The 243,793-nt window shown below is 34.1% G+C and overlaps 40 protein-coding genes, 4 long non-coding RNA genes, 6 other non-coding genes and 1 pseudogene across 74 annotated transcripts; 26 read left to right on the top strand and 25 right to left on the bottom strand.

Annotated features, from left to right (window-relative positions):
- Positions 1–5,059: 5,059 nt before the first annotated feature.
- Positions 5,060–7,330, top strand: APO4 (APO RNA-binding protein (DUF794)). Its single transcript, XM_012987585.2, has 2 exons — positions 5,060–5,590; positions 6,447–7,330. Exons 1-2 carry the CDS (start codon positions 5,322–5,324, stop codon positions 7,159–7,161), a joined length of 984 nt encoding a protein of 327 aa, XP_012843039.2. The 5' UTR covers positions 5,060–5,321; the 3' UTR covers positions 7,162–7,330.
- Positions 7,331–7,445: 115 nt separating this feature from the next.
- On the bottom strand, positions 7,446–8,592 carry LOC105963318 (ricin B-like lectin EULS3 pseudogene; annotated as a pseudogene).
- A 551-nt stretch (positions 8,593–9,143) lies between these two features.
- LOC105963200 (ricin B-like lectin R40G3) lies at positions 9,144–11,280 on the bottom strand. Of its 2 annotated transcripts, XM_012987584.2 has the most exons (4): positions 10,487–11,280; positions 10,262–10,384; positions 9,494–9,722; positions 9,144–9,341 (listed from the first exon to the last, which is right to left on the bottom strand). In XM_012987584.2, coding segments are annotated over exons 1-4 (858 nt in total). In that variant the 5' UTR covers positions 10,991–11,280; the 3' UTR covers positions 9,144–9,339. The 2 variants fall into 2 exon arrangements, with proteins under 2 accessions (XP_012843038.2, XP_088668976.1); XM_088812850.1 differs by lacking the exon at positions 9,144–9,341 and having other exon boundaries at positions 9,486–9,722; positions 10,487–11,187.
- A 3,981-nt stretch (positions 11,281–15,261) lies between these two features.
- On the bottom strand, positions 15,262–17,598 carry RRA3 (Nucleotide-diphospho-sugar transferase family protein). The gene is made up of 2 exons (XM_012987583.2): positions 17,033–17,598; positions 15,262–16,658 (listed from the first exon to the last, which is right to left on the bottom strand). Exons 1-2 carry the CDS (start codon positions 17,198–17,200, stop codon positions 15,543–15,545), a joined length of 1,284 nt encoding a protein of 427 aa, XP_012843037.2. The 5' UTR covers positions 17,201–17,598; the 3' UTR covers positions 15,262–15,542.
- Positions 17,599–19,157: 1,559 nt separating this feature from the next.
- LOC105963198 (putative protein phosphatase 2C 55) lies at positions 19,158–22,505 on the bottom strand. 2 transcript variants are annotated; one of them, XM_012987582.2, is made up of 6 exons: positions 22,118–22,505; positions 20,755–21,610; positions 20,328–20,652; positions 20,075–20,224; positions 19,640–19,930; positions 19,158–19,425 (listed from the first exon to the last, which is right to left on the bottom strand). In XM_012987582.2, the coding sequence occupies exons 2-6, from the start codon at positions 21,495–21,497 to the stop codon at positions 19,399–19,401; spliced, it is 1,536 nt and encodes a 511-aa protein (XP_012843036.2). In that variant the 5' UTR covers positions 21,498–21,610; positions 22,118–22,505; the 3' UTR covers positions 19,158–19,398. The 2 variants fall into 2 exon arrangements, with proteins under 2 accessions (XP_012843036.2, XP_088668970.1); XM_088812844.1 differs by having other exon boundaries at positions 20,755–22,037; positions 22,118–22,432.
- A 337-nt stretch (positions 22,506–22,842) lies between these two features.
- Positions 22,843–23,675, top strand: LOC148764922 (uncharacterized). Its single transcript, XR_016029707.1, has 2 exons — positions 22,843–23,069; positions 23,413–23,675. It is a non-coding gene; the product is annotated as an uncharacterized LOC148764922 (long non-coding RNA).
- Positions 23,676–25,199: 1,524 nt separating this feature from the next.
- On the bottom strand, positions 25,200–30,899 carry CYP721A1 (cytochrome P450, family 721, subfamily A, polypeptide 1). The gene is made up of 4 exons (XM_012987581.2): positions 30,253–30,899; positions 26,847–27,091; positions 26,418–26,766; positions 25,200–25,897 (listed from the first exon to the last, which is right to left on the bottom strand). The coding sequence occupies exons 1-4, from the start codon at positions 30,742–30,744 to the stop codon at positions 25,478–25,480; spliced, it is 1,506 nt and encodes a 501-aa protein (XP_012843035.2). The 5' UTR covers positions 30,745–30,899; the 3' UTR covers positions 25,200–25,477.
- Positions 30,900–32,201: 1,302 nt separating this feature from the next.
- On the bottom strand, positions 32,202–34,596 carry LOC105963196 (zinc finger protein GAI-ASSOCIATED FACTOR 1). Its single transcript, XM_012987580.2, has 4 exons — positions 34,068–34,596; positions 33,547–33,958; positions 33,252–33,400; positions 32,202–33,029 (listed from the first exon to the last, which is right to left on the bottom strand). Exons 1-4 carry the CDS (start codon positions 34,141–34,143, stop codon positions 32,350–32,352), a joined length of 1,317 nt encoding a protein of 438 aa, XP_012843034.2. The 5' UTR covers positions 34,144–34,596; the 3' UTR covers positions 32,202–32,349.
- Positions 34,597–36,135: 1,539 nt separating this feature from the next.
- Positions 36,136–36,258, bottom strand: LOC148764921 (U5 spliceosomal RNA). Its single transcript, XR_016030004.1, has one exon. It is a non-coding gene; the product is annotated as a U5 spliceosomal RNA (small nuclear RNA).
- A 582-nt stretch (positions 36,259–36,840) lies between these two features.
- On the bottom strand, positions 36,841–38,867 carry LOC105963376 (transmembrane protein, putative (DUF3317)). Its single transcript, XM_012987769.2, has 3 exons — positions 38,660–38,867; positions 38,451–38,523; positions 36,841–37,193 (listed from the first exon to the last, which is right to left on the bottom strand). The coding sequence occupies exons 1-3, from the start codon at positions 38,742–38,744 to the stop codon at positions 37,181–37,183; spliced, it is 171 nt and encodes a 56-aa protein (XP_012843223.1). The 5' UTR covers positions 38,745–38,867; the 3' UTR covers positions 36,841–37,180.
- Positions 38,868–41,256: 2,389 nt separating this feature from the next.
- COP8 (Proteasome component (PCI) domain protein) lies at positions 41,257–47,859 on the top strand. The gene is made up of 14 exons (XM_088812846.1): positions 41,257–41,533; positions 41,639–41,790; positions 43,172–43,275; positions 43,364–43,424; positions 44,004–44,096; positions 44,179–44,279; positions 44,598–44,706; positions 45,445–45,489; positions 45,665–45,733; positions 45,836–45,927; positions 46,046–46,088; positions 46,832–46,891; positions 47,140–47,199; positions 47,606–47,859. The coding sequence occupies exons 1-14, from the start codon at positions 41,404–41,406 to the stop codon at positions 47,678–47,680; spliced, it is 1,194 nt and encodes a 397-aa protein (XP_088668972.1). The 5' UTR covers positions 41,257–41,403; the 3' UTR covers positions 47,681–47,859.
- Positions 47,860–48,132: 273 nt separating this feature from the next.
- DUT1 (DUTP-PYROPHOSPHATASE-LIKE 1) lies at positions 48,133–50,205 on the top strand. Of its 3 annotated transcripts, none has more exons than XM_088812847.1 (4): positions 48,189–48,575; positions 48,664–48,755; positions 48,832–49,037; positions 49,589–50,205. In XM_088812847.1, exons 1-4 carry the CDS (start codon positions 48,229–48,231, stop codon positions 49,916–49,918), a joined length of 975 nt encoding a protein of 324 aa, XP_088668973.1. In that variant the 5' UTR covers positions 48,189–48,228; the 3' UTR covers positions 49,919–50,205. The 3 variants fall into 3 exon arrangements, with proteins under 3 accessions (XP_012843032.2, XP_088668973.1, XP_088668974.1); XM_088812848.1 differs by having other exon boundaries at positions 48,192–48,575; positions 48,832–49,103; positions 49,589–49,724; XM_012987578.2 differs by lacking the exon at positions 49,589–50,205 and having other exon boundaries at positions 48,133–48,575; positions 48,832–49,304.
- Position 50,206: 1 nt separating this feature from the next.
- Positions 50,207–50,278, bottom strand: TRNAE-UUC (transfer RNA glutamic acid (anticodon UUC)). The gene has a single exon. It is a non-coding gene; the product is annotated as a tRNA-Glu (tRNA).
- Positions 50,279–50,363: 85 nt separating this feature from the next.
- TRNAK-UUU (transfer RNA lysine (anticodon UUU)) lies at positions 50,364–50,436 on the bottom strand. The gene has a single exon. It is a non-coding gene; the product is annotated as a tRNA-Lys (tRNA).
- Positions 50,437–50,856: 420 nt separating this feature from the next.
- On the bottom strand, positions 50,857–54,459 carry LOC105963316 (uncharacterized). The gene is made up of 5 exons (XM_088812843.1): positions 54,030–54,459; positions 53,635–53,696; positions 51,840–53,531; positions 51,628–51,739; positions 50,857–51,527 (listed from the first exon to the last, which is right to left on the bottom strand). Exons 1-5 carry the CDS (start codon positions 54,139–54,141, stop codon positions 50,926–50,928), a joined length of 2,580 nt encoding a protein of 859 aa, XP_088668969.1. The 5' UTR covers positions 54,142–54,459; the 3' UTR covers positions 50,857–50,925.
- Positions 54,460–62,852: 8,393 nt separating this feature from the next.
- LOC105963194 (uncharacterized) lies at positions 62,853–65,448 on the top strand. The gene is made up of 4 exons (XR_016029761.1): positions 62,853–63,316; positions 63,407–63,488; positions 63,591–64,235; positions 64,959–65,448. It is a non-coding gene; the product is annotated as an uncharacterized LOC105963194 (long non-coding RNA).
- A 1,536-nt stretch (positions 65,449–66,984) lies between these two features.
- LOC105963193 (uncharacterized) lies at positions 66,985–69,810 on the top strand. 2 transcript variants are annotated; one of them, XR_016029759.1, is made up of 3 exons: positions 66,985–67,351; positions 67,596–69,145; positions 69,431–69,810. It is a non-coding gene; the product is annotated as an uncharacterized LOC105963193 (long non-coding RNA). The 2 variants fall into 2 exon arrangements; XR_016029760.1 differs by having other exon boundaries at positions 67,025–67,351; positions 67,605–69,145.
- Positions 69,811–73,203: 3,393 nt separating this feature from the next.
- LOC105963191 (uncharacterized) lies at positions 73,204–75,826 on the top strand. Its single transcript, XM_088812849.1, has 6 exons — positions 73,204–73,449; positions 74,238–74,358; positions 74,538–74,714; positions 74,807–74,905; positions 74,997–75,242; positions 75,356–75,826. Exons 2-6 carry the CDS (start codon positions 74,287–74,289, stop codon positions 75,644–75,646), a joined length of 885 nt encoding a protein of 294 aa, XP_088668975.1. The 5' UTR covers positions 73,204–73,449; positions 74,238–74,286; the 3' UTR covers positions 75,647–75,826.
- A 2,286-nt stretch (positions 75,827–78,112) lies between these two features.
- LOC105963190 (protein RADIALIS-like 1) lies at positions 78,113–78,857 on the top strand. Its single transcript, XM_012987576.2, has 2 exons — positions 78,113–78,456; positions 78,563–78,857. Exons 1-2 carry the CDS (start codon positions 78,228–78,230, stop codon positions 78,574–78,576), a joined length of 243 nt encoding a protein of 80 aa, XP_012843030.1. The 5' UTR covers positions 78,113–78,227; the 3' UTR covers positions 78,577–78,857.
- Positions 78,756–81,717, bottom strand: LOC105963189 (Maf-like protein). 2 transcript variants are annotated; one of them, XM_012987574.2, is made up of 10 exons: positions 81,566–81,717; positions 81,420–81,491; positions 81,277–81,351; positions 80,495–80,578; positions 80,129–80,200; positions 79,599–79,668; positions 79,429–79,520; positions 79,268–79,309; positions 79,108–79,188; positions 78,756–79,027 (listed from the first exon to the last, which is right to left on the bottom strand). In XM_012987574.2, exons 1-10 carry the CDS (start codon positions 81,596–81,598, stop codon positions 78,956–78,958), a joined length of 693 nt encoding a protein of 230 aa, XP_012843028.2. In that variant the 5' UTR covers positions 81,599–81,717; the 3' UTR covers positions 78,756–78,955. The 2 variants fall into 2 exon arrangements, with proteins under 2 accessions (XP_012843028.2, XP_012843029.2); XM_012987575.2 differs by lacking the exon at positions 80,129–80,200.
- A 3,494-nt stretch (positions 81,718–85,211) lies between these two features.
- On the top strand, positions 85,212–87,246 carry LOC105969899 (3-ketoacyl-CoA synthase 4). Its single transcript, XM_012994673.2, has one exon. The coding sequence runs from the start codon at positions 85,318–85,320 to the stop codon at positions 86,890–86,892; it is 1,575 nt and encodes a 524-aa protein (XP_012850127.2). The 5' UTR covers positions 85,212–85,317; the 3' UTR covers positions 86,893–87,246.
- Positions 87,247–88,048: 802 nt separating this feature from the next.
- Positions 88,049–89,315, top strand: LOC148764918 (uncharacterized). The gene has a single exon (XM_088814206.1). It carries the CDS (start codon positions 88,219–88,221, stop codon positions 89,071–89,073), a length of 855 nt encoding a protein of 284 aa, XP_088670332.1. The 5' UTR covers positions 88,049–88,218; the 3' UTR covers positions 89,074–89,315.
- Positions 89,316–90,760: 1,445 nt separating this feature from the next.
- On the top strand, positions 90,761–91,741 carry LOC105963315 (uncharacterized). Its single transcript, XM_088814421.1, has one exon. The coding sequence runs from the start codon at positions 90,869–90,871 to the stop codon at positions 91,691–91,693; it is 825 nt and encodes a 274-aa protein (XP_088670547.1). The 5' UTR covers positions 90,761–90,868; the 3' UTR covers positions 91,694–91,741.
- A 1,352-nt stretch (positions 91,742–93,093) lies between these two features.
- LOC105963188 (sugar transporter ERD6-like 6) lies at positions 93,094–97,740 on the bottom strand. The gene is made up of 18 exons (XM_012987573.2): positions 97,284–97,740; positions 96,592–96,654; positions 96,412–96,501; positions 96,245–96,304; positions 96,091–96,156; positions 95,932–95,997; positions 95,770–95,845; positions 95,585–95,649; positions 95,386–95,478; positions 95,204–95,284; positions 95,003–95,087; positions 94,846–94,892; positions 94,657–94,719; positions 94,510–94,569; positions 94,355–94,420; positions 94,199–94,258; positions 93,931–94,045; positions 93,094–93,491 (listed from the first exon to the last, which is right to left on the bottom strand). The coding sequence occupies exons 1-18, from the start codon at positions 97,479–97,481 to the stop codon at positions 93,379–93,381; spliced, it is 1,467 nt and encodes a 488-aa protein (XP_012843027.1). The 5' UTR covers positions 97,482–97,740; the 3' UTR covers positions 93,094–93,378.
- Positions 97,741–99,336: 1,596 nt separating this feature from the next.
- Positions 99,337–99,409, top strand: TRNAA-AGC (transfer RNA alanine (anticodon AGC)). Its single transcript has one exon. It is a non-coding gene; the product is annotated as a tRNA-Ala (tRNA).
- A 1,613-nt stretch (positions 99,410–101,022) lies between these two features.
- Positions 101,023–102,335, bottom strand: LOC105963375 (protein RADIALIS-like 3). The gene is made up of 2 exons (XM_012987768.2): positions 101,836–102,335; positions 101,023–101,374 (listed from the first exon to the last, which is right to left on the bottom strand). Exons 1-2 carry the CDS (start codon positions 102,111–102,113, stop codon positions 101,350–101,352), a joined length of 303 nt encoding a protein of 100 aa, XP_012843222.1. The 5' UTR covers positions 102,114–102,335; the 3' UTR covers positions 101,023–101,349.
- A 4,907-nt stretch (positions 102,336–107,242) lies between these two features.
- Positions 107,243–108,237, top strand: LOC148764916 (DNA polymerase epsilon catalytic subunit A). The gene is made up of 4 exons (XM_088813472.1): positions 107,243–107,349; positions 107,462–107,580; positions 107,681–107,757; positions 107,869–108,237. The coding sequence occupies exons 1-4, from the start codon at positions 107,298–107,300 to the stop codon at positions 107,975–107,977; spliced, it is 357 nt and encodes a 118-aa protein (XP_088669598.1). The 5' UTR covers positions 107,243–107,297; the 3' UTR covers positions 107,978–108,237.
- Positions 108,238–116,248: 8,011 nt separating this feature from the next.
- Positions 116,249–120,680, top strand: LOC105963187 (uncharacterized). Its single transcript, XM_012987572.2, has 7 exons — positions 116,249–116,843; positions 117,233–119,513; positions 119,593–119,682; positions 119,771–119,836; positions 119,936–120,025; positions 120,127–120,303; positions 120,435–120,680. Exons 1-7 carry the CDS (start codon positions 116,503–116,505, stop codon positions 120,468–120,470), a joined length of 3,081 nt encoding a protein of 1,026 aa, XP_012843026.1. The 5' UTR covers positions 116,249–116,502; the 3' UTR covers positions 120,471–120,680.
- An 838-nt stretch (positions 120,681–121,518) lies between these two features.
- Positions 121,519–122,108, top strand: LOC105963374 (large ribosomal subunit protein bL31c). The gene is made up of 2 exons (XM_012987767.2): positions 121,519–121,590; positions 121,704–122,108. The coding sequence occupies exons 1-2, from the start codon at positions 121,519–121,521 to the stop codon at positions 122,028–122,030; spliced, it is 399 nt and encodes a 132-aa protein (XP_012843221.2). The 3' UTR covers positions 122,031–122,108.
- Positions 122,109–122,782: 674 nt separating this feature from the next.
- On the bottom strand, positions 122,783–123,121 carry PDF1.4 (defensin-like protein). The gene is made up of 2 exons (XM_012987705.2): positions 123,046–123,121; positions 122,783–122,963 (listed from the first exon to the last, which is right to left on the bottom strand). The coding sequence occupies exons 1-2, from the start codon at positions 123,119–123,121 to the stop codon at positions 122,791–122,793; spliced, it is 249 nt and encodes an 82-aa protein (XP_012843159.1). The 3' UTR covers positions 122,783–122,790.
- A 3,049-nt stretch (positions 123,122–126,170) lies between these two features.
- LOC105963185 (bifunctional dihydrofolate reductase-thymidylate synthase 1) lies at positions 126,171–130,170 on the bottom strand. Of its 6 annotated transcripts, XM_088813523.1 has the most exons (13): positions 130,070–130,142; positions 129,939–129,993; positions 129,753–129,816; positions 128,736–129,283; positions 128,284–128,656; positions 128,154–128,198; positions 127,852–127,917; positions 127,535–127,596; positions 127,378–127,452; positions 127,123–127,288; positions 126,890–127,013; positions 126,678–126,784; positions 126,171–126,581 (listed from the first exon to the last, which is right to left on the bottom strand). In XM_088813523.1, the coding sequence occupies exons 4-13, from the start codon at positions 129,161–129,163 to the stop codon at positions 126,471–126,473; spliced, it is 1,557 nt and encodes a 518-aa protein (XP_088669649.1). In that variant the 5' UTR covers positions 129,164–129,283; positions 129,753–129,816; positions 129,939–129,993; positions 130,070–130,142; the 3' UTR covers positions 126,171–126,470. The 6 variants fall into 6 exon arrangements, with proteins under 6 accessions (XP_088669649.1, XP_088669648.1, XP_088669646.1 ...); XM_088813522.1 differs by having other exon boundaries at positions 129,922–130,135; XM_088813520.1 differs by having other exon boundaries at positions 129,939–130,105.
- Positions 130,171–131,155: 985 nt separating this feature from the next.
- Positions 131,156–131,572, top strand: LOC148764915 (S-protein homolog 29-like). Its single transcript, XM_088814410.1, has one exon. It carries the CDS (start codon positions 131,156–131,158, stop codon positions 131,570–131,572), a length of 417 nt encoding a protein of 138 aa, XP_088670536.1.
- A 1,043-nt stretch (positions 131,573–132,615) lies between these two features.
- LOC105963313 (S-protein homolog 2) lies at positions 132,616–133,038 on the top strand. The gene has a single exon (XM_012987704.2). The coding sequence runs from the start codon at positions 132,616–132,618 to the stop codon at positions 133,036–133,038; it is 423 nt and encodes a 140-aa protein (XP_012843158.1).
- A 3,362-nt stretch (positions 133,039–136,400) lies between these two features.
- Positions 136,401–136,817, top strand: LOC105963310 (S-protein homolog 29-like). Its single transcript, XM_012987703.2, has one exon. The coding sequence runs from the start codon at positions 136,401–136,403 to the stop codon at positions 136,815–136,817; it is 417 nt and encodes a 138-aa protein (XP_012843157.2).
- Positions 136,818–146,915: 10,098 nt separating this feature from the next.
- On the top strand, positions 146,916–149,958 carry LOC105963184 (mitogen-activated protein kinase homolog NTF3). Its single transcript, XM_012987568.2, has 3 exons — positions 146,916–147,269; positions 147,792–148,215; positions 149,142–149,958. Exons 2-3 carry the CDS (start codon positions 147,793–147,795, stop codon positions 149,826–149,828), a joined length of 1,110 nt encoding a protein of 369 aa, XP_012843022.1. The 5' UTR covers positions 146,916–147,269; position 147,792; the 3' UTR covers positions 149,829–149,958.
- A 9,657-nt stretch (positions 149,959–159,615) lies between these two features.
- TRNAG-GCC (transfer RNA glycine (anticodon GCC)) lies at positions 159,616–159,686 on the top strand. Its single transcript has one exon. It is a non-coding gene; the product is annotated as a tRNA-Gly (tRNA).
- Positions 159,687–160,424: 738 nt separating this feature from the next.
- On the bottom strand, positions 160,425–163,908 carry LOC105963373 (vesicle-associated protein 1-4). Its single transcript, XM_088813628.1, has 12 exons — positions 163,648–163,908; positions 163,472–163,545; positions 163,268–163,349; positions 163,047–163,129; positions 162,726–162,872; positions 162,600–162,651; positions 162,412–162,482; positions 162,207–162,288; positions 161,978–162,093; positions 161,282–161,485; positions 160,981–161,093; positions 160,425–160,874 (listed from the first exon to the last, which is right to left on the bottom strand). The coding sequence occupies exons 1-12, from the start codon at positions 163,673–163,675 to the stop codon at positions 160,712–160,714; spliced, it is 1,215 nt and encodes a 404-aa protein (XP_088669754.1). The 5' UTR covers positions 163,676–163,908; the 3' UTR covers positions 160,425–160,711.
- A 2,161-nt stretch (positions 163,909–166,069) lies between these two features.
- On the bottom strand, positions 166,070–166,140 carry TRNAG-GCC (transfer RNA glycine (anticodon GCC)). The gene has a single exon. It is a non-coding gene; the product is annotated as a tRNA-Gly (tRNA).
- A 5,503-nt stretch (positions 166,141–171,643) lies between these two features.
- LOC105963182 (bZIP transcription factor 44-like) lies at positions 171,644–172,360 on the top strand. Its single transcript, XM_012987566.2, has one exon. The coding sequence runs from the start codon at positions 171,793–171,795 to the stop codon at positions 172,252–172,254; it is 462 nt and encodes a 153-aa protein (XP_012843020.2). The 5' UTR covers positions 171,644–171,792; the 3' UTR covers positions 172,255–172,360.
- A 982-nt stretch (positions 172,361–173,342) lies between these two features.
- Positions 173,343–177,572, bottom strand: LOC105963181 (uncharacterized). Its single transcript, XM_012987565.2, has 7 exons — positions 177,078–177,572; positions 176,646–176,788; positions 176,264–176,535; positions 175,273–175,427; positions 174,393–174,655; positions 174,120–174,182; positions 173,343–173,766 (listed from the first exon to the last, which is right to left on the bottom strand). Exons 1-7 carry the CDS (start codon positions 177,352–177,354, stop codon positions 173,509–173,511), a joined length of 1,431 nt encoding a protein of 476 aa, XP_012843019.2. The 5' UTR covers positions 177,355–177,572; the 3' UTR covers positions 173,343–173,508.
- A 600-nt stretch (positions 177,573–178,172) lies between these two features.
- LOC105963180 (Ubiquitin-like superfamily protein) lies at positions 178,173–183,207 on the bottom strand. The gene is made up of 10 exons (XM_012987564.2): positions 183,093–183,207; positions 182,138–182,237; positions 181,592–181,644; positions 181,400–181,481; positions 180,798–180,863; positions 180,635–180,702; positions 179,897–180,106; positions 179,311–179,806; positions 178,822–179,073; positions 178,173–178,715 (listed from the first exon to the last, which is right to left on the bottom strand). Exons 2-10 carry the CDS (start codon positions 182,235–182,237, stop codon positions 178,456–178,458), a joined length of 1,587 nt encoding a protein of 528 aa, XP_012843018.1. The 5' UTR covers positions 183,093–183,207; the 3' UTR covers positions 178,173–178,455.
- Positions 183,208–183,909: 702 nt separating this feature from the next.
- Positions 183,910–186,921, bottom strand: LOC105963372 (uncharacterized). Its single transcript, XM_012987764.2, has 11 exons — positions 186,518–186,921; positions 186,265–186,359; positions 185,828–185,885; positions 185,491–185,685; positions 185,152–185,228; positions 184,952–185,034; positions 184,790–184,841; positions 184,599–184,667; positions 184,439–184,525; positions 184,282–184,343; positions 183,910–184,191 (listed from the first exon to the last, which is right to left on the bottom strand). Exons 1-11 carry the CDS (start codon positions 186,630–186,632, stop codon positions 184,095–184,097), a joined length of 990 nt encoding a protein of 329 aa, XP_012843218.1. The 5' UTR covers positions 186,633–186,921; the 3' UTR covers positions 183,910–184,094.
- Positions 186,922–187,733: 812 nt separating this feature from the next.
- LOC105963179 (Tetratricopeptide repeat (TPR)-like superfamily protein) lies at positions 187,734–192,117 on the bottom strand. The gene is made up of 5 exons (XM_012987563.2): positions 189,063–192,117; positions 188,588–188,789; positions 188,346–188,455; positions 188,012–188,266; positions 187,734–187,902 (listed from the first exon to the last, which is right to left on the bottom strand). Exons 1-2 carry the CDS (start codon positions 191,988–191,990, stop codon positions 188,745–188,747), a joined length of 2,973 nt encoding a protein of 990 aa, XP_012843017.1. The 5' UTR covers positions 191,991–192,117; the 3' UTR covers positions 187,734–187,902; positions 188,012–188,266; positions 188,346–188,455; positions 188,588–188,744.
- Positions 192,118–193,243: 1,126 nt separating this feature from the next.
- LOC105963309 (F-box/kelch-repeat protein At3g23880) lies at positions 193,244–194,407 on the top strand. Its single transcript, XM_012987702.2, has one exon. The coding sequence runs from the start codon at positions 193,244–193,246 to the stop codon at positions 194,405–194,407; it is 1,164 nt and encodes a 387-aa protein (XP_012843156.2).
- Positions 194,408–195,206: 799 nt separating this feature from the next.
- Positions 195,207–196,285, top strand: LOC105963178 (cyclin-L1-1). Its single transcript, XM_012987561.2, is given in 2 exon segments — positions 195,207–196,107; positions 196,109–196,285. Coding segments are annotated over 2 exon segments (828 nt in total). The 5' UTR covers positions 195,207–195,345; the 3' UTR covers positions 196,175–196,285.
- Positions 196,286–196,458: 173 nt separating this feature from the next.
- LOC105963177 (ENTH/VHS family protein) lies at positions 196,459–204,938 on the bottom strand. Of its 2 annotated transcripts, none has more exons than XM_012987559.2 (14): positions 204,602–204,938; positions 204,005–204,105; positions 203,656–203,707; positions 203,399–203,478; positions 203,238–203,316; positions 202,853–202,936; positions 202,615–202,760; positions 201,624–201,989; positions 200,388–200,429; positions 200,180–200,287; positions 199,892–200,103; positions 199,496–199,665; positions 197,660–198,440; positions 196,459–197,561 (listed from the first exon to the last, which is right to left on the bottom strand). In XM_012987559.2, exons 2-14 carry the CDS (start codon positions 204,037–204,039, stop codon positions 196,939–196,941), a joined length of 2,778 nt encoding a protein of 925 aa, XP_012843013.1. In that variant the 5' UTR covers positions 204,040–204,105; positions 204,602–204,938; the 3' UTR covers positions 196,459–196,938. The 2 variants fall into 2 exon arrangements, with proteins under 2 accessions (XP_012843013.1, XP_012843014.1); XM_012987560.2 differs by having other exon boundaries at positions 204,005–204,092; positions 204,602–204,819.
- Positions 204,939–209,360: 4,422 nt separating this feature from the next.
- LOC148764912 (uncharacterized) lies at positions 209,361–214,099 on the bottom strand. Its single transcript, XM_088814530.1, has 3 exons — positions 212,596–214,099; positions 209,864–212,097; positions 209,361–209,779 (listed from the first exon to the last, which is right to left on the bottom strand). Exons 1-2 carry the CDS (start codon positions 213,977–213,979, stop codon positions 209,900–209,902), a joined length of 3,582 nt encoding a protein of 1,193 aa, XP_088670656.1. The 5' UTR covers positions 213,980–214,099; the 3' UTR covers positions 209,361–209,779; positions 209,864–209,899.
- A 4,513-nt stretch (positions 214,100–218,612) lies between these two features.
- LOC148764910 (uncharacterized) lies at positions 218,613–222,865 on the bottom strand. 8 transcript variants are annotated; one of them, XM_088813050.1, is made up of 6 exons: positions 221,734–222,865; positions 220,598–221,269; positions 219,878–219,973; positions 219,782–219,829; positions 219,120–219,253; positions 218,613–219,020 (listed from the first exon to the last, which is right to left on the bottom strand). In XM_088813050.1, exons 1-5 carry the CDS (start codon positions 222,863–222,865, stop codon positions 219,132–219,134), a joined length of 2,070 nt encoding a protein of 689 aa, XP_088669176.1. In that variant the 3' UTR covers positions 218,613–219,020; positions 219,120–219,131. The 8 variants fall into 8 exon arrangements, with proteins under 8 accessions (XP_088669176.1, XP_088669179.1, XP_088669175.1 ...); XM_088813053.1 differs by having other exon boundaries at positions 219,926–219,973; XM_088813049.1 differs by lacking the exon at positions 219,878–219,973 and having other exon boundaries at positions 220,022–221,269.
- Positions 219,228–222,788, top strand: LOC148764911 (uncharacterized). Of its 3 annotated transcripts, XR_016029530.1 has the most exons (4): positions 219,228–219,349; positions 219,494–219,829; positions 222,235–222,540; positions 222,658–222,788. It is a non-coding gene; the product is annotated as an uncharacterized LOC148764911 (long non-coding RNA). The 3 variants fall into 3 exon arrangements; XR_016029531.1 differs by lacking the exons at positions 222,235–222,540; positions 222,658–222,788 and adding an exon at positions 220,598–221,254; XR_016029532.1 differs by lacking the exons at positions 222,235–222,540; positions 222,658–222,788 and adding an exon at positions 220,022–220,082.
- A 10,735-nt stretch (positions 222,866–233,600) lies between the features above and the next one.
- LOC105963176 (Got1/Sft2-like vescicle transport protein family) lies at positions 233,601–236,713 on the top strand. Of its 4 annotated transcripts, XM_088813938.1 has the most exons (8): positions 233,601–233,686; positions 233,786–233,866; positions 235,167–235,258; positions 235,358–235,438; positions 235,686–235,783; positions 235,912–235,987; positions 236,358–236,393; positions 236,431–236,563. In XM_088813938.1, exons 2-7 carry the CDS (start codon positions 233,839–233,841, stop codon positions 236,388–236,390), a joined length of 408 nt encoding a protein of 135 aa, XP_088670064.1. In that variant the 5' UTR covers positions 233,601–233,686; positions 233,786–233,838; the 3' UTR covers positions 236,391–236,393; positions 236,431–236,563. The 4 variants fall into 4 exon arrangements, with proteins under 4 accessions (XP_088670064.1, XP_012843010.1, XP_012843011.1 ...); XM_012987556.2 differs by having other exon boundaries at positions 233,608–233,686; positions 236,358–236,713; XM_012987557.2 differs by having other exon boundaries at positions 233,615–233,686; positions 233,789–233,866; positions 236,358–236,713.
- A 4,221-nt stretch (positions 236,714–240,934) lies between these two features.
- LOC148764909 (uncharacterized) lies at positions 240,935–242,298 on the top strand. Its single transcript, XM_088814251.1, has 2 exons — positions 240,935–241,382; positions 241,827–242,298. The coding sequence occupies exons 1-2, from the start codon at positions 241,158–241,160 to the stop codon at positions 242,160–242,162; spliced, it is 561 nt and encodes a 186-aa protein (XP_088670377.1). The 5' UTR covers positions 240,935–241,157; the 3' UTR covers positions 242,163–242,298.
- The last annotated feature ends 1,495 nt before the right edge of the window (positions 242,299–243,793 follow it).

Raw genomic sequence — 243,793 nt, 5'->3', positions numbered from 1 at the left:
ATTTCATTTTACGTGGATTCAATTTTACCACTAGCCCATGGAAGCGAAAATGTACGCAATTAATTGTAATTATTGTGTACGTGTTTGTTTATATAAATTAATTTATATAAATAAAATAAAAAATTTGTTTTCCGCTGCGTACATGTGCCCGGTCCCCAACAAAATTAATAGCACTAATAACAATATATATATATATATATATATATATATATATATATATATATATATATATATATATATATATATATATATATATATATATATATATATATATATATATATATATATATATATATATATATATATATATATATATATATAATTTTTCTATTTTAAAGTTGATCACCGTGCATCGCACGGGTGAATTACTAGTAATACTATAAAAGACTAAGGAATCCGAAGTCGAATCAAACATCTCCCCAAACACCCTCTTATATATAAACCCTATCCGCCACCTTTACTCTCATTCATTCTCATACTAAAAAATAATTTACTTTTAATTTTCTCTTCTTTTCTTGATGGAGCAAATCAACTCCGGCAACATCAACAATGTTCTTCTTTACGATCAAATAATCTCCAACACCATACGCGATCACCCGGTCCCATCTTGGCCGGAATTCATAATCAGTATCCACTTCTATCTGCAACCGATCTCGCAATTGTACGTTGTAAACGTAGATTCGGGAGAGGCGGAGTTAACCGGAAGTTACCCTTTCCCTACCATGGAAGATCAAGTCTTCCTGAACCTGCGCGATTTCTTACACCACCGGAGGGCGCGCGACATCATCAGAGAGAAACTCACCCAATCGTTCATGTTTGTGATCGGGGATGAACTCCTGCAGGAGTGGATCGAGTCGGTGCTCCGGAAGACGAGGGCGATTATCAGGTCCATGCCGGCCGAGCACAACATCGTGTTGGTTATGTCCCCGGCTAGGTTTAACTGCCGGTCCGTGCACGATCCCAGGTTGAGGGCGGTGGAACAATATTACGAGGATATTAATTATATGGTTCCTGCGGCAGAGGAGTGGATTGATCGGGTCTTGATGAAGAAGGCGGTGACGGGATATTCTTGCGACGACGATTTCGGGACTTGTACGGTTTGCTTGGAGGGATTTTCCAACGAAGCTTATTCGATGCCGTGCGAGCATTATTTTCACGGAGATTGCATCCGGGAGTGGCTGAGGACTAGCCACTACTGCCCCGTTTGCCGTTACAAGGTTCCGACGACGACGACGATAGAGATTTTGCATTGATTTAATTTTTTTGGGCTGGAGATTTGTTAGGGATTAGGAAAAAAAGTGTACGTAGTTCTTTTCAGATTGATCAATAAATTATGTTTTTATTATATTTTTAGATTTAACCCTATACAGATGATTGAATTTAATTTATGATATTTGTTATAAAAAAGACTCTTAATATTTCTAAATAAATTTACCATAAAAAAAGGATATAGAGAAGGTTGAAGTTGATCTGGGAAGGACTCATAAATACTTCCAATCTTAATATTTCCAAAGAAAATTACCAATAATAAAGGTTAAATTGGACGAAAGGACTTTTAATCTAAGTTATATTGTAAAAGGCCTGAATCACACGATTAATTGGTGTAGTGGTGATTAATTGAAAATATCAATTTTTCGTATGTAATTAATATAAACAAAATAAAACATAAACTCATTTTTTATTATAGGCCCAATTGCTTTTATTGTTTAAAAAAAAAAAAAAACCTAGATTTGAGAACTGTTTTTTTGCCACTAATGTTTGACATGCGTCCAAGGTACATCAATTCGAATTAATTCGAGGTACCGACGAGCAGCTAATTATCAGAAAATCGGAGTTAATTAATTCGAATTTTAATTTATTTTTATTTATAATAGAAGAATCTCCATATTTACATCTTTTTAATTTGTTTTCTTGAATTGACATAGTATTTTGTATAGAGAAGATTCATATATTTTTTTTGTGTATGATAATTAACATAAAAAAAAATATAATATAATATATTTTTCACATAACAAATATTTACATGCGTGAAGTATACAATAATAATTTACATAAAAAAGGCTTTTTTTTTTCAAGATTTCATGGAAATTATTAGGTTTTAAATATAATGTAATTACACATGAATATAAAAGAGCATATAACACTAACTAGGTTGATGTGATAAGCTATGTAGCGCGGACACGAAAAAGATGAACGAGAAAACTGACACGGAGAAACGATGTATCCAAAAAATGGAGATACTGAAGTGGGAGAAACGTGTAAATATTATAACTATAGAGGTAGACACGGCCATGGGCCGGTTCGGGCTGGTTCGTGGTTCACTTTTTCCGGAACCGGAACCGGCCCGTACTACGCACGGTTCGACGGGCCGGGTCCGGTTCAATCCGGTTCCGGGCCTATCCGGGCCGGTCGGTTCCGGGTTGGCCCGGAAATTTATATTTAGATATATATTTTATAAAAAAAAATACTTAATGGATAATAAATTAAAATAATTACTTTTAAATAGGAAAAAAAAAAAAAAGGAAATAAATAAAAGGACTTTTAACTTAATTTTATAGGAAAAGATGTGGAGTGAGGGTATTTATAAGAAAAAATTGGGGAATTCAAAAAATAGCAAATAACTGCCGGTTTACCGGGTCGGTTCACCGGCCGTTATTTGCTTTTTTCTTGAACTTTTTTGAAATTTATAAAACAAAAAAAAAAACTAGGTGAACGGCCGGGCCGGCCCGGCGGTTCACGGTTCACCAATTCATAGAACCGGGCCCGTTCCGGGGACGACGGGCCGGTTCACCGGTCAACGGTTCGTCAACGGGCCAGTTCCGGGCCATGGCCGTGTCTATATGGAGGTATAGTTGTAAATATGCTATATAAATTGTTATTATTATAACTATAGAGGTATATTTGTAAATATGCTATATAAATTTTTATTTATTTGCAAGCATATTCAAAATTTTAAATTTTATAATCAACTTGCAACTAATCGTTGAATCATGTATATAATTATGAATCAACATAAAAATTTGAAAATTTGTTATTCAAACATATATTTAACTTCTTATAAAATTGCAAAATGGCTCATAAGATATTCGGCAGGTCAGAAAATATCCGATACGAAACATGGAAACATTAAGAAGGTGAAATTTACGTGCGACATAGTATATACGTTAAACAAAAACTATAATTCCTTTTGAAGAAAGACAAAAAGGAAAAAAAAAAAAAAAAAAAAAAAAAAGAGAAAAGAAAAGAAAAAAAAGAAAAGAAATAGGGAGTAATAAAGTTATATACATAATAAATAAATAATAAATGATAAAATTAAATTTAAAAAACGAATTGTAGTCGAATTGGAGTTGGACCCAAGTCAATCCATCAAGAATGAAGAATTGAAAAGACTAAAATTGAATTGATTGGTCTATTTTTTATATATATTATTAATAAAATATATATTTGTTATCAAACCGAATTTGATAAATTACAAATTAATAATACTATAAAAGACTAAAGGAATCAAAAGTCGAACCAAACAACATCTCCCAAAACACCCTCTTATATATAGACCCTATCCGCCACCTTTACCCTCATTCATTCTCATACTAAAAAAAATATTTACTTTTAATTTTCTCTTCTCTTCTTGATGGAGCAAATCAACTCCGGCTACATCAACAATGTTCTTCTTTACGATCAAATAATCTCCAACACCATACGCGATCACCCGGTCCCATCTCGGCCGGAGTTCATAATCGGTATCCACTTCTATCTGCAACCGATCTCGCAATCTTACGTTGTAAACGTAGATTCGGGGGAGGCGGAGTTAACTGGAAGTTACCCTTACCCTACCGTGGAAGATCAAGTCTTCCTGGAGCTGTGCGATTTCTTAAACCGCCAGAGGGCGCGCGACATCATCAGAGAGAAGCTTAGCCAATCGTTCATGATCGGGGATGAATTCTTGCACGACTGGATCGAGTCGGTGCTCGAGAAAACGAGGGCGATTATCGGATCCATGCCGGCCGAGCACAACCTCGTGTTGGTTGTGTCCCCGGCGAGGTTTAGCTGCCAGTCCGTGTATGATCCCAGGTTGCCGGCGTTGGCGGAGGAGGAGGCGGCGGTGGAAGAATATTACGAGGATATTAATTATATGGTTCCCGCGGCGGAGGATTGGATTGATCGGGTCTTGGTGAAGAGGACGGTAGCGGAATATTCTTCTTTCAACGACGACCAAGACGGCGGTTTCGGGACTTGTACGGTTTGCTTGGAGGGATTTTCCAACGAAGCTTATTCGATGCCGTGCGGGCATTATTTTCACGGAGATTGCATCCGGGAGTGGCTGAGGACTAGCCACTCCTGCCCCGTTTGCCGTTACGAGGTTCCAACGATAACGACGACGACGATAGAGATTTTGTATTGATTTAATTGTTTTGGGTTGGAGATTTGTTGTTTGTTAAGAATTCTAACTCTTTCATTATTTTGGGGTTAGGAAAAAACTGTAAAGTGTACTTTATTTATTCAGATTGATCAATAAATTATGTTTTTATTCCAATTTTAGATTTAATCCTGTACAGATGATTGAATTTAATTTATGATATTTGTTATAAAAAAAGACTCGATATTTCTAAATAAATTTACCCAAGAAAAAGGTTGAAGTACTTGAGCTGGGAAGGACTCATAAATACTTCCAATCTTAATATTTCCAAAGAAAATTACCAATAATAAAGGTTGAATTGGATGAAAGGACTTCTAATCTAAGTTATATTGTAAAAGGCCTGAATCGGTTGGATGCGATTAGGCACAACTTCATGATTAATCGGCGAGACGGTGATTGATTGAAAATATCAATTTTTCATATATAATTAATATAAACAAAATACAGCATAAACTCATTTTTTATTACAATCCCAATTGCTTTTATTGAATTAAAAAAAAATTGAAAACAATTTTTTTTACTATTAATGTTTGACATGCGTCCAAGTTTTGACCGCCTTAAATCGCCTACAGATCCAAATTCAATCTTTCAAAAATTTACACCAAAATCATAAAGGTATTGGATCGCCTTCAATTCTAAGCCGATTAATCGGCCGCCTCGGCCGATTTTTAGAACAGTAAATATAACAGTTATAAATTTGAGGATGTATGTATCTATTAGTCATTGAAAATATTTTCTTTCTTAAAAAAAGAAAGATTAAGGGGCTTGTAGTCATTTCTCAATTTTACAGGGGGACTATTTGTCACCATAACTATTTTATTGGGGTTAAAATTGCCATTTCCTCCAAAAATTCATCCGGAACAAGAAAAAGTCGGAAAAACTCAGTCTTTGCAGCACGAGTGCGATGAACGCGAGGAATCTCCGACTATGGCAGAAAAGTTCCCTAATTCTCGAACAAGTATTAATCGGGAGCAGATTTTACAGCACGAAATCGAATCCAACGGTTGATTTAAGGAAACTTCGACCCGTGATTTTGAAGCGGATTGAGGAACGGGCCAAGGAATATCCCGTCAGAGGCATGTTACCCTTAGCCCACGAAGTCCTCCAGGCCCGAACTGCTCTATACGACGGCGTATCGACCCTCATCCAGAACATTCCCATCTGGGCTTGCAAGTAATTTCACGAATCTTCTCTTTTCATTTGATTTGTTTGTCGGAATTGGTTGAATTGATTTGATTGAAATCATTTTAATTTCAAGTATAGGATCTTTGACTCTTTGTAGTGGAGTAGATTTATCGTAGTTGTTTCGGGTTTTTCTTATCGGCGTTAATTTAATCTCGTTAGTACGGTTACATTAGATAGAGAAACGAGATCCAAAATGTGATGCATTTTTCGTTTCAAATGCAATGCTTCATTGTATCGAATAATTGAACTAGGAATTCGATAATTTTGTCGCGAAACTGTAGTTACATTTGCAGCCAATAGTACGATTTCTGTAATTTGGGATAAGTGGGATTGCTGTGATAATTCAGTGAATCCTAGTCTCGTCATGCTCGATTCTCCTTCGAACTATTCTACTTACATCAGTGGCCAAAAGTACGATATCCGCTACATGAAAAGGCTCGTTTGATTATTCGTTGATATGGTTTTGGATATGTGACATGTCAGCATGGTCGTTTCAGCGTAATATATTGGATTATATTTATTCCTAATCGAAGTTAGTAATCTGAATACGTGCGGATGTATACAGTTCCATGATTAATATTCAGATAACTACTTTCGGTTAGGAATAAATACAATCCAATATATTACGCTGAAAAGACTACCGTTAAGACGTTTATTTAACTTTCATAATGAGTTATATATGTGCTGTTTAAAAATTGAACTTTGGACTCGTATTGTATTAATGTTGGCGAACGAAAACTTATTGACTTTGTAGGTATATAAAATTATCATCCATCTTCAAGATTTTCCGTAAGTCGCTCTCTTTTTTTATTAATATATAATATTGTTATTTTGCTTGTTCTAGGTACTGCTCGGAAGTTTATATAGGCGAAGGCGGTCACTTAATTCGAACATGCCATGGTTTCCACCGCCACGCAAAGAACAAGGTCCACAGTTGGGTTAAAGCAAACACGAACAACGTAGTAATCCCCGTCGAAACTTTTCATTTGCAGAAAATGTTCCAGGATGTAATAAAGCACCACGAGAGATTCGATTACGATCGAGTCCCAGCAATAGTGGAGCTCTGTTTACAGGCCGGAGCAGATTCTAATAACCAAACCGTAAGTACTCCAAACGGGCTCGAAAAAAATAATAATAATATTTTGAATTCACTGTCGGAAGATGAGTTGAGATTTGTAGCCACGCAAACTCTGAGGGCATGGGAAGCACTTCGAAGTGGGGTCCACAGGTTGCTGTTTGTATATCCGGCGAGGGTTTGTAAGCACTGTTCGGAAGTGCATGTCGGGCCTTCGGGCCATAAAGCCCGAATGTGTGGGGTGTTCAAGTATCAGAGTTTTCGTGGGGCCCATTTTTGGGAGAAGGCGAAGGTGGATGATTTGGTTCCTCCGAATATGGTTTGGTCGAGGCGGAGACAAGATCCGCAGATACTTGTGGATAAAGGAAGGGAATATTACGGTCATGCCCCTGCGGTGGTGGATTTGTGCAGTAAGGCTGGTGCTTTGGTCCCTTCGAAATACTTTTGTATGATGAAACTGGATGGATTGACTGCTCCGAATTGAATGAGGTGGCGGTTTTTTTTATCGTGCTGCTTTCGACTAGTATAGATATACGAGAAGGGAATATTTTTCATGGTTCCATTGATTTTAGAGATTGATTAACAAATACATGTGACATTTTCTTATAATTTTGTCTAGATTATATATATCCCAGGACCCAGTCCAAATAAAACGGTCTCGTAGATGCTACATCTGGTGGTAAAATACATACGGTAGTTCTCAGTATTTCAACAAAAAATCCGAATCAAAAGTATTTGATGTACATTATGTTTAATACTGAAACACGAACACACAAAGACACTCTTAATAAGGTCTAGTTATGAGTATTCAAACACACAATATACACTTGTGACGAGATAATTTAAGTTTCCTCAGTCAAATGCCGTAAATGAAATTTGTCGAACGTTATTATATTTATAGAGAACTACTTACAGTGAGGAACGATCTTCCGGCGTTGATTATCGCCCATCGCCCACTCCCAGAGGACTATTTTAGTGCCATGGCGGACCCCACCGTGATCTCGGTCACCATTGAAAGCATCCACATTTAGACGGATTTTGTTAGCCATCCTTGTTGCACGATAACCATCACCCAAGTCCCTACCGAATGTCCATAAAATCGATTCATCAAGAATATCAGCATTGTAAGGAATCAACTGGACCTGTCACACGGCGAGTCGGTAATGGACCTTTTGTTGTCACTAATTGTTTTTTTTTTTTATTATTTTGTCACTATATTAAGTTAGTAATATTATTAAAATTTTCTAGGTTCAAGGGCAGCGCTCCCAAAAAAATAATCTTTTTTTTTTTTGCATAAATTAGGACATAATAAGAAAATAGCGGGAAAAATTTTAGGACTTTTTTGCATTAATTGGATTTTAGGTGAACTAAATAAAAATATATGAATAATATGATGGAAAATTTGTCGGGGGCTTGAGTCTACCCTTGCCATACGGTGGAATCACCCCTAATTATAGTCATTGTTGTTAAATCGCAAATTGAATCGTATACCGTTTTGCTAAATTTAGAAATCGTAAATCATACTAAAGAGGTTTGAATTATTGTTGAAAATTATTAAAAATTTAAATATATGTGCATATCTAGTGTTATAATTAGTAACAAGACTTCAGAAAAAATATATAGCAATGGCTAATTGGTGAAAATATAATTTCGGAGAAATAAAAAAATGGATCAGGCGGGAAACCTGAAGCAGGTCAGAAGGATCGGAGCGGGCGAGGATGACCTTCCCGTCGCGAATGGTCAGAGAGTAATTCGTTTCCCCCTTGCAGAACATCTTCACGGCGGGTTTCTCTGCCGCTTGATCCTCCTTGTGCTGATCGACGATCGATGGAAATTGGACCCTATGTGGGTGGTGGTGCGTGTTTTCCTCAACGGGGGGCTCGTTTCCACTGTGAAAGGGAGGCGGGCGCGACCGTCCCGGCGGCGGACGGTGGTATTATTCTAACTGATAAACCTCATCAGGATGGTGGTTACCCATGCTATTTGTCTTTTCAACTATATTCTGTATTTCACCTTTTTTAAGCTTGAGTTTGAACTATATATAACCAACCTCCTTAGGAGAGTACTCACCTAGCCTTACCAATATATATATATATATATATATATATATATATATATATATATATATATATATATATATATATATATATATATATATATATATATATATATATATTTCAAGTTTCAACGCTAAATAGAGTTCCAATGGAAATTTTATGCTACATCTAGACGTGGTTACAACATCAGGTGATTGATAACCGTAGATTTACACATAATTACACACACTCATATGTATTTAACCTCATTTACGATTAACAAATACAGAGTGTAAATAGCATAGTGTAGCATATAATTTCCCATGTATACGCCATATAAACTGCGTATTTGTCCCAATGTAGCATTAAATATAAACTTTAGATATATTCACAAACATACACTGAGACATGCAACGCATGAGAAATGATCTTGAGATACAAACCATACTTCAATTATTTCAATTCAACATCAGAATCAAAAGTAGTACATTATATGTTTTTACATTGAACAACATAAACGAACTGAAACGAGAAAAAAAAAGGGGCAACAGCGTAATGAAAACCAATCAGCAAACACAAACACTGCAAATCAATGAGGCAGGCAAATCACGTACATAGATAGATCCTCCTGCACAACCAAGAAAAACAACTACTAGTCAGAACAAAGCCAAAAAAACAAAACCAGAAATACACAAAACAGTCACCAAATAATTTTCCTCATCAAATACACGTGTAACGAATTTATTCAAACATAATTTTATATGTATAGCGACTACTTACAGTGAGGAACAATCTTCCAGCGTTGATTATCGCCCTTCTTCCACTCCCAGAGGACTATCGTAGTGCCATCGTGGACCCCACCGTGATTCTGGTCACCGTTGAAAGCATCCACGTTTAGGCGAATGTTGTTAACCATCCTTATTGCACGATAGCTATCGCCCAAGTCTCTGCTTTCGGTCCACAAAATCGATTCATCAAGAACATCAGCATTGTATGGGGTCAATTGGACCTGTCACAAGATGAACAACAATATCAAATCAAGTTACAATTTACGAGAGCTTTCTTTTCCCTTTGGTCATGATCCAAAAGAAGCAATACAACCATACAGACTTCCGAGAGATGTACTACTAGGTTTCTTGATTACCTAAACTAGAACACAATTTTTGTTTTTAGTTTAGCAACCATCACTTCGCATTAGCTAATGAATACTGCAAGAATCGAACTCGGGAGTTACGTAATCCTTATTAACACTGGGTGGATTTGGACCGTATATTTGATTAAATAAGTAGGCAATAAGCACGCATACACATGTGTGCGTGTGATTATGAGTAGATCTACGTTCAAATTCACCCTGTGTATCATCTAATTTTCCCTGTTTGAATAGCTTCTAATCACACTAGGGTTGACTTTTTTTTCTTTTCTTTTTTTTGGCAATAAACTGAATAATTATGTTTGATCATGAAAACCAATCTGCCACAAAAAATGTAATCAATTTAATAAAATATGATGAATTGAAAATTGAAGGGATGTGATATAATAAGAACATACAGGCTGAGTAGCTCCGGTGGAGTGTTTCATGGCTTGCCCGGTGGCTTTATTGATCAATGCGAAACTCGGGAAACCCTCTTCGTCCTTCACTTTGGTGCTCCACTTCTCATCTTTAATCCAGTGCTGATGATTATGAATCCAGATTTTTGCACAATTGAGAATTCAATTTATATATTTAATGGAAGAATTTCAGAGAAAATGTAATGGATCGGGGCGGAATCAAACCTGGAGCGGGTCGGATGGATCGGAGCGGGCGAGGATGACTTTGCCATCGCGAATTGTGAGAGAGTAATTGGTTTCCCCCTTGCAGTACATCCTAACGGCGGGTTTATTCGCCGATTGATCCTCCTTGTGCTGCTTGTGGTGATCGATGATCGACGGAAAGTGGGGCATGTGAGGGCGGTGGTGCTTGTTTTCCTCCGCGGCGGGTGGTGGTGGCGGCGGATCAGAGTAGGAGGATGGCGGCGAAGGGTATGAGTCCGCCGGACCCGGTCCGCTGTGGGAGGTGTGGTACACTTGCGGCGGGGGATCGTTTCCGCCGTAAAAGGGTGGGGGAGGGTATGAGTCGGGGTAGTACACTTGCGGCGGCGGCGGGGGGCCGTACTCGTTTCCACCGTAGAAGGGCTGGGGATGGGGACGTCCCGGCGGGGGATACTGGTGGTCTTCTTCTTCTTCGTCTCTCCGGTCTCGGCCGTGGTGGGGGCGGTGGTTTCCGTGTGGGTAATCCATGTTTTTAATGTCTTCTCTGTTATCTGTTATAACCTCACAGCTCTAGTGGCGATCATAAATAGGAAGCCCAAATTCCGAAGAGAAAAGATATTTACGGGAATGATTTAGAGAGAGAGAGAGAGAGAGAGAGGAGAGAGGAGAGAGAAAGAATAGGGTGAGGTGTGGATGAGAGAATGGCCGACAAAGGACAGATGCTGCTGTGATTGATAGGTGGGGTGGGAAGGAACGAACCTTTGATAAATTCTTGTCAACCCACCGTTGCATTACACCCACGTTAACCCCCCCTAATTAATGTTGTATGTTTATTGCAACGTGATTTAAACATGACCCACCCATCGGGTCGGGCCAAATTCGGCCCGTTCACCACACTCAGTTTTAACTATTGATCGAACATTAATGTGTAAACATTCTATTATTACACCCTCACTGACCGTAACCGTCGATGCACCGCGGCCTGGACATCAAACACCCTTACCATCGGAATTGAAATAGTTCTCCTATCATAAATCAGCAACTTCCTCATCTACGGCCCTCACTAACGTATTGCATGGCAGAGGTAATCGATATAATACGATTTCGGAATCGACTGTTCACTATTTATGTGCCAAAGTTTTGTACAAATTTAGTTGTAGGAATTAGAAAACATCTAATCCAAAACAACATCTTCGGATACCACTATTAGATACTACTCCATATGTTTCATATTATTTGTCTTTGTAAAGAGTTTTTTTTGTCCCGAATTATTTGTCATTTAAGATTTTCAATTAAGGATTAATTGTATTATTTTCAATTTTATTTTTTATTACTCATAATTAGTAATTAGTTGTAAAACAATTTCGTTGACCATGCGCTCGCAGTGAAAAAGAGGTCGTTTAACCCAGTTTTCGCCACTATTAGACGCGACCAACGCGTTTATCGATACAATCAGCTCGTTTGATCAATCCGACCGGCCCCACATTGCCCAACTCACATTTGGTCGCGCGAATCTTGCGCTGAGATATACATTTAATGCTCATCAACGTTACTGCAAGTAAAAAAAAAAAGTTTACTACAAATTAAGAGGTGAAAAATGTGGGGTGGGTGCAACACGAGGACTTCTCAAGTGGTCATCCATCCTAGTATTACCCCAAGCACATATAACTTCGAATTTCTGATGGGATCCAGTGCATTGACACTGATGTCAGGGATATTTCAGTGTTTATCTATGTTTTTTAATATAATCTATGTACATTTATTATTTTTTTTAATAGATGTGCAATAACCCAAAACGTCATTTCAATTAGGATGAAAAAGTGTGAACTAAATAAATAGTACTAGATTTAGTTGATCTTTAGGGAATTAATCCAAATTATATATTTATTATTTTGAGTGAATGAAAACTATAATGTAATATAGTTAAATTATCTTATTCTTTCTTATCGGGAAAGAAAAGTAAAAATAAACAAATAAAAATAAAATTTGGTAAGATACATAAATATTGTGGACCACCACGATATGAATGTTTCAATGTATCACCATCTCAGTTTGTCAATTCCACCACCGACCATTCATTAGAGCAACTCCAATGGAGGCACTAAATGAGGTATCAAACTAAAAAACTACCACTTTGATGCTCTAAAATTAAAAAATCCTTCTCCAACGGAGGCATTAAATGGAGAATTATTTTGATACTCAACTACCCCGAGGTGCAAAAATACTCCCTGGAAAATGAGGTATCAAAAATATAACCACTCCATTAACCTATCACAATTTGACACGTGGCATTTAAAAAAATAATTATTCATATATTTAAAATTTGATAATCTATTTGATACTCGTGGTTGGAGTGAATTTTTTTTCAAGAAGTATCAAAGTATTATATCAAGTATCAAATGAATATTTAATGCTCCATTTTGATATCTCCCATTGGAGTTGCTCTTACATCGCTAACAGAACCATTTGGGGTATTTTTCTTTATTTTATTTTTTAATTTCCCACTATTAATATTTGTTATATATTAAAGGGTAAATTACAAACACCCCTGAGGTATGGTCAAATTACAAACACCCCCCTCTTGTTTGGATAATTACATCTACCCCCCTCAACTATGATTTTTTCTTAGACCTCCACCTTTATGGTGCCAAATTCAACATAGTCATCTAGATTCCGTGAAATGTGATCTAGTTTGTACTCTTTTTGTGTAAAAAATACAGTTTTCGATGCACCACAAACTGATATATACAAGTTAAAAATCACATATTATGATCATCTTGCTTCATAATGTAGAGTTTGAATGGGATAAAACGGGTACAAAAGTGATAATATTGCATATAATCTCGAAGATTCCACTAAATTTGATGAGTTGAGGGGGGTGGTTGTAATTATTCAAACAAGAGGGGTGTTTTTGTAATTTGACCATACCTCAGGGGGTGTTTGTAATTTACCCTATATTAAAAAAATAAAAATATATATGTTTGTTTAATTAACAAACTCTCTCAGTTATTGGCTTACCGCACTCCAACATCAAATCTATGATGTTTCTTCTTTTAATCGAACTTGTAAAAAATAGGGCTAAATACCCTTTATCTCCTTGAAGTATATAACCCAAGTGACACTTATTCCTATCATTTGTAATATTTACACCCTTATCATCAAATGTTTTATATTTTAAAATTAAAACATAATAAACATAACAATCTAATAATTATTGAATTATAAAAATTGAAAAATAACTACAATTAAATTATTGAAAAAAAAATATATATATATATTGTATAATAATGAACAAAGATATATTTTAAGAAATTAATGAACTAAAATAAATTTAAAAACTTAACATTACTATTATTTATGTATTGATTTCTTAAAATTTAGCGATATGAATATATTTAATTAGTTGGGTCAATAACAATTAGATGTTATTTATTAAATATGTACCCAACAGTACCAGATAGTATTTTTAAATTTTAAAATATTGCATTTTCAACAAATATTTTAGTTGTATAATTTAATTATTCTTTTAGTTATTATTTAAATGAAAAAAAGACAAATTTAAGGTATTAGGATTTCAAATACAAATTGAATTGTGCTTGAAGGGTATATTAGAAATGATACTTTAGGCGTAAGTGTTACAGAGGGTGTAAACTATATTTAATCCTAAAAAATAAAATTAAGTGTTTCTTTCAGCACTAAATTGTTGTTTTGAAAAGCTAAAACAAATTAGGGTAAATTACAACCACCTCCTTCGGATAGAGTTCATTTACCCAAAAAAAACATCATTTTGTAGAAATTACAAGCAGAACCCTGCAGTTTGTAAATTTCTTACATCCACCTCCTATAAGAGGACGTTAATGTAAGAAATTTACAAATTTCAAGGGGTATATGTAATTATGAAAAAATGAGGGGGTTTTTCGTAAACAAACCTTCTCTCAGGGGGCGGTTGTAATTTACCCAACAAATTATGAGAGATTTGCATGAGTTTGAATGGTAATGCTCAAGGAATTTCCAAACCACCTACACACACAATCACAATGCATAAACAAATTACTAATCCCAAATGCATGCACAAACACTTTAAAAAGATTTGGACTCTGGAAATGGAAATTTGGAAACACAAGTGTTTCTTTAATTTAATTTTATTTATTTTTTTATTTCTGAAAATGAAGTTGGTAGCGGAGATAATGACCGGAAGTCTGTTCTACGTAGAAGTGAAAGAAGACGATACCGTAGGAGACCTAAAGAGAGAAATCGGAGACCAAGAAAACCTTCCGACCGATAGGCTCATTCTCATTCTAGATGACTCTTATAATAATCGTACGTTAATGGACAGTAACGAAACTCTTCTCAAAGATTACGGTGTTAGAGATAGCTCCCTCATCTATATTTTCTTTGAACCTGTTGATGATATTGACAGCCCCCCTTCGTCTCCAAAAGATTATGCCTCGAACGAACCCTCGTCTCCAGATGCTGCTGCTACATGAGAAAATATATATATATCATCGTAGATTACCCAATTTTTTTTTGGGGTACCGTTTCTTGGCGTATGTCCAGCCCGCAAAAAATTACGATAAATTGTGCACTTTTCTGAGTCCGTTTCGTTTTCTAGAATGTGCTATTTGCTCTTGACAAATACAATGGTCATCTCAAGTACTTCTATACAAACGATAGTATCAGAAAAACAGAGTAGTTTGAGAAAAAAAAAATATTAGATTTAAAAGGTTCAAATATAAAATAAAAATAATGAAAAAAAAAATAAGGCCCCCTTCGTTTCACAATGTACGAAGCTCCGGAAATGTAAATTCAAAGTAGATTTCGTCAAGCAGTCAACTAAACCATCCCAGAAAACAACATAATTATAAGGAAGGTAAAAACAAGACTTGAGTTATAACAGAATTGATATGTTCAGACAAAAACTACACTAAACTGACAATTAACAAACAAAAACAAAAGAGAAGAAAATGTCAAAAAAACTAGTGTACCGTAGAAAATGTTGTTCCAAGATTGTACCCAAAAACGAGCACGAAGAACACAACTTGCCGCAATAAAAACTTGCACACAAAAGACCATTTTACCCTCACTCCGACCCATCAGGAAAAGATTCCAGAGCATCTTCCTTGCCATCCACGTAAAACTCAACAACAGCTTTCATCCTCGGAAGTTTATCAGGGTGGTAATTCACATGAACAATAACCGGCTTAAGTTTCCTCAAATTCGCATCTTTTCTCACAGTTTTAAAAAGCACCTTACTATTCATAAACATGTAGAAATCCATAGTCCTCTTTGAAGCATAAAGCCCCACATACCCTGGATGAGAAGGAAAAAACAACTCCTCGTTAAAAACAGCTTGATCCCATGCATTCGCCTCTGTACCAACCCTGTAAGCAATCCGATCCAAAAGCTCAATCGAAGGTACAGTTGGTCTTATATAAAAAAACCCAGAATTATAAACCCATATTCTCATTGTGTGTGCATAGCGGGCCCACCCCATTGCAGGCTCGTCAAAAACATCATTGTACCCATACGCAGTCATGTTGTTATGACCGTCGGACATAGATTCCACATCGGAGTCTCTGTATAAGTGTTCGAACGGATTCCGCAAGAATACTATATCTACGTCGGAGAGAAGAATGCTGTAGCCTAATTGAAGAAACTCTCTCAAGATTTTGAATTTCAGAGCTGAAACCGCATGATTGCCGCCCGTTTTTCCGATAGAGTCGATACCTTCGTCTGGGTCCCTTTGGTAGACAGGGACGTTATTTGACTTGCAAAAATCGACAATTGCATCGTCTAATGCAACCACTAAATAGTTAGAAATGCCCACTTTCTTGATGTTTGTGAACCAAACTTCTAGCATGGATTTTACGTTCGAATTGGCAATGCAAACTATGAGCTCTTTTCTGAAAGAAACCTCGGATAAGATCTTTGCGAGCCTTGGATTTACAGTTTCGTCGGGGAGAACAGTTGGGTTTGTTCTTAAACCCTTGACGGTACCGAAAGGACCGGCTTTGTGGGGTTCACTCAATGTAATAACTTGCTCCCTTGCATGGCCTTTTACTTGCTCGGCTAATCGTAGTTTTTCATTCAACTCCCTAACTTGCCTTTTCAATTCGACGTTTTTATCTGATAATTTCATAATATCTGACTTAATTCGATCGATTTTTTCAGAGGATTCGCATGATGCCGGATCGACCTAAGTACAGATCCACGAAATAATCAAGTTAATTAATTCGAAAAATCCTTACATGCGCCGAAAATCATAGAATTGTTAAGCTTTTTTCAGATGCAGCACAAACATCATTCACCATAGTAAAGTCAACTAGTGTTTGAGCATGTAAATTGGATCCAGAAAAACCCTAAATAGCAGGTAAAGTCAACTTCCCCCAATTCGCACAAAAACCACAAATCTGAATCCAAACAAGTTATAAACACTACACACGGTGCACATTAACAGATTACCACATGAAGAATCAAAAATTAGCATTTAATTGAAGCATGCACAGTGCAGCAAATTAAAATTGAAGAAACGACTAACTGAAAAAAAAATTAAATAAATAAATTGGGCACCTCGAGGTTGGAATTCGTTTGAGCAGACGGATTTGCGAAGAAGAATCCATGGGGGAACAAAAACGCGAAAACGCATCCGGCAATTACTCCGATCACAATAGCGGCGGCGATTCGCGATCCGCGGAACGACGATTGGCCGCTCTTCTCCCGGCTCCGGCCCAACGCCATTTCCAAACTATCTCGAATTATCACCGACGCCGGAAAAATTCAAAACTGAAAAAGCTTTTCACCGCAGCATAGTTTTCCTCTGCAATTTCTTCTGAGCGTTGGAATTGGATCCTTTTATTTTGCGTCTTGATTATATCGAATTTTTGCGTACGAAGTTGTATCTGCACTTGGCTCTGAAATGGGGAGAGGAGTACTGCCATTGTTATGGTCTTTGGACTAGTTTAGTAGCAGAGAAGGGAGGAGGGGCGATCGCCTGTTGTGAGGTGTATTTTAGAAATGGTGGAGTTGCGGGTGGAGACGCTCCTATTGGCTGTAGACGGGTCAAAGTCAACTTACATGCTGGACTATTTTGGGGTTGACTAGTCGTGCTCTCCAGCTTTACCAAATCCCATTGACTACTGCAGAAATTGAATTAGTGTGTATTTATATTATTATGAATTTAGAGGGTGTTTGTGCTAAGCTTATTTTAAATAGCTGATAAGCTCTTACGTCTGATAAGATGTTTTAAGAGCTGATAAGCTGTTACATCTTATTTTTAGGATTAATTTTTACAGTGTTTGTATAATGGGCTTATTTCCTATTTTTACTTATTAAAAGATCTTAAATAAAAAGGTGGGGTAGAGGTACTTATTTTAAAAGATCTTATTTGCTCTCCAACAGCTTATTTTAAAAATAATTAAGATCTTTTTCTAAAAAATTACCAAACACTTTGGAAGAGCTTATAAGCTCTAAAACATCTTATAAGCTACTTTTAACATCTTATAAGCTTAGCCAAACACCCTCATAATTGTGCGATAATGGCCCTTATTATTATTTCGGCTTACAAACTTATTGGTATTCTTCAATGGTACTTGTTTGTAATAAATATGTATCTTTAAATGTGTGACATAATTATAAATCAGATGAGTAGATATAGATAGTTTTTTTTAAGGGGCATGGATATTATAATTTAGGGTAAATTACGATCACTACCCCTGATATAATGTCAAATTACGAGGGGAAAAAAACCCTCTTGTTTGGATAATTACAATTGTCTCTCAACTATGAATTTTTTTACACGTCCAACTTTATAGTGTCAAATTTAACAAAATCTTCTAGATTTCGTGGAATATTCTCTAATTTGTACTCGTTTTGTGAAAAGATTAAGTTTATGATGCACCACAAAATGATGTATACAAGCCAAGAGACACATCTGATGATTATTTTGCTTTCAAATGTGGAGCTCGAATGAAGTAAAATGGGTACATGCTGAAAAATATTATACATGATCTAGAAGATTCTGCTAAATTTGACACCGCAAGAATTAATGTGTAAGAAGATTCAAGGAGTGGTTGTAATTACCCAAACATAAGGGGGATTTTCATAATTTGACATTACCTAAGAGCAACTCCAACCCATTGTTATCAAATGGGGTTATAAAATACTCATTTGCTAACTAGGATTATACTTTGATATCTCTATACAACTAGTGAACTCCAACCACAAGTATCAAAAAACAATTATCAAACAAATTGATGATTATTTTATATATTATTTATTTATTTAATCCATTTTAAAAAAACCATACAAAATGATTTTTCTGGTCAACTATCCTCAAAATCATTATTAATCAAGTTTTTATCTTTTCAAAACCGAAAAAAAAAATATATTATATATAAATAGTGATTCTTTTTTTTTTCCGTGGAACTTTGTTGAAGCTCTAGAATTTAATTTTATTCTAATGAGATTTTTACGTAAAGAAAAGAAAACTCAATTCTATTTAGTTTTGAAAATTAGGGAATCAAATGAAGATTAAGAAATTTAATAACTCATTTAATAATCACGTTGGAGTTGCTCTAAGGGATGACCGTAATTTATCCTTAATTTTATATCAAATTGATATACGGAGTTTAGCAACTTTTGATAGAGGTAAGATGTGAAGAAATCTATGACTACAATTCCAAAACACCATAGAACAAAAACATAAACATGTATAAACTTTTTCTTTTCTCACTATTTTATCTGTACATATAGCTCTATCCAATTTTCAGTTTGTGGAGTTCAAAAAAAAAAGAAAAAAAAGGAAAAGCAAAAGACTAGATTTATATACAAGATTCGCCAAGCTTGGCCATCACCAAGAAATTTTAAGCAATCGAACCTTCGAGAAATGATAGAATCAAACCGCCACCATCACTTCCATGTAGAAATAATTTCTCTAGTTACGAGCATTTGGCTGAAAGGCCTTCCTGCAAGAGATCAATTGCGCAAGAGTTATATTTCCGAGTTTTCAAAATAAATGCACATGGAAGTAATTATGTTTCGTCCACCATTTTCCAATTTTATAATGAAATCATCACGTTCAAAGCACAACGATAAGGAAAAAATTGAGCTACATTGGTCAGAGATGTGTTTCTTGGTGTGTTTGTGAGTGTGTGAGAGAGAAAGAGAGAGAGTGCGTACATTGTGGTTGTTTGTGATGTAAGAAACGACAACGGTGATGTCATCGAGTTTGCCACCATAATAACGGAAACCGGCTTCTTGTGCAGCTGCAGAGAAAGGGGTCTGCCTGTTTTTGTCCTGTGCTCGTTGTCTTGCCAGTGCTGCTATCTTCTGGGCTGTAACTTGAGGACCTAAACCAGCTCTCATAGCATGAACCACAACAGACGTAACATCGTTGTTATACAAGTTGTCGAAAAGCCCGTCTGTCCCTGCAATTACAACATCTCCTGGAGCAACGGGTATCGTAAACACCTGCAACACACGTTACAATCTTTTAGTTAAGATTCACATTACACATGAATAATTGCAAAATAAGTGAGAAAAAAAAAACGGAATCACTTTTTGCAATAAAAGTTGTTTATCCTATCTAATCACTTCAAACAGATGTTAACGAACCTGTCCAGAGCTAGGCAAATCACCAGCATTCCCACTCTCCAATTGATAAGTAAAATTGAAATCATGCTGCTGAATAGGTGATCTGAAAACCGTGCATCCGTTTCTAATCACCATAAACCCACTATCCCCTAAATTAATCGCATGGAGTCCCTACATAAAAAAATTAAAAAATAAAAATAAAATTAGAAAACCCGACTATTCAATGTTGTTGCTCAGCATGTTTATCATAGAAAAGAATAAGTTCACGGCATACCTGATTGGTGAGAGCAATAATACAAGCAGTAGATGAGCCTTTTGCTTTCGTCTTAGTGTGGGCTTTCTCCAAGACTCTGGCTGGGTCGATGGAACCCCGTGGTTCTTCTTGTATTGCGTATACTGAATTTGACATAAGCTCGCGGGCATACTTTCCTGCATCAACACCCAAATCAGCCCATCCACCTACACCATCAGCTACACCAATTGCTTGTTCGTCTATACAAATGAAATGAGCATCCTCTCCTCCAGTTTCTTCTTTGTCGGGATGTGGCAGGTAGCATGATCCTGATTTCAGTTTCAGTGTTCTGTCGATCGGAATATTCCTGCAACCAGTCACAAACGATAACCATGAGCTGCCATAATGATAAAATTACTCCTTAATTAAACAATTTAAATCATGATATTACAAACCGAAAGAAACATACAGATTGGATGAATCTGCGATAGTTGAATGCTGTTCCTCCTTGATAGGATTGTCGAATGTTACGTCTGCTGCGGTGCTAGCAGATGAATAAGAAGGTGATATGTTATGGAAACCCTCAAAACTAAATCCCAGGAATGGATTTTCATTGCCCTTTCTCTTGGCGACATTGTATACGAAATATCCATAGAGCAAGAAGTTATTCGGCTGCTCTTTACTGCACAAACTCATCGTAAATTTTCCAACATTTTCGAAGCTATTTCTGATGCAAGCGCTGGAAGAATGATATACAGCCGCACCACGTTGACCAGGAATACAGGTCAAATTACTGATAGAGCAGTCGATAAGCGCTGATCTGGACCCACAGGCAGCCATAAGTCCCTTTTGAGTGTTGATTCCAAGAATCTGATTAGGCTCGGATAGCAAAAAATCAACGTGACACCCTGAAACAGACGGTAGAGAAATCGAACGAGAAAATGCTCCAACGACTGAAAGGCTCTTCCTTTGACTGGCTGAATGCAAATTAGCTTGAGCAGCGGCAATAGTCCCGGGCCGAATAAATACATGCAGGTCAGCAAATGCTCCAGACGGTAAGGAATGTAACAGCCTCGACTGGCCAAGCAATAATTTTCCTTGGCCAATCAAAACATCTACAACCTGATCTTGGATTCGAGTTTCTTTACCAGATACCGATCTCCAAGCTCCTCGCCAGATTGCACCACGAAGTTTCGAAAAATAATTAGGCATCTCCCTGGTTTAAGTGAAGTAAATCCGGAAGGTTCTTGTAAACAAAAGATAATATCATCACTCCCCGTCCATCTATTCACATCCAAACGAACATGATGGTCGTCAACAAGAATCTGAAACATAGACCACGAAGAGAAAATATAATGAGGACGCAACTCAATACCAAATCATTCCATACGTTGATTGACGGAAAAATCATATCATTGTTTCGACAGTAACTAAATTTTCATACGACATATAAATCATGGTCGGATATTGTATCATAACAGGTAAAAATCTATTTCAACTGGGGAAAACCTATATCAAAAATCAACATATGCTAGATCCTAACAGATTTGCTGCCACATGAGCTTCTCTTTTGCAAATTCGAACAAACAAAAATCGAAAAAACATCTGTTCTAAATTCTAATTTCACGGCAGCACGAAAAAACGAACAAATCGATAGACGCATATTAACAGAAAGGAACAATTCAACATCAATCACATCGTCAACCAACACAAGAATCATACAACATCAGACAAAGACGAAAAACAACGCCCCTGCAAATGAAAATCTGAGCTTTTTCATCAATCACAAAAACAAAATTAAAAAAAAAAAGAACGCCAATATATATCCGCACCTTCAGCAACGATTCGACCGACGAATCACAGATCAAAGCGAGAACAAAATTTCTGGATTTACATCTAATTAAACATGAAAAACACAAATATATCTGCCGATGTTCAGATATGGCTGAAACGGCAAGACTAGAAATTTCCAGAGAAGAGGAGATTTGGGAATTGGGGGTAATAGCCCCCCACCCCCTCTCAGCAAACACAAATTAGGTTCCACTAATTTGGGGGGTTTGAATTTTGAATGTTTACTGGTCAAACACATGAGAATACACACGTGCAATTTTCGGGATGGATGGAGTTTTATCAGTCATTTTCAAATTGATTTTTCTTTTTCTAAATTAAGGACTTATTTAATATCATTTTCGAAACAACTTTCCTTCCATAAAAAATAAAGCAATATCAAAACAACTTTAGTTTAATTGTTAATACTCCCTCCATTCCATTTTAATTGTCTTTTTGATCTAATTCACACATATTAAGAAAGTTAATAAATGTGCATGGATTCTAGAATATTCATAGTAAAATGACTAAAAACCCTTTTTTATTAGGGATAATTAGTGAGAACCCCCACATCATTTACATATATTAGGGTGGATATAACCTCATTTTCATAATTAGTGAGACCCCCCTCTATTAATATTTTAATTTAGAATAAATATAAATCTTTAGTTTTATGTCTGTATTACCTTTTGCCATATTAAAACCTCAAACCCTATTTCTCTAATTCCTCGTCCAATTTTTTTTTACAAGCCGCCACGCCTCTCTCTCGTTCTCTCCCCTGCGCCGCTGCTACTCATCTCCACCGAGCCGCCTCTCCACTTCCACCGTTCCTCATCTCTGCCCCAACGTCGCCTCACGGTCTTCCTTGTTTCCCCTCATCTATCTTCGTCTCCGATCCACAGACCGCCGCAATCGCTCCCCCGGCTAAAGTATAGAAAATAATTCAATTTTAATTCGGTAAGAAAATTCTGATCTTTTCTATGGTAGAAAATTGTGGGCTTAAAATATTTTATTTTTGTAACTTAATTGTTCATCGAATCATTGAGGAATAAATAAGATTTAGATTATGATATATTCTTTACATTTATTAGGATGACCATTTTTTTTTAATATTCGGGTCACTCATAAATTAGAATCGATGTCTGACTTTGTGTATCTATCAGTGGCTTTCTTGTATAAAGAAATAGAATAAAATACAAGTATTTTTCTAACTGATGATAATATAGTTGTTTTCTACTTTTATAGTTGTTTTTTGAGTTATTTATCCTACTTTTCTTTTTGTTCTTTCGATTTTTGGAAGCATTTCTGGAATCCTCGTTGGAAGACCGCCTCCACCACCGTTGTAATGGAATAGATTGACCTCGAGGAGGAGGTATTGTTTGGGAGGCTGGTTTGTTGAACTTGTGTTCGTGTTACTAAAAAAGATATAGTTGTTTTTGTTACGGTTGTAGTTGGTTTCAATAATAGTCGTTTTTGTTGGAATTTTGGTGTGTTTTTTTGCTTTTGCTTTTGTGGATTTCAATAATTTGTAGTTGATTCAATATAGTTATTTTCGTATAGCAATATAGTTGTTTTTGCACAACAATATACTGTTTTCATTACTTTTTAGTTGGTTTGAATAAATAGTTGTTTTAACAAATAGTTGTTTTGGAGATGTTTTGTTTAATTAATTAGTTAATCTTACAATGGAAATAACATAATATATAATTAATTTAATAAATTTTGAAACTCTGTATCATTGTTTTAATAATAGTCGTTTTAATAATAGTCGTTTTAATAATAGTTGTTTTATCGGCATATAGTTGTTTTAACTGAAAACTAAAATAATATAGAAAATGAATATTTTTAGAAAAATATTAAAAAAATAAAAAAATAAAAAGTTTTTTTTAAAAAAATATTATTTTTAAAGAAAACATAAATAAAAAACGAAAATTAAAATTAAAATATAAAAAATAAAAAAATATATCAAACTAGTGGATAATGGGTAGTGAATAGTGGGAGGGTAAATTTGAGAATACAAAAAAAATGGGTTTCTCACTAATAAAGAAAAAGGAGCTGGACCTATCCTTATTAAAGTAATGTTAGAGGGGGTTCTCACTAATAGTCCATTTTTATTAAATGTTTAAGCATTAATTCTCTTAATACTAATAAGGGCATAGTTGAGAAAATACAATAAATATTTCATTGGAATCCTAAAATGACAATTATTTTGAAATGAAAAAAATTCTCTAGAAAGACAATTAAAATGGAATGGAGGGAGTACTTTTTTTTTTTAATTTCAAGATAGTCCTTTCGATTTGTAGAGATACCATTTTCTCACTTCAACACATATTACCGAAATAAATACAGTTTTCAAATTTCACCTATTATGATTCGAAATTATTTGAATTTATAATCATATATTTTTGTTTCAATTTCCTAGGTTCCCATTTCTGAATTTTCCGATTTTTTTTTTTTTTGAACGGAACAGGAATGGTATATAAAATTACCGGAAATTTCCGATTTCCGATCCAATTTTAGTTCCGAATATTTCTATGATTTCTTGGAATATATAATGTGATTTTATGATATATTTTGGAATAATATAATATAACTTATGTTATATTTTATATGAAATATATTATTACCGAAGGGTCAAGTAGTAAATTAAAAACTTAGAAAATATTAATTAGTATCAGAAACTTTATGTTGCATTTTTTTCTTATAATAAAATCTATATTTCAATTTGTTGTTCCTACATGTGTTTATTTATTGCATTTTATGAAAAAAAAAATGGATTTTCTTGCATTTTTCTACTATTTTTTTCAACAAAAAGGACGGAAAAATACTATGAAAAATTTCATTATATCCGAATTTGAAATAAGAGATTATAAATTAGTGAAATTTCCGAAATTCAACCGATTTCAAGGCATTCCGAAATCGGAATGATTTTTTGCATTCCGGTTGGTTTAAAACATAAATTGGAAACCAATTTTTACTTCCAAAATATTATTGATTTTTTTTCGAAAGAGCCATTTCCAATCAATTCCGTCCGATTTCCATCCCTAGTAAGAATCGAACAAGTTCTCGGTGAATTAGTGCAATCTCTTTTCATCGGTCACAAAGCACAAAACATACAACATAAATACAAAGTACAAAGTATCTTTTACAACAGTCAGTTTACACTAAAAACAAATTACATGAAGTTACATGAAACTTAACTTATTTACAAGAAAATTCAACTAATTTTGAACTAGCAGAATACCAGACATTACAAACACTTCTACAAACATCACTCTACAAGATAAAAACAAATATCAACAGAGTTCCCTTAATTTCGAAATTTAGTTACAAAATTTTCCATGTAAACCTGTCACACTAAAGCACTAATGCAGAATCCTACTGAAAACCAGTTGAAGACCATATTGCGGCTGCAAAGTCATAGCCTGCATCGGAGCATGAACATAAGTCGGCGAAATCACAAAAGAATATTCTCTGAGAATCATAGCTAGAACAATCTTTGCCTCAACAACTGCTAAATTCTGACCAACGCATATTCTCGGGCCTAATCCGAACGGGAAGAAAGATGCCAGATGCTTTCTTGGTTCGGAGAATCTCATAGGGTTGAAATCATTCGCATCATCTCCCCATATCTCAGTATCGTGATGTACATTAGTCATCGCCAAATAGAACTGCGTGTGAGCTGGAATATTAATGCTTCCTAATTTTACATTTTGCGATGTTTGCCTCATTAGCATCACTGCTGGAGGATATAGTCGAAGAGTCTCGTTCAGTATCATACTCATCTGTCGTAAACATGGCATTCTTTTTAGTTCTTTAAATGACAAATTAGTGCGGAATTTAATTTGAAATGGGATATGATAAATGACATTTCAGTTTCAATAATACCGTTCAGATTTCAAAAGTGATTTTGACCATTTTCGAATCTGAATTAGGAAAAACTCAAAATACGGGACTTCGTAGACCGTAGTCCTTTGAGTTAGATCTCTAATCCAACTGGAATTACCAAAATTGGATGTCGGGTAAAAAATATATGCATTAATTAATAAGCACTGCCCACAACTTTGATGTTTTGAGTTGTCTAAAATTCAAAATATAACTCATTCGTGCATAATTTTTCACTTGTAATCCGATCTAGTTGATTCAAGTTGGATTAGAAAGTTAACTCAAAGGACTACGGTTTCCGTCTTTTGAATTATGCCAGAATCAGAATAGAAAAGGGTCGAAATCACATTCGCAGTCAAAACGGTATTAGTAAAATTGAACGACATTTAACATTTCATATTTGAAATATTGTGAGCTTACGAGTTTGAGATCTGATAAATTTTCTGCAGTGGGACGTTTATTGCCAACTTCGTCTCGAGCCTTTTTCTGCCAATCTTGGTGGTGTGCTAAAAGTAGGAGAGCCCATGTAAGAAGATTGGCGGTAGTTTCCTTTCCTGCAAAGTAAAATGTCTTGCATTCGTCTATGATTTCTTCTATACCGAGTCTCTCCTCTACACCGTTTTCGTTTTTATATGGTGACATTAACAATGTGAGCAGCGATTTCGGGTTTTCGCTGCTTTTGCCGTTTTTCTCAATCAATGATCTAATTGATTTCCGAGTTTCCCGATCTAGTTTCCATCTCATTTTGTTTTTCTTCGTGGGCAAAAATCTGCATGCAATCGAACAATTAGAGAGATTAATGACGATATTTAAATCCCTAAAAAAAAAGTTACAAGCTATATTTTATACCTGAATCCAGGGATGTACACAGTTCTTAATGCTTCCAAAACGAGGCCGATTTGCTGTTCTTGGAGTTCGAAAATGCGCTTACCTTCCTCGTAACTGCTACCGAACGCTGTTCGTGAGATGATGTCAGCAGAGAGTTCTTGAAGTTCTTTGTGCACATCAATCTCGAATTCACTTCTCTCTCCTCTTATTTCCTCCCATTTGTTTATTGATTTTTCTGTACTAGCTACTATTTCAGGAATCCAACCCTGTTAAGAATAAAGACCACTAAGCTCAGTTGGCATTACACAGAGCTTGGGAATAAATTCTTAAAGTTAACTTTGACAATTCAATTATAGTTTTTGCGTCGAAGGTTACCTCAAATTGACCATCCATATTGTAAAACTTTTTGGGTGGTGTTTGGACAAAAATATGGAAATTGGTTATGAGCTTTTTGGCGTCATATGTGGTGTTTGCAAAAGCTTATTTAAAAGCAAAAGTTGTAGATTGTGAGTTAAGTTGATTTTAAGTGCTTATTTCTAAAAGTTGAGGCTGTTTGCAAATTTACTGAAAAATAAACTTTAATTGAAAAAAGGAGGGTCCTATGTTTAACAAATTATTGCTTCAAATTATTTATTTTAAGAGAAGCAAAAGCAAAAATTCATTTGGCTAACAATTAAAAATAGATTATGAGAAGAAAAAAAAAGACATAATCTATTTGTAAAAGCTTAAAATTAACTTTTACTTCTACTTCTCCAAAAATGAACCGTTTTAATATGAAAAGTACCTTTGGAGGGTTATTTCTATGCTACACCCGGTGAATGTTACACCGAGTAATTTTTTACCGTTAATCTACACACACCAATGTAGGTGTGTGTGTGTTTGTGTGTATATGAATGGTAAAGATCTACCCGGTGTATTTCACCCACCCTTTGGAGTTGCTTCTCCAAATTTCAATTTAAAAAAACTTGTGTAACTAACTAAAAAATGCATTTGGCATTTTCACCCTTAGAGCAACTCCAATGGAGAGACATCAAAATGGAGCATTAAACATTCATTTGATACTTGATATAATACTTTGATACTTCTAGAAAAAAAATTCACTCCAACCACAAGCATCAAATAGATTATCAAATTTTAAATATATGAATAATTATATTATTAAATGCCACGTGTCAAATAGTGATAGGTCAATGGAGTGGTTACATTTTTTATACCTCTTTTTCCAAGGAGTATTTTTTCACCTCGGGGTGGTTGAATATCAAAATAGTTCCTCCATTGGAGGAGGATTTTTTAATTTTGAAGCATCAAAGTGGTAGTTTTTTAGTTTGATGCCCCATTTAGTTCCTCCATTGGAGCTGCTCTTATTATCCTTATTCAAATTCCAAGTCATTAGGACAGTTAAGACATTTCACCAAAATAAGTTAAATATTAACATTTATTTGCAAACATATCCAACTTCAAGATTAGATAGAGTACTTAATAGTTTTAGAGTCACTTCCTATAGACGAAGGAAAATAATTCAACCCCTTTCTTTTTTAGGTCAAATTACGGCCACCACCCCGAGGTAACACTAGATTACGGAAAAACCCTTTTTATTTGGGTAATACAACCACCCAGAATTATATATTTTCTTACGAAAAAATTAGGCAATAATTCAAGTCGGATAGTATTTAATATTTTCCCATGATAAACTAAACATAAAGATAAGAGGCAATGATGCCAGCTTTTCGTTGCATGACTGCATCATACATTGACTTTGCCTAAAACGGTGACGTTTCATTATTAATCATCTAATAAGTCTTTTGGGGCAATTTTTTTTTTGGGGTTGTTTTGTTTTGGAGTTTTTAAAATGGGGTTATTTTTTAAGTAGTAATTAAATTGGTGTTGGCCGCCAGCGGGAACGGCGGCATCGGACGGAGCGAGGAGACGCCGCCACCAGTGGCGTCTTCTACTTTTTAAATTATTATTTTAATATTTTAATATTTTCATATTTTTTAATATTTTATTATTTTAATATTTTAATATTTTTTAATATTTTATTATTTTAATATTTTCTTATTTTTTAATATTTTTATTATTTTTTAATATTTTAATATTTTCTGATTTTTAATTTTTTTTTACAAATAAAACAATTCTAACTACATTTTATTAAATTTATTACATTTTATCAATTAGATTTATTACATTTTATCAATTAGTGTTAAATTAATCGATGCATATATTTATCTAATCAACACAAAAAAATATGTAGACAAAAACAAAAGGAGTTTCTAGAAAATAAAAGAGTTATATAAAATAAATAGGTCCAATAAAAGAGTTATATAAAATAAATAGGTTCAATAAAAGAGTTATATAAAATAAATAGTTCTACTACACAGGGATTTATGGATATGTTCGGTGCGTCTACATCTCAGGTACCCATATTTACAGATTTAGTTGGTCTATCTACGATTCTCTAGCTATTTTGGACCTATTTATTTTATATAACTCTTTTATTGGACCTATTTATTTTATATAACTCTTTTATTTTCTAGAAACTTCTTTTGTTTTTGTCTACATATTTTTTTGTGTTGATTAGATAAATATATGCACTGATTAATTTAACACTAATTGATAAAATGTAATAAATTTAATAAAATGTAGTTAGAATTGTTTTATTTGTAAAAAAAAATTAAAAATCAGAAAATATTAAAAAAATCAGAAAATATTAAAATATTAAGAAATAATAAAAATACTAAAAAATAAGAAAATATTAAAATAATAAAATATTAAAAAATATTAAAATAATAAAATAATAAAATATTAAAAAATATTAAAATATTAAAATATTAAAATATTAAAATAATAATTTAAAAAGTAGAAGACGCCACTGGTGGCGGCGTCTCCTCCCGGTGCCGCCACATTACTACTTCAAAAATAACCCCATTTTAAAAACTCCAAAACAAAACAACCCCAAAAAAAAAAATTGCCCCTAAGTCTTTTATTCAATTAATTTAAAAATTATAGGTTATGTTTGTTAAGCTTTTCAAATTCTTTCCACACTTTCCCCAAAAAAAAAATTATCTTTCTACACTATTTTCAAAAATTTTCCCCAAAACAAATTCAAATATTTCTGCTACAGTGAAAATTGTCTTCACTAAAATACAAAATCAAATCACTTTATCTTTTAAATTCTTCTTCCAAAATACCTTTTTCCAACACCTTTCAGATATGATTTGACTTGCTACAGTACAAATTGTCTCCTCCCAAAACACAAACAAACTTTATTTAATTTTCAAATTCTTCTCCCAAAACATCTTTCTCCAAAATAAAATGGAAATGGAAGCCAAAAGCTTACCAAACACAGCCTATACCTTTCAAGATTCTACAAACAAATAAATTAAAAATTACAAATTAAAAATCATATGAAGATAGATAGAGAAATTACCTTAACTCTCTCCATGTTAAAGGCCTGGCTAGAAATCCTCCGGTGAACGCCCCATTTCTCGCCTTCCAGCCCAACGAGTCCTTCGCCGAACAATAACTTGGACGAAGGATTGAATTTGATTTTGTGAAACGATCCGTTGCTGTTAATCAGAATCTCTTTGATCATATCTCGATCGGCTACGGCGAATCTAGGGTTGGCACCGAACCAGTAGAGGAAATTCTTCCCGTACAGCGCCGACCAGCGGCTGTAGTGCGGCACAACCCGGTGGGCTATATCGTGCGTGACGGAGGAGATCGGTTTCGACTCCGCCTCCGCCATCATCCGCCGCCGGATCTCGGCCGTGTTCCCGAAGATCGGCCGGTAGCCGGGGCCCGTTACGCCTTGTTCCTCGAAGTGCTTTTGGATCCTTGAAGGGGTCCATATGATTTTGTGAAGGAAATAGTATGAGAGTAGAATCAGTGGCGAAAACACTAAGAAAAGTGTGAAGTGCATTGTGTGTGTGTGTGAGAGAGAGAGAGAGAGAGAGAGAATGTTTGTTATGAATTACGACTCATGTGACTGCAAAAACGTTCGTCTTGCGTAGTTGCGTTACTGACCAAATTGGATTAATTAACTAATTTTTTTTTAGTTAGTAAAATATTTAATTTCTTAAATTAGTGGAAAATGGGGGTTCTGTAGAACGGGTGAAATATGCTATGTAGTTTTACACTATTGTTCTATATATAGTACACACGTATTCATATGTTTGTAGTTAGTGGATAATAACTATGGTTTAAAATCGCATTTTGTATTTCACCAGGTTTATGATCTCGTAAAATTGAACGAGAGGGATAGAGTTAAAGAGAACTGAAACGAAATTATGGAAGGGATCCTTCAAACTTAAAATGATGTTTTCAACATAAATTAATCGGAGTAATTAAATGTATGTTAGTCATAAATATTGCAGGAACTGCGGATTGGATAGAATAGGACGTATCTAATCAAAATTAACACTTCGGGATTTATTTATTTTTATTTTTTTTCTTTGGCAATAATGACAACAAATTTCGAATTTGTCCCAAAATATTTTCAAAAAAAAAATAATAATCTGAATTTGAGGAATTGAAATTAAATAAGTTTGTTCCAAAATTGAAAATTATTCATATTCAAATGGTGGGAAATCAAAGTTTTCAACTGGCCGTAGGCCATGCACTTACCGACAAAATTCCAGTCAAAGGCCAAAAGCATCACGCACCGTGTTTTTTAAATGCTACATCCGGTGAATTACATCGGATAATCTTTAATTATTGATCTGCTTAGTGGGTTATTATTTATATAGATCGATAGTTCAAAACTATTACACCAGGTGTAACATCTAAGAGCATCTCCAAGAGATGTGCTATATGTTAAAATGTACAACATTTATCAAAATTTGGACAAAAAACATGCTCCAACAGCTATGTTAAATTTTAGAACATGAGCTAAATTTTAAATTTGGCTTGCTAAATTTGAGAAGCCAAAAAGAAATGCAAAAATTACTTTTGAAGAATAACTATGTTTAAATATATATAATATTGTCGGAGTGAATTGGAGTGAATTCATCTCAAAAAAAAAATTGGAGTGAATTAGTGTGACAAATGTGATTTATTAAACGTTTGGTAATTTTTTTTTTTTAAAAGAAAAAAATCTAGTTTTATTAAGATATAAACAATCACTGCTTTGCTTGAATTCGTAATAAAAAATGATGCGCTAAAACACTGTTTATTGATATAATTTAAAAAAAAATATAGTAAATTTTAAAACATATCTCTTGCAGATGCTCTAATAGGCTGCCGCACCGCCTTATTTATTTGACTTTGTCGAATTTAGTCGCCTTCCATATAATTTCGAATTTCGAGCCTTCTATACAATCACTCTATATTAAAGAAATATATATATGTTTTACAATATTACATAAAAGTATAATAAAATAGAACAAACATATAAATATTTTATACTATACGATTATCTCTGAAAAATACTAGTTAAGATTTACTAGTATTAATCATACTATGAAGGGCCCACCAACTTTAAATATAATAATGCAACTCTAATTAATTCCATAACAAGAAGCACCTATTATAGTTTACTACCTGCAGAGCCGGGATTCATGTCAAGTCCACCGCCGATTGAGCTCAAGAAGGCGGAAAACCCGCCGGAGGAGGCTTCACCGGCGTCTCCTATACCGAGTCCAAGAAAATCAACGGTGGTGGGCTCATTATTACCGAACACTACTAAATTATCGTCTTCTAGTTTGACGAAATTTTTAATGTTCGGTGGGGTGCATGAAAACGTTGTCGGAGCCATGGTTGAGATATTATCTTGACACGGCGGCGGCGGGGCGGCCAACCACATACCACGGAGGAACGAGGCGCTGTTGGAGGAAGTTGCGCCCATCTCCGCTGCTTTCTGGAGCAATGCTGTTGCGGACAGCGCCGGATTATTTTGCGATTGGGACGACGAGAATAACGGTTGTGATCCGTACAGAGAGGACGATAACGAGAGTGATATGGGGTCGATGGCCGGAATGTGATCGGAGGGAGGTAGATGGCCGGAGTACAACGCCGGCGGTTGCTCGGCGGAGGTTGATGCATTGTATATACTAGCGAAAACTCTGCTGCTGTATGGGATGACGCGGCCACTAGATGTATTGGAAGAGGTGCTTGGAGTGGCGGCGATAGTGGCGGTGGAAGCTGGTACAGCCGCGATTTCCGGTGGTGGTTGGAAGTGGGAAGTCGTCGGATTCTCCGGCAATTCAACTGGTATGGAGAAAAGAAATCACAATCAAGAAACGGGAGCAGCTTTTTGAACTAGAAAGCAGCTTTTTAAAAATCCCATTATTCAATTACTTGAACTTAAAAAAAAGCAAAAGCTTATGATCAGTAAAAGCAAATGCAATCATACACGCCTTTATATCGCACTTCTTCGATCTTCGATCTTGCCGACAAAAAAGAAAAAGACGATCAAAATCGACGTTTCACCTGAACTTTGAACAGACGACAGCACCGGAGACAACACGCTTGTAGTCGGAGTAAGCGGTGGCGGCGGCACTGGAGTTTTAGAACCGATATTCGTACCCTCCCGAGCTAACGCATCGCAAAACGCCCGATGGGTGACGAAACTATCCCTCCTATATTTATTTCACGACGACAAATTAATTAATTAACAACGCCATTATATTCAATTTAATGATCAGTATCAATAGCAGTATCAATAATAATAATATCGGTGTCAATAATATCGGTATCAGTATCAATATCGGTCAGTAAAATTCACCTGGAAAATAAAGTACCGCAATCGCAACGATAGTCGCGAGTCCCACAAGTTTTCATGTGGGCCTTGCAATCGGAGCGGACGGCGTATCTCTTCGGGCACCGCTCGCAGTCGAACTTCTTCTCGCCGTGTTTCCGGCAGAAATGCTTCTTAATTCCGGTGAGATCTCCCAAAGCCCTCGCCGGGTCGTGGTGGAGGCAAGTGGATTCGGGGCAGACGTAAACCCGCTTCCTCGGCATCACCCCATCGCCGCCGCCGGTGTCCTGCCGCCGGAGTTTCCACGGCAAGTTGTGGCCGCGCTTATGGAGTTGCAGATTCTGGTCACGCTGGAATCCTTTGCCGCAGATCTCGCACACGAATCTGTTTGTTGCGAGTAGCGATTTCGGAGATAGCGCAATCACTTCTGCATCTGGATCTAATTTGAATTGAATTGAAGAAGACGATGCAGAAATTAATTAACTAGTTAATTATCTAATTATCAAATAATTAAAAAGTTAATACGAAGAGAAATAATTAATAATTACCAGGCATTCCTGGAAGATTACGCTTCTTCCTTGTGGGTTCATCAGAAACCAACGATGAATTCTCCATTTTCACCATTGTTTAATTATCAAAAAATAAAAATTAAATTAAAAATTAAAAAAAGCTGAAATTTTTTCACGTAATCTTCAACTCAGCTCAGAAAACAAGTGACCGTTGAAACTCGAACTCACGCTTTTCAAAGCTAGCCCATGCTCATACACGACGGCGGCGCTTCCATTTATATATAAAATTCTATATATATATATTTTATATATATTTATAGAGAGAGAGAGAGAGGGGATTTTCAGGAGAGGTGTATAAAAATCAATAATGGAGGAGTGTTTGAGTTGACCATGGTTAAGACTTTAGCTTCTTCTTCGGCCTGAAGACATCGACCGATTGAATCCCACCGTCCACGTGGCACGATCTGGATTCCTGAACATTTGTTGCCACGATGCTACAGCAGGTGCCCTCTCCTACTCACACGTGGAATTGCTTTTAGTTTTTCAAAATTTACATTCCATTGGTGGTGTGGTTGTGTGGGAAAAGGGTACCGGGTTTTTTCAAACAAAGATACACAGACGCGGAGAGAAAGGTCCAAGTGTCGAAATAAAAGTAGACTCCTTGGTAGGGGCTAAATACGTAAATACGATACTCACACGATCGTACGTGCCACTTAGGCACTGTTTGTGATAAGAATTGGGATTCACTGATTGAGCAACAATATTATCGCTCCAATTTTTCAAATTAATTGTTCGATTAGTGTGGTGTTAGCAAAAGCTTCTAGAAAAGTAGAAGCTGTTGATTGTGATATAAGTTAATAATGAGTGCTTATTTTTTAAAGTTTGGCAAGTTTGCAAACTTCATGAAAAATTAATTTTCAGCAACTTATTTCGACACTAGTGTAAACTTCCCACATCTTAGTCCTATGATGTGTGTAGGAAATAACTTCCATGGAACTTCCATTTGTAACTCCTCCTTGTAACTTTCGGTGGCTTACACCTATATTAATGAGAAAAATTCTCTCCCCATTGATACCCACAATTATCTCTCTACGGATCTTGTTCACTTGTTTTCTCTCATTCTCTCTTTATTATTGTTATTATGTTCTTATGTATTTCCACAAACACAAACCAAAGAGCTAGATAAATAGGCCATTTTACAACACGTTATCAGCACGAAATGCTCATCGTGATCGTGGAAAGACAATCGTTCGTAGGACTAGGATACTTGAAGAATTTGTGATTCAGGTGCTCGTGAAAAATGAACCATTTTTGGCACGTAAATGCTTGAAGAACTTGTGATTCGAGTTCGTTCGTGAAATGGTAATCTTGTTCAAAGAATAAAATATATTCTTCAACATTTGGGTTTAAGCGTTTCAAGTAAGCCGTAATCCCTTGCAATTTCGATTTCGTATGAGATGCACTAGATCTATTTAATGGCATGAAATGCATGAAGTACATATTTATCTTCAAGTCATTATTTCATTTATACCGTGGATAATTTCAAAATATGATGTGATTCGTAATTATTGGAAGCATGTTTAATATGTTATAGTATGGTATAAATATCACAATGATTGTTTTTGGTATGTGGTGTAGCAAATTATTTAACCATTAGCGACGATAAATGTGTGATTGTATATTGTCAAAGGATTATAATATCTTACTAGTTTATTCCATGTTTCGAGCATTGCAAACACTTTAAAAGTGATTTTGAGTCATTAAAAGCTTAGAATCACTTTTCAAATATTTTTGTACACACCACCTAAAAGTGTGTGTGCTTCAACATGTGACTTATTACTTATTATATATTATAAATTAACTATTGTCTAGAAATAATGCTTAGTTATTTTATTTTCAAATTAAGATCGTACAACTAGAAATAATTATTTATGTTTTAAAATTGGATAACTCGTATTTCTTTTGTAAATGTGCTGTAAATATATAAATAAAGTAAATCTAGTTCAAATTAATAAATAAATAAAATTATGATATAATTGGCTCTTTAGAAATCATAAAATCTACTTTCAAAAAACAGAACCAAAACATTAAAACTAGAAATGGATGGGGCCTCTCTATAAGAGAAGACACCCTACAAAAAGAGGCGTATGCCGCTTGAGTTGCAACGAACACACGGTATTCCTTAGAAAAAGGCGAAAGAATTGTTCGCTATGTGCTCGTTGCACGACTTTCTTCGTACAAGGTGCTTCTCGACTTAGAGCAACTTCAATGCTAAATATCAAAATTGGATTATCAAATGGTCATTTGGTATTTATGATAATATTTGTAAATACCTTTAAAACTCATCTACTCCAACCATGGTAATTAAATTTTATTATCAATTGGGAGTTTTTTGATAATTTTATATGTAATTGCCGCATGTCAATTTGTGATTGATTGGTTAGGTGGTTAATTTTTTGATAACTCAATCTGCAGGAAGTATTTTTAGATTCAAAGAGGTGAAATATCAAAATACAAATCCATTTTAATAACCCCTTTGGAGAACACAATTTTTAAATTTTAAGAGTCAAATGGTAGTTAAAATATTTGATAACTCATTTAATAACTCCATTGGAGTTGCTCTTATACTCACATCTCTTGTAAACTACACGAACTAGCATCGATGTGGGACAATTATTACCTAGCTGCTTTAAGTAATTACACACATTACTCTAATCATATATCCCAACCGATCATTATCGGAAATAGACATAATTGCCATCACGGAAGTGCGCGCGACTAAGTTCACAGTCGGCTACAACAATGAAAAATATAGACCCAATTACACAATTTTGATTTCCGATAATCGATAAAGTGTTGGCTCCAACTGCCCGATACAAATACAAATTCAATTTCCGAATCATATGAACAAACTCTTCAAATATAACAAGTTTATATAGAGACTACAATTTGTTCTTTAACGAACGATAATCATACCTTAGCATAAGCTGATCAGCTTTTAAGTTCTAAGAGAAAGAGAAAAAAGGGTAGAAAAAAAACAAGACACAATTTCGTAAACTGCTGTTAAACCATGACATGGACTACTACATTTACTCTTCAGCCTTTCCTCCACGCGACAGTGCCACGGTGGAATTCAATAACCGAAGCATATTTCAATGGAGATGCCTGAAAAACATATTAAAAAAAAAATAGAAACAGAGAAGCAAACAATCGGAATCAAGAAATACGACGTGGATCAATATACCGACAAGGTACTAGAAAAACACGAGCCATGATTAATAGGTCTTTTCGAAATCATGCAGTCTTCTTGTACATTCCGAAGAATTGAAGAAGGAAAAAAATTACCAAAACAATGATGAGAATTGAACAACCTACTGAACGGGGAAAACGGGAGGTTCTTACTTTTCGAGTATTTCAAAAACAAATTCCAATTGACAAATCCAAACGAGTTCGTTCCCATGCAGATATGAATTCAGAGAAGTCCGAATAAAACAGGGGAAGGAAAATAAAAAAGTATGTAATTTTGAAACTATATAATACTTACAGTATCAAACCTATTTTTATGAATGTTTATAATTCGAAACGCATCATCATCATTAACCAGGTAATAATAAAATTCACCACGAAACTCCCGAATCCTCACTATTGATGCCAGATAGGAAAAAACACGGTTTTTTTTATATTACAGCATTATATTATTCTCTAGTCTGATATCATTAACTATCCAAGCTCCACTAAGGCCTTGTTTGGTTAGGAAGATTAGTCATGATAACTAAATAACATGACTTTGTTTGATGTTTGGTTCCCCAATAACTTGTTGGGTCGACCCGCATATATATGTTATCATGGCTTATCTTATCTTCTAGGCATGTTTTTTTATTGGATTATTTAATTTTATCTTGGCTAATCTTATCTTGGCAACCAAACAAGGCCTAATAGTGCTGCTCTAAGAATTGACAATAGTTCAATCGAATACAAACCCGTCGTTTTGTTGGCTCCTTTAAATGATTTTTCGCTGTTTCTAGAAGAATAAAACCAACGGAGACAAAGACCGATGATATTACAGTAGCTTCTACATCGATACTTATAACGATTGCTACAAACGCAAACGAACGAAACTAGCGGTGTGAAACACTTTGCGTATAACTCGTCGATTCGTAACAATGCATCTTTGATTCCGTAGTTTCGAAAACATTTACATGGCGTGCGTGGAGCATTAACAGAATATATATAGAGTTCTCTGTCATATCCAATCGATCTAAAATGGGTCTATACTTTCGTAAAATTCAATTTTAACAAAATGAGTGATTAGACAAACGCATCTTGGATTTGCATTTAATTCAACAAGACTATCAAAAATAAATCAAACTAGCAGCCAAAATAAATGAAATAATAAAAAAGGGGGGAAATTATTAGGGTTACCTTTTGCAGAAATCAGCTACATATCGCGAACTGTTGTAGAAGATAAACCACATCAACACAATAACCAGTGTATCTATTTACAAAATTAAGGCCCGCAAACATTGAATCGCAGCATGATTATAAAAATATAAAACACCCAATTATTACCCATCAAATCGCGAATTGAAAAACGAAAATTGAATGCGATGAGAGAGAGAGGGAAAGGATACTGAAAAGATAACGCTCCCACCAATCAAGCATGTAGAGCCCAAACGTAACATTGTAGAGATAAATTTTGCGTTGAACCCAGTTCATCGCTGTTGTAAATCTGAAACTTTTTTTGTTTGCTCACAGTTTAAATTTGATGAAATGCAGATGCCAAGACGGAAGATTGAACAGCGTCTTTGTCGTACTGTTGTTGTTTCACTCGTTCTTGGACAGCTTGTAATTTAATAAGCGTTTATTTAAACTTTCCTAAACTAATAATCATAAATTACAAATGGCTTCCTAAAGTATTACTAAATTACAAACACCCCCTTCTTGTTTGCAACATTACACCTTTCAAGTCTCAACTGAACAATCGATAAAAAGGGGTAAATTAGACCTACACCATGAGGTATGCTAAAATAATTTTAAGGTCATTGTGATAGTAATTACAGCAACACCCCTGAAACAATTACTGGAGCCAAAATTTTCATGTCTTGGGGACCGATATGCACTATATTTGTTTCCCTCGGGGCTGTTAATGCTACCATAGACGGAAATTTATAAGTCATATACGAAATAATAAGAATTTAAGAAATGTTAGGAGAGTTATGTCACTCTCTAGTTTTATGTTTTCTACCACTACCTAAAACTAATATTTCGTTAGAACTTTGAAGAAATAATTTATCCAATGCATTATTTCGTTAGGGTTTCTAATAATGTTTCAGAAAGGGATTGTATTTATCAATACTACATAGGCCTTAAAAATTATCTTAACATACGTCAAGGGTGTATGTGTAATTTACAGTAAAAAAATTAGAGTAAATACAATCACCCCCTTAGGCAATGTCAAATTATGAAAACCCCCTCATATTTGGGTAATTACAATCACTCATGACTATGAATCTTTTTACACGTTCACCCATGTGGGTCAAATATAGTAGAATCTTGTAGATTATGTAGAATATTTTCCAGTTTGTATCTATTTTACCAAATTCGAACTCCACATTTTGAAACAAGTTGATCATAATATATGTGTCTGTCTCTTGGCTTGTAAATATCAGATTGTGTTGCACAAAAAACGCACTTCTGCACAAAACGAGTACAAACTAGAGAATATTCCTCAGAATCTAGAAGATTATGTTGAATTTGACACTATAAGGATGAACATTCTAATTCCAAAGGCTCGAAAAATTCGGAATTTCGAAAAAGAAAATCCAGAATTCTCATAAGTTTTAAAATTTCAAAAAACGAAAATTTTCTGAAACTACCGGTTGTGATTTTGACTTGTGGCTGAAACTATGACTTTTTGCACAATAAACAACAAATGTAAAAGAAACTAGGATTCTGTAGGTGACTAATAGCATAGAAAAAGTTTGTGACATGACCTATAAAGTATAAATATTATCAGATGCTTAGTTTATTTTGTTGTGTAAAATAAATAATATTATATACTACTTATATGTGTATCTTTAGGAGAAAATCGAAATGGAATTAATTTTGGAAATTGAAAATTTCAATTTTTTTTGATATAATTTTAATTCCAATCGAAAAAAACTGAAAAAAGTCAAAAATCAAAATGAAAAAAAGTTGTTCTAAAATCGAAACTTTTCAGATTGGAACCGACGGAATTTCAATTTTTCATTCCAACTTGCATCCCTAATTTAGTGTCAACATAGTGGGGCGGAATTATAAGACGTTGAAATATTTGAGGAGGATAGTTGTAATTTCTAAAGTAAGAGGGGCAACTTGTAATTTAATAAATTTTGTTTCATATTTACAATAAACAACAAACACGATATCATTAGAAGCATTACAGCCATAATAATAAACCAAAGTTTTGGTAATTAATCTTCAGATGCAGCAACGTTTAGCACGGAAATTGAAAATTCCTTGCAGGTGGTGGAAAGCTGGCGAAAAATCTCCCAAGTTTCAGAGAGAAGCTGAAATGAAGAAGAAAAAAATAAATACATAATATGCAAGGAAAAAAAATGATATTTACAACCTGGAAGAAGTATAAACTGCTTATACACGAGTAAGGTGGTGTTTGCAAATGCTTTTTGAAAGTGATTATGCGGTTTTTTTTGCTCATAATCTGTTTTTAGGTGTTTGCAAAATCAACTTTTGTTTTTGCTTCTCTTAAAATAATCTGCTTTAAGCTATTTTTTTAAAAGCACCTCTAACCCTGCTTTTTCAATTTTAGTTCATTTTCCGAAATTTTTGCAAACACCCCCAACTTTTAGAAATAAGCACTTAAAACTAACTTAAATCACAATTACTAACTTCTGCTTTTAAATAATCATTTGCAAACACCACCTAAGAATGTGAAAACTGCTAATTTCCACTCTTCTAAAAATACGGATGTTAATTTTTTAATAAATATATAATAATAAATTAAATACTAAAATACCCTTATAGTTGAGAAGTTGAGGGAGAAGTTGAGAGAGAACCTCCTAAAACGTAAGAAGTTTTGCAGTTAGAAAGCAGTGGGCAGTTTTACAGAGAGTGGGCCAGAAACAAAGGTAAATATTTTTTGTGTGCTATTTATTATTCTGTTTAGAAAAATTAGGAAGTCAGTTTTTGATATTACAAATGTACCCCTAGGGTTACAAATATTTAACTCAGGTCCAACTAAAACCTATTTACGCAAGGGTCTCTCACCTTTTTTTTTTTTTCTGAACAAATTGAATATAAAAATTGAAAATATTGGTTTAAAAAGTTCCCCCAAAAGAAAAACCAAAGTAAGAGAACTCTCTCTCTAGGAGCAGCGATGGAGAGTGCCTTTGCGAGCGCGTCGGCGATTAGCGACCAACGGCAGAAGATCGAGCAGTACAAGCACATTCTCGCCACCGTTCTCTCCTCCGACGATGTTATTCAAGCCAAACAATTCATCGACCACAGTTACGCTTTCTCGCTCCTCTTCCTCTCTTGTTTTTTTTTTGACGGTGTTAATTCACGGTTTTTTTTTAACCGATTTGTGGCGGATTTATGTGTATTTTTTTCAGTGCTATCGGACGACGTGCCGCTTGTGGTGTCGAGGCAGCTTCTGCAGACGTTTGCCCAGGAGTTGGGGAAGTTGGAGCCGGAGTTTCAGAAGGAAATTGCCCATTATACCCTCAATCAGATCCAACCTCGTGTTGTTTCTTTTGAAGAACAGGTTTATTTTCAATTAGTTTCTGTTTTTTTTTTTTTTCTATTGGCTTTCTTGAGTAGAATTAGGGTTGCTGTAGTATTACATATTTAGGTTATACGAGTTTGCCTATTGTAATGGCGTGCGTTCAAGGGTTCTTAAGTGGTATCAGACATTGCAATTGGCTATCCTGTGGGGTTCTCGATTTAGTAAATAGCTACAATAACCGTGCCATTCGGTTAAATACTTTTCCGTAGAGTATTAAGTAGTTAGGTTAATGGGTATAGGAGTTGTGTATATTGCACTGGTAATGAGCACAAGTTTTGATAGCAATCCAGAAGGTTTGGATAGGTGTGCTGCAAGATTTTTAATATTTAGTTGCCTTAATTCGGCTAATTTCAAGAGTTAATTCCTTAATTTTTAGTTTGGTTATTCAGTGTAATATTTGTTTATGCATGTGAAGAGTATGTGATTGAAGTATAACAGTACCGATTTATGCTTATTGACAAAAAATCCAGGAAGGGGTATGTACTTGTTAACATTTTTATGCATATGTGAGACTGATTTTGTTAGTTGACTTTAACGTAAATAATCTGAACCATTTATCTTGCAAACGTTTCAACTTTTCCCCTGTGGAAATAACACGTTTGAAATTGTGAGTGCTACCAATCCAAGCAATTGAAGGGTGGAAAAGAACAAATCCATATGAGGGTTCTACTGTGACTACTAACTAGATTAAATGTTGGAATCCTCCTTGTGTTCCTCTGTTAAATTTCTGTTAGTAGATTTGGTTAAAGAGGTAGGAGACTTGACGACCAACTTAGAGCCCTTATGTCTCGAAATAATTGAGTATTTTCATTGGAACTCCATAGATGCTTTTGGGTTTGGTTGAATGTAATGAGCAAACATATGAATTCCAGGTTTAACAGTGAATGTACTTGATTATATTGTCACTGTATCTTATTATTCCTTTAAGTTTCCAGATGCTTGCATGCATATTCCAGTCACAGTATTTAATATATAGTTATCTTGGTACCACTGAGTCACTAACCGCTAACTATATCCGTAAGATGCTGCTGGAAAATCACCTTGTAATTATTTTGGGTCTTCTTTTTAATCTGATCCTGATATTTGGTAAGAAGTTTATCGGGTAATTGAATTTTGCTAGTACATTGTTAGGATCATGAAGTGTGTATATCAATATATTGAGGTCTTTCGACTTTCAGACTTATCAAAGAATGTGGCATTGAATTTTTTAATATTCAATAGCAGTTAATAATAATCATACTTTTAAGTAAATCGTTGTGGTTGAATATCATTTTTTATTTCTGCTATCATTGCCCAGCTCTATTTTGCAATGTAATTTCTCAGTCTAGTGCAAAATATTTATCGATGTACAATAATGCAGGTGTTGATTGTCAGAGAAAAACTCGCGGAGTTATATGAATCTGAACAACAATGGTCAAGAGCGGCACAGATGCTTAGCGGCATTGATCTGGATTCTGGAATGAGGTCCTCCAGCAGGCATTTGTGCTCTTGAATTACTATTAAAGCATATTTCGTTGCAGACATTTATACTCTTTTATTTGTATCTGTGCAGAGTGATTGATGATACCTTCAGGCTGTCTAAATGTGTTCAAATTGCTCGCCTTTACCTCGAGGTAGGTCTTGAACTAGCTTCACATACTCTTTCTTTAACTTGATATTTAGGTGCCCTCTTGTGTTGACACATTCTGTATTGAATCTGTGGTTTACTGCATGGCTAATCTGCGTTACTATTCCTGAATCAAGATTTTGTTTCAGCTTTATAATGTCGGTCCATATACTGTTTTGAAAGAGCCAAAGTAAGGATATCTGAATTTCTATTTCAAATCCTCAGATTTCCATAATACTGAATGTACTTGTGTAATTATGCGCCTTTTCTTTCATCTAGGCAGTGTACTATAGGTATCCCTTATTAAAATGTAGGAGATGCTTTATATACTACAAATGTGCACCCTTATTCCAATCTTTCATATTTTACATAGTTCATGATCTTGTTTGTTCCAATCAAATAAGGTTTTTGGCAGTTACATTTACTTATACACCTGATATATAAATTATAATGATATCTCAATGAGATCGGTAATGCAGTTTGAGTTCAAGCATTCACGCATCTGCATTTATCTTATATTTACGATTTCAAACCTGAATGAAGACATCAGTGGAGATTTAACTGGACTCACATCCTTCTTATACAGGATGATGATGCTGTTAATGCAGAGGCTTTTATAAACAAAGCTTCCTTTTTGGTTAGTAACAGCCAACACGAGGTGTTGAATTTGCAATACAAGGTTGGTCTTTGGCAGTGTTATCTTGGTAATATAATGTGTCAACATTCTACTATTATATTCTTATATTTAATTATTTTTCCAGGTTTGCTATGCTAGGATACTAGATTTGAAGAGGAAGTTCTTGGAAGCTGCTCTTCGGTATTATGATATTTCCCAAATTGAGAAGCGTCAAATTGGAGATGAGTACGTATTGAGATAGTTGTGGTTGACATTAATATATTAATGATTTTTTTTCAGAACATGGATACTCTTTATATGATATACCTCTGATTGTTCCCAAAGATAAAGCAAGATTGTATGCACCATATATTCAAGCTTTCCCACTGATTTATCTAGAATAATTTCTGATTTAAAATGGATGTCATAGCAGTCTTATGTTGACATGGTTGTGAGTTTGCGTGTCTTTCTCTCTGTCCCTTTAAAGTTTTATCTCTTCTAGTTTCAACTCAAGAGAGTTTTGTCACATTGCTGATGTGGGTTTATGAATCTTGTTTATCACAGAGAGATCGATGAAGAAGCACTGGAGCAAGCGCTAACTGCCGCCGTGACTTGTACAATTTTGGCTGCTGCAGGTCCTCGACGTTCTCGTGTTCTTGCCACCCTATACAAGGTATTAGGATATGCTTACCATTTGTTTAATTTGCATTTCTATATGCTGATATGCAGTAGAAATTCAATTTATTGCCAAAACAAATCCAACCTTATCTAGAAGCTCCTTGCAGCATCAAATTTTAATTCTTGAAAGATACCTTTGGACTTTACGCTGCTGTAAAACTCCATTAGTTCTTTCTTTTCCTTTTCCTTTTCCTTTTCCTTTTTCTTTTCTTTTTTGGTGTCGCAAAGATAAATAAATATGAGTTGACTTCTTCATGATATTGATACCTGTCGTTCTGCATAATAAGTACTCGTTCGTTCATTCTATTAAATCACATAGTTGTGTTGGCTCTGTAATCTCTATGATGGCAAGGCAATTCCTCTGCTGTGAATTAGGTACCTTAATTTCACACAGTAAAGTCATGGAAGTTTTACATTGATTTCTGGTCAAATTATGCAGCATAAGATCGAATTTTTTTATTTGTCAAACATGTGGCCTTAGTCAAGGGGGCCTCACTTATTTTAGGAACCATACCTCTGGAGACAATCACTATAGTATTTACAATGTACCTTTAATCATGCCAATATCCATTAACAGATATTTTACCCTCATAGTCATCTAGCTAATAGGAGTTGCATTATTTTGCATGGAATTCTCAGATATAGTTTTCATGACTAACTGATTTGAAGCTAAATTAGGTTTTTTCTGCATTATGTTGAAATGTTAATCTTTCCTTTTCCATCTTGTCACCAGGATGAACGCTGCTCTAAGCTAAAGATCTACCCAATCTTGCAGAAGGTAATCTGTTAACTTTTGATTGTACCAACTACACACTCGGTCAACCATTGCTTCTACGGCACACTTTCACCCATGCTATATGTAGGCAATGTAGACACACACACACACTTAAACAAACATGGTATTTCCCTTTTAAGTCTGCTCATCATTTTATCCTGGCATGGGGAATTCACAGGTTTATTTAGAGAGAATTTTGAGAAAACCGGAAATTGATGCGTTTGCTGAAGAATTGAAGCCACATCAGGTTGGTAATCCATTTTTTTTACAAACATCTCATTTTCCAAGTTTTTGGTTGTAGTCTTTTTGTTGGTAATGCTTACATTTGATTACGAAATGCTCTTGACAGAAAGCACTTCTGCCTGACAATTTTACCGTTCTTGATCGTGCTATGATTGAGCACAATCTCCTGAGTGCTAGCAAACTTTACACCAATATTAGGTGGGTGGGATTTTTTCCCCATTTGGTTTCTTTTTAACACTTTAAGATTGAATATATTTCATTAACATTGTGCTGTTCTAGTCTGTATAATGTATTTAACTTTGATTCTCTTATGCAGTTTTGAAGAGTTGGGCACATTGCTTGGTATCGCTCCTCTAAAGGTTCTGTTCTATCTTCAACCAAAAAATAGTGCTACTACATGGTCCAAATATGTCTAAAAATATAAAAATGAAACTGTTTCCTTCTTCAATATTTTCTCGGCTAGAAAATTTTAAATTTGTGTTCTTCATCCTTACCAACGAAAAGCTTAGCTCGTAACAAAAATTGTAAGTGATTATGTTATCTGTGACTCCACTTGACCCTAGACTAGTTGGATGATTTTGTCTCATTTTGCTCTATTTCTCGTATGACTGCTCGTGTTTGTGGATAAACTGGTATTGAGTGGCTGAAGGAATAAACTTGTTAATTTTCTATCAGTAGTTATAACTTATAAACTTCGCTTGAGAATTCTCATGACAGCATCCTATATTTCTCTAAATCTTATCGAATGTTACACCTAGACTTTTTAGTTACACAACTGGAGTGAATCTTGTTTACTTTTACCTGCACTCAACCATCACTTCCAGGCATATCTCGCACCTTTGGAGCTTAACAGTTAGACAAGAAAACATGCTAGTTGATTCTAGATGAATATGTACATTATGAAGCAAAACTAAGTGCAAATTGCTGCATCAGAAAATTTAGTAACTACAGTGATCAGGTCTTTCAGTTTGTAGTTTCTAGTATATATTACTTTTATGTTTCTATATCACTTTTATGCATGAGTTACATCCATTGGTCAATGGCGCCTGCAATTCCACGACTCATATGTACCAATTATCACTAACACTTCAACTTTCTGCAGGCTGAGAAAATAGCTTCAAGAATGATCTGTGAAGATAGAATGAGGGGATCCATTGATCAGGTAGAAACCTTTAACTAACCGGAGAGTAGTTAAGTTTTAAACGTCTCTCCTTTTCCCTTTGTGAAGCTGTCAATTTAAATACCGTTTATGTGTCCCCTTGTCCCTTGGGTGGGTCTGTTATTTTTCTGCTATCGGTTTTGGTTCAGTTTTTTACTGTTCTTATTTGTATTCAAGTTTAAAACGTAACATATATTAGCCATTCTGTGTATGTATTTGACATACGTAACAATTCTTTGCCACTTTTCCAGGTTGAAGCTGTCATACATTTCGAGGATGACACTGAGGAAATGCAACAATGGGATCAACAGGTATCACTACTATTTTAATTGAATTGGAGTTAGTTTTTCACGTGTTGACTTTTGAGACGTCAATTGTACGGTTTTTCCCACAATGTGATATATATATATATATATATATATATATATATATATATATATATATATATATATATATATATATATATTGGTCTATTATGAAAATCGAATTAAATCTAGTATGAAAGGTTTCAGATATTGAAATAAATGACTAAAGGAAATTTACCCCATTTGGTCAAGATAACCGGTTCGGAAACTAGGTCAAGATGTCAATTTTTTAACGAGTTACTTGAAATTTGTGTCTCCTCCTCCCCCCCCCCCCCCCCCCCCCCCTTATTTAAAAGTTTTGAATCGAAAGTCGAAACATTTGTGGTGACATTTGTTATGTTTGTTTTGGCAGATATTCGGCTTGTGTCAGGCTCTCAACGAAATTCTTGATGGCATGGCGAAGAAGGGTTTACCAATTCCTGTCTAAGTCTTGAGTACAACTGCATCACTATTTTTGACCTTTTCGAAACACATTAATCCTAGTAAACTTATTTTTGGCCCTCTATTCTAGCTTAAAAATTCGAGTTTTTGAGAAATGACAGCAAGAATGTATAGCTGGATAATTGATCTATAATACTTTTCTTATGGGTAAATTACAAACACCTCTCGAGTTAAGGCCAAATTACTATATTAACATATCTTTTTTATTTCCAGATTTGTCCTCCTAATCGATAGAATTGGTATGGGTGTGATGTTATGTAAGCATTAATACTCAATAAATTAATAAGCTCGTTAAAATAATACATTTTTCAATTCCTGAATTGTTAACAACGTGCTAAATTATAATTCGATAATTTAATATTTCGCTAGATTAATATAATTTTGCTAGTCCAATTCTATTAATTTACGGAGGTTTAATTATAAATAAGTTTAGTACCTATCTCAACAAGGCACAATTCATGAAGCCTCCTCTATAATTAGAGCTGCTGTGGTTCAAAAGTTGCAGAGCGACACGAAACATCACCCACGAGAATAATGGCGGGAAAACTTGGCGCCATTTTTCGAAATCCCATCTTCCCGAGAATCTTCCCTCCATTTAATCCCCACTCCGTTCAGGATCCCGTATCAATTTTCATTTCCACTCGAAACCCTTATCGCAAAATATCCTTTACCACGCTGAGTATGGCTGAAACGGCGGAAAACCCTAACCGAACCCCCGAAATCGAGGAGCCCTCCCCCAAAATTCAAAAGACACACCAGAACGGCGTCGCCGGAAGTATAACTCACGATGCCACTCCATTTTTACGGGTGAAAAAGCTGTCGGAGAAAGCTACTCTGCCTTCTAGGGCCTCCCCTCTTTCCGCCGGCTACGATCTCTCCAGGTATAAATGTTTGCATCCCCTGAAATTCCGATTAAGAGTTCATCTCCGATGTCGTCAATTTTGACATTTTTGTTTCTGATTTTTGCAGTGCGGTGGAGACGAAAGTTCCGGCCAGAGGCAAAGCGTTGGTGCCGACAGATCTCAGCATCGCCGTCCCTGAAGGAACCTACGCTCGTATCGGTAACTCTCTCTCTCTCATTTTCACATTTTATTTTTGGGTTTTCTTCATTTTAAATTAATTTGTTTATTGCTGCAGCGCCGAGATCTGGGTTGGCATGGAAGCATTCGATTGATGTCGGAGCAGGGGTGGTTGATGCTGATTACAGAGGCCCGGTTGGTGTGATTCTGTTCAACTATTCCGATGTCGATTTCGAAGTGAAGACTGGAGATCGAATCGCACAGTTGATTATCGAGAAGATTGTTACGCCGGACGTCACCGAAGTTGATGATCTTGATTCAACTGTAAGAGGCTCCGGTGGTTTCGGTTCTACCGGTGTTTGATTTTGTCCTCAAAATCTTTTTCAAAAGGTTTTCAAAATATTATGCTTTTTAGTTTGGTTAAGATTATGTTGTTCAAGGGGGTTTCAGCATTTTTCTTTCGGGCATTTTGTCGAACACCTTTGATATGTCGTAGCTATTCCCCTTGTATTATGTATATGCATCTTGTGAAGCAGCTTCAAATATAACCTAGCTTGACTCTATTAATCTACATCATATTTTCTTATTTAATTTTATTTTTGAATTGAAATTCTAGTATTACTAACTTTAATTTGTAAATTTCAAGTTTGTTTATCATTGTAAAAAGGATTACATAAATTATACAAATTTAACTACAGTTAAACTATTATACGAGAGTGTAGGTTCACTCGGTGTACACAGTTTCTTATATTTTATTATGACTATTGTCAAATATATGATATAATTTCATAAAATTAATATTCCGAGAGTTGAATAAATAAATAAGTGTGATGATTAATTGATTATATAATTTGATTGCCTCTTATTTAACATAGGTTCCAATGATAATACATGGAGATGAAGGGAGTTCAAATGTTAACCAATATTGTGGAAGGCGGATTGAAATTAAGAAAGTTGGGAAGGGTAAAAGAAGGATTTCACATAAATCTAGGCAGCAAATTGAGCTTGAAGAAATAGAATTAATGATAGCTGCTGGAAAAAATAAGAGATATGCAGACATTGTTGCGATGAGAGAAAGGCAGAAAGAATATACTATTATGTCGATGAATACAACTTCGTTCACTCCTCGTACGAAAGCGTACTGGAAGGGGAAAAGGAGAGAAATTATTCGAAAGCAAGTTCCGAAAATATTGTTTGAAGATTAGCCGGATGTAGGCGTCGCCGCAAATCTAATTAGTTGAAACTTGAAACTATCACCGGTTTTCGTCATTGTTTCCGTTGTTGTATTAGTTGGTGTGATTATTTCCTAATTTTTGTCTAAATATTTTTATTGTCATTGTGTGGGGACGGAATTGGATTTGATTTTTTTTTTTCCGAGTATATTTTAAGAAAATTTTGAATATATATTGTGTATTACTTCTACATTATATGCGACTAGACAAAGGCATTGAAATAATTATTTTTGAAGAAAAAAAAATTGAAAAAAAAAAAAGTTCCGATGCCGGGAATCGAACCCGGGTCCCCTGGGTGAAAGCCAGATATCCTAACCGCTGGACGACATCGGATTTGATGTTGAGTTAAAGAGACAAATTTATTTATCTCTTTAAGTTGAAAAGCCCAACCGACAAGTTAAGAAACAAAAATAAGATCCGCCGTCTGTGGGAATCGAACCCACGACCACATGGTTAAAAGCCATGCGCTCTACCAGCTGAGCTAAGACGGCTTGTATATTTATAAAATTCATTTATATTATCTATTCGTTAATATCTATAATTTAATACGTTTTCAAGTTCTCGACTATGGAGAATTCGTTCGGCACGAGTTTCGTTTTTTGGTAGAAAGGTAAACATTTTCTTTTCTCACACGAACAATTCATTCTTGGATCTACCGAATGATATATTTTTTTTTCCCTTTAAAATTTCTTGCACTCTGTGTGTATACATTGTGTGGAAAGAATCATCTGTTAGCTCATATATTCTTGCTTTCATACATCCGAAAAATCACTTGTTGAAGTAGTAGAATCCAATCCACACGAAACCCAAATTAAAATTTTAAAAAATTCACATGCAAATTTCATATTCACATTCTTGATTCAATCATACATAAATATGCATTTGCATGAAAAATCTCACCACTACATACGAAATCAAAATCCCATTTCCTTTTTGCCTTCAAATACTTGCTTTGAATTGTATATGCTACAAAAAAAAAATCAAACCGAAACAGTATCAACAACACGTACGAGATCATTCACGATCTCGTTAACCAATGCATCGAACACGTGTCTCTCGACATCTCCGACAACTCCCTCCTTCTCCGAAACCACACACATCATCCTGCTCCACTCAAAATCCCACATGCAGTTCACATCACTACACTCACTACAGAAATCCTTGCACACCATGTTGTACAGGCTGGCAGCCACATCACCGCATTCGTCGTTCCCACCGTATCGCCTCAGCATTTCCAAATCTCTACATAACTGCCTCACCATATCGTCTAACGACCTCACCTTGTAGTAACTAACGGCACTCTTCGTGTACGTGATTTCGTGTCTCCTTGCCTTCCGTTTCGTTATTTCGTACGCGGAGTCTAGTACGAGCTTCTTGTCCGATACAACTACTACTTCGTCGTTGTCTGTGGCGTGGAGGAAGCTGAGTGGAATGTTGAGCTTGAAAAGCGCCTCCGATGTACTGAGGAACTGCTGGCTTTTTATTACGATTTCCTTTAGTTCTTTCTCGGGTTCCGTCAGTTGCTCTTGTCTGAACAATTGCTGCTTGTACTCGTGTTTTTCTGAACGGTTGTTATCGAGTTCTGTGTTTTTGTCATGTGGTCTAGTGTTAGCAAATACGAATACGGGATTTTTAAAAAAAATTGAGAGAAACAAATCTTGTGTTATCGGATAAGTACTTACCTAAGCTTTGATCACATTGTTCGAGTTCTCGTACATCCTTAAGTGCACAATGCCTTTCCGATGTCGGAAGATCGTTCGCAACTTTTTCAAAATCGAGGGCTATAGTATCACACTGCAAAAAAAAAAAAAAAAAAAAAAAAACAATAAGTTATAAGCATTTTGGAGTTTACGAACTTTAGTTTAACTCTGTTCAAATTATTTCGTGAACTTACTTTGTCGTTACGAGTTTGCGTGCTCTGTATGTTTTGAATTCGAAACTCGTCCGCCGCACAACGGTTTAATACGATACTCTGTCCACCTTCATTTCGTAATTTCTCTTGTTCGTTAACTGGTTCGCCGATCTTTTCTGATTCATTGTAGATAATTGTGCCTGTTTTCGTTTCATTGTTACTCTGTTCTTCGTTTTCTCTAGAGCTACGGGTTTTGTTGCGCATCTGTTGCTTCAAATCTCTCAAAATGGCAGCTGGCTGTTTTACAGTCCTTGTCGATTGACTCGCAGTTGAGTTTCGTCTAGCTGTCATCAGTGCATCAGTCTTTTGCGGAATCTCACTTCTCCGAACTTTCGTAAGATTGGCCTTCTTCTGTGGGGCCGATATATATATCTCGATTGGCTTCTCTTGAACAAACTGTGGTGCTCTCGTATATGAAGTACGACTTTGATCTTCTTTCTTGAAATTCTCCTTCTTGGATGCATTCTTTTGAGAGATATCAACCATGGGAACGGAATCTTGATGATGCCTTCTCTTCGGTGGATCTTTGATGGGAATCTTTTCAGCAATTTTCATGGATCTTCCGTTATTACCAGGTACATATGCTGTACTTTTCTTCGATTTCGAAGCAATTATGGATTCCACTTGTTGGTCTTGATTTTTTTTGGCCGGCAAATTTTGCTTCTGTAACTGCTGTCCTTTGGAATGTTCGGTTCTTTTAAGCACCGGCTCTTGAACGAGGGGCCGTTTTTGTTTGGTTGGGAATTCTTTATCCGCAAAGCTTTGAAATCCATTTAGTTGAAGCTTCGAGTTTCCGTTTGGTGGGGTATCGTTCGTGATCGTTGCCTTCTTTTGATTGCCTTTTCTTGAAATTTTCTCCTTCGAATCAATTTTCTTGGATACGGAATCTTGATTCAACGGAAGTTCTTCGAGCCCCATAAGTTTAGCTACCACATTCGATATTCTCCCCTTCTCTTTTGCGGACGTTGACGAACTCGAGCTATTGTTTAGTTCCACTCGTGTAGTAAAAATCAAATCTTCGACACAGCTAGTAGAGCCTTTATGAGGAACCATTATCGAGTTGCTAAATTTTTCCTCTTCTCGAAACGATAAAGCCAGCTGTCGCTTTTTCTTCGATGGTTTATCGAACGAGAATTTCGGACGTTCCAGTTTCCATTGATCGGCTATTTTATCGTTGTTTTCTTGATCGTCCTCATCCTCATCGAGCAACTTTAGATGGCTCTTTGTCTTGTGGGCCCCACTCGTCGACTGTGAGGATTCTTGAAAGCTAACGAGCATGCGTAAAGACTCCTCTAAGTCGATCGAGCCCTTCAACAATTCTTTACCGATTTCGATCGAGTTTCTGTTGAAGCTGAATCCGTTGTCGGAGCAGGCTTGTAGAATCTGGTTTAGCTTCTGAACGCCTTTCGATATTTCGGTGATGTGAATCTGAGAGGTGGTGGTTATTTCCATTTTCCGGCCAAATCTATTGATGAAATCGACGAGCGGGCTAGCGGTGGAAGAGTTAATATTTTTGCGATTTGCCGTGTTTTCGAATGCAAATGCTATCGCCATCGATAGATCTTTAACATGTTTGGAAGCTTGCTGATTTTTGTAGAGAACCATCTGATTTGAAGATTCCTTCGTATTGATTCCATTCGACCTTGTTCTCGTTATTCCAATTTTAGAACCGGTCTGGACGAGAGAAAACTGTTAGCTGATTATTTTATATATATATATATATATATATATATATATATATGTCAGCATTGAGGCATTCTTATGATTTAGTACTTACTGATTCTAGTGAATTTATTCGTCGAGAACCTCTGGAAGTCTGCCCGGGATTTCCTTGCATAACTGTTCAGAATTCGAGAAATGGTACATTGTAAAAAAAATTAAGATACTTTTGCGACGAAGTTTTTGCTAAAATGTCTAGCTACTTAATATCATACTTACTTATTTGAAACGAGTTGAATATCTAACGAGTAGTTGGCTAAAATATCAATATAAGAGTTTCAGGCACAGAAGAATAACACCGAACGAAAAGACAACAATAATCAGTGACAGATAAGTTTCTTTAATCGTACTAGTTTTCGAAAAATTACGTTTTACAATTCTAAAAGCAGCGTAAACTGTATTTAACGTGTTTTTTTTTACATTTTTTTGAAATGATCCGTATTTTTTTTTTACCTTTAGATGTTTGGCTTGACTGCCGACTTGAACTTTGAGGTGCAGCCATCTTTTCCTTCCGCATGCGAAGATCTTGGAGCAGCTTCTGCGCAAAATCCGATTTCGTCGCCATGACAATTCTTTTTTTTTTTTTTTTTTTTTCGAATTTCGTCGATAATTTGAATTCGATATGGAATGAAGAGAAGTTATTTGGTTTTTGTTTAGTGTTTTTAGTTCATTGAAGGGAATGAATGCAAATGTGGCTTCAAATTTTGGTGAGAAGTTTGTGTCAATGTTTGGTGAGATGGGAAAAAATAAATAAATTTACTTGAGAAAGGTTGATGAAAACCATTATAGAGAGTTGGAATAATTTGCTTTCATTCCACTCCAAGCAATGTGCAGAGGTTTTTCAGCTTTTTTGATGTTATGGGAATTTGTGGATAAAGCTTTCTTCCTCCACTATCACCATCCCAAGATATGGACTTTCATATTGTCATTTTCTCGATTTAGATTTGGCGTAAACAAATCGAGTCGAGCTGAACGGGAGATTTATTTACTTCAAATGTTGTTCCGCGGATATTTTTCGACGTAAGTTATAAATCTTGACCCTTAATCGGTCCTTTCAAAGACATTTTCGATTGCAATTATAAATTAGTCGATCGTTGGGTGACTCGTCGTCAATGTAAGCGATTTAGTAGTGTATATATGCACGTATCAAATGTTTTCAGATTGTTCGGTGGACAACAATTGGTTCAACTAAATTTGTATGTGAAATAACGATTCACCGATCTATATCAAAACTTCATCAATCATAGACGTAGATTAGAAAGAAATTAATGAATCCATCGGGTCAGACTCGTTGATTAGACTGATTATAACACAAACCAAAATCGACATGTGTAAATACGAATCAGATTCAATTACACACTTTATTGTCAAATTGACCACAATAATGTACTTTCGTCGTTTCAAAATAAGTGTCGATTTGAGATTTTTTTTTGTGTCGATTTGAGTTGATGCGCATGTATTAAGAAAGCTGATAACTCTACATGAATTTTAGAAAAAAAAATTATTCTCATCATTTTCATGCCATCCACTAATTCCCTCTTAACTAATTCACATTGAAGAAAATTTTAGGAAACGATAATTAGTGCATTATTAAAACATTGAAGAATATTTATTACATTCCTACTAGTAACTCACCCGTGCGATGCACGGGGATCAATTTTAAGTACAAAATTTTAATGACTTAAACATGCCGATGAGGTAAATCAAACACATTTATGAATGAAAAGAGGATGTTAAATGCGATGCATGGGGTAATATAAAAAAATAAAAATATATTTTATATAAAATAATCGAACGAAAACTTTAAATAGTCAATAGTTGATATATAATACGATATCATCTAAAAAATTTAAATCATATATCATTTCCATTTTACCTAAGTACCAATATAAACAAACTAAATGATAAAAGAAAATATAAAAAAATAAAAATTGTGATATATAAAATAAAATACATTATCTGATCCAAATGGTACAACTATCTCGTCCAATACGCTCGGATCTTTATCAAAATTTAATTATCAAAGTATTGTTTTACAGCACATCCATTGACATCTCCTATAACTCTCTTTGCGAGTAACATACACATTTTTCATTGTTCAAATGCAATCAGTGATACTAATACTAATACTAATACTAATAACAGATGTGTATTTGAATCACAATATACAATTTTTATGATGTAAATTCATAGTCCCTGAAAAAATTCTTAGTAGACAATATTTCAAGTAATATTAGTAGTCTATTCCGCCTTGATGATATCTTTATGCCATCTCTAATCTCAATTCTTCATATTGCGACGTATAGTAGTACATGCCACCTCTACTCATAACTGTCCAAATTGTAAAGTATAATAGTCCATGTTACTTCTAATACAGATATTAATATTAATACTAATACTAATACTAGGGGTGGGCATTCGGGTCGGGTTATTCGGGTATAACCCGACCCGGTCGGGTATTACCCGACCGGGTCGGGTAATTTTTTATGAAACCGGGTTTTTTCCGGGTTCGGGTACCCGGTGCTCCCAAACCGGGTCGGGTCCGGGTATTAGAAATCCTACCGGGTTACCCGATCGGGTACCCGGTTGAATTTTTTTTTTTTTTTTTTTTTTTTTATTTTTTTTTTATATATATATATATATATATATATATATATATATATATATATATATATATATATATATATATATATCAGTATATGTATGTGTAATGCAGTATATGTATGTATATGTCTATATATATGTATAGTCTGTATCTCTGTATATATATATATATGTATGTCTGTATATATATACATATATGTCTGTATGTCTATATATATATATATATATATATATATATATATATATATATATATATATATATATATATATATATATATCTTAAGTAAATTTTACTATTTATTTTTCAAAAATGAAAAAAAAAAAAAAAAAAAATAGGAAAACCCGAACCCGACCTGAACCCGACCCGAAATAACCGGGTACCCGGTTGCCGGGTACCCGGTTATCTCGGGTCGGGTTCGGGTAATATTTTTTTTGAAAAAAACCCGAATAACCCGACCCGAATAACCCGAATAACCCGACCCGACCCGAATGCCCACCCCTAACTAATACTCACATTATTATTAATACTATATTAATACTAATATTAAAAAAATCAATACTAATATTAATATCATTATTAAACCAATATCAGTACCAATACCAATATCAATACAAATACTTATAGCAATACTAATACCAACATAAATACCAATACATATACTAATACCAATACCAATACCAATACAAACACTAATACGCTCTTTCTTATGATACATCCATTAATATTAATACTAATACTAATACTAATACTAATACTAATACTAATACTAATACTAATACTAATACTAATACTAATACTAATACTAATACTAATACTAATACTAATACTAATACTAATACTAATACTAATACTAATACTAATACTAATACTAATACTAATACTAATACTAATACTAATACTAATACTAATACTATTACTAATACTAATACTAATACTAATACTAATACTAATACTAACACTAATACTAATATTAATACTAACAGTAACACTAATACCAATACTAAGACTAATAGTAATATTAATACGAATACTAATACCAATATCAATACTAATACCAATACTAATACTAATACTAATACTAATACTAATACTAATACTAATACTAATACTAATACTAATACTAATACTAATACTAATACTAATACTAATACTAATACTAATACTATTACTAATACTAATACTAATACTAATACTAATACTAATACTAATACTAATGCTAATACTAATACTACTACTAATACTACTACTACTAATATTAATACTAACAGTAACACTAATACCAATACTAAGACTAATAGTAATATTAATACGAATACTAATACCAATATCAATACTAATACCAATACTAATATTAATACTAATACTAATACTAATACTAATACTAATATTAATACTAATAATACTAATACTAATACTAATACTAATACTAATACTAATACCAATACTAATACTAATAATAATACTAATACTAATACTAATACTAATACTAATACTAATACTAATACTAATACTAATACTAATACTAATACTAATACTAATACTAATACTAATACTAATACTAATATTAATACTATTAATACTAATATTAATACTAATACTAATACTAATTCTAATAATAATACTAATACTAATACTAATACTAACACTAATACCAATACTAAGACTAATACTAATACTAATATGAATACTAATATTAATAGTAATACTAATACTAATATTAAGGCTAATACTAATATTAATGTTAATGTTAATACTAATACTAATACTAATACTAATACTAATACTAATATTTACACGAATACTAACATTAATACTAATACCAATAATAAGACTATAATACTTATACTAATACGAATAATAATACTAATACTAAGACTAATACTAAGAATAATACTAATATTAATACTAATACTAATATTAATTCTAATGTTAAGACTAATACTAATACTAATACTAATACTAATAACAGATGTGTATTTGAATCACAATATACAATTTTTATGATGTAAATTCATATTCCCTTAAAAAGTTCTTAGTAGCCAATATTGCAAGTAATATTTGTCGTCTATTCCGGCTTGATGATATTTTTATGCCATATCTAATCTTAATTCTTCATATTGCGACGTAATAATAGTCCATGCCACCTCTACTCCTAACTGTCCAAATTGCAAAGTATAATAGTCCATGCTACTTCTAATAAAATACTAATATTAATACTAATACTAATACTAACACTAATACTAACACTAATACCAATACTAAGACTAATAGTAATACTAACACGAATACTAATACCAATATCAATACTAATACTAATACTAATACTAATATTAATACTAATACTAATACTAATACTAATACTAATACTAATAATACTAATACTAATACTAATACTAATACTAATACTAATACTAATACTAATACTAATACTAATATTAATACTAATATTTATACTAATACTAATACTAATATTAATACTAATACTAATACTAATACTAATACTAATACTAATACTAATACTAATACTAATACTAATACTAATACTAATACTAATACTAATACTAATATTAATACCAATACTAATACTAATACTAATACTAATACTAATACTAATACTAATACTAATACTAATACTAATAGTAATACTAATACTAATACTAATACTAATATTAATAGCAATACTAAGACTAATACTAATACTAATATAAATACTAATATTAATAGTAATACTAATACTAATATTAATGCTAATACTAATATTAATGTTAATTTTAATACTAATACTAATACCAATACTAATATTTATACGAATACTAACATTAATACTAATACCAATAATAAGACTAATACTTATACTAATACGAATAATAATACTAATATTAATACTAATACTAAAACTAATACTAAGACTAATACGAAGACAAGTAGTATTAGTCAAATATAATGGAAGAAAGTAAATAATTATCAAATATGAGGAGATAAGTAGGCAATATAATGGAAGATTGAAGAAGGATTTATAAATTATTTGAGAAATAAAATAAATTATTAAAAATGAAGTAGTTTGAATTGTTTTCATTATTACTAAACAAATATTAATACGTAATGGGATGATGCCAAGACTTACTCATAAAAACAAAGATTAAAAAAACTTTTGAATAAGCATAGTAAGTAATATTAAATTATTTATAATAAAATGTAAAACTAAACAAAATGAAATCAGAAATTTAACACAATTGTTTTTACAAATGTTCACTATAAACAAAATAAGATTTAACAAAATAAATTGGCATGTATCGAAAGACATAAAAATACCATATTATAAAAGATATAATTTTTGAATTACATTGTGTTTGTTACATTCATCAATTTAATAACATTATTTGTTAGATTCAGCTGTCCATATAAATCAACTCATCATTAACTTTTTCTTCATTGAAAACAATCTTGTAATCATACACACACCTTGATGATATCCATATATTTACAACATCAAAGCAACAAACAACAAAAAATTGTAATCAAAACATTGCAAAAAAAAAAAAAATAAGACAATACAACAGAAGCATTAGCAAAATAACAATTTCAATATCTATATAACACGAAGATCAAATGATAATATATAACAATATCAATCAAAAATAACAACCAAAAAAGGGGAAAAAAGTGCAACAAACGAATAAATAACAACGAATAATATTGAAATTTTTATCAAAAAGAATAATATAATAATAATATAATGAAGACCCAAATATTTAACAGGAATAAGAGGATCAAACGGAAATAACAATGGTGAATTAAAAATATCAAGAAGAACAACATAATAACAATAGAATAACAACGAATAACATTGTAAACATTATCAACATGAACAACATAATAATATTAGAAGGAAGATCAAATATTTAACAGACTGAGAAAAAAGTCAAACGAAAATAGCAACGATGAAAAAAAAACGTGTAAACAATAGTGTGGTTTGGTGCGTCGGTGATGTGAATGAATGCAAATGATTGAATATTTATAGTGTTTCGGATGGAATATAAGAAGATTTTTTAGATGTAGATAAATTACGCAATTATATTCTTATTGGTATTAATATAATTAAGTAATTAATGGAGAATTTTTACTGATTGATTGATGATTGATTATGGTCAAATCAATTAAAAAATTGTGGTTTATGTAATAATTAATATATAGTCAATGATAGTTGTGGCATAATCATCAAATTCCTAAAAATAGATATATTAAATAATTGGATAATTATGTTCCATAATTAATGAATGTGAGAAAATACTAAACAAAAATAGATTGAATTGTACCTTAAATGTTAATTAAATTATTTCCATAAATCGGAACATTAATATATATAAAAAAAAAATTGTCAGAATTTTGAAAAAAGGAAGTTGCAGATTAAAAATAAAATAGGGTTCGAATGAAAAAATACATTGTGAAAATTATATATTATGAAAAAAAAAATGAAAAATGATACATGGATAAAAATCAACGAATTAAATTGAGAATGAATCAATGTGGCGTATATGAATATATTGTCAATGTTTTAAATAAATAATTTCCTTAATTATATTAATTATTTAATAATTAGCTTCATATTAAAATATATTACATATATGAGTAATATATTTTTCCTTAAATAATTGATATGTATTGGTGTAAATATAGGATGTAATAAATAGTAAAAATTAGGATATAAGATAGTAATAAGTTATATTAAAATATAAGATTTTTAATAATTAATTCAAATGAATTAAATTTATATTGACACATGGGCGATCAATATGATTCCTACATGGATGCTTACATGGATGACACATTTCGTAATTTTAAGGTATGAGGGTTTCAATTTATATATTATATAGATATAGATATGGATAAAATGTTAAGAGTATTTTAGTCTTTGGTACTAAAATATAGGTTGCCACTTGCTAGACCAAGATTTGCATGATAAAAAAAATGAACACATAAGAAATTATATACATAAAAGTATTCAAACTGGAGCATTAGGTCGCTAATCTTTAAATCCCACCTTGAATATCTTCTCACTTTTATCCTGCAATAAAAGACAGAAACAGAAAAATACAGGATTAATTGAAAAAATAAAAAAATGGGGCTGAATTGACCCAAATGATGGGGTCGTAAAAAATACACGCTCGTGTTTTAATAAAGATAGTAAGAGTTATAAATACAAAAAGTACACTTATCATAAATGAAAAACATAATATTATTAATTGTTGGTCAACAACAATGTAGACAAGAGTTGAAAAAAAAAATATACACATAAACAAAAATACGATAATTATTACAAAAGAAATGGCTAGATTCTAACAACACAATGACGAAGCAATATATAAAAAAGAAGAGAAAAAAATCAAGCTTTTGAATGGTGTGGGATGAATGAAATTGTAGGGGTTATATAGTTGTATTTGTATGATGAAAAAAGAAAATATGAATTAAGGATGGAAATAAAATCAATAACATTAAAAGCAATAGGAAAAGACCTATTTATTTGAATTTGAAATTATTTGACATTAAATAATGTGTTGCATAATTAAAAAGATATACGTTGCATATTTAATAGTTGGAGATAAATATATCAAATAAAATTATTTTAATATATTCCATATTAAAGTAGTAGATTTTTATATTATAAAAATATTATATGCCATAATTAATGTAATTAACTTAATTAATGATGGGATGTAAATAACTTAATGATGACATGTTTTTTTATGATTTATTTTCACCAATGAAATGTCCAATGAAACTGAGGACATGTCATCAATTGAAATTGCCAAATATCAATCAAATAAGGGTGAAATTCATCTTTTATATATTAGATACATATAGATTAATAAAATTAAAAAAACAAATTTATATAAAGTAATCCAGTATAGTTGATTGAACGTATAATAGAAATACACAATTTCAAATTATTATTAACAAAAAATATTATATATTCATTAAACAGTACAATATCAAAATAATTTTTTTTATTGAATGAATAATCGAATACTCCAAAATATTGGAAATTAAAAAAAAATTATATTCCTTTATTTTGATATTTGAATATTAAAAAACAAAAAAAATTCTGAAGTATTATTATTGAATATTCGTAAAAAAAATTGAGTTTCATGAATTTTTTTCAATAAATATATTTTGAAATACTGAAAATATAAATAATATTTTTTTATTTCGAATTTATAAAATATTAACTTTGGAAATAATATATATACATGTGGTAATTATTAAATGATTGTGTAAATGTAAAATAGGAAATAACTTAAAAACATCCATAAATAAAAATGACACCTAATCAATTGAAGAATCCACCTAATCAATTGAACTCCAACTAAGCAATTTTGACAAATGACATCATCATTTGCCACATGTCAATCATTGAGGGCATAGATTCTCTTTTTATATTATATATAGATGATAAAAAAAAAATTCAACAACAATTAACAATTAATTTAAAAGAAAAATAAACAATTAATTTGAAGATGGAGTAGTTCTGGTGATGGGCCAGCCCGAATCATGACAATTTCTAGGTAAATTAATACACACAAAAATCGCGGTCAGAAAATAATTACAGCAAAGCTAAAGGACTGAAATGAAAATACTGAATAGATAACCGACCAAATGTTGCAAGTTAACGCACGCAACACAACTGTCCCTCCATACCCGTTCCCGTCAAAGAAGCGCATCCAGAACCTTCCTCACGCTAGGATCCAACCACAGCCGTCCGATTATTCCACCCAACCTTTATACACAATTAATTATTATTATATTTATTAATTATTATTAGTCAATGAAATATCGGCCCAAGCTATTATTCTCAGCCGTTGGATCATCACACCCCATCGATAAATAGCCCCTTATCACATTTTCATTTCATATCTCCCATTTCAATTATCCGGCCGCCTTCGATCTCCGGCAGCTCATTTTCCCCTCAGATTTTCACCTCTTAGTTTCTCGTCGTCGGAAATCGTGTAGATCGAGAGACGATCTACGTTTTGGTTATGGCTTTCAGCGTTTCCGTTTTGCTGCCGATTTTCCTCCGGTTTACAGCCGGATCGGCTGAATTTGGGTAGATCCGATGTGGTGTGAACATACCGACGAGGTGAATTCATAGATCTGCTGTTTAATTGTATTTTTTTGGTCGATTTCGTTCTCTCTGCATATTTTTAAATGTTTTTTTTTTCAATTGCAGCGGTTATTAATTGTATGTCCAATGATCTGCTATCACCGAAGGATTTTTCTTACTACAAATAATGATTTGCTGAGCAGATGAGGTGATTTCTGATTTAGATCTATTTGTTAATTATTTTAGGTTTGTTTGTTTAAATATATTCCTTTGTTTCTTTGTTAATTCTCATTTCTATGCAATTTTGCAGGTTTATTAGCTGGAATATTTTGGAACAGAAAATTTCATTTGGATTACAATTCTTCCATTTGAAACTGATGCTGGAATGATCGTGTCACCGGTTTGGTGGTAGCCTGCATCTGCGTCCGCGTGGACCTCAATCGATGGATTGATTAATTGTAAGGGAAGTTAATTGTTATTTATTTAATTTTATTGCATATTTTATATTTGTTATTGGTGAGGTAATATTTATGTAATAAGAAAAGAGAGCTGAGTGTGGTATCTGTGAAAAAAAGAGAGGTTTGTCTGACTGACCTTTGCCATGATGGGTGCGCTCGCATGGCAGGTCACCAATTAATAAAAATAATATTTCTCTTTTAGGGGGAGATGGCACGGGGTTTTGCTCGGCTCTCCCCCTCTGTGTGTGGTGTCTTTTTGCCTTTTGTGTTTCGTATTTAGTCTTTATTCCGCATGACCTAGAGCTCGATTCCGGCAATCAATCCTATCAAATCTCAATACTCTTTATTGGGTTGTGTTTACAACAATGATAAAAGAACAAAAATAGCACAATCCATTAAAGAGTAAAGATATAGCGCAAACACAATCCAAATTATTCGCAAGGGAGAGTTGTGTGCAAGCAAGGTTTTTTGTCTCCTCAATCATCACCTCTTGAAAGGTACTAGACACTCCTTTGATCTATTTAGTTTTCTAGTAATTTACGATCACTTCATCAAATTATTGCTAATAATCGTAATTTTATCTTCGTAATCCAAATTATTTAGGGTTTCATCATCTATTTAAATTTATTGTTGTGACAAAAATAACAACTTTTTTATTGGATGTATTTGAGTATTAACAGAAGTACTAGATCATCAACTTCATCCTTTTGATTTAAGAAATTAGTATTGAAAACTATTCATTTTAGGTTAAGAATCCAGGTAATCTGATTAACAAGTCGTACAGCTGGTTTCTACATTGATATTATACACCTTGTTCTTTGTAAGTTGCTAATTATCATCAATTATCATCCATTTAAATCTAATGAAAGTGCAGATGCTAAACCTCAATCACGTTCTCCGACTTTTAACAAAAGTTAACATTCTTGATTTCAATCATTTGTATTTTCCAACACAACTCATAACACATGCATTTCTAAATCGATATAATGGCTTACCTCTCATTTCAAGAGCTAAATACAGTACTTGTATACTTTTTATATATATGTTCCAACAAAGTATTGTTGTATTGTTTTTACTGTATTTTTCTTAGTCATTTTATTTACTATTATTCTGATGTACCTTAGTTATTTTCCTCCATATGCGGTGGGGCAGCTTCTGTTTATTGAACAGCCTCCATCCAAGTGTAGTTTGAAAGTTATAGCATTTTTGTAATAGAGCAGTGATTCAGAATGTGAGGACTTGTTAGAGGTATGAGGACTCGTTAGAGGTTGAGCTTTCCAGTCGATGCCCAAGACTTTGTAGCTGTTTGCATGGAATGGTAAAAATGTTTACTTGTTGCTGCCGATGCTGTCCCTGATATACGCTTGCCGTCTGGTGTGTTGAAATTGCCACTTCTGACGCTTCTCTTGAGATCTGATGTGTTGGTATGGTTTGTCTTGCCGCTGAGCTTCATGTGCCTTGTGTTGAAGATTGGCCTGTGTGCTGGTTGTATTCGTGCTATTTCCATTGGCGTTTTGCCTCAGGAGAATATTGAATGGTTGTGATTATTGTCAAGTAAGCTGCAAGGAACTAATTCAGTTAAATTATACATTTCAAGTAGTTCGGAAGAATTTCTTTTCAGCATCCTATTGGTATAGTTTATAATGGAATGGTTGTTTTTCAATTTGTTGTTCGCTTTGGCTGGTGAATTTATGAACCCTTGTTTCTTTATATGAATCATTGCATAAAGAAGTTCTATTGGAGGTAGATGTTTCAGTTGAAGTCACAAAATAGATATGAATACATTTTCAGTATTCAATAAATATATATAATTGTTGATGAGCATTGTTTTTTGCTTTGCCTAACCAATGATTAAATTATTTCTTGTTTTGCTTACATCCTGCTCTAGTTGGCTTGTTATTATTCTTATAGGAGTCCATTTTCCTTCAGAGGTATTTTACGAGGATGTGAATTTACCATGAAGTATACAATTGGCGGCGACCTCTGCGGTCTTGACTGTTCTAGAAATTGTGAGTTATGGAAGGAAACAAGCTAATTCTACCGAAGGATGAATCTCCAGGTTTTGTTTAATAGATATACATTCGTGTTTAACGTTAAATGAATATCTTGTATATATTTTGTACTTCAGTTTAGTATAAATGCTTGATAGTTTTACCTATGATGAAATTTTATTAATCAGCAGCAGATTTCTGATATATAGATATAACTCTGTTTTTATTTTCATTGAATATGTGTATTCATGTGATTCATTTCTTTTATTGAACATTTTTTAGGCTTGTGTTTGGTAAAAAGAATCTCGTAAAATTGACAACGGAGTGATGCTTGTTTCTATCTTGGGGAGAAATAGTAAAATACTGTACGAGTCGAATTATTTATGTGCGGAAAAAAAGTATTTTAGAAGAAAATATTTGATTTTTTTAAGTGAAACATATTTGATTTTTTAACTGCATGAAGGCATTTTTTAACTGTGTTATGGGATATTTATTTTCAGTTTTATCTGGATGAACAGATGAAAGAACATGCATATTTTATTTTGAGTATTTTCATTTTTAATTAATTGAAGATTATCATCGATATTTTATTTTAAGTTTTGTCATTTTAATTAATTGAAAATTATCCCGGCGATCGTGTTTTATGTTTAATTTATGTGCTGATTAACGGATGGATTCATAAGCTCAAATACGGTAGAGCGCTCAATTGCACAAACGCATTGAGAGGTTGGTGGTTCAAATCCACCTGGATTCCCTTTTTCTTGTTTTTATTACCAGATGATGTTGATCTGCAAAGTTTGTAAATTATGTTCCATTGAATTTATGAAATATTCATTTGTGAGACCATCTTTTTGTTCATGTTGATGATAGCTGAATATAAATGTATGCTGTCATATTTCTGTTTCTATATATAATTAATAAATTTAGTTAAAAGTATAGAACAAAAATAAATTTAGCTAGGAATCATAAATCAGTTTTTATTATGTTTAGTTTACAAAACGAACAATGGTTCATCTAGGGTTTAAATGAAAGTATTCGCACAAGCCTCCAATTGAGGTCGGACCGTAATTTCAGGAAAGGTAAAGGACTAAAATGAAAATGCAGAAAAAATAGCCGACCTAAGGTTGCAAGTTGCGGCACGTTCCCGTCAAAGAAGCGCATCCAGAACCTTTCCCACGCCAGGATCTAATCACAGCCGTCCGATTATTCCACCCAACCTTTATATACAATTAATTATTTTATTGTTATATATATTTATTTATTATATAATAGTCAAATTTCCCTCTTTTCGTGCGCATCCATCCGTGAATATCCGCCCAAGGTATTGTTTATAGCCGTTGGATCATCACACCCCCTCGATAAATATCTTTTAGCCACATTTGCAAATTTCATATCTTTCATTTCATTTCATTTCTCCGGCCGTCTTCTTTCGGCAGAGCTCATCTTCCTCTCAGATCTTCTCTTCTTAGTTTATTTGTGTTCGATAATTGCGTAGATCGAAAACGATCTACGTTTTTGGTTATGGATTTTAACCTTTCCCATTCTCTGCCTATTTTCCTCCGATTTACCGACGAACCGGCTGAATTCGGCTAGATCTGACGCGGTATCAACATCTCGATGAGGTAAATTGATAGATCTGCTCTTCACCTGTATTTTTTTTTGGTTATTTTGTTTTTTTTGTTATCTGCTTTCTTCATCTGCTGTTTATCTGTATATTTTTTTGGGTTGATTTGGTTTTCTGTTTATCTGATGATTAACAGAGCAGATGAGGTGAATTTTAATTTGGATCTGATTTTTTTTACCAATTATTTACACAATTTCATTCTATCTGAGCCTAGCTGTGCTAATTATGATGTGATTCTGCAGTTCTAGAAGATCGGAATTTGCTGGATCTGGAAAATATGTAAGCGGATGCATATTTTGCTGAATGGTAGTACCATCGCCTAGCCTTTTCAGAGTGGTATAATCATGCTCGACGCATCTACGAGATTATGGATCGATTGGTTGATTCAAAAGGGAAGTTATTGTTATTTATTTAATAATATTGTATATTTTATATTCGTTATTGGTGAGGTAGCAATTATGTAATAAGAAAAGAGAGCCGAGTGTGGTGTCTGTGAAAAAAATAGAGAGATGTGAATGTGAGGTGATGTCTTGTCTGAATGACCTTTGCCATGATGGGTGCGCTCGCATGGCAGGTCACCACTTAATGAAAAAAGATATTTTTCTTTTGGGGGAGAGGCATGGTGTTTTCGCCCAGCTCTCCCCCTGTGTGTGTCGTGTCTTTTCTTTTGTTTTGTCTGGTACTCGAACGTCCCGCAGTTCAATTCAATTCCAGCGATCCGTCCAATCAAATCTCCAGCGGTCTTCAATGGCTTGTTTTGTCAAACAAGCAGAAATATCACAATCAATTTTAATTCAAATGCGCCACAAGTAGTTGTGGCCTCCTGGGAAACCTACTCATCGAAAGGTACAAATTGGCACTGTTAAAATTTATTTTACTTCTCATGTTTATTTGATATTGCAGCGTTAGTTTAGTATCTCTAACCATAACATTTAACCAATCGCTCAAATTGTTTGTCTTGTCATCTTGTTTTGAATTGGATCTTCCAAAAATGACACTATTCTTGGGGTATATTGCACGATTGGTTAATACAATCAAAGTTTTGAGGTCAGAACCCTTCATCACAGATCTGATTACAGAATTTCCTGATTATTACATAAAAGTTAAGATTTGCGTTTGCTAAACTATGGCACTCCATCTGAATACCGCCGGTATCACATTTAAAAGGGTAACTGCTGTCTCTAACAAAAGTCCGTGTTGTTAAAACTCTAGTTAATCAATGAATTTCTCTAACTGGCATCGTTCCTGCACAAGAAGTCAACGTGAATCTATCAACAAATATGAAGTTCTTAAGTATTGTTTGTTGAATTTTTTGTTAGCAATTTGATGGTATATATGTCCGAATTGATTTTGTTGTATCTTTCGTTTATTTTTCTAAATGTCGTTATTTAGAACTGTTTTAGTGGATTGTTATCTTCGATAGATATATCGATGAGGCTGCTGCTGCTAGTTGATAATCCATGTATAGGTATAGGTTGAAAGTTACATTGTTTATAATAGAATCAGCGGCGTTCTAGTTCTCTGGTGGTTGTCTGTTGATCTTAATGGTAATGCTGCTGTGGGACTATTCGGTTTATTGATGCCGCTCGTGAAGTAACTGATGGTCCGTGTAGAAGCTGCTGCCTCTATAACATGATCTTACCCTGCTGCTGAACCTGAGGTGGCTTTATGTTTGTACATTCAACTTTTGGATGCCGGTTTGTGTATTTTTGTAGTCCAGATGTGATGCCTTGGAGTCCCTGTTCGAACCTCTACCCCGCAAGAGTCTTCCATGGCTGGTTTTTACACTCAAGTAAGCTTCAAGGAATATTTATCAGTTCAATTTTTACCGAATCTCGATGTATTTAATCAACAAGTAGTTAGTTTGTTTCAAGTGGATGTGTCTTCCTTTCTTCTTTCTTCGTCTCTTGGTTGTCGATGAACTTTCAGTCCCTTGTTTCTTTTTTTTTTTTTTTATTATTTGCATACTTGGTGTTGCGGTGAACTTTTTTGTTATGTCCTATTGTTTAAAGAATGATTAATATGAGTTTTACTAGTATGACATGAAATTTACTTTTTGAGCTTTTGCACAATCCAGAGGTGTTTTGAGATCTTGTTTTGCTTACTGCCTGCTGGAGTGACTACTTAAACAACTTGGAGGTTTAATGGCCTGATTAATGGAATATAATTATTGTCTGCTGCAACCGAAACCGAAGTGTGGTTTATTTACCAGGCAGTTTACATGGGTGAAATTTTACTGAGGAAATCGGTGATTGATCGAAGAAATTGAGCTTTTCTACCTTGTGTGGGGAGTGCACCAGGTTATATGCTTTGGTATATTTACTGTATATTTTTAAAAGTTAAAATCAGTATTTCCCATGTTTTCTATTGGTAGAATTTGTTTTACTGGGATTACATCTCATACCAATCCTGGAATCTTCATAATTATTAATTTTCTTTTTATTATTGTGCTAAAAATGGAAATTATATTATGTATGTAGCTCGTTGAATTGCCGTCTCAAGAAAATTTTAGATATTAAAAGAGTAGATTACGAGAATATTAAAAGAATTGGTTTTCTATTGGTAGAATAGGTTTTACTGGTAATTAAATTATATTAAAAGAATAGATTACACAATATTGAGATAATTTGTTGTGAAATTTAAATTAATTATCTCTAGATAAGATAAATTTTTTTTCGAGCAACAAGATAAGATAGTTTAATTTGTTAAAAAAATACTGATTTGTTTATGAGGTTTGGTATTTTAATTAATTATCTCAAAGTAATTGAATAAATTATAAAGTATTGTTGTATGCCACGTGTTGATGGATGAATCTATAAGCTCAAATTTGGTAGAGCGCTCAATTGCTATGATGCATTGAGAGGTTGGTGGTTCGAATCCGCCTGGATTCCTTTTAATTTTTAATAAACTAATTTTCGATTTATTCTGCGTATAATTCATTTCCCATAATATGGTAGTGAAATAAACTTTTAGTTGTGTACAAGTTTTGAAATGATGAATAAATACAGTTTGAATTTGAGTACAAAAGTATATGAATTTACAAATTTGTTTATATCTCTGCTAGTGTTGAAATGTTATTATAAAGAAATATGAATCCCGTCAATTGTTATCCGGAAATTTTTGAGCTTGAAATATTTATTTCTTTCCAATTTTTTTGTGTTTTTTTTTTAATTTTATTTTAAAATGGGATTGGGATTGGTTTCACTTCCGATTTTTTTTTTTTTTCTTTTTCTTTTCCATAGGTGCTAAATATCATCTGATTGGTTTGATTTCGTCCCATAGGGAAATAATTAATGTAGACTCGTACATTAATTATTTATATATAATTTTTAATTTAGATGGAGAAAACATTGAAAAATAGAAAGAAGAAAAGTCTCATATATTATTCGTGATTGTCGATAATAGGCCAATTTCAAGAAGAGCATCTAGATCCACTAGACAAAGCATAATGGAATATACTCCCATTTTTCTTCGTTGATTCTGATGCCCCAAAAGATCTAATTAATTGACTATAAATTTTGGTATTTTAAATCTTATAATTAGGTGTTGAATATTCGAGTTTGTGTCTTACATGTTCAATGAAAAAAAATAAAATTATATATATATATACATATATATATATATATATATATATATATATATATATATATATATATATATATATATATATATTTTATTTTATTGTTATATTTTATATCCAATGAAAGTGATGACATGACTAATATTAGGATAGTGGAAGCACACGAAATGGAATTAATAAAGTTGGGAGTTGTAACCAAATCTTACGTTTCAATTTTATTAGAAAAGAAAGTGGGGGAATATAAAATGGGTCAATTAGGTGAAGTTTCTCATGTATGGACTTTTATGCTTTAGGAAATATGCTTTCTATTTTTTTTTTTTTTTTTGGTAATGCAGGAACCCGCAGCCAACCATATAGGTGCACTGGGTAAACCTACACTCTCGTATAATAGCTTGCAAACCATACGAGAGATGTAAACCACACTAGGCTAACCATGTGTGACAAGCTCGACCTAACGACCGTTGACAAGGGGATTCGTGGGCTAGCTTGTTTTTTAGGTTTGGTACTGACTTACCAAACCCTATGCATAGCGGTGGTAAACGAGCTGAGCCGGCTCAAAAAAAACTCGAATTTGGACACATGCTCGAGCTCGAGCTTTCTGACGAGCCGAACTCGAACCAGTTTTTAGTTGTTCGTTAGCTCACGAGCTGGCTCGCAAACCTTATTTATTATTTTTTTTTTAAATAATGTATAATAATATAAATATTACATAAATAAATAAAAATATTAAAAATATATATATAATTACAATTTATTGTTTATTTTGTAATTCTTTTAATATTATAATAATAATAATAATAATAATAATAATAATAATAATAATAATAATTAAAAAAAGGGAAAAAAATAACAAAATGAGCTCGGGCTCGATCTCAAACTCGACAAAATGGACACGAGCTCGAACTCGAGTCAAAAAAGAAGGAACTCGACGAGTCCGAGCTCGAGTCTGCCAAAAGAGACGAGCTCATAAACTCAATAAATTAATAATCTCCGTTGACTAATAATTTCTTCCGATCTTGACTGGGCAAGAACTTGTTAAATTATTAATGCGATAATTTAAATATTCAGCTAAATTAATAAAATTTTCTCTAGTCACTGCATTAATAAATGCATTAATGGGGTTCACAAAATTGATTGTTAGGGTACCTTCAATTTATTTATTTTTGATAAATTTAATTGTAAGGGGGAAGTATTTTCAATGATAATAGAAATCATAAATTGATCACTTAAGAGAAAAAGTAATTATTTTTCAAGCTTGTTATGTCATTGTGATTGCATTTATTTTCCAAAAAGAGTAGACGTTTGAGTTTGTGTAATAATTAGACTTTATGACATTCAATACTAATTAACAATATTTATTCTTTCTTCTCTAACCCATTCAAATATATAATATAATTTCATTGATTTTCCTTTTCTTTTGATGAAATTGATTTTCCTTTTCATATATAATTTTAAATAATTTTTCCACTTATCAAACATAAAAAAATAAAAAAAATTCTACATGTTATCTATATAATTAAGGGTAAATTACAAACACCCCCTGAGGTATGACCAAATTACAAAAACACCCCTCTTGTTTGGATAATTACAACCACACCCCTCAACTCATCAAATTTAGTGGAATCTTCGAGATTATATGGAATATTATCACTTTTGTACCCGTTTTATCCTATTCAAACTCTACATTATGAAGCAAGATGACCATAATATGTGATTTTTAGCTTGTATATATCAGTTTGTGGTGCATCGGAAACTGTATTTTTTACACAAAGAGTACAAACTAGAGCACATTTCACATAATCTAGATGACTATGTTGAATTTGGCACCATAAAGGTAAGAAAAAATCATAGTTGAGGGGGGTAGATGTAATTATCCAAACAAGATGGGGTTTTTTGTAATTTGACCATACCTCAGGGGGGTGTTTGTAATTTACCCTATAATTAATGCATTATGATTTTTAACTTTTTGTACTTGAAAGAAAAAAGTAACAAATGGGCCATTTGTTAGGAGAACTTGCCACGTGTAGGGCTGAGAAGCTGGAACGCTACAGCTTTCTTATACTGTCTTGTCCGGAATATAAGATCCAACGGTCAGGATACGTCTGTGATTTCTCAACGGTGACCCGGCCTGTGAAGATAGAATAACTCAGGTGTTATGGCCACGACACTAATAATACATTTCTTTAATAAATCATAATTAATAATAATAAAATAATAATTAATTAGACTTTTTCCGTAACGAAATATGAAAAATATCTTGTTGTCCGCTTGCCACATTATTTGCCAGATTACAGTAATTATTTCACACAATACACACACACATATACATATATACATATATATACACACAATATACATACAGACGCAGGTCAAAGTTCACACAATCACACCACATTTGTGGAGCTCATTCACACTCTGTGGACTGTGTGTGTGAGAGAGAGAGAATCTGCATGACATTTTCCTGAAGATTAGTAGCTTCATCTCCAATCTCAATTTCTCTCTCTGCAAAAGGGAAGGTAATTAATTCGTTCCACCTCTTTTTTTTTTTTTTTAATTAATTAAATGTTTTATTTCGTGCGTAATCGTGGTTTTGAAAACCCTGTATCCGCTATGTATGTAAACTGGGCTGGGTTTTGTTACTCGGATCTGTTTTCGGGTTTGGGGTTTTTGGGTTTTCGGATCCTGATTGTTGTTTCATCTTAATTGTTTGGGTGATTGATTGCTGGTTAAGTGAAATCTGACAATATTGCGACCGATGCTTAAATCTCTGTGTTTTCATCAAAGTCAAAGTTCTGATTTTTGGGGATTTTCGATCAGAAAATGTATGTATATTTACATGAACATATGTTGCAGAAACTGAAGAGTTCTAATTTTGAAAATTAATCAATGATAATTCTGGAAATTCATAAACAATTTTTGTTTCTAAGGCGTTTAATTTTCGGAACACGATTAGCTAGAAAAATCGGTCCCCTGAACCCCCGACCTGTATCAGAAACGAAAACTGAATAATATACAGAATCGAAATTACATTTAATTGCGTATATCTGTTGTGTGATCGTGTGTGCACGAGTCCGTATCTGAGTTGACTTTTGGGTTTTTCGGTATCTGAATTAAGATCTCCTTGTATTAGTCGTATTGCAACACGACATCTATTTCTCCGACACTAATGATTAAATACAAGAGTGCATCTGTTGCTGTTCCCACAGCTACATGTATTTCAAATAAATGTTAATACCGTGTTTCAGAATAGTCTCGTATGTTGATTCATAGTTTTGTACTGAAACGGGCTTATCCGATTATTTAGTGATAGATTGGCTGAGTTGCTCGCTCGATAACATTAGCGCAGAGGAACTATGATGTTTTTCAGAAAGAGTACTACTTCACCACACGACGGTGAGAGTCTTGAGCTGCAGCAAGAACGCAAGGTAATAATAATAAAAATATATTGTCGAAACTAAATAATTTCACATGTAATTTGACTATTGATTGATCCTAAAATAAGATGTTTTATCCTACACCGCCATTCTTCATGTGCTAAAATATAATCTACAAAGTTTCCTGCATATTCTCTGATGATCTGACGATTCTTTTTCTCTTTTGGCAGTTCAACGAGCTTAAAGCTTCTCTCGGACCATTGTCGGGCCGAAATCTGCAGTTCTGCACTGACGCATGTCTGAAGAGATATTTGGAAGCTCGAAGTTGGAATGTCGATAAATCCAAGAAAATGTTGGAAGAGACATTGAGATGGAGAACGAGCTTTAAACCCGAAGAAATACGTTGGGTAATAAGAGAGACAAAGTTTTTTTATTATTCCGATTTTTTTTTTCTGGTCAACTTAAATTAACTATAAATGTATTATACAATGGTTGCTAGCATGAGATTGCGGATGAAGGTGAAACCGGGAAAGTATTCAGAGCAAATTTTCGTGACCGTCAAGGTCGTTCTGTTCTTATACTAAGACCAGGAATGCAGGTACCCTATTCGATTATTTATTTAAATTAATTTGGTTTCTTGTAAGTCGAAAGGGGTGTGACAATTTCAAATGTTTGTATACATTTTTCAGAACACGACATCTTTGGATAATAATATTAAACATCTGGTGTATCTGATTGAGAATGCTATACTTAATCTTCAAGACGGGCAAGAACAAATGGCGTGGCTAATCGACTTCACAGGATTGTCTTTAAGCACTAACGTCTCGATCAAATCTGCAAAAGATACCGTGAATATTCTGCAAAACCATTACCCCGAGAGACTAGGCATTGCGTTTCTTTACAGCCCTCCGCGCATTTTCGAAGCATTTTGGAAGGTTCGGTTTTTCATTTAATCCTTGATATCACATTTTTTCTTCAATATATACCGAAACGAAACGAAAAAAAAAATTCAAGACTTCTTAGTACTACCGTGTCTGAAAAATTTCAGGTAGTGAAATACTTTCTGGACCCGAAAACATTCCAGAAGGTGAAATTTGTGTACCCGAAGAACAAGGAGAGTGTGGAATTGATGAGGTCGTATTTCGATGTAGACAATCTGCCAACTGAGTTTGGAGGGAAAGCGACGCTCGAGTATGACCACGTGGAGTTCTCTAGGCAAATGGCTCTAGACGATGTCAAATCTGCTAAGTTATGGGGCTTCGATAAGAAACAATCCAACGGGTTTGGAGGAGCAGAGGTTGCTCCGGAGCCAGAGTGCCTTGCTCCATCTGCCAGTTAATAATAACTCCGTCTCTAACGGTGAGTTAAACGCTATTATGGACTCAAAAATTGTACTTAGGTTAATTATCTTGAAATTAAACTCCAAATTAACGGAATTGTGCCCACGCCATGGGGCGGTGCTCTGATTTCTAAAAATGCTGAATTTTCGAAATTTATTTATTTCGTGTTTTTTTTTTTATGTTATGTATGTCATGTTGGTTTTGAACAAGAAAAGGGTGAGTAGATCACTTTAGTTTATGAACTATGAAGCATGCACGTGAATATAAGAGCATGCCTAAGGGCATCTCCTATGTTTTCGGGGCCTTTTCGATCGAATGTGTCGAAACACCTCTCCATATTTCAATGACTTTTAACCCATTATTTTTCCATACAGAAATATTTATTAATTTCTCATTCATCAATGAAAAACCTCCTGGAATCTGTCTTTGTTGCAAATGCCATGACAGCATAATCCACATTGTTCGTAAATTTATAAAAATTCGTATTATTTTATATAAATTAAAAAAAAAAAAATTGTGTATGGCTAGCATTACAGCCCCCTCAGAATTATAATCAAGTCGGCAGACTTAAAATCCTGGCTCCAAGAAAAAAAAAAACTTTATTTGAAGTTGCAAATTCACTATTTCCTGTTTCATTTTGTTTTTGTTATTCAAATTGTTTAATATTGATTGAAGGAGGAGCTGTCAATTTTATTGAAACCAAGTGAGACGAAAAGGAATATATGGCCAGTTGTTAAGATCTTCTATTTTTTTTTTCTTTTTTTTTCCTCTTTTCTTTTTTGGTAAATTACGCCACCCTGCTATAAAGTCAAGTTACGAAAAAACTCTCATGTTTGAGTAGTTCCAACCATCCTCAATTATGAATCTTCTTACACGTATGCCTTTGTGGTGTCAAATTCAACATAATTTTCTAGATTGCGTGGAATGTTCTTTAGTTTGTACTCATTTTGTGAAAAAATGCAATTTCTTATGCACCACAATCTGATATTTACAAGCCAATTGACATATTTTATGATCATTTTGTTTCAAAATGTGGAGCTCAAATGGATAAAAAAGGTACAAACTGTAAAATATTCCACTAAATTTGACACTGCAAGAGTGGGTGGATGTGTAAGAAGATTCATAGTTGAGGAGTATTGTTATAATTACCTAAACATTGATTTTTTTTCCGTAATTTAACCTTACTATTTTCCCTTTATTTTATCTATCTTTCTCCCTTTTTCTTTCTTATATTCCATTCAAAGTTCAAACCATGGTACGATAAAAGTTGCTGAATAATAAACTTTGCTGTCACCAAAAACTATGAATCCTAAATTTTCCTAAAAATTGATTTTAATTTATTTTGAATAAAAAAAGCCAATATAATAAATATATATGATATAACATTTGTTTAGTAATAAAAGTAAACAAAAGATTCAATTTTAGTACACTATAATAATATTGGCTGTTATTTTCGGAAAATATAGAGATGCTGGTTGGATTTAAAGGTGACTTATTCCTCAATATTCTTATCAAGATTGAATCCATGAAATCCCCTTTCCCACAAGATTCCATTCAACCATAAGCTTTTGTAACTGGATCCCATCTTTCAACTTGCAATTCCTCTATTTTAATTTTAAACCATGAGATCATCACTCACACACACCCACACCCACATGGGTGTGTGTTTTAGCCTTTTAGGAAAAAAAATATCTGAAATGTTCTCAGCAGAAATGATCTAATCAGTGGAGTAAAAGAGAACGCAATATCGAAACATAACCATGCAGATTAGCAGAGAATGCATTAAAATTTATTTAAGGGGGTGCGATAATATGGTTTCTTGAGATATGTTGGGGGGCCATGCCCCCCTCCGGTCTATGCTGAGTCCGCCACTAACCGGATAAGGATTATGATATAATAATGCTTATAAAAGCAGCTATTATAAAGCAAAGGAAATAACATTGAGGCATATATTGTACTTTCTTGGTACGGATAATTTGTATCCTTGTTATAAAAAAAGAAAAAAAAAACATTTGACAAGTTGCACATTATTTGCTGGATTTTTCGCCAATTTATATGTGAATAAATACTAAATAGCCTTCTATTTTAATAGAAAAATCCAAATTGTCCTTTACAAAACTATTAAATGAGCTTCTTGTATCTAAATGAATAAGCTTCCACAGTTCTATAGATGCTACACCCAGTTAAATACATCAGGTGGTCCTGCACCATTAGATATACATATAATAATGCACAAACTTCTGTGTACGTGCATGCGTTCGAATTCCATTTTTGCCCTTTTACTAGTTTAATACAATTTTCTAAATTTTGGTTATTTTTTAAACCGAATAAAAAGCTACATTTTTTAATTCTACAATCTCCAAAAAAACCTGGCCACAAGAAAATAGCCAAAAGCCACCCCCAACCCCACCCCCCCTATCCAATGCCAATGCTATAAATAAGAGCAATTATCCATACCCACATTTCATTGCACACAAAATTCCTACACATAAGACACATACGTATATATCAGTTTCATCTATAGAGATTTTATATATATAGATAATTATATTAAATATCAATATCATAGATAAAATAAAAATGAGCTCGAACACGAATTCTGAGTGGACAGAAAAGCAGAACAAGCATTTTGAGGATGCGTTGGCAACCTACAATAAGGACTCGCCGGAGTGGTGGCAGAATCTGGCCAGGGCGGTTGGAGGGAAAACCGTGGAGGAGGTCAAGCGGCACTACCGCAGCCTCCTCCGTGATATCGACCAAATCGAAAACGGCAAGGTTCCTGTGCCTAACTACAGAGACACCACCAATGGTCTCTCTCTCTCTCTCTCTCTCTCTCTCTTGAAATTCCAAAGTAATAAGTATAAGTAGTCGGATTTTTTTCCGTTTTAATTGATTTTTTAATTTGCTCTTGACAGGCAGACGTATGTGAGGTAATACCCCTGTGTGCAATTCACTCAATGTAGCATTGACAAGACTGTAAAGCTCCAATGAAGCAAAAAAGCCGACGCATAGCTCAAACGGGTTCCGTTTTGCTTTGGCTCTTTCTAAAGGAATATTCATAAAACAAGAAATAAAATTGTAGAAAAGGGCACTACCGGTTCGTGTGTGTCGTGAACCAAACTAGAATTCTGGATATCAAATTTCATCATGCCGCAATATTGTTGTACATTCTTAATATTCAACGACGTAATCCCACATCGTCTTTTTTCATTTGTCTTAAAATAAGCATACACGACTAGAAAAAAAATCTCAGATAATTAACAAGACAACGAATCTCAGATAATTAACAAGAATACGAAGGTTTGAATCTACAAAACCTCATTCATTAATCTTCTAGTGAGTGCTTTCGGAAGTCCCATCACGCTATCAGTTCCGCCTACCTGTCAAATCAAAAATTAAAAAAGTTAAAAAAAATGCCTTTTTATTTCAAAATATATAAATACAAAGCATAGATACCGACCACTTGTTTGACATAAGGCAAAACGAGAGGATGTTCGATTATAAGCCCTCCTGCTACATTAAGTACAATCCCTTCTTCTATCTGTAAACGGAAAATAAATCACTTTTACAAATTGTTAATGCATGTCGATAATACAAAGCAATAAATTACTAATTTATACCAGGCTTTCTATTATCTCTTCCGGTATATCATGGAAATGGATCTGCAAAAAGTCGAAAAAGAATTTCACATAAAAACCAGTCGAAATTCTACATACAAAAAAAAAAAAAGAAAAAAAACGATAGAAGCATTTTTTCCGACTATTCTAAATATTAATAGTACCTCAACTTTGTCCCATTCTCCTTTTTTCAGACCGGTTTTAAGGTTTGTAACAAGAACAGAACTCACGGTTGCGGCATGTCCACCGGAATAATCTGGAAAATAAATATCTAAGCTCATCAGAGAGAGAGAGAGAGAGATACACAAGGATAGATACAGAAACACGATTCAACCTTTTAGGAATTGACGAGCCTCTTCTTTGTTGGAAGGCTTTTCTCTTATCACGCCTTCGTACACCACCACCTTCAGATCATTTCGATTTAGAGTGAGACAAAATAATATATGTGCACTTGTAGAATTTAAAAAAAAAAAAAAACCCGCAAAATTATCAAAAATGAAAACAAGTATTCACCATTTGCCGATAGTTCATACCAAAGAAAGATTTATTACAGTAAGAAAATGAATGACATGATGCAAGTTTTCGACGATTATAATTTTTTTCTATCCAAGATAGATTGTGGGATTAATCTTAGGTTGCATTTGGATCAAACACTATGGAGCTAAGAGTGTCGAATCGACATAAAAAAATCCTTTGAGCTTTGTTTGGACGAATTCATTTAACAGTAAATTTCAAATCTTTAGCTCTTATTTGAACTAGCTTTTGAGTTATTACGACGGATTCTAAATAACTCCCAGAAACCTTAAAAACAAAGTTTACATTAAAACGAAGAAAAATGCAAGTAATTAAATCACGGGTTTATACTTGGTCACAAGTAATTAGCAGGGTAGGTTCTGCATCCTCGGAGCCATGAAGCTTTGGTTCGACATTTTCTACCTAAGGAAAAATTATAGTCAACATAAGCACACGGGCTAATACGAAACTATTTGAAGCAGCAACACAAGAAAAATGCATCAAAAGCTATTGACTATTGCAGAGTCGAAGAAAACGGAAGCTATTTTACATTCACTGCAAGTAAATTACTTGGAGAAGTTCATGCAAAACGATATTGACTTTAATTAGGGAGTTCTTGATACAGAAGCAATTTATGGTAATTCGTTGGTGACAATTGCATGCCTCGATTACGTTATTAGAGCACGTGAATTTAACAGGGAAGTGAAAAGAACATACAGTGTCGGCTGCTATTACGAGTGTAGATTTGCCATCCGTTTCTTGGTTCTTTATGTTCTGGAGTTTTCCTACTATGGCATCTGCCTGAGGCACAAATCAATACACAAAATGTAATTAACAAGCAAATGCATAACACACTAAAAGATTGAAAATTTTGCGAAATAAAAATAACAATTCCACTACTGTAAACAGATGAATGACAAAATCCCCACAACTTGAACTTGACAACCCGATTTCGGTGAATATAGTTTAGGGTAAATTAAGGCCACCCCAAGATAAGGTTAAATTACGAAAAAAACCCCTCTGGTTTGGGTAATTACAACCACCCCTCCACTATGAATCTTCTTACATGTCCACCCTTATAGGGTCAAATTCAACAAAAATTCTAGATTTCCGTGAAATATTCTCTAATTTATACTCGTTTTGTGCAAAAATGAAGTTTCTAATGCACTACAAACTGATATTTACAATAATATTTACAAGCCGCCAACAGACACATTTTATAATCATCTTGTTTCAAAATGTGGAGCTCGAATAGGATAAAACGGGTACAAAGTGGATAAATATTCTACATAATCTAGAAGATTCCACTAAATTTGACATCAGAAGGTTGGACGTGTAAGAAGATTCATAGTTAAGGGGTGGTTGTAATTACCCAAATATGAGGGATTTTTTCGTATTTTGACTTTACCTCAAAGGTGGCCGTAATTTACCCCATGTTCTTTACCCTGTGTTCTGATACTTGATTGAGAAAGAAGAAATGGTGAAATAATGTGATGTACCTTTGCCTCGGCAAGAGCCATAACCAAATCTTCAGGCTTCTCTTTCCTGATTGCCTTCTCATCTATATCTGCATACTTTTTACCAAAAAAATAATAAATAAAAATAAAAGTCCAATTAACAAACACCATAAATTAAATTGTACCATAGTCGTGAATTGAAAACCCATGTCAGATAAGATTTGTTTCCGGGCAATAGAAGACGATCCCAGGATTATCTGTTAATGAAGAATTCGGAATGTGTTAGGAACTTGAAGTTAATTAACTGGGTGCAAAAAACAGAAATTAATACCTTGAATTGTTGATGATGAGAAGTGGAATCCATTTTTGAAGCACTTTGTTTTCTTCAGGAGTAGAGAGAGAGAGAGAGAGAGAGAGAGAGTGGGGGGGCAAATGGGGATAATTTTGTCACAGGCAAAATTCAAAAGGTCGTCCACAAATTGACTGTCGTCTTCTTAATTCGCACTGTACAGTGTACCAATACCACTAATTGGGCCTTTAGTTTTAATCTTTTCGGCCCGGAAATGATTATTAATTAGTGTTTTCGCTTATATTGAATTATATATTTTTAATATATTCTCATAAATTTAGGCCTCGTACTATTCACACTACAAGGTCGATCAAAAATTTACAATTTTGTAACATTCTGAAAGTTCCGATTTCTAATTTCCCTTTTTTTTTTTTTTTTTTTACTTTTCTAATGGAATTGGAATACATGTTGAAGTATGATTTTCTGATCCGGTTGTAATTTATCTATGTATTCTAGAAAATTCCAATATTTTTCTAATAACTATATTTGTAATACCAATATTATTATGTGTCTTATTATAGGCGACTGAAAAAAAAAAAATTAGATTTTCCAAAATTCTACTGATTTCAACTATGGAACAATTTTTTTCGCTTCAACTTCCGAAATTTTGCTTTTCGATTTCTGGATCATGATTGGAATTAGTTTCTCACTTTGAAAAAAAATTGTAATTTTTCTGAAGTGTTAAATTTGATCAAATTCATCCAAGGGTCGACTCATAATTATCACTATTAAGTTCAATTGTTTAAATAGGAGGATCAGTAACATGTTCAGATTTCTACCCCTAATTTATACAGTTCAATCATATATCCAGGACGAGCTCTGAGTACCGTCAGCTTAACAAAGGTAACTTATACTATTATTGTATAATAATAAAAAAAAACACAATAATTATTCGGAATGGTATATGGCATTTGCAACGAAATTTATGGGATACAGACGATCGATTTTGTAGAACCTACACCTGATGAAATACACCATTTAGTTTTATACCATATATCTACACATAATAACACATGACATTGACTCATGTGTATGTGTACTTAGTGGATATTTGTGTAAATTTATGGTTTAAAATCATATGATGTATTTCACTAGGATCTTGTAAGACAATGTAAACAATGTTAAAAGAACGAATTTTACCCGACAAGAATTGACTATGGGGTAGATTCTAATCCATCGTGCTTGTCGGGTTAGCCCCGTAAATGACGGTTTATTCAACATATGAAAATCTAAGCATAATGGATTTTGTTATTATTAATTATTGGTGGGTTTTAGTTTTATTGGTTGTAATAACTATAAATTAGTCCATTTCGTGCAGAATGAATCAAATATAAGTTATAAAATGTATATAATACGCTAACTTGTTGAGTAAAATTTCAAAAAAAGTTTGTAATATTTGGACAATAGATTGTCCACTTTGTTTATTAATATATAATTTTTTTGTTTGTTAACGAGGTGCATCCACTAATTATATATATAGTGTATTGAGTAAACTTTCATGAATCTCAATATATATATATATATATATATATATATATATATATATATATATATATATATATATATATATATATATATATATATATATATATAGGGTAAATTACAAACACCCCCTGAGGTATGGCCAAATTACAAAAACACCCCTCTTGTTTGGATAATTACAACCACCCCCTCAACTCATCAAATTTAGTGGAATCTTCGAGATTATATGGAATATTATCACTTTGTACCCGTTTTATTCCATTCAAACTCTACATTATGAAGCAAGATGACCATAATATGTGATTTTTAGCTTGTATATATCAGTTTGTGGTGCATCGGAAACTGTATTTTTTACACAAAAAGAGTACAAACTAGAGCACATTTCACGGAATCTAGATGACTATGTTGAATTTGGCACCATAAAGGTGGAAGTCTAAGAAAAAATCATAGTTGAGGGAGGTAGATGTAATTATCCAAACAAGAGGGGGGTTTTTGTAATTTGACCATACCTCAGGGGGGTGTTTGTAATTTACCCTATATATATATATCAGACTCTAGAAAAATCATCACAAGAGTCAATGATCCGTCAAATGCAAACAACATATAGAAAATATAATCTACATTATTTCATTGCAACAATCAAACTACTCGTAGTAGACAATAAACATTATCTAACTGCAAACAGCAAACTGAAAAATAAGATATACACCATCTATATTTATTTGAAGATTAGGAGACAATTTTTTTTTGTAAATAATGGAATACGAGGGTATGGTAAGAATAATATTAAAATTTAAGGATATATATAGTCAAAATCCATTCAAATTTTCCACTTAATAATGCATATATATATAGTAAAAAAGCATACACTATTTTGTTGGACTGATTAAGAGTCATCAAACACAGCTAGCATCTGAGTTTCCAATGCAATATTATTGAATCTTGAAAATTTGACTAGTAGTTGTGGTAGTTAAGTAAATTTAGTATTGGGGTGGTTTCTATATTTGCATATAACACAATCAAAATATTTAGTAAGCACAACTGTTAATTTATATTTGAACTAAGAAAACTTAAATCACACTAACCATAAATTGATATGTTTCAAACTTGAACGTATCAAGGCTTTTATTAAAATGCAGGATGTTGTTCTAGTTTGATTGACACTTTTCACAATCTACCCCTAATTAAAGGAGCAATTAATTTGATATATTCGAATGAGTTTAATTAATCATTATTTCTCTAGGTTTACTCGGATTGAATTAGAAAATTAATAAAATTGTACCTTAAAAAAAAAGTAGTAAAAGAAAAGGATTAATAGATGGTGTCTAAACGGTTCGTTTGATGTTATACCCGATGAAACACATTGAGTTGATTATTAACCGCTGATCTGCATATAATCACATACATATCCATGTGTGTGTACTTAGTGGGTGGTTATTTAACTATATAAAAACATTAAAAATCACCCGATGTACATTGACCTGGTGTAGCATCTCAATAACCGTGTCTAAACTATGTTTAGCTAACATTTTAATGAGACTTTTCTGTTTTTAACCAATCATATTATGATTTTTTTTTTCTCCTTGTTTATCTGAGACTAGTTAAGGAAACGCAAATATTAAAAGTAAAAATCATTATCATATATCTATAACAAGCAAAAAAATGGGATCAAGTTGTTTAATTAATCAATTATTTAAAATTTACAAATATTAATTACAAATACATAAAACTGAAGGAATCTAGTACATTTCAAAACTTTAGGGGCAAGCTAGATATGACCGCAAACTCTAATGAAAATTGGACCATTGTCGATAATTTTTATCTGAAATCGTAAGTGACACTGTACATATAATCGAGTTTTGTCCAAACTGTCACACCTTCAAATAATCATATCGATGGTTCAAATTTTGACAAAATAAATACATTTATATCTCTATAAGTTAATACAGCTGCGACTAATTAATGTAGCAAAATATTAAATTATCAAATTAATAATTTAGTACGTGTTTACCGAGTCGAAATCAGAATAAATTATTATTTAAACGAGGCTATATTTATTGAATTCTATAAAGCCAAATTGGCCAAATAAATACAATTTTTAAATACTATATTGTTTTATAAGTTTTCAAATACAACTTACAAAATATAACAATATCGAAAATACTCATTTTAACCAAGTAACCAACTAGTTACTTTTATATAATCCCCACTTTCTATCTTCAAATTTACCCCCACACATCTAATTCCTCACGATGGAAAGTGGAAGCAGTGCCGCCCAGAAACTCACCACCGCTCACGGCGCCGCCGCCTCCACCGCCGTCGGCGTCGGCGTCCAGGTCCACCACAGCTACAAACTCCCCGACTTCCTTCTCAGCGTCAACTTAAAGTACGTCAAGCTGGGTTACCACTACTTAATCTCAAACCTACTAACCCTCTCCTTGACGCCGTTAACTGCCGCCGTCATCTTCAAAGCCATGCACACAACTCCCGACGACTTACGCCGTCTGTGCCTCCATCTGCAGTACAATCTCGCCACCATCGTCACGTGCTCCGCACTCCTCGTATTCGGATCCACCTTCTACATCCTGACCCGAACCCGACCCGTTTACCTGGTTGACCACTCCTGCTACCGCCCGCCGGACAGTCTCAAAATGCCCGGTCAAATGTTCCTGGACCGAATGCGGATCGCCGGCTGCTTCGACGAATCTTCGCTCGAATTCCAGAGGAAGATTCTCGAACGTTCCGGACTCGGCGACGACACGTGTCTCCCGGAATCGATGCATGTGCTTCCTCCCATCCGGCGGCCGACGATGAACGCCGCCAGGAAGGAGTCGGAGCAGGTGATCTTCGGCGCACTGGATAATCTATTCGCCAACACCAAAATCAACCCCAAGGAAATAGGCATTCTGGTGGTGAATTCGAGCCTGTTCAATCCGACGCCGTCTCTATCTGCCACGATCGTAAATAAGTACAAATTGAGGGGTAATATCAGAAGCTTCAATTTGGGCGGGATGGGGTGCAGCGCCGGCGTAATCGCCGTCGATTTAGCCAAGGACTTACTCCAGATCCACAGAAACACATACGCCGTCGTCGTTTCGACGGAGAACATCACCCACAATTCCTACAGAGGGACACAAAAATCGATGCTGATCCCCAATTGCCTCTTCAGAGTCGGCGGCGCCGCCGTGCTGCTGTCCAACAAATCCTCCGACAGAAAAACCGCCAAATACAAACTCCTCCACATCGTCAGAACTCACAGAGGCGCCGACGATAAAGCCTACCGGTGCGTGTACCAGGAGGAAGACGAAGAAGGGAAGACAGGGGTAAATCTGTCCAAAAATTTAATGGCCATCGCCGGTGGGGCCCTCAAAACAAACATAACAACCCTGGGCCCACTCGTTCTCCCAATCAGCGAGCAGCTTCTCTTCTTCGCCAATCTGGTGTTCAATAAACTGCTTCCTAATAATAATAAAATAATAAAAAGGGGTTATATTCCGGATTTCAAATTGGCGGTGGAGCATTTCTGCATACACGCCGGCGGGAGGGCGGTGATAGATGAGCTGGAGAAGAATCTGGATCTGGAGGCGGTACACGTGGAAGCTTCTAGAATGACTCTTCACAGATTCGGGAACACTTCTTCGAGTTCGATCTGGTACGAGTTGGCTTATATAGAGGCGAAAAGAAGGATGAAGAAAGGTAATAGGGTTTGGCAGATTGCGTTCGGGAGTGGTTTTAAGTGCAACAGTGCAGTTTGGGAGGCGCTTCGGAATGTTGATCCATCTGAAAATGGTGCTTGGGAGGATTGCATTGATATGTATCCTGTCTGAATATTTCTCTCTGTTTTTTATGTGTTTTTTTCAATTATGTGTTGTGTGTAAGCTAATGGTTTACTACGATGGTTGATTAGTGATCGATTTCTTAAATCGAGATATTGCTGTAGTAGTAGTAGTAAAATTGGTACGTTCGTGAACTTTTTCTGAATTATTATGCGTAGGTGCCCGGAATCTCAACGCTGTCTCTTTGAAGGCATTATAAGCTTGTTCGGTTGGCATAACGGCCAAATCAACGAAGCTCTATTCGAAAACGTATAAAGTGTGATCGAATCGATCTATATGAAGCTATCAAGTACATCATCGTCTATAGCCTCTAGTATTATTACTAATAAACAGTTAACTTATATTTTGCTACCCTTGTTGGAAATTAAAGAGCGCTTGCAGAAAATTATTGTATACGAAATTTCATTTCTGACACTTTGAGCTTAATAAGAATATTAAAGAAGAAAGAGCACTTTTTTAATTTGTCTACTTGTTGCCTAAATCTCCAAGGCCCACAATTATTTTTTTCGGAATGCAAGTTCCGAAAATATAATTCAACTCATTGTGATTTTGCATTTTTTTTTTCGAAAAAAGTTGTAATTTATTCATTTATCTTATAGCTATGTTTTCCAGAAACAAAAAAGGTTGTCGTAATACTTGACGTTGTAACACAATCCTAGATGTATTTTTCGGGAAAAAGAAAATCAGAAATTAAATCAGATCTGAAATCGAAAATTCTATTTTTTATATAATTAATTTCAATTCAAACGCATCGGATATTTTCGGAAACCAATATAAAAAAAATTATTCCAAAATTGGAACAAAAACTTTGGTTCCATCTTTCACCCCACACAATCCCATGGTTAGTGGCAAGTTTTGAACTTTATTAGGCTGTCAACGGCTACGAAATAATTCAAAATCTTAAAATGGATCTGGTAACGCAACCCCATGTTTATATAATTGCGATTTTTTTAACTTTATTAGGTTGTAAATTATTCCAAAATCTCAATTTGGATTTTGGTCTTTAAAAAATAAAAATATTAAAATATTAAAAAACAAAAACAAAAACTACCTGTTCAAAATTGGCAAATAAAAAATATTTAGTCAGAAAAAGGGCACTTAATTTCACACAAAAACAGAAGGAATCTTATTCCAAATTTCCACACATTTTCAATTTCGAAATAATACATAATGTTGTTTTTTTTTTTTTTTTTTTTTTTGAATCGATGACGTCAGCTGCATCCCCACTTTAAACTCAGATGTTGAGCTTTAAAACGATTACAATTTACAGTTCTCGCAAAACTAATTTAACAGATCACCTATAAAATTGGTACTGTAATGGCGGCCGCGACTCTCTACGACGCGGTGCACTACTGGCTGGTGGACCACCCAATCATCAGCCAATACGAGTGGCAGCCCGGCGTAACACCCGGCGCATCTCCGTTCTTCGTCTCCACCGCCGCCGTCACCTACCTCTCCCTCACCCTCCTCTTCCACCGCTACCCCATCCTCCCCACCCTCCCTCCCGCCGCCCTCCGCCTCGCCGCCGCCGCCCACAACGTCATACTCTGCCTCCTCTCCATCGTCATGGCCGCCGGATGCACCCTGTCCGTCCTCCACCAGACGCCGCCGGACAACCTCACATGGGGCGTCTGCTTCCCCGCCGGCGCCACCGCGGCCCGCGGCCCGACGTTCTTCTGGGCCCACGTGTTCTACTTCTCCAAGATACTGGAGTTCGTCGACACGCTGCTGATCCTCCTCAGCGGATCCCGATCGCGGCGGCTCTCGTTCCTCCACGTGTACCACCACGCGGCGGTGCTGGTGATGTGCTACCTGTGGCTGGCGGCGGCGCAGACGCTGTTCCCGGTTGCTCTGGTGACGAACTCATCCGTGCACGTGCTAATGTACGCCTATTATCTTCTGGCGGCTCTAGGGTTCCGGCCGCCGTGGAAGAAGATGGTGACGAACTGCCAGATCACACAGTTTCTATTCGGGTACTTGATTTCGGGTCTGATGCTGTACCTCCACTTTACCGGGTCGGGTTGCTCCGGGTTTCGGGTTTGGGTTTTGAATATCCTCTTTACGACGTCGCTTTTGGCACTCTTTATTAATTTCCATCTCAAAAACTATTCACACCAAAGGAAGTTGGGTGCTGATCCAACGACGATCTCGATCAAGGATAAACGGTCATGATTTAATTGGTTTTTATTTTTTTGATAATTTCAAATGCAATCTTGAGCTAATAATCATGGTTTATTTAATATGAAAGAGGCTTTTTTTTTTTTTATAATTGTTTTTCCCTTTTTTTTTTAGGAATTTTGTACTTAGGTATTGCAAATGTGACTGAAATATGTTGTGACTCATTTTTGTAATGCACGGGAAACTATAAACATATGAATTTGAAAAATAATCAAACTCGAATTTTGTGTTTGAAATATTTAGTGTTTATTGGCTATTTTCAACAGTTGATAAACTCTTACATCTATTAAGTTCTTTTGAAGAGTGAATAAGTTGTTATGGCGTGATTAGTATGCAGGAATGAGTTGGGAACAAGTGATACTTATAAGTTATAACTCTCTACTTGATAATAATTAATTCATGATTTGAAAATTTTAAATTAATCGCAATTTTGAATAAATATTATGAATATAGATACGCAATCACTTGTAATAGGTACATATAAAAGTTGGGGTATTTATAAAAAATCTGAAAAATTAACTAAAAAAAAAAGTACATAGGTTCTATTAAAATTATAGCTTAATTCAGCTTATTTTAAGAGAAGTAAAAGCAAAAGTCGATTCTGTAAACGCCTAAAAATAAATTATGTAAGAACAAAAGATCATAATCTATTTTTAAAAGCTCTTGCAAACACCATCTTAGTGCTCATTATTATTATTATGATTATTATATATATATGTGATATTTTCGTGACATTGAATCTTCAAGGTTTGACTTTGACCGGTTGTTGAGATAGTGAATTAAATTTGGTAGTGAAGCCTTTTGCTATATATATAAAGGGAATTGCTTTTTGCGGTTTGAAAATTGTTATTTGTGGTTTATAACAAAACCCCCCAATAAAATACTTTATTTCACTAAAACCCCAAAAATTCTTAATAAAATCAAAAAACCCCCCCAAAACGCGTAAAAGCCCAACTTGGGCGCCCATTCATGCAGTGCACGCCCAAGTTGGGCGTGCAAGCTGTATTTGGGCGCCCGAGTTGGGCGTCCAGTGCAAATTTTTTTTTTTTTTTTTTTAAATGTTCGGGCCCAAGATGGGCACCCAAGGCGTGTACGAACGCCCGGAACGGGCGTTCGTACACGCCTTGGGCGCCCATCTTGGGCGTTCGACCATTTTTTTGCGAAAAAAAAAGGCCTACAAATCGATTTGTAGGGCTTTTTAACATGAAATTGGTTCCGTAATCGATCTACCCAATGCATATTACACATAAAAGAGTCGAAATTACATCAAAAAATCGAAGCCCAACCCTTCTTCAAGCTTGATTTCGAATTTTCGAATTTTCTTTTTTTTTGCTATTTGCAGTTTTGGGGAGTTTTTAGATATTTTTAAAACTTTTGGGGGGTTTTATTATAAAGCGCGAATAGCAATTTTGTGACCGCAAATAACATTTCATATATATAAATGCATAAAACCAACTATTTTTTATATAATACGTTTCAAGGCTTTATATACTGAAAATTAGATCTTACACCTGGTTATTTATATTGAGTGAATTTGAACCATAAATCTATACATAATTATACACACTCATATGTATGTGTGTTTAGTGAGTAGTTATTCTAACATCTAACTTCGCCCTATATATATTGTTCCACGTTCATTTAAAAGTTCTATTTTTATCGATTTTTTTCACTACCTACCATTCATTTTTTCTTGCTGGCATTTTATAAGTCGTACTTTAGCACAAGTTTTCAGCTTTAAAACCGGAGCCGGTCCAGCAAAATCTACACCGAACATAATTTAGCGACGATGGCAGCAATTCTCTACGACGCGGTTCACTATTGGCTGGTGGACCACCCAATCATCAGCCAATACGAGTGGCAGCCCGGCGTAACACCCGGCGCATCTCCGTTCTTCGTCTCCACCGCCGCCGTCACCTACCTCTCCCTCACATTCCTCCTCCACCGCTTCCCCATTCTCCCCACCCTCCCTTCCGCCGCCCTCCGCCTCGCCGCCGCCGCCCACAACGTCATACTCTGCCTCCTCTCACTCGTCATGGCCGTCGGCTGCACCCTCTCCGTCATCCACCAGACGCCGCCGGACAACCTCACATGGTGCGTCTGCTTCCCCGCCGGCGCCACCGCGGCCCGCGGCCCGACGTTCTTCTGGGCCCACGTGTTCTACTTCTCCAAGATACTGGAGTTCGTCGACACGCTGCTGATCCTCCTCAGCGGATCCCGATCGCGGCGGCTCTCGTTCCTCCACGTGTACCACCACGCGGCGGTGCTGGTCATGTGCTACATGTGGCTGGCCGAGGCGCAGACGCTGTTCCCGGTGGGGCTGGTGACGAACGCCTCCGTGCATGTGCTGATGTACGCATATTATCTCCTGGCGGCTCTAGGGTTCCGGCCGCCGTGGAAGAAGATGGTGACGGACTGCCAGATCACACAGTTTCTATTCGGGTACTTGATTTCGGGTTTGATGCTGTACCTCCACTTTACCGGGTCGGGTTGCTCCGGGTTGTGGTTTTGGGGTTTGAATACCCTCTTTACGACGTCGCTTTTGGCACTCTTTATTAATTTCCATCTTAACAACTATTCAAACAAAAAGATGTTAGGTGATAAACGTTCCTGATTTTATTTGACAGATAATAATAACATACAAAAAAAAAAAAAAAACACAATAAAATTCATGCAAGTTAGGGCTACTTAATTATGGCTTATTGAAAGTATAGGATTTATTCTTTTGGATTATTATTTAATATTCTCTATTGTTATTTCATATTTTATATAAATTGTATTTTTAAATATTTAATTATTTATTGATATATATATTTATTTTTAAATATATATTTGGATGACGATTTAATTATAATGCGCGATATGAATAATAATGTAAATTGATAAAACAATCAAACTCGAGATTTGAATTTGGAATTAGTTAGTTTTAATCAATGTTTTGGAAACACGGAACAAACATTGATTTAGAGCCGGTTCTGATTTTGGGCAAAAACAACTCGATTTTCAGCCGGTTCAGATTTTGCGATTAAACCAACCAAATTGAACTGGACATCTTAGGCAATGGTTCGTGATTCAACCGATTCAACTTCAGGTTTCAAAGTTCAAACCATTGGTTTTATTCATTTCCACGCTTTTCATTCTTACTTCCCGGTTTTATTTTAGGATTGATTACATATTTTAAATTTCTAAGTTTATAATTTGAAGATAATTACAAATTTCTACATCTAGTTGTTACATGTTTTGGGGCTAATTAGATGTTTAATTACAAATTGCTACATCTAGTTGTTACATGTTTTCCGGATTATAAGTCCTTAGCTTGTAGGATTACAAATTGCTACATCTAGTAATATGATTAGAAAATTGTTATTATCCTAGTAGTTGTGTAGTACGGACACGGAAACGGCGATACGGGGAAAAGGGAAACAAACACGGGGAAATGGCATATGCCAAAAATGGGGATTCGGAAACTTGGGGTAAATATGTAAATATTAAAAGTATAGGGGTATATTTATAAATATGCTACAAAATATATATAAGATGTTATGTATATATAAATTAATTTTATATATTTCTATATTATCAACTATCAATTTGCGGTTGATCATTAAACCTTGCAATAACTGAGAATCAATAAAAATATTTGAAAATCCGTTATTCAAACATGTTTCTAACTTATTAGAAATTGCAAAATGCTACATAAGATGTTAGGCAGTTGTACTCGAGCGTCAGACACAAAACATGTTTGAAATACGGATACATTAAAAGGTTGGGGGAATATTCTGTCACAAAAAAGATATCGTGAAAAAATACATTGTAAAGCGTTGGTGCAATATATGAACAAACGTCGGAAATTTTTTGGTAATTATAGTAACCGAGGGTTTTTTGTAATTTAGCCCAAGTTTAGGGATGTTTTCGTAATTTACCCATAAATATACGACGACATACAGTAGCCCATGTAACATCTACAAAGTGTAATATAATGAATAATTGTAACAAAATAGAGAGAATGGGAGATGACAATGGAATCTGAAATTCATTTATTATAAATGTTTTACAATAAATAAAAGAAAATGAAATTCTGAAATTTACATAATCACAAGCATGCATGCATGCTTTTACTGGAAAAAATATCTCAAGAAATACAATTAGAGAGATTACCACTCAAAAAACCTCTCTCCCCTCCAAAAACAAAGATAATATTACACCCTTTGCACAAAATGACAACAACAACATTATAATAATAATAACAAAAACAATATAATCGAAAAATAAAAATTCACGAAAATGGCAAAAGGGATCTTATCTAAACGAAAGTTGGATTTCCTCTAATGTTTTTCCCTTTGTTTCCGGAACCCAAATCGCCACAAACGCGACGGTGAATATGCACATGAATGTGTAAACAGTGAAAGTTCCTGTTGCACAATTCCAATTACGAGGTCCGATGAGTTACCATTTTTTACACCATTATTATTTAAAATACAATTGAAAAAAAGAACACCGAGTATGTTTGACATACTACATTGAATTGAGACGGATCATATCAGAATTAGCACTTTCGGAAAAAAAACTTATTCTTTTTTCGGAAATCGAAAACTAATTCCTGTTCGGTTCCAACAAATATTCGAAAAAAAACCGTATTTCAGAAATTGGGATGAAAAGAAGAAAAAAAAACTTGTTCCAAGTTCCGATATTTCATATCTGTTTTGGCGGAGTTTGAAATTTCCTTTCCAATCTCCACCGCTATGTATGACTAAGTATGCGGTCAAATGCTAACAAACTACATAAAATATTTTTTTTTCCTCCGAAAAGAAGCGAAAAAACAAAAAATATAGAGGGGCATAATTAACAAACCTCCACTGCTCCAAGTGAGTAGAAGCGGTGCAGTCATAGTAATAACCCAAGAGAAGGACCAATTGCACAAAGTTGCAACACTTCCAGCTAGTCCTTTGATTTTAATTGGAAGAATCTGCAATATACACATATCAGGGGAAACAAATTAAATTAAATTGAAATATTAAGCAAGTTAGTATGTTTTCGATCACTCATTTAATATATGAAAGATCAAAGACTGGAATAATCATATACTCAATATCAGAAACTAAATAGAAAAAAATTGCACCTCAGACATAATAAGCCAGGGAATGGGCCCCATTCCGAGTGAAAACGAAATGATCATAAACTACAGTTAAATAAAAAAATTTGTCAGTTTAACAAAAAGTTGAAAAAACTTGTTCGAACAAGAATTAATAAAATAATCTGTAAGAATAATACATACCACCACTCCGACTACTGATAAGATTCCCAAGATGCCAAACATTCTAGAATCCTCAGAAACGAAGCCCTTTAAACGATTAAGTATTAGGTTTCTATTTTTGTATGGATAACTGTTTCTTTTAGAATAAACAATAAATTAATCATTTATTACAATACCTTTAAAAAGAAAGCTGTGGCAACAACAACAAGACTGACAGCCATTCCGGAAGAGGATATCTGAAGAGAGTGCTCCATACTTGTAAGAAGGTCACATAATTTTCATGACATTTTAAAAATTATACAGTATATATTTATTTAACTCACAATTAATAGAATCCTTCGCCCCGTTTTGTCGACCAACCATGTAGCAACTGCAGTAGCAATGACCTGAAGAACCCCAATTTTTAAATTAACGTTTCCAAGCAATTTTTAAAACAGAAACAAAAGTTTCAACAAAATGAAAAATAAATATTAAATAAAATAAAATAGCAAGTATGTTCGTCAAAGCTTAACCTGAATAGCACCGACACCTACTGTTGCAACATTGCTTGATGAAATCCCTTCAAGTTAAACACAAAGGTAAATATAATACCGGTATATAAACATAGAAACTCCATTGAATTATTGACCCATCCCTTAATTCAAGAAATGGATGTTAATTTCTACTCACCTGCAGTTTCAAATATATAGTTCGAGTAAAAGATAACACCATTAATTCCAGATAGCTGTTGGAGAACAAGTAAGCCAATTCCTATCTGCATGAAATTTAAAATAAATAAATAAACATATAAGCTAAGCACACATCATAAACATAGAACAATCAGAACCCCTCGAAGAAATAAAAAATAAATAAATAAATAAGAAAATGCACCATGAGTGGTAACCAATATCTTCTTCGCTTGAGATCTGCAAAGTTGATTGCCGTTTTTCTGTTTGTTGATGATACAGAAGCCTACAACACCAAGATTGTCTTATGCAATCATTGTTGAAGAAAATGACTAAAATGTCCCTGATCAATTTAAAAGATAATTTTCCAGATGTGAGTAGATTTACCTTGATTTCATTTACTTCATGGGTAATATCAGTTTCGAAACCTCGAAGAACTTGCAGAGATGCTTCGAAATCTTCTGTCATTCCCATTTTAGCCTATTTTTTCACAGAGCACACGTACATTAATACTTGTATTTTGTCATATTCGTTAAATAAAATAATAATAATAATAAATAAATAAATAAATTGTTTGTAGGCTCACCAGCCACCGAGGAGATTCTGGGATGAAGAAAAGTCCAGGGATCAATATCAGGCACGGCAGTACTCCTGCTCACCAAATAAACATTAACGTATCAATAATTTGATTTGAATTTACTAAAGAAACTGAACAAATTAAAGATGAACAATAAATCCAATTTCAATTGCAAATACTCTATGCGGGATTACCTAGAATTGCAAGAATTCTCCAGCTAACAAATAATCCGAGCAAATACGATAGCATGATTCCTATTGTCACAGAGAGCTACAATCATAGAAAAGAAAAGTCTTTAATCCCATCATTTAATATTACAAGGTACAAGAAAAACGTAAATATCTACATTAGCAAACCTGGTTCACCGAGCCCAAAGCCCCTCTAAGATTTTGCGGCGCAATTTCGGCTATATATACAGGCACCTTTATCAAAGTAGGAAAAAATATAAAACCGATTAAGTCTAACAGGACTGTATATATAAAAAAGTAAAAATAAAAGTCGACATTGATATTTACCACGTAAGAGATTATACCAACACCGAATCCTTCCAACAATCGTCCCATGTAAAGAAACGAATAGTCCTAAATCCAAAGTGAAAAAAAAAGAATTAATATTAAAAGTACAAATGAAACATAAGTAGAGTGATACATAAATGTTGAAAGATCTCACTTGAGCAAATGATATGGCGAGCCAACCGATGATATTAGGTATGGCAGCAATCATCAAAGACTGCAATCAAATTAACAAAATGATTAAACTATACGCTACGAAAAAAACATAATCTAAATCAATTATAAGAAAATAAATGAATTCGGATTAGTGAAAACAACACGTACCCCTTTTCGGCCAACATACTCGGCAATCTGACCACTAGCTATTGCCCCAACCATAGCTCCCACATTTGACAACGAACCAAATACGGAGAACTGCCCAATTTATTGTCATTACTATTATTATTAAATAAAATTAACAAATCTTGATAAAAACAAAACTTAAAAATCGTAGTCACAAACTACCTGTGAAGTTGTGAGGTTGAGATCCTTGGTAATAGCAGACTGTGTCGGTGAAGTGTAACCGCACTATAAGCAATAAAACGGGAAAATTAATAAATAACTTGTGTTTGCTCGTTTAATTCGTATTTAGTAACACAATCAAACAAATAATCAGAGGATCAAGATACATTCTACGGTTTCGAAAACAGAAAGAACAAGACTCCAGCACAAATTAAGATCAGATCATCATTCACTTTCATTTTTAATGCTAAGCACACTAAAACCTCCATTTTATATAGTAAAATGAAACCCGAGAAACTGGAATCAACATTATTCAGATGCCCTAATTCAATTGCCCTGTGAATTCTCACTAAGCCGAATCGCAACTCCATCGAAACTCGAGCCTATAAAGTCAATCCAAAACACTATAACAACGTCATCGAACTAAAGTTTTCAGATGCCCTAATTCAATTACCCTTGAATTCTCACTAACCCGAATCCCAACTCCATCGAAATCGAGCCTATAAAATTTTCGATTCCTTGCTCAAGTTCGAACAATTACAACTTATCAGCAAACAGATCATCAATCAGTAAATTATTTATTTATTTTGCTCAAATTCAAATTCATATCTCCAGAAATTGCAATCAAGCAACACCGATGGAATAATTCACGAAAAAAAGAAGAGAATAAGAATAAGAATTGAAGAAATAATTACAGTGAAACCAAACTGAATAGGACCCAATGCAACAATCAAAACACAAGCCAATACAGAGATGGAGCTGTCACGAATAGATTGAGCCGAGCCCATCATGCTAGACTGCGCCGAACCCATACGATACCAGCTCCCTGTGTGCAAAAATGGCTTCCTCAGATCTCCCCCTCTCCCATCTTCTGCATCTTCTCTGTAATCCATCTTCTTCTTTTTTTTTTTTTGAAATTGCAATCAAATGCAAAACCTAATCACAGTAGAAACTGATTCTCGATTGGTGTTCAAGTATTCGTATATGGAGATCGGATGAAGAGTTGAAGTTTCAGTAGTTGAGTTCGAGTTGAAAAAAAAATAATAATTCGGAACGTGGGAGATAAATAAATAATTAAATATAAAATTAAATAAAAATCATCCAGCAAATAAAGGTCGTGTATGCAGAGTGTGTTTAAACGTGGACGAGACTTTTTTTTTTTTCTTTTTTTTTTTGGATATATATCTAATATCTTAGCTGGCGTCTATTTTTTTTTATTTTTTTTAATAATCAAGAAATCGCATCTAAATAATAATGCAATTGCAACGTATTAAAAAAAAAAAAAAAAAAGAAAGAAAATACAGTTTTGGTCCATCAAAATTGCCCCAATTCTACATTTAGTCCTTAATGTAAAAAAAAAACACATTTGTTACCCCATGTTTCAAAATTTCAATATTTTTGGTCATTTCTATCAATTTTTCATTACATTGCCTTAACTGACATTGCTCCAAAAGGCGAAATCCCTCGCCCCCAGAGCCCCCATCCCTTGGCCCGACAAGGATTGATGGAGGAATGTAAATCATGGTAACTCAACGGCCCGTTAAGGTAGCGGACCCGGACTTGGTGCCCACAAGGAACCAATCTCATTGGAGTTGAAATTCCCACACTGCGGCTGCCATGATTCGATCCTAGTATTCCCACACGGTAAATTGACAATAAAGACCGAAAATGTCAAATATTGAAACATGATGGATAAAATGTGTAATTTTATGAAATGAGGGAACCAAATGTAAAATTAGTGCAAACTTGAGGGGTGAAAACTGTAATGTTTCTAAAATAGAAGTAATGTGGGATAAGTTCAAATTAAAATAGAAATTCGAATTAGAAGCAATTATTAGACCACTTGGACAGCATGGTTTTAATAAGATGACAAGAATAATACAAAATATCTCACGAATACCTTAGCTACCACATATTAATGTATTATTTATTTATTTGGACAAATCAAATGGTTTTACATATATATGATGAAATTATACTGTCGCCAGGAATTTTGTTTACTGATGTCCGCTAGGAATGACCTAACGGTTGGAGTTGTGTCGATTAATTCAAGTCCGAATAATTCTATCAGTGCAAGTGCACCTATATGGTTGGTTACGAGTTTCTCTATTTAAAAAAAAAGTTTATTTTTTAAGTTTTTTTAGGGGTTATTATTGTAACATTTAAATGGTTGTAATTTTAATTATAATATGTGAATAAGTTAGGAAGATCGAGTTTTCTTATTTTTTTTCTTTTTTTTTATTTATGAAAAGAAAAAATGGATGTCAAGCGTCAATGGTAAGACAACATGGACAATGAAAGTGATTGGGACAATTGATTAAAAAAAATTAAAAAATAGTTTAACCAACCAAAGAATGTTTCAACATATAATTGCCTTAATCCAAGAAATTAATATTTAAATACATGTGGATTGGATGCAAGAAAAAAATAATTAGTACAAATGACAACGAAAAACTATATCCGTTCAATTTTAAGCTTGAATGATATAATTTTAATCAAAGACTTTGAAAGTGACTTGATTAAACATAAATTGAATTAAAAATTAAATTGATTTTTTTTTTTTTTTTTGTAGAGATGAAAAATAAATTGATTTAGGAGCAGGATAATTTATTCGTACAAAAAAATATGCAATTTCAAAATATAATAGAAATATACATGTGTGGATAAGTGTTGACCTGGGAAAGGCTAACTAGTTTTGCTAATTGCTATTAATTAATATATAAATTTAAACTCATTGAAATAACAAAAGGGGATGTAGCTCAGATGGTAGAGCGCTCGCTTAGCATGCGAGAGGTTCGGGGATCGATACCCCGCATCTCCATTTTGTTTCCATTATTTTTGCCATTTTTAATCAATTTTATTTTCTATAAAATAAAGCAGTCTGTATTTACAAGTAAAAATAAAATCTCTTGAATCCATCAACTTCAGATATTTTATTTTTAGCTTGTTAACCGTACGTACTTTGATTCTGTATTGAATGGATGATATTTTTCCCAAACTTTTCATGTAAAATAAAAGTCTGTACGCAGTGGCGTATCTAGTATGGTCCAAGGGTGTGCAGCTGCACACCCTTGATTTTAAAAAAAAAATATTTCCTATATATGTCCGTTTAAATAACTGTAAATCTGTATTTTGTACATGTAAAGCTGTAGCTGAATTGGTAGAGTTCTTCCATCCATTTCAAGGAGGTCCTGAGTTCGAGACCTTCTTGTAACATTGTCCTCCTATTTAGTTGTTTTTTTATTTCTAATTTTTCTGTATATTACTCTATTTAGTTGTTTTTTTATTTCTGAGTTTTCTGTATATATTCCTTTTTAAATTCTAAATTTTCTGTATATTATTTAAAATTTAACTTTCAAAATTGGTTTGTAGTTTGTTGGTAGAAATTTTTTACCCGTGCAAGATTTAATTTCCATTACATACAATATTTCAATTGTTTTCAATTTTTTTGAATATGCATGAGGGTATTTTTTCATATTTCAAAAAATCAAAATCTCCTAATAAAACGTATATTTTGCTATTTGCAACTCTAATTTATTTACAATTCCTTTAATATTTTATATTATCTAAATTATTCCAAAATTTTGAATGTTATATATATATATATATATATATATATATATATATATATATATATATATATATATATACACATATATATATATATATATACATACATATATATATATATACACATATATATATATATATACATACATATATATATATACATATATATATATATATATATATACATATATATATATATACATATATATATATATATATATATATATATATATATATATATATATATATATATTATTTCAATTGTTTTCTAAATTTACGTCTGTGAGTATTTTTTTATATTTTGAAAACTCAGAATATGCTAATGAAATACACATTTTGTAACTTGCAACTTTAATATGTTTACCACTCATTTAATATTTTCACCAATTTTATGTCTAAATATTTCATAAATTAGCCCAAAATTTGTAAAATAATCCCTTTAAATTTGAAAATATTACATATTTTTATTATTTAATGTGTATAGTATTAAAAAAAATCGGGGGCGCTGCCCCCGAAACCCCATAAACTTTTACCCAACCATCATATTTTTTACTATATTTAATTCCGAACACCCTTGGCAAAAATCCTGGATTCGCCACTGTCTGTACGTAACAATCTCTTATGTGAAGCCAACAACAGTACAAATTAAATTCAAATATATCGCTTTTAATTTCTTAAATTCTGCAGCTTGAATATATAATTTTATTCACTAGAATAATCCATTTTCTTTTCTTAATTTCTTTAGGAGTAAGTACTATTGATTCCTTGCAGCGAGACCATATTTAGTTTAGCTCACTCGTACTTTGATTCCGTATTCGATGGATCACATTTTCCCGAGTACAAATTAAAGTAAGTATACGATAATTCGACAAGGCACAAACATTACTATTATACATTTTCCACATGAACACATTACAACAAGTTGTTATCGATCTTATTTTGCTTCGTACGTACCTAGCTAGTGAAATAAAAAACCAGTGCTTATTATTACAACATTTTTGTTGCTTAATTTCTTGGTAATAAGACTGGCAAAAATGACTGAAAAATAAAACACTAGATGACCAAGTTCGGTCGTCACTTATATTACACTTATATGCGTCTCTCGTTTTTTTTTTTGGCTCTTCGTTCTATCTAGAGAATCTTGCAACGATAATCAAGGTTTACTCTACGAACGGATAATTATTTGATCACTCACAGCTTGAGATTCTTCATTAGCCTGTTTTCAATGAGAAAAAAATGAATCAATATATATATATATCAAAAATTAATTAATGGAGATATAAATTACTTAATTAAAGTTCACTAATTAGAAAAGCCATGTGCTAAGATCTAAAACAAGTAAGATTAGATTTCAATAAATATGATGCATATTATAACTCTTTTCTTTAGCCAATTTTATTTTTCCCATATTAGCTGTCACTTTAAATTTTCAACTTACGACAAATGTTATATTTTTTTTATAATTCTACCCTAACATCAATGACAAATTAAAGCATTATTAATAAACAGAAGTTGGAAAACGCACAGGGTAGTTTCGTCAAATAATATTTTTTTCTCCTAAAATCAAAATGCTATTTAATATTTTTCTTAATTGGTGTGCGTCAGCCTTAAACGACACTTTAGTGAAAATGCAAAAAAATAGTGTATGTACGTATGTGTGTATATGTATATATATACCTGTGGTCATTGGAGTAACCTCTGGCATTGGAGATGGATTTGTAGTTAGGAATCGGGACTTGGTCGGTTTCGATTTTCATAATGTCCTTCTCCAAGGCCTCGTAGTGCCGCCTCACTTCCTCGGCGGATTTTCCACTGACCTGGCGGGCAATGTTGTGCCACCTGTCGGGCGTATCCCTGTCGAACATGGCTATTGCCTCCTCGAACTGCTTGTTCTGCTTAGCTGTCCATGACGAGGCGGAGTTGCGTGAAGACGATGACATGGAGCTTGATGCCATTTGTCGATATATAAAAAAAAAAGGTAAAATTTGTTTAGAGAGAGGGGAATTGAGGCTGCCTCAGTCAAGGGAGAAGTGTATATAAGTGAGATGTGTTGGATTGAGAGATCTTATAATGCAAACAAAGTCTTTATATAGCAATGAAAAGATAATGTTTGGGAGCAAGTTGACGAAGAATATTTTTATTTTATTTTTATTTTTAATTTTTATTATTGTGGGGGTAGATTTAGAATATATGATTCCTCCTCTTAAAGATCAGAATATTAACTTGTCGAGAAGAAGTTGTACTTGACGAAGAAGAAAAAAGATCCAAGAGAAATAATTTCTTGAAATCGCGAAAAATCAGTTTCTTGTGTTAATTTGTAATAATAATTGTTAATAGTGGTGGAGCCAGCATAGCATATTTCACCGAATTTCATTATTTTTTTTAATTGTTCAAAATTTTTGACCTAATTGATGGTGCATTATATGCACCCTCAAGACCTTATTTCGAACTCAATTCACTTAGTCGTTGGAAAGTTAATCTAGCGACGGCATTATAACGGGTGCCGAAGACAAACTACAGATCGAAAAATATTAATAGAAGAGAGAGAGAATTCGAAAGAGAGTATAAAAGTGTTATTATTAATATTAAATTGTTGTGATTGTGTTCGCCTTAAACCTGTATATAGTTGTACTAAAGATAGTTATTTCCTATCTTTAGCCATTTGATTTGCTTCGCTTCCGTCCCCATTGATCGTCTCTGGCATGTTCGGATGGGCTAGGTGGCTCGTTAACCGCGTAACCCAGGGGCATCGTTTTAGCGAGCTTGGTACTAACGAGGTTTCTTCGGGCGAGCAGGTCTTGTCTTTCACACTAGGTCGGTGGATCCAGTAAATCTCTTGCGGGCCCATACATTTTGTCATTATACGATTTAATAAGCTCAATACGAGGAGTTTGACCCAACATTACCAAATTGACCACATCACTAATTAATGGCACGGGAACCTTCGTTTCTGTTCTCCAACACTCGTTCAAGCTCGGAAATTAAAATTTGGTTCCAATAAACCATGGCTATGTGAGGTCATGACTCCATTACCTTTTCGAAAACCTACTATTTTTGATAAATAAATGTTATTTTCCAACTATATATCGTAGGGCCCCTCAGAAAAATTATTACGAATATTTTGCGACGCGAATATAAAATTCTGGCTCCGGTTACATATCATCAAGTGGATTATTACATAGGGGAATTATAAATTAAAGTAGGAGCTGTTTGGGATTAGATCCTCTTAATCTCAAACCTCTACTTGTTAAGATAGATTGATTCCCCCAACACCATCAAAAAATCGTACTGCTGATCACATGAAATGAATTGAAACGCACAAAATATTATATTCTTCTTCAATTTTTTTTTATTTTTTTTTTAATAATTTCACATTAATTTATTTAATATCTCAATTAGTTACATCAGATAAAATAATTATATAGCCAAATTAATTAATTATCAGCCCCACTTGACTGGAATAGATTCAAAAAAGACCTTTAATTTATTTCACTGTCTTTTCATACTCTTTTATTTTTATTTTTTATTTTATATCTATTCTAATAGAACAGATTCCATAATCGTACTATTTAAATCTTCTCCTTCATCAGCATTATATTGCTATTTATCATAACATTATAACATGCATGCTAATTTAATTTCATCAAATAATAATTGATTCCCACTTTTTTTTATATATATAAATATATATTAGTGTTATTTAATAAATAGCTAGAAAGCCGACGTAACTATAACTTATATATTCATAATGATTATTGCAATAATTAAGTACCACTGTGTTATATCGAACTGCTAAAAAAGACTACCCTATACTTTTTTTTTACGCGTTTTCTTTGTTTCTTGATCGCAATTTTGCGCATATACTACGTTTTTTAACCATGTCCACTAGATTTATAAGCTGCAGAATTCAAACTTTACGCAGAACCAGGAAATTATATAATGTTCTTTATCTGAAAACGAAACTACTCGTAAAAAGTATTAAAAAAGAAAAGAAAAAAGAAAGTCGAAAAATTCGACCTTTATAACAACTAGCTAGCTAGCATTAGTAATACTGAAACCATGGCGTTTGAGATTCTGGTGATATGGAGGTGGAGGGTCCCCTTCAGATTGGGTAATATTCATGTTTTAATACCATTATTATAAGTATTATTATTTTATTATTTATTAGTATTATTATTACTATTACCATTATTATTGTTTTATTAGTATTATTATTACCATTATTACTATTATTACTAATAATAATAATGGTAATAGTAATAATAATACTAATAAATAATAAAATAATAATACTTATAATAATATAAGAATATAAACAATAATAATCATAATAATAATAAAAAAAAAATCATTATTATAATAATAATCATCATCACTATCATCATCCTCAATCATTATATTCTATTTTTTCACGTACATTCGTAGAGAAAATTCACCACAACCAAACATATTCTCATTTCTACACCTACATAAAACTAAAAATACCCCTTCATCCAAACGTATCTCATTTTCTACACAAAAACCAATAAACTACTTTTTCCATCAGAAATTTTGAAAACTACAAATTCCCATTGGAAACATAACCAAACATCCCCATTACGATCGAAATTAGTAAATTGTCGGAAATTTAATTCCAATATTCACATAGATGATGTCTTTTTACCCTACATGCCTAAGTAGATTTCCTTCAATCCTACTACCAAATAAATTGTCTAATTTCTAGTTTTTTTTTTTTTGTGTGTGTGTGTGTATGCATGCAATTTCAAATAAATTAAATAGTGTAACTCTTGTAATCATAATAATTATTATTGGAAAAAAAAAAAGTCCAAGAAAGTGATAGGGAGTAAATGGAGTCAAACTCACATCTTATTGGTCCTAACAACAAAGAAAGAAAAGCTTGAGGACCATATGAAAGAATCTTTGAATATATAAAGTATTAAGTATCATCGCAATATATATACAGTCATGTAAATTATATTTGTGAATCAACGTTGAAAAGGAGGAAAGTGATACATCTACATATCTATAGATACTTTATAGATGAAATATGTTCCAAAAGATAAGGAAATAGATATACATGCATATGATGTATACGTATCCACTAACTTTTACTTGTGTTACACACACACACACACACACACACATATATATACATATATATATATTATTCTCAACACAATTTCTCATTAGTTTATTATAATTCCATAGATTCGAGTCCTCAATTAGAGACAAAATTTAATTATTTAATAGACAAACTCCATCGAATATTAACTTTAAATTATTGTTGCTCCCTCTTTTCTCCTTGCCAAGGTGGTTGAGTTAATTTGTTTCTTTCCATTATTAGTAAATGTTTCTTATTTGTTGCTATACTCACCAAATAATATTTTTTATAGCCAACATGACACGCGACTTTATGTTATTTGCAATATTTTCAGAATCGGACCGGACACGAAACCGGCTATACATTTGAGTCACGATTGGACCGGTTCAACCGGGGTCGACCCGGGTTTTTTAATTTTAAATTATTTATTTATAATTTTAATTGATTATCTTAATATAAATTAAAACATATTATGATTCTTAACTATCAACATAAAATTAATTCTTCATTTTATTTATTAATTATATAATCATATTTGAAACACAAAGAAAATTAATTCTACAATATAAATGATAATTAATTATTTAATAATAGAATCAATATAAATTACTAACCCAAACCCTAATTTAGTTCTTTGTATCGTCTCTTCATCTTTTGCCTCTTTTTCATTCCATTCAACGATGGTGCTTCCCCTTCCCAATTAAATACACATAATCAAATCTTTCACTAAATCTGCAGCAAATCGGAAAATCAAACATTATTCCCCCTCCGTTTCATCTGTTCCCTTTATGTTTTGATATTGAATCCGGTTTAACCCGGTTTTCAACTGCTTCAACCGGCGGTTTTTCGCGGTTCAACCGGCTCCTTTCCGGGTCCAAATTATAACTGACCCCGGTTTTTGACTTTCCGATTCTCAGTGTCGAACCGGACCGCGCCATCACCGGGTCCCGGTCGGACCGGCCGGTCCAGTCCGGTCCGGTTCCGACAACATTGGTTATTTGCTAAAAGTCTTTTGTGTGTTTTAATCTAGCTAAATAATTCGAATTTTATGTAAATTGAATATGATCGATCGTGCTTGTGATGTTTCGTTGCTGGTTATAAATCATTTTGATGCATGGTGATCTAATCAAGAATGAAGTGATCTTAGCTTTTTTGTCGTATATATTGTTGTTTAATTACCAGTGTTATAGTCGTTTATGTATATGTCGAACCAATGAGTCGTTGCTAATCGAATTGTGAATAACATACATGCAAAAATATAATATATTTCAAATTGATACACTTAATTGAAAATAAATTGTAGATTTACATTAAATTTTATTTAATTAATATAGATATAAATATGAAACGAAAACCATATAGTTGGGCCAAATAAGAAACCAAGGATATTGGGCCGAATACATAAAAGTCCTTTACGGGTTCGATTTTAATCCTAAGTTGGCCCAACAACTGCAAAATTGATTTAACCTTTTATTTTATTTTTTTCGGTTTTCGATTTAGTAGAAGTTCACCCAAAAGTCCATAAAAAGCATTGGAGTCTAGAATTGTTGGCAGCCTATTTATAAGATCATACAAAAATAAAACATTAATTTGTAAAAAGAATAATTAATTAATTAATTATTGAAATTGGTGTTTGTCACTGAGTCTAATCTAATGGACAAGAAAGTAGGATAATTATGAACATATGATATCACACCAAGGTAGGAACTTTTTTCTAGTGGATATACATAAAAAAATTAAAAATTAATTTAATACATCCCCTAATTAAATTCGATGAAAATCTATGGGCAAACCAGAGAATTCCAATTTCCAAACAAAAGAAGGAAAAAAAAAACAGCTTCACAAAGTCCAAGGTTTTATCTCATGTTATTACTAAAATATATTTCATGAATTGAAGATAAGATCAACACACAAAAAATGAACTCTTATCCCCTAATAAATATATAATTAATTAATATATATATCTATAAAAAGACATTAGCTACTCTTCCCTTAATTATTAGTAACAGAAAATACAAAATACAAAAGCTTTTGAGTTATGGGTTCTCTTATGGCAGGTTGGGACTCTCCTGTAACAGACCCTAATATTGGTTAGTATTAATCATTTAATTTTCATTTTGATTTTTGAGTTATATTAATTTAATTAGACATGCATTAATTTTTTTATTTTATTTTGGGTCTTATTATTTTTTTGGCATGCAGTTAAGTTAAGGAGGAATAAATCATTAACGAAAGATGGAATAGAATCGTTTTGGAAATCGAAGAAGGAGAAAGAGGAGGAGCACTTGAGGGATTCTCTTCTCTCACCTCGCAGCCGCCACGTATTTTTTTTTTATTTTTTAATTTATTTTTAATATGAATAAATTATATTTTTGTTTTTAATTAGATACGTAACGCTTGTGTGCATGTTAATTTGTACAGAAAACTACTGTATTCAACGAGATGTTGGAAATGGAAAACGAAACGAATCTTGAGAAATTAATTCAAAAGAATGGCTGGTATGTATTTATATATAATTTTTTTTTTTTTTTTTATGGATTATTATTTGTTTTTGTTTAGAAAAATAATTAGTAATTAATTACTAATAATTATTCTTCTTGTCCGTACAGGTGGGTAAGCAGTAACTTGGCGTTTCTGAACGAACCGCCGGTGATTGCAGAGGAAGGCACTGTAGGGAGGTATGCTTCGCAGTTTCACGTTGCCGGTCGGACCGGTTGACCGTTCACTCCCGGTCGGACCGGGTTCAGTACGTCAGTCTTCCGGTCTGAACTGACTGACGGCGTTAATGTTGTAAGGGTTGTAAAATTGTCTTTTGTTGGAGAGGTGTGAAATTACTATATGAGGCCGTTTAATTTAGTGACTTGATAACATGTGTACATAAATGTTTTTGAGTGTTGGACTTTTTGGACATTTCGTGGTCTTTATTTTTAAGGTAAATTAGGGATACCCCAATAAGGTAATTTTAAATTATAGAAAAATTCTTCTTGTTTTGGTAATTACAACCACCCTCTCAACTATGTATTGTTCTATAAAAAAACCTATATTTCAATAGGAGAAGAGAATCTGACTGTTAGAATGAAGGTGTAAAAAAAATAAATAGTTACGGTGGTTGTAATACGAGGAGTTTTTTCGTAATTTGATTTTACCGTGAACATAATTTGCACTTATTTTTATTTGTTCAATGAAGAAATTCAACCTAATAATATCGAATTATCAAATTGGATTTTAATTGGTGATTGTCTACCAATCATTTAAAATTAGGTAAACCATAAATCGGACTTGATGTGTTTTCACTTGTGGTTATCTATTTATATTCTTAATTCTTTCAACTCATAATAATTGTTTTATCCTTAGATTTTCCTAAGTAGTTGTTGCTTTAATCATAATTATCATCAACTTGTTAATTATTAATTGAAGATAAAATCCATGGACGTTTTAGTGGGCATTATGAGCCTGATTTAATTCATTTTCAATCATTGTAGAATTCAAACAATTTTATAAATCAAATATTATATTTAATATTGTAATTGACGGTACAATATTTGCACGCTCAAGACCAAACACTAAGAGTTCACCTCATCACTCGATTTTACAGCCGCGACGATGAACAAGACGGTAAAGGGAAATAATACAAGAGAGACAGATAATCCGAGAGAAAGTATCAAATATATTTTCTTTTCGTTTCTAAACCTAAACCCTAACAAGGTTTAATACATTTGATTACATAGAGAACCATTTATGAATGTTTCTTAATTTTACAGTCGCCTGATTTATTACGGTTGTTCTCTCAATGATTCTAGATTGCAACATTTATTTTTCTATTTATAAAAACTATCCGGATAACATCATATCGTCCAACGATCATGAGATCAGCTCGTCACCTAAAACACCATCTCTTCTTATCCTCACGCATAGTAGAAGCATAAGACGAGCTCTCAACCTGTTTGATCATTCGCATTCCTTTCATGAGAGTTTTTGGCCCGTCCTCACTCTCGTGACCTATTTAGACGGGCTCTCGGCCCATTTTACTTCTTGCAACCCATTGGGCTTTCATTTAACGGGCCGAAAAGGTGGCGTCCGAGCTAAAATTGATTAAATAATCGAATAAGATAATTGTACCAAAAATAATATTCTCTTGTAATAAATAGTACAAGAGGGCCCTTGGACTGGGTTTTTGACGACTAATTGCTGGATGTCAAATTATTTGATGAGAGAATATATCTCGTACGTTCAGCCAACTGTGATATGACTCTCTACCTTTTTTTTTTCAATCATTATTATCATTGAATACTTCAATTCAATCCATTTATACCATGATTATAGAAGTTAGGAAGATTTAAAGTAAACTATGACATTAATAATAGTAATAACAAAAACAATAAAAATAATGATTATAACAACAATAACAACAAGGGGCAATTTGCTATAGGTCCTCCTATAAGAGATTATATGTGTTAAAATCCATCTAATAAACTCTAATTTCCAGCAATTTTTTGTATTTATAATTTGTCAAAAGTACCCCTATCAATATCCCTAATAATATACGGTAAAATATATCTTCAAAATCAAATCCCCCATTTCTCTCCCTATTATACTGCAAATCCGAAATTTATAATTGCAAAAATCTGGAATTCGATTTCTCCCCCGTTTCTTCAAATCGAAAATCTCACCACGAATTTTGAATCCTTCCATAGGTTTTGGGTGTTTGGTCGTTTGCAGTTTTACCAGGTCGTTTGCATTTTGTCTTCGTTTTCGATTTGTTGTTCAATATTTGCATTTGTTTCGTTTGTTAATTACAAATTTGTTTCGATTTGTTTCGATTGCTTTACAAGGTTTGTTGTTTCGAAAATTCCAATTGCAAAAATATGGAAATCGATTTCTTCCCTGTTGCTTCAAACCGAAAATTTCACCACGAATTTTGAATCCTTCCATAGGTTTTGGGCGTTTGATTGTTTGCAGTTTTACCAGGTCGTTTGCATTTTGTCTTTGTTCGATTTGCTATACGTTCAATATTTGTAGTTGTTTCGTTTGCTGTTTACAAATTTGTTGTTCACTATTTGCATTTGTTTCGTTTGCTGTTAACAGGGTTTGTTGTTCTGAAAATTACAATTGCAAAAATATGGAAATCGATTTCCTCCCTGTTTCTTCAAAGCGAAAATCTCACCACGAATTTTGAATCCTTCCATATGTTTTGGGTGTTTGATTGTTTGCAGTTTTACCAGGTCGTTTGCATTTTGTCTTTGTTCGATTTGCTGTTCAATATTTGCATTTGTTTCGTTTGCGGTTTACAAATTTGTTGTTCACTATTTGCATTATGTTTCGTTTACTGTTTACAAATTACCAGGTCTGAGCATTTTGCCTTTATTCCGTTTGCCTTCGTTCGATTTGTTGTTGCCCAATTTGACTTCGTTCTCTTTGCAGTTTACAAATTGTTTGTTGCTCGGAATCAACGGCTGGTGTTTAGGGTTTGTTGTTTGGAGTTCATACGATGGCCAAAACACGATTAAGTCTTGGTAATCAATGATCCTTTGTGTAAAATTTTATTTGCATGTTGGGGTTTTCGCTTTTGATTTTTTTTCTTTCATCTCGAATTTTGTATTTTGTTCCTTTTTTGCTTTTGTATTTTGTTTGTTTGCTATTTATTTCAAATATTTCAATAATAATTTGAGAACCCGTTTTTTTTCCCCCTTAACAGCAAAGGATGATGATGATTTACAATCCCCGAAATCAGGTAAATTGAGGGGTTTGTTATGTTACGGCTTTGGTTATGTTTATTCTAAAACAATACATTTGAAGAACCTAATTATGTGTTCTGACTTTGCTATTTGCATTTCTCTGTTATTAGTTTGCAAGTTGAATTTCAAATATGTTCGTTTTGGATTTCCACCTTTTACCGGTTTTGTTCAAATAATACTTTTTTTGATTTTATATTTTTTGGTACTTTGAAGAACCCATTTATTCGTTTTTCATTTGCAAAAAACTCATTTACTGAAAATTTTGATTCGGACGTAGTTGGGTTAATATTGCATATGGCAGCCTATTTTGAACATAAGACAGGCTTTTGTTTGTATAAACTAAAAAAAAAAAAAAAAAAAAATGTAAATTGAAATTACAATAACCAACTATGGGCTGTATTTTAAAGTTGCACATAGCATTTTAAAGTTGCACATAGCATATTTTAAAGTTGCACGTAGCATTTTAAAGGCGACAATTTATATACTTCACTGTTTACAGTTTATACTTCCCTCTTTATCATTTTTCGTTTACAGTTTGCCTTTACCGTTTGTATTTGCAATTTGCAATTAGTGTTTGTTAATATTTGCAATTATTACATTTGTTGTTTTGTAACGTTCAACCACTATCTCTTTTTATTTTACGTTCAACAACCACTGCACAAAAAAAAAAAAGGACCAAGCCATTGTTCAACAACATCGAAGAGAGGAAAAAGAATATTAAATGCATACGGACGTCCACGAAATCAATGTCAATAGTGAAAGAGCTCATGGTGTGAAAGAATATGAGCGATTTTCGTTACATTTTTTTCTCACTGCATTAGGTGAATGTCCCATTGTCGAACTTCGGCACTAGACACTCTTTGTGTGTGACAAATATTTATGCTCACGAGAGCGTTTCAACTCGTATTTGTCCAAAAAGGATAAAGGATGATCCATTTTTTGTTCATGTTGCTACCATGTGAAATGTCCTCTAGAGCGCAAAAAAAAAAATTGTTTAATGATTCACATTCATTTTTTGTTTCAAATTATTTTTGGTGTTTGATAATAAAATTTTCAGTTATAAGTTGCAATTTATTTTGTTGTCCGATTTTTTATTATGTTGTTTGCTGAAGTAAAACTAATTAGAAAATGTAAACAAGAAAATGCAATACTATCGAGAACATGCAAAATAACAATTAAAATCCAACACATATGGTCTCAAGAAAATTAATAATTAAGATTGCTATAAAATAATTATGAAAATAGAATTAAAGATTTTTTTAAAGAAATGAAGAATTAATTTTCACATTAGCTAGAGGCTTGATAGAAACAAATAATATAAGTGAGAGAGAGAGAGAGAGAGAGAGAGAAAGAAAGGGGGATGTGATAGGGGAGAGAGGGAGAGAAAAAGGCGTGTGGATGAGGGGAGAGAGTGTAACCGTGTGGAGAGGAGAGAGAGTGAGAGATTTGTGGGATTTATTTCCTTAATTTTTAAAATTAACTAATTACATAAAAATATTAATTGGGGGTATCTATGTCTATACATAAATAATTAATTAAATTTAATTGATGAAGGACCTACACCTATATTCATCTAATAGAATGGATCTCCACCTATATAAGTCTAGAATAAGGGGTGTCTAGCCAATTTCCCCTAACAACAACAGTGATTGGATAGTATAATATAATTCATTAATTCAACCTGATTTATATAACCGGACATTACTAAATAAATTAATTACTCCATCTGTTCCATAATAACTATCTCTTTTTAAAAATATTTTGTTCCATATTATCTGTCACTTTAGATTTCCAATAGTGCATTAAATTCATTTTTTCCTATTTTAACCTTATTAATTCAACTATAAGTATTAACTCTCTCTTATCACATCATTAAATAATTAAGGTTAGTTTAGTCTTTCTAATATATTTTACCTAAAATCAAGATACATTTATTGAGTTTCTTAATACTCGTGCAAAGCAAAAAACGACACTTAATAAGGAACGGAAGGAGTATTTGAAGACAACCCACATTAATTTAAAATTATATATGGCTTCAATAGTATGTAGCACGAAAACTTCAACTTCTAATGCGTTTCCAACATGTGTCGCCTCGGACGCCGTATGGGTCATTTTGTAATTTTTAAAAAGTTGGAAACATGTTTGATTAGCAAGTTTTCAAAAAAAAAATTGTCGTTTTCCTAATTATTTACACTATTTAATTATCAGTTGCAAATTGATAGTTGTTAGTAAAATTTATTTTGAATATGTTTGTATGAAAATATATAAAAATGATTTATATATGAATAAAAACTTATGTATGTTTATATAGCATATATATAAATACATCCCTATAATTTAAACATTTACACGTTTTCCCCAAGTTCTCATATCCCTATTTTTCGATATATCATTTTCCCGTATCACCGTTTCGTACTACATAGCTTCAATATAATGATTTTCCATGTGAAACAAAACTTAAATTTCATTTGTCTTAGTCAACATAAGTAAATTCAAGGACCCACAAATAAATAACAATTTCCCAATATTTATAGTATTTTCTAAAGTTCGAACTACGGTGGTGGTCCTTTTTTGAACCCATTTATATGTATATCCAGTGACAGCTATTTACTAAATTTCTTTATATTCCAATTCTACCCCGACAAAATCTTTGATTTATACCTTTCGCCCCTTCTGTCAAATAATTGCCGCGTTTTTTTATGTCTGTACAGAATAGCACAAGTTTCACAGCATTTATTTTAGTGGAGTTTTCTTCTTCTTCTTCTGGTCCAATGGACCATCGACAACATAATTACAAAACATTTAATTTATTGGAATATTTGTAATTTAATTTTTTAATCTTACTTTGTGATTTTTGTATTTTGCTTGCATGTTCTTGATACGATATATTATTAAATATATCGTTTAATTATTAGTTAGTTAATATTTTATTATTAATTAAATTAGATTGATATATTTAAATATATATATGGCGTGTTAGTATATTTAGGATATATATATAGTCGTGAGTTAGTAGTGGTTAGGAGATTATTAGGTATTTAATTAGTATAGGTAAATTACCTTTCCTAGTTAGATTAGGATTCTAGGGTTTTATTCTCTTTAAATAGTCGTCTTGTGCTAGGGTTTTATTAGGCAGAGAGAAATATTAAAGAATAGATCTTACGTTTCGTAGGAAATATTTATGATACTCGAGAGATCGTACCAATTGGTATCAGAGCGAAGTTGAAGTTGCGAACCAATTGGTATCAGAGCGAAGTTGAAGTTGCGATTAACACCAACGCTTCGTTAGCAAGGCAGCGATTACATCAAAGCTACGCTGGAGCAAAGTTGAGATTACATCAAAACTTTGTGAAAATCATGATGTCAGAAACAAGACGGTTGGAGCGATTGGAGAAATCCGTAGAGAGATTACGGATTAATTTTCAGAAATTGCTCGAACAAAGTCAAGGACGACGTCAATGCCATCACAAAAGCCGAAGGGACCGCTGCCGAAGGGACCGCTGTCCGTCACCGCCACGGCCATCACCACCACCGCCACTGCCGAGCCTATCGTCGGAGGGAGAGGAAGAGGACGACGATGACTTTTTCGAAGAGCCCCAAATTTTTGTGAGTTCGCCCAAAGAAGAAGAATCGAATTCCACTGAGATAAAGTGGGACGAAGAGCCGAAAGAAGAAGAATCGGAGTCAATTGAGATAAAGTGGGACGAAGACGAGAAATTAACCGGAGAAGAGAGCGAAGAGCTACTATGGATATTCGGAGATTTCCATGGTGTTCAAAAGAAAGGAGACAAAGAACCGATGGTCAGTTTGGATGAGATAAAATCTAAAAAGACGATTGAAAAATTTTATTTGTCGGGAAAAAGATTGAATAGTTTCGCTACAATGGCCTTTGGAATTTCATTGGATCAGCAAGAACAGTGTGTTAAAAAGTTTGGTCGTTCATCGTGTTTTTCGGAGTCAATCGGGAAGCAAGTTGATAAGCAAGTCGATGAAATCAAACATAGGTGGAAACGCAAAGGAGAGAGACCAAATTGACTCGAACCTTGAGGACAAGGTTCATTTCAAGAGGGGTGGTTTGATACGATATATTATTAAATATATCGTTTAATTATTAGTTAGTTAATATTTTATTATTAATTAAATTAGATTGATATATTTAAATATATATATATGGCGTGTTAGTATATTTAGGATATATATATAGTCGTGAGTTAGTAGTGGTTAGGAGATTATTAGGTATTTAATTAGTATAGGTAAATTACCTTTCCTAGTTAGATTAGGATTCTAGGGTTTTATTCTCTTTAAATAGTCGTCTTGTGCTAGGGTTTTATTAGGCAGAGAGAAATATTAAAGAATAGATCTTACGTTTCGTAGGAAATATTTATGATACTCGAGAGATCGTATCAGTTCTTGACAAAATCATCACAATAGTAGAAAATTAATGTTGTCAATAATCATCGAGTCGATTAACTAATCCATTAACCACGAGTTAGTTCCGCGGCAAGTCGATTGTAACGACGGTTAGGAAGTGACCGTGGCTCCAGCTCAGCAGAGACGACAATGTTTGGCTACGGCGTCTTACTAAAGGTGTAGATTCTACTTACATAAGCGTGAATGCGCTCATTCTATTTCTTTTTTGTTTTATGTTATTTGCCGCGGCCAATGTGCGGATGCCATGTGGCACGCCGTTGGGCTATAAATAACAAACCAACTTAAAACGCTCATTTAGAAATCAATAAAATCTACCTCTCTTTTCTCCCTTTAAATGCAAACGGAGCTAACATCGATTGTCAATGTTTGGTTAGATTTTTATTCTTTCCCCAAAACGAATTCGTGTTTGTTGAGCATTTAAAAAGAATCCGAAAATAATTTTAAAAGTTTATCCATAAAAACATGATTTGACTGCTACAGTGTATATTTTGTATCATCTCAAAATATAAACAAATATTACTTATATTCACAAATTCTTCCATCAAAACATATTTTTGCAAATCAAAATAAAAAATAATTCCCGAAATCATTCCATACATTAATTAGTATTTAGCAAGTGCAATTTATAAATATCTATGAAAAATATGTTTTCTTCTTTTTTTTTGGAGAAGAAGTAATGAAATATTTATAAGCCATAAATTTATTTCCACAAGTAAATACTACCAAATTACCAATGGGAACAGTTTGACCAAAATGACGTGGCACGATATCACTGGTTGGATTCACCTACATCTGCCGTATCAGAACACAACAGAGGATCCCCGCCCCAACATAATAAATCATTTTTTCTTCCCTTAAAAATAATAAAAAATTAAATATTAATTTCAATTTTCTCTCTCATCGCGAATTCGTGTCTCTTTCTTCCTCTTCGTGTTTGTCTGACTCTGCAGAATTTCCCTCTGCAGACAAAAAAAATACCTCGAAGAAGAAGAAGAAAAAATCAAACAGAAAACCCCAACGGAAAAAACAAAACCCTAGCCTCAGAAGCTGAAAGCTCTCTGCTTTTCACCGTTTCACATGGCGGCGTCCCTTTCCCGACCACCGCACAGGCGGAAGCACTCCGCCACCACAAACGCCTCCTCCTCATCCTCCGCCGCCGCTTCGAAGAGCCCTTACGACGACGTTTTATTGTCTGGTGGCGGTAAAATGAAGTTCCAAGCTCATGAGTACGCCGAGATTTTCTCCGGGTCGTCGTCCATCCCGGTGCTCGATCTTTCGGGTCTGGACGAACGAGCGGGTTCGGGTTCGGGCGATTACCGGAGCTCCAACCTCGATTATTCGAGCATCTTTGGTGGGGTGCGGGTTGATGACGTGGCGGTTCCGTATGAAGAGTTGTTTGCCAGGAAAACTGTTACACGGTTAGTTTTCTCTCCTTTCATCCATTCACAATTTTTTCTTCTTTTTTTCATTTATTTATTTATTTATGAATTTGAAGGGGAAGTTTGGTACTTGTTGTTTTCGATTTTATGTTTTCATAATATGTAGGCTGTAGCTAATAGTTCTTGAATTTTGACATTGGTTTGGATTTCCTTATGTAAATGTAATTAATGTTGTTAGTGTGTATAAAATAGAAAAAAAAAAGGTTAAATCCAGTAAGAATTTTCCGGAAATTTCAGTTGCGATCGTCTCTATATTTATCGTGCTCGTGTTCGATTTTCAAGTGTTCCTATTGTCGAATTTGCTTTCATGTTAAATCCGATTGCTTGCAAGCCTTGTGTTCATAAATCGTTTATTGCAACCGTCACAGGCCGGCAGCAGATCCACAGTCCCCTTTTCAAGAATCGAGTTCCGAAAATACCCCCGATCGATCCGCAGATGGAATTAAACAGCATATTAACGTGTCTTTCAACAAGATTAGTCAGAAAACGAGCGACGCTTCAAATGGGAAAACGCATATAGCACAACTCGACTCTGTTCCTGGATTTACTCGCTTTGTCGACGGTGACAGGGCTGTACCTCCACTGAAACGTGAAGTGAGTCGCACATGGAGTTTTAGTGTTGGGGTTAACGGAGAATTAAGTCCTAATAAGACGAGTAATGTGAATGAAATCGAGAGCAAATCACACGTCTCGAAAGTGCCAACTCATAATCCTGTTGAGGTTAAACGCTCGAGGTTGTCGAGTTTTGCTTCTAGAGATTCTTCTGGAAGGACAGGTGGCGGACACTCGCCGCCGCCTTTGTTTGATGAGGAATTAGATGAGAATTCAGTTGCCGGTGTATCTGCAGCTGCTTTGAAGAAAGCGATAGAGCAGGCTCAGGAGAGTATACGAATCGCGAAAATGATAATGGAGAGGAAAAAGGACGGTCTTCGAGGTGGGCCCAAGATTAGGTCCGACAGTCATTTGGAAGTTAAGGATGATGATAAGAAGGAAACGTTGGAGAAGAGAGAATTGACTATTGACCGGACAAAGGAGCCCGAAATCGTTGCTGAGCTGGCAGTGGAACAGCGTCGAGCACATGTTGTGGCTCCTGTAAAAGGACCTGAAATTAATGTTGAATTGCCGGAAAGAGATGAAGATTGTTCTCAAAGCACGCAAGAACACGAGAAGTTTACTCGTGAAGCAAATGAGGAGAGAGACAATCTTGTTGGCTGTACGGGAAAACAAGAGGAGGAATTCGTGGAGCATGATGAGGTGGATAATGAACTGCAAAGTCCAAGTGGGAGAGGCGTGCTTGAGGAAGAAGACACGAAGAAGAGATCTGAAAATATCACCGCGTTGGAAGAAAACGGAGATGAAGAAGAAAATGGGGTGATGCAGAAAGAAGAAGAAGTACGCGAAGTAGGAGAAGATGGAGAACATGGGGTAAATGTAGTTCACGAGCCAGAAATTCGTGACGAGGAAATGAACTTTCGGCATGAGCGGGATGAAATTGCGGAAAGAGAGATGAATACTTTTGAATGCGAAGCAGGTGAAGTACTGAAGAGTGAAATTACGGGCGATGAATTTGAGGTTCGGGAGATTGCTTCCGATAAGGAAAATGATGATGCTGTTGATGTCCATAGTTATGATTCCGACACGAATTTGAGTGATACTAGCGTCGTTATTAGCGAGACTCGAGAACCTTGTGATGTTGAATTAGACAGCGGAGCGCAAGTTGAAGGAAACGAAGATAGCGACGATAGTTTGCACGGAGTGGTAACTGAAATATTTTCGGAGAATGAGAGCTTGAATAGATGTTCGTCTGAAGAGAGTTTTATCGAAAGCAAATTGAATGATGGCGTTGAAGCTCTTTCTTCTGATAGCAAGACTGAAAATGTCGGTGTAGAGGATGCAGATGATCGAGAAACATTGCCGAAAGACGACAACGTTTTCACAACAACTAGCGAGTTGCATAACGCTTCTCAAGAGTATGCTGCTAATACTCGAGTTGAGGAATTAGATACCACAAATGTAAAAACGGAATCGGAAAAAAGAACTTCGGAGACTAACGAAGAATCTGCATCGACCTCCATCCTCGAAAATTCAGATGATGTGTCAGCTCACGAGGCTCGAGCGTTTGCAGCAAATGCAAACGAAGAAGTAAAAGATGACCACGATACGTCTCCCGGTGAAAGAGAATACGTTGAGGAACAAAATGAAGAAACGGGTCAAAACATGGAAAAGAATAAGGAGAATCTCGGCGAAACCACGACCACAACAGCACAAAAAGATTCCAAATCGAACGAGCAAACGTCCGAGACAAACGACGACGACCAGCAGCAGAGAATCGAAGCTATCAAGAGGGGAAGAGAGAGGGAGAAAGATAGAATAGCTGTAGAAAGAGCAATCCGCGAAGCACGCGAGAGGGCGTTTGCGGAAGCTCGAGAAAGAGCAGCGGCTGATAAGGCGGCCGTTGAAGCCAAGGTTAGAGCTGAACGAGCTGCAGTTGAAAGAGCCACAGCAGAGGCTCGCGAACGAGCTTTAGAGAAAGCAATTTCTCAGAGAATTTCCACCGACGCAAGAACACAGGGTGATATACACTCCCCTTCAGAAAACAATTCTACTTCTTCGCGAAATAATGAATTGAAGCACAGTTTTTCATCTTCGGTGAGTTTATCATTTTTTTTAGATAATATTCATTTGTATGAAAGATTAATGATGTAACGAGTATTTTTTTCCCCTGTAGGATTTGGAGAAATTTGATGGAACGAGTAGTGAATCGGCACTGAGGCGTAAAGCGAGGTTAGAGAGGCATCAGAGATTAATGGAGCGAGCGGTAATTTTCGTTTTTTGAAACTAATTGCTATTTGCTATATAACTCGAGCTACATTTTCAATATTTTCCAATTCAATTGGTCGTTGTAGGCGAAAGCCCTTGCAGAGAAGAATATGCGCGATCTTCGTGTCCAGAAAGAACAGGCCGAGAGAAATGTAACAACATTTCCAATTATTTTTTAACTGAAAATTACGCTTTTTTTTTTCTTTTTTCGGTTGTAATTTTTTGTTTTAAAATGTAAATCGTAACTGCAGAGACTAGCTGAATCACTTGATGCCGTAATTAAGAGATGGGCGACGGGGAAAGAGGGCAACTTGCGTGCACTACTCTCGACTCTTCAATACGTAATGAGTCACACTCTTTAGTATTTTTTTTTTGTCTTGAAAAAAAGAAATCGAATAACAATTTAGTGACTCATATTTGGTCTCGTTTTACACACGTGCAGATCCTCGGATCAGACAGCGGGTGGAAGCCTATACCTTTGACAGAGATCATAACGACTGCAGCTGTAAGAAAAGCTTACAGGAAAGCAACTCTCTGCGTACACCCCGACAAACTTCAGCAAAGAAAAGCCACCATCCAGCAAAAATACATTTGCGAAAAGGTCTTTGATCTTCTCAAGGTATTCTTTCAAACCGAAAAAAAAAAGTTATTCTAGTTTTGTATAGGGTTTTAAAAGCTAGCGTTTTTCCGTTATGGTTAACGACTCACTCACTCACTCACTCACTAACTCACTCACTCACTCAACTACAGGCTGCGTGGAACAGATTCAACTCGGAGGAAAGGTGAAAAATAGCAAAGCAGCGGCATTTGTTTCGGAGGGGCTTCTTTTTGTATTCGATTAATTTTATTTATTTTTCTCTGCGAGATGAGGGCTGTCTGTATATTTGTTGACCAGGTAGGTTGACATCTGGTTCTGGTATGCATAAAAATAAATGTATTGTTGTAGTATGTTTCTATATACTATTCCATCTTTAATGCTGGTGTTCTTTTGTATAATGTGATTCCTATGTGATAGTAAAAATCGGAAAAAAATAGAAACCGGAATTTCGAAATTTGGAACTAAAAAAATTGTTCTGAAATCGAAATTTTTCGGATTGCAATTGGTGGGATTCAAAATTTCCATTTCCCGTTTCCAAAAAAAAAATTCGGAAAAATCTGAAATTGGAATTTTCAAAGTGAAAGTTTCATTTGAAAAATATTCTACTAAAATCGAAATTATTCTAATTGGAATCGGCGGAATTCAAAAATTGGAATCTGGCAGAAAAAAAGAAAGTGGGAGAGAAGGATCTTTGGGTAATTTCCTACCACACGAAGCTATATGACATTAAGGGCAAATTTCACTTTTTCCTCTTGTACTTTGGTTTGATATCACTTTACCATTTCTACTTTAGATTGCATCGATATTCATATGCCCCTTTGCACTAGAAAAATTGTCTCAATGTGGCCCTCGTTGTTAGTTGTCAGTAATTATTAAAAAATAAAAAATAAAGAAAATTCAAGACAATGAGAAACAATAGTCCATGATGGCAACCACAAATTATTTTTTAAACTAAGCCGAGTGGTTTTTTTTTTTATTTATTTATTATTCAGATCTTAGATCAAACGGTGTTAAGGTCAAAGGTGTGAAAAGTAACGGCAAGGGCCACATTGAGACAATTTTTCAAGTGCAAAAGGGCAAATCAATACAGTCGAAAGTAGAAGGGGTAAAGTGATATAAAACCAAAGTACTAGGGCAAAATGGAATTTACCCTTACATTAATACCCCTCTATAGAAATTTTCAGTAAAAAAAGTTAAAACCCTAACCCATCGTCTCTGTTCAAAGAAACAATAAAAATGGCGCTGAATCTCTCAAACACATTCCTCCTAAAAGATCTCCCGCCTTCTTCGCTCTCCTTCAACTCCAAGGTCGAAATTAATTCAATTAACAAAAAAATCAATCTTTGATTTACTTTTAACCTTACTCAGTTTTCCTTTTTTTTTTTTGGGGGGGGGGGGGGGGGGGGTTGGATTTTTTACAGGCGGTGGGCAGTAATCAGATGCGGTGGAGCTGCAGGAAGAAGAATATACACCCGGAGTTCTACGAAGACGCGAAGGTGTACTGCAACGGCGAGCTGGTGATGACAACCGGCGGAACGAAAAAGGAATACATCGTCGACGTGTGGTCCGGCAACCATCCGTTTTACCTCGGCAGCCGTGGTGAGAATCTCGTAGATGCCGATCAAGTCGCCAAATTCCGCAAAAAATACAGCGGTCTGTCGGAAATCATGGAAATACCTGTCCTCACCGGAGAGATCGTCATTCCTCCCCGGAGAAAGTCCGCCGCCACCAAACCTAAAAAGAAGTAGTCTCGAGATCCTACATTTTCCCGCCTTTTTTTTTCGGTAGTGAGTGTTTCGAATACTTAATTTATGATGTTTGTTCAAGACGTAAACGGCTTAGAAGACTGTCGGTTAATATTTTCACTATCTTTCGTCGTAACTCGATGGTATAACTGACAGCAGGATGGAACTTTGCTAGTTTGTTTCGATTTCGGTTTCATCTATCTCATTATAAGGGTTTTGGTCGTGACTCGTGAATTCGATACCACAAGACAGCGGTTTTTGTGTGTATTTCTATCTGTATTGTATTGGAATTGATTTTGGGAACTGTATATACGTGGTCGTTTTCGTCAAATTATATATTGAAAAGTCGAGTTCTTGAAGAATAAATCGTTAATCTTCTCTGTGCTTCTTTAATCTTTATTTACGAACTTGATTCGCAAATGTCGGAAATATGGCCTTCCTGCAAAACGCTCGTCTCCAACTTTGAACACTACTCTCGGTTATGTTATGTTCGGAACTTTTTACCAGGTGAATAATTATTGCTATATAGTACAACAAACAACTGAAAATTTGAACACCAAATCTTATTACCAGGTAGGTGCATGAATTTTATTTATACATATTATGATCGAAATCGGATCTTATTCCAACACACAACGCATCTCACAAACATACACACACCTATTGATATAGATCTACGGTTTAAAACCTCATGGTGTATTTCACCAGGTGTAGGATCTCATAAGCCTAATATATTAGGTACTTATTAGTTATTAGTAAGCGATTAACAGTTGAAATAGCAAAAACACGCAAACCCCGGAAATTGCGCATGGCAAGCACCGTGACTCGCGCGCTCCCAGTTCCTGCATTGATTATTGCAGTTGTTGGAGCTACCGCAGAACCCTGTCCATGTCTTGCTTCGCCTTTCACAAAGCCTCGATTCCACCACCATAACTTCTGATTAAAAAAAAAAAATTAAAAAAAAAACTGAAAAAAATATGTGTACAAGTAAAACCATGGAAAAACTTTCAAAGCCCACCATTGTTAAGCATGATGAAGAGAAGCAAGACGATGAGTATGACCGACGAAAGCCGATATACAAGTGAAGCAGCCATTTTTTTAGCTTGTATTTACGTTATTGCGTGTTCTTTTTTTTTCTTTTTTTTTTTTTTTATTGGGTGATATATATTCTAGAGTAAATTTATAGTGAAGTGTTTGTGTTAGAAGAATAGAAAATAGATCAACCTGGAAATTTTGACTCTCTTATCCTAAATGTGATAAACATCAATTTCTATGCTCCAAACATTTGTTCAAACCCTTGTGTCATACAATTTTGGCACAATATACCATATTTCAACAATTCTGAGTATTTTTTTGAATGTGTTTGTGACTGGTGTATTAACTTGTTAGGTCATATATATATATATATATATATATATATATATATATATATATATATATATATATATATATATATATATATATATAATGTTTCACTAATTTTTTAATAGTCAAACAAAATCACAAGAAATTGTATATACTTAGCACTAGATTTTTGCTAAAAATCGTTGAAAGTTTCGAAAAAGATAAAATTAATACTTGAATGTATAACATAGAAGATTTTTATCCACAAAATAGTCGAAAAATAGTTCATCTAAAAATTATTTTACTAATCCTTGAATAGTTTTGCACTGTATTGTATAAAAATTGCATTTGAACTTTTAATTAATTTATATACTGAATAATGAAGCTACAAACATAAATTGTTATTCTACCATCAATTGTTTATAAATCGTCAATTCGAATTAAGTTTTTCGCTAAAAATCGTAGACCATATCTTACAAGTAGAATAGTACGATCTAATTCATTGGAATATATTGGCTATCACGACCGGGATGTTCTAAAACAAGCAAGAAAAGAAACGATAATGAGGGATTTATATATAATCAAACCGGCAAAATCCAATTTGCATTTAACAACAAATAAAAATAAAACGACGATAAAAAAGATCATTGCCACGGTTGAACTAGCACCAAATTATTGAAAGGATTGTCCGGGTCGACGTTGGAATAGATCCCGTCTGCCTGGGCTACGTAATTGTATGTATTATAGGTAATGTCCTCATTATCAGCATTAAAAACATCGAAAGCGACGGTCCTCGAGCCCACCGTAAAGCGACAAAAGTAGAGAGTGCGGCTAAAAATGTTGGATTTAAAAGACCAGCTAAAATCCTGACCGGGATTAAGTGTGTGGTTTCCTAAATCATCGTCTTTCGACGCACAGTGAACCAATAGAGTCGAAAAACCGCTAGGGAGCTGGTTGTAAATATGAACATGATGTCTCCTTAGGCTACTATAAGATTCGGTTTTGTGGACTAAGTACAAGAATATGACAATGATTGAGAAAAGGGTCTTCATAACTGGATTTTTTTTATTTTTTATTTTTTATTTAGTTTGATTTGATTTATTGTGCCCAGGTTTCTTAGCATTATATATAGAACAATTAATTGTGTGACTATGGATTTGAAAAGTTATGCATTAGTGATGGTCAATTTCTAATAAAATTTGGTCAAACTTTCTAATAATTAGTGATTGTAATAATTAATTGTGTGATTGTATGGATTTACTACATCTTTGAATTCGAGCAGGAATCTGATTGAGATTTAAGTCTCAATTTGGATTTTAAATAAAAAAATTGACTGTAATTCAAACTCAACCAAAATCCTATTATGCACTCGTATTCAAAATTGAGTTAAAATAATTAAATATGATAAATATATTATATACTTATCATGTATCTACACATAAGTAGTATGTATATGTCTGTATATAAGAGTTAATGCCAAATAATTCATGATACCAAAATCGAGCACATTCAAACTTATTTACAAAAAAAAAAAAAAACCATGTATATATATACCAAAATTACCCCAAATTTCTTGAAACTCAATTCAACCTCAATTTCACGATTTACACCACAATTTAGTCCAATTTCACCAATTAACCAATTTTGATCCGCCACCGCTGGTCTCCAGCGTTGACTTTTTTTTTTCCTGAATTGTTTTTTCTGGCAGGTCAACCGCCGGTTTCCGGCGTTGATTTTTTTTTTTGTTTTTTTTTTTAATTTGTTTTTTCTTAAAAAAATATTTAAATTAATATTAGTGTCTTGGCTGCTAAATTACTGTATCCAACAATAATTTATCTGTCGTAGACAGTAATTTAACTGTTAATTAATTTTTTTTATGAATTTTTTTTTCTTTAACAAAAATATTTTAATTAATATTACTGTATTGGCTGCTAAATTACTGTCTCCAACTGTAATTTAACTGTCGGGGAAAGTAATTTAACTGTCTGAGACAATAATATTACTGTTTCACTATATTCATTAATTTTATCGTCTTGACCTACAATTTTGTTGTTTTCGACCGTAATATACTGTCTCATGCAATAATATTACTGTTCAGGACAGTAATATTCATAATATTACTGTTAGACATTAATGAAACATTAATTTAACTGTTTGTATAGTAATATTACTGTTTGGGACAATAATACTAGTAATATTACTGTTTTGGTATTCAATATTACTATTTCAGACAACAATTTTGTTGTTAACACAATACTTTAGAGAGGAAAAATAAAAGTCAACGTTGGAGATAGTAATATAACTGTCTAAGACAGTTACATTACTGTTGGAGAAAGTAATTTAACAGCCAAGACAGTAATATTAATTAAAATAAATTTTTTTAAGAAAAAAAAAATTGTCAACGCGATGGTTGACAGAGCGTAAGAAAATTTCAGAAAAAAAAAAAGTTACCAAAAAAAAGTCAATGCCGGAGAACCGCCCGGTCATCACCGGAATCTGACCGAAAAAAAAATCAGAAAAAAAAAATTATTTTTCTGAAAAAATAATATTTTCTCAAAAAATTATGAAAATGGGTTAATGTGATATATTTGTTTAAATCCGGGATCAATGTGTAATATTAAGGAAGTATAGAATATAATGGATGAAATTACTAAAATTATATTATCGAACGTATTTTAGACAAAAGATAAATAATGAATTTATTTGAAAGATTGTTTTTTGTCTGGACCAATGTACATTTAATTCGTTTGTCATGTCCCTCTTTGCTATTTGCCCAATTAATATTACCGCGGTGCCCTGTTTTAAAAAGAAATGCTGATAACCAAATATAAAATTAAGGGTATTTTCGACATTTATAAGCAATTCACTATAATCCTTATAAGTTATACCCAACAATAGAGACAAGCATTACACAATTGAAAATACACAGAAGCCATAATCCCAACAAACATGGAACTCTCATATTACATTATCACAGAACAATATAATCCTCCTCAATCTAATCAATCCTATCAATATTCCCAAACGAGGCCTAAGTGCACAAACTCGACCGACGATGAAGCATCGGGTTAATTGCATCAGTTACCTCTAGCAACTGCTTCACACTGCCATTTTCATCTCCAGCTTCTGGTGGGGCTCGTAATTCACAAGTTCAAAATCACCGGCAACAAATGAATCGATGTCCTTTTTCTCAGTGTTGATCCTCAATATCTGTTTCACAAACGGAGATCGAATAAATCAAGGAGCAGCAAACTTTAAATGAATTTCGCAGGGATCATAGTATTTATATAGTGAATATATACTTACTGGGAAAGGTCTTGGTAGTTTTTTGAGTTGCTCTTGTAGAGGACCGACGTGAGTTTTGTAAACGTGGGCGTCTCCAAATACATGGATAAAATCACCAGGAACAAGACCTGAGTATAAAATGAAATGAAGATTTTTAAGCAAATACTCGGTTGACAAACATCGTACATGTAGATTTAAGACATCAATTTCTCATGTTGTAATAAAATTCATACCACAAACATGAGCAATCATACACGTTAAAAGCGCATACGATGCAATGTTAAACGGCACTCCAAGACCCATGTCAGCAGACCGTTGGTACATCTGGCAAGACAGCTCACCGTTGGCTACATAAAACTGCAATCAAAATAAATCGAGTAAAAATCATCATATATTAACTTATACAAGTGACCAAACATTTCCCTTTTTTTTTATCAATATTGATTTGGAATTTGTCTCATATTACCTGTGCAGACATGTGGCATGGGGGTAGTGCCATCAATTTAAGATCGGAAGGATTCCAAGCAGAAAGAATAATACGTCTGTCGTCGGGTTTATTTTTTATTTTATCAATAACATCCATCAACTGATCAATCCCTTGTCCTGTGTAGTCGTCGTGCATATTGGTGTATCTGTAGAACACGTAAGCATTAAAGATCACTTTTTGAAAGTGAAATATACTTTTACTTTCTTCAATTGAATTCGATAAGGAATTGCTAACCTTGCACCAAAATGCCTCCACTGAAACCCGTATACTGGTCCCAGATCACCCTCTTCTCTCTCTGTCAGTCCGATACTGAACGGGAAAAAATCGAAGCTGTTTTTATTAGATTTAGTAAATAAAATAAGAATAATTCAACTTAGAAGTTTCTAATTACCTGTCAAGAAAGTCTCTGGATGCATTACCATCCCATATATGTATCCCTTTTTCTTGTAGAATCTGAATCACACAGAACTTCATTAATACCACAGCGTATTAACGGAATGCCCATATTTGTATTTCAGAAATAAGACAAATTCATTTTTTTGTAGAATCTGATTTAATTTGTAAGTATACAAGTACGTCTTCTTATAAACTTATCCTTACAAATTCAATTCCATAATTCTTAAGAGCAAAAAGAAAAAGCACACACTAATTCTTCGAGTCTGTCGGATATGTTTTTTTATGCAAACATGAAAATGGTCGAACCATTACCTTAGCATTTGTTGAACCACTGATGAACCACAAAAGCTCTTCAACAACTCCTCGCCAGAAAACCCTCTTTGTATCAAAACCAAAGTCAACAGACCACAACAATCAATGGCATAAAATGTTAAAAGTCAATAAACTTAAAACTCTCTCAATTGCTAGTGTCTCAGTAAAGCTGAGAGGAAATTAAAAATCAGATAAATGCTGCATACTGCGCATAGGCTCGACAGCCTAATAGTACGAAATTTTATTAGTAACTGTAGCAGCTAATTTACTTTAACGCAGAAGTCTCAAGAAAGGATTCATACCTTTGTCGTAAGAAGAGGGAAATATTTGCGCAGGTTGAATCTTATCTGGAAAATGTTTAAGCACAACTATCAGAAGGGCAACACCAAAACACAAACGACATAAGATTAAGGTAATCCTACAATTATATACCTGGCAACCGAATTTCGAAAGTGTCCCAGTTCCTGTCCTGTCATCTTTATTATTCCCATTCGAAATAATATCTTGAACCAGTCTCAAGTATAAGAACTCTTCATGCTTATCAAAAATATGTTTTGGCAGGAAAGTAAAATCCGAGAGTTTTAATCTATTGGAATGTGATGTACTATCAGGTCCTTTAATGGAGTTCTTCAAACGGACATACGTTGCAAAGCAATACTTGATACCATTCTCCTCAATGACGGAGGACGAGTACCATGGCTGATAAACCGACATATCTATAGGAGGTATAAACGTGTCGCATTCGATAAAACTCTTGATTTCAGTTATGTGGATCGCGTCACACTGCAATGCATTAAATGCTTCCCTGCATCAAAACTCGTGCTCTAAATTTCTTTTTGTTGAAAAATAATCGTATTTGCAAATTCGAAATCAAGATAAATTACCTCAAAATCTGGCCACCTCCTATAAGAAAAACCTTCTCTATGTTAAAACTATAGGGCGGTCCTGCTAGTAATTTTAGAGCTGACGACATACTACCACAGAAAACAACACTCTCGTCGGAATTAGAATCGGAACTACCAGAACGAGTCAGTACGACATTTAGTCGACCAGGTAATGGGCGAAACTGAGGGGGAATGCTTTCCCAAGTTTTTCTCCCCATCAAAACGGCATTCTTCTTATTGGGATCCGAAGTAGTTGCAGTTATCTCTTTGAAAAATTTAAGGTCACCGGGCAATCTCCATGGCAGTTTACCTTCTTTCCCAATGCCCATATCAGGAGTTGCTGCCACCACAACTTGGTAGCTTCTCTCGGGTATTGACTGTGCATTATCGTTGCCATTAGAAACGCATTGAATTGAATCACTAGCCATCGATAAGTATCTTCTGCAGAATCTCTGTGCGGCAAATGGTTTCAGAGATTTGAATGACAGTATAAATGATGATTGTGAAGATGCTCTGAATATGCTATTCCGGAAAGAACCCAAAGTAACCTGAAAATTCATAAGAATACCGATTATGTTCCCAATAAATCAGAGGGAGAAGTAGATACAGGAGGAAACTGACTAGCAATTAGTTAAATTCAAGAATTAAAAGCTTGTGGACAAAATTGTTCCAACAATCAACTTTTTTGACTGAATTTGGATCCGAAGATTTGAATTTTATCGAAAATTTCTTTCTGGTTTGATATACACACGCTTCTAACTGACTTATTTGAAGGATTTTAAAACTGGATTTGAAATTTAAATTTAATGAGGACGAGCAAAGGTAATTAGGTCAGCGAATTAGGGGAAAAAATCATATAGCGATATACACACATTCAATCACAAAGAGCATCAATTCCAGAAAAAAAATGCACAATGCACACGGACATTCATAAAAATTCGAATAATAACAACTAGAAATACTCGAATTATAAAGTGAAAAACGGGAAATACAGATAAAAAACAAAAACACGCATACACGAAGAACAGAAAAAAGGCGCGGCGTAGGACGAGAGAAATAGATCGGCTGAGAAAATGAGGATCTGAATGAACGGGAAACAAAAACCAGCGTCGGTTACAGTGGTGATGCGGTTTATGCTAATCGATTTGTGGTGAATTTGTGAAGCAATTGAATTGAATTATTACACTCTCAGTGGGTTTTCACCTTTTTTCTACAATAATTGGGGCTGCGGCGGCGGATTGCGGCGGAGGAAGTGGCTCTGGGGTTGGAAGGAAAATTAAGGGAGGAGGAGAAAAAAATGTGGAAGATGAAAATGATGTGAAAAGAGAGCTTACCGTTCCCGCCATAAGGAGAGCGGCGAGGTTTAGGTTTTGCCCGGGGTGAATTTTGAATTCAGTTTCAACTGCAGACATGAAAATAAATAAATAAATAAATAAATTGTAAAAGTAACTATTATAAATTTATTATTATATTATTAGTATTTATCTATGTAGCACGGACTCCCGAATGCGGACACCGGTAAACTCCATTTTCCAAAAAGTAGGATACGGAAGCATGGGGAAACGTGTAAATAATTAAAATGTAGGGGTGCATTTATAATTTCTAAAAAATATTATAATGTTTGAAATCATTTCACAAATTACATTTAGGGTATATAAATTTATTTAGTATGAAATTAATATCTACAAAAATATTAAAAAAAAAAAACCCTAGAAGTGAAAATGAGGCATAATATTTGAGATTTTTTTTAAAGCGTGTGCATTTCGGAGTTTTTATTTAAAATAAAATTTGGATTTATTTTGTGCGGAAACGCATTTTTTATTACCAGGAACGACCCCAAAATATTTCCGACAGGTGTCATGGAATTTCGGTTTTCGAAACGTTTCCGAACGTGGAAATGCGTGTTGGTTGAAGTTTCCGTGCATCATAGGTATTTATCCTTAAAACAATATTTTAATTAAAAGAACTTTGTTAATACAAGATCTAGAGGGTGTTTAGCTAAGTTTATAAGCTGTTAAAAATAGTTTATAAGATGTTTAACAGCTTATAAGTTCTTCCAAAGTGTTTGCAACTTTTTCAGAAAAATAATCTTAAAATTAATTCTAAAAATAAGACGCAACGACTTATCATCACTTAAAACAAATATCTTACTTACTGACTAAATAATTAGTTAGTCAGTGAAAAATCAATTCAGTTTCATCTAATTCAAATATAATTTGATATAGGTAAAAGCAAACCACCCTATTAATATGCTTTTACACATTTACATAATCAAATCCCTACCACAGATCCAAAAAGATCAAATCCCTATCTTTTGCGATATTACATTAATTAGCATTCTTTAAACTCCAATTTAGCATTCATTAATTAGCATTCTTTAAACTCCAATTAGCATTAATTGCGATATTACATTAAGAACAATGGCTTCTACACTAATGAAGAGCTTCCTCTCTTCTATTGTGCTATTCTTGTACTTAGTTCATATGATTGAAGCCGTTAGCTTCCTCCGAAAAACCGATGTTCATATTTATAACGATCTCCCAAAAAACTCCAAGTCCTTATTGCTACATTGCGCGTCTAAAAACGACGATCTCGGAAACCACACACTTTATCCTGGTCAGGAGTTCAGTTGGTCATTCCGTACTAATATTGTCTCGACTACGCTTTTCTTTTGTCATTTTTGGTGGGGATCGAAGCAGAGTGCGTTTGACGTGTTCGATTCTAATTGGTATTTCACCTATGACATAAATAATTATATGGTGAAGGAAGATGGATTTTATTTTAGCAATGATGGCGATGATCATGAGAAAGGTGTAAGAAAACGTAGCTCTTGGTAATGAAATAGTTTCTTAATTTTATTTTTATTTTTTATATTTGTATTTTGCTATCGACGTCTTTCAGTAATCGAAAAAAAATAATTCGAAGATATACAGAACTCACAAAACGTAGTACATATATATATATATATATATATATATATATATATATATATATATATATATATATATCAATGATTGAGGACATTACAGTTTTCATCCCTCAAGTTTGCACCAATTTCACATTTGGTCCCTCATGTTCAAATAATTTAAAACTTTGGTCATTTCCATCAATTTACCGTTAGTCCGATAATTAAGGCAGTGATGGGTACACGTTTCATTCTGTTAGTTTTAACGGGTGATTAATGGAAAGGACTATAAGTGTTGGAATTTTGAAACATAAGGGACTAAATATAGTTTTTGTGAACATGGGGGACCAAATGTGAAATCGGTACTAACTTGAGGGACAAAAACTATATTTTTTTTCATCAATGTTCATAATACCAAATGATGAAATTAATCTTTCAAAACAGAGCTCATTTTTTCTATTAAATGGTGAAATAAAGAAACCAAATATTGAATTATATCCTAATAGGCTAATAACAAATAGAAAAAAAAATATGGATTTAATCTATTTACAAACCCTTTTTAATAGTAGTTATTACAAATAAGCACACGGTGAACAACTAATTTCAATCTAGGTCCAACCCAAAAACTCTTTTACAAAAAAGTCCAGACAAAGTCCAGAGATATGTAAATGACCAGAATACCCCACCATATTTTAATATACTACAATTTAACCTGAATTTAATACTATGTCTACCTATTGTCTCGAATGGATAAACTTAGTGATACACACTATAAGAGCAATATACAAAGATTCTAAATGCAATATAATCAAATTCCTACAAAACATATGCTAAATCCCAATAATCATGCAATCTATAATTAAATCCACAAATCTGATGCATTACATTAGCATTCTTGAAACCTCTATTTAAAGTGACAATTTGGGCCCAAAATGAATGCATCCAACCACAAACCAATTCATCAAAGAATTAACAATGGCTTCCACAAATATGAATGTATTTTTCTCCTATGTTGTGCTTTTCTTGTACTTGGTTCATATGATTGAAGCAACTAGCTTGCTCCAAAAACATCATATTCATGTTTATAACGAACTCCCTACAAATTCCGCTTCCTTATTTGTTTACTGCGCGTCGAAAGATGATGTGGTCGCAAATCAGACACTTAATCCAGGTGATCAGTTGAGCTGGTCGTTCCGTTCTAATTGGCTAGGGACGACTCTCTACTTTTGTCATTTTTGGTGGGGATCGAAGCAATCTTCGTTTGATGTGTTTGATGCTCATTGGTATGCGACATATAACACACTCAATTATGTTGCGAGGGAAGATGGATTTTACCGTAGCCACGACCAAGACAATTATTTAACTGATTTGAAAAAATCTCGTCACGATTGGAGTTAATTGTAACTTTTTTTTTTTATATCAACATCTTTTGGTAGTTGTATTTCAACAAAATAAATAAATAAATTCGATATATTTAATTAATAGTCCACTCTACAGACTTGCAAAAACTAGTCATATTCGAAAGTATGAAGACAAACTTTTCATTGCATTTTGATATTAGGTAATATAATTCTCTTCATTAATTTAAGGGAAAATATATGTAGTCTATTTATTATCCATTAACGAAATTAACAACTTAATTGATAAATTTATAAAGATTTTTACTATCTATCATCTAGGTTAAATTTGCAGGTAGGTTTTTGTACGCCGGCAAAGAATAAAAAAAATACTAATAGATTAATGAGAAATCAAATCTTTATTTTTGCAGGTCGGTTAACGGCGGTCTCCGACGTTGACTTTATTTATTTAATCTTTTTACAAAAAAATATTATGAATATTTTCGGGCCACCACCAGTCTTCGCTATTGATTATTTATTTATTTTTTTCTAAATTTTTCTTAACTATTTTCTTTTGAATTATTTTATTTACACACCGTTGACTAGCAACACAATAAGATTAATGTGAAAACACTACAATAATCTTATTGTGTTACGTTATACTGTTCCCAATTTGGTGAAAAAGAAAAAGAAAAATCAACTTTAAGCAGTAAATTTAAAAATTATAATAATATCTAAAATAACTTTAATTTCATCTTCATTAAGCAAATTACCTATCCTAATAGGATAGATTTAGGTAAATATAAGTTATATAACAATGTCGAATTGTCTAATGTAATTTAAATTTTATAATATAGAAGTACATTCAAACGAGAAAAATCAATGCACTCGTAATCTCTTTGCAAAAGTTTTGACGACCAAACACCACATTCGATATATTCAAATCCAAGTTATGATCTCCTAAACATTGATTGTTAAATCCCCTCCGTGAAGAATATATTGTGGAATTTAATGTTTATCGTCTCGAATGGATAAACGTTTCGTTTTTAAATTTTTTATTTGGTAACGAAGGAATTCATGACCAACCAATAACCATTTAGATGCACTGAATAAAATAAACATATACGAGAACTCTCGTAATGATGAGAGTAATATATAAAAATTCTAAATACAATATAATCAAATTCCTACAAAAAAATATGCCAATGTAACGGTTATGACTGTTAGACACGAACGGCGTCGTTTGGATGAAAGAAAAGAATAGATAAACACTTTACTTACTTATAAAAACACATTTTTCTATCAAGAGGCATGGTTAAGAAGAGGCGTTCAATACACGAATCACGAGCGTCCACGTGGATTAGTTGTTAGCTGCTAATTAGAGCTTTTAGTTAGCTAGTTAACTATAAATAGAAGTTAGTTGTATCATTTTGGATTGCCTTTGAATAATACAATCTTTAAACATCTATTTAAAGTGACAATTTGGCCCAAAAAATGAATCCATCCAACCACAACCAATTCATCAAAAGAACAATGGCTTCTACACATATGAATAATTTTTTCTACATATTTGTGATTTTCTTCTACTTGGTTCATATGATTGAAGCAAATACCTTCCTCAGAAAACATCATATTCATATTTATAACGAACTCCCTACAAATTCTGCTTCCTTGTTTGTTTACTGTGCGTCAAAAGATGATGTGGTCGCAAATCAGAGACTTAATTCAGGTGAGCAGGTGAGCTGGTCGTTCCGTTCTAATTGGATCGGGACGACTCTTTACTTTTGTCGCTTTCAGTGGGGATCGAAGCGATGTTCTTTTGACGTGTTTAGATCTAGTTGGTTGAAGACATATAGAGTAGAAAATTATTTGGTGAGGGAAGATGGATTTTATCGTAGTCACGGCACAGACATTTATGGAGTTTGCTATTGGTCTTAATTGTATTTTGTTTTTTTTTATCGATGTCTTTTGGTCATTGTATTTCAACAAAATAAATAAACGAAATCGATATGTTTAACTATCGTCCACTCCTACTGGTTTTGTAGATGCTACATTCATTGAAATACATAGGGTGATTTTAATTCATTTTCGTGTAATAACACAAACACATATTGTGTGGATGCTTAGCGTGGGTGATTAATTGTATAGATCTACGATTTAAAATTATCCGATCAATTTTACCAAGTGTAGCATCTCATGACCGACTTGCAACTATATATATACAATCATGTTTATCTTGTGTCACAATATGTGATTGAGGCATTTGGTAAACTAAATTCCATACTCACCACAATGTAATTTGATTTGATAAACACTATATAGGCAATCTTGCAATAAGTAATTAGATCTACTTAAAATAATTAAATTCCTAAAATTATGTTGTTACAAAATTCACATAATCAAATATCTACAAATTACAATTATGCTATGTGACATTAACATTTTGAACACCGACAAGAAGAAAAAAAGAAAACAAATAATTGAAATGAGATATTAAGTGAATATTTGACCAAAAAAGTATTAATTGGAGGTCTTTGCAAATATTAAAAACTTATTGGGCTAAAAATTGCAAAAACTCAAACTTGAGGCGTTGGTTGCAAATAACATTAAGTGTATTGCAATGTAATTACGAGGGAAAATTACAGTTTTCATCCTCAAGTTTGCACCAATTTCACATTTGGTCTCTCATGTTCACAAAAAACACATTTGGTATCTCATGTTCCAATAATTTAACATTTTTAGTCATTTCCGTCAATTTACCGTTAGTCATTTACTTAAGGCAGTGATGAACACATCCTTGATTCCGTTAATTTTACGAAAAATTGAAATAAGTGACTAACAATGTTGAATTTTGAAATATAAGGGACTAAATGTGTTTTTTTTATGAACATGGAGAACCAAATGTGAAATTGATGAAAATTGAGGGATGAAAACTGTATTTTCCCTAATTATAACATTTAAAACGCTATTAGAATATGTGTATATTAAAATAAGGGTAAGTTACAACCACCCCTGAAGTATGGTTAAATTACGAAAACCCCCTTTCTGTTTGGTAATTACAACCACCCCTCAAGTTTTAGAAAAATAATCTTAAGATTAATTCTAAAAATAAGGTGCAACGGCTTATAATGTTTTAAAACAAATGTCTTACTTACTGACTAGATAATTATTAATTAGTTAGTCAGTGAATAATTAAATCAGTTTCATCTAATTCAAATATAATTCGATATATAATTCGATATATGTAAGGAAACCACACTATTAATATGCTATTACACATTTACATAATCAAATCCCCGCCACAGATCAAAAAAATCAAATCCCGACCGTTTGCGATATTACATTAATTAGCATTCTTTTAAACTCCAATTTAAAGTGAAAATCTAGCCCCCAAAAAATCCAACCAAAACCAAATCTAGAACAATGGCTTCTACACTAATGAAGAGCTTTCTCTCTTCTATTGTGCTATTCTTGTACTTAGTTCATATGATTGAAGCCGTTAGCTTCCTCCGAAAAACCGATGTTCATATTTATAACGATCTCCCAAAAAATTCCAAGTCCTTATTGCTACATTGCGCGTCTAAAAACGACGATCTCGGAAACCACACACTTTATCCTGGTCAGGAGTTCAGTTGGTCTTTCCGTACTAATATTGCCTCGACTACGCTTTTCTTTTGTCATTTTTGGTGGGGATCGAAGCAAAGTGCGTTTGATGTGTTCGATTCTAATTGGTATTTCACCTATGACATAAATAATTATATGGTGAAGGAAGATGGATTTTATTTTAGCAATGATGGCGATGATCACGAGAAAGGTGTGAGAAAACGTAGCTCTTGGTAATGAAATAGTTTCTTAATTTTATTTTTATTTTTTATATTTTTATTTTGCTATCGACATCTTTCAGTAATCGAAAAAAATTAATTCGAAGATATACAGAACTCAGAAAACACAGTACATAATATGTATATATATATATATATATATATATATATATATATATATATATATATATATATATATATATATATATATATATATATATATATATATATATATATATATATTAATGTTTGGGGAAATTACAGTTTTCATCCCTCACGTTTGCACCAATTTCACATTTCGTCCCTCATGTTCCAATAATTTAAGACTTTGGTCATTTCCATCAATTTACCATTAGTCCGGTAATTAAGGCAGTTATGGTTACACGTTTCATTCTGTTAGTTTTAACGGGTGATTAATGGAAATGACTAAAAGTGTTGCATTTTTGAAACATAAAGGACTAAATATATTTTTTTGTGAACATGGGGGACCAAATGTAGAATCGGTACTAACTTGAGGGACAAAAACTATATTTTTTTCATCAATGTTCATAATACCAAATGATGAAATTAATCTTTCAACACAGAGATCATTTTTTCTATTAATTGGTGAAATAAAGAACCAATATTGAATTATATCCTATTAGGCTAATAACAAATAGAAAAAAAATAAGGATTTAATCTATTTGCAAACCCTTTTTAATAGTAGTTATTACAAATAAGCACACGGTGAACAACTAATTTCAATCTAGGTCCAACCCAAAACTCTTTTACAAAAAATCCAGACAAAGTCCATAGGTATGTAAATGACCAAAATACCCCATCACATTTTAATATACTATAATTTAACCCCAATTTAATACTATGTCTACCTATTGTCTCGAATGGATAAACTTAGTGATACACACTATAAGAGCAATTTACAAAGATTCTAAATGCAATATAATCAAATTCCTACAAAACATATGCTAAATCCCAATAATCAAGCAATCTATAATAAATCCACAAATTTGCTGCATTACATTAGCATTCTTGAAACCTCTATTTAAAGTGACAATTGGGGCCCCAAATGAATGCATCCAACCACAACCAATTCATCAAAGAATTAACAATGGCTTCCACAAATATGAATGTGTTTTTCTCCTATGTTGTGCTTTTCTTGTACTTGGTTCATATGATTGAAGCAACTAGCTTGCTCCAAAAACATCATATTCATATTTATAACGAACTCCCTACAAATACCGCTTCCTTTTTTGTTTACTGTGCGTCGAGAGATGATGTGGTCGCAAATCAGACACTTAATTCAGGTGATCAGTTGACCTGGTCGTTCCGTTCTAATTGGCTAGGGACGACTCTCTACTATTGTAAATTTTGGTGGGGATCGAAGCAATCTTCGTTTGATGTGTTTGATGCTCATTGGTATGCGACATATAACACACTCAATTATGTCGCGAGGGAAGATGGATTTTACCGTAGCCACGACCAAGACAATTATTTAACTGATTTGAAAAAATCTCGTCACGATTGGAGTTAATTGTAAATTTTTTTATTTTTTTTATATCAACATATTTTGGTAGTTGTATTTCAACAAAATAAATAAATAAATTCGATATATTTAATTAATAGTCCACTCTACAGACTTGCAAAAACTAGTCATATTCGAAAGTATGAAGACAAACTTTTCATTGCATTTTGATATTAGGTAATATAATTCTCTTCATTAATTTAAGGGAAAATATATGTAGTCTATTTATTATCCATTAACGAAATTAACAACTTAATTGATAAATTTATAAAGATTTTTACTATCTATCATCTAGGTTAAATTTGCAGGTAGGTTTTTGTACGCCGGCAAAGAATAAAAAAAATACTAATAGATTAATGAGAAATCAAATCTTTATTTTTGCAGGTCGGTTAACGGCGGTCTCCGACGTTGACTTTATTTATTTAATCTTTTTACAAAAAAATATTATGAATATTTTCGGGCCACCACCAGTCTTCGCTATTGATTATTTATTTATTTTTTTCTAAATTTTTCTTAACTATTTTCTTTTGAATTATTTTATTTACACACCGTTGACTAGCAACACAATAAGATTAATGTGAAAACACTACAATAATCTTATTGTGTTACGTTATACTGTTCCCAATTTGGTGAAAAAGAAAAAGAAAAATCAACTTTAAGCAGTAAATTTAAAAATTATAATAATATGATGAGAGTAATATATAAAAATTCTAAATACAATATAATCAAATTCCCACAAAAAATTATGCCAGTGTAACGGTTATGACTGTTAGACACGAACGGCGTCGTTTGGATGAAAGAAAAGAATAGATAAACGCGTTACTCACTTACAAAAACGCATTTTTCTATCATGAGGCAGGGTTAAGAGAAGAGGCGCTCAATGCACGAATCACGAGCGTCCACGTGGATTAGTTGTTAGCTGCTAATTAGAGCTGTTAGTTAGCTAGTTAGCTATAAATAGAAGTTAGTTGTATCATTTTGGATTGCCCTTGAATAATACAATCTTTAAACATCTATTTAAATTACATTAGCATTCTTTAAACATCTATTTAAAGTGACAATTTGGCCCAAAAATGAATCCATCCAACCACAACCAATTCATCAAAAGAACAATGCCTTCTACACATATGAATAATTTTTTCTACATATTTGTGATTTTCTTCTACTTGGTTCATATGATTGAAGCAACTAGCTTCCTCAGAAAACATCATATTCATATTTATAACGAACTCCCTACAAATTCTGCTTCCTTATTTGTTTACTGTGCGTCGAAAGATGATGTGGTCGCAAATCAGAGACTTAATTCAGGTGAGCAGGTGAGCTGGTCGTTCCGTTCTAATTGGATCGGGACGACTCTTTACTTTTGTCGCTTTCAGTGGGGATCGAAGCGATGTTCTTTTGACGTGTTTAGATCTAATTGGTTGGTGACATATAGAGTAGAAAATTATTTGGTGAGGGAAGATGGATTTTATCATAGCAACGGCGGAGAGATTTATGGAGTTTGCTATTGGTCTTAATTGTATTTTGTTTTTTTATATCGATGTCTTTTGGTCATTGTATTTCAACAAAATAAATAAACGAATTCGATATGTTTAACTATCGTCCACTCCTACTGGTTTTGTAAATGCTACATTCAGTGAAATACATACGGTGAATTTTTTCATTTTCGTGTAATAACACAAACTCATATTGTGTGAATGCTTAGTCCGTTAGTTAGGGCAGTAATGGACAAATGCTTGATTCCGTTAATTTTACAGAAAATTGACGAAAATGACTAAACATGTTGAATTTTGGAAACATAAGGGACCAAATGTGTTTTTTATAAACATGGCAAACCAAATGTGAAATTGATGAAAAATTGAGAGATGAAAATTGTGTTTTTTTCCTAATTATAACACTTGAAACGCTATCAGAAATCAGAATATATGTATATTAGGGTAAATTACAACCATTCCTGAGGCATGGTTAAATTACGAAACCCCCCTCATGTTTGGGTAATTACAACCACCATCAACTATAAATCTTCTTACATGTCCACTCTTGCGATTTCAAATTTAGTGGAATCTTCTTGATTATATGGATTCGCATCATTTTTGAACTCGTTTTATCCATTCGAGCTCCACATTTTGAAGCAAGTTGATCATAAGATGTGTTTTTTGGCTTGTATATATTCGATTGTGGTGCAACATGAACTGTATTTTTACACAAAATGAGTACGAACTAGAGCACATTCCACGGAATCTAGATGAATCTGTTGAATTTGACACCATAAAAGTAAAGGTGTAAGAAGAAGATTCACAGTTGAAGGGTAAATGTAATTTTCCAAACAAGAGGGGTTTTTTCGTAATTTGACCATACCTCATGGGCGGTTGTAATTTACCCTTCAAATAATGGCAGGAGTGTTTACTTCGGTGATCCACATTCCTCCGCTATTTGCTTTGGTACCCGTTACAATCATTACATTTATTACTCACAATTTTTTTATTTTTTGTGGGGGAAAAAAATAATATTACTATTATCCATAAATTTAAATAATTATTTCGGGGTAATTACATTTTTCGTCCTTATACTATACCACTTATTCAGTTTTCGTCCCTAAAGAAGTTGATGTGACATTTTTCGTCCCTAAACATTGTATTTTTCTACTATTTACGTCCCACCGTTAATTTCTACAGTTACTTAGGTGGCCTTCGAAATTTTAATATGGAACATCTAATATACATGTGGCCAACTAATACACTGTGCCTCTCCTTTTCTTTTCTTTGTTTTTCGTTTCGCTCCAGTAAGGAGTCGACTGGATTCTTCTCTGGAATGGGCAGGGTCTAGAACAAAGGAAAGAGATATGTGGTAGAAGGCAATCGAGGCGTCGATTCCAGCCTTTTAATTCCAAGTTATTCCACCTCGAGAATGGCTACTTTTCAGGTGGAATCAAGAACAAGACAGTGTTGTAATAGAAAAAGTTGTGAATGCAATATCTATTAATAACACATTGTTAAGTATATGCTAATATTAATAACTCGGAGATAATTTTCTGAAATTCTGACATAACAGAAAAGTGGGGAAGGCCAATTAACACAACAATTTTGCTCTTTCTTTTTATTAAACAGCCTTTCTGTTTAAGTTGCAGGTTGATAAACTATCGGTGCCATCACTGTTATGCAGTGTGAACAACCCTTATAATTATATTGACTGCAAAATAATCAACGAATTTGTAAGGAACATCATCTTCTGTTTGATTTCAAAATTTGGCTATGTTCGTTACGTTGTTAATATATATATATATATATATATATATATATATATATATATATATATATATATATATATATGAGAAATTACAGTTTTCATCCCTCAAGTTTGCACCAATTTCACATTTGGTCCCTCGAGTACGAATTTAATCAATCGAGAAATGGAGAGACGTCTCTCATACTTTTTTGTTATATCAATACATTTTTTTCCTTTTTAAAAACTGATTAATAATTAATTGTATTTTAAAAAAGTAATTTAGAGATTTCAAACATTAGGGATTAGGGTTTTGAAGAGAAATTTGGATAGTTTTTAGATTTCTATTAAAATCATGCGTTCACATGAATTGGGGGTGTCTTTTGTGTGTCATGTGTGATGCACATGTTGTTTTCCGTCCATACTAACAGGACCAATGGACGGAGGGACAAAAACATCATAGAAGCGGCATGTTTAGGGACGTAAATTGTAACTTCATCTTGTTTAGGGACGGAAATCGAATAAGTGGTAAAGTATATGGACGAAAAGTGTAATTATCCCTAATTATTTCAATTGCAGGAAAATAATCAACAGAAATGTGATGTAATTCGAATTCACTGCCATAGATCCTCTGATCGGATTCAGTAGATAAAAGTGAAAATAATAAGTGAAAAATCAAAAATATAAAGAAAATAATATATATATATATATATATATATATATATATATATATATATATATATATATATATATATATATATATATATTATTTTACGAGTACAAGGGGATAAATCGATGAAATTGAGAGTACGAGGGGGTAAAGTGGTTTTCGGGTAGAGTACAAGGGGGTAAAGTGGAATTTACCCAAAAAAGTACTAATAAAATAATGAGAAATCAAGTATTTATTTTGCAAGTCGGTTAACGACGATCTCCAACGTTGACTTTATTTATTTAATTTTTTTTAAAAAAAATATGAATATTTTTCGGGCCACCACCGGTCTTCGCAATTGATTTTTTTTCCTTAACTTTTTACTTTTGAATTATTTTATTTACACGCCGTTGACTAGCAACACAATAAGATTAAGGGGTGATTACAAATAAGCATTTAAATGGGTACTTATTCATAAAGAGATCCAGACAAAAATCTCATTTACCAATAAGTCCACACGTGGTCCAGATTTTTGTAAAGGACTAAAATAACCCCTGATATTTTAATATGCTCCAATTTCATCCTTAACTTAATTTAACCTCAATTTGACCTCAAATTTCACAAATTATTCAATTTTGACCCAAAACTTTTTTTTTTCAAAAAAAAAAATTTCCCGCCGGATTCTGGTGTTGACCGGTGGTTAACGCCGGTCTCCGGCGTTGACTTTTCAAAAAATAAATTTAATTTTTTCTTCCGGATTTTTTCGCCGGTCTCCAGCGTTGACTTTTTCGAATATTTTTTTCTTTTCTTTCTTTCTGTAACTTTTTTTTTCGTTTAAACAACAATATTGATGTGATTGACAGTAATATTAACCATATTAATGTTAAACATAGTAAATTCACTAAATTACAGTTTAAGACAGTAATATTGATATATTAATATCTAACACAGTACTATTAACACACAAAACTCATTAGTATTGTGTAATAGAGTAATATTACTATGTTGACCGTTCAACAAATGTAAACATAATAAAAAGCCAAAAAGAATTAATATTACTGTGAGTGACAATAATATTACTATAACAACAGAATTTATTACCGTCAACCACAGTAATATTACAATAATAGACAGTAATATTATTACGTTACTCCGTTAATAACTCAAACGAACAAAAAAAATCCAAACAAAATAATAATATTGATGTGGTTGACATCAATATTACTAAAACAACAGTAATATTACCGTCAATGACAGTAATATTATTGTGTTTACAGTAATATTACAATAATAGACAGTAATATTATTACGTTACTCCGTGAATAACTCAAACAAAATAAAAAACCCAAAACAATAATAATATTGATGTTGTCGACAGTAATATTATTGTGTTTACAGTTATTTTACTGTTAACGGCAGTAATATAAGTACGTAGACTTGTCAACAAATCAAACAAAATAAAAAAAATAACAAAAAAAAAATAATAATATTACGTTAATTTACTGTCAACGACAGAACAATTACATAACTGTATTGTCAACGGCAGTACAATTACGTTAATTAACTGTCATTGACAGTATAATTACGTTAATTTACTGTCAGTGACAGCACAATTACGGTCAACGTTTATGGCGGACGTGTAAAAAAAAACACTAAAAACAGTCAACGCCGGAAACCAGCGTAAAAGTCCGGAATAAAAGAAAAGAAAAAAGAAAAAAAAATTCAAAGCCGGAAACCGGCGAACCGAAAGAAAGAAAAAAAAAAATCAACGCCGGAATTTGTGGTCAAATTGAGATTAAATTAAGTTAAATATGAAATTGGAGCATATTAAAGTATCATCCAAAAAAAGTCAAAATTGAATTTTTGTGGTCAAAATCGGATTTTTGTGGACAAAATTAATTAAATTGGGGTTACAATTAAGAATTGGATATAAATGGTTGAGGTTAATATTGGTATATATATGAATGTTTCCTTTATTTATAATAAATATTAAAGGGATGTACTTATTGGTGAAAGAGATATAGCCTCTAAAGCTAGAATAATAAAGATTTTTGGTTGGGGACTTATGCATAAAAACCCCTAAGATTAATGTGAAAACACTACAATAATCTTATTGTCTTACGTGATATTGTTCCCAATTTGGTGAAAAAGAAAAGGAAAAATCAACTTTAAAGAGTAAATTTAAAAATTATTTTTCTAAAATAACTTTAATTCCATCTTCATTAAACGAATTACCTATCCTAATAAGATAGATTTAGGTAAATATAAGTTATATAACAATGTCGAATTGTCTACTGTAATTTAAATTTTATAATATAGAAGTACATTCAAACGAGAAAAATCAATGCACTCGTAATCTATTTGCAAAAGTTTTGACGACCAAACCAATAACCATATAGAGCACTGAATAAAATAAACATATATGAGAGCTCTCCTAATGATGAGAGTAATATATAAAAATTCTAAATACAATATAATCAAATACCTACAAAAAATATGCCAATGTAACGGTTATGACTGTTAGACACGAACGGTGTCGTTTGGATGAAAGAAAAGAATAGATAAACGCGTTACTCACTTATAAAAACGCATTTTTCTATCATGAGGCAGGGTTAAGAAGAGGCGCTCAATGCACGAATCACGAGCGTCCACGTGGATTAGTTGTTAGCTGCTAATTAGAGTTGTTAGTTAGCTATAAATAGAAGTTAGTTGTATCATTTTGGATTGCCCTTGAATAATACAATCTTTAAACATCTATTTAAAGTGACAATTTGGCCCAAAAATGAATCCATCCAACCACAACCAATTCATCAAAGGAACAATGGCTTCTACACATATGAATAATTTTTTCTACATATTTGTGATTTTCTTCTACTTGGTTCATATGATTGAAGCAACTAGCTTCCTCAGAAAACATCATATTCATATTTATAACGAACTCCCCACAAATTCTGCTTCCTTATTTGTTTACTGTGCGTCAAAAGATGATGTGGTCGCAAATCAGAGACTTAATTCAGGTGAGCAGGTGAGCTGGTCGTTCCGTTCTAATTGGATCGGGACGACTCTTTACTTTTGTCGCTTTCGGTGGGGATCGAAGCGATGTTCTTTTGACGTGTTTAGATCTAATTGGTTGGTGACATATGGAATAGAAAATTATTTGGTGAGGGAAGATGGATTTTATCATAAGGACGGCGGAGACATTTATGGAGTTTGCTATTGGTCTTAATTGTATTTTGTTTTTTTATTGATGTCTTTTGGTCATTGTATTTCAACAAAATAAAAAAACGGATTCGATATGTTTAACTATAGTCCACTCCTACAGGTTATTTAGATGCTACATTCAGTGAAATACATCGGGTGATTTTAATTCATAGATCTTCGTATAATAACACAAACACCTATTGTATGTATGCTTAATGGGTGATCAATTGTATAGATCTACGATTTAAAATTACCCGATCAATTTTATCAAGTGTAGCATCTCATGACCCACTTGCAACTATATATATATATACAATCATGTTTATCTTGTGTCACAATATGTGACTGAGGCATTTGGTAAACTAAATTCCATACTCACCATAATGTAATTTGATTTGATAAACACTATATAGGTAATCTTGCATTAAGTAATTAGATATACTTAAAATAATTAAATTCCTAAAATTATGTTGTTACAAATTCACATAATCAAACGTCTGCAAATTACAATTATGCTATGTGACATTAGCATTTTGAACACCCACAAGAAGATAAAAAAAGAAAAAAAATTAATTGAAATGAGATATTAAGTGAATATTTGACCAAAAAAGTATTAATTAGAGGTCTTTTCAAATATGAAACACGTGGGCTAAAAATTGCAAAAACTCAAACTTGAGGCTTTGGTTGCAAATAACATTAAGTGTATTGCAACGTAATTATGAGGGGAAATTACAGTTTTTATCCATCAAGTTTGCACCAATTTCACATTTGGTCTCTCTTATTCACGAAAACACATTTTGTCCCTCATGTTCCAATAATTTAACACTTTTAGTCATTTCCGTCAATTTACCGTTAGTCCGTTAGTTAAGGTCTTGATTCCGTTAATTTTACGGAAAATTGACGGAAATGACTAAAAATGTTGAATTTTTGAAACACAAGAGACCAAATATGTTTTTTTATGAACATGGAGAACCAAATGTAAAATTAATGAAAAATTGAGAGATGAAAACTGTATTTTTCCCTCATTATAACTTTTAAAACGCTATCAGAAAACATAATATATGTATATTAGAATAAGGGTAAATTACAACCACCCCTCAACTATAAATCTTCTTACACGTCCACCCCTGCAGTTTCAAATTTAGTGGAATCTTCTTGATTATATGGATTCTATCACTTTTGAACCCGTTTTATCCATTCGAGCTCCGCATTTTAAAGCAAAATGATCATAAGATGTGTTATTTGGATTGTATATACTTAGATTGTGGTGCATCAGAAACTGTATTTTTACACAAAACAAGTACAAACTAGAGCACATTCCACGAAATCTAGATGAATATGTTGAATTCGACACCATAAAAGTGAAGATGTAAAAAAATTCATAATTGAGAGGTAGCTTTAATTTTCAGACAAGATGGGGTGTTTCGTAATTTGACCATACCTCAGGGCCAGTTGTAATTTACCCTTAAAATAATGGCAAGAGTGTTTACTTCAGTGACCCACATTCCTCCGCTCTTTGCTTTGGTACCCATTACAATCATTACATTTATTACTCACATTTTTTTTTTATTTTTTTTTTGGTGGAAAAAAATAATAATATTAATATTATCCATAAATTTAAATAATTATTATCAATTGCAGGAAAATAATCAACAGAAATGTGATGTAATTCGAATTCACTGCCATAGATCCTCTGATCGGATTCAGTGAAACTCAAGCAAGCTCAGTTCTACAAACATTTTCGACTCAGAAGAAAATCGGCAGTTGTTTGTTTGTTCGTGCGAAGAAATTGCAAATTGAAATTGGAAAAAAATGAATAATTTTGTGCTCCGCTGCCCGATTTGAAGATATTTCAGGAATTCCCCTCTGCAGAAAAAGTATTTCGTTTAATTTTATTTTATTTTATTTATTTATTTTAATATGATATTGTTCATGTTTACTGATATAATCGTACCTGATTTCATTTTTTTTTTTTTGAGTTTTGAATTTTGGATTTTGAATTCTACAGAAGTAGTGTGATTGGGAGGAAGAAATATCATTTTTTTTTTAATTTCTCCCCTTTTGTATTTGTTGCTGTGTTGATAGTATCCATGGCGTTGATGATTGGTTCAAATTATGAGTAGCCAATTGAAGTAATTGAATTTAGGTTTTCGAGCAAATGTGCGAAGAAGATGAAGTTGAAAACTTTTATTTTCCCACCATTTTTTTCTACAATTACTAATAAAATTGATTTTCGCAAATTATATCATGATTTTATGTCATGAGATGATCTGGGTAATTTTGATAAGGGTTGATTTAGGATAATTTGATCTGTATATAGATGGAAATCGATGGACATTCTCACTTTGTCTTACTCGATTTTTTTATTTTTTTTTTCGTTAATTATTTTTGTATAATAGTATGGCGACTCCAGTGGAACCTCCGAACGGGATAAGATCCGAAGGGAAGCATTACTACTCCGTGTGGCAAACGCTTTTCGAGATCGACACGAAATACGTGCCTATCAAGCCTATTGGTCGAGGGGCGTATGGGATAGTGTGTTCTTCTGTGAACAGGGAAACAAACGAAAAGGTCGCGATAAAGAAGATACACAACGCCTTTGAAAACCGCATCGACGCGATGAGGACGTTGCGCGAGCTGAAGCTTCTAAGGCATCTAAGGCATGAAAATGTGATAGCTCTCAAAGACGTGATGCTTCCCGTACAAAAGGGCAGTTTCAAAGACGTGTATTTGGTTTACGAGCTTATGGACACCGATTTGCATCAGATTATTAAGTCGTCGCAATCACTCACGAATGATCATTGCCAGTATTTTCTTTTCCAGGTAATTTACGCAAATAGTGTCCCATCAAATTGGTAATATTAGTTAGAGCTTATCAAATTGATAATGTTGTACGACTTTCGTTACTAGACTTTTCCTAATAGAATGACTGGTGATTAAGGTCAATTATCTTTACGCTTCATTTGTTCGGTAAGATAAGCCGTGATTGGTACAATAATTCGGTCTTATTTGATGTTTGTTTAGTGCAATAACTTTTCGGACCGACCCACAATCATTCGATGCCATAAAAGTATTTCTCTTGTGTATATATTCTTATTTGGATGAATGTTTGCAACCAAAAAAAAATGAGGAGACTCGTAGAACAAAAATATTCTAGCTAATACTGCGTACCGATATCTGGCATGGCTATCTCAGCTTTTTAGGGTAAATTAAGGCCACCCCCTACGTAAGGTCAAACAAAGAAAAAAACCCTCATGCTTGGGTAATTACAATCACCCCTCAACTATGGATCTTCTTACACGTCCACCCTTATGATGTCAGATTCAACGTAATCTTCTATATTATGTGGAATGTTCTCTAGTTTGTGCTCGTTTTGTGCAAAAATGCAGTTTTTAATGCACCACAATCTTATATTTACAAGCCAAGAGACATATCGTATGATCGTCTTGGTTCAAAATGTGGAGCTCGAATGGGATAAAATGTGTACAAACTGGAGAATATTCCACATAATTTAGAAGATTCTACTAAACTTGACACCGCAATGGTGGACGTGTAAGAAGATTCATAGTTGAAGGGTGGTTGTAATTACCCAAATTGGAGGGGTTTTTTCGTAATCAGCTTCTAGAAGTTTCTGCAAATACCACCTTAGAAACCAATTATACAAACATGTTTTTATTTCCTTTTTTTCATTATGAATTTTTTGCGGTATTCGCAAAATCTGATCAAATTTTCAAATCTCTTGTCTGCAGCTACTAAGAGGTCTAAAGTACCTCCACTCAGCCAACATTCTCCACCGCGACTTAAAACCAGGAAACCTACTAATCAACGCAAACTGCGACCTCAAAATCTGCGATTTCGGACTCGCGCGAACAAACAGCAGCAAAGGCCAATTCATGACAGAATACGTGGTCACCCGTTGGTATAGAGCCCCCGAGCTCCTCCTCTGCTGTGACAACTACGGTACCTCCATAGACGTTTGGTCAGTCGGCTGCATCTTCGCAGAGCTTCTCGGCAGAAAGCCCGTTTTTCCGGGCACAGAGTGTCTCAACCAGCTCAAATTAATAATCAACATTTTAGGTAGCCAAAGGGAAGATGATCTTTTATTTATCGATAATCCTAAAGCGAGGAAGTATATTAAGACGCTTCCTTATTCGATCGGGACACCTTTAGCTAGGCTTTATCCACAGGCGCACCCTATGGCGATTGATTTATTGCAGAAGATGCTCGTTTTCGACCCTTCGAAGAGGATTAGTGTTGACGAAGCGCTGCAGCATCCGTATATGTCGCCTTTGTATGACCCGAGATGTGATCCGCCAGCTCAGGTTCCGATTAATCTTGATATTGACGAGGATTTGGGGGAAGAGATGATTAGGGAGATGATGTGGCAGGAGATATTGCATTACCATTCGGAAAGTGACGCAGCGAATATGGAGTGAATTGATCAAGGTTTTTTTTTTTTTTTTTTTTTTTCGGTTTCTTGATTGTAATAACTATGGCAAGTGATATGATTGCATTGACAGTTTTGTTGCTGCTAATGTGCTAATATTTATGGATTGTTCTGCTTTTCGGGAGGAGTTTAATGGGCTCGAGCTTTTTTATGACAAGTGTCTTATAATTTGTACATAGGTATGTTGCATTGCTTTATGTGATGAACATTTTATGTATTTTTTTGTGCATTTTATGAGTTCGATTCCCGGCTGGTGCATTATTGTGCAGTTGTGTATTTTTTTGAAAAAAATGCCTTTTAACTTACGTTTTTATAGAAGTTATCAGATATAAGAGTTTATTTGCTGTTTAAAATAAACTTACACATTCTTCAAAAAAAAAAAAAAAAAAAAAAACTTAGACGAACGGGCCGGGCCATAAGTGAAAACCCATACATTAACACAGTGGAAAACTAATAACCAGCACAAGTTTATGAGTTCCATCAGATGCATATCGTTGAGCACACAAAAGCACTTCATTGCCATATTCACAGCCAAAAAAGGAAAAATAAATAAAAAAATAAAAAAAAATCGAGTTTAAATTTCATTATCAGGAAATAAATTAAATGCTTTTAAAACTCATGTTACTACCTTCCTTCCGAGAAAGATAGCGATAAAATAAATGAAGATATAACTAAGGCTCTTCACAATCCAATCTTCAACCGAATTCCAAACCAAGTTCTGTATCGTTTTTACAACCAACTCCACAATAGTCACACTCCTGCACCACAACAATGTGTCACAAAATTTAATTTTTTTTGGTTATTAATCGTTGAATTAGTGAAGATTAAAGGTCGGATATTTATACCATATATCGGACACTATTTTCGTCAAGAGGTACCAAAAGATTAGCCCCATTAAGCAAATAATGATGCCTTTGATGCATAAATTACCAGGTTCACTACTCCACTTTGTTTTCATCTCTTGTTTTCCCTGCATTGTTATATATATATAACGGAAACAAGCATGTGTCTAACACTGTCTTAACTTGACAGAATAACAGTAAATTGACGGAAATGACCAGAACTATTGAATTATTGAAACATAAGGGACCAAATATGAAATCAGTGCAAACTTGAAGGATGAAAACTATAATTTTCCCTATATGTAAGTATTGTGCTGAACAAAATTAACACTGAAAATAATTTGCGCATACCAAACACATAATTTCTCAAAATAGAATATTGATTGCAATAAAATAATAATAATACAGTTAAACCTCTATAAATTAATACAGTTGGGACCATCAAAATTTCATTAATTTAGCGAAATATTAACTTATCGATAAATTAATAATTATTAATTTATACATTAATTAATAACTTATTAATTTATGAAATTACTTTTATTATTATTTTCAATAAATACATTTTTTTTTTTAATTTTTTACATATATATTATTCATTGTCCCATTCGTTCAATGTATTATAGAGCCCGTTTCACAAATGGAAGCTCTTAAAACAGTAATGTTATAGAACGATTTATGTTGAGTTATGAGAAAACTATACCGAAAGTTCTAACCATGTTAAGAAAAGTGAGCGACAAGATTGTTGGTAATGTGTACTTCTACAAGAAACAAGTGAGAATTAAATTATATTTTATTAAGTCTTCATAGATCTATAAAATATGCACTGTACCATGTAATTTAAGAATTTTTTTTATGCATTATTAATTTATATATTATATGGGGCTTCTTAAAATTTTCGAATGTGTATTATCTTATAAATTTAGCGAATTATTAATTTAGCACGTTATCCCCGAGTCGGGACCGGGAAAATTTATTATTTAAGCGAGGTTATTAATTTATCGGGTATTAATTTATCGAGGTTCTACTGTAATACCAACCCTCGTTAGTAATGACTAATGAGGGTCATTAGGAGAGTTTGTACATAGTCTCTCCGCTGTTAGTGTAGAGGTCTAGAGTTCGAATTTTGTACATTTCTTAATTTTCTAACTTGTAACATAATTTGAATTTAAAAAAACAATAATAAGAAGAAGAAACTCTAAGAAGCAAATTACCTTCGATGAAGAATGCGCTCTGGATATCGCAGAACTTGATGATTGCGGATCGGATATTAGTAACGGGAAAGTGTAAACGATTCCTAATTTCGACTCTTCGCCACAACGCTCTTTTTCATCAAACTACAAATTAAGCAAGAAACACTTGAGAAAAATTTATTGTACTTTAAAATAAATTGAATTTGTTAAAGATGTATTACCATTTTCGGAGTAACGTTTCGTGTAGTCATTGAAGGAGTAACAACTATACTCTGAATTAGAAACTTATCTTCGCATTGCCTGTCCGAAGGAATCTCGCTTTGAGCTTTCATTCTCACTTTACGAAGGAAAAAAAAAACGATTTTTTGTTAAACTTTGAGTTTATATATGAAATTATATATTTAAATTAAAAAAATAAGTAAAATTGTTACCAATGACGTTACTAGTTAATCGAGGCAAAACGATGCCCATTTCCGGTTGAATACTATACTTGTTTCGATCCGCAGTCTTAACCTAAACAAATAATGGATATGTATATCAACTTCGCTTCTATAAACAATTTTATAATCGATTTTCCTGCGCGCGCCATGGTATAATGGATACTTACTTTAAAAAATACAAAATCCTCGGTCGTGTTTGACAATTGAAGCAAACAATCGAGCTCCTTATTTGGCTCAACTAATGAAAATCAAAGAAAAAAATATCGGAAAAAACGTATGAATATCGGAAAATTAAATGCGTTAGAATTGATGTATCTGGCTCACAATTAAATTTGAGCTCTGAAGGCTGAATGTCAAGAAGTTTCTTTGCAGCCATCTTGGAAAAAAAAAAAAATTTAATTTAAAACAAGATAACATTTAAATTTACATAGTTGAATTAATTTAAAATCAACCTCGGGAATATTCGAATTCGTATTTTCTGATGCAGAAGAAGAGCTTGCTGAATTTTCAACAACCGGTGGTTGAATTTCTCCCGGTGAAATGTAGAGAACTCCCCATTGGAATTCTTGGACAGGAATTCCAGCATCCTCATCGACCTGCAATAACTGAATGTTACACTAGAACCTCGATAAATTAATACTCAATACATTAATAACCTCGCTTAAATAACAGTTTCTCTCGGTCCCGACTCGATGAGAACGTGTTAAATTATCAACTCGATAATTTAATAATTCGCTAAATTAATAGAATTTCCCTAGTCCCGACTGTATTAATTTTATAGAGATTTAACTGTAATTAAGTAATTTTGAAACTGGGCGCTATATTTTAATTCGATATCTATTTGTTTAATTTGTTAATAGGATATAATTTTTACCAGATTCCAAACTACAGTCTTGATCGAAAACTTGTGCACACATTTTAGTCTGGTACGGAGTGCCTTTGGATCAACCACTGTAACTGTAAAAAAAAAGAAGCAAAATAATAATATATTTGCAAAGTTGTTGGGTGTAAAATGGAAATATGAGTAGTTAAAGGACTAAACTGTTAAATAGGCTAACATAGAGGACCAAACTACAATTTTCTCAAAATAATAGTGGAGGTAGTTAGCGCACCTCTAACATCAAAATCCGATTCCGGCAAAACAATTCCCATGCATGGTGAGACACAATACTTCATCGGATTCGAAGTCTCGACCTAAATACAAACCAAAAAAAGTACAAGAAAAAAAAATAAAAATTTAATAGTCTATTAGCATCGAACTAAGCATTCATAAAAGAAATTATTAAAAACACGAAGAAATTAGAAATCAAACAATATAATTAACGCAACCTTAAACGTAACATACTGCTCGGTCCTATTGGACAGTCGAATCGAAGAAGATACTTGATCATTCATTAGCTTGTCTAAAATCAATTAAAAAAAAAAAGGAAATAAGTTCAATAATTATAATAAATGGATAATATAAAAGAAATAAAAATATAATCCGGCAACGGCTATAATTGTTATTTAAAAAAAAAATCGGGGAAAAAAAGAGAGCAGAATAACGTATGAATTTCGGATAGTGCATTGAAATTGATGTCATTTGGCTCACAGTTAAACTTGAGCTCTGAAGGCTGAATGTCAAGAAGTTTCTTTGCAGCCATCTTGAAAAAAAAAACAAAATTAAAAAAAAAATTAATTTAAAATTTTAATTTACATAGTTGAATTAATTTAAAAACAACCTTGGGAATATTCGAATTTGTAATTTCTGATGCAGAAGAAGAGCTTGCTGGTTTTTCAACAACCGGCTTTGTTCGGGTTTGTCCCGGTGAAATGTAGATAACTCCCGATTTTAATTCTTGAACAGGAAATTCAGCCTTATCGTCGGACTGCATTAACCGAATATTAAGTAATTTCGAAATCGGGCTTTATTTTAGTTCAATATTTATTTGAAAGCAAGGCTTGATAGCAACAAATAAAGTGGTAATTAATTAGCTGAAATTAAACATGGATGCATAATTTGTTTTCTGGATATAACTCGTACCGGAATCCGAACTTTACTCTTGACGAAAAACTTGTGCTCGAATTTCACTTTGGTAGGGAGTGGCTTCGGATCAACCAGTGCAACTGCAAGATATTTAAACTGCAGTTATTGCACGTAAAACTTAAACACAACGAGTTAAAGGACTAAATAGCAAAATAGGCTAACATGGAGGACCTAAACTACAATTTTCTAAAGGTCAAACGTCGAGGCAATTAGCGTACCTCTAACATCATAGCTCGATTCGGGGGGAATAACTGACGTACTAGGTAGGACAGAGTACTCGTACAGATTCGAAGTCGTAATCTAAATAATACAAACAATAAAAAAAATGTCTAAATTATTATGGAAGAACTTGTTAAAGAAATTATTGAAATTAAAAACACGAAACAAATTACACAATTTAATGTAATGAGATTTACCTCAAACATAATAGGCTGCTTGGTCCCGTTGGCCAGTCGAATCGATGAAGATCCTTCATCGCTCATTATTGTGTCTAATCAAGTAAAAAAAAATGAGCTAATTAATAATACATGAATAGATAGATAAAAGAAATAAATAAATAAAATAAATAAATAAAAACTCACAAGGAAACTTGTATTCATGAGGCTCCATGATGATCAATGCCTTCAAGAATCACCAGAGTAGCTTAGAATAAATTTCAATGGTTCATAAGAAGAAGTGATCAAGAATGTAGATGAATTTACAAATTATAATAATTAAAAATGAAGAATTAAATTAAAAAAAAAAAAGACTCAATAAGTTTTCTTGTGAAAATTAATTGGTGGGACCTTTTCCAAAGTGTCTTAGTCATTGGAAATAATCAATTTGCAATTGAGCAATAGATACATTGTCAATACTGTATATACTGAATTGGCAAGGAAGAAGAAATGCAAACATGAATCATATATTACAGGGTAAATTACAACCATCGGTCAATTTACGAAAAAAATCCTTCTTATTTGGATAATAACATCTACTTTCTTCAACTATGATTTTTTCTTACATCTCCACCCTTATGGTTTCAAATTCAACATGTCATCTAGATTTCGTGGAATGAGCTCTAGTTTGTAATTGTTTTGTGTAAAAATACAGTTTCTGATGCATCACAATCTGATATATACAAGTCAAAAAACACATATTATGATCATCTTGCTTCAAAATGTGAAGTTCGAATGGATAAAACGGGTACAAAAGTAATAATATTCCATATAATCTCGAAGATTCCACTAAATTTGAATCCGCAAGGGTGGACGTGTAAGAAAAATTATAGTTGAGGGGATAGTTATAATTACCCAAACAGGAGGGGGGTTTTTGTAATTTAACCATACATCAGGGTGGTTGTAATTTACCCTATATTATATTAAAATACAAAGGGGTCATCTGCGATATTGAAAGTAAAAGGGGTCATTAAGAACACGTTGCGTGAGCTGAAGCTTCTTAGGCATGAAAATGTTATAGCTCTCAAAGACGTGATGCTTCCCGTACAAAAGGGCAGTTTCAAAGACGTGCATTTGGTTTACGAGCTTATGGACACCGATTTGCATCAGATTATTAAGTCGTCGCAATCATTCACTGTTGATCTTAAATGCCTATGAAAATCCACTCGTTCTTTTGAGACAGATTACTTGTTATGACATTTGGTGTGGTAACATAAGTCTTGTGTTGTCACAGTAATTAATCTACTAAAAGCAGAATAAAAAACACAAGAATTTAATGTGGTTCGGATACAAACGTAACCTACATCCAAGGGGACTTGCAAACTAGTTCAGATTTACATTGTACATTAATAGGACTTAATAAAACACTAAAGACTCCCTATTTATGTTATACGTCGTTCTCACGACTCGAACTTGTTGATAATCAAAGCAATTCTTCCATCCGTACTCTTGGACTTCTTCCAATGTTGAACTCCCTTCAAACGGCGATCTTTTAAGCACTTCTCCCGAAACGCCGATCTGCTTTATGGCCTGGTAGAAGAAACCCGTCATGTTGCCACACCTGATGTGCTGACAGGGCTGCAGCACGGGCTGCAACCTTCAAAGCCTTTATGCTGGGATTTTTCTTATTAAAGCTCCATAGGACTCATATGAGGTTGAGTGCCTTATATAGGCACGAAATCACCACCCTAAACCTAACTTGAGCACTAAGAAATCGATTTAACTAGGTAATAGAATCCTAGTCGATTTATACTTCTATTCTAGATAAGTACAAAAAATACCTAACTAGAACATATTACATGGAAATAAATCTAAGTCCTAATAACAATATTACAAGAATAGGACTCTAATTAATTCTCAAATAAACATGGAAAACAAATCTTTGTCAATCTTTAATTTTAATATATGGCGGATTTCCTCAATCTTCACTTACAGAAATCCGGGCCAACACTCACAAATGATCATTGCCAGTGTTTTCTTTTCCAAGTATTTTTTTCCGTGAATAGTGGCCCGATTTACTGTATATTTATTTCATTATGGATGATGCCATAGACGTATGGTCAGTCGACTGCATCTTCGCATAGCGTCTCGGCAGAAACCCCGTTGTTTTTTTTTTCTTGATTGTGATAACTGTGGCAAGTGATGATTGCATTGACAGTTTTGTAATGCGCCTAATATTTATGAATTGTTCTGTTATAGAGTGTAAGATTTAGGGGTGGGTTCGGTACGGTTGCCAAACATTTGGCTCAATACCGTGTACCTACCGTACATTGCGGTATTGAAAAATTTCATACCGTTACCATACCAAAAAGTTCGGTATACCAATGTTCGGCATACCGTTATTTTCGGTACGGTACAATCGGTACGTGGTACTCTACCGTACTTGGTGATGCATCAAAGATTAACGAACAAATGAGTTAAAAATATACATATATATCCCAATTAAAAATAGTTCTAGTTACTCTTGTATGAGTTGTATTTTAATTTCTAAGAAGGTCCGGTGTATAATCGGAATAATTAACATAATTTGCTTCATTGAAACAAGAACATATACCATAATAATGTAAATGTTGTTTAATGGAACAACTAGGTATTTGTTAGGAACTTGATTGTACTTAATAATTATTACATACAATAAATACTTTACCAATGCTATACATACATGTAGGTAAAAAAATAAAATATTCATACATCATATATAATAAAATTAGTTGGCTATAGGGAACATAAAAGAGAATTTAGTAGAACATATATGTTCAATTGCAAAATTCAACTTAGTAGAAAAAAAAAAAAAAAAAAAAAAAAAACAATACACTACCGCTAACTTAAGGGAAAAATAATTGTTGCCATTTATAAGATTCTAAGTAAACAAAATAGAATTACAAAAAATAATATCGAAAAAAACATATTAATCGGATTAAAATGGAAATTGCGGTACGGTACGGTATTACCGTGGTATTAGAAATACAATACCAATACCGTACCATATTGTAATGGTACGGTACTAATACCGTACCGTAGACAATGGTAACTATTCTTTCGGTAATTTTTCGGTAATGCTTGGTTGGTATACCATGGTATATGGTAATCGGTATTTTTTTTCCAGCCCTAGTAAGATTCATTGCTTCTTTATGTACAATGCTTTGAATCAGTATGTTTTCACTGTTGTTATAATTGATTATTTCATTCAATCCACAAAGTACATTTTAATTTGGAGTGGTAATTTGGATCCGGTTCCACGGATCCGATTCGATCCGGTTCGGTCTATAAGGATCTAGTTTAGATTAAAATTTAGTTGAAACAAACCGGATCGAATCAAGTTGATTTTTTTAAAAAACTGGATTCATGTGAATCCACTTTAGATCCATTGGAAGTTCAACTAAAAATGAAGTGGGTCATATTGAATCCAACCAAAACCAAATTAAATACTAAAATAATTTTCTGAAAAAAAAAGTCAAAATATTATTTTAATTGTAAATTTAAAAGATCAAACATTTTCAACCCTAATTAGAGCCAGTCAAATCGGTTCCGGTTCGGTTCTAAACCCGTTGACCCTGGTTCGGTTACGGTTCCGGTTTCGGTTCCGGTTCCGGTTCTAACCGAACATGTGGTCAAGTCTAGCCCTAATGTGTGTGTTTGTGAAAAATGTCTTGGATTGTGTGTGAAAAGTGTGTGTGTGTGTGTATGTGTGTGTGTGAAAAGTGTGTATGTGCATGTATGTATGTGTGCACGTGTGTGTACAAAAGTGTGTGTGTGTAAAACGTGTGAATGTGTATGTGAGTGTGTGTGTTTGTGTGAAAAGTGTGTGTGTGTGTGTGTGTGTAAAACGTGTGAATGTGTATGTGAGTGTGTGTGTTTGTGTGAAAAAGTGTGTGTGTGTGTGTAAAACGTGTGAATGTGTATGTGAGTGTGTGTGTTTGTGTGAAAAAGTGTGTGTGTGTGTGTATGTGAGTGAGTGTGTGTAAAAAAGTGTGTGGGTGTGTTTGAAATGTGTGTGTGTGAAAAGTGTGTGAATATTATGTGTAAGTGTGAAAGTTGAGATATTAAACCCGAAAATTGAGATATTCAACTTCATAAGTTGAATTAAAGATGGAATGAATCCATATGGATCCAATCCGGATCGGTTTAATCGATCCAAATTAGATCCATTCATATAGGTTGATTTAGGATCCGGTTCCATTTGGATCCGATTCACATGGATCCGGATCGGATCCGGTCCAAGTTACAAAATTGCCGCCCCTAATTTTAATACAAAAATAACAATAATGCTAAGAGTCTACTAAACACATCAAATCTTTAAGGTCTATAAAGTGTGTAATAAAATTATATTTAACTTCTACAATAAATAATATTAAAAGACAAGACGGTTAGCGGTAGTCAACAAGCGATATATATTACTTACGAGAAATGAGATTAAAAAAAACAGTGAAAAATAATGGACAAATAAGAATAGACAAGATGGAATTGAAAGTTTGACATATGAAATCCTAAATTAGTTTGTCTGTATCTATTGATTATTAAATATAATATATTTATATGGGTCGGTTGCAATAAGACCCGTAATCCGACCCTGAACCATACGATTTTAGAAACTTAAATTCATTACCCGATCCAAAGCCATTTAACTTACTCAGACCCGTCCCAGACGAGCCGATTATGAGTCTAAGTCCGACAAAACTTTACCCATTGCCATCCCTAATCCTCCACATTTGCAGTATTTACACAAAATTACAATTAAATTTGTAGATTAAAAAGTCCCCATGAAGAATTTGTGACTTGGCCACAAAGTATCTGCTCAAAATAAAGGTTGATGTATGTTTAAGAGAGAAATAAGAGCAACAGCACCAGTGGTCTAGTGGTAGAATAGTACCCTGCCACGGTACAGACCCGGGTTCGATTCCCGGCTGGTGCATATTTGTGCTGTGATGATTAATGCTTACGTGGACATTGGGTTGCCCACTCTTTCTGAAAATCAGGAAGAATTATTAAGCGCATCTGAGCACTTTCCATTTTTTTTTTTTTAAATAGACTTTATAACATAGAAAAAATATTATACTTTACATAAATTAAATTTGTTATTTTTGTTAAATATGTAATTATCATTTTTGGAGTATAAGCAATGGGCTCATACTTGTTCACCAAAGAGTTGCCTCATCCCTTCGACCAACTCAGACACGTGAGAATAAATTATCGGCATATTCTACTTTTGCGGGTTCATATACTTTTGGGTTGCCCAATCGACATTTGAGCAGCAATGAGTGGACCCATCTCTTCGACCACCCCAGACACGTGAAAACAAATCTTCGGCATACTCTACTCTTGCGGGCTCATATATTTATGGGTTGTCCAATCGATATTTGTGCAGCAACGAGTGGAGTTGTCCCTTCAACTAACCCAAACATGTGGCAGTTACTCTCGGTATTCTCTACTATTATGGGCTCAAAGATTCTTGGATTGCCCAATCGACATTTGAGCAGCATCACAAAACATTTGAAATTGTCCAATCGATATTTGTGCAACAACGAGTGGAGTTGTCCCTTCAACTAACCCAAACATGTGGCAGTTACTCTCGGTATTCTCTACTATTATGGGCTCAAAGATTCTTGGATTGCCCAATCGACATTTGAGTAGCATCACAAAACAATTGAAATTGTAAACGAAAATGTACAATTAATAGTGAAAAATCATACATCACACCACACAACAAAATTGTTTATTATCAACACGAAGTTTATCGGTTTAATCACAAGCAAATATATACAATCAAATCACACAAATGAAGAAACTTATAATCAGCACGAAGTTTATCAGCTCAATCACAAGCATAGAACACCACCAAAAGGTCATTGATCTCACAAAACAAAACCCCTTATTTGGAATCTTCCACAGTAAAAAATCCAGTTTAAATTTCATTGTCTCTGAAATAAATTTAAATACTTAAGCTCGCGGCACACCTTCATCGGCATTTCGCCAGAAAAGACGACTCACGAAATGAACGAACACGCCGGTAAGGCCCTTCACAAACCAATCTTCAACCGAGTTCGAAACCAAGTGTTTTATCATCATTCCGACCAACGTTATCATCACAACACTCGCACTCCTGCGCCACAACAATGTGTCACAAAAAATTAATTTAATTTTATTTAATTTCTTCTTGTTATTGCTACTTAATTATAAGTGAAGATTAAATGTCAGATATTTATTACCATATAACGGTCATTAATTTGTTCAAGAGGTACCAAAAGATTATCCCCATTAAGCCTTTGATTAAACAATCACCAAATTCACGAGTCCAATTTGTTTTCACCTCCTGTTTTACCTGCATTGTTATATATATATATATATATATATATATATATATATATATATATATATATATATATATATATATATATATATATATATATATATACATACACACGTATATGTAACGTGAGTATTGTCCGAACAATACGTCAAACTGAAAAAAAATAAGAAGAAATTACGAGAAGCAAATTAATTACGTACGTAAGCATTATTATTCAAAGGTACTTCTTCTCTTTGCAATACAACTTCCGCTTCTTCGAGTGACGAAGGCGCTTCTGATTCTTCGAGTGACGAAGGCGCTTTTGATGTGTCAGAAGTTGATGATTGCACATCGGGTATTGGTGATGGGAAAATGTAGACGACTCCCAATTCGAAATCTTCGCCACGGCGCTCTTTGTCATCAAACTACAAATTAAGCAAGAAACACTTTCACACAAAAACATTGTACTTGAATAAATTAAATTTTGACTGCAGGACGAGTTTTAGTAAACGTAGTACATTTCAATAGTAAAAATAAAACTATTACTCTTCCCATCTTAATTCTTGGAATGCGTTCTCCTATAATATGTTTTTGAGGGACTAATTTGAAAATGAAAGTAATGTTTGTTTATAATTTGAGACGAGACAAAATACACTGTAGCAGTCAAATCTTGTTTAAATGTGTTAGAAAAAATGCATTTTAGAAGTAGAATTCGAAAAATAATGTGATGTTTGTTTGTTTTTTAGTGAAGACTTTTTTCACTGTATCAGTCAAATCGTTTTACCCTCGCAGTCAATTATGTCTGGAGGAGGAAGAAACTTTTGAGAATTGTTTTTGAAAAACTAAACATACACGAATTGTTTTAGAGTTTATGTCGGCTTTGATCAACCCCGAATTTGTTTGGTTAACGTAATTACCATTTTTGGAGTAACGTCTTGTGTAGTCGTCGAAGGAGGAACAACTATACTCTGAATTAGAAACTTATCTTTGCCTTGCTTGTCTGAAGGAATCTCTTCTTGAGCTATCATTGTCACTTCACCCAAAAAAAATACAATTAAACTTTACGTTTATATACGGTCGACCATTAGATAATATACGAGATAGAGCGAAACGATACAATGAAAAAATCAAACAAAGAAAAGTTACCAATGATGTTACTAGATGATTTAGGCAAAATAATCCCAATGTTTGGTCGAACACGATACTTATTTCGATCATTAGTTATCACCTAAACAAATAAAATGTATGGTTATTCATGTCGACGTATAAAATACATATATATATCAACTTCGCTTCTGTAAACAATTTTACAATCGATCGATTTTCCGGCCATGGTATAATGGAAACTTACTTTAAAGACGACAGTATTATCGCTTGTGTTTGTCAATTGAAGCAAACAAGTGACGTCCTTTTTCAGCTCAACTGATGAAAATCAAAGAACGAATAAGACGAAAAATAAAAATCGGGGAAAAAAAAAGAAGAAGAAGAATAGCGTATTTATTTTGGATAATGCGTTGAAATTGATGTCATCTGGCTCACAGTTAAACTTGAGCTCTGAAGGCTGAATGTCAAGAAGTTTCTTTGCAGCCATCTTGAAAAAAAAAATTAAAAAAAAAAATTAATTTAAAATTTTAATTTACATAGTTGAATTAATTTAAAAACAACCTCGGGAATATTCGAATTTGTAATTTCTGATGCAGAAGAAGAGCTTGCTGGTTTTTCAACAACCGGCTTTGTTCGGGTTTGTCCCGGTGAAATGTAGATAACTCCCGATTTGAATTCTTGAACAGGAAATCCAGCCTTATCGTCGGACTGCATTAACCGATTATTAAGTAATCATTTCACTAAGTAATTTCGAAACCGGGGATTTATTTTAGTTCAATATTTATTTGAAAGCAAGGCTTGATAGCAACAAATTAAAGTGGTACTTAATTAGATGAAATTAAACATGGATGCATAATTTTGTTTTCTGGATATAACTTTTACCGGAATTCGAACTTTACTCTTGACGAAAAACTTGTGCGGGAATTTCACATTGGTAGGGAGTGATTTCGGACCAACCAGTGCAACTGCAAGATATTTAAACTGCAGTTATTGCATGTAAAACTGAAACACGACGAGTTAAAGGACTAAATAGCGAAATACGCTAACATGGAGGACCAAAACTACAGATTTCTAAAAGTCAAACGTCGAGGCAATTGACGTACCTCTAACATCATAGCTCGATTCGGGGGGAATAACTGACGTCCTAGGTAGGACAGAGTACTCGTACAGATTCGAAGTCGTAATCTAAATAATACAAACAATAAAAAAAAATGTCGAAATTATTTATGGAAGAACTTGTTAAAGAAATTATTAAAATTAAAAACATGCACGAAACAAATCACACAATTTAATGTAATGAGATTTACCTCAAACATAACAGGCTGCTTGGTCCCGTTGGCCAGTCGAATCGACGAAGATCCTTCATCGCTCATTATCGTGTCTAATCAAGTAAAAAAAAAACAAACAAACAAATGAGCTAATTAATAATACATGAATAATAGATAGAAAAAAAAAAAAAAAAAAAAAAAAAAAAAAAACTCACAAGAAAACTTGTATTCTTGAGGCTCCATGATGATAAATGCCTTCAAGAATCAAGAATCACCAGAGTAGCTTACAATTAATATCAACGGTTCAGAAAGAAGAAGTGATTGAAGAATGTAGATGAATTTACAAATTATAAGAATTAAGAATGAAGAATTAAATAAATAAATAAATAAAAAAGACTCAAGAAGTTTTCTTGTAAAATTAATTGGTGGGACCTTTTCCAAGTGTCTTAATCATTGGAAATAATCAATTTCCAATTGAGCAATAGATACATTGTCAACTCTGTATACAAGAATCGGCTCAGATATTCAGAACATACTTCATTCAAATATACATTCTACTTTTTTTTTTTTCAATTATTATTATTATTTAGTTATAGTTTCACTTGGCATAAAAAAATAAAATGGTAAATTACGATCACCCCTGAAGTAAGGTCACATTATGAAAAAACATTTTTATTTGAGTAATTGTAGTCACCTATCAACTATGAATATTCTTAAGCATCTGCACTTATGGTGTTAAATTAAAAAAAAAACTTTTAGATTACGTGGAATGTTCTCTAGTTTGTACTCGTTTTGTGCAAAAATGGGGCAGTTTATATGCACCACAATCTGATATTTACAAGCCAAAAAACACATCTTATGATCATCTTGTTTCAAAATGTGAAGCTCGAAGGGGTAAAATGGTACAAGCTCAAGATTATTCCACATAATCTAGAAGATTTCACTAAATTTGACATTGCAAGGGTGGACATTAAAGAAGATTCATAAGTAAATGTAATTTATCCAAAATAAAAATATGTAAAAATCATACCGACAATTGACACTTTGCAGTTTGAACCCAAAAAAATAATTATAAAAATATCATTAAAAAATGGAGAGTGGATAAAAGGGTGTTCGTCAAATCCCGATTCACTACACTAATTAATGGTTTTATTCATTTTCCTTTTATATTTGAACAAATATTTGTTTGAAATCGTAGAGGGGTGATTGCGATATTTTATTTTGTATACGGGGATCAAAAGTAATATTTTCAAAAAAAATAAAGTTGATGGTTTAAACTTAAAAAAATAATGTTCTTATTTGTTTTCGTTTCAATTGTTTTGTAGCATTCAATATACTTTAAAGTCTAAAGATTTAGAGCTTTAAGATTCGTGAAGACGAACGAAGAGGAGGAGAGCGATTGGAGAAAGAAATATGCGTGAATGCAGGAGTTTTTAGCACTGAACATCACTGTGTAATCTCTAATTGCTACAAAAGTTCATGTGTTAAAACAATTAGAAAGAATTCCCTATAAAAGTTAATCAGAGTCAATAAGGTCCTTGCGAATTAGTCGTGTGATATGCTCAATAAATATGCGACTAGATTCGGTATTTTGTAAAGACCCAAATAGTCTTTAAATAATAAATTTATAAGCCTCAAATTAAAGTTTTCAATACTTTCATTTCAGTCCCTTCAAGTTTCAGAAAAACCATCTTCTCCCTGAAGTTAGGGGACTGAATTGCAATTTTCCCATTAAAGGCAAAAGGCCGAATAAAAAGGAAAGGCAAAACTCCGACGGCTCTTCAGTTTCGATCGCAGCCCCTCCACTACGAAAGGTCAAAGAGAGGATTCAAATAATTGTAGATCACATTTAAACTCATTATTCTCTCTAAAATCCGGAGCCTCAAGCTTTCTCCAAAATAAAAAAACCAAAATAAAAAATTCCACGAAATGAAAGTATTGAAAACTTGAAGGGACTGAAATGAAAGTATTGAAAACTAGTAGCCTTTCGGGCGAGGGCACGTCGAAGATGAACTTTTTTTATTCTTTTATTGTTGGTTTTTTTTAATTATGTTATATTTTAATAAGTGTGGTATTTCAATAGGCTTAATTATTAATTGTTTTAAATCGAGACCTTTTCTAGCAATTAGACATTACACATGGGTCAATGCTAATACGTGGTCAATATAGTCAAAAAAATTTATGGATAGTATATTGAGTTATTTTATTCAATTTACAGTTATATATATATATATATATATATATATATATATATATATATATATATATATATATATATATATATATATATATATATATATATATATATATATATTTACTTATTTTATATAATAAATAAAATAAATCAAAGGTTTAAAAAAAAAAATTAATGGTAGTGTGAGTGTGAGTGTGGTATTATTATTTCTTTAGTAGTGCATAATGATTGTTTGATTGGCTATAAAGAGAGTTGATAATATTTATTATATTCAGAAAAAAAGAAAATATTATATAATTCTAATTAAAGAATAAAGAAAATACAAAAAAAAAAAAAAAAATTGGAAAGTGCTCAGATGCGCTTAATAATTCTTCTTGATTTTCAGAAAGAGTGGGCAACCCAATGTCCACGTAAGCAATTATCATCACAGCACAAATATGCTATGCACCAGCCGGGAATCGAACCCGGGTCTGTACCGTGGCAGGGTACTATTCTACCACTAGACCACTGGTGCTGTTGTTACTTCGTTTATGTCTTTATTATATATTCACTACTTGGGATTTATATTTTATTTTCCAAAAAAAGATATTATTAACTATTAACTAACTCTTTTAATAAGTCAACGAGTATTGAGTCCAAAAATTCATTATATTTTATTGATTTAATTAATTGAGCATGATTTTTAATCGACTAATAATATTAAATGACATTCATGATTTTCTTACATTATTATGTAAGTAGAGATTTTGAGTTAAAAATGATTTATATTCTGCTCTATAAAATATGAAATATTAAATAAAGTTGACCGTTGACCGGGTGGACAAGTTTGCCAGGGACAATTTTATTACTAAGGGCTGTTTGGTTTCTTGGAAGGGTTTTTGTGGGATTTGACTATTTTGGTCGGATTACACTGTTTGGAAAAGGTAAATTGGTACGTAGCTCAGGTTTGGTATCTTTGATTTGAACATTTGGATTGTGGCATCCCTTATCAATCTTGCATTAGTTTTGTTTGATTGATTCCGGATTTAGTGTGAAATTATAAAATTGCCCCCTTGGGGCCATTTAAAATATTATGAAATTTCTTTATTTTTGCAGGCGGCCACTTCTTCAAAAAAAAACCATACGTTTTGATTTTTCCCCAAATAAAAAAAAACTTACCCTACCTCATTCATCTTTTCTCGATTGTGTGGCATACGATTTGCTCATCTCAAAATCACATCAATTGTTTGTTCCAATAGTTCGTATTGACCGTATTGTTCACCATCTCGCCATGAGTAGCAGCAATTCTTCTGGTGCGAGGGCACGAGGAAGCGGTTCTACAGGTTGTGGTCGTCATTTTGGTGAAACAGAGCCGCTATTTTGCTACTGTGGGTTGAAGTTATCAGTAAAGACGTCGTCGACGAGTGCCAATCCAGGTCGTCGGTTTGTTTCATGTCCGGAACGAAGGAGGGTAATTTCGTTGGTCAATTTTCCATATTCATTGTTAATTAATTATTTATATCAGTTATCTTATATATAAAAGAAAGAAACGCTAGGGTAACCTAAGAAACCCTAATGGGATATTTGTAAAAATAAATTAATTTATGTGAATATATTTATTTTATCTCCTATTTTGCAGCTATTTTTTTCTAATTATTTTAACACCAAATCTCGGCTAGCACAATTATAATCAACTACATCTATATTTTTTTAATTATTATTATTATTATTATTTTCCAGCCTATTTTTCTAATAAAAAATATGCTTCATTTATTTAATGATTGACATTTAAGATTTTATAGTTTTTTTTTTAATGAGTTTATATTATTAAATCCGTATAAATGTTGATGTTGTTTTTGATATCACTAATAAATTTTATTATAATGGTAATTATCATGTATTAAACTAATTATCATTTTCATTTGAAATGCTATCCCGTGCATCGTACGGGGGAAAATGCTAGTTCATTTAAAAGTAAAATCCAAATTTTAATTGCTCAATTTTTTTTTATAAAATTATAATATCCTACAGGATTTAAAATGCAAGTTCTTCAGATGGGTTAATGACGAATTTTGTGAAAATTCTTGTGGCGTTATTTACGCATTGAAGGAAAGAATTGAAGGGTTGAAATTGCAGCTGGGTCTTGAATCCAGCAAAACGAAATTCTACAGAACGATTGCTATATGTGCATCACTTGCTCTAATCTTACTTTTCCTCATGTTGGTGGTGTTGTATACATTGTAGTATAATTAATTGTTGCGTAGTTGTAATGGTCTTCTTGTTTTTAGTTATGATGTACTACTCGTTTATCTATGGTGTAGTAAAACAACAAAAAGTTGTATTTTGCTTATTGTATGTTTATATTATTGAAAGTAAATAAATTATTATTTATTTTTATGATTATTCTTTTAATTGGGCAAATTTCAAATGAATATTATTATCTAGTTTAGCCATTCTGTAATTACAGTGGTTATGTAGAGAATATTGTGCTTTTTCTGCACCACAATATTTTTTTTTGCTGCCAAATGATATATTCCCACGCAAAGTAACATATTTCATAAAAATCATCATTGTTATTGGGAAGAAAATGCAGTACAGTACCCCATTCTTGCCTATACATAGATGAACTTCAAATGACTTTCCCAAGCCACAAACATACACAATTTGCTTATGCATTCATCCTCCTCATATCATTGTATGGCTGCCAAAAAATCCATCATCTTCTCCCAAGCTGATTTCATGTATGAGTTAGATTGGGATGAGAAGGTGGATGATACCTTCATTCAAGTTTTGTCCTACCAAGCTCGTCTGGGGGATTTCATTGTTGGAAAAAAAAATGAGAGATTCCATCCGAATGGCAAAAAACATTATCCAAAAAAAACATGGCAAACACTTCTCTCCAAAATATTTTCTTAAGAAGTTAATCATTCTCGAAATGAGGTACGATACATTTGGTTGGATGTTAACTCTACCGGGGGTAGAGTGGGATCAAGCTACTAACGTTGTAACCGCGAGGGATGATGTATGGAAACTAATTTTGAAGGTATTAAATTGAAGTTCGAAAAAATGACGAAATATTGAAATAGACTATTAACATGTGCACCTAAACAAGTAACACACAGTACAAATCTATAAAAATACGGGATAGTCCAACAAAAGGGTACTAACCTTTCTAAACGAGTAGAGGACGATTCGAACACAGCAGGTTGAAAATCAATATTCCTTCAATAACAACCCTCAAAGCCTAAAACATTAAAAACGTATAAATACATATAATTACAGCAATAATTACACCTACTAATTTCACAAAAAACGTAAGAAATAAAAGATGAAAAATTTTAAATGTGATTTTACTGGAAAATTTTTAATGTGGGGAACTGCAAATAATCGACGAACGAAACAAATCGATTAACCCGTGAAAAGATCTGCCCTATAATAACAAGTGAGGGTCGGTTAGGTTACAGAACATAATTTACACAAACCTTCAAAATATCTTCCGCCAAGATGATAATATCCAGAAGTGCAGGTGATACAATGTTTCTCTACTCCGCCTACCTGTCTTTAATTTATATGAACAACGAATCAGTACTTACATTTTGAATTCCAAATGAACAAATTTTAGAAAAAAGGAAAAAAAAAATGAATTCTTACAGTGCTGACTGCTGCAAAGCTTACGAGACTAGGGCAAGAAAAAATAATTTTGGGGGAGAAAGATTGTATTTATATCAGGTTTTTTAATGTAAATTATTGGATTTTCAAAGGGTATAAAAGTCAATTGTAATGGCAAAAGAATCTGAATTATAGTCAGATTGTCTAATTGGACCTCTACTGGCCGGATGAAAAATCACACGATTCGCGGATAGAAAACCGGGCCACGGATCAATCTCGGATAGCTGTCCACAATACCTAATACGAGATCCGTCCGGATTAATCAGTCAATCCAGCTGGTTCCAAGAAACCAAAGATGCCCTAAGAGTTGAATATGAAATTAATAAATAAAATAAGCAAGGATCTGAAAAAGGGAAATATTTACTTTTAAATAGCTATTATTTGGCCCACTAAATAATGTCTATTATATGTTTTTTGGGCCTCTATAACTAAAGGCCCAAACATTGGGGCACTCTGCCTTTTTCAAGGAAATCCTAATCAAAATCCTTAAAAGAAATTACATCAATCCAACCCTAATTATATCTTAAGTCTTGAATATGGGTTTGCGCGCAGGTCATAAATCTCCGGGTTCTTGAAAAATTCAATATCGTCCTGTCGAACACTGGGTCTTAATTTAACAAAATCAAACTTGTGGGTTTTCAAAGGATTTAGAATAAGAGTTCATGACGGATTTATAATATGATCCAACATTTACGGGTCGGAACCCGTTATATTTGAAACATGTTTTATTTTTAATTAGTTTATAAGTTTTTACACAAAACGAATGTTAAATTTTACATTAAAATCAATGTGAATTACATCAATGATAAAATGCCAACAATAAATCAAAATTCATTCAAAAGAGTAATTAAATTCAAAGTTTTATAATATACCTAATCATATTGATGGATGTATCGGTCTGGCTCAACAAGACAATTTTCCACAAATTTAACGTGTTTAACGGATTGATGGGTTCGACCTGCTCACCCATAGTCGATGTACTATTATTTTTTTAAGCTTCATCATTAATCCTTAATTATAAAGTTAATACGTTTGTATCCATCAGGAAGGGTAACATGAGTTTCCAAACTTGTCTCAATCGAGTTTGGCCTATTGATTTTCAGTTTCAACAAATGCACCTTTTTTTATTAAAAGAATCCACCCAATTTTATTTAGTTTCAACAAATGCAGGATTTTACAACATTACTTTATTTTCAAGTCATTTTCAAAACAATAACCCAATTTCCAAAATAAAATATATTAAAAAAAAAAAAAAAAAAAAAAACATTCCATATGTAGCCTTAAAAATTGATGACGGTGTCCCTATATTCTGCACCACACAGCTGTAGTTGGATTTTTTTTTTATGGAATTGCTTCTCCATCCCACATGTCTCTCTCTCTAGATTCCAAGTTTGGAATTGTAGATGCTATAACCCTATAATCACATAAAATATATCCAAAATAATTTTTAATCTTGATTTTACATAATAATTATTAATAAATATACATACGAACGTGCGTAAAATATTTACAGATTTATACGATTTAACGAATGGATTTCATCAAATAAATTTCATGAGCCGTTGGATTGTGATCGAGCATATAGCATATAGGATGAAAATCGGACGAATCAGATCGAATTAGCACTTTCGGAAAAAAAAAAATCAAACTAAAACTGATTTTAATCCCATTCCACAACAAACATTGGAAAAAAAGTATTAGAGAAATCGAAGTTTCAAAAATTATAATGAATTTTTTGTACTACAAAACCGGATTGAAAGAGGCGGAATATGGAAATTCCATTCTTTTGCCTCCTATAATCCAAATTAGGCAAATAAATAATAATATTGATATGCCCGCATTGGTATTGCTCAACTGATTCCGACGATGGTAAATTGGTCCAATGTCATATGATCGAATATGATCGAATACTGACAAACGCAGTGTGAAAACTCAAAAATAAATCGGATAAGAAATGTGAACTTTCATAATTCGAAACCAAAAACATTATTCCAAAATCGGATATTTTCCGATTCAATTTGAACGGCAAGTTGCATAAAACAAACATAAAGAAGCCCTTAACTTTTGCAACTTTTTTCACTTTCCCACACAATAAAAAAAAATTAATTTCCTGTCCCTAGTACTTTATTTAATTTTCTTGCCACCCCATTTCTTCTATAAATTATGCCACCCCCCTTCATCAAGAACCTCTTCCTCTTCTCTTTTCTTTCTTCTCTATACATTCCTTAATATATAGATTTTTTATTGAGTTATTTATATTATGAAAGAATCTTGATGCTGCTGCAGAACATTCTTGTTTGATGCTCAATCAAATCCATGTTTTCCGTACTCAGTGAGATTCTCCGGTCGGGTTTTATGATCAACTCCTCACTCCGCCGCCGCAGCCATCTCGTTCAATCTTTCTCCGTCGTGTTCCTCTACTGGTTCTACGTTTTCTCATAAAATTTTAATTTTCAATCATCGAATTTACTTAGATCCTGTAATCTTGCTTTAATAATTGATTTTGGGTGAATAAAAAATGGAATCTTTAAGCGGGGCTCAAAACTCCGGTTCGGAGGAGGATTTACTCCGACCGGTGGTTGATCAGAGGAAGAGAAAAAGGATGGAATCCAACAGGGAATCGGCAAGGCGATCGAGGGTCAGAAAACAGAAGCATTTGGATGATCTGACGGCCCAGATTTCTCGCATGATCAAAGAGAATAATCAGATTTCGATCAGCGTAAACGTCACCGCACAGCACTGTGTGAGTGTTGAGGCTGCAAACTCGGTGTTGAGGGCTCAGATGATGGAACTCACGCAGAGACTCCACTCTCTGAACGAGATTCTTGATTTCATCCACTGCTCTGCCGCCGCGGCGGAGGCGGCGGCGGCCGCCGTGGGAGGATGCGTGTTTGGGGCGGAGGGATTTCAGCATCAAGGATTTGCTGATAATCAACAACACCCCATTATGGCCTCTGCTGAAATGATTGATTATTATTGATTATATTCGGGAATCTCGGATTTTAGAAATTACATATTTATTTTGTCCATTTGTACTTTTTTTTCTTGCTGGTTTGATAGGAATTGGATGTAATATTCCAATCAAATATGAATTATGGTTTGATAGAATGTATTAAGAGTTGCGGCTATGTACTTGTTAAACTCTAAATTTGTAATATATCAAATTACAAATGTACATTCTTATCAAATAATTACGAAGTAATATTGTAATTACATATGACTTACGGCGTAGCTGACGTAGCAGGAATATTTTAAGACAACTGGTAGTGCCTGAAATCCTACAATGTAGAATCACCTGGTGTATTTCATCGGTTGAACCAAAAAAAGATTCCATTTTTTTTGTATTTGCCTTTGAAGATGTCATATCAAACATTCATTTTTGTTTTGATTCATTACAAAGCAAATTGCTTGATTATCAACCAAGACTTTCATTTAGTGGCATTGGATATATATATATATATATATATATATATATATATATATATATATATATATATATATATATATATATATAGTTATTCTTTTTTTAAAAGATCTTTGAGGTAAACTTACTTAGCTTTATTTTCCAACAAGTATGGAATGATGTAAGCATGCACGTGGGAAGCCATTAATGTATAAAGAGCTCAACCAAAAATGAGATAGTTGTATCCTTTTTTTCTTGTTTAGTGGAGAGTAAGTGGGTTTAATCTGCTTTCTAATGATGCAATTAAAAGTTGTATTAATAATAATAATAATACTTGCTCAATATATATAAAAAAAAAAGAGTGGTTCAATTAGGTGAACATGTAGTAGGCATGAGGACCAAAGTTTTATGAGACGTGTAAAAACATAAGATCCTAAAAAAGGCCATTGGATTGCAGCTTTCACTTAATACTTAATAGTAGTGTGATAGTGATATATTATATCCATGACATCATTCTTAAGCATTAATTAACCCCTTTAACAGCTATTTTTTTTTAATAAGTTGATATCCAATTTGGTGCAATGTGATCGAATACGTTTCGTCTCACGAAATTCCTAAATCTACCCTAAGCATCATAAGTTTCGTCTTTAGTTCACACTAACCGATTCACCTTCAAACTCTTTATGATGACTAATTTCATGTTCGACAATCTTTTTATCATACGATATACTCGAGAACCACTCCACACAAAAATCGACTAGACAAAAAAGCAAACTACAAAGTGAAAAGAGAAATGTTTTTGCTAATACCTCAATTCGTGCATTTGGTGTCTCAACGACGAACCTCTCTCTTTGCCTTTTGGAGAACTTTCTTAAGCACCAAGGAGATTCGATGAGACATATGTTGTTCCAAGAACATATCTTTGACCCTAGTGTAACCTTTTTGTCCCATAGTCTTTCTCATCTCTATGTTTGTGGCGAGTCGAATGATGTTCTCTGCAAGAGGTGTTATACCCTCTTTGCCAGCTGGATGCAGCCAACCCGTGGTGCCGTTTACTACAATCTCTACTGTACCTCCAGCTGCAGTGCCCTGCAATGTTAAGACGGAGTCAGTGATGTGTTTTTACGGGATAATGAAAAACTGGAATCTCATTCACGAAAAGACAATTAACTTCATATTTTTTTGCATCTGGAATTAAAATCACAAATAATCATTAGGACAACATTTTATGAGGTCAATTCATAAGACAAGATCGTCATGTCACGCATCAAACACTAACCACGCGCACAGTTCCAAAGGCAATAAAAAATTCTTTTCTTGACAATAGCAGGTACATTTTCTAAGATACGAAAGTGCGTACTAAATTCTACAAGTGATAGATGAACTCAAAGATAGCCAGAAGTTTGTAATGCAATCAAGAACAACAAGATTACAAATCTCACCAATACGGGTAGCTGAAAAGCCATAGCTTCAATTGTTATCCTTCCAAAGCACTCTCCACGCGCCTACATTTAACAAATTGTTAGCCTCTCTTCAGTTAAATGTACAGAAATCAATCTCATTATACACGCATGTGGATCATTTTTCTTAACACCAAGCAAAATATTGATTCTAAAGCCGGTAGGCGATAATTAATAACAGCAGTTTATACCCATAACATCAAGAAAGAAAGGAGTGTTTAAACAAGTTCCATTATGCCCATTGCACAAAAGTACCTGAGAGTTTTGGACAAGAACATCAATGGAAGCCAGATAAGGAGCAACATTCAATGTTTTGTTCACAAACTGCACACTGTCCTGAATTTTCTTCTCAGCAACAAAGTTTCGTAATTCTGTTTCAAATTTAGTTTGGGCACCCATGTCACTTCCCACTACAATTGCACGCATGGGTGGCACTTTCAGTTTCCTCACTTGGCTGAATTGCAGCGCTTCATAGAAAGCTTTGAGAAATAGATCCTGACCTTTCCCTCGAGAAACACCTACAGCCATGGAACATGGATAGCTAAGAAATTGTCTAGACAATGCAACAACAACTAGCATATTGCAATTACTTACAGAGGCAATATACTGCGTTCAGAGTTAACTTGTCTTATCGACTAATATGTAATACAGGTCGTCATAAAAAATGCCATTACTTGATAAGATGTGAGAATTATTATGTGTAAGCTAATACGAGCGTAAAGTAGAGAAACACACACAGTTGTTCCTTCACATAAAAACTGAAAAAAGTTCAGCAGTAAATTTGTCTTCAGATTTGAGAAGCAGGACTCTACCACTGGTGGAGACTTCTTTAATGAGGCACAGGCATAATCTACTTTTATGGTTGCTATAATTTCTTTTCTGAAGACATTCTAAAGTTCCTTCCTCAAAGTTCCTCTTAAATCTTTATGAATCATAAGATAGAACAAAATTGATTCTTAGAATAACAGCTGATAGCAAACTGTAGAGAAGGACTAGCGATTTATTTTTTGTCCAGTCACCACACTACCCACAAGAAGTTCGTGTCCACATTGTGGAAGAAAAAAAGCAGTTGTATAAAGCATGGAAAACAAATGGCTAAGGAAAAAAATACTATTTCAATTTTAGTCGGGCGTACTGTTGATAATGGCGAATAGAAGATCATCTTTGCGTACTCCGAGCGATTCCCTAATATGCTCTCTCAGGACCCTTCTCGCCACACTGTCTTCAGCTACTTCCATCAAATCTTTGCTATTGCCAAGGTGCACAACAAAGGTCTCAGGCATCTGAATCCTGCACCATTGGAAGTGAAGGGCAATATAATCTCTTATTATGCCTACAAGGAGAAATTAGAAAATAAGAACCCAAAGAGACACATAAGAAGTTCTTGGAAACATTACATTGGTAAAGGGGTGGAACATAAGTGTTCAGTCAATTTAAACGGGAAGCTGGTAAGTCATTATGTATTACAGATAGACAAACTATGATGAGCCAGAGACCACATAAGACTAATGTGCTCTACGAAAATGCGAGTTCTATTCATGTCCAATTTATCATGGTTCAAGTTTATATCATCTTACTAGCATGGTGAGTGGTTGATTCTCGACTCATTGTGAATTCTAGTTGATTAAACATGCATGGAAAGTGAACATACTATTGCTTTCTCTAAGATAACACGAGAAGATCACCCAAATTTCAAATGCATTCACGAATTTGACATATTAGGCCTGGAAAATGTTAGAAGGGTTCATTGACAGTGCAAAGCAAAATTTGGCCTCCACATGTGCAGCTATATGATCTACTTTCAACTTGTTTAAGGTTCATATACCATGCATGGTACACACATGCATAACCTTCATTCACATGTAGATGAGGGAAAACGAAAACAAGTCCAGAACAAAAATTAAAAAAAAAATGCTGGACTTGTACGCCAATAAAAGTTAAAAGTAGAGCACTTATCAGTGCTTTAATAAATCACTTCAGTTATAAATATATTGAAGAAGAGAAAAGAAAAAAAATTCTGCTGAAAAGTTAGTTATAAATATATTATGAACACTCATGCTTGTAAAGTTGGCTATAATATGCTCAAATTAGTATCGAACCAAACAGAATCATAAGAAGTAGCATACCCTAATCGCTCATGAGTCCTATTCTTCCAGTATTCAGCAGTAGTGTGTGAATCAATCATGGCACCTGCAACAAAAGGGAGGTGCTTCACATACTCCAGTTTAAAGTAATGTCCCCTCATTTCATGAATCCACCACAAAACCTTGGGGAGTACACGAGCCACGTTTTCTTGGAGCACAGCATCCAGCCACTTGCCAGCCACAGCTGTATTCAAAATGACTAGATCGGCTTTAAGAGCCGTATCAACAACTTCCTGGCCCTTTGCAGGCATAACCTGCAATAAATAACAAACTTAACTATAATAATTCTGATGCAATAGTGGCAAATGATGTTAAAGAATAATGGCTAATTAGCCAAATCACAAGATATGAACTCCATGTGTACCTCCACTCCTCTGTCCATCATCCTTTGTTCCAAACTATAAACCACTTCATCGCGTTCAGAGGGCTTCTGATTGGTGATCCAGACTACTCGAGCGCTAACAGCTCTTAACAAAAAGGCAAGCTCCATTAAGAGTAAAGGTCCACCTATGAAAATTTGTTCAAAAATGAAACTATCATTCTATCTTGTATAGAGATTTTAGCTTTTGATTTTCTCTAAGCAATTCCCGACAATGATCGGCGATGTATAGTGTATAATACAGTTCTGGAAGATAATAATATGTCTAATAAATCAAACTATACATTTACTGCCTCATATTCACTTTTGTTAACTGAAGCAAATATACAGTGAAATGCAGCAACAGTTCTGACCAATTAATCGATCATACTTTTCTATCACAAAAAACTTAAAAAAAAAAAAAAAAAAAAAAAGTACCGGAGAGAGAAAGTTCGTGAGAGACCAACAGAACAAGCTTCGATTTCATGAAACTGAGGGGATTTTTTTCTTTCTCAACAGCGCCGCCGTCTAAGGCGGACGAGTGAATCGGAGTGTTGAAATTGTTCTTGGTGTCGGAGTAATCGTGTGAATTGCAGGAACTGAACGAAGCTCCGATGAAGAAGGCAATGGCGGTGGAGAAGGCGATGCAGAGTAATACCATCAACGGCCATCTCTTCTGGACTGGAACTAACGACGTCGTCGAATGCTTCGCCATTATTAGAATTTATGTACAGCCCCGAATACCAAATTGAAGATCAGAATTCGGTATCGAATTGATTCATTAGGGCACACCAATTGAGGGGAATTGGGGGGGAAAATAGTTGGAAGAACTTGTTAAGATCCACAGTATGCACTTTCACACTCCATTGCCAACTTTTCAGAGCATCGAAACGACACCGTTAATATATGTTTTTGCTTAACAATTTCAAGTTTAACTGTAAATTATTGATTTAAATCAATTAAAAATATCTGTTTTTTTTTTTTTTCTAAAACTAAGAAAATTGATTACCACATTTCAATTAACTAAATTTTAATTCTTTGAATTTTAGACATTTAAACTTACTTTTAGCTTTCCAAACCTTATCTTTAAGCATAGAATATATTCTTACATAAATTTGACTACTCATATTAACTGCCTGAAATTTCATAGTTATTTCACATTATAGATATTATAAATGAGTCGAGCTCGTTCCACAAGAGATGACCTAGCGGTTGAAGCAAGTGAGCCAATGTTAATTGACTCACGTTCGAATTCCCTTGTCGACTATCGCTGGATCGAGTTTGTCACACATGATCAGCCTAGTGTGGTTTACGTCTCTCGTCGTATGATTTGCAAGTTATTATACGAGATTGTAGGTTTACCCAGTGCACCTATATGGTTAGCGTTGGGTCGAGTTTGTCACACATGATCAGCCTAGTGTGGTTTATGTCTCTCGAATGATTTGCAAGCTATTATACGAGATTGTAGGTTTACCCAGTACACCTATATAGTTGGCTGCGGGTTCCTTCATTAACAAAAAAATAAAATCGAACTAACAAAAATGTTTTTGGATAACAAAGATAATCACAAATAGTAACTATCAACTACAAAGCAAATAACTTGTACATCATAACTGTGAATGTAATGGTGCAGTATTAGGGTTCTAAATCAAGAACAAGAAAAACTTGATGACCCACATATATATATAGAGGTATAAAAATATATATCCATTATTATGATTTCTTAACATTTCCCAGTTTATAAACAAAGTAGAGTTGTGCCTCGGATTGTATCAAATCCTTCCTACATAGTAACCAAAAGTCGAAAAACCGAAACTTACTTCCCATCATTATTATTATTATCACCACCACCACCATACTGCGTAGAATTCCCATTCCAAAAGGCGTTTCTGTCATTGAACCGACTATCATCTTCCTCATCGTGTTTTAACGTGTGGATGTTTCCCCCAAAACGAGCACTTTGCTGCCTCTTCCTGCTGTTTTCGCCACTCGTGCCGGGCCCACTTTGCTCGGACGGAATTGCTGGGCTGGGCCCACCTCCATCCCTAAGGTTATTTTGAAGTGAAGGATTTGGGCCTGTCACAAAATATAGAACATAATCAACATCTTCTGATCAGACAAACATACAGAAAAATAATTATTCAACTTGTCATTTTTCGGGAAGAAAATTGAGGTGACTTACTATATTGCCATAGGCCACTTTGGGGCTCGGGGGAAGCGCTTGGTGAGCTGGCGCCTCTGCCAAGATAAGAAAAAGGGTTCGCGTAAGATAGAATTCTTCTCACGGATGCCCAATATCCTTCACTTGCATTCGAAGAGGCGGTATCGGTTGAGGAATAAGTTTGAGGCTGTGAAGATCCTCCTTTATTGTGTGGAACCACAACCAATGCCTGCCTTTTGAAGAAACCCAATTCTGATAGTGTGCTGTTCAAATCTGTGAAGGAAAATATTCAAGAGTATCAACAGTTGTACATGACAAAGGATTGCTGAAAAGAAATCAAGAATGCTTCACTGAAACGAGAGAACATAATTTAAGAACACATGAAAATGATGTTTATCCGTCATGAAAAATCCCCTTCAATACGTAACTGCCCAACTTGATATGGCAAAGTTATATATCAATCAAGACCAGAATCAATTATAAAAAAACCTAGTAATCAGAGCAGCATACCTTGGTCGTTGAAAACCTTGCGAGGGTAAGGAATTGCTATACTGAAAGAGCGCAAGCCGCTGGTCTGGTTTTCGTGTATATAATCTTTGACCATTTTCAAGGTGTCCGTCACCAAAAACTTGACTTGTAAGCTAGATCCATCAGGAAGTCTAATATTTAGGAAAACATCATTTGATTTAATGGCAGAGGAATCTGAAGCATCGGTTTTCTCAACTTCTGCAGCAGCCACTGTATTAACATGCACCACTGCACTGGCTTCATTGACAATCTCTCTAGAACCTACGTTGCTACTACCCGAATTATTATCATGGAAGTCGACATTTTTTCCTGTGTCAAGATTTGCAACTTTGGGGTTTTTATGAACTATCTCAGCAGTGTCTTGTGACGTATTTCCTGTTTCAATTTTGGAAATAGACTCATCAAGTCCATCATTGTCCGACGTAGTCGCACGAGATGGTTCAGGAATAGCCACGTCATCCTTCTTGGAATCAGTCTCCTGTGCATGAAAGAAACATCGATACAATTTAGAGCGAGCAAAATACAGTTGGCAGAAATAATAATCAAAGGCAAAGCCAAATCGAGTGACCTTAAAAGCATCTTCATAATTGCTCCTATCTTCTATATTATCCGAATGTAATGGTTGTTCAGCATCCACGGATACGATAGGATCATCTGACAGTGGTGTTGAGACATGTGCCCCTGGTGTAACTTGCTCGGATGTTTCAGCCTCAGAAGTTCCGGAAGCAAGGTGTTTTCCAGAAGCAAGTGCAGCAGTCAGGAAAGCTGCAGTTGTATCCTGAACCAAAAACATTCAGTGTGTGTTTGGCTCAAATACCAAAAATTATTCAGCTGACGATTCACACTCGATGAATGTAAAGAGATGGAAAATCATCCCTTTATGTTATTCACTTTATGATAAGAGTCGATTATTTGAATATTACGAAACCCCTTGTTAAAATTAAACAAAACGGACACCCACATAATCAACAAGACGTTTTCCCGTGGTAATGATAGTGGGTACAATGATAATGTCGATAAAAGAATTGAGGATTTTATGGAAATTACGGAATTTGGTAGAGGACCAATTTATCTCACATCAAAACAAACCAACTTGATGTACATACTCCCCATAGCAATCAGAAACTGACGTACACTGATCAACACGTAATGTGCCAGTTAAAAACACTAATTCACTTGATAATAAATGTTCAAGAAGTCCATTGTGACATCGGAACGGGCACTTATGAAAATAGGGGACTGTTTAAAAAGGATGCAAGACTAAGAGAATTCTATAATGAGTATCGTAAACACCAGCTTAACCCACCTGAACATGAAGACTTAACCACGCCTTCTCAAGACTGGAAGCAAGAACATCGGCACTGACAAAACCATCTAAAAAAATTCAATCAGAAAAAAAAAATGAGAAAAAAAAAATCAAATGTTCTTACCACAACAGCCGCTTCAGAAAACTGCTGTAGAAAACGTACCTTTTTGCCAAAGTTGCACGCCATTGTATCCGATAGCAGTTATACAAGGGGCAGATTGCTGTGGATCTGCAGAGCTTGATGCAAGGAAACAAAAAGTTTCTATTTCCACTATTTAGTGCTCAAACCTAATTCGTTCAACACAAGTTAACCAAGCACTAAATATAACTGCATTCACTTCAATAGAGTGCTCGGATCTTCACCTTTCCCTATCTAAATCCAGCTTTCAATTAACCAGTGACGAAATGTTAAAAAAGTGCTTAAAAAAATCAGACTCCATACGCCAGAAGCTATAAAATAGTGTACACAAATTCCCAGAAACAAGCATATACGAACATGCCTGTAGACAGCCATTAGTTTGATTCCTACGCATATTAAACTTTTAAGCCAAACAAAGGTAACATAGCCTCCAAGTTTCAGAGCTTCCAGCCACTATACTTGGTAGTATTAGCAGTTTACACAAGGATATAAATACACTCTACTATTATGACATGAACAAAAAAACTCCCTTTTCAAACAACTGGCATAACTGAATGTGTCAGGATAGCAATGAAATTGAAAAGGTAAATTATGTGTTATTAGAAGGTAGCTTCAAAGAAGGATACATATTGCCGAAAAATTCGACGCTTCGGAACTTCCTTCCAATATATGTAACAGAACGCAGTACTTTGACAATGTCTCAGAAACCTGGTACAAGATATAAGAATAGTAACAGGAGAAAATTAATTTTTGATTCCACATAATTATTAGCAGAAAACGGTGTCGTTTTGTGCATAACAGAGATAAGAAAAACCTACACTTGGATCAGTCCATGTGGATGTTTCTAACAGTTTTGAGTCTGGATTGTCACCTGGTACAGAAAAATAATATTTTCAAAATAGGAAATCATCCTCTTCTTTTTTTTTTGTGACTCAAAGCTACAGGAATTTGATAAATGTTCTGGAAACTCAGTGTAACAGAAAACAGATAATGCCTTAACAAATTATACATAAAAACACCATAAACTAAAGCCATAATCTTTTCAGTGAGTAAATCCAAAATCCAAGCATGTGAGCGCAAGACACATAGAGAGTATGAAAAAAGTATTCAATGATTTCCAAACTATCAATCCCTTCTCGTCACATACGCTGAGAAACATAATTTGCCACGAAAAAAGAGATATTTAAGAAACTTCATCGGTGTTCATTTATCCAACTTTAATTCAAGGTCATTAGTCATTACCACAAAAATAAATCCCCTAGTCACATAGATTAATAATATGGCGCCATTTTTTTCTCCTAAAGTTCCATATTGACAAGTTTAGATAGTGAATTTGAAAGCAAAATTCATGTAAAAGCACTTACCTGCATTATAGACGACAAAAAGTTTCTTCTCTCTTTTTGCTTCAGTAATTGCTTCCAAAATAGAACCTTTAAATGCAAGAGAGGAAAGAGACTGCTCCATCTACACACAACACACGAAAAATGTATTAGTCGTAAGTAATCAACAGACCAGTAAATCAGCTAGAATAAACAGAAGAGAGGTTCTTAGACAGAAACGAAAACACAGACAAACAAGAGAACAAAGACCGAATCATCTCCTGATAGATCCACACACGAAAACTTCCGACATTCCGAACCACAAATTACAAATTACATAGAGATGCCCACATAGATATATAGATACGTACATACATATATAATAGCATATGATGATATGACGACACTAACATAACAGTAACATACGTACAAATGCGAACATTTTTCCGATTATATATAGTCATGGCATGGATTTGACCCAGCCCTTGAACATTGAAATCGTATTTGAAACACACGGTCTCTCTCATTCCCTTCGTAGATCAAAATACGAAACACACGTGACATTAAATTTCATAAATTAGACGACTAATACTCCATAAAAACCGAAACTATTCTGCAATCGAAACCATTTCTGCTTTATTTTTCCAATTACTTCACTCTCCCAACCCATTTTTTTCATTTTTCCTATCAATTCACCTTCCTTAATCATTCTTCGTTAATTCAGAGAAGAGTTACACAAATTCATTCAAATAACTCCACCCGATCATCACTCCGAAATCAAACATAAAAACCGGGGGAAATTCAAGCATGACTACTCGTAAATTTCTAGAGAGAGAAATTCAAGTAATTCATCTTCACCCAAAACCAAAAAGTGAATACCTGAATCAAACTCATGAGTTCCTAATTTCAGAACAGCCACTAAATTTAAACAAAAACTGCGTCAAAATCTAGCGAAGAGAAAATCAAATAATTCATCTTCCGTTCTGATAAGAACTCTTACCTTTCGAAATCGAGAGATCAGAAGAAACTAAAAGTCCGCCGAGTTGAAAATTCGAGTTCAACTCACTGTATTATTCCGACGTTTTCTTTTTAATTACATCTACATCCACTGAGGTTAGGTCAAACTACAACTAGACCCACTCATGTTTGAACAACTACACCTAAACCCCCTCATGTTTGAAATATTACACCTAAACCCCCTCGGGGGATCTATGTGTAATTTTCCATTTTTCTTTGTTATCCTGAAAAAAAAATGCATTTACCCTCTTTATTTTCCAAGACTTTGCTAGTCAACCCCAATATTTTAAGAATTACTTCAATTTGATGCAATTTAAGATATTATATTTTGACCATTATTCTGTTTGCTTTCATGGAATTTTAATTCCAATAAAGTCTAGATAAAAACTTGCATACAAAAACTATCATTTTTAACCTTTGACTGAGTTATAAATTAGTTGACTCTAGAGGTGAGATGGCGGAGCCCGAAAATCCAAAACCCGAAACCCAAATTAAGACCTAAATCTAAGGACTTTAATTGAAATTAAAAGTAGCATTCATACTATCCTTAATTTTCACACATGATTTCTTCCGTCCAAACTAACAACAATATCAAACGGCGGACGAAAAGTGTAGAACTACTGGTTATTTTGTAGGACCAATTTCGTGACATAAAAAATTGAAGGACCAAAATGAAAAAAAGTGTATAATATAGGGACCATAATTGTAATTATCCCTTTAATTTCTTATTGAATTTAATCAAAGGGGTTGAGTGAGAAGATGTCAAAGCAAAAGAAAAAAAAATCTCTAGAAAAAAAGGAAGGTGTAAAGATTGAAAGAAGCAATTTCATAATTGGATTATTTTTCTTTTTGCTTAATGGTAATTAATTAATGGTAAACACTTAATAATTATTCTCTAACTCAAATCAAAGCATGCAAAACAAAGTTTTGTCCTAATCCTGCAAAAATTTACTAAGGTAAAAAGTATGTGTAGTAGTTTCTTCTCTTAAACACTGCTCCTCAATACTTGATTTTTTCGTTCCGATTGGCCTAAACCCGCCTCTTCTTCAGCCTCGGCATCTTTTTCGTCTTTTTTATCGCGCCTGTAATTTTGTGAAAATACTTTTTTTACTATATGCAAATAACGAAAAAACGAGAAAATATAAAATGGAAATAATAGAGTGCTTTTATACCATGAATAAACGATAAGCCCGACCACGACAGCAGCAAACGCTACAAAATACATCCAATCAACCTGCAGAAAAAATTAACCTCGAAATTAGATACTCGGAATCGCATAGAATAGAAAACGGAACATCAATTTTGTTTGGATTCTGATTTGTTTCGTACCTTTTCATGGTACGCGAAGATCCGAATTAAGACGGCCCACATATCCGAGGTGAGCAACGAGAGATTCAGCATTGTTGCTCCGCTTATCTGCATCGGAATTTCATTCAATAAAATGAATTTTGATCCATCAAATAAATAAATACATAAGTGAAAGATGTACCTTTAGTAAAACGGGAACCCCCGAGTAAAACAGAAACATGGCTAGTGAGAATCCGAAGAAAGGAAATGCCTGTCACAGAAAACGAGGAACGATATTAACTCAAGTTTGACATAGTCCTCGTCAAGAATTTTCTTTTTTTTTTTTTGGGGGTTGGGGGGTGGGGGTGGGGTGGGTGGGATATGTAGACTTACAGCTCCGGCGGACCAGTGAATGTTCTTGAGTTCATTACGTTCAAGTATGCTTCTGCAAAACGTAAATCGATAAAGAAATTGAAAATCTAAAGTACCGAATAGAAATCAAGTGTATATAATATGTATGCAATTTACAGCGTGATGTGAATAAACTATGCATACATTTGAATAACACTGACAATGGCGCCAAACAAGCCCAAGAAAGCCATAAGTTCGACCCGATCGGCATTTTTAACAAAAAATTCCTGCATAGAAGAACCCAAAACACAAGGATTAGTTTCGTTGGTTGTTTCATTTGATCGAGAAATAATACTCGCATACGGGGACTAAAAAGAAATTAAAGTTAAATATAAGACACGTACCTCACTGACGTTACTTACACCGTAAAGTGTGGCCCCGGCGATTATTAGCAGATCGCCTTTAAGAGGGTTCGTACCACCTATAACAACAATCACAGCAATAAATTGAGAAACCGAAAACCGGAAACACCGAATACGAACATAAGAAATTAAACTGCATTTTTCACAATCGTAAATTTTTTTTCGAAAAATGGATTTCAATTCATCAAGGTTACGTTTCTTGATTTTCTTGATTTCATGAGTGTTTGTAAAGTAATAACAGCAGAAATATACATGCGAGAGTAATTTCGTTGGATTAATGAAAAGAAAATTAGTTAAATCAGATAATGATAATATACTTACTCGAACGATCTGCAGAATGTACATCGGAGAAAACGACAGTTACGAGACCAGCAACACAAATGACAACACCGAGCAATTTCTTCCATCGGTACTTTGTCTTCAGAAAGAACCACGTGAGAAACAGGGCACATGGTATCGTCCAACAATCGAGCAGCATCACGCTCGTAATTGATGTGTATTGGTAAGCCTTAACAACTGCCAATTCAAAAATTTAATTAGCCTCTATATATACTACTTATTATAAGGACAAATAAATAAAAATTCCAGCTTTATTTACCGAGAAAATAAATAGAATTGCCAAAAAGAGAAGATCGTATGTGTAGTGTGGTAAACTTACCGAGAAAATTGGCTTCAACATCAACCAATCCCAACAAGGCGTAGTAGTACCATTTGGCCTGAGACGAAGAAGCGTTGAATCATGAGGGATTTAGTCGATGTACAAAAACAAAACATGATAAAGATAAACGAGGCAGCCAATAAAATCATACGATTCACAATAACAAGGATTAAATTCAATTTTTTTTTCGAAGGCTACTACGGGAACGAGGGGCAAATTTGAATCTTTAAATTATTTAATTTTCGAGTGAGTTGAATCAATGTGGATGATCAAGCACAACTTAGTGATACATAATAAACTCTATAAAATCCGGAGAATCTTTATACGAAATACCAAAACGAAAAGCAAGAGCGCATCATTAATTAGGCTGACGAAACGTAAAAATGAAAATAGTAATCGAAGAGACCAAACACGAACAAACAAAAAATATATGTTACCTTGAGGGGCTTTCTTCTGTAAAGCATAATGCTTCCATACACCAATGCCAACAGTACATAATTCAAGAAAGATTGAGAAGTTGGTGCATTAATCCCTAAAGTTGACAGAAAAAAATTATATATATGATAAGATCAGGTTAAAAATATGAAAACATACACCAATTTTATATGAATATATGTCAATTGTATATAATTTGACACCAAAAAAGAAAATTAAAAAATTAAAAAAAAAAAAAAAAAAAAAAGAAAAAACCTTTCTTGGCGAGTTGAGAAGAAGAAAAGCCAGTGGAAGTGATGAGAAGAGAGAGAATTTGTCCCAAAGCAAGTGCAACCAATGTGCTTTTCCCAAATTTCTCCCAATTTACCATCTTTTTTTAATCTCTCTCTCTCTCTCTCTCTCTCTCTCTCTCTCTCTCTATATATATATATATATATATATATATATATATAAATAATACAAGCAAAAGTTCAGTCGGAAACAGGGTGAAGCAAAACCCTTGTTTTCTTCACTGAAGCTGAAGCCGAAGCGAATTATCCACCCTGACGAGAACTCGAATTAGATACACTGTATGTATATATATGTGTGTGTATATATATATTTGTGAATAATAATGAGAGGCTGGGGCAAATTGCGAGATGCTTTTGGAGTCTGTATGTATATGTATTGGCGAAAGAATTTGGGAATAACAATAAAGATTGTCTCGATTTCCGTAATCTTTAGGTTTAAAAACAAGTGTTCTGTTACAATCAAACTCTGCTACCTTTTCTTTTTTCTTTTTTTTTTTATTTAATTTTCAAAATTTAGAATTAAATTTTGTATTTTTTTTCGTGTAGTAAATAAATTACGAGAATTTTATTAATAAAAAGAATTGATCTCTTTACACTTTACAGGGAAGTTTATTTCAAAATTTTATAAAGTCAAAAACAAAAGACACGTGTCAAATATTGTGTGTTGTTTACTTTTGTGTACACTCTAATTAAATCTATAATCTATTATTCTAGCTCTAAAATAATATTCATTAAAGAATAAAACTTTGTAAATATCTATCTACTTTAACAAGTCAACAATTGCACATTGTTCATAAATTTCACCCATTGTAAACTTTACCAAATTTAGCATAGAATAAACTTAAATTAAAATAGCTTAGAAGCTTCTCCATAGAAAATCTTAATGTAACAACTTATCAATTCTTTAAACAGCTAATCAATGTAACAGATTATCAACTGTTTAAAGTAGCCTTAGCCAAACGAGACATTAATTCCACTATGCAAGTAGAGCACGAAATCGAACAAGCATCAATCAATTCGAATTTGCCAACCGGAGCACACACAATAAAATGAGTTCTGATAAAAATATATCAGCAGGCTGACTTATTCTAGACAAGAATAAGAATCCATTACAAAAGCACACCATTCTTAATAAGGGATAATAATAATAATAATATTTATTAAAAAATAAAAAATTGGAATTATATCGAACGTAAACTCGAAAAATATCATTATCATCATCATCATCACTATCGTAATTATTCTTGCACTCATCTTCATAGTTATAAATCACATACAAAAAAATAATGACAAATAATTGATTTAATTGATTTATACATACTTCTTCTACAAGCTCCGGTCGAACTTTACCTGAATTAATGACAAATAATTGATTTGATTCAGTCTCGCGAATCCTGTGCACAAAAAAAGAAAAGAAAAAAAAAAAAAACCGAAAATAATATATATGTATATATCTTACTTCCTTGCATGGGCTATGATTGGTCGAGACATGATCTTCACCAAATGACTGCAGTACCATCACACGCAGGATAACTTCAGAAATCGAGCAAACTCGTGAGGTTCTTCTTAGCAATCATTTCAGCATCTTGTTGGCTGTTTTATTCACTGTCATTTTTTTTATATTATAGCTTCCACATAACCATTTTAATCATCTGCACTCGGCATTCTTTTTTGCCCGTTTTTTGCCTTCAAGCAATTATGCTCATCATTAAATCTGCAAATATCGATAAACTATTTACTAATATCAATAAATTCTTTAAAAAAAATATATAATAATAAGAATCTGGATTTACCTTCAAGCTTTCTCGATTTATCTCCAGCTAGCAAAAAATTCACCCTAATACGAACAACATCATTTGTTGACTGAGAAGGAGGCATAAATTGTCCATTTAAATTACTATACCTGCAAAGATAAAAATAAAAACATAAGTATTAAATGTGATTAATGTATAATTAGGATTTATCGATCGATAAATTGCTATTTGTTTGAATAAAAAAAAAGAAGACGTAGAAAAGCCGAATTTCAAATTTGAACCTGGATTGGACAAATACTGACGCAGTTACAATATTTGTGCATCTCCATAAAAGCACAGTAAAAATCCCAACAAATTGACGATGTGGGACAAATGCAACGACTAACAAGGCTCCGTGATCCAAATTGTCGACTGAGGACAAAAACGTAAAAACCCGCTCTAGCTTTTCTCTGGTGTATATTCATTTGATAACCACTGGATATCCTGTTAGTTAATAAACAAAGCATACAGTACAAATCAGACGATGAATATATATTAAATTAGCAACTCTAGAAGCAATGTAACATAATAAATAAACTTCCCGGAATCTCATTTTCTACATAATAAACAGAGTAGAAATAATCGAGCTGATTTCCATCAAGTTCTAGTTATCGAGTTAAACATGTATCTTGCAGAATAAGAATCGCTGAACCAAACATAAATCACGAGAATACACGTTAATATAAGAGAGGGAGAGAAGATGCTCGATTTGCATACCATGTAACATAATCTTTCCGAAAGCACAAACGCATCTTCCCATCTACCAACTTTTAAAAGCCCTTTAATCAAATCAACAAACACACCAAACTCAAGAACTTCACCTTTCCCGACAATTTCCGAATACAACTCAAACGCCTCGTCGATTCTGCCCGAAGCCGAAAGGCTCTCAATTAAAGAACAACACACTTTCTTGTCACTGGACGAAGCTAGCGACAGCGACGAAAACTCTTTATACAGCGCCAAAGCCTTGTCCAAATTTCCAGCCCTCTGAAAACTATCGATCAAAACCTTGTAAACCGAAACAAACGGCACCGAATCATTTTCACCCATTTCACCGACTAATTCAAGACTCGATATAAACTCCTTGCTGAACCCTTCGACTACTTTTTTATAGTTCGCCAAATGAGTCGGCCAATGAGTTTGCTTCATCTCCTCCAAAAACCCATAAGCCTCGTCCAATCGCCCGTTATTACAGCAATGATTTATCAAGACTCTATACGTAATAAAATTAGGCGCACACCCTTTGGTAATCATCTCCTCGAAAAGTTCGATGCTCTTATCCACTTTTCCCGTTTTTCCAAATCCATCTATCATAGCAGTATATGTTACAACATTAGGGTTACAACCCTTTTCTTCCATCATCAACATAAGCTTATATGCTTCGCTCGTTTTCCCAACTTTACAAAGCCCATCAACCATCTCCGTATAAATAACAACATTAGGCGGGCAGGAATATTCCAGCATCTTAGCCAACACTTTTAGAGCAAGATCGAGTCTTTTATCTTTAAACAACCTGTCGATTAACGAGCTGTAAGTATAAACATTCGGACTGTACCCTCTCTCAGACATTTTAGCAAACACTTCCTGTGCTTCGTCCAGCTTTCCAACCTTGCACAATCCGTCGATTAAAGCATCGTAAACAACATGATTCGGCTCGCATCCTTTTTCTGTCATTGCTTCTAGAAGGTTCCGGGCCTCTCTGACTCTATGCACTTTGCATAATCCATCAACCAAAGCACCGTACGTAATCACATTCGGCTCTTTATTATTACCATTATCATCATCATCATCACAAGATATTCTGAAATAAATATCCACATCGTGTGTGTTCGTATTTCCTCTCATTTTCTCGTAAATCGCGCATGCCTTTTCAATATCACCCGCTTTGCAGTATCCATCGATCAAAGCAGTAAACGTGACGACATTTGGAGGGCAATTTTGAGACAACATCATCTCGAAAATCTTATTAGCATCGGTTATTTTTCTTGCCTTGAGATAAGCATGTATAATCGCAGTATACGTGACCACATTCGGAGCACATCCATCTCTCATCATTTCATCGAACCAAGAACGAGCCTGATTAAGAAGCCCAGCTTTACAAAACCTATCTATCAAAATCGAGTAAGTGTACACATTCGGCACAACCCCATTCTTTTTCATTTCTTGGAACAATAAAAGCGCTTTTTCCACTTTCGAAGCATCACACAAGAAACCAATCACTTTGTTGTACGTACCAGGTTCTGGAATAAACCCGTTTTCCATCATTTCACGAATCACATTAAATGCTTTCTCGTACTTACCAGCCCCACAAAGACACCTCGTAAAATTACTAACATTAACTCTATTCAACGCTATTTTCGAATCAACCATCTCGCTGTAAGAGTTTTCGGCTAATTCCAACAAATCGGGACTCGGAAGCTGTTCCTCATTGCCACAAATACTTCCAATTATTATATTATACACTACATAACCAGGCTTAAGACCACAATCCACCATCTTCTTCAACAACTTATACGCGTACGAATGATCCCCCGATTTGCAATAAGCATGAACAAGAGAACAAAATATCTTCGGACTAGGATAACAACCTTCGACAATCATCATACTCAAAATTCTCTTACACCTACCTAACTTCCCTTTATTCAAACACCCACATAGCAAAATCCTATACGTAACCACATTCGGGAAACAAGAATCCGCCCGCATCCTATCCAAGAACTCCATCGCCTCTTCGAACATAGAAGCTTCGCACAAACCCGAAATCATTTTCGTGTACATTACAGTATCGGGCCGAACCTCTTCCTTTTCGATCATACTCAACGCTTCTCTCCATTTACCCATCCTGCACAAAAACTGCACAAAAAAACCCAAAATACGCATGTCCATCTTAAACCCCGAATCCGACATCTCCCTATGAAGCAGAAATGCGGTATCGGATTTCCCCGCCTCTAAGAACACGCGTATAAGCGCGTTGTACGTCGCCCTCGACGGCTTGTACCCTAAATCCTTGAGCCTCCCTAATTCCTCCAACGCCAAATTCCACCTCCCACTACTGCAACACTTTCGAATCAGCACATTGAGCAATTTACCCAACACCTCACAGTCATCCTTCTTGATCTCGAGAAGTAAATCATCGGTGAATCCGTCACCGCCCAGTAACTCTAGCAAAGCATCAAAAACAGCCGTAGTATGAGTGTACCCTATTTGCCCACCAGCCCACATGAAAAACCTAACCCCCAATTCCACATTCCGCACGTTCCTCAACACATCAACCACCAAATTCTCGTTCAGTTTCTCCCTAAACCCTCTAAGAAACTTGTGGGATTTCTCCCCCAAACCGTCGTTGTAGCTCCTGACGGCGTTAATGATCGAAACGGCGTCGGACGAACACTTGACGGAATCAAAGTCGGCAACTTTGGCCGCATCGGAAATGGATTCCTCGAGAAACGAGAGGTCTCGGGATGAAAATTGATTGTGGGGTGGTGCGTCAATGGAGTCGGCGGTGGTGATGATTTCTTGGTCGGATGTTAAACCCTGGAGAAAGTAGTTGTCGGTGGTGAAGAATCGGGTGAAGTGTTTGAATGAATTGAAGAATGGCGCCGGAGAAAATACAACAGCAGCAGATTTGAGCACCGTTTTGCTCATTCTACGGCGGTACCCACCTCTGTAAAATTTTCCCCCCTTTTCGGCGGCACACTAATTTACCCCTAACTATTTATATTGATGAAATAATTTTAGTTCTTTTTTTAAAAGTGTTTTTAAATATTTCTATAGATAAAAATATTTTTGTTTATCAATTTATAGTTTTTAATTTTAGTAATTAGGAGTATTTCAATCTCAAGTTATTTATAAAAAAAAAAATAATAAAATTGAATTTTGAATCAGTATAAGCGTGTGTAGCACGGACACGGAAACAGTGATACGGGAAGACGAGGAAACGGATACCCGGGAAATGGGGATACACCGAGACGGGAATTTGGGGGAAACATATAAATATTGAAAGTATAGGGGTATATTTATAAATAAACTATATAAACATATATAAGATTTTATTACGTATAATTTTTTTTTATATATTTCCGTACAAATATATTTCAAATAAATATTATTATGAGCTATTAATTTGCAATAGATATATCATTAAATCATGTAAATAATTAGGAAAGTAATAAGAATGTTTGGAAATTTTGTTATTCAAACATGTTTCTAATTTTTTAGAAATTACAAAATGGCCTATAGATGATGAAAACGAGTATTTTCGATAAATATTCACCGAAAAATTGCTAAGCTTTTCAATCATATTCGCCCATGAACACCCTAAAGTTTCCAAAAAGATGCTAAAATTTTGGTGGGTAACCGTCAAAATTTGTATATTTTTCGACTAGCATGTTTATTACTCAAACTAAAAGTAGAAATTCGATAAATTGATACTCGATAAGTTAATAATCTCGTCTAAATAATTTTTTTTAAGTTACCTGTCCCGGATCGAAAAAGACATACTAAATTATTTAATTTAATATTTCGTTAAATTAATAGAATTTCGTTAATCCCGATTATATTAATTTATAGAGATTTAAGTGTATTTGTTCTACTTTAGTATTGGATTTGGAAAGAAAACCCTAGTTTCCTTTTGTTATAAAATTATATTATAATAATAATAAAAAAAAAATAAAAAAATAAAAGAAAAAAGGAAAAATCCTACTTCAAAAATTCTCTTGCTTGATTATTATTTAATCTCTCAATAAATTAATAGAGTCCTATTCCAACTCCAATTCTTAATAGGGTTTTTCAGTTATAGATCTCTAGGTTAAAATTACAGACTGCCAGTGAAGAAGAAGAAGAAGAAGAAGACGACGAAGAATATTCCTTATTATTTTTAACGTCCGGTGAAGAATATAATGGGGAAAGAGATAAACACACTCGAAATTCCAGAAGAAATAATCGAAGAAATCTTGCTCAATTTGCCGGTGAAAACCCTATTAAAATTCAAGTGCGTTTCGAAACGATGGCGTTCGTTAATCTCCGGCAACTACTTCGCCAAGCGCCACTTCAAGAAATCGAGTAGCACCACCGATAAAGATCTGACGGATTCGACGTATCAAAATCGGCTCACCTTCTTCAAGCGCTACCAAACCAACTTCTTCACCGTGCGTTCGTATTCTCTTCGAGGCGAACCCGTAATCGATTTGAGTACCGGTCTCGACAATCTTTATCCGGTCAGAAGTTCCGCCGAATGGGGCTGCGTCGTCGGACATTTTAACGGGGTGGTGCTGATCACCGTCAGCGTGAGAGATGTATTGCTTTCGTGGAATCCTTCGACTCGAAGAATCAAGAAGATTCCGCTACCTTCTTTTAGTTGGGGTTTGTTGCGAGATTTCTCGTTCGGGTTCGGGTACCACGAGTCGACCGACGAGTACACGGTTGTGTGCGTTGATATATCCGCTTATCCGGAACCCTGCCCGGCACACGTGTATAGTTCCAAGACCAATTCTTGGAAGAAGATTCGCGATTTCGAGTTGGGTTGTCCGGGTAGATTTTCGGCCAAGTTTGTTAATGGAAGGTTCCATTGGCTACTTCCTTTGAAAGTTAATGGTCGCGGTTACGATATCGTTTCTCTTGATTTGTTCGAGGAGAAGTACGAAGTTGTGGCTCGTCCGAGATGCTTGGATATAGGGAGAATAATTGTGGGAGGAATCTTGGACCGATACGATCATCGACTAAAGTTGGAAGAATTGGGCGGCTACCTTAGTTTGGTTGTTATAAACGTTGACTCGTTATGGGAAGTCAACATTTGGGCTATGATGGAGTACGGCGCGGGCGAATCTTGGACTAAGGTTTGGACGCTTTCCGATTTTTTCGACGTCGGTCGGCGTTTGATTTGCGTGATGCCGTTGTGTTTGAAGAATAATGGAGATATTGCGGTGGCTGTTGACTCGAATGTAGTTGTTGTTTGCAATGGTAAAAATGAGTTGTGCAGGTCTCGGATTAATATTGTCGATCAAGTGAAGCCCGTTTTCTACGATGAAAGCTTGGTTTCACCGTTCGGTAGCGATGAACGATGATGATCATAGTATATGTATTACGGTTTTTTATTTTCTTCCTTTTCTTCACCCATTCGTAATAAGTTCATCTTCAAATTCAAATATTCGCGCTACTCAATCGGTCTCGGGTCATGTTCTCTTGGTAATGAACCAATCATCAATTGTGTACTTATTGAGTAGTTATTTAATCAAATCTTTGATTCAAATCCACCTAATCTAAATAACCAGGTGTAGCATCTAACTCCCCATCATTACCATTGTTTTTCGAGATTTCAATTTTTGCTTCGATTTTCTTCTGTTGTTGCCAAACTCGATGTTATGCAATAAATAATATTTGAACTCCCTAAAATACGAAATACAAAAAAAAAAGTATATAATACGAAATACAAAAAAAAAATTATTATTTTTTATATTATTAGTGTTATTTATATTTATGGTATTATAGTTCTATTAGGTTTAGGTAAGTGCAAATCTATTTCCTAGCTATCTATATATATAATAACCCCCTCTCTAATTTGAATCTCACGCAACGACGAATCCCTCGCCGGATAAAATCCCCCTCCCCTGCGCCGACGAATCCCTCGCCGGAACAAATTCTCCCTTCCCTGCGCCGACGAATCCCTCACCGGAACAAATTCGCCCTCCCCTGCGCCGACGAATCCCTCGCCGGAACAAATTCGCCCTCGCCCTTACGGCTTCCACCAATTCCATTCTCTAGGGTTACGGCGCCTATTTAATTTCCTGATTCCCAACTAATCACCATCGCCACCGTCTCTCTAGGGTTGTGATCGCACGGTGTTGAATCCCGTTCGCTAACTGTAGCGTAATCAGGCCGGAATTTCAGAAACAGCACCGTTTGAATTTTCAAAAGTAGCAACCCTTTTTCAATTTCCCGTTCATCGTGTTCATCAGATTCGCGGCGGAGAGTTACACCAGCAGAACTCGGTCGAAAGGAAAACATGGTTTATTCATCAATCGACACATTTCATCTAACAGATGAACAGCTGAAGAACTCACCGTCTCGTAAAGACGGAATCGACGAAGCCACTGAAACCACGCTTAGAATCTACGGCTGTGATCTCATACAAGAATCCGGCATACTTCTTCGGTTACCTCAAGTTGCTATGGCAACCGGTCAGGTCCTATTCCATCGTTTCTACTGCAAGCAATCGTTCGTCCGGTTCAACGTAAAGATGGTTGCCGCCGGTTGTGTTTGGCTCGCTTCGAAACTTGAAGAAAGTCCCCGGAAAGCAAAGCACGTTCTGATTGTTTTCCGCAGGATGGAATGTAGGAGAGAGAATTTACCCGTCGAACATTTGGCTACGTCTTCCGAGAAGTACGATGATCTAAAGAAAGATTTGATTAGAATGGAGAGACATGTTTTGAAAGAGATGGGCTTCGTCTGTCATGTCGAGCATCCGCATAAGTTTATATCGACTTACCTTGCAGCGCTGGGAACTCCCGCGGAGCTCATACAAGAAGCGTGGAATCTTGCGAACGACAGTCTGCGCACGACGTTGTGTGTGAAATTTACGAGTGAGGTTGTGGCATGTGGCGTAGTGTATGCTGCGGCACGTAGATTTCAAGTACCGCTACCTGAAAATCCTCCTTGGTGGGAAGCTTTTGATGCGGAGAAATCGGAAATTGATGTAGTTTGTAGAGTTTTGGCTCGTTTGTACAGCCTTCCGAAGGCCCGATATGTACCTGTATGCAAGGAAGAACGAAGGGGGTTCTTTTGCTAGGCCTAATCGAACCTGTATGTATGTTTTCATATCATTTAATCATTAATTTGTCAATTTATAATAATAGTTACTTGATCCGAAAACCATGTTTGGCAGATTGTTTGTAATGATCAACGTAGTTATTTAGCTTGTGAAATACGAGGAAATCTTTTACAAATTGCCGGTGAAATCCATGTTGAGATTCAAGTGTGTTTCAAAACGATGGCTATGACCGTTGGATCGTGTAACGGGCTAATACTCGTCACCGTTTCTAATTGTTTACTACTTTTATGGAATCCTTGAACATACATAATAATCTCCAATTAAAAAGACCAAAAAAAGGGACCAAAATAAGAAGCTCAAGGCGAAAAAAGAATTGTTAAATTTATTCAGAGTAGCCATACAATCTTCCAAAAGATGAGTAAAATGTCAAAAGGATATAGGCAAAATTACATAAAAAAAAAAAAAAAAAAAGAGTGACCCGAGAAAGGTCACCTTCGATATTTCACAATATACAACGATTGCAATTTCAACTGCTATAAGTACTATGGGGACGCGCCTAATGTGCTCAATGTGACCCAAAAAAAAACCATAAAAAGGTAAAGAGTAAATAAAAAACCTCAAAGAATGAATACACGCACATGTTACACACAGCCAAAACGAAAAAAAAAAAAAATTACAACCGAACAAGAAAACTTTTATAGCTTCCCAACTTCATCATATATATATCTAGTAAAATCATATTTTATACGGTCGAGTCATTTTCCCTATAATAATAAAAATAACCTTCAAATCTCACCTCAGAAATCTCAAATACACCCACTCGTTTGTTCATCGATAGCCACCGCCACCACCATACGGCTGTTGACCGTAATTCCCGGTTCCCATCATATTGTTATAACCTCCTCCAGGAGCTGTAGTAGATCCAGGAGGAACTCCCGTCTGCTGTTGCATGTTCATACTCGGACCCATACCCATATTCATACCCGGACCCATACCCATGTTCATACCCTGACCCATTCCCATATTCATACCCTGTCCCATACCCATACCCATACCCATGCCCATACCCATACCCATATTCATACCCGGACCCATACCCATGTTGTTTCCAGGCATTCCCATACCCATGTTGTTTCCAGGCATATTCATCCCCATCCCCATTCCTCTCCCCATTTGTTGGTTTACACCATAACCTCCCATTCCCATTCCCATTCCCATTCCAGCACCAGGGCCGCCATTCATTCCCATATTCATGCCGGGATTCATCGTTGGATTTGGTGGAGTTCTGATAGCACCTGCACCAGCACGACCGATACCCGAACCAGAACCCATGGCTTTGCCCATGGTCACTGTGGATGTTACTGCAGCTGCTGTTGGTTTCTCCATCCTTTTCTCCCTTCGATTTATTGAGTCGAAATCAACTCCAATATCAGACAATGGATTTGTTTTAGCTGCGCACACAAGTTTAACATCAAACTAACTGGTATCAAAAATTGAGTATTCTATGGATAATTCAAATGGATAAATAATTGGAAATGTGAAAACTTACGTCCGGAAATATTCAAATTGACCAGCCCCCGGCTCAGTGTGTCTGCCCAAACAGTGGACTTTGTCTCGAACTTGTCTTTCGATGGTAGAGGTACTATAGCAGAAGACGCTACTGAAGATGGAGCATTGTAGCTGCCCGGTTGTACTTGTGTAGCTGGACTTGGCTGTGAGAGAAAATTGTGCTGTGTAGTAGTGGGCGCGGTGGAACTAGGAGGAGCCATGTAAGCACCAGTGGGGCCAGTGGATACTGGTTGTGAATTGTAAGATCCATAGTAGTTGGGATTTGGCAGATTTGACTGTGCGGGACCATTTTGAGAATGAAAATTCATCTGTGATGGTTGACCAGCTTGAACTGGGTAGGTCAAAGCCATGGTTGGGGGCGCATAGCCAGTTTGTGAAACGGGTTCTGCTGATTGAAGAGGGTAACTTGTTTGCGATTGGTTTGACGGAACTTGATAATCAGGTTGTGCGTTAGAGTAAGATGAAGGTGCAGATGGTGGGAGAATATCTGCTAATATATCGAAATCGTGATTGGGTTGAACAAACTGTGTGTTTGTAGGAGGTTGCGCAGCAGGAGGACCGGATGGCATGTATGTTTGATCGTAAAAATTACCCCCAAATTCACTTGATGAGTTTTGAGAACCTGGTTGTGGGACATCAAAGCCTTGACTAGAGTTTGTATTAAAGGAATTATTGGGTGCAGTGATTGGTTGTTGCATCGATACACTCTCTGTAGAAGGAACAGCTTGAAATGGACCATCCCCAAATGGATCATCAAAGGGCTGCAAAAAAACAAAAAAACTATTTTAATTCCGAAAAATGCATGATGTTGCAATACAATGCATCCAAAGGGCGGAGAATTAGGATACCAACTAGTACAAAAAGGAGTCTTAACAAGTAAACGGGGAAAAATAAAAAGTAAAGTGATCTAAAGTTCGACATGTTTGGTAAAATATGTTCAGGCAATGTCTTAATTCTTACTTACATTTGTGCATGAATATCTGTGAGAAAGAAAGAATTTGGATTTGAGGATGACAGAAACAAGAGGAACCGAGCAAGACTACCTTCCTTCAGATGTGCACACTTAAACATACTAATTGTCTTTAACTTTTCAACAGAGGAGTGATGTTGGGGTAAAATTAGAAGACTAGAAGCAACAGTTATAATTTACCTTGTCTATGCATACCCCTTGAACAATTTAAGCATTCCCTGTTTTCTTATCGCTCATTGCCGAATACTCGAGTTTCAAATACACTTTTGTACATGAGGATCCATGAGGAAAAGAGGGTGTGTGTTTGACAATTACAGAAACAGAAAAAAGCAATGGCAATAACAGGTGACAAGTGTATATAATATTTGCTTTAACAGTTGAACCATTTCCCCAACATCGCTCCTCTACATAAGGTTGTATTTATCAACATAGGGTTAGTGAAAAACAACTCCTAATCAATTGCATATAACTGAGTTTTCATAATTTCTTGTAGCTCACATTTGAAACATCATCAGACTGGATTGCATATCCTTTTAACTACTCAACAGGAAAGCAAGACTTGCAGCAATAGAACTTTCGTGGAGTAACAGAAGATTAATATTTGGAAAATGGCCAATTGATCAAATAGTGGAAGCTTACAGCTTCCGAGTCCAGACATTCGTGCACTAGTCAAACTAAACATAAAACTTCCATCGGGGTTAATTGCAATTTCATCAATGTGAAACAACATAGTGCCAAAATCCCAACGGATTTTGCACTTACTGAGAGTGCAGTTCATGGAAAAGCCTAAGAGTGTTACTAGAAGAATGAAACAACTCGTCAGATATAAATTGTTAACACCATTACCTGATTATTGGATGCTGGTGGCGCAGTTACACCTTCAGAAGTCGTGGCAGGCTGGCTAACAGGCATGAGAGCCAATGAATTTGAAGAAAAAGACTCCGACAAGGATCCAAGAAAATCCATTTCCATAGAAGATGTAACAGGAGCTGCAACATTGGTTGTAGTCGGGACAGCTGTTCAAAATTTGAAAAATAAGAACAAAGTGTTTACTTATATCCGCTAGCTTACAACTAAGTCCAAGAACGAAAAATAGATATTACATTAACATGAAATGATTCTAAAGTTGCAGGATAGACAAACATATGAATCCACATAATCAAACAGAAAAAAATTAGTAACCAGAAGGCGAAAATCAAATAAACTAATGCCATATAATTCCTATTACTGAAATTTCTTTACCTGAAAATGAACCTCTGGGATCAAATTCATCGAATCCCTCAACTTCCTTGTTGCTATGTTCAGTTGTGGACTCAGCTGAAGCTGTAGCGGATGCAGGAGCAGGTGGTGAAGCAGGAGCAGGGGGTGGAGCAGGAGCAGTTGCTGTATGAGTTGGACTAGCACCTGTGGGAGAGGATGCTTTAGGGGCATATGCTTGTGAAGATTCTCCATCCCTGTTAATGACACTAATTTAGAACCAAAAAAGAAACCCGTCAAACAGTGGGTAGGCAATAAATACAATTATAATACCTGTCACTGTAAGAAGGACTGCGGGCAGCGCCAACGGCATCCTCATAAGTGGGAGGTGCACCGAAGCTTTGTCCGGAATATTTACGATCAAGACTCTTGCCAGTAGAACTAATTAGGAAATAAAAAATTAAATGACATTTAGTTAACAATCGTTCATTAGGCCAAGTATATGAAGAAGTCAAAATAGGCTATCAAAATTCAAAAGTACCTTCCATCTTGAGAATGGTCATCAGCTTTGGCACCACTTCCTCTGCAAAAGGAGAATGAACATCCTTTTTATTTTAAAATATAGAATTCCCCCAAAAATGTACCTAAACTCAACCCAAACTGAACACATATTTGAAGAAATGCAGCACACACTCATTGAGACTGAATTTGATATGCTAGTCCCCTTATCAATCTAATATTCTGGCAGTACGTATGGAACATATCCCCCAAAGGAACCATGAATATGAACAGTGATTTAACTACAGGCACAGAGTCACTCTAAATGGATCTGATGACTTCACCGGCACACAAGTTGAAGACTCTGATGAGCATTACAAGCAACCTTGTAAGTGTTCTGTTTTTTCTATGAAGTTTACGGTAAGACCAAGGTCATATGTATCATAATGAGAGAGTTTTCTTTCTTTATGTTTCCTGTGAGGACATATTTGCTTCTCTTCTACCAGATGGCAAGTCCTATGTCCCCTTCATGAGTTCTCTTATGGATAATCATTTTATTAAAAAGATAATGTCTATTTAACTCAATGAATCTAGGAAAAGATCAAACAACTTCATAGTTTCATATTTCACATAAACTAATCCGAAATTAGAATGACTGGTCTCATCTAAAGATGCATTTAAACAGCAAACCTGCATTTTCAATTCAAATAATTCCATCAGATTTTAGCAGCATGAAAATAGTGACATTTGGGTTCCTAAAAGTACTTCAAGTTTAAAAGAATTAACCCGTGACGTATCATTCTAAAATAGACTAATGCACATAGAACGACCATGAAAAAAAATCATTTTGAAACAGGAGCGCGACGCTTGCTTCAGAAGAGATTTATTACTTCTCCACTTTCTTCCTGTTTTTTATAGTCGGTGTAGTTATAATATGTAATTAATAGTAAAAACTTCTCAGTAACTAAATTTGACACAACTGAATTTAAAAGAATCTTTGGTTGGATAACATCAAAATCAGTTCCTAGAAATGCATCATTAAACTGCCATTTCCAGTCACATGCTTCAAGATTTTCTAGCTACGAAAGGAAAAACAAATTTTGACTTGAAACTCTTATACTCTTTAACTCAGCTTTCTAAGCAAGAACCTGAATCTATGAAGTCATCCAAAGTTTTCAACTTTGATCATGCTATACAATATAACCTTTTAAGGAAATTGAGTCTAAGAAATTTACCACATAAATTATATTGGATTTAAGGCTATGGTAACTCAACAAACCTGTTGGAGTATTGGCCATCATCCTCATTTGCTCGACCCCTGTCCCGGTCAGCACTTCTACTCCTTGACCCATATTGATAGTTGTCAACGCTTTGACTTCTTCCTCGAGAACCATCATCCCTGTATCCATCTCGCCCATACCTGTCCTCATCATCCCTACTATTCCTATCACCCTCACGACCATATGATTCTCCATAACGACCGTACCTATCATCATCTCTCGGATCTCTCTCCCTTCCGTAACCATTTCGGTCGTCATCTTTGTTTCCATTCCGGCCTTCGTACCGATCATCATCATATCTATCTCCATACCCTCCAGGACTTGAGCCAGGGCGATACATACCACCCCCAGGAGTGTTGCGGTACCTATAGAAATAATAATTAACAAAATAAGATCTCGTTTATGGAAAACCATAGGCCTAGTTTGGTGTTACATTGGGAATACATTTACTTCTCCCAAATAAGAAGAGTTTGTGGTTCATGTTTTGAGGAAACATGTTTTTTGTGGACCTGAATAGCTTAACTAAAATAATCATACATCCTACAGTACATATCCCACTAAACACGATCAAAAGACTACAACATTAATAAACATCTATTATTGAAAATATAACATTCATAGTACATTTATAGATGAAAATTTCTCCACAACCCTACACCTGTAGTCAAAGATAACTGAACCTATATTTATATGCATTACACGCCGTAGGCATGAACCCAGAATCCCTGAACGAAAAACGCAGTTTCAAATATTCACACATTAGCATAAAAGCCACAGCGAATATGGATTTATGTCAAGTCACTGCCAAGCAACAAGATACCGTAATAGTACACATGAAATCATTAACTTTAGATAACTCATTAATCATTATACAACATCAAATAATAAGTTCAAGGATCACCAAGGATATTGAATCAGAAGATAATTACAAGTTACAGATTTGCCATGCATTTGAACCATGGAATCAGACAATTTGAAATGCTCACTTACTTTTCCCTATTAGAAGCAGCCTTTTGACGAACTTCTTGTATTCTTTCCTTGTCATTTACCAGAACTACAAGACTCTGTGATTTCTTTCTAACATTGTTTCCCTGGTCTTTCCCACTAGAATCAATATATTGAAAATCTGACAATGTCTGTCACCAAAGAAAACGTTATGAACGTCACAATCAGTGAACACTTTTGGAGTATCTATAAAACAAAGAATTTAGATGAGGAATAAACTAACTGATATTTGATATGCATGTTCCCTGATGTCATCAATGACACGTTCAGACCCATGGGCTACCAAGTACTCCAAAACAGTCAAGGCCTGCAAAATCATTAGAAAGGACTCATGTGATTGTTAATATTGGTAGCTGCTAAGAGAGCAGCACTAAGAAAATATGCAACAAACACAAAGACTGTAAGCACCAGAATCAGTTTTTGAAAGAAAAAAAAAAAGTGGATTAACTCAAAATACATATTTCCCTACACAGAGATCGCTGTTAAGTGTACTTGCTTGATCAAAATATGCAAAAGGAACCACATAAATCTCCGCGATTGTATCTGAAGAGCTGTCCCTAAGTTACGAATTTTAAACATGTCTGAATTTCAAACAAAGGGAAACAAACCTTGTATACATGCCGCCAATTTTTTCCAGTATCATTTGTACGCTTCCAGATAACTGACATGATCATTTGATACTCGTGACTGTCAAAACTCGAAAAATGAGTATCATTGAAGTAAAATGTAACCCCATGAAGTTAATCATATTGATTTAATTAGGACTTACTAGTTCCTCGTTGCCTGAGCAATATCAGCAAGAAGTGATCCATGAGGACCCCAGGGCTCATTGCTAGTTGCATCAAGAACCTGAGAGAAGAAAACAACAAATGCTTAAAACCACTGAATAAATAAACAACAAACAGTTCATTTTTCAGAATTAAACACTTGTTGAGACACATTATCAATTCTCATACAAAATGACCAGCTTCCAATATAATAGTAGGAAAGGAAAAGGTCAATCTGAATGGAAAAGAAAATAACTACCTTCTGTTCGATTGAAGGGACTTTCAGAACCTTCTTATTAACTTCTCTCTTACTGCAACATGACAATAAAATTTATAAGAAATGCTTGGTATCAAACTTAACATAGAATCTAATCAAACTATAGAGCTCGATAGATGAAAATAATAATACTTATAAATTATCAGATCAAGCTTGATCAGTCATGATTGCAAACACTTCTACAACTAAAATCTTCCACATGAACACTTATTTTTTGGCTTTTTTGCACTCGGGAGGATCTTATACCGAGATACAATAACAGAGAAAACAGTCCATGAAATTAAGTGCAGCGACAATATAACTTGCGCATTCGTTAACAAAGAAAACTCACAGGTCGCGGACAGTTTGACCAATAGCCTTCTTCATTACAGCCTTGGCTTGGGAGGAGCCAAATTAGCTAACCCTTTCAGAGTTATTGCCTGCACAGCCAAACTGCAAACAGCGTATCACTAAAACAGCGCATAACATTTGCAATTCAATGAATAACAAGAGATTTCAAGATGATGAATCAATTTCCAAAATAACCACATTCCGAATTCACGATTATCGCAGTTATCATTTAGGTCAATTAAACAATAGAAAATGAAAGCAACACCATAAATTATCTTTCTGATTAACAAAAATCTACCATCAACCTATAACAACCAATTAGCCAACAAAAAACACAGTCTCCCACAGACATTTGACCAAAACAAGCATAACAGAACAAATAATGCACGAAAAAACAATCAATTTTTCCAAAAAAATCGCCAATTTAAACACGAAATACAGATCTGAAGAATTAATTACAACTAAGGAAAATAAAATCTGAACTATAAACACATAGCTGGCAGAAATCAGATCTAGAACTAAAGCAAATTGAAAAATCCCAATAGCTACAAATGAAAATGAATAATATCAAAATAAAGGAAAAGGATTAAGATCATACCTGACGAAATTACAGATTCCTTCACCGGCGCAGCAGATCTGAGAGAAAGAGATGAACAAACGCAATTGATGGCTGTAGAGATCAAGAGAGAGAAAGCAGAGGAAGAGAGAGAGAGAGAGAGAGAGAAAGAGAGAGGAATGGGTTGCGGAAAAGGAGAGATGCCCTTCCAAGGAAAATTCGTCGAGTTGAACGGAAGAGCTGTATTTTGTTGTAAATACGAATTCTAATTATAGTTAATCGTATAGTAATTAAGGGATTAAAATGATAATTATGTTTAATTTAGTGCTTTTCTTTTTTTTTTTTTGAAAATATTTAATTTAGTGCTTTTGTTTGAAATGTTTGAAATGTTTTTGTGGGGGCCACCACCACCATGTTTTGTAGACAACGCATATTTATACACGTAGCTCTAATTGTGGCCCACTTGGAAATTGATATAATAATATTCAAATGTGCCCCAATATTATTATTTATTTACAAATTAATTTGACTAGTAATATTTTTTTTTTGAAACAATTTGACTAGTAATATACTAGTATGCAAAATAAAATTTTAATTGAATCAACTACAAATTGACCAAGACATGGATTTCATTTTTTACTAAATTAAAATAATGTGATCTACTTATAATTGTTGTGTTTAACAAATTAAGTTAAATCATTGTTAAAAATTAAAAGAATTGTGTTGGAGGAACTTGCAGTCAATTTATACTCTCGTATAATAGCTTGTAAATTATACGAGAGATGTAAACCACAATAAACCAACCATGTGTGTTAAACTCGACATAGCTACCATTAGCAGGAGAATTCGAACTTAGATTAATTGATACCGACTCATTTGGTCCAATCGATAGACCTTCTATTGAAAAATGAAATTAATATTTTAAGTTGGAGCATTAATAGTGTTACCATAATTTGTAGCATGTGCAAAAGTACAATGGAATTATTATTTATTAAAGAATTGAACATGAAATGTTGTACGTATGATGCAAAAGGGAATAAGGAGGATTCCATTTTCAACTTTTAGCGGTGGAGAATTGAACGAATAAATATAGACTAATAAGTAACTTCATTTGATTTTTTGAAATGGAACAGATCAGATTGGAATTAATATTTTTGAGAAATTTAAATTTGTTTTGAAACTTATTTCAAGTTATTGAAAAGTAAAAAATCAGAAAATTTAAAGTTCGAATGGAAAAATGTGTTCCAGAAAATGATATTTTCACTAATATGTGGGGTACATTTTACATTATCACATAAAGAGTTAGTGTTATTTTTATTTTTTGGGAGGGAATGAATGAACGAACTCGTTGTATCGGGTAAACTTACAATCTCGTATAATAACTTATAAATCATACGAGAAATGTAAACCACATTAGACGGTAGAATACCACGTACCAACCATACCGTATACCGAACGCGACGACGGTATACTGAACAACATTTTTTGGTCATGTAACAATATATGTAATATCGATACTGAATAGTACGATTGGTACGCAGTATTGAGTAAAATGTTTGGCAACCGTACAGAATCCACCTCCCGTTTGACTTACTCTACATTTCTACTTTTCAACTATTACTTCTCATGGGCTATAACTATATAAATTGTTGGGCTAATTAAAAACTTAAGTATGGGCCTTCAATTGACTAAATTGCCAAGTAGGGTTGTACAAGTAGATACTTCGAATGGCCCAATGGGCCATAGTCCAAATTCGGAAGGTTTCATTTCTTTGAAGAATTTAATATTTAAGTAGAGAAACCCAATTTTGAAAAAAATACATTTTATTTTTGTAGAAATAATTTTATTCTAAGAGTGATCCGGAATATTTGTTTAGTATTCGACAGGGTAGGCTAAGAGATTTATTTCAGTCGATGTTAACACTAGGAACTGAACAGTTAAACTTCTATAAATTAATACAGTCGGGACTAGCAAAATTTTATTAATTTAACGAAATATTAGATTATCGAAGTAATAATTTAGTACGTTTTCACCGAGTCAGGATAGGGATAAATTATTATTTAAGCGAGATTATTAATTTATCTAAATTCGATTAATAATATAATCCTATTCACACGTATAAGTAGAATAGTTATGTAATTTGAAAACAATAAATTTCACTGGATGTAACATCGAACGACCGAAAATGGAGAAAACTTACACGTAGGTCAAATAAATTGAAATTAGTAATACAAAATGAATTTCAAATTAAGACTACTTTATATTTATAATAAAGTTGAGAATCAAAACAAATATCTTTTTTCCTGCAATGTTTTCTATATGTTTGAATAAGCAAATAGCAAAAGTACAAAAAAAAAATTAATAATACAATAATATATGGTTGTAGTTTTCCTAGATATTTCGTAACACTATTAAGACAACATGGGCTGCTTGACTACACTACTTTTATACAATAAAGCAATCATTTGTGTTCATATAAATCAAATAGAATTAAAATAATAATAATAATAATAATAATAATAATAATAATAATAATAATAAAGTGTTTTGTGGGATTTTGAATTAAGATTGAAAATCAAACTACTTTATTTCAGTATGGTTCTTTAAAAGTTTATTTGAGTTCGATTTATTAACAAAATAATCAAGGTTGAATTGAACGTATATTTTCGTTCGATAAATTATGAAGCTTGACTCGAAAATAAAACATAATAAAAATATGTATATATATAGAAAAAAGAAGAAAAATAAAGTCGAGCGCGATCCGTGCGATTTCAACTTGATTGTTTATTAAAGATGAAACACAATTTTAAAAGGTCAGCAAAATTTAAACAGAATTTTACAATTAAGCATTCAGCTCGACTCGATTTATTCGCGCAAAATGAAAAGGGTATTTAGGCATATGCTCAATTATGAGAGGCTGCTACGCCCATAGTAAAAAGTCGCACACAAGTTGGAGAAATTAGCTGGCTCTGTGGGGTTTGTGGGGTTTTAAGGATGGAAGAAAATGACATTTATTTTGTTTTTTTGTTTTTTTGTTTTTTTGTTTTTTTTTTTATTTTTTGAGGGAAATGTTTTATTAGCATTATCTGATCGAGTAGCCACTTATATCATATCCGAATATCCTTCGAGATATTTTTTTTTAAATTTTACTGATAGAAACATCTCCGGTCATTGTACTTAATGATTTAGACTTTAGTAATAAGCCCAGAAAATGAACAGAAAATGAAAATTTGTCGTTTTTAACATTAAATGAAATTAATACTCTGTTCATTTCAAAATAAGTGTCGTTTTGGATGGTGCGTACATTTTAAGAAAATTATAGATACTTATAATAGCAAATATAAAAAAATAGGGAGTGCATTGTTTGAAAAAATATTACTATAGGGTTTTAACATTGAATGAAAAACATATTAAGGGGAGTTATGTGTAATTAAATCGAAATTCAATAAGGTGTGAAACTCATATATATGTGAATTATAAAAATAAAAGAATTCGGCCACCGGCTCCAACTCATGTCGTTTTCTTGTTATGTTTTTTCTTTCATTTGGGACCCTGATGTAAAGTATAATTACAAAAAATATCATATATCTTTCCAAACTGTTTTGCTAGATTATTTCATATAAAATTTTGGTAAAATACAACCACCTCCCCGAAGTTAAATATAATTACAAAGAATCCTTCTTTTTGAGAAATTAGATTCGACCACTTCAGTTTGTAATTTTCTTACATCCAATCCCCTACAAAAGAGTGTTAATGTAAAGAATTTACAAACTATAGGGAGTGGATGTAATTAATTAAATATGGAGGGGAGTGTTCGTATATAGATTTTACCTAAGGGCCCCGGTTGTAATTTGCCCTTTAATTTTGTTTCGTAGTAGATTCAATTATTTGGACTTTAGTAGTATTTATTATATTATATATTATTGTTTGTTTATTTTCAAAGGAACCACGTAGGTCCTATATGAAACCATTTAAAATATTATCGGTCCCGAAATATAATTTTTGTGTAGTTGGAGTAGTTAGTTGCTAACCACCCAATTAAAAAAACTTTTAATTCTTTGATAATTATTATGGGACCAATCATTAGCAAATAAATTAATCCATTTTCGTTTTTGCCGTCTCACATTTGGGATTATCCAGAAATTTGTCAACCACCATTAATTAGGTACTAATTATATTTTTTTTTTATTTTTTTAACAGTAAGAAACCAATTAATTATTAATACAATGCATAGTGTTTGCATGCACCAGTAAATTAATTAATTAAATATTATGGCTCTCAAATAATTGGAATTGTAATTACCTAATTCTCTAATGATTTCCACATATATATATATATGGTAAATTACAACCACCCCTGAGGTATGGTCAAATTACGAAAAAAATCCTTATGTTTGGATAATTACATCTATCCCTCAGCTTTGAATTTTCTTACACCTCCACCCTTATGGTGTTAAATTCAACATAACCATATAGATTTCGTGGAACGTTCTCTAGTTTGTATTCGTTTTGTGCAAAAATACAGTTTGTGACGCGCCACAATCTGATATTTACAAGCCAAAAAGCACATCTTATGATCATCTTGCTTCAAAATGTGGAGCTCGAATGGGTTAAAACGGGTACAAAATTGAGAACATTCTAGAAGATTCCACTAAATTTGAAACCGCAGGGGTGGACGTGTAAGAAAATTTATAGTTGAGGGGGTGTTTGTAATTACCCAAAATGGAGAGGGTTTTTCATAATTTGACCATACTTCAGGGGTGGTTGTAAATATATATGTATATATATATAACTTTAAGGAGTTGTTTGGAACGACTGTAATATAGCTTTTATTACTAACACATTTGAGCTCACAGATCAGAAAAGAACCAAGAAAGAAACAATGGTAATAATGAATATAACCAAACACAAGGTTATTCACTTTACAAGAATCTAAGAAAAACAAAGCCCTATTAAATCCTGGCCCGAAGATGTAATTTTCACCGGCTAAAATCTTCTTTACGCAAGAAAATATTCCGTATCGAAGCTATAGCGATGACAATGTGTAAAACAACAGCAGGAGAAGTAGACGACGATGAAAACTGGTCCGACATGCGAATTCCGAAGCTTTTTAATGCATGCAGGACCTTATTGAATACGATAGTCGTTCGACGAACTTGGTAGTGGAAACGTGATCTCCTCGAGAAACCTTCTTTTATTCTGAATTCTAGACTGACGACGACTGCCAAAATGAACGATGAGAATTAGGCGATGGAGTACTAATTAAGAAAATGTATTAAACAAAATTAATTAGAAAATTACTTACAAGGATGACCGAGGGTAGTTGATGACTTCTCGGAGCTTAATAATGGGTGGGAGGAGGTGGGGAGGCGTAGATGTATACTGGTGGTGGAGGGGACTTTACTGGTGGGGGAGGTGATGAGTAGACGTATGGTGGTGGAGGTGATTTTACGGGTGGTGGAGGTGAGGAGTAGACGTATGGTGGTGGTGGTGATTTGACGGGTGGGGGAGGTGAGGAGTAGACATATGGTGGTGGAGGTGATTTTACGGGTGGTGGAGGTGATGAGTAGACGTATGGTGGTGGCGGTGATTTTACGGGTGGTGGAGGTGATGAGTAGACGTATGGTGGTGGCGGTGATTTTACGGGTGGTGGAGGTGATGAGTAGACGTATGGTGGTGGTGGTGATGGAGAAGGTGGTGGTGGAGAGGTGTAGTGGTATGGTGGTGGAGGAGATGACGATGGTGGTGGAGGGGACTTGTAATAGTAAGGGGGTGGAGGAGAGGGTGATGGTGGTGGCGGGGATTTGTAATAGTAGGGAGGTGGCGGAGATGGTGATGGTGGTGGTGGGGATTTGTACAAATATGGAGGAGGCGGTGAGGGTGATGGTGGTGGTGGGGACGTGTAAACGTACGGAGGAGGCGGTGATGGTGATGGTGGTGGTGGGGACGTGTAAACGTATGGAGGAGGCGGTGAAGGTGATGGCGGTGGTGGTGACTTGTATACGTATGGAGGGGGTGGAGGAGACTTGTAAATATAGACTGGTGGTGGCGGTGACTTGTATATGTAGGTTACAGGTGGAGGGGGTGGAGATTTGTAAACGTAAGGAGGGGGAGGTGGTGACTTGTAGACGTATGTCGGTGTTGGAGGGGGTGGAGATTTATATACATAAGTCGGGGTGGGGGGTGGAGGCGACTTGTAGACGTATGTCGGTGTAGGAGGTGGTGGTGATTTATAAACGTAAGTTGGTGTTGGGGGTGGCGGTGACTTGTAGACATAAGTCGGTGTAGGGGGTGGTGGTGATTTATAGACGTAAGTTGGTGTCGGAGGTGGTGGTGATTTATAGACGTACGTAGGTGTTGGTGGGGGTGGTGATTTGTAAACGTAAGTTGGTGTTGGGGGTGGCGGTGACTTGTAGACGTAAGTCGGTGTATGGGGTGGTGGTGATTTATAGACGTAAGTAGGTGTGGGAGGTGGTGGTGATTTATAGACGTACGTAGGTGTTGGTGGGGGTGGAGATTTGTAAACGTATGTCGGTGTAGGGGGTGGTGGAGATTTATAGACGTAAGTTGGTGTCGGGGGTGGAGGCGACTTGTAAACGTATGTCGGTGTTGGAGGAGGTGGAGATTTGTAAACGTAAGTAGGTGTTGGAGGTGGGGGTGACTTGTAGACATACGTCGGTGTTGGTGGAGGCGGTGATTTATACACGTAAGTCGGGGTGGGTGGTGGAGGTGATTTGTAGACGTAAGTAGGTGTCGGTGGTGGGGGTGACTTGTACACATAAGTCGGGGTGGGTGGTGGGGGTGATTTGTAGACGTAAGTAGGCGTCGGTGGTGGGGGTGACTTGTACACATAAGTCGGGGTGGGAGGAGGTGGTGATTTGTAGACGTAAGTAGGTGTTGGGGGTGGGGGCGACTTGTACACATAAGTCGGGGTGGGAGGTGGTGGTGACTTGTAGACGTAAGTCGGGGTGGGGGGAGGTGGTGACTTATAAACGTAAGTCGGAGTTGGAGGTGGTGGTGATTTGTAGACGTAAGTCGGTGTAGGAGGTGGCGGTGACTTGTACACGTAAGTCGGGGTAGGGGGTGGGGGCGACTTATAAACATACGTCGGAGTTGGAGGTGGCGGTGACTTATAGACGTAAGTTGGTGCAGGAGGTGGCGGCGACTTGTAAACATAAGTCGGAGTCGGAGGCGGTGGAGATTTGTAGTAGTAAGGAGTAGGGGTTGGCTTAGGCTTAGAGCACTCTCCGTAAGGAGTTTTTGGTGCATAAGCAAAAGTTTTAGCATAAAGCACAACTTCATGTTTAGTTTTGGACTTCACTTTAATTTTAGCTCCTTTCTTTCCGGAATGAAGATTTGTTGGAATATTGCATTTTGACCCCTTTGGTGCAGCATGAAGTTTAGCTTTGCATGCCTTTGCTCCATATTTACTATACTCGAACCCTTCAACTCGAATACTGTATTTACCATTGATCTTTGTTTTGCCGTACGCCACTATTTCTTTGTCACCTGCTTTGCACGTGACCTCCACGACCGCACCTAATCAATTAAATTAAAATATTAAATTAAATCAAATGTTTGCCAGCTATTTTGTAGAATATGTATATATGTCCAATAATGAAAACTTTATTGATGTCTAGGAATCATATCTTTAACTTTTAATTATATATATATATATAGATATATATATTTCTTTTATTTTACTAATACTACTAGCTAGTATTTAATTCATAAAGAGTTGAACAGTGGAAGATTCTTAAAATTGTTAATTCTCTTCAAGATTGGTTAACACAATTAATAATTTACTAATCATTTATTTATATAATTACTGGAATAATTAGATAATGATGAATAATTAATTAGACAATGATAAATTTACAGTTTATAAATTGATTTTTATAATCCACATATTATAATTAAGTTAACAACAATTTTCTGGGTTTGGCTAAATTATTAATTAATTAGTCCTTAATTATAAACCATATGGAAACAAATTAATTAAAAAAAAAATAATGTAGGAAGTTTTTATATATGTACCTTTGAGATGTTTCTTGTCATGGGATTTCAAAGGGTATGTCCAATCGTAGCACCGGTAACAGTACACTTTTCCGGTGACCTTTACGACGAATGGGTGGTGCGGTGGGTAGTGGTGGTGATGAACCGGTGGTGGTGGTGATGTGTAGTAGTATGGTGCTGGTGGTGATTTGACAGGTGGTGGTGGTGATGTGTAGTAGTATGGTGGTGGTGGTGATTTGACCGGCGGTGGCGGGGATGTGTAGTAGTATGGTGGTGGTGGAGATTTTACGGGTGGTGGTGGTGATGTGTAGTAGTATGGTGGTGGTGGAGATTTTACGGGTGGTGGTGGTGATGTGTAGTAGTATGGTGCTGGTGGAGATTTAACCGGTGGTGGTGGTGATGTGTAGTAGTATGGTGGTGGTGGAGATTTTACCGGCGGTGGCGGTGATGTGTAGTAGTATGGTGGTGGTGGAGATTTGACGGGTGGTGGCGGTGATGTGTAGTAGTATGGTGGTGGTGGTGATTTGACCGGTGGTGGTGGCGATTTGTAGTAGTACGGTGGTGGTGGAGATGGGGAGGGAGGTGGTGGAGATTTGTAGTAGTATGGTGGTGGTGGAGATGGGGAGGGAGGTGGTGGAGATTTGTAGTAGTATGGTGGTGGAGGAGAGGGAGAAGGTGGTGGTGGAGATTTGTAGACATATGGTGGTGGAGGAGAAGGTGAGGGTGGTGGTGGAGATTTATAGTAGTAAGGTGGTGGCGGTGAAGGATCTGGTGGTGGAGGAGACTTGTAGTAGTATGGTGGTGGTGGAGAAGGTGAAGGTGGTGGTGGAGATTTGTAGACGTACGGTGGTGGGGGAGATGGTGAAGGTGGTGGTGGAGATTTGTAGACGTAAGGTGGTGGTGGAGAAGGTGATGGCGGTGGAGGAGATTTATAAATGTATGGTGGTGGTGGTGAAGGTGATGGTGGTGGAGGAGATTTGTAAACATACGGTGGCGGTGGAGACGGTGATGGTGGAGGAGGAGACTTATATACATAGGGCGGTGGAGGAGAAGGGGAAGGTGGTGGTGGTGATTTGTACACGTATGGTGGTGGTGGTGAAGGGGAAGGTGGTGGTGGTGATGTATACACATACGGTGGTGGTGGAGAAGGTGATGGTGGTGGTGGAGAGTTATATACATAGGGTGGTGGTGGAGAAGGGGAAGGTGGCGGTGGTGATTTATAAACATACGGTGGTGGTGGAGAAGGCGATGGTGGTGGTGGCGATTTATAAACATACGGTGGTGGAGGAGAAGAATAAACATAAGGGTCAGCAGAAACAAAAACAGCCAAAACGGCCAACGCCACCACCAGCCCCTGCGGCAGCATACGGCCGATCGAGGCCAGGCCACGGCCGCCAGTCATCATTCCGCCGCCGGAAAACGCCACCAATAGGTGTGGGGTTTGGATTATTCCCCTTGGCTTAGAATGAAGTGTTAGTAGTGTGTAAAGTAAGAGAGAGAGAAGAAGGGATGATTGGAGTGTGATAAATGACTTGGTATATATAGTGGAACAATTGATCAATAATACAGCTGCCAATTAGTGATTAATTCAAGATTATTTAAAATTTAATTTAAATTTATCTAATTAAAATTCAAACTAATTGTTCAATTAGGTCATAACAGCTGGACCCATCACATAGTTTAACCCCATAATCACACCACTTTGCTTTATTCGTTGTATTCTCTTATTAATTTTGTTAACCATCACCTGCTACATTTTCTTTTTTCTTTTGCCCTTTATTAATTGTAAGATATTTTTTTAGAAAAATGTAAAAATAATTTAATTATATTATGGAAAAAAAGAAAATAGTAATAAAGTTGACTTGTAGTTGTAGATGATATAATTGCACGTTAAGTTATAATGATGAACCAATTTGAGTCAATAATTGATGAATAAAGATAGGAGTTAAAGGATCGTGCATGGGCATGCTGATTGGCCTTGTTTTCTGGTAATAATCAAAACATTGTGCTGAAACATTTGTGGAATTTGCCCATGTGATTTACCAGGTATATATATATATATATATATATATATATATATATAATTGTTCTTGTTTTGAAACAAATGATCTACTCAAAGAGGAAAAAAGTTAAAATCTTTATCGAAAGTATATGTATTAAGTGGCGACTTCAGTAATTTGTTATACGGTGGACTTAAACTTCGAGGGTTCGGTGGGAGCAGTGCGCTCGAAAAAAAAAAATTAGGATTTTTTTTTTGACGAAACTAGAAAATATGGAAATAAATATTTCTAGGGCTTTTTAATTCGGGATTTAGGTTTCGGGTTTTGTTAAGAGAACTCGTAATTACTTGAAGTGCACTAGGTAAACATATCCTTGTTTAATAACTCGCAAAATTACAAGAGATGTACCGAACTAGAGTTAAAGGTATATTCTCCGAAAACTAGTCGGACAAAAACTCATACATTTAAATCAGGGCAAATTACGGCCAACCTCATGAGATAAGGTTAAATTACGAAAAATATCCATCATGTTTGAGTAATTACAACTAGCCCCTCCAACTTTGGTACGAAAAAACCCATCATTGAGTTGGTAAATTTGACACTGTAAGGATGAACGTGCAAGATAATACATATACAGTTGAGGGATGGTTGTAATTACCCAAATATGATGGGTTTTTTTCGTAATTTGACCTTACTTTAGGGGGTGACATGTCATTTGCTCTTTAAATTATAATAAATAAAAACAACCCCAAAAAATACAATACATGTAGTACTACAAATATGACTAGTACAAAATTCACAATTGTCTTAGTACGTAGAAATAAAATTAAATAAATTAAAAGCATGTGGGACTAATTTTGAATGTGAAGCTTATGTTAGCAAAAGGCCACCATATGCTTCAATTATGAGAGGCTGCTCTAGTGCTCTGCCCAAAGTAAAAGACAAAAGTAATATGACATTTTTTTTTATTAAAACATATATAATTATTTAATTGCTATTAAATTGGAATATTCTTTTTAACTAGTAATATTTGTCACGTACTTAATTCTGAAACCCAGGAAATTAAATATTAATTAATTATTATGATCAGATCCTGTTTCATTTCCTAAGGCTTGGGTGCCAAGTGAAATCATTTTAGAAAAATAAGTTTCATACATAATTATTATTTAACTGTTTTTATATTTAGTAGTACGATAAATCATGCATGTGGAGATAAAATTATTTGTGTGTGACGTTTTTTCTCTACCAATATTAGGTAGTAGAGTACTATTAAACAAAAAAACAAAAAAAGAGTACTATTAAACAAGGTTGTAAAAGACGGAATCGGGTCGGAGGCGGTTAACCGATGATAAATCATAAATAAATCGGTTTTTTATATTTAATGTAATATAATATCTAGATATTATTTGTAAGGGTAAATTACAACCACTCTTGAAATATAATTACGAAAACTCCCCTCCTGTTTGGATAATTACAATCACCCCCTCAACTATAAATTTTCTTACACGTTCACCCTTGCGGTTTCAAATTTAATGGAATTGTCGAGATTATACGGAATATTATCACTATTGCACCCATTTTACCCATTCGAACTCTACATTTTGAAGCAAGATGATCATAATATCTGTTTTTTGGCTTGTATATATCAAATTGTGGTGCATCAGAAATTGTATTTTTACACAAAACGAGTACAAACTAGAGCACATTCCACGAAATCTAGATGATTATGTTGAATTTGATACCATAAGGGTGAAGGTGTAAGAAAAAATCATAGTTGAGGAGGGTGGTTGTAAATAACCCAAACACGAGGAGGGTTTTCGTAATTTGATCTTAACTCACGGGTGGTTGTAATTTAGCCTTATTTGTATATACTCAAACACATATAAACGTATATATATTTAAACATGGTTCCGCCGACATCATTTATATATCATAATCATATAACAAAAGTTTAATAATAACATATATTATAATACAACAAAAATCCTTAATGACAAAATACAAGTAAAACGCAAGTCTTTTGCATTAAAAATATAGGGCAAATTACGTCAATCCATGAGGTAAGATAAAATTGCGAAAAAATCATTTACGTTTGGATAATTACAACTACCCTTTAATGATGTATTGTGTTTTTACACGATCACCCTTACAATGTCAAATTTATCTATTGAAGAAGGTTTTGTAAGAAATACATAGTTGAGGGGATAATCGTAATTACCCAAACAAGATGAGATTTTTTGTAATTTAATTTTACCTCATGACGTGGCCGTAACTAACCCTAAAATATATGCATGAACATTGCAAGTGTACATCATTAAGTCCTTAAAGATAAACATTAACATAAATATAACAAAACATAAACTCATTTTTTTATTATATGCTCAATTGTTGGTTTTTTTGGATTAAAAAAAAAAAGGGGAAACTACAGTTTGCACCCCTGAACTATAGGGCTTGTCACAAACACCCCCCTGAACTACAAAACGTAACAAAATGGCCCCTCCGTTTTCAATCTGTTTGTGTCTGATGATGTGGCGTGTTGACTTTTTTCAATTTTAATCACTTTTGTGGCTGCAACAAATTTTTGACGTTTTTACCCTCTATATATTTGTAATATATATATATATATATATATATATATATATATATATATATATATATATATATATATATATATTACCAAGAAATACACAAAATTGAAGCAAAAATCTTTACAGCACACAAAATCCTTTTTTCGCTAAAAAGTTAAAATATTTGATTTCACAAATCTTTACCAATACAAAAAACATATATTTTTTTTATCAGCCCACAAAATAGTATATTAAATCCTAACAAATCAGGATGATAATGAAATATAGTGTTGGAAAAAAAAATATAATTAATTATAAAAAAGAGAAAAAAAAAACCCAAGTCAGCTTATGCCTTCTCTTCTCCGATGGCTTATGCCTTCTCTAGTTCAAGCACACCAATCATTTGTGCCTTCCAAATAGCGAAATCGGTTCTCGAGCAATTGTGCAATTTGGGTGCATCGAGCGGACTCTTTTCTCTCTTCGACTCTCCAATTGTGCAATTTGGGTGCCCTTGAAATCTGATGTTGGAGTATGTCTTGTAAGATGGTGGCAACAACAGTCGGCGTCGTCGGCCGGAGTATTCAATTTCAATTTAATGAGGAAGGGGCGAATGAAGCTGCTACAAATCGACAACAATGGCGCCTTTGTTGTTCTCGCCGTGGGACGATGCGTTGGAGATGGAAGGCTGCAATTTCACCATTAAGGAAGTGTATGGGGCTGAAATCAACCGACGAGTGGAGAAGGAAGTGAGAGGAAATTATTGTCGATTTGGTAAAGAAAAAAGAAGAACAAGAGGTAGGCAAAAAGAAGAACATGAGAGAGGAGAGAGGAAGGGGAACATGTGAGAGGAGAGAGGAAGGGGTTTCCTATTTAATTAATTAAAGTTTGAGGACAAATAAGTAAATGAACATGAAAAGTAACGGTGTTAGTATTGCAGACGTTGACCGCAAATCACAAGGGTCATTTTGTTACGTTTTGTAGTTGAGGGGGGTGTTTGTGCCAAGCCCTATAGTTCAGGGGTGCAAACTGTAGTTTCCCCAAAAAAAAATAGATTTGAAAAGGCCGATTTTTCACCGGTTTTTGCGATAAAGTTTGACCAACATTCAAAGTGTAAACGTCTATGACCTCCTCAACCTGTATCGGACTGCCTCAAGCCGTCCACCGGCCAAAATCGTAAAGATATTGGACCACCTCCGTATCAGAAACCAATTGATCGTCTGCCTCATTCGATTTTTCGAACACCGCTATATATCAAGGCATTACATATTTTTTTCTGCACCGGCCAATTAATTAACTTAATGTTCTGGTTCGTAAACAATTGAATCAGTAATTAATTAATTAACTTTATTTATTCTAATAGCATTAATCCCAGCAATTTTAATTAGGTGGTTTCATTTTAATATGTGATTTCTTCTTGAAATATTTTATTTCCGGGTTATATATAGATAGAAACAGAGCATATAAGCAGAGGTTAGAGAACAAATTCAATTGATTTTATTACTAACATTGAACATGACAGAACACAAAGATCGAGAACCAAGAAACAATGGTAAAAGAATAAAAATTTCAATCCAAACAAGGCATTAATCCACTATACAATAATAATGTAAGAACAAACACTGCCCCTAGCTGCAATTAAATTTCGCTGCCTATAATCTTCTTTGTGCAAACAAATATTGTATCTTTGAGCCACTTCGATTATTTGAAGATATAGCAACGAAAATATGGAGGATAACGGCAACATAAGTAGACGAAAACTTGTCCAACACGCAAACTCGGATGTTTTCTAATATTGCTTGAAGAACCTTATTGAATGTAATAGTTGCTCTAAGAAGTTGGTAGCGGAAGCCTTCTTTTATTCGGGATCCTAGACTGAGTGCTGCAAAATTGAAGAACGAAAAGTTAGATCGGGACTAGTAAAATGTGTGTGGATGATTGATTAGTAATAAGATGATTTATTTAGATAACGATGACTTACGTTTATCCAAGCTTAGTAAACGGTTGGAGGAGGTGGGGAGGCGTAGATGTATGCCGGTGGTGGAGGTGATTTTACGGGTGGTGGAGGTGATGAGTAGACGTATGGTGGTGGTGGTGATTTTACGGGTGGTGGAGGTGATGAGTAGACATAAGGTGGTGGTGGTGATTTGACGGGTGGTGGAGGTGAGGAGTAGACGTATGGTGGTGGTGGTGATTTTACCGGTGGTGGAGGTGATGAGTAGACATATGGGGGCGGCGGTGACTTCACGGGTGGGGGAGGTGATGAGTAAACGTAAGGTGGGGGCGGGGACTTCACGGGTGGTGGAGGTGATGAGTAGACATATGGTGGTGGCGGTGACTTCACGGGTGGTGGAGGTGATGAGTAGACGTATGGTGGCGGTGGTGACTTCACGGGTGGGGGAGGTGATGAATAAACATATGGTGGTGGTGGGGACTTCACGGGTGGTGGAGGTGATGAGTAGACGTATGGTGGTGGTGGTGACTTCACTGGTGGGGGAGGTGATGAGTAGACGTATGGTGGCGGTGGTGACTTCACAGGTGGGGGAGGTGATGAGTAGACGTATGGTGGCGGTGGTGACTTCACTGGTGGTGGAGGTGAGGAGTACACGTACGGTGGTGGAGGTGACTTCACCGGTGGTGGAGGTGATGAGTAGACATATGGTGGTGGCGGTGATTTTACGGGTGGTGGAGGTGAGGAGTAGACGTATGGGGGTGGTGGTGACTTCACGGGTGGTGGAGGTGAGGAGTACACGTACGGTGGTGGTGGTGACTTCACCGGTGGTGGAGGTGATGAGTAAACATATGGTGGTGGTGGTGATTTTACGGGGGGTGGAGGTGATGAGTACACGTACGGTGGTGGCGGTGACTTCACAGGAGGGGGAGGTGATGAGTACACGTACGGTGGTGGTGGTGACTTCACCGGTGGGGGAGGTGACGAGTACACGTACGGTGGTGGTGGTGATTTCACGGGTGGGGGTGGTGATGAGTAGACGTATGGTGGTGGCGGGGACTTCACGGGTGGTGGAGGTGATGAGTACACGTACGGTGGCGGTGGTGATTTCACGGGTGGGGGAGGTGATGAGTAGACATATGGTGGTGGCGGGGACTTCACGGGTGGTGGAGGTGATGAGTACACGTACGGTGGTGGTGGTGATTTCACCGGTGGGGGAGGTGATGAGTAAACATATGGTGGTGGCGGGGATTTCACGGGTGGTGGAGGTGATGAGTAGATGTACGGTGGTGGTGGTGATTTCACCGGTGGGGGAGGTGATGAGTACACATATGGTGGAGGCGGGGACTTCACGGGTGGTGGAGGTGAGGAGTAGACATATGGTGGTGGCGGGGACTTTACGGGTGGTGGAGGTGAGGAGTACACGTACGGTGGTGGTGGTGACTTCACGGGTGGTGGAGGTGATGAATATACATACGGTGGTGGTGGTGACTTTACGGGTGGTGGAGGTGATGAGTAGACGTATGGTGGTGGCGGTGGAGACTTGTAGACGTAAGGAGGAGGAGGTGGTGATTTGTATAAGTAAACTGGTGTTGGTGGTGGTGGAGACTTGTAGACGTAAGGAGGAGGAGGTGGTGATTTGTATAAGTAAACTGGTGTTGGTGGTGGTGGAGACTTGTAGACGTAAGGTGGAGGTGGTGGGGATTTGTAAACGTATTTCGGTGTCGGTGGCGGTGGCGACTTGTAAACGTACTTCGGTGTTGGTGGCGGTGGCGACTTGTAGACGTATTTCGGTGTCGGTGGTGGTGGCGACTTGTAAACGTATTTCGGTGTCGGGGGTGGAGGAGATTTATAGTAGTAAGGAGTAGGGGTTGGCTTAGAGCACTCTCCATAAGGAGTTTTTGGTGCATAAGCAAATTCTTTAGCATAAAGCACAACTTCATAATTAGTTTTGGACTTCACTTTAAGATTAGCTCCTTTCTTTCCCCAATTAAGATCTGTTGGAATATTGCACTTTGACCCCTTTGGTGCAGCATGAAGTTTAGCTTTGCATGCCTTTGCTCCATATTTACTATACTCAAACCCTTCTACCGGAATACTGTATTTCCCATTCTTCTTTGTTTTGCCGTACGCCACTATTTTTTTGTCACCTGCTTTGCACGTGATCTCCACGACAGCACCTGTTCCACGTGTGTTGAAAATATTAATTAAATAAAATGTTTGCCAGCTGTATATGTTAAGTGTTAGAGAATATTTCAAATTATTATTTCATAAATTTAATTGACAAAAAAAGGCATTCCACCATGTTGAACATATTGTATATGTCCTATACAAAATGTGGAAGATTCTTCTTCATTTGATTTCTTCAAGATTAATTGGACCACAACATATTTAACGTACCCTTTTAATATTATTAGTAGGTGACGTGAACATTTATAATTCCTTGATAATTTATTTAATCACTTGGATTATTAGATAATGGCTAATGAAAATAAAATAATTAATTAGTATTATAGCCATGATTAGTTCTAATATCTAATATTAATGCATGCATGGAGTAATTAGGTGACTACTAAATATAGTTAACAGCTGAACATGGAAATATTATAGCAACTTTTTTGTATGTATATATGTATGTATATACCTGTGAGATGTTTCTTGTCATGGGATTTCAGTGGGTATGTCCAATCGTAGCACCGGAAACAGTAGACTTTTCCGGTGACCTTTACGACGAATGGGTAGTGATGAACTGGTGGTGGTGGAGAAGTGTAGTAGTATGGTGCAGGTGGTGATTTCACTGGTGGTGGTGGTGATGTGTAGTGGTATGGTGGTGGTGGTGATTTCACCGGTGGTGGAGGTGATGAGTAGACGTATGGTGGCGGCGGTGATTTTACGGGTGGTGGTGGTGATGAGTAGACGTATGGTGGTGGCGGTGATTTTACGGGTGGTGGTGGTGATGAGTAGACGTATGGTGGTGGCGGTGATTTTACCGGTGGTGGTGGTGATGAGTACACGTATGGTGGTGGCGGTGATTTCACCGGAGGTGGAGGTGATGAGTACACGTACGGTGGTGGTGGTGATTTCACTGGTGGTGGAGGTGATGAGTACACGTACGGTGGTGGTGGTGATTTCACCGGTGGTGGAGGTGATGAGTAGACGTATGGTGGTGGTGGTGATTTTACGGGTGGTGGAGGTGATGAGTACACGTATGGTGGTGGTGGTGACTTCACTGGTGGTGGAGGTGATGAGTAAACATATGGTGGTGGTGGGGACTTCACGGGTGGTGGAGGAGAACTATAGACATATGGTGGTGGTGGAGATTTTACGGGTGGTGGTGGTGATGAATACACGTATGGTGGTGGTGGGGACTTCACCGGTGGTGGAGGAGAGCTATAGACATATGGTGGTGGCGGTGAAGGGGAAGGCGGTGGTGGTGATGAATACACGTATGGTGGTGGTGGAGATTTCACCGGTGGTGGTGGTGATGAATACACATACGGTGGTGGTGGTGACTTCACCGGTGGAGGAGGAGAGCTATAGACATATGGTGGTGGCGGTGAAGGTGAAGGTGGTGGTGGTGATGAATACACATACGGTGGTGGTGGTGACTTCACCGGTGGCGGTGGTGAGCTATAAACATACGGTGGTGGTGGAGAAGAATAAACATAAGGGTCAGCAGAAACAAAACTCGAAATAGCCAAAACGGCAAACGCCACCACCAGCCCATGTGGCAGCACACGGCCAATCGAGGCCAAGCCTCGGCCGTCAGTCATCATTCCGCCGCCGCAAAATTCAACCAACCGATGAATTATTAGATTAGATTAGTAAATTAAAAGGCTGATTTATCAAAATGAAAGAAGGGATGATTTGAAATGTGATAAATCAATTGGTATATATAGTGAACCAAGTGATCATATGAAACGGTCGTTAGAATAGAGCTGTCGATTAGTGACTAATTCAAGATTTAAATTTTAATTAATCAAAAAAAAATTTAAAATTAATTAGTTGGAATGAGGATTTAATAACAGCTGGACTTGTCAAAGAATTTATTTAATCCCATAATAATATTTTCCAATTTGATTTTTTCGTTGTATTTCTGTTTATGGAACACACATTCACCTGCTACAAAAATTAATTTTGGTAAATGTATTTTTAAAAAAATTAATTATTAATATTTCTACTAACCATGCAATATTTTACATTTGATTACGTCATCACAATGAACCTTCTCACGAAAGAGTGGGATAATTCATTTTTTCTGCATCTTTGGCTTCTCATCAACTCTAAACAATTTACGAGTTTTTTTTTATTTTTTATTTTAATTAAAGGAAATAAGAAAATGTAAATAATATATAGAATTAAAATTATTTGTGAATGGATTTATTCAAGAATTAGGGGTTGGTGGGAAAATGAAAATAGCCGCCCTCTCTTTGGCTACTGATTTTTCTAGAATTTTGAAATTTGGTATCCTATACAAACGTTTATTAATAATTTATTTTGTTTTTAATTTATTAATTATTTACTTGGAAGAAAATGTGATAAGGGGTAAAAAGTTTAATAAATTTATTTAATGAGTTTAAAAATCTAATTTGGTAATTTTGATTTTATTTGAAAATAACTAATTTCATAGAAATTATATCCCATCATGCATGTATCACTTAGAAACAATACATCACAAATAAATTATTGAATTTTTAATAGTTTGAGACAGTCAAAATGCAACAAATGATATTTTTTGAGCTTTCTTGTGTAGGTAAATTTGACATTTGTCAAATTAACTTATTTTATTTGGAATATCCTCAGAAGTTCAAAAAAATATTTTTTTTGTTTGGCTTCATTCAAGTCAAGTTATGTATAAATTAAACTAAGTTCTTAATAATATCTTTAATTTAATTTAATTATTATTATTATTATTATTTTTTTTTTAATATTTTGGATGCCACCATTCTTCCACAAAGTGAAGACTTTTTGTAATTTGCATTTCTATAAATGATTTATGAAATAATATTCTGTCCAAAAGGCATGTGAGCTTCTCAATTATGAGATAAACCATGTGAAAAGCAATCAACCATTTTTGCAGCATTTCTCTTAATGTGTTATTGCAACACTTAGTAACAAATTATTTAAAAAAGTAAATTAAAAAGAAATTAATATAATCTATATATTTTTCTTATATTGGAACTTGAAAAATTAGTTTTGACAAAATTATAATTAATATTTCTCAATAAAACATATAATTTCAAGCCTCATAAATTATTTCATTCTTGTGAAATATATATATATATATATATATATATATATATATATATATATATATATATATATATATATATATATATATATATTCCCAATATTTTTGAGTTTTGACATTATACCTACTATGTAATTCTCATATTATTCAATCAAGAACATATATAATTCATCAAATAATAAATAATATCCATCTACATATATGATTGATTGAATTTGACGAAGCAAATATTTCTTATTTAAAAAAAATCAAATAATAAATAATATTTCATCACATGGAAATGTACACCAAACACACACTTACACACAATTACACACACCACACACACATAAATCAGCTGCAGTAGATAAGGCATATATGAGCATATCCCACTATGCAAAAAGTCAACATTATTCCTTTGGATCATCAAAGAGCCATCAAACAATCGTAAAATTTTAACCGACATATATATAAATACATGACATATATATAAATACAGTTAAATCTCAATAAATTAATACACCTGGAAGTTGGAACTGACAAAACTTAAATAAATAATTTTAACACATTGTCATTGAATTGGAATCAGAAAAAAATTATTATCTGAGCAAAGTTATTAATTTATTTACAGACTTATTAGGTTAGGGGCTTAAAATGCAAATTTTTTTTACTTAGAAATCCGACAAGAGTGGAAACTTTGACAACTAAGACATCAATTATTTTTTTGTTTATTGAAGCATTCTATTTAATGCAAAAAATAAAGAATTTATTTTGTTATATAAATAGATTTATATGGTCCACATAATGAAATAAATATTGGAGCTTATTTTGAGTAAGTGAAAAAAATGTGTGTGTGGCTTTTAATTTTAGTAGCAAGAATACTTCTCTTTCTGTAGTTACAAGGCATGCTTTTTTTAGTATAATAAATTGCTAGGTAATCAACTACAACTCCGATCAACTTTAATCGTATATATAAAAGTAATAAACGTCAGGTTACTCTAAGAATCTCTAACGACATTTTGTAATTATTATTTTTTTCCTCTACTAAGTTTTGAAATTATATTAAATTGCGTTAAAAAGTTCAAAATTCATCGGAAATCCTTTCAATCTCAAATTCTTATTTTTCAATTTTTTTCTAATCTAATTAATTTTGCAATAAAATGTTTGACTCTATATCTTCACATGAAATCACATAGTATATAGCTACCAACATCATTGACTGGCGCGTAAAATATAATCCGTGATCGATCAAAAGGGTTTTTATATATCGATACAATCTATTATATAATTCACGAGCCAACTCTTGAATTATAAGAATGTGAGCACAATTTTTCCTATTAACAATTGTTATTGTCATGTATTTAAAAAATGTGTTGATCGTAGTCGATTTTCATTATCCCATTTTCAACATATAGTAGATGATATATATAATATCAATTATTGCCCTAAATAACATTCCTTCAATCCAATTTTGTGTTTGCTTGGAAAATGAAATAACGATTCATTACACGCCATTGACTAAGAACAAAATCAACAATGTTTGGAGTACAGTGTGTCTTAATAGACTACAGCTGGTGTTTATGCATCAATGAAGAATATGACCATGCCATATATATATATATATATATATATATATATATATATATATATATATATATATATATATATATATATATATATATATAATATTCAATCTGAATTTGTAGGAGTGTAAATGTGTTGAGTCGGTGTACGAGACGACTCAATAAAAGAACGAGCTTGGGGGATCATGACTTTTTAATTATTTAAAAATTTATGAGATTTTTTAAAATATATTACAAGTATATAAGTAATATATAGTTAAAATATATTTAATAAAAGTAGATAGATAATATGTAGATTATGGAATATAATGTGAACAAGATTTTGAAGTGGGGTCAGGTGCCAGTATAATATGAGTATTTTTGGTTGGATATTTTCCTATTTTCTTTCTTTTAATTGTATTTATATTTCTTTTTAATTTAATTTTATTCTTTTTAAGTAGATATTGAAATTTCTACCATAAGAAGCCTAATTAAAGTAATTGGGAAAATCCGAGCTGGTGTTTTCTTTTCCTTTTTTTTTCTTCTTATAATGGTAAATTTGTGCATTTCGATCGGATGTAAGAGGAGGACCACTACATATTCGACACAGAGAAAGTAAAAAAAATAACGAGTAACGACTAACGAGTAGTTATTTCTCCTTCTTTTTAAGTCTTCCTTATAAAAAAATCGCGTCAAGTACGTAAATAATATTTTGAATTAGCTAAAATATAAAATCGTAATTAATTTTATATATTCACAGTCAAATAATAAAAATGCATATAGATATATATAAATTGTTATAGAATAAGTCAGACATGGGTGGCTGAATTATAATATCTGCAAATGTCAGAATTATATTGCCTTCGAAGTGGCACAAAACACGTAAATAAAACCTAGTTAATGTTCTTATGGTGACAAAATAAATAAATAATTAAAAAATAAAAATTATTAAACAACTCTCTAATTAATAATTAGGACCTGCAAAAAATAATTTGGTCGATCTTAATTCTCACGTAACGCCATAATCAAACCAACTGGTAATTTATTATTACGGGAATCCCAAAATTAATTCCAAGACAAAGACTAAGACATTAGTATTTAAGTCTTAACAATTTCAATACACTATTGTCTAAAAATTAACCAACAAATTAAAGCCGGCTAATCTTTCGGATTTCGGATGCGGGCCGGTGAAAACAAATAAATGAAAAATTGCGTGAAACCCCCTGAGTTAAGATCTAATTACAAAAATTCCTCTCATGTTTGCGTAATATTACGACTCCCCTTACGCACGCGGTGGCAGAGCCAACATAGGTCAGAGGGGGTTATGCCCCCCAACAGTTCTCGAATCCCTATATTTTTATGTAATAATCTAAAAATAATTGTGTATAATTTTGCATTATCGTCCCCGCAAACTTAAAATTCTGGCTCCACTAGTGCCCTTACGCCGTTAATTTTAACAGTATCTTTTTGATTCCTTGGAATATTATCCGATAATACTAGAGTTATAGAATTGTAGTTTTAGAATAAAAATAAAATGGTTAGTTGACTTGCAAACCATATAAATAATTGTAAATAAACAGCAGTACATAGTTAGACAGAGATTATGCTTAATTTGTTTTTATCAATAATTATAAAATCATGTCGCTTGCATGGGCATGTTGAGTGGCTTTATTTGTCGGTAACAGATCGATAAGACCCGGTTTAATCGCCCATTTGAAAAAAATAAATTAATAAATATATTAATTTATAAATAATTGGATTAATGGATTTGCAAATAATTGTGGAATTTTCTCATGTGATGAACAAAGTCGTTCCTCCGCATCTTTATTTTAGGGTAAATTACATTTACATCCACTAGTAGAAAACCGGCCACAGGCGACGAAAACTTGCGACGAAACTAGGACTCTTGCGACGAAATTAGGACTACTGCGACGATTTATATTTCGTCGCAATGGGGGTCCAAATTCGTCGCCAATGGTCCCGTCGCAAAGGCTGCGACGAATTCTATATTTCGTCGCTAAGGGGGCGACGAAACCCCTTTTCGTCGCAAAAAGTCGATTTTATATAATAAATTAGATTTTTGTGTTTGTGACGTTTATATCTCCACTATCGTCGCTACTGTCGGCGACGGTTTGTTGATTTCGTCGCAACATAACAATTTCAAAAAAAATAAAATAATATTAGTTTGCGACGAAATATAGATATCGTCGCAATGTATTGCCTCGATATCTCTTTGTTCGTCGCCAATGTTTGCGACGAATGTTAACTATTCGTCGCAAGATTTAGTTCTACCAAAACAAGATTTACGACGAAATATAGTACATCGACGTACTTCATTTGCGACGAAAATGATTATATTCGTCGCACATGTTACTGTACAGTTTAATATATATATTATATATTATTTTATATATATAATAAATTACCTGTAAATAATTATTAATTTCACTAAAACAATTAAACTACTAACTTAAATTACATAGCAAAATTAAAGTCGAAGTCTACATAAAATTAAAGTCGAAGTCTACATAAAATTAAATACCAATTCAACAGTACATATACGAATCTAGAATTACATAAAAACTTAGAAAAATATTGTAGCATTACAAAATGACATTAGTCCGAATTGAGTCGTTCTTCGTCGTCATTTGAAGTACCCGAATTTGGAGCTTTGGAGACGGGCTAATCGACAATTCCTTTTTGTCTTAAAGTATTAAGTAATGAGTTCAAAGATTCTTTAAGTGAGCTCACCTCATCTCGCGATTCTTGCAATTCTCCTTCTAAGAGCTCGACTTTAGTCTCCAACTCTTCATTTCTAACAGAAGAAAATCTTGATCTTGCAACTTTCTTAGTGGTTGAGCTTTGAATCGTAATCGTTATAGTCCACGTGTACTACTACATCGTAATCTGTGCTCGAACCTTGTCCTGTGCTCGAACCTTGCCCTGTGCTCAACCCTTGCCCTGACATAGAAAATACACAAATCGGGTTGCCTGAACAAGAAAACAAGATACATTAGCATCAATTTTTACATAATATGACGAGTTAAATACATTAATAATTTAAATAAACTTAATGAAAATACTAAGACGACAAATAATTCAAATAAAAGGTAAATTTACAAATATGAGTTCCAAAAATATTTGATCAACTAATACAATGAGTTACTCTTCCATAACATCTATAACATTTATGTCATTATTTATCGAAAGTATCTCATAACATCCATCTTCAACTTCAACAAGATCCTCAGATTTTAGAGCAAAGTTGTCCCTTGGTTTAATAACAACATGCACCACCCATGGTGTAAGTTGCATCATATAAGTTTCCGTTAACATGCGACAACAAAGTTGAATGAATACAGAAAAACTTTGTCGTGGTAAAGGTGAGGGAAAGGATAATTTCTTACTCGAGAAAGTCTAAATGTGCAAAACTTGCGCTTCCTTTTCCAGCTATACTTGATTAGTTGTGTTCCTTTCTTCAAAGCAATAAGTACCTTCAGTCAACAAGTCAACAAAATTAAGAGAGTTGTTCATAAGTGCATTATCAAATAAAGAGAGTTGTTCATAAGTGTATTTAGTCTGTTACGATACACCCCCAAAGTGAAAACCCCAAATACACCCAAAAAATACACCCTCAAATACACCCCAAATTCAGCAAATACACCCCCAAAAACACCCCCAAATACACCCTAAAATCAGCAATTACACCCCCAAATACACCCCCAAATCAGCAAATACACCCCCAAATACACCCCAAAATCAGCAAATACACCCCCAAATACACCCCCAAATACACCCCCAAATACACCCGAAAATCAGCAAATACACCCCAAATACACCCCATAATCAGCAAAAACACCCCCAAATACACCCCAAAATCAGCAAATACACCCCCAAAGCAACATTGAGAGATCTTTATGTCCGAACAAGTAACGTAAGTGAGCAAAGAGGCGAAAGATAGCATTTATAGAACTGTACATCAATAATCAAGATATACGGGCTACGGCAAATATCAATGAATTCAAAGGTTCAACAGTTTTTCACCCGATTCCACAAATCGATTCTCACACACACACACGCACAGACACATTTGTCTACCTCTGCTCTTTTACAAATTCTAAGATTCGCATCAGCCGAATTTTCGCAACTGTATGATTTGCTGGAATCAGCAAAACATGTTTATGAAGAAAATCAAATTACAAAAAAAGAAAACCTTTTCACACACACACACACACTCACTCAGAGAGAAAAACACACACATATCACACAATTTGATGCATATATCTACCTATTATCAAATTCAATTCAACAAACATTTACGCCTCTTCACACACACACACACACACACACACACACACACACACACACACACACACACACACACACACACACACACACACACACACACACACACACACACACACACAATTAGAAGCTTAAAATGCTACATGCATAATCATACCTCGACAGTCTGCACACGGTGGGCTTTCACAGACGAGGCGGCGGCAAGGCAACGGCAGAGGCGGCGGCAACACACCGAAACAGAGATCCCAAGAGAGTGAGAAAAAGATGGAGGGAGAGAGAGAGGGAGAGAAAGAAGGGGGGAGTTTGATGGCGTAGATTACAAATTGAAATTAGGGCATGCAGTTTGGTGGCCGGTGATGGTGGAATCGCGCCGGCAGAACGACGCCGCCACCGGCGACGGTAGAGTCGGAGAGAGAGAGAAGAGAGAGAGAGAGGGAGAGAGAGAGAGAGATGAAGAATTGGGCTGAAACGAATTAGGTTTTTAACCCAATTCTTTTATGCGACGAATTCCACAGAATCGACGCGAAAATGAAAAAAAAAAATCTTAAATTAATTAATTGCGTCGATTCAATATAAATCGTCGCCACGAAATAATAAAAAATTAATTCCATTGCGACGTTTATATATTTGTAGCAATTTGGGCTCCAAAATTTGGGAAAGAGAAAATACTTGCGACGTTTCATATACATATTCGTCGCAATATTTATTAAAAAATAATAAAAGGAAAATAATTTATTCTAACTGCGACTGTTTCCTAAATCGACGCAACGGGAAAAGAAATAAATGCAATTTGTTTGCGTCGTTTAGTCACAATTCGTCGCAGAAAACATAATAAATAAAATAAAAATTATTCTAATTGCGACGACGTGTATTTCGTCGCAGGGATTGAAGAAAAAAATATTTTTTTCAAACTCCTAGCGACGATTATCTAAATTTCGTCGCTAACATATACTTTAAAAATAAAAAAAAAATTACTTTTTCGCGACGTTTGTCGCTTTTTCGTCTCAAAAATATATGAAAATTATTTTGTTTTCTCGTTGCGATTTTTATTGACAGATTCGACGCAACATAGCGACGATACTCGTGTTTCGTCGCCAAGGTTTTGAGTCAAAAGCGGGATTTAAACTGTTGCGACTAATGTAGTAGGAATCGTCGCAAAATTGCGACGATTTGTATTTAGTCGCAAATTTTAACGTCGCCAGAACTGTGTTTTGGCCTAGTGATCATCCCTAAGATATGGTTAATTTACGAAAAAACCTCTCTTTTTTTTGGATAATTACATTTTCCCCCTCAACTATAATTTTTTCTTACACCTCCATCCTCATGGTGTCAAATTCAACATAATCATCTGGATTTTATGGAGTGTGTTCTATTTTGTACTCGTTTTGTGTAAAAATACAGTTTTTGATTCACCACAATCTGACATATACAAGCCAAAAAACACATATTATGATCATCTTGCTTCAAAATGATGTGGAGTTCGAAAAGTGATAATATTCCATATAATCTCGGAGATTCCACTAAATTTGAAACCGCAAGGGTGGACGTGTAAACCATACGTGAGACGTAAACCACACTAGACAAACAATGTGTGAGAAACTCGACCTAACAACTGTTCGCAAGGAGATTCAAACTTTGATCAATTGACATAAGTTCGTGTTGCAACCACCAGGCCATTCCCCAGGGGACTTCTTAAGAGTATTGAGTTTCGTAAGAATTGTGCAAAGACGAAAAACGACATATATTTACCTAAGGACGGAGTATTAGCATGATGTATTACAATGATTGATTGATTGATTCTTAAATAGTGACTAATTATTTTTCAAAGTGGTTACACCAATTAAAAGTACTTAACACTTTTTTTTTTTTTTACCACTTTAAGACAAAGACGTCTTATTGAATGAATCAATTAGGTAGAAATTATGTTATTTTAAGTTATTTTATTCATAAACATTTTAACAAGTCATCTCTAGAAACTCCCCTATCTCCTATACTATTTTATTTGAATTTGGATCAAGTTTGTTATGATTTCGAATTGACAGCATCCAATTAAACATTGTGGGATTAGATATCATAAACTATTTTATTTTAATTTTTTAATTTATTGGCCACCTTCCTCTATTATAGAATTAATTGGACTTTTTATTTTTATCTAAATATATATACTTATAAACTCATTCAAACCGCTCGAATAGATCCATGCCGGTCCAAGTCACCGGCTTTCTTAATCTAGAATGTGAAGTATTCAAAGTAAATTTCTGCAAGTAGAAAGTACATTTATATATATATAATTGATTAATAATAGAAATTCAGGGATGTCGACATTTAAAAAAAAAATCATAATAAAAAATATCAATTCTTTTTTTTAGTTTAGAGAAAACTTGTTCCGAAATAAACAAATTCAGATCAAAATCGGCGTAATTTAGAAATTTTGTTTTTATTTGTACGTACATTGTATAAAATGAGTAATAATTATATTGATGTTACATATGTAATGTTTCGGAAAGTAAAATTGTATCGAAAATCGGGATCCACTATACATTCCAATTCCAGTTTTTCTTTTTAAACCAAAAAAATGAAAATATGTAATTCAAATTGAAATCGGCTTTCAAATTTAGTCGGTGAAGTAAGAGAACACAATATGATTTGACTCGAGTATGAACCTTCTCTGTCAACACATTTTTGACCAAGCTCGTAACATATAAATTTGTTATACGACGGACTCGATCGAACTTCGAAGTAGTGAAAATCGAAGAAAAAACTAATTGGGCTGACTTTAATAATGTTGGACTCTTGTCCGATGCCAATGTTGGGCTGGGCTTTATGCCTTGGGTCCATTCTATGTGCTCAATTTGAGTACACTTTAAAACAATTATTACTACTAATTAATTAATTGACAGATAATTAGTTGAAAAACAGTTAATAATAAAATTAATTTTAATATAAGCCATCAACATATTAAATATATATATATATATATATATATATATATATATATATATATATATATATATATATATATATATATATATATATATTTTTTTTTTAATCCGTTTTAATCAAACTCATATTAGTGTTAGCTAAGGAAAGGGTAAATTAAGGCCATTCATAAGGTACAACTAAATTACGAAATACCCCTTTTATTTAGGTACGTAATTACAGTCATCCCCTCTTTTTAAATATTTTTACATAAAAATTATGTAATTTTGTTATTTACCAAACTAAATGTATATTTAGTTCGATAAACGGTATGAAATGTTGGCGTACGGAAATTTCGGTTCGGTTTTATTGAATTAACATTCCTAAATTTACCTTTGTAGGGGTCTTTGTGTAAGATAATACATAGTTGAGAGGGGAGTTTGTAATTACCTAAACAGAAGGGGAGTTTTTGTAATTTGACCATAACTCAGGGGTGTGGCCGTAATTTGGCCCGTAAAGTAATTCAATCGAACAAAAGTAATTCAAAACCTCACCAGCGTCCGACCGTCTCCGCCGCTCCGGTAAACCCTCATCCGCCGCTGTTCTTCGGAACAAGTTATTTAGGTCATCCTAATTTTTCATTGTCGATAATTGTTTGTAATTTTCCCCAATTCTTACAGCAGAGATTGAAATAAAAATAAAAAATTGATCAGCTTCCATTTGGGTGCGCAAGATGCCGTACGAATTGAACGATCAGAAAAGTGAGTGAATTTTTCTCTGGTTCTCGTTACTTCATTATTTTCCGGCTATGTTCATCTTCTTCGTTCCAATTAATTACAGTTTGAATGATGTTTCAGTCCAATTTATTATTATTATTATATATTTTTTGATTTTTTCTGGATATGGTAGTAATTCTATTTAGGGCATTATGTTGTGATATACAATGCTATTACTCAAATAGGTAGGAACTGTATTTGAGAAAGTAACTTGAACATTACTTCAGTAGTTCGTAGTTCGAAGATTGTAGTGCTCGTCTGAATTAAGCTTAACGAAATAAGTTATACTGTAACTACTGTTCTGGAAGTTGTTCTCTGATTAGTTTATGATTTGGTCCATGTATTTGGTCTCGATTACTCTATACATGAACGAACAATATTGTTTCCTGTTTATCGTTGTAATGAAAGTGAAGCACATATCATATTCCGGAGTTAGAAGTTCATAGTGTATTGGAAACATTAAAACCAGAGCGAATTCTGTTCGAGTTTGTTGATGAAAGGGGTTTTCTCCACTATCCTTTTAATAGACTTAGCAGTTCGCATACGGTAGTTCTTTGTGGTCGTAATTAAGTCAAAATGTTTGGTGTTTCTTAATCTTCAAATTAGAGAATTTAATATGTATTTTTCGGGTCTTGCTCGAATCAACCAGTTGCCGTGCTATTGGGACGAACTGATGAATAGAGGAATTTACAGGTGTAAGAGCTGTCTGCTATAAAACTGCAGTCTTGTATCAAAAAAAATGTTGGAGATTTTATGCACGAAGGATCAATGAGTGTGACGAATTTTAGTACATAAGAGTGTATTGAAGTAATTAAGTGAGCGTTGAGCTTATTTAGAAGTATGATAATAGCAATGATGAATACAAATGTATACTTACTGTATTTGACAGTAGTTTTAGTTCATGAAATATGGGAGTGATACACTGATACCGAGGGTTGAATTGGTCGACAAACGGAACATCTAAAGATTGATAAACTGATACTGAGGGTTGAATTGGTCGACAAACGAAACATCTAAAGATTAAAGCAAGTGGTGGACCTATAGATTTGTGACACCCCTTTGAATCTTGATATTTATGAGGTCGTGAATTAAAGAAGTAAAGGTCTATTAGGATTCCAATCCTTCAAGTTATAAATAATCTACATCAACTAATAATAAGATGTGAAATATGGAGGTGGTTACTTGGTAAATTATTAGGTTCTTTTTTATTTATTATTATTATTATTTTTTTTAATAATAAACTTGAAAGGTGATATCTCACAGTGCTAATTAAAATCCCTTGCAGAGGTTGGTCTGGGTCTTATCGGGTTCGGTATATTCTTCACCTTTCTTGCCGTAATTCTGTTCTTTGACAGAGGTTTGCTAGCTCTTGGCAATGTAAGACTTTTCTGTCGATTTAGTTTCCTTAATTTTGGTATTTTTGCCCTCATAAGCACCTCCTGTATTAATGTTTCTATTTCGTCTTTATCTATTCAGATATTTTGGCTAACAGGTGTAGCTCTTTTACTTGGTTTGCGTTCCACACTTCAGCTCTTCACAAATCGAACCAACTACAAGGTACTTGCTGAGGATTAAGGTGGAAGTGGTCTTATTTTTTCGATTTTCTTGGACATTGCATATGACCTTGGTCATTGTCATTTTATCTATTGCCCGATTTCTACACTATTAAATTAAATGTGGCTATCTGATTTAACCATTTCTGTATATCATTAGAAAAGTTTGCATGATATATTTCACAAGTTCATGAAACAGGATATTGAAATGAATTAAATGTTTAATTTTTTAATCACTTCTTATCCAACAGGGCACAATTTCATTCCTTCTCGGAATATTCTTGATCTTTGTCCGTTGGCCGGTAGTCGGCATAGTCGTGGAACTTTATGGCTGTTTTCTCCTTTTCAGGTAAGCAATTGCGTCACATTTAATTCGCTTTCTCTGTTATCTATTTCGTATGCACGAGTTTAGTTCATATCCTTTGAAATATTCACATATCTTGATTTTAACTATACATTTGATTGTTTGCTGCCCAGTGGTTTCTGGCCCTCAATCCAGGCGTTCCTTTACGAGATTCCCGTATTGGGCTGGATTTTGCAGTATCCTGTACTGGTGAGTTAGTTTTAATTTTAGCTTTTGTTTCTATTGCTTTAAGTAATGTATATTTTGCCTCCCTTAATTTCATATCATATGTTTCTTGTTTATTTAATTTTATATTGAGATTTTTTCTTTTCAGATTTCGTGCACTCTGTGTTTCACTGTGATGAACATATGTTGATCATTAGTTCTAAAACCGTGATTAATCCCGAGATATAACTATACCAGCATGCTCTTTTTTTTCTTTCTTTTTTTTTTTTTTTTTCTCTTTCGATAATTTAATTGATGCAATTCAGCTTCTCATTTTATTTTCTACATTATATTTGTTCACTTCATTAAATTCGACATAGTAATTGCTATGCTCATAACCGTTTTTTTTAAACAGCTTATTAATCAGTTAAGGAGAAGCTTTGGTTGATCGCTACTAAGTTCTTCGAGTTGCTACACGATGAGGGTCGGGGTGTGTGATCCACGGGTCATCTGCTTGCTTAAAACTTCTAACAGTGATGTGAATGGAGAATTTTAACGTTTCTGGGGACTACTATGGAAAGACGAGAAAATTGCAATAGGTACTTTAATCTTTTCTAGCAAGTAATTTGTGATCCCATGATTATATTAACTTGTTCATTTCATATTATCTGAAAATAGAACAAAAAAATGGATAAAAAAATGGAAATGTACTTAGTTTTAAAGGGATACAGCACTTACTCTGAGAAAATATAGATCGATTTAAAATTGAAACTCGTAGCAGTGGAAAGTCTTATTATTTGATGTTTGGTTAGTGCAGGCAGTAACTTTTTCGGGTCGGCCTGCAATTATGAAAAATATTATTAGGGCATTGTGTATTGGACCCCCCCTTGTTTAATTATACAATCGAGTTCTCATAACATTGCATAATTTTATCTCGGACTAATCTTAGCTTGAAACCAAACAAGGCCTTAGCATAAACATTTGGATCTTTTGTTGTTGGTATAGTAAGTAAAGAGGATATGTTTGAGTATTCAAACCCGAGTATTTGATATCCGTTTTTGTTTTTGTTTTTAGAAGTGACACCCTATTTAGACGGTCATTGAGATGCTACACTGGGTGATTTTTAACCATTGATGTGATGAAATAACTTCCTACTGAGCACACATACACATGGGTGTGTGTGATTATGTAGAGATCAACGATTAATAATCAATCACTTGGTGTATTTAACCGAGTGTAGCATCAAATAAACCCTATTTAGACAATATCAAAAGTTGTGTCTAAATGCTTGCATTAAGTATATGCTTATACTTAATGCCGGTCTCGAACTTCTTTCTCGGTCTTTCTCATGCCGCTCTCTCCAATCTCTTCTCTATCCCTTTGCTTCCATTCTTCGATTTTCTTCAAGATAAATCATTCATTCGTCAAATCAAGATTTTCGTTGCTATTTTTATTTCTTCAGAAACCAAATATATTTGTCATTTCGAAATTCTCCTATTTCATTTCTCTTTACACTGTTCCTTTTCTTCGTTTTCAAATCGACGATCCAAACAGAGCCTAAACGACTAATAATAAAAAAAAATGTACGAAATAAAATTTAAATTTTTTCGGAGAGAAATCGAAAAGAAAAAGGATAAGTACAGATGAAGAAAGGATCCGAGGGGCATTAAAATCTGTTGCATTTTGTGCACGAAAGAAGGATGGTGTGTCGGTATAGAGCAGCCAGAGCACATTAAAAATGGTAATAAATGTGTTAAATGTCACCTATACTATTACTATACTCAAGCTCTAAGTTATTTAATGTTGTGTTTGTTAGCTTTCATTTATTGTTCTTGTTGGAGCAGCTCCAATTTAACCATTCACCCCTCATTCATTCCAATTAATGCTTGTCATACATTTTGCACATTTTGATTTTGTCACTTGTTTTTAATACTCCTATAGTTGAAATATATTCCCCCTATAATTTTTTTTTTAGATGAAATGATTATTTAGAAAGTTCGAATTGTTCTTAAATCTCTACATCTTAGAAGTTTACCTTTCATTAAATACATTATAAGTTATATATATCTTACTAGTATATTACTTTTAAATGAATTCAACTTTTGTGCAGTAGAAACTCGATAAATTAGTAATCTCGCTTGGATAATAATTTATCTTGGTCCCAATCTGACTCGGTGACAATACGTTAAATTATTAAATCGGTAATTTAATATTTCGTTAACTTACCGGTGTCAATTGTATTAATTTGTCTCACATTAATATAATATTGCACCTAGTACCTAGTATTCGTAGGTACTATGAAGAAACAAAAGAATTGCTCCACATAATACTAGTTTGGGACATAAATATATATGATAAAGCCAAAGGCCACATGGGCATGATTCCAATGTTGTGTTCTATGTATTTTGGTAATAAATGAGATAATTGACATAATAATGTTTGGACCAGTTTATGCAATAGGGGTGTATGAGATGTTACATTCGGTAAAATTTATCGGGTGATTTTAAATCGTGGATCTATGTAAATAGCCATTCAGTAAGCAGACATACACTTGTCTAGATAAATAATTTATTTTGTTACTCCTTATGTTTCTAATTAACCGTTGTTTTTCATCTTTGCAACAAGTTTTAAGAATGTTAATAAATGTGTCTTGAATATAAAAAAATAGATATTGTTAGAGGAAAATACGCTTATATATTAATTGCCCGCAAACTGCACGGTAAATATAAATTGCACTAGATCAGTCATATTATTTATGAATTCGATCAAGAAAGTATTCATTTATAGAGACGATCGAATTCGAATTGTTAGACGATGTGCTGTCCAACTCGAGCTATTATACCATGCCTTGCTTTCATGCCTTACAAGCAATGGTGATTTATGATTTCATTTAATGCAGCAATTCTTTAGTAGGCACACCTATAAACTTGTAAATGTAGTTAATGAAATAGTTTTCCTAAATATGGTAATTTGTTTAAGAGGGAAAATAAAATATTGATGTAAAATGTAATATTGTGAATGGTATAACTAGAAAAGTACAAACATTGGCATGACCCACCAAAAATATAAATGCCAACACTAATGTTGTGTATGAAAATGTGTACACGAATTGAATTTAACACAACACATTCGATCAAATTATTTTATTTTATATTTTGTTTTAGAAAATTATGTCTTTTTTGGGTATTCATATTGTGTTATCTTTTAGGGTAAATTACAACCACCCCTCAGGTATGGTCAATTTACGAAAAAACCCCTCTTATTTGGATAATACATCTACCTCCTCAACTACGATTTTTTCTTACACCTCCAACCGTATGGTGTCAAATTCAACATAATCATCTAGTTTCGTGGATTGTGCTCTAATATGTACTCGTTTTGTGTAAAAATACAGCTTTCGATGCACCACAATCTTATATACAAGCCAAAAAACACATATTATGATCATCTTGCTTCATAAAGTAGAGTTCGAATGGGATATAACGGGTACAAAAGTGATAATATTTTATGTAATCTCGAAGATTCTACTAAATTTGAAACCGTAAGGGTGGACATGTAAGAAAATTTATAGTTGAGGGGATGGTTGTAATCACCCAAACAGAAAGGGGGGTTTTCGTAATTTGACCATACCTCAGGGGTGAATGTAATTTAATCTATCTTTTATAAAGTTAATTAACAAAAATCATATTGTTCCTTTGAGTATTTCACAAAACAATTTTGTATAACATTCTGATAATTTTATAATAACAAAATTAACATAAGAGGTGCGATCGTACCAGTATTCATGCAGATAATCCGATCTAAATTTCAAAATTAAACGTGCTTGTACAAAAGTAGTATTAAGATGAGTGACCTCCTGGGAAGTTCGCACATAATGGTTATAACACACATTTCATTAAAATATAGGAGGAGAATTTGTTGAGGTTTAATTTGGTCGTTTTGTCCTCCCAATAATTAAATCCTCTGCAATAATGTTTTTGAAATTAAAATTGGATGAAAATGAGTGTCACTATAATAAATGGAAGGTTGATAAAAAGTTGCTATCTCGAATTAATTGTTAGAAGCATATTGCAACTTCTCATTACAACATATAATTAATACAAAGGCCCAACTTCCTATTTAATGATCCTCTCCACTTGATACTAAACAGACATATCTAATGAATAATGATCCATATTTTGTCCCTTTGAATAGTCACAAATAAACTTATGTTCAAAACATAAAATTTATTTCACTTTTTACCATATGAAAATTGATATTGCTAGCCTGAGTTTGGCAGCAGGTAGGACCGGCCGGGTATGCGCGACCCATAATCGAATGCCGTGAGCACTTGCATGTGTTGAATGCACTATAAAATTGTGATTTACGTGTTTTCTGACACCAATTATTTTTAGGACAACTGGCAACAACTAAATTAGAAAAATCAGGCTATTACACTTTTATACACCGGTTAGTTAAAGCTAAATTAAGGTAATTCTAGTTAGCGATATATATCAATCTAGTTAGCTACAAATCAGAGTCGTCAAGCTCCGATAAGTAAATTTACGGTCAATCTAGTTAGCCACAAAGCAATAATACACTTAACCTCAATGTGGTTAAGTGCGAGTTGTTGCCTGAAAAATGCAGGGGTATTTACGTCAAAACGACACGGGACGACTTTAACCATTTTTATTTTTATTTAATTTAAAAGACGGCCTTATTGCTAATAAAAATTGAGATTTATACTTAAATTGCTAATTTTCTCTAATTATTTATAACAAAAGTGATTAATCAAGATAAATGAAGCTTGTGTACAAAGAATCTTGGTAAATATTCATGCATGCTATCCAACACCAAGTAGGCCATAATAAATGCAGAGGGTTTAGTTGAGTATATATATATATATATATATATATATATATATATATATATATATATATATATAGTTATAAATGCAGTTGGATTTGGGCATTAAATTGATATCTACTTGTCAATATTTAATGCATGGGCTGCCCTTCTTTAAATGCGTTTGATGAAGAAGAAAAAAAAAAAATACATACTACTACAAATTTATAATAAGCCCCTCCCATCAGCTCATAACTGCATGCCAGAATATATACATACACACACTTCTCTTCTTGCATCCTTAAAACTACAAACACTATTAACTTTTCACTTTTAAGGTTATTTTTTATTTGGTACTAAAAGTTTCATAGTAAATAATTAATATATATTTATGGAGTTTACGCAACTGTCTCTTGCTCGAGGGCGATATAGGGATGGGAAGAGAAGCATCGACGAAGACAGAGGCGAAGAGAGTGGCGTCGGTTTTCATGCAGCTATGAATAAGAGAAAATGGAACACTAGTACAGAAGAAGCCAGTGCAAATAATGGTGTTGTTGATCTTCATCAACTTAAGAACCCTTTGCCCTCTGATTGGGAGCAATGTCTTGATCTTCAGGTACTCTCTCTCTCTCTCTCTCTCTCTCTCTCTCTCTCCACCCCTGAGTTATAGTCAAATTACGAAAACCTCCTCCTGTTTAGATAATTACAGCCACCCCTCAACTATGTATCATCTTAGAAAAAAAGGCCCCTCCAGAGGTAAATTTAGGTATGTTAATTTTGGTAAAATCGAACCGAAATTTTGGTACGCCAACATTTCATACCGTTTACCGAACTAAATATACTATTTGGTCGATAAATGACCGAATTACATAAATTTTATGTAAAAATATTTAAAAGAAGAGGGTGGCTGTAATTACCCAAATAAGAGGGGGGTTTCGTAATTTAGCCATACCTCAGGGGGCTGGCCGTAATTTTCCCTACTTTTAATTTAATTAATCCGATCATAATTAATATTCATAACGGCTATATATTTCGATTTTCCTTTCTCGTATTTCTGCAGTCGGGAAGAATGTACTATGTGAATAGAAAGACATCGACGAAGAGCTGGAACAGACCGGAGGTGGAGCAGAAGCTAGACCTCGAACTCAACATCTCAACTACTACTTATAATAATTACGAGCAAAAGGGTTCTTCTTCTTCTGCTTCTTCGTCGTCGTCTTCTTCTTATTCGAAAAATATTGTTAATAATAATATAAATAATAATAATAATATGGTGGCATTAGCTTGTTCAAATTGCCATCTTCTAGTAATACTATGTAGGTCTTCTCCATCTTGTCCTAATTGTAAGTATGTCCATTCACTTTCATCAAAAGCCCCCATTAATTGGCCTCTCTGATTTTTTTTATTTTTTTTTATTTTTATTGGGGGTTTTAGTTTTAATTATTTGAATTGTGTCTGTAAAATTTGTAGGGACTTATAATTAATTAGATTGTGTTCTTAATTAGTGTTTTATATATTTATTTATTGTGCTATATATTTGTATGTGTGGATCATTTCTTTGTTAAGAGAATTGATATTTCTTGTTTATTTAATGTAAGATTGTGGGGTTTTAATAATTTGTCCCATTTATTTAATATAATTTAGAATTTCACCTCTGAAATGAGGCCTATTTATTACTTAAAATATCCCTCCAAAATTTATTGAGTACTACAAAAATATTATTAATTAGTGACAAAAGAATTAATTGCCAAGTTGAACTTTATCACTTAATCCAATGTTTTGAAATCCGAATCGAATCAGCCGGTTAAACTCCTGAACCTTTTAAAACATTGTCTGGTCTGGTTTGGCCGGTTGGACTGTAAAATCGACACTCGGCTAAAATTTTGGTTTTTGCCAAAAAATGGTCATTTTTTAATTGAAAAAAAGTGAACAAACAAAATAGGTAAAACGTGGTCTTTTTATTGTGTTTAGTTGATTTTTCTTTTAAATCAAATTAAACAACATTGAAATTAGAAAACATATTATTTTAGACTATAATTAATTTTATAATATTTAAAGTAATTAGAGGCTGACTATAGTTTATTTGGATAAGAAAAAAATTGGTTTCATATTCATTGTTTTGCCTAACAAAAGAGACCACTTCATTAACCTTTTCTTTTTTGTTTGTCACAACTTTTTATAGACAAGAATTTCATTTTTAAAATTTAAAATTAAATTATGCCCCCTATTTGGATGACCTAATTATGTTAAAATTACACATAATTAATTAATAAATGAATGAACCTTTCAAAAAGCCACTCAAATGGGCTTTTCTGATATCATCCCTCACCGATATATATTATTGAGTCAAATTTAAATTGGTTATATTTTGGTCGTGTTCTATTTACTTTTCAATGTTTTATAAAGAGATATTATTTTATTTGTTTTTTTTTTTGTTTTTTTGTTTTTTGTTTTTTGTTTTTTTTTTTTGAAATTCAGGTATTCATGCATGATTTTTCATGATTCGTATTCCGATATGTAAATTTGGACTTGGGCCCGACGTTGACTCGGACAAGTTATTGGGGTCACGGTTGAATCGGTTCAGCTGAGTTTCAGCCGGCATTTTTCATTTTTAATTTTATATGATCATTTATATTTAATTTTTTTTATAGTAAATAGAACATATTTTCTTTTACACATGTAACTCATTGCTCCACATAAATTGAAACGTGAATCAAAGCATACTTTTTTTTACCACACAACATATAGACACACACATATCACCAACCAATCACTTTCAAATATTATAGAAATTATAATCTAAAATAATATGTTCTCCTATTTCAAAGTTTCTTTTTTTCTTTTTTTTTTTCTTTTTTTATTTTGATTTAGTTTTTTTTTTCAACTGAACAGTAAAAACACGTTGTTTTAGTCACTTTGTTTGTTTATTTAAATAAAACAATAACAAAAACTTAATTTTCAGCCATATTCTGATTTTACGGTTCAACCGGCCAAACCGAATTGGACAATATTTAACTGGTCGGTCCG

Source organism: Erythranthe guttata, chromosome 14, assembly GCF_056151865.1.
Source record: "Erythranthe guttata isolate IM_541 chromosome 14, IM_541, whole genome shotgun sequence".
In the NCBI taxonomy this organism is placed as follows: Eukaryota; Viridiplantae; Streptophyta; class Magnoliopsida; order Lamiales; family Phrymaceae; genus Erythranthe; species Erythranthe guttata.
This window is presented reverse-complemented; position numbering and strand designations above follow the sequence as displayed.

Bases quoted from the DNA above. Each gene is read 5' to 3' on its own strand.
- APO4 (XM_012987585.2), top strand. From the start codon at position 5,322: ATGAACGCGAGGAATCTCCGACTATGGCAGAAAAGTTCCCTAATTCTC. The intron at 5,591-6,446 runs GTAATTTCACGA...TGCTTGTTCTAG, and splicing joins ATTCCCATCTGGGCTTGCAA to GTACTGCTCGGAAGTTTATA.
- LOC105963200 (XM_088812850.1), bottom strand. From the start codon at position 10,990: ATGGATTACCCACACGGAAACCACCGCCCCCACCACGGCCGAGACCGG. The intron at 10,385-10,486 runs GTTTGATTCCGC...CATAATCATCAG, and splicing joins ATCCATCCGACCCGCTCCAG to CACTGGATTAAAGATGAGAA. The intron at 9,723-10,261 runs GTATGTTCTTAT...ATCTTGTGACAG, and splicing joins CCACCGGAGCTACTCAGCCT to GTCCAATTGACCCCATACAA.
- RRA3 (XM_012987583.2), bottom strand. From the start codon at position 17,200: ATGGCGTTGGGCCGGAGCCGGGAGAAGAGCGGCCAATCGTCGTTCCGC. The intron at 16,659-17,032 runs GTGCCCAATTTA...ATCTGTACTTAG, and splicing joins AAACGAATTCCAACCTCGAG to GTCGATCCGGCATCATGCGA.
- LOC105963198 (XM_012987582.2), bottom strand. From the start codon at position 21,497: ATGCCTAATTATTTTTCGAAACTTCGTGGTGCAATCTGGCGAGGAGCT. The intron at 20,653-20,754 runs GTATGTTTCTTT...GACTGGTTGCAG, and splicing joins ATCGCAGATTCATCCAATCT to GAATATTCCGATCGACAGAA. The intron at 19,426-19,639 runs GTACGCACTCTC...GATCTCTTGCAG, and splicing joins ACATCACAAACAACCACAAT to GAAGGCCTTTCAGCCAAATG.
- CYP721A1 (XM_012987581.2), bottom strand. From the start codon at position 30,744: ATGCACTTCACACTTTTCTTAGTGTTTTCGCCACTGATTCTACTCTCA. The intron at 26,767-26,846 runs GTATAAAATATA...GATTGCATGCAG, and splicing joins GTGTACATCCCTGGATTCAG to ATTTTTGCCCACGAAGAAAA. The intron at 25,898-26,417 runs GTAAGCTCACAA...TGTTTACGACAG, and splicing joins ATTTATCAGATCTCAAACTC to ATGAGTATGATACTGAACGA.
- LOC105963196 (XM_012987580.2), bottom strand. From the start codon at position 34,143: ATGGTGAAAATGGAGAATTCATCGTTGGTTTCTGATGAACCCACAAGG. The intron at 33,959-34,067 runs GTAATTATTAAT...AATTCAAATTAG, and splicing joins TAATCTTCCAGGAATGCCTG to ATCCAGATGCAGAAGTGATT. The intron at 33,030-33,251 runs GTGAAACGTCGA...TCTCCATACCAG, and splicing joins GTCGTCTGTTCAAAGTTCAG to TTGAATTGCCGGAGAATCCG.
- LOC105963376 (XM_012987769.2), bottom strand. From the start codon at position 38,744: ATGAACTGGGTTCAACGCAAAATTTATCTCTACAATGTTACGTTTGGG. The intron at 38,524-38,659 runs GTATCCTTTCCC...TTTTGTAAATAG, and splicing joins GTGGGAGCGTTATCTTTTCA to ATACACTGGTTATTGTGTTG.
- COP8 (XM_088812846.1), top strand. From the start codon at position 41,404: ATGGAGAGTGCCTTTGCGAGCGCGTCGGCGATTAGCGACCAACGGCAG. The intron at 44,097-44,178 runs GTTGGTCTTTGG...TTATTTTTCCAG, and splicing joins TGTTGAATTTGCAATACAAG to GTTTGCTATGCTAGGATACT. The intron at 45,734-45,835 runs GTTGGTAATCCA...TGCTCTTGACAG, and splicing joins AAGAATTGAAGCCACATCAG to AAAGCACTTCTGCCTGACAA.
- DUT1 (XM_088812847.1), top strand. From the start codon at position 48,229: ATGGCGGGAAAACTTGGCGCCATTTTTCGAAATCCCATCTTCCCGAGA. The intron at 48,576-48,663 runs GTATAAATGTTT...TGATTTTTGCAG, and splicing joins GCCGGCTACGATCTCTCCAG to TGCGGTGGAGACGAAAGTTC. The intron at 49,038-49,588 runs GTAAGAGGCTCC...TATTTAACATAG, and splicing joins TTGATGATCTTGATTCAACT to GTTCCAATGATAATACATGG.
- LOC105963316 (XM_088812843.1), bottom strand. From the start codon at position 54,141: ATGGCGACGAAATCGGATTTTGCGCAGAAGCTGCTCCAAGATCTTCGC. The intron at 53,697-54,029 runs GTAAAAAAAAAA...AATTCTGAACAG, and splicing joins GTCAAGCCAAACATCTAAAG to TTATGCAAGGAAATCCCGGG. The intron at 53,532-53,634 runs GTAAGTACTAAA...TCTCTCGTCCAG, and splicing joins GAATAAATTCACTAGAATCA to ACCGGTTCTAAAATTGGAAT.
- LOC105963191 (XM_088812849.1), top strand. From the start codon at position 74,287: ATGATGTTTTTCAGAAAGAGTACTACTTCACCACACGACGGTGAGAGT. The intron at 74,906-74,996 runs GTACCCTATTCG...TACATTTTTCAG, and splicing joins TACTAAGACCAGGAATGCAG to AACACGACATCTTTGGATAA. The intron at 75,243-75,355 runs GTTCGGTTTTTC...GAAAAATTTCAG, and splicing joins TTTTCGAAGCATTTTGGAAG to GTAGTGAAATACTTTCTGGA.
- LOC105963190 (XM_012987576.2), top strand. From the start codon at position 78,228: ATGAGCTCGAACACGAATTCTGAGTGGACAGAAAAGCAGAACAAGCAT.
- LOC105963189 (XM_012987574.2), bottom strand. From the start codon at position 81,598: ATGGATTCCACTTCTCATCATCAACAATTCAAG. The intron at 80,201-80,494 runs GTATGTTCTTTT...ATTTTTCCTTAG, and splicing joins TCGTAATAGCAGCCGACACT to GTAGAAAATGTCGAACCAAA. The intron at 79,669-80,128 runs GTATAAACCCGT...AATGATCTGAAG, and splicing joins TGCTAATTACTTGTGACCAA to GTGGTGGTGTACGAAGGCGT.
- LOC105969899 (XM_012994673.2), top strand. From the start codon at position 85,318: ATGGAAAGTGGAAGCAGTGCCGCCCAGAAACTCACCACCGCTCACGGC.
- LOC148764918 (XM_088814206.1), top strand. From the start codon at position 88,219: ATGGCGGCCGCGACTCTCTACGACGCGGTGCACTACTGGCTGGTGGAC.
- LOC105963315 (XM_088814421.1), top strand. From the start codon at position 90,869: ATGGCAGCAATTCTCTACGACGCGGTTCACTATTGGCTGGTGGACCAC.
- LOC105963188 (XM_012987573.2), bottom strand. From the start codon at position 97,481: ATGGATTACAGAGAAGATGCAGAAGATGGGAGAGGGGGAGATCTGAGG. The intron at 95,285-95,385 runs GTAAATCTACTC...TTGGTGTTGTAG, and splicing joins ATGAAGTAAATGAAATCAAG to GCTTCTGTATCATCAACAAA. The intron at 94,259-94,354 runs GTATGTATTATT...ATTTAACTGTAG, and splicing joins TATCAGTAGTCGGAGTGGTG to TTTATGATCATTTCGTTTTC.
- LOC105963375 (XM_012987768.2), bottom strand. From the start codon at position 102,113: ATGGCATCAAGCTCCATGTCATCGTCTTCACGCAACTCCGCCTCGTCA. The intron at 101,375-101,835 runs GTATATATATAC...CATTGAAAACAG, and splicing joins GGTTACTCCAATGACCACAG to GCTAATGAAGAATCTCAAGC.
- LOC148764916 (XM_088813472.1), top strand. From the start codon at position 107,298: ATGGGTTCTCTTATGGCAGGTTGGGACTCTCCTGTAACAGACCCTAAT. The intron at 107,350-107,461 runs GTTAGTATTAAT...TTTGGCATGCAG, and splicing joins TGTAACAGACCCTAATATTG to TTAAGTTAAGGAGGAATAAA. The intron at 107,581-107,680 runs GTATTTTTTTTT...TAATTTGTACAG, and splicing joins TCTCACCTCGCAGCCGCCAC to AAAACTACTGTATTCAACGA.
- LOC105963187 (XM_012987572.2), top strand. From the start codon at position 116,503: ATGGCGGCGTCCCTTTCCCGACCACCGCACAGGCGGAAGCACTCCGCC. The intron at 119,514-119,592 runs GTGAGTTTATCA...TTTCCCCTGTAG, and splicing joins AGCACAGTTTTTCATCTTCG to GATTTGGAGAAATTTGATGG. The intron at 119,683-119,770 runs GTAATTTTCGTT...TGGTCGTTGTAG, and splicing joins AGAGATTAATGGAGCGAGCG to GCGAAAGCCCTTGCAGAGAA.
- LOC105963374 (XM_012987767.2), top strand. From the start codon at position 121,519: ATGGCGCTGAATCTCTCAAACACATTCCTCCTAAAAGATCTCCCGCCT. The intron at 121,591-121,703 runs GTCGAAATTAAT...GATTTTTTACAG, and splicing joins CGCTCTCCTTCAACTCCAAG to GCGGTGGGCAGTAATCAGAT.
- PDF1.4 (XM_012987705.2), bottom strand. From the start codon at position 123,121: ATGGCTGCTTCACTTGTATATCGGCTTTCGTCGGTCATACTCATCGTC. The intron at 122,964-123,045 runs GTGGGCTTTGAA...TTTTTTAATCAG, and splicing joins CTTCATCATGCTTAACAATG to AAGTTATGGTGGTGGAATCG.
- LOC105963185 (XM_088813520.1), bottom strand. From the start codon at position 130,081: ATGGCGGGAACGGTAAGCTCTCTTTTCACATCATTTTCATCTTCCACA. The intron at 126,785-126,889 runs GTATGAATTTTA...TTTTATACTCAG, and splicing joins TATGATTGCTCATGTTTGTG to GTCTTGTTCCTGGTGATTTT. The intron at 126,582-126,677 runs GTAAGTATATAT...TTTGTGAAACAG, and splicing joins AACTACCAAGACCTTTCCCA to ATATTGAGGATCAACACTGA.
- LOC148764915 (XM_088814410.1), top strand. From the start codon at position 131,156: ATGGCTTCTACACTAATGAAGAGCTTCCTCTCTTCTATTGTGCTATTC.
- LOC105963313 (XM_012987704.2), top strand. From the start codon at position 132,616: ATGGCTTCCACAAATATGAATGTATTTTTCTCCTATGTTGTGCTTTTC.
- LOC105963310 (XM_012987703.2), top strand. From the start codon at position 136,401: ATGGCTTCTACACTAATGAAGAGCTTTCTCTCTTCTATTGTGCTATTC.
- LOC105963184 (XM_012987568.2), top strand. From the start codon at position 147,793: ATGGCGACTCCAGTGGAACCTCCGAACGGGATAAGATCCGAAGGGAAG. The intron at 148,216-149,141 runs GTAATTTACGCA...TCTTGTCTGCAG, and splicing joins GCCAGTATTTTCTTTTCCAG to CTACTAAGAGGTCTAAAGTA.
- LOC105963373 (XM_088813628.1), bottom strand. From the start codon at position 163,675: ATGGAGCCTCAAGAATACAAGTTTTCTT. The intron at 163,546-163,647 runs GTGAGTTTTTTT...TTACTTGATTAG, and splicing joins TCAAGAATACAAGTTTTCTT to ACACGATAATGAGCGATGAA. The intron at 163,350-163,471 runs GTAAATCTCATT...TGTATTATTTAG, and splicing joins AGCAGCCTGTTATGTTTGAG to ATTACGACTTCGAATCTGTA.
- LOC105963182 (XM_012987566.2), top strand. From the start codon at position 171,793: ATGGAATCTTTAAGCGGGGCTCAAAACTCCGGTTCGGAGGAGGATTTA.
- LOC105963181 (XM_012987565.2), bottom strand. From the start codon at position 177,354: ATGGCGAAGCATTCGACGACGTCGTTAGTTCCAGTCCAGAAGAGATGG. The intron at 174,656-175,272 runs GTACGCCCGACT...CCATGGCTGTAG, and splicing joins TCTATTCGCCATTATCAACA to GTGTTTCTCGAGGGAAAGGT. The intron at 174,183-174,392 runs GTACTTTTGTGC...TGTTAAATGTAG, and splicing joins TTCTTGTCCAAAACTCTCAG to GCGCGTGGAGAGTGCTTTGG.
- LOC105963180 (XM_012987564.2), bottom strand. From the start codon at position 182,237: ATGGAGCAGTCTCTTTCCTCTCTTGCATTTAAAGGTTCTATTTTGGAA. The intron at 181,482-181,591 runs GTAGGTTTTTCT...ATCTTGTACCAG, and splicing joins CCACATGGACTGATCCAAGT to GTTTCTGAGACATTGTCAAA. The intron at 180,864-181,399 runs GTATCCTTCTTT...CAAGCTCTGCAG, and splicing joins GTCGAATTTTTCGGCAATAT to ATCCACAGCAATCTGCCCCT.
- LOC105963372 (XM_012987764.2), bottom strand. From the start codon at position 186,632: ATGGTAAATTGGGAGAAATTTGGGAAAAGCACATTGGTTGCACTTGCT. The intron at 185,229-185,490 runs GTAAGTATATTA...TTGTTGTTATAG, and splicing joins ACATTCTGCAGATCGTTCGA to GTGGTACGAACCCTCTTAAA. The intron at 184,344-184,438 runs GTACGAAACAAA...TTTTTTCTGCAG, and splicing joins TCTTCGCGTACCATGAAAAG to GTTGATTGGATGTATTTTGT.
- LOC105963179 (XM_012987563.2), bottom strand. From the start codon at position 191,990: ATGAGCAAAACGGTGCTCAAATCTGCTGCTGTTGTATTTTCTCCGGCG. The intron at 188,790-189,062 runs GTATGCAAATCG...ATTAACTAACAG, and splicing joins CGGAAAGATTATGTTACATG to GATATCCAGTGGTTATCAAA.
- LOC105963309 (XM_012987702.2), top strand. From the start codon at position 193,244: ATGGGGAAAGAGATAAACACACTCGAAATTCCAGAAGAAATAATCGAA.
- LOC105963177 (XM_012987559.2), bottom strand. From the start codon at position 204,039: ATGAAGAAGGCTATTGGTCAAACTGTCCGCGACCT. The intron at 203,708-204,004 runs GTGAGTTTTCTT...GTCATGTTGCAG, and splicing joins GGTCAAACTGTCCGCGACCT to TAAGAGAGAAGTTAATAAGA. The intron at 200,104-200,179 runs GTATTATAATTG...TGTCATTAACAG, and splicing joins AGTCCTTCTTACAGTGACAG to GGATGGAGAATCTTCACAAG.
- LOC148764912 (XM_088814530.1), bottom strand. From the start codon at position 213,979: ATGATGACTGGCGGCCGTGGCCTGGCCTCGATCGGCCGTATGCTGCCG. The intron at 212,098-212,595 runs GTACATATATAA...TTAATTGATTAG, and splicing joins TGACAAGAAACATCTCAAAG to GTGCGGTCGTGGAGGTCACG.
- LOC148764910 (XM_088813049.1), bottom strand. From the start codon at position 222,865: ATGATGACTGACGGCCGAGGCTTGGCCTCGATTGGCCGTGTGCTGCCA. The intron at 219,830-220,021 runs CTCCCCCTCCTG...TCTACTCCTCAC, and splicing joins ACCGTACGTGTACTCATCAC to CTCCACCACCCGTAAAATCA. The intron at 219,254-219,781 runs CTCCACCACCGG...TCTACTCATCAC, and splicing joins ACCATATGTCTACTCATCAC to CTCCACCACCCGTAAAATCA.
- LOC105963176 (XM_012987556.2), top strand. From the start codon at position 233,839: ATGCCGTACGAATTGAACGATCAGAAAA. The intron at 233,867-235,166 runs GTGAGTGAATTT...AATCCCTTGCAG, and splicing joins CGAATTGAACGATCAGAAAA to AGGTTGGTCTGGGTCTTATC. The intron at 235,988-236,357 runs GTGAGTTAGTTT...TTTTTTAAACAG, and splicing joins TTTTGCAGTATCCTGTACTG to CTTATTAATCAGTTAAGGAG.
- LOC148764909 (XM_088814251.1), top strand. From the start codon at position 241,158: ATGGAGTTTACGCAACTGTCTCTTGCTCGAGGGCGATATAGGGATGGG. The intron at 241,383-241,826 runs GTACTCTCTCTC...GTATTTCTGCAG, and splicing joins AGCAATGTCTTGATCTTCAG to TCGGGAAGAATGTACTATGT.